At 40.6% G+C, this 276,503-nt stretch overlaps 2 protein-coding genes across 4 annotated transcripts; both read right to left on the reverse strand.

Moving 5' to 3' along the window:
• Positions 1-16,375: 16,375 nt before the first annotated feature.
• On the reverse strand, positions 16,376-236,895 carry ANTXR1 (ANTXR cell adhesion molecule 1). 3 transcript variants are annotated; one of them, XR_013994581.1, is made up of 19 exons: positions 236,134-236,699; positions 211,446-211,517; positions 206,848-206,919; positions 183,700-183,781; positions 183,010-183,043; positions 181,881-181,960; positions 179,208-179,276; positions 177,739-177,819; positions 164,534-164,594; positions 151,124-151,222; positions 133,911-133,980; positions 132,364-132,442; positions 105,648-105,743; positions 92,208-92,249; positions 80,303-80,398; positions 79,607-79,774; positions 69,475-69,555; positions 19,358-20,314; positions 16,376-16,525 (listed from the first exon to the last, which is right to left on the reverse strand). XR_013994581.1 is itself a non-coding variant. In XM_081068017.1 (18 exons), the coding sequence occupies exons 1-18, from the start codon at positions 236,283-236,285 to the stop codon at positions 20,054-20,056; spliced, it is 1,695 nt and encodes a 564-aa protein (XP_080924143.1). In that variant the 5' UTR covers positions 236,286-236,895; the 3' UTR covers positions 16,383-20,053. The 3 variants fall into 3 exon arrangements, 2 of the variants coding, with proteins under 2 accessions (XP_080924143.1, XP_080924144.1); XM_081068017.1 differs by having other exon boundaries at positions 16,383-20,314; positions 236,134-236,895; XM_081068018.1 differs by lacking the exons at positions 16,376-16,525; positions 19,358-20,314; positions 69,475-69,555; ... (2 more) ...; positions 92,208-92,249; positions 105,648-105,743 and adding an exon at positions 121,596-123,256 and having other exon boundaries at positions 236,134-236,894.
• Positions 236,896-259,285: 22,390 nt separating this feature from the next.
• Positions 259,286-264,478, reverse strand: GKN1 (gastrokine 1; the record flags this gene model as incomplete). Its single annotated transcript, XM_081068840.1, has 6 exons — positions 259,286-259,380; positions 260,097-260,244; positions 261,172-261,282; positions 262,213-262,350; positions 262,440-262,490; positions 264,467-264,478. 6 exons carry the CDS (start codon positions 264,476-264,478, stop codon positions 259,286-259,288), a joined length of 555 nt encoding a protein of 184 aa, XP_080924966.1.
• Positions 264,479-276,503: the final 12,025 nt, after the last annotated feature.

Below are 276,503 nucleotides of genomic sequence, written 5' to 3' on the forward strand. Positions count from 1 at the left end.
TGTTATATGGAAGATTGGAGAAGCACTGCAAGGAGTGGGATAAGCAAATCACTTTTCTGAGGCCTAGGTTCCTCACTTTTAAATCGTTCATGCAATTGAGCATCTACCATGTACGTGGTTTTGTGTTAAATGCTGGAGAAACAAAGATGAAATAGTCACAGTCTTTTCCTGTCAGGTAGTTGGGGTGAGGGTTGGATAGAGACAAAAGAATAAAATTTGATGTGAATGCTATGATAGAGATCTATAACACGTGATGTACCCGAATGAGGTAAAATCATGGAAGGTTTCACAGAGGGATTAATATTCAAGCTTAAACAAGGGTTCTCTAGATTGACAAGGGAGAGGGAAAGCATTCTGGGCAGAGGGACGAGCATGTCCCTAACTAAGCATGGAGAGCTTGGTGCTTTCAGAAAACGTGTAATAATTCCATATACCTGGATAGAGCATGGGTGCTTGTGGAAGAATGATGAGAAGTGAGACTAGAAAGTTAACAATGGCAGCTAACATGTCTCATATGTATAATTACTGTACACATTTATAGATGAGGAAACTGAGGCACACACTCACATGACCTTAAGTTCCCTCAGTTAATAAGTGGGGGAGATGGGGTTTGATCCCTAGCAGACTGGCTCTAGAGCTCATTCTTTTTGTTCAAATGTTAGATGATCAAGGGTGTTGTTAAGGAGTTTGAGCTTATTTCTACAAATAGGCTTTAAGCTAGTGGCATGACCAGTATTGTGTTTTAGAGACATAACTCTGGAGCCACCATTGGAAGCATGTTAGGCCAGAGTCAGAGAGCCCAGAGAGCAAGTCAGGGGATAATTGTACCATATATCAGGCAATGGATAATGGATTTAGAAGGAAAATGGGGCTACAATGGAGGAGGCTATTATGAAAGTTGTTTAGAGGCAGAATCAAAGGAACCTGGTCACTGACTAGATGTGGGAGTGTAAGGAATAGAATATATGAAGGTCTGCCTGGGAACATTTGGGGATGTAAACTCTCACAGTGGCTGGGATACGTGCTTGGCCTTGGAAGGATTGGCTACCCTCCCAAGGACCAAGAAAATATTTACAGGATGTGGAGCCTGGCCTTCGCCTTGGTACAGGTGGGCTGAGCTCTGATACATCTAATCTCGTACCAAGGACTGGCCCCGGCTCCTAGCCAGATCCGAGACCAGTTCCTTGTGTTGTTAACACGTATGCTTATTGCTCCTTGCTGCTGTTGTTAGTGAAGTCCTCAAAACCCCAGAAGGCGGAGGAGCAACAGCAACAGTTGTTCCCCGGCCGCCTGGGCTGCTGTAAGGTGTTTCGCTCGTGCTGATAAAGGGCCGGTGCTGTTTCTGCGCATGATGTTTTGCCCGTGTTGATTTTTTACCGGTGCTGTTTCTGCGCATGATGTTTTGCCCGTGTTGATTTTTTACCGGTGCTGTTTCTGCGCATGATGTTTTGCCCGTGCTGGTAACTTTACTCGATTTGGATTTTGCCCTGCTGATGAAAGGCTGTTGCTGTTTCTACGACTCTAATTGACCGGGCCCTGGTGGTATGATGAATTGCCTCCTTGCTTGTTAGTGGTATGATCATATATTCCTCTAATCTCTGTCTTGTCTTACTTACTTTCACTTTGTAATAAAACTCTTTTAATCCCTTCATCACGGCTTGTGGTGGTGTGTCTTGCGTATCGGGCCTTGAAAATAAGTCTGTGCACAGCAATCGATAATACTTATCGATACAGGGAGTTAGGAGAAGATGGAGTCAAGATTCCGTGGCTGAGCATGCGTGGCTCGTTTGTTATATCTGGGAGTAGAAGATGAGTATGCTTGGGTTAGGAGAGAAAAAGAGGATGAGTCAGTGTTGGACATGGTGTAATAGAGGCAACTGTACAATGTCCGGGTAGTCGTTTCCAGAGCTGCTTGGAAAGATGGCTCTGGAATGCTGAGGAGACATCTGTGTTGGAGGTACAGATTTGGGAGTCACTTGCTCATAAGGAAAATTGTAATCATGGGATTGGATATGAAGACAATATATGGTATAAAGATTGCCAAGGTCAGAGTTCTGGGAAGCATCAGAATTGCTGAGGACCATGTCTTAAAAGTTATTTGATGGCATCCTTGAAAAGAGAGGGGTGTGGGTGGTGGGAGAAGTTAGGAAGATTCTAGAACTGCGTCTGTGCCCTGTGATGTGTGGGGCCGAGGGCTATAAGGGACGTGTCCTCAGGGGAGAGCCAGGTCTCTGAAGGGCAGGAAGAGGAGGCCCAAGGTGAAACAGTGACAGAGAGAGAAGTTTTCCCAGAAATGAGGACTCCAGGGGGAATAGGGGGAAATCGTGGCAGGGAAGATAGCAATCAGAAGAGTTGGAGGTGGAGAGAGGTGACCGTGAGTTGCGTGACCAAGGGCACCATACACAGTGGATGAGGGAGGGGCAGGAGACATTTCAAACTGGCTTCTCTTCTGTCAGCTGTTTTCCATCACCAGTCTGCTCAGGAGGCTGCCTGTTGCTACAGGTGGTGGTCAGCCCTGCACATCTTCGGGGTTGGCTTTGGGATCCTGAAGTGCTGTGTGCAATAACTACTGTGTACATTGTGTCTACATATTTGGCTTTCACTGACCTGAGGACAGATGTGGAAACAGTCAGCCTGGCCAGCCGAAGGAAGCAGAAAGCCTTACAAATCCAAACCTTTCTGTTTTAACTGGAGCATCCAGACCTAGCTTCACTCCTCCAATCCCTTCCAGTCCAAAGGAAAATGGGCCATCTCTGGCCTCTCCTTTTGGAGCAGGGCATCATGACTGCATTCCCCATGTCCAATTGGCTGGTTTAGACCACAACACATTCCATGCCTGGCCACTCCTGAGGCCTCCTTCCAGACGCCATGCAGGTGTCTTGATGGGTGTCTAGTGTCTCTTGGACTTTTCACAACAGCCCATATAGTAGGTTTTATGTTAGTCTTATTTGCAACCAAAAATAAATAAATAAATAAATAAATAAGCTCAAGATCACACAAATACTATGTGGAAGAAGTAGAATTTATTTTATTAAACTTTTGTTATGAAAAATTGCAAACAAACAGAAACATTCCAAGAATAACATATCTGATACCTTCTGTACCCTTTGATAGCTCTATGAGACTCGAGCGTTAAGCCATCTCAGTATCTGATTTTTTCAAGAAACTATTAACGTCATAATTGAAGCTCTCTGTGTCTCTCTTCTTGATGTTTTCTCCCTCCTTCTCTCTTTAGAGGTAATCACTATTTGAAGTTGGTGTTTATTACTACCATACACGTATTTATACTTTTATTATATATACCATATTAAAAGATAATCCATAGTATAATTTTGCATGCTTTCAAGTGTTGCATAAATGGTATCAAACTGTATTTTTTAAATTTCATTTGAGTGTATTTAAGATATCCATTGGAGGTTGCAGACAATGTTAATTTCAGCTGGCATGGAACTATCAGCCTTAGTCAACTCTGACATGAGGAGATCATAGGCTCTGAAAGTTAAGGATTATCTCACAATCCCCTTCCAGTTCTGATAACTCAGAGCTCTAACTCCTTAGCTTCTAATTTGGAGGTTTAGGTCAATTTCCTGACTTCTTTGGTTAATATCATATGCTTTATTATTGGAAGTTGGTCTTTGTCAAGTCTTTCTTGCCAAACCAATGAAACATGAATGATATTTTCCACAGGGAAGTGTTGTGGTGAAAAGTGGGGGGAAGGTGGCTCAACCAAGAAGTCAGAGGACATGGGAGTGTCAGAAGCTTCTCGACAATGTTTACAACATCCAGGCTCTTTATACTCCTATTTTTTTCAATGAGTGTCTCCATTTGCACAGAGAATTCTCCTGGTATTGAATCCAACAGGAAGTGGAAGGTTTGAGCTTTATTGAAGGTTACTTCCTAAGTTTTGCCTGATATTTTCCATGAATCGAAGATAAAAAAATTATGACTATTTCATCAATGATGAGCTCTTCAGTTCCAGAACAAATTTCTTCCGTTCTAGGACAGTAATGTATAATGTTTTCTGCAGAATTCCAGAATATTTGGAATTTTCTACAATGATGGAAGTGTTTTAGATCTATGTGCAGAGCTGTACCTATTAGCCATCAGCCATATGTGGCTCTTGGTCACTTGAAATGTGGCTAGTGTAACTAAGAACTGAATTTTAAATTGTATTTAATTTTTAATAATTTAAATCAGAATAGCCTCACAGGGTTAATGACTGATGTACTGGATAGCATAGTTCTAGAGGATTTATATCAATATGTGTTGAGAGTTTCAACAAGTCTTAATAAATCAAACGAGTTCCTGTTAAATTGCAGCTAATTTATTTGCTCTTCCTTTTCCTCAATCTGAAGTTAATATAAGATACTGGATGGGTTGGAACCTATTGTGTAGGTGTTGTTTCTCCAGGAGCTTCTGTTCCTCTGTTCTCCGTAGCAGTCAGCATATCCTTGTGGTTTTGTTGGTGTTGACGAGCATTACTGCTGCATCTGCCTGCATCTCCTGTTGTCCCTTGCCTCACGATTCACTCAGTCTACAGCATCGTTCCCCACTTCCATCGATTTAAAGAATTCTGAATTATTTAAATTCAGGTGGTCCTTAGCCTCCATCTATTCCAGCACAGCCTCACTCTGGGAGATGGGCAAGAGTGGACACCAGGGCCTGTTCAGGTCTTGATTTCAATCCTGGTTCTCGACTCTGTTCTAATCATCTTTATTTCTTTAACTTTTTATTTTGAAATCGTTTTAGACTTACGGAAATGTTCCAAATAGTGCAATGGTACAAAGATTCCTGCAATATATTCTTCACCCAGATCCCCATAGGTTCATGTGGTTAACATCTTACTGCTTTGCTTTATTCTCTCCTCCCCTTCTCTGTATCTATTTTTGCAACTACATCTGTATATGCTTGTATTTATGTCTCTATGTCTCTCTTTATATATATGCATATATATATATATCCCCTCAAATGGAAACATTCTCTTATATAACTACAGTGCAACTAAAAATACAGGTTAACTAAAATTATAGTTAACCTGATGGTACTGGCATAAAAATAGATACATAGATCAATGGAACAGAATAGAGAGTCCAGACGTAAATCCATGCCTATATGCCCATCTAATCTACGACAATGGAAGCAAGAATGTACGATGGGGTAAAGATAGTCTGTTCAATAAGTGGTGTTGGGAAACCTGGACGGACACATGCAAGAAAATGAAGCTGGACCACCTCCTTACACCATATACAAAAACAAATTCAAAATGGCTTAAAGACTTAAATGTAAGATCTGAAACCATAAAATATCTAGAAGAAAATATAGGAAGAAACTTCATGGACATTACCCGGAGTAAGATTTTCACTGATATATCCCCTCGCGCGAGCGAAGTAAGAGAAAAAATAAACATGTGGGATTACATCAAACTAAAAAGTTTTTTCACAGCAAAGGAAACCATCAATAAAACAAAAAGGGATCCTACTCTATGGGAAAAGATATTTGCCAATGATATATCTGATAAGGGATTAATATCACAAATCTATAAAAAACTTACTCAACTCAACTCCAAAAAAACAAACAACCCAATTAAAAAATGGGCAGAGGACTTGGGGAGACATTTCTCTAAAAAGGACATACAGAAGGCAAGAAGACATATGAAGAAATGCTCAACCTCACTAACCATCAGAGAAATGCAAATAAAAACCACAATGAGATACCACCTCACTCCAGTCAAAATGGCTATTATCAATAAATCAACAAACAACAAATGCTGGCGCGGATGTGGAGAAAAGGGAACGCTAGTGCACTGTTGGTGGGACTGCAGATTAGTGCAGCCACTATGGAAAACAGTATGGAGGTATCTCAGGAATCTGAAAATGGAACTACCCTATGATCCAGTAATTCCACTCCTAGGCATCTACCCGGAGAAATCCAAAACTCCAATTCAAAAATCTGTATGCACTCCTATGTTTATTGCAGCACTTTACACAATAGCCAAGATATGGAAACAACCAAAATGCCCATCGGTAGATGACTGGATTAAGAAGCTGTGGTACATTTATACAATGGAGTATTACGCAGCCATAAAGAAGAAAGAAATCTTATCATTTGCAGCAACATGGATGGATCTAGAGAACATTATGTTAAGTGAAATAAGTCAGAAAGAGAAAGACAAGTACCATATGATCTCACTTATATATGGAATCTAAAGAAAAGACTATGTGAATGAACTAATCAGAGTCAGTTTTGGGGACGCAGAGAAAAAACCGAGAGTGGTTAGATGGGTGTGTGGGAGGGGGTTGGGGATAAGGGGAAAGGTGAAGGGATTTGGAAGCAGCTGGTAACCACAAGATGGCCTCAGGGTTTTTCTTTTGAAAATTAATTTGGGGAAGGTATTCTATAATGTTGTAAAGATTTTGTTGGGTATCCGATGGACATGCGTCCTATTTGGGAGACCACCTCAGGGATACTGTGGATACCTGATCATGGCATTGTACACCAGAAGCTAAACATTAATGAATGCCAACTATAATTTTATATATATAATGTGATGGTTCAGTGTGAGGTCGGAGGGATAGTGGATGGGGGGAGGGGGGTTCACAGTATGAGGGATATAAATGATGAACGTCTAAGTATTACCTTGTTTTGTACACCTGAAACTAATAAATAAATTAATTAATAAAAAAAAAAAAAAAAAAAAGAAAATCACTTCACCTTTTGCATTATAACAGGTTTATCATATTTCCCCTGACATACTTCCAAAATGTACTTTCTTTAAAGTAAAACAATCTGTGGCAAATGATATTACAGTTGACCCCAAAATGGGCTTATGGTTTATATTTAATAAAACGTAAGAACAAATGAAAAAAAAAAAATTATAGTTAACCTGAATTACAAAACTATTATTTAATCTATAGACCTCATTCAAATTTTTCCAGTTTTCCTAATAATGTCCTTTATAGCAATTAGCACAATAAAAATCTCCTGATCCGGTATCCCAGGATCACAGGCTGCATTTATTTTTCTTGTCTCATTAGTCACCTTTAATCTATAACAGTTCTATAGTTTTTCTGTCTTTCCATGTTTTGAACATTTCTGAAGAGCATAGGTCAGCAATTTTATAGAAAATTTCTCAATTGTGTTTGTCTGATGTTTCCTCATTATTAGATTTAGCTCATACACTTTTGGCAAAAACATCATGGAAGTGATGTTGTGTTCTTCTCGGTGCCTTATACACAGAAGCACAAGATTTCAATTTTTCATGTGTGATTATTTGCTGAAGGTGGTATCTGCTAAATTTCTCCATTATGAAGTCACTATATATTTTTTTTCTTGAATTAATACATATCTTTAGTGAGATATAATATTTTGAGACTTTGTAAATGTCCTGTTTCTCATCATCCTTTGGCCCATTGGTTTCAATATCTACTTATCATTATTGCTTGATATAATCATTACTATCATGGTTGCCAAATGGAGATTATTTAATTATGTCATTCTTTCTGTAGTTGGTATTTATTTATGAACATTCTATTGTAAGGAAGATTTTTTTCTTTTTAAATCTATTTCTATTTCTATTATCATCTATGTATCTATCATCTATCATCATCTATCATTTATATCTATCTATCTATCTATCTATCTATCTATCTATCTATCTATCTATCTATCTATCTATCTCAGTATGGAGTCATGGATTCTTATTTCTTTCCATGGATTATAGTCTATCACTCTCACTATTTATGATGAAGCTAAATTCTACCAGGTGTGGCAGTGGGAATCCCTTCATTCTGGCTCCTTTGTTCTTTGACATCTTTCCATATTTTTCTGAGCAATTTCTTACCTTCTGATATAACTAAATATTTCAGTCTCAACTTGTATTTTTTGTGTCTCAACCCTGGAATCAGTCATTTATTCAAGGACCAGCTTTCATTTTGATGATCTCATGTTGGTAGAGTGAATAGGAGACAAAACCCAGGTAAGGAGGTGGGACTCCTAAAAGGCAACATAGTCAATGCGTGAATGAACTAGAAAAATACTCTGCCTTACAGATAGAAATAGCAAGGAAGCTTGCTGTCAATATTTGGTTAAGGGAGAACATTTTCTCTTGAGAAGTCTCAACAATAAGCTGGCCTTTCTTCAAGTTTGTACCCACATTTACATTACCTTCATGATTCTAAGTAACTTTAGGTCAGAATTTATCTTAAAATAGTCTGTGTTGCTAATGATTTCAGATATTTGGAAGAAGCAAACATAAATCCTCTTTGGAGAAATGCAGTTACAACACAAACTTCAAAGTCTGCCATGAATAAAGTTCTGAGGAATGTGAGCGCAGAGTCAAAATCAAAAAGCATTTAAGGAGACAGGGCACTATGAGCAAGAGACATCAGGAACAACAAACCACAGAATCTGGCAGCAAAGATTTTAGATATGGGAGTTTATGAATACAAAATATAAGTTAAGCATGTTTAATATATTAAAACAAAGAAAAGTGGTGATGAAAAATTTAAGGTATAGTGATTATGAAAAGTAAACAGGCACATTTGAAGACAACCAGATAGAATTTTTTTAAATAAAAGACATATATAAAAATTGAAATAAAGACCCTCAAAGGATGGTTTAAAGAGATATTGGTGATAAATCCATAGACAGGAAACTAGATCTGAAGAAATTATCCAGAATGCATAACAGAGAGGATAAGAGCTAGAAAATAAAGAAAGACAGGTTAAGAGGCATAGAGGATTGGGTGAAAAGGTCTAACATATGTCTAATTAGAGTTCTAGAAGGTAAGGAGAGAAAATGGAGGAGAACAATTTTTGAAGCAATAATGACTGAAAAAATTTCAGAATGGATGAAACATACATGCATACTTCAGATTCAGGAAGCCCAGTGAATTTATAGCAATAAAAAAATTTTCATTAGACAGATAGTAGTGCTACTGAGAAAGACTATAGGGAGAAGCTGATATTCCCAGCAGCTAGGGTGGGTATGTCATTTGTCAGCCTTGAAGAGAGGATGTGGGCAGAGTATTATACTACCCACTACAAATTTTCATAATATTAAGTAAAGAAACACAAGATAGAAAACTGTATTTGTAGTATGACTTCAATATTTTAAAATGGGCATATAGAAACAAAAATTACTGAAAGGAAATAAACTAAAACGTTTGAGATTTTATCTTGTTGGAATAATGGATAACTTTCATTTTCCTTCTGAACTGTATCTTATTAACACACCGACATACAAAAACCTTTAAGAGTAGTTTATGGAAAACATAAAACTACCCCACTGATTCCTCTCTATGAGTTGTTCAAACCAGTCAGAAAGTGTCTCTCAATAGGTGATGAATAAACAAGCTGTAGTACATCCATACAATGGAATATTACTCAGCAATAAAAAGTAAATGATCAAGCAACAAAAAGATATGGAAGAACCTTAAATGCATATTGCTAAGTGAAAGACGCCAGTCTGAAAAGGGTACACACTGTATGATTCCAGCTTTATTGTATTCCGGAAAAGGCAAGATTCTGGAGAAAGTAAAAGTAGTAAAGATAGCCGACGTTGGACCGGCCCGGTGGCTTTGGCGGTTAGAACTCCATGCTCCTAACTCTGAAGGCTGCCGGTTCGATTCCCACATGGGCCAGTGGGCTCTCAACCACAAGGTTGCCAGGTTCGATTTCCTGCAAGGGATGGTGGGCAGAGCCCCTTGCAACTAATGATTGATCAGGCACCTTGAGCTGAGCTGCCACTGAGCTCCCGGATGGCTCAGTTGGTTGGAGTGCGTCCTCTCAACCACAAGGTTGCCGGTTGGACTCCTGCAAGGGATGGTGGGCTGCACCCGCTACTACTAGAAACGGCAACTGGACCTGGAGCTGAGCTGTGTCCTCCACAACTAAGACTGAAAGGACAACAACTTGGAAAAAATCCTGGAAAAATACACACTGTTCCCCAATAAAGTCCTGTTCCCTTCCCCAATAAAATCTTTAAAAAAAAAAAAAAAAAAGATAGTGGAGGTTTCCAGCGGAGGTTTCCAGAGGCTTAAGGAGAGAGAGGCAGAGGAATGAAGAAGTGAAGCATGGGGGCAGGGTTAGGGTGGTGGAACTATTCTGCATGATACTGTCTGAAACATGGTAGATACATATGCATTTGTCAAAACTTATAGAACGATGTAACAGAGTGAACTCTAATGTAAACTGTGGACTTTAGGGTTGATTTATCAATTGTAGCAAATGTGCCACGCTAATGCAAGATATTAATAATAAGGAAAACTGTGCAGGAAAGAGGATATATGGGAATTCTCTGCACTACCTGCTCAATTTTTCCATAAGCCTAAAACTGTTCTTAAAAAAAAAAGTCTATTAATTAAAAAAAAAGTAAAAAGTGAGCATCCGTTTCTGTAATCTACTAGAGGCAACAGCATGAGCAGTGACAGACTGAATTTAACAGACGACACGTTCACATTCAGCAAACTGAGGTAAGGAAACCTCCGTATCACAGATTGAACAAAGCTCTTTCAGGCAGTTGTGAAATATCAGAACATAAATCTACAAATGAACAGCTGCTTTGTTTATGGATGCCTTAATGCGTATCACAACAGCTTGACTTCTGATTCTGGATTCTTGTTGTTTCTTCAATGAACCATGATACAACTGCTGAGTCTTGCCCTATGCATTCTTAGAATGGCAGGGAATCTGGTTCTGTGACAGGACGTTTGATAAACAAACAGGCAAATTGGAGCTGATTCTTCTTGTGACTGCCAGTGCTGGCGCCTTTTTCTCCTTCTGGCACCTACCCGAAGTTCCTGGCATCTATTCTTTCTTATTTTTCCTCCCGGGCCAACTGCAAAAAGGACTTGACCTCAGCTGACATAGAATGTGGAAGAACGTGTATGCATTGAGAAGTAACTGAGTCAGCTAACAAAGAATACATTTTCGCAGGACTTCATTCAGTGCCACCCAGTGAGAGTCCACACTTGGAATATTTGCTCAAAGGCAGTGGGGAAATGAAAACTTGTTTATTACCTCTGGTTCCTGAAAGGAAACACTGTCTCAGACAGAGCTTCCACTTCTATTGTTGATTTGCTTAAACATGTGGATGTGTTGGGATTCTTCCTTTATGTTTGTTCACTCAGCTAACATTGATGAACCTCTACTATGTGACAGGGACCATATGTACAGAATTATTACTGGAGACACTACACTAATATATGTCCTACTATGGTACCAGAGTGTGTGTGTGTGTGGGGGGGGGTGAGAGGAACCTTTTTCTTTTCTACTTTTTATTTTCTATCTAATTTTTGCCTTGATTATAGAGACAACTCTTTCCTGCCCTTCCATTCTTCTCTCAACCCTTTTCTTGCTTTCCCCTGGGAGTTGAGACCTAGTCGATTGGCGAGGTTATAAGAACTGACCATCCATAGGTCAGTGCTACCAGTGGACACAGTTACTATTAATCAGAAGCAAAGAAACTTCATTGCATTCTCTTTAATTCACCTGGAGTCTATTTTTATATAGTGGAGACAGAAATTTCACCTTATTTTTTTCCCAGTTAGATAGCCCTTTATTAAAGAATTAGTTCTTGGAAATGCCACCATTGTTATAAATTAAACCTCCATATATTTATAGGTCTAGTTCTGAAAATTGTTCTGTTGTGTTACCATATACTGGTTATACTTGTTCCTTTTCTCTTCTAATTAAAATTTAGAATGAGTATTTGAAATTACGGAAAAATCTCGCTAGGGTTTTTTTTTATTGGCATTGATTTGAATTTGTAGACCATGTATTTATGAGAGAACTGATGATCTTTTCAGTAATAAGTCCCATTCAGGAATGTAGTATAGCTCTCTATTTATTAAGGATAGTTTATGAAAGTTTTATAGTTGTCTTCCTATAAGTTTTGTACATATTTTGTTAGGTTTATTTCATATATATATGTAATTTCTAATATATATATTATGTATTTACAGGCACACTACATTTTATTGTATTTCATTTCATTGTATTTCACAAATGTTGCATTTTTTACAAATTGAAAACAAAACCTTCCATCAGCAAAAAGATTGCGACTCACTTTATTGTGATGCTCGCTTTATTGCAGTGGTCTGGAACTGAACCTGCCAGATCTCTGAGGTCTGCTGGTATACAAAATTTACATATAATTTAAAAACATAAATGTGTACAATTATTTTTTGCTATTATGAATAGACAGTTTTCTAACTGGTGATGGTCATTGATGGTGTTGATCATGTATCTGACTTGCTTACTGGCCTCTTAGTTCTAATAATTTTTAAGTTGATTCTCGTGAAATTTTTAGGTAGTGAATTATACTGTGTGCAAATATGGACAACTTTTTTCTTCCTGATATAGTTACTTTTTTATTTTGTTTGTGCTATTGTCCTGTCTAGGACCAAAAGTGAATAATACTGGTTGGTGATGATTATAATTCTTTCTTGATTTTATTTTAAAGGAACTACACCTAATATTGTAACTTTAAGAATAATGTTTGTGTAGTTTTTTGATGGATAGCTTTTATCAGGTTAAGAAAGCTTGTTTTTTTCTATTCCTAACTTACAAAGGAAATTAAAATGTAAAAACATCAATTACCAGTTACTATTAATTAGAAGCAAGAAAACTATATCTAGGATATAGTGCTAGATAGGATCTCTTCTTTTTACTAATAGTTCAAGATTAAATAAAGATAATGATCTTTAAGGATCTCCTAAAAGCAAATATTGAAAAAAAATAAAAATGCTGATCTAAACATCAAAATCCTGTGAGAACCAACACTCTCAGCAAGTAACATGTGTAGTGGCCAGGTCCTGGTGAGAGTGAGCATTTGTTTTGGGAGCTTTGATAGGGCAGATGGAAATGTCTGACAAAGGCTGGCTGTGCAATCCAATTTGCCTGCAGTTCTGCAGGTCCTATTCCTCACAGCAGTGATTGCGTCATTGGAGCAGGTACAGATGTGAACGAGTCTGAAAGTCTGCTCAGCCTCATTGAAGCACAGGAAGCAAAACCACCGAAACTGTACGTGTTGCATAGGCATCGAGAGTGTGTCTGTTTAGCACCAAGAGATGCTCATTACACCCAGTTCTGCAGAGAGTGTAGAAGGCAGTTGAATGTGGCATTAGGAAGCAGTGTTTGTAGCAAATACATGACTGAAGCAGGAAAGAAACTTTTTCTTCTTGGAGAAATGACTGGGACTCAACAAATGATTGCTCCCAACAAGACAAAAATTCTGAGATGTCCCAAATTAAATTACAGCAGGCCAGAGTGTGGAAGGAAGAGACAAGAGAGGTTAATCCGTGAACAACTGCGGGTCAAAACCAACAAAACTGCTTACATGTCTGAATGTATGTTGAAACTTGGAATAAACTTCCAGGTGGCTATTTCTGCAATTATCTAGAGAGAATAACTGAGTAGCTGACCACCAGACGTCACCATATCTCATTTTCATGAACTTTCTGGACAGTTGCCCACAACCAATCCAAAAGAGAAAACACTTTTTCCTTACAGACTCTGCTGCACCTATCCCAGAACTAGCTCTGTTTCACCTTCCCCCACCCCCTTTAATTATAGCCAATGTAAATTCTTTCAAAGCAATTTACATCTTTCTTCCCCAGACTAAATATATAAAAGAGCCTGTCAGCTCCAGGACAGTGACATGGTTTGGGGGTCTACCAGCTTTGCCATCACTGGGAACAAGAGGAATCGAATAGGATGTGTCTGGCGGTTCCCTTGGCTCGACACCACCAGCTGTCAGTACTGTTCTCAGTGAAGACTCAGTGAACTGTATGCCCAATAGTACAGTTATTGGCACTGGAAGTTAAATGGTCCCTTGGTTCCTTCTGCACCCTAGCGACTACATTATCATGCCTGATATCTTTTGCCAGCAAGACTACGTAGCTGACCTAACCTCCCAAGTCCTAGTTTACCTGCACCGTACCTGGATTGCCAGAATATATGCAGCCTGGTTTGCTACATCTTCCTTTATCGTCCCTTTTGCCTAGAATTGCTCTTCTCACCTTCCGGTGTGAAGACTTCCCATTGTCTTCCTTTTCACCCTTAGGAGACTGCCTTTTGAACCCCCTTTCCCCGCCCCCTCCCCGGCCACCTCTGCCGGGACAGAAGCTGCCTCCCAGTCACCTGGAATTCACTCCAGTTGTGAAGCCCATTCCTGCAATTTCAGATGAATGCACATGCTTCTGTATCACTACATACAGGCACTGCTCTTTCAATTCGCGTGCGACATATATCTATCTCTACCAGACCTTGGTTGGAAATGTTGATTATCATTAATTTTAAGCCAGCCTCTTACAGAACCTATAGAACTTACAGAACTTACAGAATCTATAGAACCTATAGAACCTATGTAAATAATTCTAACAGTAAAACTAAACGAAAAGACATGTGCTCTCTATCCTGCCAAGCTGGGGTGGGGCTCAAAGGGAAGGGAATGTCAAAGTTTCATACTTTAAAAAAAAAAGTGAAGATAGAGGGATGTAAATCTTCCATGGCCTCTTCTTGTGGTGAACAGTTTTGAAAGGGGCCAGTGATGGGAGGCGGACAATTCTCTTGTCTGACGACTTCTCCTTCAGAAGAAAACTAAATGTTTTCTGGACCTTAGCATTCATACCCAACATTTCTTGTACTTCTAAAACGTTTTGCAAGAATGCAAACCATTTCACTGCACAAAAGAAAATGTCTTTTATAAGTATCCAGGTTAATGTTTACAAGAAACTCCCAGCTAAAGACGCCAACTAAAGAACTGAGTGTGCACACTTAATAGAACATCTTATAACAGAGTTTTGCTTTGAGCTCTCTAGTGACTCAGGCCTTTTGTTAACTGCTGCTCTTGCTTTATAAGTACATTGTGAAATGATATTTAAAACTTAGTAAAGGCGATGTTGCACAATTTTAACTCTCAAAATTAACATTGTCCCAATTTAAGTAGAGCAGGAAGAATTTATATAACTAAGTGACCATTTGGATGCTGAGTAAAAAGGAAAGGAATGAAAGATTATACCTAGTGGAATTATAAGGCTTCTACATTGTTTAGGGTTGATAACTTGGCATTGAGGGTGTGGAGGTCCAAGACAATGCAGTGCAACCGTCATCAGAATAAGATCCATCTGTTTTGCATACGCCTCCTCTGTAGTCTTCTACCAAATGTTTGATAGCTGGATGCAACATTGACCTTGTTTACAATGTACGTAGATGGATGAAGTGTTATAATGATTGTTATGTACCGAAGTGAGACTCCAGAGAAACACATACTTATCTGAAGACTGAAAATTGGATTTAGTGAGAACAACTGTGATTCTCTCACTCAAGTTTACAGTCACCACGTGATCAATGATCTCATCCCTGTTGCTAATGATTCCTTTCTTTATTCAATTTAATATATTGGAGCACTACTCAGTGTAGTTGAAGTGATTTCATAAGAAAGTTGGTTGGTAATGCAAGCAATATGCAGGATTTAAAAATTCTTTATACCATATAGTAATTTTTTTTCCACTTCTAGTACTTTCCTGATTTTATTTGTTACACTTAAATTAAATGCAGCTGGAATTAATTTTGGTGTAAGAAGTGAGGTCAAGCGCCAACTTTTTTTCCTTCCAAATTGCTAGTTATCTCAAAACGATCCAACAATTAAGAATGTAATCTTAAAAACGTCTGTGTGCTCAAAATGCTATGCAAATTGAATACTAATGAAATCTTGGAAAGAAATGGTGGCATGATTTTCTGTTTGCAGATGGTTTTATTCCAATTAAGATAAATTCAATGTTTAATGAGGACTTGTAAAGAAACAAATTCAGGAACTAGTAAGAGACACTCTTTTACCTACAGAAAATGTAAATGCAGGAGCTGAATTGAAGCTGCCAGGAATAATAAAGTCATTTGTATCAGAAATGTAGAAATAATAATCATATTTTGAAGTGTATGTGGATAGAAGGGTATTTAATGCAGCACTGTCTAGGACACTGCCCAGTTTCTTGAGCAGCTGAAAATCTCCAGAATCCTTGCTTTGTGAGTCAAATCCATCATCGCCCCAGTTCTGTTACAGGCAGCTAGACACAATCCTAAATGATACACTTCTTCCATGTGATTTTCTGTCTTTACTTTTCATTTTATTTTTATTTAGCATGGGTTACTTTTTAAATTTTAGAATTGTTACTAGAAATAAAAAGATATTTTGAATGAAAGAAGAAATAAGAGTCATTAAGACAGTAAAGAGGTTAGTGGAGGACACAAAATAATTTGAGAAAATATAATTTCATTTGTAGAATGATAGCCATTGTACCATGACCAGGATGTGAAGCACTTGAACAATCTATGCTTTATTTTTTATAACAAAGAGACACAACCAGTAAAAGAGTTGATTTTAGGAATTTATTATTTTTTTTAAAAGAAGCAACTTCCAGGTTTCGTCATTGTACAGGTGTAGCCTGGTCTCCTATAGCACGGTACAGCGATAACTGGTTTTTTATAACAATGACTCAGACGCTCTGGAGATCTATAACTGTCTTCTGAATTATCACAGAAAGAAGAAAGAATTAGAAGAGTTTAATGTTAAGTGTATTTAAAAAAATCATATTCTAATTCTTTTAAATCGGTTATCCAAGTGATAATATAGTGAGCTCAGATAACTAGAAAAGGCAATTGACAAGAACACCCCATTCCCATCTGGTGTGCATTAACAGGGGTTTTACTGCGTATATCTTTATATAGTTTGCAAACTAATTCAACCCATTTTACACAGCATTAATTATTTTTATTGAGTTGACACTGAGCTGAAACTGTTGCTCATTATCTCATAATTATTATTTTTTCTAATTCTTTGATGGTTGTCCCTCATCTGACACAGCGTTTGGACTTTAGTGTACATGAGACTTCGAGATTATCTCTGCCCATATTTACAGTAAGGTCACCCATGACCAGATATCCAAGACTGTTAATCAATTTGTCCACTAGCTCTGCTCTTGACCTTGGTAAAAGAGAGACCTTGTGTCTCACGGGTGTATGTGCCAAGCTCCAGGCCTGAAACTGTTTGAGAGCTGGTCGTCAATAGTGGGGACCCCTCAACGTTCTTATTAATGCTGTGCAAACAAGGGTTTCGTCATCTCAGTAACTATTTGTACATTATAAAAGCAATAGTCATGGGAAAAACCAACAAGCACAGCTTGGTAGAATAACCTGCCATGAAATATCACTGGCTTTATAATAATTTACTACAACTGTTCTTTTTATTCACACTGGATAGGAAATGCTTCCATCTAACACATGGAATACGAATATATACAACAAAAAAATTGGGTTTTATTATAAGAAAACTTCACAAGGACAATAACATGGGAGTTGAAAAAGTAATTTTGTGCAGTTTCCTAATCACAATCATACGTCTGCTGCCTTTTACAGGGAATGATACAAGTACTGATAGATTTTATAAGCCAGTTAAAGAAATTTCCTGCCTGTAATAGCCTATTATTAAAATATTGCCTTGTTCATGCAGTATAGATGTTTTTCCTTCTCAACTGTAATTTTGAATGACTAGGAATGACATGATGAGTCAGTTTGAAGGACAAATCCTGCTAATCCTCTTCAAAATCATCCTATATTTGCAGTTCCCTATTTCATCAAAAAGTTCACCGAAACGACATTTTGGAAACTGCACAGGGCTTCTGATTGATGTGCTGTTGAGATCGGGAATGTTGCATTCTCACTCGATGCCCACCATCTTTTTGCACAACAACGTCAGCATCGTGGCTTGAACTTTCTTTTGGCCGCAGTGCGTCATGCGGCAGTGGTGTGTGTGTGGGGGACCGTTTTGTACTGCCAGCAGTCAAAACAGTTGCCATGGGCTCAACGTCTCTACACTGTGAGCCTGGGGAACCCATTCTTTTATGGAATGGTGTTTTGGAGTCCAGCAATGCCACTTTAGGTGGCCAAGACATTCTGGCCTCCACTTCATGAGGGAACTATACTAAAGAAGAAGCCTAGTGTTCTAAAAATAGACAATATGGGCCAGGTTAGTGGATGGGAGAGGAAGGTTGTTTTCATAGGTCCTGGAAACTACCTCTGATTTTAGTTCTATGAGAAGGCTTGGGATTCTCTGGGAGAAGGGCTGGGTCTGAGGTGTACTTACGGAAGTGTCCTTCTGGCATTGGCATTGCAGATTTAGTGCCTGTGATCTAGGTAGACACTCTGTCTAGATCTGTTTTCGCCTGACTATACATTTTACGCCCAAGGGTTTCCCCGTTCCCTCACACATTCTGTTTTTGTTTTCTAAATCTCTATCTCATCAGAGAGGGCTCATCTCTGTCTCAATTCTGACTGATGAGTGGTAGATCTGTGGAGTTGTGATTTGAGGATTGTGAAGAAATCATTGGGCTCCATGGGAAATAGTGCTGCAATTGATTAATAATGCCTGCCATGGCTATAAGAATTGGTGTTAACAGAATGCATGCCAGGTCCTTATGTCTCTGTTCTAAGTAAGATGAAAGAATGAGGCTGGCTTGGTGAATTTTTGAAGGATCTTTGGAGACCATAGCCCAAAGCATTAAATTTATGTTTATTTTATATGTTGGTTTGTTCCTCAAAAGATTTAAGGGGTTTGGGAGAGAAATTTTAAAACCTGTGGAAAGCTAGAGTGGGGGAGATAATTTTGAACAGGCTGATGCAGGAGGCCCACAACAATGGCCCTGTTTTCACCCCTGGGTGATGAGGCCCAATGTTTAGAAAGTGCTTATAGGGCTTACTGATAACCACAGATTCAGAAAGACTTGGGGGACTGTAGTAGGTTCTAGGCATGGTGGGAATTTCAGGCAGAGCATTTTTGGTGTATTTCCCTGGGTTAACAGCTGATAATAATTTGTGAGTATGTTGGAAAGCCATGGAGAAATATATTGGTGCCTACATGCATGGCTTTTTTTTGGATAAATCAAAGAACCTGGGGAGTTTCCTTATTATGTCAGGACCATTGTCTCTCAGCTCTACCTAGAAGTCTCTGGTGCACAACTTTACCAAACAAGAAAAATAAAATTGGTGAAATTGTGTGGTAGGTGCTAGTGGTGCCATTTTGGAAGATCAACTCACGTTTGTCTCTGGAAAATGGGACCAATCACTTCTTCATAGCTCAAGTGATTTTTAAACCAAAGCCCAATCTTGACATGTAACATGAATCATTAACAGGTTGCTCTTCTACAATGTATTGTCTGTTGATTTAGGAGATTCAGGCCAAATCCAGCCACCCCAAGCTGCTGATGGCCTGTGGGTTTTAGAAACTGTCTGATGATGAAGTCAGTACTCCCCTTGTCAACGCACACCCCTGATTCCACTTACACAGCAACATGGCAACATACCTTTTTCCATCAGTAAACACCTGCTTCCTCTTCCTCACTTAGAAACCAGGAGAATTTGGAAAATAAAAAAATGTGGCATAATTTTACTCCTCTGCAAATCCCAGGAAGACATGCTTTTGGATATCTGTCTGATGTTAAGTTCCTTGCCACAATGAGTACCCCAAGCTTTCCCCAAAGTTGTAGGCAAAGGGTTTCCACCTTCCTGGGTGGTGCACAGGGGTCAGGATTCCTTGGTTCCTAGACCAAGGGTCCAGGGAAGTGATGGAAATGGAATGGAGGAGGGAAGGCAGCATTTAGAAACTCAGCAATGCTATTTCTTATCCGACTCTGCGTTTCACCCTCAAAGAAATGATTTCTTATTGGTCTCCATGAGACATGTTCCCATTTAGAGCACTTCAGCAGTTTCACTGTCTCTGGAACCTTCTAGAGGTGCTGGCTGGCTGGCTATAGTTGTGACTGTAGTTGCCTCATCGTTTGTTTTCAGGCATTTCAGAATTTCAGTTTCTTTCTGCTGATCACAATCGTTGGTGTATTGGCATTACAAACCATTTTTTAACGTGTGTGAACATCAGTGGGCTTTATCACCACTCATTTCCAAAGCAGAAGCCTCCTTTAACTGGAAAGACTTGTTCTAACACCACAGAGGAGCCTCCTCCCTAAAGTTTCTGAGAGAGCCCAGAGCATGAACTTTGGAGTCTAGACAGAAGGCCGGGGAGGAGGCCGGGAAGGGGGCGGGGCCCTGTTGGGAGGTGGAGCTTGAGGGGGTGGGGGAAGGGTGGAAGGTGGGGATGGAATTGGAGGAGTGGGAGCACTGGGGGGTGGGGGCGGGCAATGAGGGGCAGGGGGTGGGGGAGTGTAGATGGGGGCAGGAGGTGGCGAGGTGGTGTGGTAGGCGTTGTTGAGGGGGTACTTGGCAGGCTGGTTGTTCTTGACTCTGGTGAAGTTGATACAGCGCCCCTGGAAGAGAATCAGAGAGAAAGAAATGTCAGCGGAAGCTTGCTATGACCTTACAACGGGGCAGGTGGGTAGTGGGGTGGGCGGCCTGAAAGAAATCCGTAGAAAGCAGACACGAAGTCTATGACTATGTTCTACTGCCACGCAATAGAACTTGACAACAAAAAGCACCCTGTTTCCTTTTCCTGGGCTTCCTCTGTTACAAGAGTGTTGAAAGTTCATTTTTGCTGTAGTCACTCTCTCAAGGGGGAGGAAGAGAAGGGGTCTCACGGTAACTGGATGCACGGCGTCAAGCCGAGTACAGAGGTCATCAGATGTAGTCTCCTCAACAGCCTTGCCAGCCCGGTATTATTATCAGTGGTCTATTTCATAGATGAGGAAACCCACGTTCAGAAAAGTTAAATCACTTTCCCAAGGCTACACAACTAGGAGGAGGTGGGATTGGTGAAAGGTAAGGAATAATGACCCAAAGGACAATTACCTGGAGGATATAGAAGTATGTGATTTGAGACTTGGCTTAGGATGAGAGTCACAGCAGGGACACAGTGCCTACTTGTGGAGGATGGGGGGCTGAGCAAACCTTTCCTCCTGCCCGCACATCTCCACTTATCCTTCCAGTCGTCAGGAAGCCCCTGGTCCTCTGCACGTCTTTCCCTGATGACTCTAGCCTCCACTTAACCTCGGCTTTCCTCTCTAAGTTCTTCTGTAGCGACGATCTATGCCACACACCGAAACCCGCATACTACAATTGTTTGATCTGTAAATGCCTGTTCTCCCAGACCAGATGAGAAACTTCTGGAAGGGAGCAGCCATGTTTTGTACTTTCCTGTCCACTATTGGTTTAGGAATTACAATGCCATATTTAGATGACAGAACCCCATTTTCTCTGAGTTTGCATTTCCTGAGATTAAACTAGAGCCTACCCTTGTTAGGTTCTGGTGGGGGGTCCACTAACTGAAGAAATAAGTTACCATCTTCTCAGTGCATTGCCCAGAGCTCCCAGATTGAGTTCAAGCTTTCGTGCCGTGAGTTGATTTTGTAACCCAGTACTGTAAATTCCTAGTGTCCAAGCAGCCCTCTTTACAGTTTTATAAATCTAAGCCTTGATTACAGTTTATTTATGATTCTGGATAAAGCTCAAGATGTTAAAGCCCTAATGATTACCATCTGTGAAAAATTCCTGTCATGGACAACTCAGAGTTGGGATTTACTGTACTATACATTCTGCCCTTTGTTCCTAGACATGCTAAGTCAGACCAAGAGAATGGGGAGATTCATTTCCTTTAAAGACAAAGGAAAATTCCAGTTCTGGGGAAGGAGTTGTTAGAGCCTGGGTTTAGTCCTTGTGTGGCTTCAGATTTCCTTTGGGGCTGGCCATCCACCGCTCTCTCCGTCCCTCTAGGGGTCACTGGTGCTGGGCTGGAGCACGAGAGGAGGCCCATAAACCCAGAGGCTGGGGGTGGGAGTCAGGTGGGGAGAAAGACCTCCCTAGTCAACCCTTCCAGCTGCTTCCTGGCTTCTTGGCTATAGTTGCAGGGGGCCGGGGTTGGCTGGTGTGGAAAGAGGCAAGGACCCCCCTCCCCCCCCACTTCCTACAGTCAGTAACATCCCAGGGCTACACCTATGGTCTCCTGCTTCAGAGACCTGGGCAATGGTTCATTATAGACCCTAGTACATTAGTGCTGACACAACAGCCAGAAGGGAGGGGGCAAGCTCACCACCTGTGCAGGGCCTCAGCCGTGTGACACCCACTGTGTGACATGGGGTAGGGTAATAATACCACCTGCCACTGACAGTCATTATGAGGATTAACCTAATAGGTGCTGGGGAAGGCCTTGGAACAGTGCCTGGCACGTGGTGTTTGGAAAATGAAGTTGAGTCTAGATAGGGAAACTCGCTCAGACACAATAATGACCTTGTCTACTGTAGAAAGGTGAGCTGGAGGTAGTATCAGGTTTTCTGCCTCCTAGGTTAGTGCCTTCTACGTGAGCTGCAGGCTGGAGCCTCTACATGCCACACCTGGCTTCTATAATAAAACTGGTGTACAGGGAAACATGTAGTTTTGGACATGTCACCAGAGCAGCACTCAGAGCCCGCCCTCTTATGTACCTTCCTCTATCTTCCCATTGCTAATGTAACTCCTGTAACTTATAGGACCTCCCGCAGTGTTTTGCACACCCAGTTGACTGACCATGCATTTATACATATTTATCGTCCTGAAAAAGGTACAGACTCCACATAAACAAATCCTTGGGGTCAGTTACAGTAAGACGCAATTAGGGCTTCAGGGTGGGGTGTGGCTACAAATTAAGTTCTTAAAACCTGGAGCTGGAGGAGCCAACACAAACACTGTAACACTTAGACCATATAATTGGCCTAAAGATCAGTTTACACGACATCATTTTTTGCTTGTGAGAGGATAATAGAAAGGCCAGATGTTCTCAGTGACATGTATGCCAGCAAATCTGCACCAGTGTTTGCTTAAAATGTTGCTAGGACAATTGGAGAGCTCAGTTCCTACACTGGTCTTTGTAACCCAGTTTAATTCTTTGCAGTATTGTTTTTGGGTGGTTTAATTCAGATCCAAGGTTTGGCTTTGACCTCAGTTTACCTCAGCTTGCTCATTTACGAAGAATGAATGCCAGTGATTTTCACACATTAGCAACAAAATGCTCTTGGTAAATTCTAAGAAGAAAATGCAAAGGTATCTCTTGCTAAGTGGTAGCTTGGCAGGGTGCTGGAGGGGCTCCTCCGAGGCTGGAAAATGCCATTTTGTTTTGACTGAATCGAAGGACTTTGGGGGGATTATTGGAAATGTTCTGGCAGATCATCTTTTTCTTTTATTATCAAAACCCTATGAGCTAAGTATTATTATCTTCTTTGTACAGAAAGGAAAATGAGGGCTTAGATTTATTTAAATAACGTGCCCAAGATTATATAGCTGGTAAATGGTCGAAGTGGGATTAAAAGCAGCTCTGCTTGCGCTAGGCACGATTCCTCTTTTCACTGTATTATCCTGAAGGCAGACCAAAAGTACCAATAATTTCTTGAAGCACTTGTAGATGGTGTCACGCATTGTGGCACTTGGTCACAATCCATCAGCTCTTGACCTAGCTGTCAAGAGATCTTTCCAGAACATGAATCCGGTCAATTCACTGCCCAGCTCAGAATCTTTCAATGGCTCCCCATGATCTTTAGAATAAAATCCAAATGCCTCCAATGACATATTGCAGCCCTTTGTGATCTGCTGTTGGTTTCTATCTTTCAATCAATTTCTTGCTTTTTTATTGCAGAATGTGCAGGCTGGCCCATCCTAAGCCCTCCACAAGTATTTGTTTGATGAAAACATATACTATGCCACTTGGAACTCTTCTCAGTATCAGCGTTGCTCCCCAACTGGTGGGTGAGTGTCTCTGAGGCAACATCTGGCTTCTTCTTGAGCTCTTTAATGCAGCACTAGGTTTAAGATTAAGCTGGTGCTCCACAGATACTGCTGTTATCCCCAGAGATTTCTGAGGTGGAGCGAGCCTTTGTTGAAAGGTCAGATTTCCCCCTCAAGTTCTCAGAGGATCAAAGGTCTGTGAACTCTTGGCTGTGAGTTTAGGTCTCTTTGGTCATGCCCTCATGGCCCCTTAGAATACCTTCTAGGATCTTGGGTGAGGGGTGGCCAGAATCCTATTTGTTCCCCTTGATTTCCATACTAGAAATGTTAACATGTTACCTTTAAAAATACCTTTTGGGGGGTTATTTTTGATTGATTTATCAAAGGAAATTGTCCCTCAACAAAATCCTTTATGTAAATTGGAGGTGATACATTCCAAAACAATCATGGTAGAGTTGGGATGACAGATCTTGTTGACTAGGTTCTGGCTTTTTACTAGTTTTACTGCAGACACCCAATGGTTCACAGTGAGCAGAGACAGGAAACTGGAGGGGTAAGGCTGTGGTCTGCCCTGTGGGTCAGGCCTAGGAGGGAGGTGTCCAGTTCTGTCACTGGCACACTCACTGGGAAACCTTGAATAAGCCACTTTCTCTCTGTGAGCCTCAGCTTTGTCATCTGTCAAATAAAATTGTTGTGCTAGCTAGATGGCATCCAGGGGTCCTTCAGTCCTAATCTTTTATAATCCAATCAAAATTTGAGTTGGCTTTGGAGCTCTTTACTCGAATACTTCAATCTGAATTCTTTTGGTGCAGCCGGTTTACACATCTTTTTATGCTACTTAGTTTGGCTAACTCTTAGTTAGCCAATTGCATGTTTTCCAGCTGGTCATTAGATTTATAAATATTAATAAATTGAATTGCAAAACTGGACTCTCCATCTTCTGCTCTTTGGTTACCATGGTGAAGACTCAAGCTTGCCTGTGAATTCTGAATTTGGGTTTGTGGGCTGACAAGGGAGATGTGAGAACTGCGGGCTGATTGTATGCAAAAGACTTGCCAGGGGTGAGCTCATGTGTAATGAGTGTTAGAAAACATCTGTTTGGGTATCAGGCATGATCAGTGGAGAGGGAGCTGGCCTTTGGAGATGGTTAAAAATATGCCACAGCTCCCACAGATTAAACAAAATAGTTTCCTATCAACAGAGGTCACTTAAGGAAATTGGATTTCACAGAAAGAATACTGAAACAATGAGATGGAAAAAGTGTAACATGTATGCCAAATTTCTTCTGACAAATACCTTTTCTCTCTGAGCTAGTTCTCCCATTAATTGCCTTGTTTGGAGGGCTGTAGGTATTTCTCAAGTTACAAATGGATTGGGTTTCCAAAGTTTGTTTTACTGTTTAGAATTAGGAGCATAATTTCTAGCTTAAGTCACTCTTGTAAATGGGGGTTGGTTCTCAGGTAGACCACAAAAGCTCATTGGCATATTGAAAGCAACTGATGTAATCCTGCTGAAGTTGGTGTTCTAACAATAAATGAGACACATGAGCAATGAATGGATGGAGGGCTGGACTGGATGACTTCATGGTGCTTTCTGTCCTACGATTCTCTTCATTTGTTAAGTCCTTTGTGCGTTCATCCTTTTGACAAGTGGTTTTTGAGTGCCGACTCTGTCCTGGACACCTTTTGAAGTGCTGCACAACCAAAAATAGTCTCTGCCTTCATGAAGAATATTGTCCACAGGTGGAGAGACAGCAGTAAATGATCCCACAAAAATGGACTCCAGCAACCATATCTGTGCTCTGCGACATTGGCCTTGGCCATAGTTGATTGGATGGAGGTAGACACCTACCCTGAGCTAAGCCAATCAGATTCTCTCTTGGGGGAGTTCTGAATTATGACTGAGTTTACAGGCAATCAGTCAGTTAGGGTTGATTCCTCAATAGAAGGGATGTAAGTGGGAACTGGGGTTGGCCATCTTCTGCCACAGGGAGAAAGAGAATTCTGATTCTATCTTTTAAAAATCCTTCATACCCGTTCACTCCTCCCCACTCTCACTTTTGCTCATCTTCTGTAACTTGGGCCACTAAGCAGACCGGTCTTCTTGCCTTCAGCCTTTCTCTTTTCCAGTGATATTTTCGTTTGCATATACAATTTATATATACATGTACACATATATAAATAGAAATGCATATGTACATACATATACATGTATGTATGCACATGTATATATAGAGGTATATATAAGATATATATATATGCCTGTATAGATAAAATTTCATATATTTACATATATAAGTATGTACACATACCTACATACACATAGACATACATTCAACACTGCTTAAACACTTCAGTGCCTCCCCATCTTCTGTAGGAAAATATCCAAGTTCCCGAGTACAAACCAGCCTCTGTTCCTTACGCATTTGTTATTGCCATCCTGCTCTTTTTCTTTCTTTGAACTCCACTCTCAGCTTTGGGCCATTGTTTGAAATGAAGCCACCACACCCTGACTTTTCATTTAACAGTAGTCATTCATAGGCCCAATTCTACGACGGACCAAGAGGCGTGGAGACACCTGTCTTGTTTTCTCCTCTTTCCCAAAGCGAATGCTGAGGGCAAAGAGAAGGCTGTGTTGTGAGTGGTGAGACCAGGATCCTACTCAATTTCCTTTTCCCCACCTTGAACTTGCCTTGTCTATAAATTTCATATAATAGGCTGCCTTTTATGTGCTGTTCATGGAAAAGGAGCCAAGGTCAATTCTTTCAGTTATTTGATTCATTTTGCTGACACACATGCTGGCACTCTCTCCTTAATAACTTCTTTGGATGCCAAACTGAGGGTAAGATGAAAGCACGAAGGAAATATTTGGTAGCAAGAGGAAACTAGAAAAATGAAAGGGGAGAAATAAAAATAGTATATCTTTAGAGGGACATGTGGAAACATAGGGTTTGTTAAGAATTACTATTGTTACTATGTAACAATAAAATTCACTCTTTTCATCAGGTTACAAAGTTATACATTTTCTTTGTGGAAAATTTGGAAAATGTGCAAAAGAAGGAAGAAGAGAGATTAGAATTTTAAATTATAACACTCGGAGAGTTAATATTTTGTGCTATTCCTTTCAGATCTCTCTCATGAACACATGCACACACACACAGTGATGCATATATTTACAAAATTGGAATTATCTTGTAAAACTTTTTTTCAATAATATGCTGTAGCCATTTCTTCTCTGACATTTTCAATATTATTTTCAATGGTTGCATAATCTCCTATTACCTGGAAGCACCAAATGCAGTTATTAAATTTATTTTTTTTGAAGGTTCAAAAGTTATTAAATTTTTTACTGGGCATTGAGAGTCTGTCTAACTTCTAATTGTCCTAACGTTTCTAAAAGAAACTTCTGAAAAGTTCTAGAATCAAGTTTTAATCTTTGATTTAGGATTTTTGCATCCAATTTCATATGTGAGATTGGCCATTTGTCTTTTGTTGTGTGCTATTTTTTGTCATCAAGGTTATGTTAACTTCACAAAAGAAACTGGGAAGATTTTCATCCTTTTATATGTTCTATATTTCTGAAATAGCATAAAAATTATTGCTCATTAAAAGCAGAAAATTATCTAAAATCTTTCTGGATATACTGTTTTTCTAGAGTGTAGTTCTTTGATGACTTTAAAATGTTTTGTCACAGGAATTGACCTATTCAGGTTTTGTACATTTTCTTGAGTCCATTTCCGTAATTTATCCTTTCTTAGAAAATCATCCAGGTCAAGATTTTTTAAAACATTTGCATAGATTTGTACTTAGCACACAGAAAATTCTTAGAGTTAAATAAATCTATTTGTGGTGGTATCTCTTGTTATTAATATTATATTAATATTAATACTATTAATATTATGCATATTTACATGTTCTGACTTTTTTTGACTTTAAGATTTTTCAGTGACATTGGTGTTTTCCAATTTTTTTTTAAGATTTAATTTTCAGTTCTACTGACTTGGCTTTTTCATTAATTTGTTCTTATGTTCATAGATTCCTTGTTTTTGCTTCCTATAGATTTGTTTTATATTCTTTTCTAAGTTTTAACTAAATGCTTAGATCATTTGTTTTCATTTTTTAATTGTTTAATAATGAAAAAATTGAAGGTTATGAATTTTCCAAATCCCCTAAGTTTTTATTGTGGTGTTCCAATGGTCACTTTTCTACAATCCCAATAATTGTAGTTTTGATTCAAATTGTAGTTTAGACTCAAAAGTAATTTATGAGCATGTTTTAAAACTTCTAAGTGCTTTTTAAAAATGTTTAATCCCTTGTTGCTAACTTCCAGCATTTTTTTCTTTTTTTTGGAGTGGAAAAATTTGGCCTATAAAGATGATTCTTTTTGCAGGTTTTCTTTGTTGTGTAAGTTATAGTCAATTTTTACATATTTTAAAAAACAATATGAATTCTCTATTTGACAAGTGCATTGCTAAAGAAATATCCATTAATAATTTTTCAATAGATTAGTTAAATCCTTTATATCTTTTTCAACTGCGTGATCTATTGGAATCTAAGGGTCATATGGGTTTTTTAACTCTACTCACACACCCCCTCCCACCAATATTTTAAACAATTACATTTGCTCAAATTTGACTTTTCTGCATTAGTCATTGGGCCACCCAAGAATAGCAGGGAGGGGGCCTTTCTCAGAGCAGTCTGGGCAGAGAGAATTTCTTCTGTTCCAGAGAATGCTGTCTTCCTGTTTGATATTAGCTTGTCTGGAAGATGGCTGCCGTCAGTTCCTTCCCTCCTGCATGCATGGGCCCCTCCCCCATGGTGAGGAAAAGTCTGTTCCTCCACTCTCTTGCCTCATGATAGTTTTGAATAGTGGAATATGATAGAAGTGCTGTTGTGCTAGCCTTGAGCCTGACATTAAGTGGCCTGGAAGTTTCTGCTTCCTGTTTTTGGTGCCTTGAGTCTCCATGTAAGTTTAGGCCACTTTACTGTAGGGAGAGTCCATGTGAAGGACAAAGGAGTGAAGAAACCCTCTTGGTCATCTAAAACAACAACAAATTGTTGTTTTAAGCCACTCTGTTTTAGAGTGTTTGTTACAGAACAATACTGAAACAAGTGGCAACTCATCTCTTTGCCTAGTAGGCTCATTTCTGGCTTGTGGAGTTGAGTATAGGAGCTGTTGTGGGTTTCTCTTTTATTTGGACTCTGAGCTTGGCATTTTTCCCAAAGGCATTGGTAAGGACACACATCTGTGTTCTCCTCATTGCCTGACTGGCTGGGACTTCATATCGCTAGAATCCAAGGGCCCCCCGGAGTAAGATAAGATCACTAGGGGAGAGAAAGATATCATTCCAAGGGTAACCGTCACAAATTTCCCTTTCTGTTCTCTTGATATTACCCTGCACTACTCATTCAGAAACTTAGGCTGGTATGGTGATGAGAAAAGGCTGAACTGGAGACGACTGCGAAACACGCTGTAATGCTGAAAGGGTTTTGCCTGTTAACACACTTGTGCAAGTTCCTCGTGTGAGCTGGGCCTGAGACATCCAATCAACTACTCCCATGCTTCCAGCGGGTAGTTCAAGGTTGAAAAGCCTCCCCTGCTTCTGTAGTCAAGTGAAACACATATCCTCAAATTGCCATTTCAACCTGAAAGTCTTTTTAATGAATACCCTGACAGAGAGGAAACACAGTAAGATAAAGTAGTCTTGCCACCCAAATGTGGATGAATAAACTCAGTCCTAAGTTTGCCTGAAAGGCTGCTAAGTGCCCATGTCTAACCTATACCTGAAGTTAATTACTTGTCACACAAATCAATGAATTAGTCTAAGTAGAGAAAGACTCACTCTGATGGCCCCCGAGGAAGGTCAATATGCCACTGCAGCCAAGAAAGACCAAACCATACATGGTGACATAATGAAATTGAAACTTTCCCATCTGATGCTCAATCCCCTTTTTAACTCTCATCGTTATATAAAACCGTGATGCATTATGTCTGCACCTGTCTAATTCTGACAAATCTTCAACAACAACAACAACAACAACAACAACAACAACAACAACAACAACAACAAAAGACAAAATAGGATTGGAGAAAGGAGATCCAGGAAAAATGACCTGGTGGCCTAAGTGCTGTCAGTGGGGACTGGTTCTAAAAATTCAGACCTTTCAAGGTAGCAAGACAAAGATGTACGCAGAGATGACACGGGTAGTACACTTTAGAGGTGGAATTAGCTGAAAACATTTGTTTGTTCAAGAGGAAGCAAATGGTGCTGAATGGTGTGACCCAGTATAGCATACCCTAAATATCTTAACTTTACTTTTCTAAAAACCAGCCATTGGAACTGACCAGCCTGTTTTCACTGGTGGCATCAAGTCCAATGTACACTCCAGGGGTCCTGCTAAGCAGGGCAGCAATGACTTCTCCCAAAAGCCTGGTTTTAATTGACATTTTGGATGGGTCTCAGTAATAAAGTTGCTTTAATGCACTTTTCTAAGATTTGAAAAAAAAAAACAAAACCACTGTGGTGTGGTCGTGCTGAGTGAGTGAAAGTCTGACCCAGGATGAACTGATTTTATGCAGCGCCTTCCTTCTCCCCCTTTCTGTCTCTTCCAGTTAACAATCTTGAAAATATTTTTCCTGCCCTTGTCCATGTTCCCAGTTAGGTGACTCTGACTATTTAGAACTACGATTAATATAGTCTATTTATTATTTTATTTATGATAGGTTATTTGCCTTAAAAAAATTGGTACCAGGAGATAAACTGAGATTGCTTGGCCCAGAGCAGTATTTAGTTTGAATATGAAAATGTAAAATTGTGAAATTATGTATTCATCGGATGCAGCTCCAACCCATCTTGCTCCATATATACAAGGTCATGGAGGCAGGTTTATTTTCTTCTGCATAATGTGAGGAATCCCATCTTTAGGATGAGTTCTTTTCCTGTGCCTGTAGCTGTCAATGCTTTTCTCAAAGTGGAGGGAATATTAATTTTTTTAGAAAAATGTGCTTTTGTGATTACTATATCATTGCCAGTAAGTGGCACCCTAAATGGGTATGTGTCCTTTCGGTTCTTAGCACCTCACACATGCACCATTTTCTTATCCCATGACCCTGTCATGATGGCTAAGCTCCCTATTTGAGGGACCAGTTGCTTGTTATGAGATGAAAAATTTCATGCTAATCACATCTACCATGCACTGATCCAGGCTTGGTACTCGTTGCTTTATACACACTATCTCATTTTATCCTCCTAACAGCATTGGTGGTTAATACTATCACCCTGATTCAAAAATGTAGCTCAGAAAGACTAATTTGTCCAGGGTCTCTCTGCAAGTAACTGATGGAGGAGAGATTTAAATCCAGCTCTGTTTAATGCTAAACGCCTTTTATTAAAGCAACATGTGCTTTTAGATTGCAGTAAATCTAGGGCGGGAGAACACAAGAAATATGGCTACTTAATAGAGTTGGCCCCCAGTAATGTTATATAGTTGAGAATTTGATTTGGGTCTTAATACTCCCCTACTCCCACTGTTCTCTTCGAGCTTTCCATGTCTCTATTTTTTCCTTTCTCAGAATTTCAATGTCTTCCAGCTGCCCTTCCTGGAAAAAGGCCCCATATATCCTTGTACTTCCTTCTAATCAAAACTTGCTTCTCCTGGGTGCCTCTCACTTTCAGTCCTTCTCTATGCTTTCGATGTGACAACTCTCTAATCTGATTCATGCGCTGAGTGCACTAGGAAGGTTTATTTATTCCTTAATAGGCGCTTTCCTTCCAAGGACACAAATACATACTGTAACAGAGATGGCTAATTATCTTCTACATCCATTTTTTAGCAGTAACTCTTAAGTTTCGCTGGGCACAATACCATCTAGTAATGATTACATTTTCCAGTGTTCCTTGCATGAGTTGGTTCAAGAGGCAGTAAGAGCTGCTGAGAGGCTTGACCTAATGTGGGTATGATCTAGTGTGGCTTCCTTTGTATCTTGTATCAAGATGTTGTGTGTAACCTATATTCTGACCAGTTGGATGGAAGCAAAATGATGGGTACAAATTCTAGGTTGTGCTTTAAAAGGAAGGGGCACACACTCCCCTTTTCCTTTCTTGTATTATGTAGATGAAAGCCGAACTCTAGGGATGGTAGAGAAACAAGACAGAAGGAGCCTGGGTCCCCAACAGCCTGGAGCCACTATACTGACCCTGGATGGCTTATCCCCAGAGCATTGCATGTGAGAAAAAAAAGTTCTATCAGGTTTGAGGCTATTATTTGGGGATTTTGCTAGATTTGCTAAACCTCTGACCTAAATAATATAACTCCTAAAGGGAATTTCCTGAAGATAGTGTTTTATTTTAAAGGAGTTACCCTAATACTGGGTATTTGGGGTGCTGGGGCAGGCTATCATGGTCATCTTTTGGGAACAGACTGGGCTGTGGGGTGTCTCTTAAATTTTAACTATGCACTTGGCTGCCCTCCCTCTCCAAATTTACATAGCTGGCTCTAAGCTGCCTCCTACATTTTCCTGGACTCATCTGCTTTCAGGTAAGGGCTGATATGATCCTACCCAAGTGTCTCCCAAATCGAAGCCAAAGGAAGACAGTAGTAGTCAAAGCCTGAAAGATCATGGCTGATGGTTGTGATTGGCCAGAAATGGAAATGGAAAATTCACAGCACTCAAAATCTGGGATTCATATGGGAGTGAAAAGTATCCATTTAAATTATCCAACTTCAGAATTAGTTTCAGACCTCCACTGGGCCCCAATACTCTTCCTAATTATGAGACCATGTAGAGTTGGATTTGAAATGAGATCATGACCCAGTATCAAAATGCTTCATTTCCATGGTATGGAAAGATCTCACTAATTCAGGCTGTATTATTAAATATTTGTGATAATTCTCCCTAGCCTGGGCTGAGTATGTTCTGTAGGACCTGGGAAGAAATAGTTTGTTACACTGATGTTTAGCGAGAGTGTAGGAGGAATCTTTAAGAGGAAAAAAAACACACCTTAAATCCTTTGGAAAGATACAGAATATAAAATACAGCCAAATCTTTAGGGGATCTCAGCACCATAATTGTAAGGGGTTGCTGAGGACCAATAAATTTTATTTGATCAGTAAAAGTGGACTTAGTAGAGACCTCCACTTGGAAAGACCCTGAGTGGCATCACCTTTTTCATTTCTATCTATTTCAGGACTGCCTTCTGGCTGCCCTTCCCAGGATAGCACAGTCACCCCAGGGGCCTGCGTGGGCCTCTGATTCTGCAGTTCTTGGTCTTCTCCCATAGGTCTGTTGCTGCTCCTGTCGTCATGTAGCATTTCTTACTTCTTGAACACAGTTTGGGCCCCCAGCCCCCAGGCTCTCCCATTCCTCTGACTGATGAGACCTTTGGAACGACCATGACTTTTCTCTCCCTTGGCTTCGTAAACTGGTCCATATCCCTCTATAGCCAAGGGGCCTTTTACCAGGGGCTCGGTAAAAGCCCTCGGCTGGGAGTGGTCTGGGGTGATTACATTTATGTGACAGGAATAAGATCATCCTTGAAAAATGGACAAGTCACGCTGTTTATTAATTTGCCTCATGCTCCCTCTTCTTTTACTTCAATTTAAATCTAACTCAGCAAAGCTATACAGTTGGCCCTCCATATCTGTGGGTTCCATATCTGTAAATTCAATGAACCACAGAAAGGTTATGCTATTGCTGACATTTACTAGATAGATGTTTTTTTGTTACATTATTCCCTAAACAATACGGTATAACAACTATTTATATAGCATTTACATTGTATTAGGTATTATAATTAACCTAGAGATGATTTAAAAATAAATGGGAGGATGTGCGTAGGTCTATGCAAATATTACGCCATTTTATATCATGGACTTGAGCATCTGCAAATTTTGGTATCCACGGGGGTCCTGAAGCCAGTCCTCTGCAGATACCAAGGCACGACTGTACTGTATAAGTAATTCTGTTTGCTGGTTTGGTGAGGGCAGTTTGGGAATGTAAGCTGCTATTTGGAAAAAAGCCTTCACCCTGCTCCCCTGATTGGGAGAGCTGGAGGCTGGCTGGACCGCAGGCAACAGAACAACGCACAGAGAGACTTCCCCTCCTAATCGGTTTTGCTGACTCAGTAGGACCTATGAACACGAAGGTTGCCAAGATGCGGACTTTATACACAACACCACCAAGTTCTTTACCTCTGAGGAGTGTAGGGAAGGCACATTTTCTAAGGGGTCTGGTCCACACTGGACGTGAGCAAAGGGCAAAGATGCTCTTCCTCAAGGTGGCCAGTCTGCCATCATCTCCTGCCTCCCAACTAGTCTCTGAACCCTGGTTGCCCCTTTCTCATACATCCACAAAGCCTCCAGATGAGCCTAAATGTCACAGGATCATGCCACATCCCAGACTCCATCCCCAGCTTCCCATGGCACATGGCTGAGATCCAAAACACGGATGTGGCTAATAAGGCTGTACGTGATCAGCCTCACCTCCTGCCATGCTCCCCCTTTCTCTTACCTGCCAGTCTTGCAGCCGCCTTTCAAATCCACGCCTTTCAAATCCACGGTCATCTCTACTTCATGACCTTTGCTTGTGTTCTGCCCGGAACATGCTTTAACCCCATGTTTGCTGGGCTAAATTCTATTCACTCCTCAGGTCTCAGTTCAAAGTCACTTGTCAGAAAGGTTTTCCCTGTCCACGCCCAATCTCAGGCCCACCTGCTAATCTCTTTCATGGTTTCCTGCCCTTTTCCATATCAAACTTTGTCATTAATTATTTGTGTAATTGTCTGTCACTATATAGCAAGCTCTTTGTTGACTACTGTATTCCCTTCACCACCCAGAGCTGGCACACAGAAAGGCTGCCAAAGTATTTGTAAAATAAAGGAATGAGGAAGCAGACCCTGCTTTCTAGGAAGATGGTGAAACATTTGTCAAATACCACATTACAGCCTATGAACATTATGATCCTATTTGTATCTGTGAATAAGCTTAAAAGACCATTTAATGGGCATGGTGATCATCGTTACAGCTATAACAGCCACGATTTATCCAAGCTTTACACACGTTATTCTAAAACCTCACCACAACCTTGTAAAGTAGGTATTACCATCACTATTTTAAAGATAAAGAAATGAAGGCTCTTGAAGGCTAAGACCTTTTCCAGGGCCACACCAGTGGTAAATGGCAGGGTCAAGATTCAAACCTAGTTTGGTCTGACTTTGAAGCTGATGTGCTTTTCCCTCAATACTGCTGCCTCCAGGAATTACAGGCTGTGGTGTGTGTGTGTGTGTGTGTGTGTGTGTGTGTGTGTGTAAGAGAGAGATACCTGGAGGGGCCTCCCCCATCTGGGTCTGGGGTCCTGCTCACAGAGATCAACTCTGAGGTAAATGCAGCCAGAGAACCCAAATAAACCCTGTGAATCCAGACAGTCCAGGGTAAAGAAAGGTGACCTCATGCTTAGTAAGAGCAATCTTTGTTCTTTGTCTAAAGACCCTGCAATAAGTGGTGGGGGTGGGGGTGGGGGTGGTAGCGGTTTGGCCCACTCCCCCTTCTGAAGCCACAGTTACCAACCCCCTCCTCGTTCACTGAGGAAGAGGATTCCTGAGGCTGAGAGATGTGGTTGGGTCCAAAGCAGAGGAATGCAATGGTGAGGCAGTGTGGGGACACACCACAGTTCTGAATGGCTCAACTCTGCTTTTCTGGGAGCTTCAGCTGTGAAGTGATATAATAATGAATAAGCAAAAAGCCCAGTAGCAATAGCAATACTCCTTGTCCTCTTTCTGGCAATCACATTTTCTACCTGGCCCTTCAATGTTTTTCAGCCTTCGTTCTTTGAGGGCAGGGACTTTGTCATATGACTTGGTCTAAAAGAAGCTTCTGGAATAGCACTAGACACTTGCTAGGTGTTCAGTAAATAAGCTGTATGAGGGGGTTGAAGAGTCACACTGAAGTCGAAGAGGGAGCTGGGGGAGGTTTGTAAAGCTCTGTTTTTCTTTCTCAGCTCAACTCTCCTCCATCCTGTCTCCTTCTGTGTGTCTCCCCTACCAGTGATGTTAATTAATACCTTTGGGATGAGAAGAGTAGAACTCCAACGCTACTTTACCTTGACATGTCCTCTTCCTAACGTTTATACCCCAGGCGTGTCCAGCCTACCACCAGGTCTGATATTCTCAATATGAGGGGTCCTCTATGGCATCTCAAAGAGATCCCTTTTAAAATGCCAGAATGTTACCCAGGAGGGAAATTCCCTAGACATTGGTACCCAGCAACATGTGGGTTTATTAGCGTAATTATCTATCCTTTTGAGGCCAGGGAAAGGGCACTCACGATTGTTAAATGTGGGGTGGTGGTGGTCTGGAGAAAAAGACACAGAGGTCAAATTTTGGTGGGAATGGAGGACGCAATAGCAGAAAAGTGTGCAGAGCACCAAAGAGAAAGGATGTAAGGGGATGGCCAAGATGTTAGCACATGAACTCATCCACTTTAGCTGGGAGAACCACAGACAAAAGAGGGAATGTGGCACCAATGATATGTCTATGTGTCTTTTGACCTAGGGAGTCCTTTCCCAAGTGTGTGCAAGGAGCCCAAGAGAGACAGGTTTAATTTCCAAGAAGATTTCTTTCATATGTTAGTCACACGGTATAATGTGGACTAGTCACAGGGTTTTAATATTTTAAGAATACTTTCGTAAAAGGGATTGAGGTTGAACTTCTCTGCTCCTTGAGTCATTTTCCAAGGAAAATGATATTGTCAAAGATGTCAGATTTACATGTTTTGGGAAGGAAGAGCAGGACCTGAACCAAGAGACACATGCGTCTGAGGATTGCTATGCAGGACTGTGCCAGGATATGGAAATATCCTTTACGTTCTTGTGAAGAGAGTGCCTGAACTAATGGTGGGGCATTGTAGGAACTTTCTAGAGGAATGCAATGCAATTCTGAAACTTTGAAGTAGGGCACAGGCCTAGGTCAGGATTTGGGGGCAGAAGAGGGGAACAAGGGAGGGGAAAAGGTGATAGAACTAAAATGAAGAGAGAAAGAGCAGCATTTTCGTTTTTTGCATGAACAGAACAATTATATGAGGAGCTGTAGCCTAAATCAGAGGCCAATTACTGTCTGGATTACTTCAGCCCATTTTCAAAGTGTGTGATTTCAACCTACTTCTTTCAAAGAGGTTGTCAGTCATGTAAACATGACTTCTGTTTTTGAGCTTCTGATATAATTATTATACACAACCTGACCAAAAGGGCAGTCAATATCTTTTACAAGAACAAAAGGAAAGATCCCAAAGTTCATATGCCTTGAAAAAGAAGATCCTAATTGTGTTTTCGACTTGCTCATGCCAGGGATAACCTGGAATTTGTATTGCTAGAGGTTATCTTTCAAGAGCTATTAACATAGTAGTTTTTGTTTTGTTCTGCTTTTTTTTTCTTTTCTTTTTTCTTTCTTTCTTTCTTTCTTTCTTTCTTTTTTTTTTTTTTTTTTTTTTTTTTTACCACAAATGCTATTCCAAAGGCAAAGGCTTTGGCCATGTTGTTACAATAGATAGCACCCAACCTGGCTGTTGGCAGGACTAGGTAGAGATTAGAACATAGTTTATGTACCAAAGGGGAACCGTGAACCTGTGGCTTGTGCTCACCTTCAGTAACCCTATGGTTAACTGAAATTGGATATACATCTACATTTGAGATAAACGAATTATCTGTAATACTGTAATTTTTAGCCATTTCCCCCTTTAGGCAATTCATATTTATTTCCATAGGGATGATCTTGCCTGATTTTCAGATATTCTTTCTTTTAACACTTCCATTGATTACTCTGACTAAACAAGTCCACACACAATAAAAATAATAAAAATTTTTCACTTAAGACAAACCTCTTAAAAAATTAAAACATTTTTTGGTTATTTTGGTCATAATCATGGTGATGATATTTCCCAAAGTGTTGGCCCTTGTTTAAACTAAGTTTCAAGGATGACCTCCGAGTTTAAATCAGCTTTACTGGAGCTAAAGGAGACAATCTTGAGTTATTTTACTCACATAGACTGCTATCCTTCCAACGATAGCTTTCCACGTAGTTCCATTGTGTAATAACAAAGTGAGACATCTCAGAACTTGCTTCTTCCCAAGTTGGGGAATAAGTAAGGGGGGAAGTTACCAGACTAAAGAGAGAGAACAATAAGAAAGGAAGACGTGAGGGATTTAAAAAGGACATTAACCAGATGCCTGCAGAAGAGGCACAGACAGTATTTGGGTGAGAGTGACAGAGGAAGTTGCTTCTAATGTCATGTAACAAGAGGAGCAGGCTGAATAAGGCGTGGCCCTTCCTTGGGTCTGTCAGTGCCCAAGTTGTTGACCATCTGAGTCACTCTGTTCTGTACAACTTTCCTCCCTACCTGTGAGCTTCAGGAAGTAATCTCAAGCTGTGGATCACTGTCCCATCAACATGGCTTCCGGGAACCTTCTGAGTATAGGTGACCTGATGCTAGCTCGGAGCTGCTCTGGGCTGGAAGGAAGTCCTTTCTTTCCTTGCTTCTCTAGGAACCACAGGAACCCCCAAAGTGTGGAACGTGATCATGAAGGGTCTCTTTCTGAAGGCCAATCACAAATGTATGCATTCTTCAAATAAATGAATGAATGAATGAATGAATGAATGAATAAATGAATGCCATTTTCTTTTTATATCTGAAAGTCCCTTAAAGATTGCAAAAAGGAGCAGTTTTAGAAAGTGATTACAAAATTATAATTTATACAAGATAAACCTCAGGGAAGGTTCTGGACCAGGAGTACGTGGTTTATGGACCACAGATGTTGGAGTCTTGCCACTTCAGAACACAGCCCTTGTTGTGAATGAGGAGAATCCTTGGAAAAGTTTATCATCTTGGGGGCTGGGTCACCCGTCCTGTTCTACTTTAGTCTAAAGAAACCGATAAGGATGCTTCTTCCTCCTGCCCCTTTTCCTCTTTAGCCTCTGCCTCCGATTCAGTGATTCTGGATTCTGGGGTCATTCCCCACCCCTTCTGGCCTGCTGTTCTGACTGATATTTAGCTCACTAACTAGTCTCTGGGGGAAAAGACAGTTTTCTTTTTCTTTCCGTTACTAGAGTTCCTTACTACTGTTACAGTGAATGACTAATTATAATTTTGCAGTGGAAACAATGAGAGTATTGTCACTCTGGAATTAACACTAGAAAAATATCACTGTCCACTCAAGACCATAGAGACTGTTAGACACTGGCTTTTAAAGCTCTCAATGTTTTTCACTTTTAAGGGTTCAAATCTTGGGCCAGCCTGCCAGAAAACATTACCTCACCCTACTCTGTCATTGGGAAAAGAAAAAAAAAATCATGAACTAAATGAAGATTGAATTTCATACCAAAAGTCTGAGTCCGAAACCTTGGGGGATCAGTAGACAAATAGAATGACAAGGAGACTAGAGGATGATTTTGAATGATGGTGACCTTGGACACGAGCGTCCCAGAAGACGTCGGCCACAGAAGTTACGGTGCTGCTGGATGTAATATAAGCAAAAGTAGCCATGGCAGAGGACCACTGTGTCGCAGCATTACCAACCACTCACACCTCCGCACCTTGTAATGGCCTGGAACATTTTTCTAGCCACCGGGGAATCTAGTTCAGACAACACAGATCCAATTCTACAATTATCCCATCATGCTCACATCTGCTTCTCTCTCTGTCTTTTCTTACATGATCACTTCTTTCATTACATAAAAGCAATGAAGGGCATTCAAAACTTGATGGAAAAAAGAGAAAAAAAAAACCCCTCAGGCTCATTATCCCAACATGACCACTGTTCATATTTGGGACCTACATGTTTATTTCCACATTTCACCATTTTGCCTTTTAATGGATCCCCTATTTTCAGATGATGCAACAGGAACCAGCGATCTTTTCCTTCTTTATATTTTTCTAAAGGGGTAAACAGTCCAGGTGAGATTGAATGACTCACTGACAGTCTCTTTTTGATGAGCTGTCTTGTGATTAGAACAGAATGCCTTTTACTTGATGTTTTTAGGTCCCCTTTTTTACTCTCACTCACTTGAAAGGTTGAATTATGAAACAGGGACAAGAGAGAGCTTTATCTGGAGAATTTGAAAGAAATAATCATTCATACTGGTATAAGGGCTAATAAAACCCCCAAACTCAAATATCGCATGTGAGATTTTACTGTGTTTTGGGCACAGAAAATTGTATAGGTACTTTTAGAAGGTGTCTTTAAGTAAGTACCAATGGGACATGACAATTTTGGAGAACAGTGTCTTCTGGGTGCTGGTCCTCTGTGGTTGGAGAGGGTCTCTTTATAGTTCCTGGTCAACAGGCAGATGTTGTAAATGTATACTGTCATTTCAAAGCCCCACACTATTGCAAAACAAAAAATGCCTTCCCATATGTTTCCACTTCTCAGTGTAGACATGAATATTGCTTAAATCTTTTCTGTGGCATTCCATCTGTTTCCTCTGTTCTGTAAATGATGTTTTGTTTAACAGACCTTCATTTTATTACGACAGTTCATAAGAGCTATATTCCTAGGACATAGCAAGTAAAATCACCTTTTGTGTTTGAGGTAATGATGATCTCTTTAAGAGTCTCAAAACAAATTTGATGCCTGGAAGAGAAATCATTGGAGCACAGGGATCTCCAGGGGTCAATTGCTCCATCCTTGAGTTTCATACTTACTTAGGATTGGCCCCCAACAATCTCTGCTCAGCAAGATAACAATGGGCCCTATCTTTACAACCTACTGCAGAGTCAACTACTTGCTCTGTAAACCCATTCTAAGGAATACTTTCAACTGAAGCTAAGACATGGAATACATGTTTTGAAAAGTTGTTTTTAAGAAATAAAGAACAGTACACACACCTGCTTTAAGAGCAACATTATAATTTATAATTATTGTATAGTACAAAGAGGCCTTTTATGTGATATGTACAAGCTATAATTATCCTTGTGTCACAGACCCAGAGATTTCAAAGCAATGACTTGTTGCTCCATCAACAGCACATGGGAAAAGTCTCAGTTAATTGTCTATTTACCTACATTTAAGAATTTCTCATTCTAGGCACTAGTGGGAACGTGGGGTGGATGAGAAAACCTAGTTTCAGAGAATGATGCTTCACTGCAACTGTGTAATTTTGACCTGGAAACTGAAAGTCCAGCACAGTGTCGTCTCTGGGTCCCTTCAGTAGCCCTGCGTGGAGGAGGCAGCAGGAATCATCACTTCCTTATATGGCCAGAAAAACTGAGCCACAAAGAGGAAGGCTGGGGCACACCTCGAAGATTTCTCTGCAGCCATGAGACTGTCTTGGCTCTCTAGGTGGATATTTCTGTGAAATATTTTTGCCTGTTCAGTAGGTGGAACCATCAGCAATATAAATGTTAATCAAAATAAACTTTGAGTTAGTTGGCCTCCCATATTTTTACATCATGGCTCTAATGCTAAGAATTTAATAAAATGCAAAAAGGTACTGTCTTCAGTACAGAGAGGTCGTTTCGCTCCAATAAAAATATCTTTACAGTGTACTACTTTGGTTTTCAATAGCTAAAAGCCTGTTGAAAAAACACACAGGAAGGATAGAGATGCTTCTGGAAGGGGTCAGCATAGCAGGAGAGGGGAACTTCCTGATGGTGGAGGAGGCTGTGGCCAAGTTCAGAGCGGCTGGTCTGGAGCATCTCCTGCCTCAGATGGACAACAAGGTACACAGGAACTTTCCATGATATGTGCTAATCACTCTTGGCAGTGAGGGACGCCTGAGGCATGGGAGAATGAAGCAGACGCTAGCGAGAGCTGGACAAGCTGGAACAATAGGCTAAATGAAACAAGACAGTATTTACGGTTAAAAGGCAGGTCTAGCACTTAAGTAGAGAACATCAGTTCTGGCACAGTGGACCCCTGGCCCAGTCACAGTCTGGGTGAAGAGGATTAGGGGTTTCCAACTGTCTGGGCAACACAAGGCAGCTGTGTGACTGTCTAAAGAAAGCAAATGGATTCTCAGGACGCATTAGGATGTCAGCACCCCTCTCTCAGGTACCAGCCTACTCCATTCTGCTCTGTGGTCATGGGACCACACCTGCTGGGAAATTGGGGGCACCTCCATCAGTCAAGAGGGCTTTGAGCAAACTGGGGAGCCTCCCAGGAGAGCTACTTGACCCTAAGCATCACGTGGGCTCCTTGTTAAAAACACAGATGCCAAAACCCTACCCTGGACCTACTGCATTGGGATTACCAAGAGAATCTGTCATTTCTGAACATACTCGGAAAGTCGCTATAATCAGGAAGTTTACAATCACAAGATACATGAAGACAATGAATTTGGTAAGCATCTAGCATAGTGCCTGTCTCACGGTAAAGGATCCAATTATTAGAAATATGAAAAATGGTGAATGAAGAAAAGAACAAGATCTACTGTAGCCAGTTGGTTAAAGAAGGCTGATCCCCTCATTGTCATCAATGGTGTGTGTGTGCGCGCGCGCGCGCGCGCGCGCGCACTGCTAGTCATTGGGATGTTAACTAGGTTCGAGGTCCTTAAAGCAAAAAGATTGACCTTTCTCTTTTTGAAGAACTTCTGGTAGGTAGGTCGGGGAGATACATACGCAAGAGAAGTGTTCTAATCAGAGTAGGGGCCTACAGCCCACTGTGCTTGTGCTCTGACTGAGCCCCATATGTACTAATAGGACCACCAGAACCCTCATAGGGAATCTGGGGACTTCGTTCCCTAGAAGAGGCTGGCTCTGGGAAAAGTATTCTATTTGTGCTGGATGAGGAAGTTCTGATCTTGGGTCTTATTGATTTAATGCTTTTAAGCATTCATTAAGTCCATGAAATAGAATAATAATAATTTGTCCATCACAGCCATTAGTAGAATGAAGACTGGGTTTCCTGATGTCAAAATAAGGCTCCTGACTTGTTTTCATTGGACCTGAGCCTTTCAGACCAACATCCCTCCAACCTTTGGAAGCATTTAGATTCCTTCTGCCTTCAGGGCCCCCACCCCAAATATGCGGTGAGTCTAGGTGGGGCTAGGATATTTAATAGGCCTTTGGTTTTTTGTTAGCCTTTTATTAATGCTGTAACAGTGGCTAGGTGCTCTCGGCGAGCTTTCACCTTCTGGTACTGGGTGCCCGGCTTTCATGGTGGTGTTGCCACTATGATTTCTGACTCCTGATGAAAGTTAGTCAAAGTCAAGGCTGGAAGGACTACCCTTCCTAGAAGAGCTTCAAGCTCCCCGAGACAGACCGGAGTAGGTGCTTTATGAAAAAGCAACCTGGCAAGCACCTGTAACCTATCCATGCATGTCATTCTCCTATCATCCAGTGGGGAGGCTACATTAGCCTGAATTTGCTAAGCAGTTTGAATCTGTGACTGTGGCACATTAAATGAATTTGGCTTTTGGACTGACAAAGACAATGGCATCTTCCTATTGACTTATCCTTAGTGGAAACATAAAAAGACACCTAACTCCCTTATTTTTTCAGAGCTGAAAATATGTTAAAATTCCCAGTTGTCATTTACTACCATTGCCTTTAGCTCAAGCACTTTCAAAATAAATTAGCTTTAAAAATTGACCCAGGACTTCTAAAATGCACTGTAGCTGAATCCTGCCAGCTTAATTTTAATCAACGAAGTCACAGGGTGATTTTTCTGCAATTTTCCCACAAGGGCTGGGAGCATAGACTATAATAACCTTTTCCTCCTGGGCTGACATTATTCTTTTGAAAGGCCTCCCTATGGTTCCTCTTTGTCTCCTTCAGAATGTTTCAAAAGACTGAGTCCCTCATACTGAATTCTCTGGGGGTTTGAAAGTCACCCCCAAGAAGAACTTATCCATGAGATAACCCGTGAAAAGGAGCCTCTGAAAAATAGCTCCAGGAACCAGCCTGGGGCCAGTCCTCTCAGACCTCAGTTTGATCTGAGGACAGCAAATTCACAAAACATGTGATTGAAAGGGGACAGAAATCATTTTCCCATGATTTCTTCTCTATAAGAATCCAAGCGTTATAGGGAACAGGGCCTTTTCTGTATGCCTCCTAATGCCTAAAAAAAACCCAAAAAACTTTGAGCCTATAAATATGCCCTGACACAGGCGCTCCCTCTAGGCCAGTTCCTTGCCCTGTCCCTCCCCCTGACCTGCAGTATTTGATCAATAAGGTCATTTCCTTTTAATACCAATAATGATGATATGTGCCTGAGCACCTCATGCATAATACTGCGTTTAATCTTCATGACCTTCCCATGAGCTCATTTGCAGGTCCGGAGGGTAATTAACTAAGACTACACAGTGCATGGTTAGGACTTGGTTTCAAACCTAGCTGTGCTTCACTGTAAAGTCTCTGTTCTTACGCTCCCAGCAAAGTAATCCTGAGCCCTGAATTGGTGTTGCTGATACAGAAATAAGTACACTACCTTGATCTCTCCACACTTCACATTGAGCTCTGGTAACATGTAACGTGGCCCATCCTCTCTGATAAAATGCAGAGCGACCAGGGACGAAGGAGCCATTTCTGTGACCTGAACACTGGCCCGTGGCGGGAGTGGGAGGCTCGGAGGCCCTAAGCACTTTTGGTGGGAACTGCTGACTTGTGAGATGGACGTCAGTCTTTGACAGGAAGCTTGAACAGATTGTTAAACAGATGGCTTATAAGTTCCAAAGGCAGGAAACAGTGGTCACCCCTGTGAGCAAAGGTTTGCAGACAACGAATTGTGCCAAACCTCACTTTTTTTCTTTTTTTGCAAGTCTTACTAGATTCGAAGATGGAGGCTGACAGATGTAGTTTATCTGCACTTCAGCAAATCATTTCCCATAGTGTCTCCTAGCACATTTAGAGAATAGATGGACAGATGTGGGGGTGGATTGGACGGTCAGTTGCAGTTTAGGTGGTTCAGAGAAGGTTGAACAAAAATCACCCAGAGTGTTGATTGATGTAGTGACGACGGTGGCCATTGGTTCCGAGTACCAAACACAGGGTCAAGGATATAGAGCAAGCACTCAGTAAATATTTGTTGGTCGTATTAAAGTTGTGGGGGAGTCTTTAGTGGCCCCATGAAAGGGCTCTTTCTTTGATGTAGCAAATATTTACAGAACAGATGAGGAGTTGGGGAAATGGAGGGAACAAGGTCTGATCCTAGATGGAGGAAAGGAAGAGGGTCAAGTGCTGCCCATTTTCTTTGGATCTCTGGAGCCCAGCCCTCAGACATGGTGATGGCTGAGGACAACCATGGGTCTTTCATGGTGTTTGGATGCACTTCGTTTCATAAGCACTTAGGAATGCTGAGGGGGAGGGTTAGGGACTACTGTGGGAAAACTGTGTGTGTGAGTTTGGCTTCCTGGACCACTGCCCATCTAGAATTAGATCAACTCCACTTATCTGTTTTTCATATTGAGCTTCTGGTAAGATTTCATTTAAAGAAGGAGTTCTCTTTTTATTTCAAAATTGTTTGAAAACCACAGACTGATGAGATCTAAGATTCCTTCTAGCTCTAAAAATGAAGTGGTTCTTAAAAATTGTGTGGGAGGAGGGAGTGTTAAGGCAAGCTCTACAAAACTGGCTTTATTGGCTTTATTTCCCATTTCCCTTTCACCTCTTGGTAGGTTCAGTCTCCCTGGCAAATCTCTAAAAGTGACCCCAACAGTGTTCCCACCTCTAGGCCCACTATACCTTTTCCTCTGAGTGCTCCTTCCTAGCACCCTCTCAGGTCTCCAACAACTCGTCTTCTTGTAAGTTCCTTGTATCAAATTCCTCCTTAAGTATAAATGACTGTTGGCTTCCATTATCCAGTGCAGATATTTGTGCTGTTAAAGACTCAAGACTCAAACTGAGAAGGAATCTCTCTGATTGGTAGAGTTTACAGCCGTGTAGCCAGGTGAAGAAGTTTTGGAAGGGATGGAGAGATATTTGGGGCCAGTGGAGCTTTCATGATTCTGTCTAGAGAAACATGGCTCTTTGCCCTGGTTCATTAGTTCATTCAAAACTTTTTTTTTAAGCACCTACCATGGGCCAGCACTCTACTAGATACTGGAGATAAATACTGAGTAAAAATAATCTCAGTTCCTACTCTCATAAAGCTTACAGTCTGGGAAGAGGTGGCTACTTTGCTTAAAAATTAATTCATTAGTTCAACAATTATTCAAGGAGTGTGTATTATATTCTGGGAGATAGCAGTCAATAAACTAGATTGACGTCATGTCCTCCCCATGCCCTCAGGGCTTGTATTTAAACGAGCAAGTGCATAATTAAAATCTGAGATGTGTGTAATGAACGTTAAAATGGAAGTTTAGATTTGGCTCTGAGGTACAAGAAATTCCAATGAGGTTCCCAATCACCCAATGTCAATTTGTAAGGAAACATCTGTAAGCTGGACCTGTGATGAAAGGTATCAGAAGGAGTCTCAGTAGGGAGAAGGATTTGTAGGGGTGTTTCTTGGAGAGAACAGTTGCTGTGCTGTGAGTCCCCAGTGGTCCTTCCACCAGGAGAAGGAGTCGGGAGTTAGGGTTCTATGGGCTTCCCCTCAAACTTAGTGAGGTGAACAAGGGCACTTGGAGAGCTTGGTAACGAGTCCACTGATGAACATAGAGTTCTCATTGGTGAGACAGTGGGAGCAGCCTGTGGCAGCAGCATAGAGATGATAGGTTGGCTGGGCTATGTCCTGTGTGAGTCTCCTGTGGGGCAGATGTAGCCATCTGGAAGGAGGTCCAATGGGGGAGTCATGTTGGATCCTGTCCAAAGCCATGTAGTGGGACAGAGGAACTTCGGCAGCAAGAAGCTGGAGGTGAATGCTAGGCCAAGAGGTTTTGGAGCAGCCACAAGCAAACATTGGGAATAAAGAAACATCGCCCATGTCAAGGAAGTGGCAGGAGAGAGGATCCAGAAGGAAGCTCCAAAGAACACCCCACGGAGAAAAGAGTCAGCATGAAATGGGTGCCGGGCCCATAGAACACAAAGCCAGCTTAGTGGTCCCAGCTCAAGGAAGAGTTACTTTTTCTCTTACCTCTGCTCACTTGTCTCTGCCTAGGAGGCATAAGACGTTGGCTAACAATCACATGGGGGCTGGAGAGGAGAAGAGCTAAATGGAGGAACAAGGAGAGACAACCACTCCCCTCCTTTTCCTGGGGGTCCAGGAGGGGAGATTTAATGCCGAATCAGGTTTGAGGTTTGATGTCACCTCTTAGATGGACTTCTTAACACCTGAATTTACAGTGTGATTTTGATTGCAAACCTGCCGATAATTTAATAGGGGCTGCACATTTGTGGGGCCTGATAAGTCTGTATGTGGTGGCAGGAGAATATCTCTCTCAGTTTAGAAGGGTTGGTGAGAAATACAAACCAGTTTTATTTGGATCATGTCACAGGTCATCTTGTCCCACTCACCAGGTACCAGAGCTCAGAAGGAGAAAAACCCGGTTTGTGGGAGCTGATAACAAAGGAACTAAGCTGGCCCGTAGGGCAGGGAACGGCTTGGTCTCTCTGAACGTAGGAACTCTAGCTCATTTTGTCTTCTTCCTCCTCACAGGCACTAGAAATGCTCTCCTGGGTCTTCTAGGTGCTCAGTTCCTGACACACATTGGCTCTTTTTTCTCCTATAGGGCTGGCAGTGACTTAGTGTGGACACTATTCTCGCTCTGGCCTCCCTCCTGCCCTGGTTCAGCCCTGCCTGACCCTGGGTCTTCTGGGGGCTGGCGGAGTGACCAGAGAAGCCCCACATCAGCTCATTATGCTTGGTGTTCAATGGCTCCGCCCCTGTCCCATGGCTGCTGGCACCTGGGGCATGAGCATCTGTTCACAACTTGTAAAAGTCAGAGGAGATGGTGACGGGAACCCAGGCCTCTTGGCATTCAAGCTCTTTCCATGAACCACATTCGGGAGATTGATTTAGGTGTTGCCTTGACACTTTGAAATGGAATTTATGCACAAATATGAAAGAAATACATCTGGGCGTTTAACAGAGTGTTAGAGATGGGGTCTGGCGAACCTGCCAAGCTATGCTTCCATAGGATGAGCTTTTCCAGGGTGGAACTCTGGCAAGGCCATGGGTCTTTGCAGAAGGTAACTAAGTCAGTGGAAATAGACTGATATTTACGAAGGATAGCCTCTTTTGGAAGGTGTGTGTTTAACCTGTTGACAATATGTATCACTTTGTTTGGCATTTTAAAAATGTACAGGAAAATAAAAGAAGGTTTGATCCCTGTAGGAAAACAGCTTTTTTACATGGGATGGCCATTTTTGTGTGAGTTAGAAGCATGAGGCAGACATGGGGATGTTTCTTGTGTCTCTATCTCAGGCAGCTGGCCATTTGGCTGAGAAAGAGATCACAGACTTCCTTGCCATGAGAAGCAGAGCTTAAAAGAGTCTAGGTAGTGAGGAAACTTGGCTGCAAGTTCGAGGTTTCAGCCATGGCTCAAGTGGTTCTGTGGGTTTGAGGCCCCTCCTGCGTAAAAAGAAGGCACTGGCTTGAGTGGAAGGCCTCTTACAGCAATTGCTTTAGGGTTATTTAATTTGTACTTTGTTATTTATTTTGTTCTAACTGTATATTGTATATTGTATTAAGTTGTTTACAAAAAAACAACAAAGAAATGTATACATATGTTGTTTTCTTAGTAGTGTAATTACACACATAATTATTTATTATATTAATTTTTATAAAACACAAGACAGGTCAAGGGGTCAGAGTAGGTGCCCATTCTCAAAGATGGCACCTCCAGTTGCCATATTTGCAGAGCTGATGCCCTGCCTACAAATGGGCACTGACCTTCAGCAAAGTGAGCCAGGCTCAGCTCCACCTCCCCGGGAGCTGTCTCTGCAGGTCATGTAAGGAGAACCTCATGCATCTTCTTTTCTAAAAAACGTGAAGTCACTTTCCCTGGGTTTTGCTGACCACCTACCCTGAACCAAAGTACCCTGTCTCAGATCCTGGGGAATTCTTTTTCCCTTTGTCACCTCTGTGCTCTCGCGCCTCTTCCTTCCACCCCTTCTCCCCCTCCTCCTTCCCTGCCTTTTTCCTTGTGCTCTCCTCTTTCTTTACCTCCTTCCAGCCTCTCCTCCTCTTTAATACCTACTACGTGTGAGGTATTAGAGTCAGACAGGGGTAGAAACCAGCTGTGAGATGCTAAATGAGTGGAACAAGAAGCATGTGATGATGGTTCAGAGGCAGAAGACATCTCCAAAGCTTCTAGAGCAGACAGGATTTAGGTTGAGTTGCAGAGAGAGGAAAGGTCAGGATAATTCGGGCCAGGGGGTGGCGTGAGAGGGGGTCTAGAGGTGGGAATACATCAGGCACATCTGCTGAAACAACGTCTGAAAGGGCAGGCTGCTTTGTGCTGGACTGGTGGAGAACTGTGCAGGACTCGTGGAGAGCCACGCAGGGTCTGACTGACTGTGCAAGGCCTCCAGAGGCAAAAATCGGGCTTAGCCCCGCATTTCCCCTTCATAGAGCTTGAGTGCCAAGTGATTCTCTATAAAGCAGATCAGTCACTTACAAGTTCAGGAAATGCTGCATAATACATCCCCCCTTTTCCAAAGGTCCATCAACTTATTAAAGCATCTTTGAAGTCTGACAGAGAGGTAAAAACCTGTTTAACACTATCCAGTGCGGTATTTTCCAAACTGACGACGTCTATGAGCCGCTGTGGAATCAGAGTTCTGCAAAACACACCTTGTGTGGGCAGGCAGGGGGAGCCAGCGAAGGATTCAGAAGGGGCGTAGTTCGTCGCTGGGAAGGAGTAAAGAGTCCCTCACGGCTGAGAGGTGGGTGTGGAGGGTATGCAGACGTGCCAAACACCTGCTCCGTGGTTGATCCCTTCTGTTTTCCTGGGAAGAGACTAGCTGTGTTGGTAGGTGAAGAAGGGCGAGTCTCATTCCTGAGCGCTGAGAGCATTTATTGCCCTTGGGTATTAAAGAGGCTCAATGCACACGCCAAGAAAATGTTTTCACTGGCCGGAGAAGGACTTGCCTATCCATATGCATTCACATGTAAACTTTTGCTGACTGACAGTCCTTTTGGACCTCATATCCTCCCTGCTTTTCTTTGTTTAGGCAAAGCCTGAGCATCCTCTAAGGAAAAGCTTAAGTCATACCTCCTCTCTGCAGTCGTTTCGGACCAACCTTGGCCTCTGGCTTGCCCCCTCCACCCATGACCACTCCTCCATCATACTGTCAGCAGCAAACAATCACTTTATGACACACCATCTGGTTCTTAGATACAGTTTCCTTTCCCATCCCCTGTTCCCTGCTCAGGAGTGCCTGCCCCGTGCTGTGCGCCAGGGTACGTGGCACCTTTGCTGATGATTGGCATAGATGACATTACATTCTTCTGCTTTTTCAGGGTAAATGAACATGCAAACGACTCATCTTCTTGCCAGCCCCCAAATGGGGAAGAATAGAGTCACTTTGCTTTTATTTCCACTGATGCCATTCTGGAGTACAGCGAGGCTTGTTATTCATCATGGATGTATTTCTAAAGGTCAGCGTGAGCCATCAAGAGACTAACAGCTAGGCAGGGCAATGAATGAATAAAGCAAAACAACGAGGTGACAAACAATGGCCATTTGCCAGAGTGTTGTCTGCTTTCTGGGCATCACTGAGAAGCCACTTCGGGTGAATGGGGTTAGATTTCCTTGGACAGGGCATTTTGTGAAGGACACTGTAGGAGGTGGAGGGGGCTGGAGGGAAATCAGGTCAAAAGAGGGCTACGGCGTTTGTCAGCGAGTCGCCAGGGCTCTATATCCACCATACTTCCAGAATCCATCCATTCCTTGTTTCTGCACCACCCCTGCCAGCTACCACCACTGACTCTCACCCAGGACTGCTGCACCAAGCACCTCCAAGATCTCCTGACCTCCCTACAATCGATTCTTCCCACCTCATCAAGGGCAGTCTCTGTAGAACATCCCTCCTCTGCTAACCCCCCACTCCAAGAAACCTCCATGTTACACTCAGAGTAAAATCCAATCCTGGGTTCAAAGCACTGCCTGCCATGGCCCCTGCCTTTCTCTCTGGCCTCACTGCCCTCCCATATCTCACTGCACTTCCCTGGCCTCTGACTTCCTCCATTACGCCAAGCTCTCTCCAGCCTTGCGGGTGTTACACTAGTTGTTTGTCCCTGATCTTGATGTGGCCAATTCCTACTTCATTCAGATATCACCTTCAGTGTCACCTCTCCAAACATCAACCTTATAACACTTAACACTTGGGTGCTGGGAATCCTAGAGAGCAAACTCCATGAAAGGACCATGGCCTCTTGGTTCACCAGTGCTTAGCACAACAAGTAAATGTCTTGAATGAACAAACATTAGTTTTTCCACTTACCAGCTCTGAAGCCTAAGTGCTCTAGTCCTTTGAAAAGAGAAATTCCTTATCTGTAAGACCGGAATGAGAAACCTACACCAAAGTGTTATTGGAGCAGTGCATTAAAAAATAATCGCAAATTAAAACTCTTGGCAAATACTAGTTATCATTATTGCTTAAGTCAGGTCAGGTTCCTTTTTGGTAAAATGAGGATAATATATACTTTCTAGGAATTTTTCAAGATGAAATAGAGTAGATAATCCAATAAATGTACAAAAACTTAGAGCAAAGTTTTCAATCCTACAAGCTCTTTCCTCCCTGTGATGATATTGAAAGGACGAAGCAGTAGAGAGACCTCCTTAAATGCTTGTTTGCTATAAATCAATCAATCAACCAATCAATTCCTAACATGCTGGTTAGGAACATGCAAGACTTCCAGCTAAGAACACAAAAGTTTGGGGTAAGAATTGACCCAGAAAGGTAAAGTCAGAGATGACCTAATAGAAAACCAAAAAAGGCAAACAGAGACGCATAATTCTGAAATTCTCATTGTGCCCACAAGATAGAAATGGATGGAGGGCTCAAGGCCTGTATGAAATCATATTGTTTCCCTTCTTACAAGCGTCTTCCAGGCTAGTCCTCTAAACCAGTACAATCCAATGGAAATATAACCACCTGGGTAATTTTCAGTTTTCTAGTAGTCACATTTGTAAATATAAAAAGAAATAGGTGAAATGAATTTGAATCATATATCGAATTTAACAAGACATGGCCTGAGTATTATCATGTCAACATGTACCCAATACAAAAATTACTAAAGAGATATTTCAAATTCTTTTGTTATATTTCATCTTTGAAAATCCATAGTGTATTTTACATTTATAGCACATGTCACTTCTAACCAGTCACATTTCAAATACTTAATAGCCACATGTGGCTAGGGGCTGTTTATGGGATAGTGCCACTCTGGACTTTACTTTTGAGGAGTTTAAGATCTAAAAACTTCTTTTGTTGCTTGTGGGGGTAAAAAAGGGGAGGCCACAAATAATTTTTAGAAATGTGACTCCATCTGTAATCCCACCAAGTTGGCTAGTGTTATTCTACACCTGGAGGAAAGCCCTGGTGGACTCTTCTATTGGCCAGTGAAGAGCCTAAAAGAAAATTCTTTTAAGACTTTAACTTAAATTACTGTCATGAAAATAGTTTTATCTTCTGATCTCATAGACTTTCAAAGACACATAAAACTGTATTTGAAACTCTATTATCTATCTATCTATCTATCTATCTATCTATCTATCTATCTACCATCTATCTATCTATCATCTATCTTTTGGAAGTGATAATTAGGAAGATTACTCACTTAAAATAAAATAGTCACAGGGTGTGGAGTACAGCATAGAGAATAGGGTCAATGGAACTGTAACAGCTATATACGTTGTCAGAGTGGTAGTAGGTTGGGGGAGGGAATTATCACTTTGTGAGGAGTGTCAATCTCTATTACATTGTTTTGTACAACTGAAGCTAATAAAAAAATAAAAATTGAAAACAGATGAAATTTGCACATGTATATGTTTTAAGTCAAATAAATAAATAAATAAATAAATAAATAAATAAATAAAATCATGTTCCTCCTCTCCAACTCTGGTGTTCCTGAGGAAGATTTATGAGAAGCTGTGTTTCTTCAGGGAGGGACAGTTTTTTTCCATAGTTAACAAAGCTAAAGAATTTTAATAATCATATTGTTGTCATTAAAAAAATCAAACTTGAAAATGTATTAGAACTAAATATGTTATTAACGGAATGGGGTTGAGAGAGTACGAAAATTATTACAGAGTAAAGTTACCCCAAAATTATTGTTCTCCTGTGACACATAAATCCATTACATAGCCTGGGACGTTTTGGACATGGATTGAGTGAGTTTTATAAAGGGCGAGCATCAGAGCCTGGCTGTGATGACACTCCGGGGCAGAACATTCCAGCATTAGAGGCTATAGCAATCTGGAAGCACAGTAATGTTGCTGATGGTGTGGAATATAGACATGCGGGTTGTTGGCTTGATGCTAATTACTTGTAAGATCCAGTTTTTGCCAGGAGATTCTATTTTTATCCATGAGCAAACATATTTGAAACTTTAGGCCACCAACAGAGGATCTAGTGCAGAACAAGCTAGTTTAGCTGATGGGGTGCTGTGGGGACCATGGGCTATGGGGAGTTCCCATGCACTTATTCCTGGCTTGGAGAGGTGCTTACTGTTTAGTAGCACAGAGGTAGTGTCAGTTCTGCAGCTCCCTTGGCCATCTCTGTAGGACCACCTGGCATTCCCTAGGCCTATAAATATGGTGAGGCATTGAGGAAATGGCCTCATGAACTCTGGTAAGCTTACTCCCACCACCAAAGGGAAAAACACTCACTCTACTTTCCATTTCTCTCTACCCCTGTGCCTAACAAACCCAACCTTGCTTGTTCAGAATTGCTTCCTTTGTTAGAAAGAGAAAGAAGGGGAATACTGTCTGTCTTGTACAGCCATAGGGATAAATCCACAGTGGACTTTCCAGTGGGCCCACTTTTATTAGTTATACCACTAAGGGGAATTGATGTCTGTTATGATGTCCAATTTTCCAGACTGTGACATTTCAGAGTTTCCCATTACAAATCACCTTTAGCGAGCAGTCAAGAATATGGAAAAGCTTACACATGATTTATGCCCATTTAGAGCTTGTATTCAAATCAGAGCCACAGAGACCTTGAAAAGTAGGCATGCCAGTGATTGAGGCCAATAACTGAGTGTCAGCTGCTATGGCCACACCATTCAATGGGGCAACCCAATCCAGATGCTGGGGGAAACACAGAAATGCAGAGGTGCTGAAGGCCAGAGGAGTGAGCAACCCTACAGCTAAGTCTGCCATCACTCCAGACTCTGAACACGATTTTGTTCTTGATGGTATTAGCCAAAAAGAAAAAATGGAAAAAATACTAAAACATTAAACAAATACCGTAGAATGAATTTGTAAAATGAGACTCGTAAAGTCTTAGAGAGTTGTTTTTCTATTAAACTTTCTATTTTCCAACATCTTTTTTTTATAAAGGTCAAACTGAATTATAAATGACAAAGATAAAAAGTATGAAGTTTAGTGTTTTAATAACCCTTAGCCTCATTTACCTGGAGACAGCCCGGAAGACTTTGTAAACTCCCTCTCTATTGAAAGGCAGAGGGTTTCTTGAGATATCTTCGCCCACTAATGACCCCTTCATGGTTGCCTATGAAGGGGTCATTATAAAAGTTTATAGACAGCTGTGACCACCTGGGTGTTGCAGAAAATGTCACAATCCCTGGCACAAGGAAACATGGAACCATGTCCTCAGGGCTGTGAGTGAAAGTAAAAATGTATGAGCTATGATCCCTTTCCTCAAATTACAGCTTATTCAGGGAGTAAAAAGTACGCATTGACTTTAATTTAAAATAGAGCTAAACTTTGTGGCAGTAGTTGTAAGCACAGGAAGAAGGAGGGGCCCCACAATGACGAGGGAATCCAGAGGGCCTTGGAGGAAACGGGACTTCAGCTGAATGCTGAAGGATGCAGGATGTGAGTAAATCCGAAGGATGAAGGATGTGAATAAACAAAAGGGTGGAGAAGGCAGAGCTAGAAGTGGGGTGTGGCTGCTCTCCCCCCTCTCTCCACTGTCAACCTGGGCCTCCTCTTTCGTTCCTCTCCCATCTGGGCCTTCAAATACACCATTCCTTCCAACCAGAAGGCCTTTCCCTCACTTCACTGGGAGAACTCATCCTTGAGGTCTCTGCCAAATAGTCTCTTATTTTTGGAAGTCTTTGCTGATGCCCTAATTTGGGTTAAAACTTCTCTGTTTCTATGGAATCCCAAACTCCTCTCCCCATACCACTCATCAGATCGAGTTGCAATTTAATGCTTTTCTGAGTACTATGATGTATACTCCACAGGGGCAGGGGCCTTGCCTCATTCATGCTAACCCTGTACTACCTGCCTAGCTTGGTGCCTGCTGTAGAGTAGGAGCTCAAGACCTAATTTTTGAAGGAGAGGGAGTACCCTGCCCTAGACACAGTGTTGGCGGTTAAGGGGAAGGCACAGAGAGGTGGAATCAGGAAGAGCCAAACACATGAGGTAATTTGAAAGCATAACACACATTGCAGAGGTCAGGCCAGAGCAGGAGGGCATCAGTGGTTATATCACCTTGGGCAGGGTATAAAAGTGGAAAGATGTTGGGAGGTGCGCAAAGGTAGGAGGACAGAAAGGTTGCATGGAAGGGACTAGCTTTGCCTTCCAAAGTTGGGTCTGGTCCTGCCTTCTCTTTGAGAGATTAAGCGCAATCACAATTACCACCCTCTTCTCCTGACTTGGGGTCAGGACTCAAGGAGAACCAGACAATGTAGGGCTGGTGGGTTCTAGTCTTTCCACTTCCACTAATTCCCTTTGTGACCTTAAACAGAGCGGAAACCTTATTATCTGAGCCTCATCTTCCTAATATGCAAAAAGGGTATAAGGTGGTGATGGGGATCAAAGGAGAAAATGTACTAGGAAGTGCCGGCAAGTCTCTCCAACACCTTTCCACACCTTAGTTTCCTTACCGCTAAAACAAAGTGATTAGGATTATGTGAAATTCCCAATCCATTCCTGACACCGAGGGTCAGGTTGAGGTGGGATGGTTACGGAGATGCTGAGAGAAGATGGGGGTGAGTATGGATATTCTATAGCAGGCTGGCTCTTCTCCACACTGTGAATTCTGAAAGGCTATCTGCTAGGTCAGATTGTGCCATCTATGATTCAGCCCAAGACTTTCAGGCCAGAACAGAACTCCCTACCTGGGTACCCTGGGTAGGGATAATTCTCAATGGAGGCCTACTGCAGAGTCATAGACTGTCCCTAGAGACAATCTTTTCCAATGCCCTCAGCTGGAGGAACAGGTCCATGGCAGCCAAGTGGCTAGACAGAAACATCATGTTTGAACAAAGTAGCAAACTTTCTAAAATATCATGTACTTAGGTGAAATTTTGACCCTAGAAATTGAGGGAGGCCCTACCTTGCTCAATCCTGATTCTGTTTGGAAGAATTTGAAAAGGGGTGTCTCTATTACCCAATCCTGCCTTTCTATATTTACAGAAATTCTTCAGCCTCTCTATTTACTTCTCCTGTTTGCTGTTTGCAGCTCCATACCAGGGTTTGCTTGACCTTCTGTTGCTGCAGCTGTTTGGGAGATGAGGCAATTTGAAGGTGAAAGTCCTAAGAGAAGCTATAAAATGGTGATGATGATGATGATGATGAGTATGTGAGTGTGTACGAATGTGAAAAAGGGCGGGGTTAGATTGTGAAGGACTGGAAGAGAGGGAGAGGGAGAGGAAAAAGTGGGAGAGCCCTCAACCACATCACTTGCCTCCACATTTATTTATTTAGAGAGACCTCCTACTGTGGGGGAAGGAAGTTGGTGCAATAAAAATCTCAAGATGGTATAATTTGCAGCAGCATCTTTAGGTTTGGCTTCTCTGAAAAAAGGTAACTTAGCACAACTTTGGGCACAGTTAGGTTTTAGCTGTGGAGAGAAGGTGGCTTGAACTTTTAATTTTTTAAGTTCAGGAAAGTAAACCAAAAATTCTAAGTACTCATGTCCCTCTCCAATGTGACAGTGGAGGAAGATTTCCAAGGGTGAGAACTGAATAAATCCTATTGGGAATTCAAACATCCAAGGAAGGTGCTGTGCCAAAATAAATCACACCCTCTAGGAACATTTCCTATAATTTGCTTTTTTTTCCCCCCTTAAAAAAAACTGATCTACTCTTACAAAAGTTTATAAAAGGTCAGGAATCGGTGGCCAGCAAATTGGACTTTCTCTCCAGATTTGTTGGGGGTTTACAGTCTGATTTCAGATACTGATAGAAACTTTGACGATCTCTGTCTCCTCAGTGTAAAAAGTCAATATAAAGCTTATTGTCTATTGTGCAAGAAAATGTTGAGCATTACATAAAGACTTCAATTTGTAGATACCTCGATTCTTTTAGTCATTGCTGTTTTAAATATGAAACTAATTCTGAGAAGTTTTTCCTACATGTTGAAATGTAATTAAACTTCTCTGAAATCAGTTGCAGTGTTCAGGGAAGGAAGGGAAGAAAATGAACTCTCATGTATTTAAACTATGTACAACTTGTCATTTTATTTCATCCTGATGACACCTAAAGAAGGAGTGATTATGAGATCACTTTTGTGCGTGAGAAAACCAAAGCTCAGTGAGGCTGGTTAACTTAACTAAGGCCACAAGGCAGGGATTTAAGTTTAACTGGGATTTAACTTGGGTTCTCTGGTGCTAAATCTATTGCTGTCTTTCTCCATGCTGTACTGCAACCAGTTTCAGATTGCGTCACCTTCATCTGTATCTTTTCATTCCCCGTATTGCTGTTTAAATTCAAGCCTTGTGATCCATGCTTGGTCTTTGCAGTGGCCTATTAACAAATTACCAACACACAAGATTCATTGTGTCTGAGCTTTGGTAGAACAACTGCAGTCTAGAGACATTTGTGGCTAAATTTTATATATAATAAGTAAAACTAGAACTTCACAAAACTTTTGAGAAACTTTGTATTAGATTGAATTTCTTAAAATACAACATAATTCAGCACTATCCTATTTATCCCAGATGAAGATTAGCGCACCATGGTTATAGAAATAAGTCCCAACTTTTTAGTTTGACCATCAGAGTGGTGAATTCTCCCCCATATTCACCTTCCAGCCTGTGGGGCACCTCTTATGCCCTCTACCCCAGCCTGAGATTTCTGCTCGTTTCTCTGCAGTTGGCCATGGGCACGGAGGGGCTGCCGCCTGGTCCTGGACACTTGCTACCTCGGCCTTTCTACTTAGCCTGTCTACTTGACTAAGTCCCCACTTTCCTCCAAAGCCCAATTCAAGTCCTACCAGTCCCCGAGGAGGCCTCCCATCCTCTTGGGTTGCCAACAATTGTCCTTTCTCTGTTGTTCTCATTTCTGTCAGCACTCTCTTGGTCTGCTCAGGGAGTTACCTTGACCACCATCCATTCTGTTTCCTCAACCAGTCTGTCCATTCTTTGATGACAGGACCACGTCTCATGCTTGTCTGTCTTTCCCACAGAGCACTTCATGGCACCTCAGTAACCACTCGCTGATAATGATCTTACTCAGCAAACTGAGTACACACGTCCTGCTCTTTGGTTTCACTCTGTTCATTTTACTTTCAACAATCGGTGTTGTCAGAAAAGAGGAGTTCACTAGAGATGCAATGAAGCAAATTCAGAGGAAAACGCAAGTTAGGAGTTTCAAATGCAAAAGGTTTCACAGGATCTAGGTGAAGTTCCCACAGAATGTCAAGCAACTCTGTGTATTCTAGATGTTCAGATTATCAATTTTTACCAAGTTGTTTGGGTGTCTGTTAGAAATTCAACATGCTGGTACTTATCCAGTTGGTTCTGTTGTTTCAACAACAAGCAGTTCAAATGGGAATGTTCATTTCTTTACACAGACACACATCTGCTTTAAAATTCCCAATATTCAGGAAGGAATGTCTTATCAGCACACATAAAACAATGGTTTTATTGATTGTAATTGCCTAGTAAACAAAGTGATTTAAAAAATTGTTTCCCTCTTATGCTTATAGATTAAAATTAAATGTAAGAATCAGATAGTAAATTGTATGAAATATGACCACACTGAGTAAAGAAAAAGAGATCACATAAGGTAAAAACTCCATTAACCAAGTAAATGCTTTCTTGTTGACAACAAGAAATGGTAAAGAAAAAAAAATGTTACAGGGGATGACAAAATTGGGAGAATCCTTTGGAATGAGCAATTTTCAAAGGTACATCTAAAGCAATCCTTGGGTGGAAATTAAATACTTTGTTTTCAGTTGATGGGGGACTCCACTAGCCCACAGGATGTGTGTGTGTGAATCAGGACAAGGCACCCTTCTCTGAGGTGGAATGCACGTCTGTACTAGGGAGCTTGACTGTCCAGTGGTGTAGGGGCTGGGCCTCTGTCACGGGACTCAGACTAAATATCTAGGTGCCTGTGTGCCCCGCAAACAATTCCTTGGAAAATGGAAGTGATCTTAAAGAGGAAAGTGACCTGAAAAGGTCACCTAGCTAGGATGTGGTAGAGCAAGGAACTAACTCCAGAATAGTGGCTTTGACCTAATCCTGACCGAGAATATTGATGGCCTCTTTCATGGGACACAGTGCTATGTCACAATATTTATATATGACAAGGATTCCACTCTTAAATACTTAGAATGTATAAATAGTATAATGTTTATAATCGTATAAACAGGTAAAACTAGTTTATTGATAGTTTGTAGATATTATATTAACTTTTCTCCAAGAAGTAGGAGACCTCCATTAACAAAACAAAACTAAAGAGAACAAAACAAAACAAAAAATGCCCCAAAGCAGTTAGCACTGCCCTTTATGGGTCGAGAAGATCATTATTGCCACTCTGTCACTAAGAAATAAAACCTACAGCAATATATTCAAGGGACCTGATTGGGGGTAGTGTTGGGGGTATAGTTTTGAAGTGATTACTTATGGCATTGCATCCAGGATTACCCACATTTCTTGCATGAAGTGGAGACATCCACCAAACAGTAAAGAAAGTGCTGACACACAGGAGTGTGGTAGCCTTCTCATTGCAAGACAGAAGCCATCAAACGGGTGCCTCAGCTTCCTGACCTCTCACCCATACCTGAGGGCCCATCTTGGGCTCAACACCCAGGTCACATAGGAAGAGTGGCACTTCCTGGCCTCTAGGTCCTCTAAGCCCTTCTCCTCAGGGGTCCTGTACTCCATCAATGAGCTCTTCTCTTCCACCTCTTTCTCTGCTGGGCCTCTGTAATGAGAACTTAACCATGCTCAAGTCCTCCATCTTTGTAAAACAAAGAGCCCTTTGCAACTCTGTCACCTGCCATTTTCTGCTAAGTTCCCTTCCTGTCCCTATCACCTGGGTCATCAAGGTTACCATGACCTTCTAACTCCTAATCCTATTAGAGGACTGGTGTCAGCTTGCATCTATATTTTCCATCACTTGACACAGTTGACCCCACCTTCCTCTGTAATACATTATCTTCCCTCGGATTCCATGACCTCAGACTCTCCTGTCATATCTTCTCTTTCTCTGGCTCGTCCTCCCAAGTTTCCTTCTTGTTCCTCTTTTTCTTTTTCCACCCTGACTTAAAGGATGTGACCCTGGGGTTCACCACTTAACCTATTTCTCTTCTTTCTCTACACACTCTCTCTGGTTTCCCATTTACTCACACTGGTCTCAGCTGCCATGCTGATGACTCCCAAATCTTTGCCTCCAGCTCAGAGCTCTTACTAGAACAAAATTACCTCGTGCACAGGTCAGGACTAGGGTGAGGCAAAGGGGGCATCTAGGGCCAAACTTTAAGGAGGTGCTCACTCTCAGGACCCTGCAGGTGCCAACCTTATGTGTGCATGACCCTGAGACAGAGCACCTGTTGAAAGTTTGTGCCCTACATGCCCCCGGTGTGTCACCCTAGTCCCGCTCTGCTGCCGGTCATTTCTGCTCAGATGTCCCACAGGTACCCCAGACTCGATAGGTTAAAAAAAAGTCCTCATCTTCCCTCCCAAAGCTCTCCTCTTCCTCTCTCTGGTTTTCCGTTTATTCCCATTTTGCCTCATCTTGGTGAACATGTCACTGCCAGCTCAGCCTAAAACCCAGAGGTCCTCCTGGACACCTCCCTCTCTCCCATCCTCTACTCCCAGTCAGTGTCCAAATCCAGTCATTCTGTCTCCCCAACACTTCTTGCCTGACTCTTTCCTTCTTGCCTGCCACTCCTTCCATTCAGGTTGCCACCGTCCATCTCCCGTTGCCACCATCTCCATATTGCAGCCACTGTGACCTTTCTAAAACACAGACTTTTCAATGTTCATCATGTCACTGCTTAAAACACTTGCAGTAATTCTCTCCTGTCCTCAGAATGGGCTCTTGTGACCATTCTCCTCTTCTGCCTTCTCTCCTCATCCCCTCCTCTCACTGCCTCACACTCTGTTCTTCCGCTGCAACCCAATCTTTGCATCTCCCTGAAGAGGCCACAGGTCCACCTCTGGATCCTCGCCCAAGCGTCCCTCCGACTGTGTAGAATATCCTCCCTCTCAACAAATCAGAGACTCATAGACACAGAGAACAAACTGATGGTTGCTAGATGGGAAGTAAATTGAGGGGTTGGGTGAGAAAGGTGAAGGGATTAGGAAGCGCAAATTGGTAGTTACAAAATAGGCAGGAGGATGTGAAGTGCCCTGTGTGGAACGAAGTTAATAATATTGTAAAACTGTGTATGGTATGGAGGGGTGCTGGACTTGGTGGGATCACTCCATAAGTTGTATGGATGTTTGGCCACTGCTCTGTATACCTGAAACTAATATAAAATAGTATCAAATGCCAACTACAATTAAAACACACACACATATACACACACATATACAACTACAATTAAAACACACACACACACACATATACATATATATATATATATATATATATATATATATATATATATATATATATATACACGTGTGTGTGTGTGTAGTCACGGGATATAGTACAGCATAGGGAATATAGTCAATGGTATTGTAATAGCTACTGTGTTTCCGTGAAAATAAGTCCTAACCGGAAAATAAGCCCCAGCATGATTTGTCAGGATGACATCCCCTGAACATAAGCCCTAATGCATCTTCTGGAGTAAAAATTAATATAAGACCTGGTCTTATTTTCTGGGAAACACATTATTTTCTGGGAAACACGGAGTCAGATGGATAGTAGATTGGGGGAAGGGGAGTTATCACTCTGTGAGGGCTGTAAAAGTCTAATCATTATGCTGTTTTGTACACCTAAATAGTAAAAAAAAAAAGGAGGAAAAGAAAGAGACTATCCTCTCTCTGCATGTCTCCTTGTGGTCTCAGTGTAAATGTCACTTCTAGAAACCAGTCCCTAAGGCTGCTGAGATGCCCTTCCTGGGCGTTTCTGCCACGTCTCACATATTCAGCTCCATCACAGCTTTTCACGCAGGGTGATGCTTGGGGACTTGCCCATTTGTTCCTGATCCTCAAGGGCAGGGACACAGCTTGTTAGCTAGAGAGAAGCCAGTATCAACACTGTGCTTGGCTCATAGAAAAATGCTTAACAAGTTATCTATTGAATACGTGAAAGACTTAAGGAATCTCTGGAGTAGACTTTCAAGCCTTAGAGTCCTGAATTCAAGCCTCAGCTCTGTCCCTGACTTCAATCCCCAGCTGTGTGTCCTAGGGAATGTTAGTAACCTTTCCTGAGCCTCAGTTTCTGCTCTATAAAATGAAGATCATAGTTATTCCCAAAGTTATTATGAATGGGTTCATGCTTCTACAACCATCTGCAGTTAGTACAATGCTTGACCTTCTCTTTTCTTCCAGATCATACACCGAACTACAGAAAGCTAATATTAAAGCCTATTCTAATTGGTGTTCCTAGTGCCTGGCCCACTGATGGGCTTTTAGTAGGAGCACAATAGATATTTGATGAAAGCATGTTTGAGGGAAGGCAGCCAAAGTGAAAGGAGAAGAAGAAAGAGGTAATGCAGAGAACGTGAAGGAGGGAGCAAAGAGAAAGGAACAGAGTGCATGTTCTCTGAATCTGCTTATGTGACAAGAGGCTTATCTGCTTTCGAAGGACTGGGCTGAGGATGCTGTCTCCCTCTGGAGATAGCTTGTCCAGATCGCTCTTGCCTCTGAGACAGTAGGGAGACTTGGTGCCCATGTGACCGGCAGCTCCCTTATTGGAAACAGCTGCTCAGATGGCAGCAGCCCTGGGGCTGGAGCTCCGGGAGGGGATTTCACAACCTCTGTGCTTCAGATGAGTTTCAAACGTTGTTTATGTACATTTACGTGTGTGTGTGTGTGTGTGTGTGTGTTTCCTGGGTCTCTTCTGATTGCAAGGAGGCCCAGCCTTGCAAAACAAGCCCAGTGTGCGTTAGTATTTTGTTTGTGCTGATAGTAATGGGATGTACCAGCCTTCTGATGCCAGATCAGGGAGAAACGAAGGATCTGAAAACAAAAGAAGACATCCAATCCCGGGGGTTTCTCCAAGAGCAAGCGATGGAGGGTGGGGTTTGAGTTGAGGTAAAAATGACTGGAGAGGGTTTGGATTGGTTGATATATTGGCTGAATTACATCCAGAAAAGACATATTAAGGCAGAAATATATTTTCTCTTTTCCATCCTCTTTACCTGAGGAGTAGCAAAAATATAGCAGCCAAAAGCTATGTTAACCATCTTCTTGGTAGGAAAGGGACTGTTGAAAGCACATGAAGACTGTAATGATCCATTTCCCTTATGCCTATAACACATCGTCATGGAGTTTTTAAAGAGTATGGAGAGTTGCCTTCAAATTTTTTTCAGAAGGAAAGAGAAGATGTTGCCCTGGATGTAAAATAGAGAATTGGACCAGATCACTGATTCTCAACCTCAGCTGCCCATTAGAATCACCTCGGGGAGGTTTTAAAACCCCAGGTCCAGGTCTCATCCCAGATAAATTAAATAGAACCTTTGGGGTGGGACCCAGGCATCAGCACTTCAAAGCTCCCAGGTAACCAGAATGTTCCACCAGGTTGAAAATCACTGGATTCCATGAACTTCCTTGAATGATGAAGTTCCCTTATCTTTCTGCAGTTGCAATTAATAATCCAGGAACAGAACTGTCTGCAGTTCGGAAGGATTTCTCTACAACTGGTTGGGGTTTAATATTTACATTTAAGCCAGAGTAGTTATTCCCCAATTGTGTCAGTAAGTGTTCTATGGAGAAATGACACAAAGTAGTGGCTTGGTCAAATAGGAACAGAAATGTTGACTTAGACTCTCAAGTTCTCAGGTTTAGAGGGAACTTGAAGGGCTTCTAGTTCCATTTCTCTCACTGGTTCTGAAGTGTCCCCAGAGCAGCAGGAGCAGCACCATCTGGGTGCTTCTTAGAAATGCTAATGTCCAGGCCTCATCCCAGAATCACTGAATCAGAAACTGAGAATCGCGTGCAGCAATTGGTGTTTTAACAAAACTTCTAGGTGGTTCGGTGCTCAAGTTTGAGAACCACTGATCTATATGGATCCTCTACTATGCGCTAGCCTTGTGGTTTAACTGGTTGTATCCCTGTTTATTAACAGGGAGCTCAGTCATCTGGGAGGTAGCCCATTCTGTTGTTGAAACTTTCATCCTTTAATTCTTTAAGATGAAACCTGCTTTACTGTAACCTCTACCAGTGGCTCTAGTTCTATCTTTTGGGATGACCCAGAGTAAATCCAAGTCACACTCCACATGTGAAAGAATTTAAGGTAATGTTCCAGGACTTCTGGTTTAATATGACTGATAGTTCCCGAAAGCACTTTCCTCAAATTTACAATAAAATACCCAGGAAGATACAGAAAAAGTGCCAACTCACATTACCACCAAAACATAAGTCTGAGGGGGTAGATGGAGTCAAAGAAAATTTTTGTGAAAATTTATGTTCTCTTGGAGTAGGGAAAACCCTTCTAAGTTTGACACTAAAGGCAGAAATTATAAATATTTACAGATTTGACTATAAAATTATAGATAACTTAAATACACTTGAAGAAACTTGAAAGGTAAAACTAGGGAAAACGTTGGCTGTATGTATATATAATGTTTGACTTTAAATTTCATGAGGTAAGCATTATACCCTTAATGTACAGCATGAGGTCTGACACATAGTAGGTTTTCAAAACATTTGATTAATAAATGAATGAAGATGGGTTAAGCACATGAACATACAAAAATCAGTGTTAACATATCTAATAGAAAAATGGGCCAAAGGCATGTATAGGCAATTGACAAAAGAAAAAATAAACATTTGAAAAATTGTTCCACCTCAGTGACAAACATGCAAATTAAATTAGCGCCTGTCAAATAGCTAAGTTTAATGATATCGATGAACATCTGGGGACATGCACTTGTCATAGATACTGACAAGAGGATTAACCCATACAGTGTTTCAGGAGGGCAGTTTGGCAATAGGTATCAGAGCTTTAAAATTTTGGCACGTTTGATCCAGTTGACAGCTAGACCCTTATCTATGGAAATATATACGAATGTGCCCTAATTTGGCAACAAGGATACTGATTAGAGCTTCATTTGTAAAAACAAACACTTGGAAAGAAATACCTAAAAAGAGAAGACAGGCAGAAATATTGCGTTGCAGATAGACAATAGACATGACATGGCCACTAAAATGATATTGTTCAAGGATATGTAGTGGCATGGAACGAGTACTCCTTGAATATGGTTAAATTATTTTAAAAAAGGGTTACAAAATGGGATGCAGAACGTGATGACCAAGAAACGACCAAGTTAAAAAGTTCTTAGGGTGCTTTTAGGTCTTTCTCAGATCAAACATTTTCAATCCCTTCCACTATTTGTCCTTGAAAGGTGAGCAAATCTTCTGAACTCAAAGAGTGGTCCTGGTGGTGCAGGAAGTTGTGGAGGCCACCCTAGAAAATGCTCATGGGACACAGGTTTTAATTTCTATACTTGCTTAGTCTCTGAGTGTGCTCTGCTCTGGCTGTGCCCCCTTTACAGCGTGGGTCTGGACAGCAACTTTTTATTTCTTGGGATATCGTTAAGAAAATGGACAATATTGCCAAGATGATAGTTTACTAGATGGAGATGATGGGAAAGGCATTCTAAGCAGAGTGACTAGAATATGCAAAGGCACAGAAACTCAAAAGCTTCTAGCATGTTCAGGGAATGGTGAGTAATTCCAGGTGGCCGGAGCTGATTTGGAGTGATGGGGGGAACCTGGGGCAAGTAGCAGATGAAATGGAAAGGGAGGCCTTTCTAAATCAAGCTAAAGATTCTGTGCTTTTCCCTTGTCTTTGAAGTCTGAAGCCTACGAAGGGTATTGGGGGACAGAGCCCCAGAAAGCAGTTTCCAGGCTCTCGGCCTCACATAGAAAGGTGCTGGCTCAGGTAGTAAATGGCCATCAACTGTGATTGTTTGGCCATCAGCTGTGGCTAGTTGGCCGTCAGCTGTAACCGTCAGCTAATATAACTGCCATGGCTACGCTAACGGAAAATGGGGGCTAGTAAGAAGATGGTGGCTAAGCTGACAAACGCCGATTGCAGTTAGGATGGAGGGTTGCGGACAGTGTGGATCCAGCCTCCAGTGAGACTAATAGTGCCGCCAGCGAGAATATAGTAGTGTGACTCCCCCATCTATGGCTCCGTGGGTGTTCCTTTTTGGCCTCACCATATCCTGCGTTCTTATGTGGGGAGCGGGAGCAGAGACCCCGCAGGCCGCCCCGCACAACAGGCATGTTGAGTGAGATTTGTGTTTTAGAAAGAGCATAGCGGTGGCTACCTATGGGAAACACGTATGTAGGGGAATGGTTTAAGCAAAGGATGCCATATGCTTAATGAACTCTCTGAATTTTAGGATCAGATGTGTTGCTGGTTTGCTATTTAAGTGGTTTCTTCTGGCACTTTCTCTTTTATGTCAACTCCAAGGAAGAATAGGACTGTGAGCCCACCTCAGGCAGAGAGAAGCTGCGTGGTGGCAGACAGAAAGCATTCAGGTCTCCCATTCATGTTTTCAATTGGAGGCTCGAACAGCTTTGAGGAAGTGGGCACCCATCCCAGGGAAGGGTATGGCTCTGGGCTCAGACCTCCCCCAACCCTCTGCCCTGGAGGTGCTCTGCCTTTTCAGCAGCCTCAAAGGCTCTGTTGGTGAGCCTGAGTCTGCATCTGTAGGGCTGGAGTGGGTTAACTGTAGGGAGGATGGAACAGACAGGAACCGGGAAGGAAGGACTGCCAGGTTTCTGTGAGGTCAACATGCATTTGAAAGAATTGAGAATGCAACTGAGAATGTAATTAGGTGATGTTTGTTTTTGTTTTTGTTTTAAAGAAAAAATTCAGAACCTGTGACTCTTGTTCATGAGCACATGCTTGGATGTAGTCATTTTGAGTTTATGGAAAATGTGGTCAGCCTCATAAATCAGAGCTGAGGAAGTTTTAGAGAGTAATCACCATGTAGAGAGTCACCCAAGGTAATGCAAAACAAAACAGAATAAGCATATAGACAAAGTTACAGTGTTATATAGTCCTCTCTCCCTTGGAATTCCCTCCTGAGTTGCCATAAGGCAGCTCTGAATTCTTGTCCCTAACTAATCTGTGACCCTTCCTGTGTAACTGTGTGTATGTCAAGCTGTTTGGCCGTTGTCATGACTACAAAGATACAATTCTCTGCATCTATTTCTCCCATGTGACTTGAAATTTTAGCAGGATTTCTATAAAGAAAGCCCATTTGAAAGTAGGCTGGACAATCATAATTTGTGACAGCCCTGGGTCAACTGTTTCTTAATTCTTGGACCTCCTGTATATCAAATCTATTATTTTATGTGATTGGAGAATAAAAACTTAAGGTGGTATTGTGTTTCTAAAAAGCATACAGAACATCTTCAAATGTTAATACAAGCTTTCATTCAAAAGTAGTAAAGAAAAGACTCAATTTAGGTGTGATTCATCAGAGGACATTCCATCCATTTTCATTCTGTTGTTGCTGGATTTATCCAATCAGCTTTTGGCCCCCAAACAGTGTTGGTTCTTATATCTTATGTATGATAATATTTCTTTCTATTCTTCCTATTTCCTACACCCCTCCCACTTTTCAGGTTGACCCAGTGTATGGATTTGTTTTGGCCAAACTGGTCAATGGAAAATGGAATGTAAACAAATTTCGTAAAGATGTTTTTTAGATGTTCTGAAAGAAGAGGGCCTGTACACCGGACCAGCATGTTCTGTCACAAAAAAATAGTACTGCTGGACCTGAGTTTAGGTATTTTACTGTCTGTTCCTTAATCTGTAAGATGAGTCTTATGCATGCTAAAAATATTTCTTAGTTTTCCACAGAAATTGGATATAAATAACTTATAAGAGCAAATACCACCCTGAGTATAAAGTTTACGGCCTAGGCTCATTTCTCTCAACTGTAGAGCTTGTACTTTAAAATTTGCTATAGCAATGTTTTCTTGTTAGCTTTCATAGGCAAAATACAAATTCCTTTCTCCATGAGGGCCAAGGGGCCCAAACATTTCTGTGACCTGGTTTCTTTCATGTCATACTTGCCTGCTGTCCCCACCACAACCTGGAGCAGAAACAGCTAATTGGGCAGTAGCTTGCATAAACTATGGTACTTGAGGCCAAATCCCCTCAGTCACAAACCATCCATTGTCACCAGTTGCAAAGGAAAGGGGCCTGCATAACAGGCTCTGCTCTGGTGTTTTATTAGTTGTACCGTGTTGAAGAGCGGGCAGGGCAAAGACATGGGTTTATTTGATACATATCAATCGCAATATGGTTTGAATTTTTGCATCAACCCTCCACAGACAGTAGAAAAGTATAAAGTAAATAATCATAATAATATCTGCCATTGATTGAACATGACTGTGTTCAACATTGGGCCAAATGTTTTACAAACATTACCTTCTCCAACCAGCCACCCAGTGAATGAAGTAGTTGTTATCATCTGTTTTTCGAAGATGAAGTTCAGAGACATTAAGTGATTTGTCTGGACTCAACTACCAGCCAGGAGGCAAGATTCAAATCAACTCTACCTGATTCGAAAGGAGCTCTAAATAAGACACCTTTATTCTGTTTTTGGGTGAACATGCCTAATTCCCTGAGAAGTGGATGGAGGATGCAGGTTGCTGATATCTGAGGGAGAATTTGGTTCCATGTTTTGCTCTGCAAGATGTATGAAAGAGAGACTCACTCTTACAAGAAGACAGAGCAATGATATGATTTCAGCAGAATTGAGGTTGTTTCCAGCATTGATACACTATCTGAACACAACAAGTGATTCAGCTTCTCTTGTCCTCAGTTTCCTCATTTACAAAATGAAGACACGGGCTAGATGGTTTCTCAGGTCTCTGCTGGCTCCTCCCTTTCTGACTCTTCTTAGTTGGAGATGCTCCAGGTTTGGTCCTGGCAGTTTTGGGGACAAATTCTCACCAGAATAGAAGGTCCGCCTATGGTCCTGGATCATATGAGCCCAACAGCTGCTGGAAGATGGTGGGAATTTTCCCTGGCCCATATTCCCTTGCGCCATCTTGTGGCTCTGGCATCCTGTTTGTTACCACTGGCCAGTGAGGCAGGGGAGCAGCAGGCGTCTGTCCTGGGACTGCCCGAAGGCAGAACCAGCCCCCCTTTATTTACTCACCATACTTATAAATTAAGTTCCAGTCCTAGGAAGTTAAACCCAACTCATTTCTGTAAAAATCCTTTTCAAGACAGCAAGTCAAAACTCAAGGTCTTATAAAAAACAGAATTTTGAAAATGAGATATCTGATTTGCCACCATGAGATAATAGCCAGATTTGTATATCTGGAGTTATTCTACCTCTACAAAGACAGGGGGAGAAAGAAAAAGCCTGGGTTTGTATGCCACCATTAATGAATCCTACCGTGTCTCCTGGCTGTGGCCGCATCACAGACACACGATCATATCCTTTTCTTAGTAGGACCCACAAGGCATCGAGTTTTCCCTGAAATAAAACAGACGCACCAAGATTACATGTGAAAGGAGCCCAGTGGCCAGCAACAGACATGTTGAACCTCCCGTGCTGCTTTGGTCACGTGAACAACGCAGTACCGGCAATGTGGTTGTGACAGGGTTAAGTGACCCTCCAGTCCCTATGTTCAGAAACATAGGAGAAGAGACACCTCACAGAGGACCCCGAGTGCATGCAGGATACACCTGAGACTTTAGTGCAGCCCCAGAGTTGTACACTGAGAGACATTCATTCAGGCTGTTGGCTTTTGCCCTTGTCACATTTCTGGGCATATCCTAGCACCACAAGCGCAGCTTTTCAACTTTCACTAAGGCTATTTTTTTCCCCACTTGGTGTCCAGAGTTCACAAATGAACACAATGATGACAGATCCAGGAAAATTACTAAACAGAAGTATCTATAGGGCAAGAGCAATGTGAGGCCCCTGGGTGCAGGTCCTTGGCTGTCCCCTAGGCTTACTAGGCAGCTATGACTTGCTCAGGAATCCAAGGCTCAAGGGACAAAGTACCAAAAACCACAGCCTCTTTGAAGTTGTAGGTAATTGATTGAATCTGAGAAGAGTGTCTTCCCAGTATATGATAAGGGTGGTCTCATGCCTGTAGCCATTCTAGTTCTCTACACGTATTCAATGGAGGCTGCTAGTTTCTGCCATTGCAAATACTAAGAGAAAAAAAAGGATATTTATTTAGCTTTGCTCTTAATATTACCCCGGTTGGTGATTCCATCAACAGACAGAAGTCCCCTTTACTTTGCATTACTTTTCTTTATTGCGCTTGTGGTAGGCAGAAAAATCCTGTCCCCCCCATCTTCAAAGATGACACCCTATTTTCTGTAACCTGTGAATATGTTACCTTCCATGGCAAAAATGTGGATGTGATTAAGTTAAGGATCTTGAGATGGGGAGATTATTTGGAATTATCTGGGTGGACCTAATGTAACCACATGGGTCCTTAACGGAGGGAAGCAAGAGGATCAGAGTCAGAGGAGATGTGCCCCCAGAAGCAGAGTCATGGGGATTTAAGTGAAAAGGACTCAACCACCACTTCTGTCTTTGGATAAGGAAAGGGGTGGGATATAAGCCAATGAGTGTGGCAGCTTCTAGAATCTGGAAAAGAGACGGATTCTCTTCTAGAGCCTCCAAAAGGGTTGCAACCCTGGCCTTACCTTGATTTTACCCCAATGAGACCCATTTTAGGTTTCTGACTTCCAGAACTCTAAGGTAATAAATATTTTTGGGGTTTTTTTGAGCCACTAAGTTTGTGGTGATTTGTTACAGCAACAATAGGAAAGAATACAGCCCTTATCACTCCCTGACACATTCCATGTTTATTTGCTTATCGTCTGTCTTTGCCATCTGGAATGCTGGCTCCATGAAAGCAGAGGTGTCACTGGTTTTGTTAACTGCTATCTGCCCAGCCCCTAGGGCAGCATCTAATGCTCAATAAATATCTGTTAGGTGAATGAATGTATTCAGTGCTACTAAGCGGCATTAAGTGGGGGGCTAGATGCCTTTATCTGTCTTGTTTCGTTATCCCAGCAGTCCCAAAAGGTTATGGAGAGGAAACGGAGGGTCAGAGAGATCAGCTAACTTGCCCAAAGGCCCACAGCTTGTCCATTGGAGAGCTGTGATTGGACCCCATGTCTGTCCAGTTCTAGGGTTCACGTGCTTTCTATTATACCGACTACAGATTCTTCCTCGTGCAGATCTTCTAGCTGGAGTACTTTAACTTAAATCCTTTAAAATAGACTTTCTAAACTGTGGATTGCAATTCTTCGAGTCCTCAGGAAACACTTTCGTGGGTTAGGACCAGAATTTTTAAGATATAAAATAGGATAGAAAAGAAAATATTAGAGTAAATTGCACATGGAGAAGATAAGTACTATTTTGTGAAAAATCTGTTTCAGTTAAATGTGTATGGGTGTGTGTATGGGTGTGCTTATGAGTATGTATATGTGCGTTCACACATGTACACCCATAGGGAATACTGGGCCAAAATGTATTTCCTCCTGCGGCCTCATTCAGGCATGTTTGAGAACACCCACCTGGAAGAAGTCTTTGAAGGATAGTGCTGGGAAGTTCCTTGACACAAAGCTTTTATAGTGGCAATGTTAATTTAAGAATATCATCTCGAAGACTTCATGTTTTGAAATTCTTTCCCTTTGGGTATAGTCAGATACAAAAAAATAATGCTGTCGGACTTTTATCAACTGTTGCTCAAGTTGTCGTACTGGTTAAACTTTGTCTGGCTACGTGTAGTGTTTCTCATCTCTTTTGGCAAAGTATTTACGAAAGTCTGAAAATATTTTGAAATGACTTTAGAATACTGGATAGAACTGCTGCTGTGTTCAGCATGGTTTTCTGCATTAAACCGTTTCAATCATCAGTGAAATGTTTTCCTTTAAGGTTCTTTGGGAGGGCATTTATATTTCAGCATATAACCAGGTGGAATTTCTGGAAGAATGCCTCTTTTTCTTTTTTCTTTCCCTTTTTTTGGGGACTGTCAGTTTTGGCTTTGTAAATCAGCCCACCCATGGTGTTCTGTGGCTGGTCACTCAACTCCTTGACAAATGAGGAAAAATGAGATGGGACTGAAAGAAAATTTGGCTGTTGAGGGCGCATATTAATTAACTCAGCAGAAATTTAAAGTTACATACAGAGCAAAGGCCCACAAAAGCCACTTAGCTATATAACACCAGGAGAATGGGTCATAAATTACGTGTTTTTGTGGCAACAGATCATAGTGTAATATTTAAGCACAAAATGACTGAATTCAGAAGGCCTGAGTTTGTATTCTGGGTCTACTACCCCTCATCAGCTCTGAAGCCTTAGATACATTTGTTTCATCTCCCTAACACTTAACTTTTCTCATCTTTAAAACGGAGCTAATAATACTGTCTTTCCCATAGACTTGGTATGAGGCTTACAATTAGATATTGAAGTTAGGTACTTGTCTCACAGACGCTATTCATTAAATGTTATCTATGATCATGGTAAAGTCATTAAAATGATCATTTGGGAGGCTCTGTAGAAAGATGGAAAAAAATGTAATGCAGGATATAAAGACCCCATAATTTGAGCTTTACAAGTATGTATCTACCCATCTTCTCTCCTGTGCTCCTCCAAGGCCATTGCCCCTTTTTCCTCAAGCTACACTTCTTCTTTTGCAGCATGACATGGTCTGGCTTCCAAGGCAGTGTTTGGTGGCTCCAACCCTCCACGGCTTTGGCTAAGGCCACCCATGGCATCCCGCATGCCAAATGCCTCAGCCACGTTTAGGCCTCATTTCACTTGATTCTTCTGAGAGATCTAATGTGCTGGGCCTCTCCCTTCTGCACACTGTCCCTTGGCGTCAGCCTCTATCTGCTGCTCTCGACCTTTTCAGCCTCTTTGGCTCCTCCTCTCTGCTTATACTTGACAGTGAGGCGTTCCCCTTAGCTCTTTTCTAGTCTCATCCCCCAGGCTGAGTGCTCACCCTGAGTACTCTCATCTAGTCTCAAGGTCCACTTTCCCTTTCTCCTGATGCCTCACAAACTCTATCTTCAGCACAGTCTATTCTTCAGCTCTGGAGCTGGGTATCCAGTTACCTACCAAATCTTAGTTGTAGCGTAGACATATCACAGGTATTTAAAAACCAAACCTCACACATTGAACTATCTTTCTCCAAACCTGCTCCTTCGTTTGTAGCACCACCATCCACCCAGATGGGCATGCTGGACCGGAGAATCATTTTCACCTCCTCCACTACCACCTCATATCTGACTTTGACCATGTCTTGTGGATGTTCTCTCCCCACAATGTGGTCGCCTCTTCCTGTCCACTCCTGCCCCACCGTCTCCATGGCTACTGCCTTGGCTGTCACTCATTGTGTGAACAGTTTCCCCGTTGGTCTTTTACCTCTAGGCTCCTGTCCTCTCTCTTACTTGATTAGTAGCAGATTTCATTGCTGGCCTGAATGAATGCATTGTAGTTAATAAAATAAACCAAGAAACATCTTCCTAGCAGTGTGCATTACATCCCCTCTCTGTGCCTTGGTTTTTCCATTTACAAAATAGGAGTAGTCGTAGTTTCTACTCTTGAGGGCTGTTGTGAGAAATAAAGGAGTGAGGACATGGGAAGCTTGGATCTGTGTATGACTTGTGGTACATGCTTCACCCACGTGAGCGCTTCACTCAGGTGAGCTGCTGTCATTGGAATCTCCTGGCTGAGATGAGACTACCTGATTCCAAGTATATCCTCAGTATTCCGAGGTCTGACTGTCCAACAAATAAACCCAAAGTCCCCACTTCGTGGCAGAGAAAACAATCTGGATAATCTATACATCCTATATACCTCTTTCAACTCCTACATCAGGAAGCTTTTAATGCAAGAACTGAAGTGAACTTTAGAATAAGTATGTTTATAACCAAAAAGAGGATAAAAATCACTCTCTAAAGTCAAAGAGAAATGCTTAGAGTCTTGATTTTCTGAAGGTTGGCAGATTTTCTGAGTCTTGATTTTCTGAAGGTTGGCAGAAGCCTGTCATTTCAAGACAGTAGCTAATGGGCTTGTTAATACCATCCCTTTGGGGCCAGAGGAGCCTCTGGGGGTTCTTCCAACCAGTCCCTGGGCTTTGCCCAAAGCCTGGGAAGGAACCCGAGGGTTGACTACACTATCTATCTCAGATCTGAGTGTCCATCATGCACAGGCTTCTCCATAGGACGCATTTCAAGGCAATTGTCCTCAGTCACCAGGAGAAACCCAATGGCTTTTGTGACGCTAAAAGATTTCCCCACCAACCTGGGGACTCTCCACCGGAGTATATTAGCTGACACTTAAAAATAGCTTTCTTTCATATGAAGTTGACACATTTTGACTATAAAATGAGAAATTACCAATTCCAGGCTCCCAAACCGCACCTCAGCCTCAGACAGTAACTTCTAATCCACCAAGGCAGATACACTAGAAGGCCTATGTAAACTCTAGCTTTTGTTTCTTCTTAAACAACAAGATTGTGCAGGGAAGGTTTAGGCCGCCATCATTCAAAGCACACTGGTACATGATGTTTGTATCTGGGTTTCCTTTTCTTTCTTTCGTTTTATTTATTTATTTTTCAACCAGGCAGCAGCTGTGTCTTCTCTTTTGGTTTGTCTGCATTAGCTAAGAGGAAGTTAGTCAGAGGTTGAGAATTTTGAGGGTAGTTCAACATACATGGCCGTTATATATTAACACTGGAATTTTTATATCTGAAGATATATGGTAAATATTGTGCCCCAGGCTTCCCCTCAAAGGAAATAAATTGATGCACAAAGTTGGAAACTTTTCCTATACACACACACACACACACACACACACACACACACACAAAGGTAATTTTTGTTTTGTTCTTTTTTTTGTGCTGGTGTTTGTTTTACAGACGTTGGAACCTTTCTAAAAAGTAGCTGAAGAGAGACAAAAAAGTCTATTCAACAACAACAGCACATCTGACAACATTTAAAGCTTACTGGGCTACGTACAGCTTCATCCAGTACAGTTTCATGACTGAAAGCTGCTTGATTACAAGGTCAAGGTGCTTAACAGGTGGGCCTGACAGAAAATGAAGAGAAGGCTACCCCGTCCCAGACCCTACCAGTAGCACAGGCTGGTCTGGCTTTCTTGCACAGAACAGCCAGTCTGTCTGGCCTGCTAGAGTCTGGCTTTTGTCCTTTAGCTGTCATTTCTGTCATTTCATGTGGAGGAGCTACTGGAAAAGGAGAAAAATGGTTTCTCTGAAGGCTGCAAGCCTTTCAGGGAAACTGAAAACAGTCCTGGTTTTCATCTCTCTAGTGGCCCTATATCTGGGCATTACTTGTCTGAAATGGTCAGTCCAACTTAATGAGAAGCATGGGGTGCTGTAAATTCAGGGAGTGAAAATCAAGCAAAGGAAAATCTAGGCCAAATAGTCATGAGCCTGGAAAGAGGAAAGGGTAAAGTGTGGTCAGTGCCTTAAATTAGACTGAGGGAACAGTGGAGAGAAGTCCACTGTGGACCCTTTCTCTCGATGAGTTCCCACTGGGTTCCTTACAAACATGCTCATCTGCCTCTCAAATCTATTCATGGAATGCATGAAAACAAGTGAGTCAAATGAATACATTAAAAGATGTATGACTGTGATCTAGGGAACTAGGAGTCTTCCCAGCACCCCCTGGCAGTTTTGCACTGGGTGGAGGTGTTCTCTCTGTTTATAGTGGGGGCAGCGAGTAGATTGGTTAGTCCCCAGGAGCTGGCTGCCCCCATCTACTGTCTATGTTTCTCGCTCTTCCTGGCTCTCTGTCTTGGAAGGTTGATCTCTTTAGACGGTATCATTAGTTTCCCTTTGGTTTGCCAACATGTGGCACCAGAAGGAGATGAGAGGGCAAGATGAGGGAGAAGTTGGGGTTTGTGTTCCTTCTGCTCCCTCCTTGACCCCCTGCTTCTCCAACAGTGACTGTGTTCTTACAAGGCAGGAGTCTGCAATCATTTTCTGCGAAAGGCCAGAGAGTAAATATTTTAGGCTTTATAGGTCAAGAGGCAAACTCACGGATATTATGTAGGTACTTATATAGCCATTTAAAAATATGAAAACCATTCTTAGTTTGGGGGCCATATAAAAACAGGTGGCAGGGCAGATTTAGATTGCTGACATCCACCCTATGGCCACAGCTCCCATTGTGTGGCCTCTTCTCCAGGGCCCTGGCTCCACCGACTCCATCTCTCCTCCTTGCCCTCAGGCCTAGGGGTGTAACAGCTCTCACTGTTGCTGGTCCCTGGGTGTCTCAACTTTGCTGTGGGTACCCTTAGCCCTGCCCATACCTGTGTTAGTTCAACACTTTTGAGTGTGCTTTCTGTTTCCTCCCAGGACTGTGACAACTTAAGTGAGATAATTCAGGAAGGGGAAGCAGAGTTTATGGCACTCCACGAGGCTAAACGTTTTGTCTAAGGCCTACAGATGCCCGCAGGCTCTATGGCTAGAATGGGGCTTATCTTGGAGTGTGCATTCATGTTAAACAGTGTGAACCTGAATTTCTGGTACCAAGTCCGCCCCTCTTCTGGACAAACAGTATACATGATGACTTTTGAATTCTTTTCTGTGCTTCGATTTTCAAACTTCCTTGTTCCCGCCCCTCCCTTACTCCACCCAGCCCAGATACACATAAGATGACCTCTTTTTCTCTCCTTTCCTCAAAGAGATGAAAGAAGAATGCCAACTTCCTTGGACTGAGGGTACCAAAGCAATCTGTGTGGGTCACAGGAGATAGTCTAATCAGCACATGCTCTGGGAATGGTTTCATAATTACGTCCTATGCTTTATCTCTTTACCAGCAGATGGTGGAGACCCTATTCTGTGCCAGGTACAATGCTGTTTATTAGCACTCAGACGTGAAGGAAGCATACTTGTTGCCTCCAGGCGGTCAAATCTGGTGGAGAGAAGATTCACAAACATGAGCAGTCACTCCAGCGCTGCTGTACAGCTCCTGGAGGGAGCTGAGCAAGCATTGGCATGAGCTGCTCCACCAGCCAGAGGGGCATTTACACTTTCTCATGTCCTCCTGAGAGAGTCCTGCTACGGAGCTTAGTGAGTCCATCAGCATCACAGGTCTTTCCCATCTGGCTGTTTGGGTGATTCCTTGAGACTCAGATGCTCAGCCACTTAGCATTAATCCAGCAGTTGTGATTGTGGTAAAATGGACTGTGAAATCTAGTGTAGGTCTCCTGAACCTCCTGACAAATCACTGAGGTATGATCGTGGCCTCTTTGCCAGGCACCACAGTTCCCTCCCTCGGGGAACGTCCTATGGAAGGCTGGCGGGGAGCTTCAGTGACAATTTCTTAACTGGGCTTCTTAAAACCCGGGTTGCTGGGCCTTACCCTCCAAGGGGCTGGTTCAGTAGATCTAGGTGAGAACGTGCACGTCTAACAAGCGTCTGATGCTGAGGCTGCTGGTCCAGGGACCACACTATGAGACCCAGCGGGTCAACACAGTGATGGAAGAGGAGGCCCAAGAGCAGGGGTTGCAGAGGGAGCAGTAACTGGGGCAACAGAAGGGTATCACTTAGGGAGTTTGGATGTGCAGCTTGGAAAGGGACGTACTGGGGGGAAAGGAGTTTCATTTAATCTTAAAAGTGAGCAAGTGGTGAGGGCCAGTGTGCCTTTGAAAACCATCTGTGAGACTCTAAGTCATTAGGTTTGAGACACGAGGCCTTGGGATCCACGTTTTTAATGCTCTCCCGGGTGCTTCTGGTACTCAGCCAGCTTTGAGAACCTCTGTCACGCAGTAGGCAGCAGTGGCCTGGTACCTGGTAGACGCACAACAAACACTCATTGAATCGATACTAATTCCAAGTGCGCGTTGGGAATGCTTTTAGATTTCTGAATCTAGTTGTCCGTATCCCTATTTATTTCCTAAACTCAGTCCTAAACCACCAGTTAATAAAGGAATAACATGCTTTCAAGTAGAAATGAGACTCTTCAAACAGAATTAATATTCTCTCAATGTCCAAGATTCCAGAAATGAAAACCTGCCTATAACCACAGATGTTGTGTTAGTCACAAGGTACAGATTGCTGCAAACAGCGTCGTAGAAAATCTCCCTTTCTTCTTCATCTCCGAGATTCTGTCTGGCTCCTTCGTGTCTATGCAAGCACGCACGCCACTGCACGTTCAACATCAGAAAATAATTAGAAGCCAACAGCTGTTAGTCAAGCAAGCTACATTTCGCCCACATCTTCCCAGAGTTCAGCCCATTGCCTCAGGGGTCTTATCTTAAAAAGGAATCTCACTGCTTTAAACACGGCAAACCAAAATGAAAATACATTGCAATTAGTGTGGGCATGAGCTGGCTCTGCTGGGAAGACAAACTACCAATAAAGTTTCACTCCACTGTTTAAAATGGTTATTTCTTTTGATTTCATAGGAGAAGGGCTGTTCTAAAATTAGTGAATAACTCAGCGAATGTTGACTATTTTTTTTGCTGTCATTAGAAGAGGGATAAGGCTTTGTGTGTGCGTGTGTGTGCGCGCGCGTGTGTGTGCACGTGGTTGTGATGAGAGTTGGCTCTTATGCTGAGTCTTTCACTTGAGGCATTGGAGTTGGTCCAGTTCTGTTTGCAGCACAGAACTAGAGCCTATAGACCAGAGTTGCGGTCTTGAGTTCCAGACCTGGGCAGTGCAAGTACTTTGCTTATCTCAGTTTACTCCAGTAGGAAATGAAGGAGGGGGACAGGTTCGCTCAGGGTCTTTTCAGCTATGATTTTCTAGTGCTCTCTGGCATTTGGCATAGTGCAGATTCTTATGGGCAAGGCTGAAGAGGAAGGGTGTTGAATGAATCCCATGAATTCAAAGACATTTGCAGATGCTTATTGGCAAGGCTGAAGAGGAAGGGTGTTGAATGAATGCCATTAATTCAAAGACATTTGCACCCAAGAGGAAGAGAAAAGAGGACTCCAGGAAGCATGAACTATCTCTTATGACTTAAACTCCCTAATAAGCCAAAGAGCTTTTAAGCTCTGGAGCTGGGGTGGGGGGGGAGACAGTGGAGAAAAAAGGGGTTTTACTCACAGCCAGACAGAGGGAATCCTAGATCCGTGGCCAACACAATGCACCAGTATCTCCTGATACACTGGCGGGAGGCTTGGATAAGGGGCATGGGCTTATGTTATGAAACAAGGAATAGAGACTAGGCTTCAAGAGGAACCCTCCCATTTTTTTGAGTAATGGAATTGCCTCCCAATGAAGTTACGAGATGCTATAGTAATTTATATAGAACCTCCGGGGTTACTACCCAAGTGACTTGACTCATAGACCACACTCATTCCACTACTTCACCATGATGATTTTAAAAAGCCTAGTTCTCAATCTTGATAATGTGGAAATGGAGAAAGGAAGTACCTGCACTTTTAAGTCCACGAATTTGTTCCATTGCGATAATCTGGAATTTGGTTTGCTATTTGATCACGTCACAAGAGTCTGATTCTTCCTATGCAAGTGTTTTACGAGGAGTGAGGATAGATTTTTGAGTAGAAGGAGACACACCTTGATCGGAGAGTACCACTTCCGGGGCGACGAGGGCCGACGCATGTTGTTGTTGAGATTTCTGGGTTCAGGGAATTCATACTCCTGCTCTGGCATCTTGACTCTTGCATTCTTCGCTTTTTCCAACTTAGCACCTTCTTCTGTGGAGCCCTTCTCTCCCCAGCGAACCTAAATTAAAGAACGTACAAAAAAAAACAAAATGAGAAAATAAAATATAATGCCCCTGGATAATGAGGATCACGAATATATACGTGATGTGCAATGGGAGTGCTCCCTAATCCTCGATTTCTTTGGGCTTTGAGGGCCAGGAAAGAGGGAGGTGGGCAAGAAGGGAAAGGGTGAGGGCTGAGGAGCAGAGAGAGCAAGCCATGTGGATAGCTAATTGGGAGAGGAATTGTCCGGGCCATGAAGACAACACTTATGAAGGTCTTGCAGGTTCGGGAAAGAACTTTGGATTTTATTCCAGTAAAGGAAGAGATCTTTGAGAGGTTTGAGCAGATAAACAAACTGCTCTGACTCCCAGTGGGCAAGACATGGGGGTGCACAGTCAAAAGGCTGTACCTGCCATCTCTCCATCTGATGCCTCACAATCCACATCCCCACCAGATCACAAGTATGAGTTTTCACCAATTTGCTTGGGTTTCCCATCATTGAGTGGTCAGCACATAGATATGAGTACATAAGCTGATCTCTTACCTCCATCCTTTTAATGCCTCCAACACCTCGCCCACCATAATAAGAGGCATCTACCGTGGGCCACTTTTTCTTAGGCAGACCATCATCATCTTCTTCCTGCAGAGAGATTGTGAACATGAAGGGAGTGAAGCACCACTGCTGTGTGTATGTGTCCACTATGGCATTGTGAACAGGAGTAGATTGGCTGGGTTAAATCCCAGGGCTACCACTTCCTGGGACCTTGGGCAAGTCATTTACCTTCTTTGTAAAGTGGGAATAAAAGCAGTACTACTTGGTAAGGTTGTGGCACAATTTGGGAACTTGTTCTCTTCTGCATCTCTACTGCTTTGTAGAGTAATTCGTCTAATCCCATCTACATGCTGATGACTTGTGAATTTACATCTTCACCCGACTCCTCTGAACTCCAACTGTTGACATTGACATTGACATCTCCTCTTGGGGGACTGATAAGCACCTCAACAATACCACATCAGAGAGAAGTCCTGGTTTCCCCCACCTCAAACCTGCTCCCCCTCACCTGGGACTGGGAGTCATACGTGCTCCTCCTCGACTACACCTCAAGTTGCCAGCAAGTTCTATTGACGCCACTTGTAAAAGATCCCAAATCTCTGACTTCTCCAACTTCACCTCCATTACCACACCATTGCACTGGTTCCAAGTCCCCACAAGTTTTCTCCTGAGTACTGCGACAGCCTCCTCACTGGCCTCCCTGCTCCCCTCTCATTTGTGCTATACTCACTGTAATCCATTCTCCACAAAGCAGCAGAATAAAACCCAAACCCTAGCTCTGCCCTGTGAGTTCTGGTCTCTGCTGAGCAATCCAGCCTTCTTCCTCAGCATGCTCCCCTCCTCCCTGCACTCCAGCCTGCTTGCTCTTGCTTTGTCCCTTAAATACTCTGAGCACATTCCTATGAGGCCTGTGCACAAGCGGTTCCCTTTTCAGGCATGCTTTTCCTCGGGTCTTCTCCTGGTTTGATCCTTTCTATCACTCCTTAAAGAGGACTTCCCTGAACATCCTTCTAAAGTAGCCCCACTCCCTTTACTCTATCAATCTGGGGTTTTCTTTGTTTGTTTTGTTTTTGTTTTCATAGTTGTGGATCTTATTATGGCTTGATATTTATTTACTTTCTGTCTCTCCATGCTGGAATGTAGGTGTGATATCATATATTAGGCAAAATACTGTGAACTATTATTTATTTTCTTTGGGGTTTTCTTTTGTTTTTATTTTATTATTTTGTCATGTTTTACAGTCGTAAGTCTTCAAATTAGCAGGTATGAGGAGTCAGAAGTAGAAAACCAGTATTCATTTAATAATGTCAAATGACAGTAAAGAAGCTTCTGTTTAGTTGTTTACCATCGCAGTCTCAGTTTTTAGGCTGGCACCTAGTATGTGGTAGGTCTTGAAAGATTATCTGTTGAATTTACAAATAAATTAAGAGAAATGATTCAAATAATGCCATTAACTCAATGTGTTGACCATAACTCAGTGAGAGGAAGTTAGCACTTACTATAATTTTTAAGAGGTAGGGAGAAAACAAGAGGAACTTACAACTTTATGGATGGAAAAGGGAAGGATGATTAGCAAAACTGCTCCTCACCTCAGCATTGTAATTATTCCTGTTGCAGGGAGAAAAAGATCACCATCTACAGCCATAGATGGCTTATGGAGGGGGGGGCCCTGAGGAGGTTGGTGTGATTTCCCTCTTGAATAGAGAAAGGAAGCTGAAAAGGGGGTCTACAAAACAGAGGAAGGAGCCAAAGAGGTGGAAATTGCTCAAAACAAGCCTGCTTCCCACAGCCTTGTGTTGGTGGCATTTGGGGAGTCAAGGACTCAGGGTGGAGTCCTATGTAGGCCCCATTGTGTAGAAAGCGGTGTCCCATATAGGAGGCATGGTACAAAGCAAGGGCAAGTGGTCTGCAGAAAAGAGACCAGAGCCAGCGGTGACACACCAAACAGTAACACATTAACACATTGACAGTCCCTGTGTGACCTGCTGTGGTTGGGATGAGGAGGCCTCTTTAAAAATTTTTTAAAACTTTAATATACCTTAAAGGACAGTGATCACAACAGACCAGAAGACGTGCAACATTCTGGCAGCTGACACTTGGGTTGGTGTTTCTCTCCCTTGCTTTCTGTCTCCTTAAAACAGATCTGTCCTTCTTCACATGGAACTGTGAGTCCTGAAGGCAGAGTGAATCCCGTTGACCTTCGAATTCTAAGTCTTGTACAAAGCCTGGTGCACAGCAGATGCTCAATAAACACATTGAATTTGTGATAACCACCGTTGAATTTATGTAGCCTTTATCATTTATGTGCCAGTCATTCTTCTAAGTGCTTTACATGTATTAACCCTTTAATCTCCCAATCGGCAGTGAGGTAGGTGGTGCTATTGTGCCCATTTTATGTGGGAGGAATAGAGAGGTTAGGTGACTTGGTCACCCAGCGTATGATGGCAGAGCTGAATTTGAGTGCAGGCAGCCTTCCTCTCGTTTGATTTTTTTCTAGTATCGGCAGTTCTAGGTTTTGTCCCTTTGCATTTTGCTTTTCCAGTCATTTGATGTTATTAAATAAATACTGGTTTTCTACTTCTCACCCCTCATACCTGCTAATTTGAAGAACGTATGACTGTACAACATGACAAAATAATAAAATAATCCCCCCTCCCAAAGGAATATAATAGTTCACAGTATTTTGCCTTCTGATATAATTTCAGAAGGCTTATGATGTCAAACCGGGAACCTTAGGTACCTTACATGTGTGGTTAAACTTTACCACGAGTGGCAGATGTGCCTCTGCGTATCATGTCATCTATGAAATACAGCTTCAAAAAGCCTGGGCCTCTCTGGCCTCATGCCATTTTCCAAAGGAGGCATATTACCCAAAACTAAGCAAAGGAGCACCGAGAATGTAGGAGACTCCAAGAATAAAGCAGCTTTACTCAACAGGCAATGGAAGTAGTTTGATGTGTCTCCTAATTTTTTAAATGACAGGTCCTAATTTTTTAAATGACAGGAGGGCAAACATTAGAGAACATCTAATTGTTCCTTCTCATTGCCCAGAAGAGGACAGTCGGATCCAGAGAAATGAACAGACCAATGGAGTTGGAATTCTGGTCTGGTTCCCTGATGCCTTGCCCCGGGATCCTCCCTCTATACTTGCACACCCCAACTGCCATTCCTCTCATCTCTGCTTAGGACTTGCTGCCGCCTCTGAGTCTGGGCTATGCCTGGGTAAGGAGGCGGGGCCAGCTTCCTGCGCATGCTCGCGGCTTGCATTCCCACAACAGGAAATGCCAAGATTTAAATCAGCTCCACACGCTGCTGATCCACCAAGCCTGCCGTTTAATCCCCTGACCAGAGCTTGCCTGCCAAACTCCAACAACAACAGCAAAAGGCAACACAAAGGCCCAGGGTTTGTCCAGCGAGGGAGTCAGAATTTCCCTGCAGTTATCATGACTCTGTTTACACATTCTAGAGACGGGAGGGTTTTGCAATTTCAGAAGAGAAGGGAATCTTTGATGTGTCTTTGGCCAACACTCGATGAAGTAAAATCACACTCCCCAGCAATTGCACTAAGAAAACCGGCAGCACCCGAGGTGAACCTCTACGTGTAATTAAGTACAAGTGCTCTTGGAAAGTTCCCCTCACATGGCCCTTCAAGGATGTAGCAGGGAGGGGAAAACCACTAGTATGCCTACTGGGGACAGACTGGAGAAACTGAATTGCTTGGCGTGAGCAAAGCCGTAGGAATCAGGGTTTTGTAGGCAGTCATCAGATGAGCAGAAAAGAGTGGAACCGAGCACCAGCGAATGCCAGGGCCCAGCTGAGGAGATGGCTGTGAGAACCCCACACGAGTGGGAATGACGGGGATGGTAAAGAAGCAAGAGGCTGTTTAATATTCTGTCAGAAGTTATTCACTGGCTGCACTGTGTTGTAATCCATGTGCACTTTTAAAAAAAAAATTATTGGGGGTGACAATTGTTAGTGAAATTACATAGATTTCAGGTGTACAATTCTGTATTCCATGTGTACTTTTAAACCTTCAGGAAAAGCCCCTATGCAGATGAACTTGTGCCAGCGGTGCCTTTGGGGAAGTGTAGGAATCGACTTTGTTAGATAGAAGTAGAGGACAGATTACTGAAACAGCCAGAAGTAGGAGTTAGTGGTGCCTGGAGAGCACAGAGATGAAGGACAGGTGCTGGTTTCCCATTGGGGGAAGCAATATTTAAATCTTAAAGGGTGTGGTGGCCCCAGAGGTCCAGTTGGGTGATGGTGGGGTCACCCACATGACAGCGCATTACTCCGATGGTAGAGGCCCATCTGAACCGCTTGTTCTTAGGCAGACCTCGGTGGTCCTCTGTCACAGTCCTGTTCTCGAAAGAAACAGCTTGTAGACTATGGAGTCTGTTGCACACGTTTGGTTAGCCTGTAATTGGATTAGTCCTGTGCTACCCTTAGACACTCAACTTTTGTGTGTTTGCAATCATGTCAGGCTTTGGCACAGCTCTGTGCTTCATCATCACAGCTCCATATGCTCGGAACACCCTCTCCCCACTTCTTCTACCTGTTTTTTAAGATATCACTCAAATGTAACCTATTGTGTGAAGAACTCCCTGATTCCCCAGACAATTCAAGGCTCCCTTCTTGTGTTCCCCACAGTTCCTTGTAGTGACCTTCCCTCACTTCACAAATATTTAACTATTAGTTAGTTGTTAAGCAAACCAGTGAGTATAAGGGGTAAGATCTCTGATCCTGGGGCTGCCTCACTCCTCCATATAGGCTGTGCACTGAACACCTCCCCCTGGAGTTGTGCATATGGTAGCCCTCTTACACTCAATCTACAAGTTCTTTAACATTCCTGCTTCTCTGATACCCATTTGCCAGCAGAGCCAGATGGTCAGCTTGACCCAAAAAGGCTCTCAACCCCCAGCTCCCTGCAGGCACCAGTGGGAACTGTCTATGGAAAAGAGAACGTAACCAAAACAGAATCAAGTCCAAGGAAATAGTTTTAAATCAGCCTTGAATTCATTTGAAATTTCATTGAACTGGAACACAATCTTAAATCCTTATGAAAAGCCCTAATAGCCGCAAACAAGGATCCTTTATTTGTCCATTCCTTAGTTCACTCAAACAACTGTAGTTGAGTACTCCCCCTCCCCCGCTGCTCGCGAGCAAAGTGTTATATTTTGAGAAAAGTAAAAAGAATGCAGCTGTCAACAAGATCGTTTACAATTTATAGAGGAGTAAGTTTTGTGGGAGTGATGACAGGAAGTAAAGACTAACGCCACAGAAACTCCCAGGCCTGGGAGGTCTGGAGGTCTGAACCTGAAGTAGAACTGGCTGTTTTGTCTCATCTGAAGTCTTTGGAGGATCAGGCAGAGAGGTTACCTAAATGTCAGTGTTGGAGATGAATTCCTAGGAGTGACCTGGCAAGTCAGAAAAATCCAGCAACACTTGTGTTTGTAAATACAAAAATTCCAGATGACTTAAGATTTTCCCGTTTTAAGCTGCATTTAACATGTTGTGGCACCATCATGCCTGTTCGCCTACGCACAAGGATTAGGGATGACGCAACATTGTCCTGTATTCTTCAATAAAGTATAGTGTGCTTATTTCTTTAGTAGTGACATTCTTGTTTTTAATTTTTTGAATTATAATTAGATTTAATTAGTCATGAAAAAAATATTTCTGAACTGGAGACTTCCCAGTGTATTTCATATTCACTCCACATATATGTATATGGTTTTAATCACAGTATAATTTATTACAGTAGAAAATTAGGAGCAACTTTAAAGTTCAATTATGGATAAATCATTAAATAAACTATGGTATATCCATAAAATGAATATCAAGTAGTCATTTAAAACTGTTATAAAAACATATTTAGTGACATGAAAAGATGATCATAATATTCTTTCTTAAGACACCTTAATTGAGGTAAAATTGATATATAATAAATTGCACATATATAAAGTGTACAGTTTGATACATCTTTTTAAAATATTTAAAAAAAAGATTTTTTTTATTAAAATACAGCTAACATACCATATTATATGAGTTTCAGGGATATGCCATAGTTATTCAACATTTATATACCTGAAGAAGTGATCACCATGATAAGTCCAGCAACCATCTGACACCGTACTACACTATCCCAATATTATTGACTATATTTCCTGTGCTGTATGTTATATCCCCGTGACTGATTTGTTTTATACCTGGAAATTTGGATCCTCTTTTTATTTTTATTTTTTATTATTTTATTTTATTTTTTCTTTTTAAATTTATCAATTACAGTTAACACTCAATATTATTTTATATTAATTTCAGGTGTACAGCATAGTGGTTAGACATTTATATAATTTAAGAAGTGATCCCCCTGACTAGTCTAGTACCCACCTAGAACTATACATAGTTATTACCATATCACTGACTATATTCCCTATGCTTTACTTTACGTCCCCATGACTATTTTGTAACTACCAATTTGTACTTTTTAATGCCTTCACCATTTTCGCCCTGGCCCCCCAACCCCTCCCATCTATCACCCCAACAAATCTAGTACCCATCTGACACCATACATAATTATTACAATATTATTGACTATATTCCTTATGCTATACCCTACATCCCCACAGCTACTTTGTAACAACCAATCTGTGCTTCTTAATCCCTTCCCCCTTTTTCACCCATATCCCCATACCCCTCCTATCTGTCAACCATCAAAAATGTTCTTTGTATCTATGAGTTTGTTTCTGTTTTGTTTGTTAATTTTGTTCTTTGATTCCACATATGAGCTAAATCACATTTCTGCTGTCATTTTCTGTCTGATATCCTCTACTCAGCACACCTTCCAGGTTCATCCATGTTGCCACAGATGGTAAGAACCCATTCTCTTCCATAGCCAAGCAATATTTCATTGTATATATGTACTACCTATCCTTTATCCATTTATCCACTGACAGACACCCAGGCTGCCTCTACGTCTTGGCCGTTGTAAACAATGCTGCAATGAACATATGCATGCACATGTCCCCTCTAAGTAGCATTTTGGGTTTCTTCGGATAAATACACAGAAGTGGGATTACTGGGTACTTCATTGTCTCTTTTTATAGCCTTTGTTTTAAAATCTATTTTGTCTGGTATAAGTATTGCTACCCCAGCTTTTTTTTTTTTTTTTCCATTTTCATGAAATATCTTTATTCATCCCATTACTTTCTGTCTGTGTGTGTCTTTAAATCTTGTAGGCAGCATATGTAAAGGTTTTGTTTTCTTATCCATTGATCCCTCCTATGTCTTTTGATTAGAACATTTAATCTATTTACATTGAAAGTAATTGTTGATAGATATGTAGTTATTGCCACTTTATTATTCACAATTTTGATTCCCCCCCATCTTAAAGAAGTCCCTCTAACATTCCTTGTAATATGGATTTGAGGGTGGTGATCTCCTTTAGCTTTCTCTTGTCTAGCCAGCTGTTTATCTGTTCTTGGATTTTAAATGATAGCCTGGTTGGGTAGAGTAGTTTTGGTTGTAAATCCTTGCTTTTCATCACTTTGAATATTTTGTGCCAATGCCTTCTGGCCTGCAAAGTTTCTGTTGAGAAGTTAGCTGACAATTTTATGGGAGTTCCCTTGTAAGTAACTAACTGCTTTTCCCTTGCTGCTTTAAGATTCTCTCTTTGTCTTTAACTTTTGGCATTTTAATTATGATGTGTCTAGGTGTGGGCGTGCTTGGATTCTTCTTGTTTGGGACTCTGTGCTTCCTGGGCTTGTATGTCTATTTCCTTCACCAGGTTAGGAAAGTTTTCTGTCATTGTTTATTTAAATAGGTTCTTAATCCCTTGCTTTCTCTCCTCTGCTTCTGGTAATGCAAATTATGCATTACCAGAATGATAATGCATATTATCATTGCACTTCCTATGATGCAAAGGTTGTCATGCTTGATGTTGTTCCAGAAGTCTCTTAAACAGTTCTCATTTTTTAAAATTCTTTTTTCCTTTTGCTGTGCCAATTGCGTGATTTCTGTTACTTTGTCTTTTAAATCACTGATTTGACCCTCTGCTTCATCTAGTCTGCTGGTGATTCCTTCTAGTGCTTTCTTCATTTCAGTTATTGTATTCTTCACTTCTCACTGATTCTTTTCTAAGGTTTCTATGTCCCTTTCAATGCTTGCTATCTCTTTGTTGAAGTTCTCGCTAAGTTCCTTGAGTATACTTACAACCATTATTTTGAACTCTGTCTCTTATAGGTTGCTTGCCTCCATTTTGTTTAATTCATTTTCTGGAGTTGTCTCCTGTTCTTTCATCTGGGATGCATTTCTTTGTTTTCTCCTTTGGCTGCCTCTCTGTGTTTATTTCTATGTATTAGGTAGGTCTGCTGTGTTTCCCAGTCTTGGCTGGGTGGCCTAATGTAGTAGGTGTCCTGTAGGGCCCAGTGGCACAGTCTCCCTGGTCACCTGAACTGAGTGCTCCAGGAGGGTTGTGGGTGTGTGGGTTGTGTGTGCCCTCCTGTTATAATTGAGCCTTGATTGCTCTTGGCATATCAGTGGGCGGGATTGACCCTCAGGGGTTCAGCTTATGGGCTGCTGTGCAGGGATCTTATCACATGGAGTGGGATTTACCCCAGTGGGCTCTTGTGCCTGTTCAGACCACCCTTTGTGTGTGCCACCTGTGGAGCTAACTGGGCAGTGCTTTGCTGTGGTCTGAGCAACTTCTAAGTATGTTGGTTCTGGGATGCTTGGGAGGGGCTCTGGTGCAGGCCCAAGTCAGTCACTGCCTGTGATTGGCTAGGGACTACCTGGTAGGAGCTACAAAGTGATCCACAGTTGTTCGCTCCCTGTGCTAAATCTGGAGGTGTGTGGGAGAGGCCACACTCTGAACCGAGGATGGCTGCCACCAGTATCAGGCCTAGGGTAACTTCACAAAAAGCCAGGATACCCAGAGGCCTGCTGCCACCTGCTGGCTCTCTTAAGCTTCAGCCATTGATAAAGCATCATGAGATACGTGAGTTTGGTGAGGCAGGGTCTCAGGGAGGCAGTAGAGTGGGAAGAATTGTGGTCACCAGGTTAATGTAGACTCTGGTTTGGTGCCAGTGCTAAGCCTGGAGCTACTCAACAAAAGTCTCAGAACACAGTGAAGCCAGTTGCCACCCACCTGAAGCCTGCCAGACTCTGATAGTTTTTTAAGAAGGAGTATTATAATGCAGGTGGGGTGGCTGCTCGGAGAGAAACTGCTTCCAGCAGTGAATGAGTTGGGTGGGGCGGGGTCCCAGTGAGCCAGCAGGATGAAGCAGTGGAGCTCACCAGGCCAATCAGATTCAGATTTTGCTGGAGGGGGCGGGTTCAACATAGGAAAGATGGCGCTCGCCTGTTGGCTACATGGAAGTTAGACACTTCTGGAAAAATGCCAACTGTCTTCCAGTTCTGTTGGCTGTTGGCTACATGGAAGTTGGACTCCTCTGGAAAAATGCCAGCTGTCTTCCAGTTCTCTCCCTGAAGCCACACACCTCAGTCTGCCCCCTCCATGTGTCTCCGAGGACGCTCTAGTCACCCTCCTTCCGCTAGAGCCCAAGGTAAGTGCTTGCAAGTGAATTTGTGCATGGGCCTTTTAAGAAAACATCTGGGTTGCTCTGCAACCTTTGGCTCACCTGAACGGTCAGAATCCCCTGTTTTTCACAACTAGATGTTGTGGTGGCTCCTCTTCTCAGTAAAAGTACTCTGGGCTGGGGAGCCTGGTGTGGGGGGCTGGAGTTCCTCACTCCTCTGGGGGGAACCAAGGATGCTGAGATATCCCTCCTGATTCTCAATTCCCACACACAGATGTGTGGCCCATTCTGTGTCTCCACTCCTTCTACTAGTCTCGACATGGCTTCTTTATAATTTTAGTTATAGGACTTCTGTTTGGCCAGACTTGAGATGGTTCTCCAGGTTGATTGTTCTATAATTTGGTTGCAATTTTAATGTGTTCATGGAAAGATGCAGGCACAGTGTTTATCTACTCTGCCATCTTGGATCTCTCCACAATGTTCCTTTTTTTAACTGTTGAAATATTGAATACTGAATTCTGGGCCTGTTTTAGGACTTCTGTTTGGCATGTTCGTGTGTGTGCACGAGTGTGTATGTGTGAGTGTGTGTGTGTGTGTGTGTGTGTATTTGATATGCCCTGGAAAGAAGATGCCCGGTGGTAGCTTGGCTCTTCACTCCTCTAGAGTGGAAGGGTACTCTGGCTGTGCAGACATAGCTGTGTGGAGTACCAGGCCTGCTACTGTTAAGGTGTTTAACTTGTTTGGTCCTAGACAAATTGTATAATTTTTCCATAGGTCAATTTTTTCATCTAAAAAATTCTTGCCACCGAGAAATTGTTAGGATAAGTATGATAATAAACCTGGGAATAAGTGCATCATTGAAAGCCAGGTGCTTATTGTTAACTGGATGCCCAGCCAGCATCAATGCCTTCCATATACATCCTCTCCCTCAGAGAATGAGAAAATCCATGGGCAGTGGGTAAACCACACCCATGGTCTAAACCACACCCTAAGTCCCCTGGCGTATGTTGGCCACTGTCGCTGCCACATCACCTTCCAGAGCCAGCAGCAGAAGAAAGGGCAACAACTCCTCTAATTGAACATTATGAGGGGAGGGAGCCTTCTCCTCAGGGCAAACAGAGTAACCTCATCCAGAGAGCTTCTTGCTCTATTTTTCTTTAGAAGTATAAGAGACAGCTGCACACAACTGAAACAGCCAAACTGGAACCTGTGGAATTAGCCACGGTGCTTTCTCTTGGATTAGGAAAAGGTTTTCATGGATGTAAAGAGGGGTTTTGTTCCCCCCCTCCCTCCTCTTTGCACAGCAATGTAATTTCCTCCCTTGATTTCTGGGCAGAAAGTTAGCATTCCAACAAGATGTGCTTTAATTGATGGCTATTAAATCCCCTGGCTCACATGCATATGGTTCAGGATATAAGAGCCACATGGAATTTAAAATTTAATCATCATTCTTTCTGTATGTAGGAAACTTGACAAAGGAATTAGGAAGAGGAATGGTGAGGGGGTGGTTTGCATGCAACAAATCTTAGGGATTGAGGAGCATGAACTCAAAACCTCATCAATATATCTTTCAGTCCTACTAGGTTTTCAGACTGGTACCCTGGCTTTTAAACTGGTGAGCATTGCGTCCAGGGAGGCCAGCTCTCCAGAGAGTGATCAGAGCATCAGGAAAGCCACTGGCCAGGAAATTCTGCCCCTGGGTGCTCCTTCTCACATCAGCCTTTAATGCCTCCACTCTATTCTACCCCAGGACACACTTCCACCAGAACGCTTATTGGCCAATTTATGGTAGTCTAAGATATTTTTTCTTTTTTCAAATGATGAGGAATTGACAGCAAGGCTAGCATATTAGTATACCCCTTTCTAGTATATTTTCATTACTGCCTGGAAAATCTTTAGGTAACATTGTTTTAAATTAAAGAACAATGGAATACTTCAGCATCAGGCTGTTCCTGGAATCACTGATTGTTTGCAGAAAGTGGCAAATTTTCTCTGATCTACACACATAAAGCATGAAAGTCTCTATAGGGTGAAGAGATGCCTAACGTGTCTTTTAAAGGAAAAAGCAGTAGCTTAGGGCTCCAAATAATTGTATTGATAAAAATATTTATGTTTGCATCTCACATTTTATCTTTGCAAAGAAAAACACCTTCCCAAACCACCCTGGTTTAGTTCAGTTTCTGTTTATCCTTGGTTAGGAAAGAGCCAAAGACCTCCCTCCTTACTGCTTCATATGCACGGGGTACCTGGGCCTGACTTAGCTCTGCTTTGCAAGGGCTTAAGTCTCAGGCCAGCCCCCCAGCTCTCCACCCCACTCCACCACCCTGTCCAGCCGGCCACACCCTGCGCTGGTCACTCACCTCACTTTCCTCAGCAGGGGGTGGAGGGACCTCCTTGATAATCTGAAAAGGAAAAACAGAACAAGTCAGTAGAAATCTCCAGCCATCTGCTTTCTAAGAGGCCTGCTCTCAAGTGGTACCTTGGTAGTGTGGCCATAATTACCATAGTAACAGGCCCAAGCAAGGCAAGCTTAATTAATGCCATGATGCGTCTTTCTGGGATGAATAGCTCAGTTAGTTAAAGCATGGCTGAGTGTTCCATTCTCAACTGTGTCTAGTTGTAGTTTTGTATGGAGAAAAAAATATCCCACAGGTAACACTTTCGTCTCTTACCCCAGGTAGCTATCTTGCGAATTTATTCACTCATTTATTTATTCAGTCAAATCATTCACTCAGCCATCCAAACAGCTATACATTAACAAAGAATTGAACATGACAGAGGTTACAATGGTGCTGTGAAGACGAGTCAGGTATGGACCACACTCAAGCAGTTTGTAGTCCCGTTAACTGTCACTGGTCCCAAATGGTACCCATAGCAGGGTGTGATGGTCAGGCAGACCGAGTGACAACAGTGGACAGCAAAGAAGGGGTAACCGGGATTTCTGAACTTTAAGGGACACAAAGATTTATATAACAATATTGTAAGACTGTACTCTGCACCTGCCCCTTCATCAGGGCTGAAGGGAGACACGCAGACACTCTAGGCAGACAGCAACTGGGAGCCTTTTCCAACCAATGAGAGGCTAAGGGACACATGGGAGAACACGGAAGGAGGACAGCTGGGTCTCAGTAAGCAACCTCTCCTCACTCTTGTCTCCCACTGCACACACCATTCATAAAAGGAAAGGCCTTGCAGTAAATTGGATTTAGAGTCTTTTATAAGGTAGTTTGGCCATTATCTGCTGTGACTCCACCATGTCCTTTGGGGGCTCCCTCCTCCCATCCCAAGCTTATGATTGGAGCTTTGGATCCTCCACATACAGTCCTTTTTCTTAAGAGGATTTGGTAAACACAAAGCTCATCACGAATCTCTTGATGTCTTAGTGTCAGGGCTGGTGGGGACCACTTCTGAATGGGTGTTCTTAATCTCCTAGTTGGAGACCTCTCTCTCCTGGCTGCAGGGCAGGAGGCCTTCTAGGCATCAGGCTCCACCCTACTAAACACATATCTCCTTTGGTTTCATGATTATTCTGGGACCTCATTTGGGCTCTGATTCCCACTGCTGTGGGCTACCATTATCTGTAAGATTGCTGTGTTTTGAGACAGGCTCCTGACTTCAGGCTCTATTACCACCAGCCTGGGACTGAGACTCCTCATCTAAAAGAACAGTATTCAATTAATTAAGAGGCAGAGGCTAAGGCCTCTAGGGGTTTCAAGCTATCATTTCATCTGCCTCCACTTCCTGGTCATTGTGGGAAGCCTACTGAAGGTCTTTGGAAAGCATGAAGCCCTGATTTTGCTCACCCACTCAACAGTGGCTCCGAATTCTTTAAGGAAACCTCTGGGGACGGCCATTATTGTCCAATGCCGATTTCCCAGTATCCCAGAGGCAGTGATGATCTAAAAACAGGAAATGCCTGAGAATGGGAGGGAAGGGTGACGGGCTGGGCTGGGGATAGCCATCTAGAACGTGTCTCTTCTCTTAGGGCAGGGCTAGGAAGGGGAGTGAGAGGGAGCAGGATATTTGGGAACAGGGACAGATGTTGACAAGAGTTCTGTGGGCCAGTGCATGGTAAGGACGCTGGGTACACAGAGGTTCGGTCAGAGCAGCTGGGCTTTTGTCTTCACAGGGTTCCTAGCTCGCTCTCTCGCTGCACAGTGTAGTTGTCAAATGTAAACCCCAGACCTGTCTTTTTTCTGACTGTGAGGATTTGACAAGTCCTTGAACTTCCCCGAGACCCATAGTCCTCATTTGTAAAATGGGAGCAATAACATTAGCCTCGCAGGAATTGAGTCATGATGAACCATCATGTTTGTAAAGCGTCTGGTTTAGAAAGGGTGCTCAATAGAGGGCGTATACTATTATTATTATTATTATTATTATTATTATTATTATTATTATTCTCTTTTCCCTTTCTTGCAGTCTCTGTGTCTTACTTTTATTACAATTTAACAAAGGTTTCACTTAACCTCCTGCATATACTAAATGCCTATATATGGGGGTTTCCAGATGGAGCTTCATAAAATGAGTAAGAAAGGAAGCTGGTATTCAGACAGTGCCCAGGGGGTCTGAGAGATACCAGGGGCTTCAGAGGGGTCAGCAGCAGTATGTTTCACCACATATGTGTAGGCACATGATATCAGCCAGGAAGTGCAGTACCAACTGGCTTACCACTCAGACTAACCCATCTGTGGGTTATTGTTCAATGTAATTTACTGGGTATTTAGTGAATCTTACATCCAGCAATGTCCCCAGGGGAACCCAAAAGACAATGACAAGATACACAGTTTAGTAAGTCTTAATCAAAGGTGGACCAATTTATAATCCAGATTCCACACTGACACACTGTAAATTGGGCATCTGAGCTTCTGGAAAAATGCTACCATTATATATGTATATATCAGTTTTTTTGGTTGCGGTAAAATTCACATAACATAATATTAACCATTTTAAAGTGTAGGGCGATTCTGTTTCGTGCCAGCCACTGAGTAATACTAGGTGAATGTGATGCTGCTGCCCAGCTGTCCCTAGCGACCTGGGAAGAACGTACAAAGCCCATCCACACCATGTGGTGCTGCTTTCTCACTTCCGTTTACCCTCGTGCAATGCAAACACATATCGTGCCCAGAGATGTGTACTTTTCTGCATGAAAACAACACAGCATCCTCAACATGAGTGTGTGTCCTCGTTATAAGAATCCAGGGATTGAATGAAGGAAGAAAGCCTTAGGCTTATGGACAAGCTTGCAAAGTGAAGTGAGCAAAAGGGGACACCGGGAGAGGAACAGGAGTAAAGGATCCCATGTTGAGCTGCAGCAGAGACCACACTGAAGAGCCAACAGAAGAAGAATGGAATTCTGGGAGCTGCGTTTGCTTTAAAGGGGATCAGAAGCACATGCCATGACTTGAAGACAGGATTATAATGCTGACAGCAGCAGAACAGCACTTTCATGGCATTTGGTCTTATTTGGAACCACACAAATAGCTTTTTTTGTAATGAAAGGAGGAACTTGGCAAAGAAACAAAAGCTGGATTTCTATTTTAAGCCGGTGCAGAGGAATAACAAGACAATGAGTCACAGCCATCCACCTCTGTTGTGGTAACACTTCGATCTAAGAATGTCCTCCCTTTCTTCCATCCCAACTCACAGTGCTACACCACGCTCATATCCACCAGGAAACTTCATGTGTTTATTGTTTTAAATCAAGGCACAGTAGTATTATTTTAATGAAGAATTTCACGTGCTTAAAATGGTGACATTTTTGAGCTTATTCTTAATTTTTAAAACTTGATTGTTCCAGAACGTTGCAGTTTTGAATGTTCTACTCTGAACCTCTTTCCTCCATCAGCCCTATTGTTTTCATGGGGCTGAAATTTCATATGCAGTGATATTTTTAGGAACAGCCTTCATGTTATAGGAGAAATGATGGTATTTAGAGAACTTTTGATGTATCTGCTATTTAACAACTATTGTTAACTATGGAGAGAGCAAAGGAGAGACCGTTGACAGGGTCTGACTTCCTCCTCTGATTTCTGGTCTTTCATGCTTTCCATGTATAGTAAAATCCCAAGGACTTTGAGTCATAACATTCTTTGGGTTTTTGGTAATTTTGGATTGTGAGCTCATTGTAGTTCCCGTTTACCTGTGGGAATCCTATGAGGACTGGGTTGAGGGACGAACCTGCCAGAGAGGATTCAAGTTTCCCTCTGCAGATCCCTAAACACTTCCAAACTATGACCACTTCTCAGCTTGTGATTTGCAGAACCCCATGTAATATACAGTTGAACTCTAAAACTAAGAGGTTATGGTTCTGAACTCAGACACAGACAGACACACAGAAACACACACACACACACACACACACACACACACACACACACACACACACACCAAACTCATAGATCATCCTTTCACGCAAGGTCCCAGCTTGAGACAGAAGACACAATTCCAGTTCTCAGACTTTTGTGGGCATATGTCAGGCTGTGAAACCAAATGCCTAGGTTATTAAGATCAGAAAAATCTCTTCTAGGATCACCCTTCTTTTAGGCTCAGTTAACCATCAGATTTCCAGATCCTTCTTTATTTTAGCCCTGGAAATGTCCCCTATTTTCTTGTGAGACTGGCTGTATATTTAAAACAACTGTTATCATATTGTTTTTCTAGGAGTTTTTTGTTTTGTTGTTGTTATTATGTAATACACTCTATCACTAGTCAAGAGTAATTGATTTTTCATAAGTGATTAGCTCTTGCATGCTCACTCAGAGAGGTTAGCTCAAATAAACGTATTGAGATGGTTGAAGTTATTTGGAGCCTTTGAATTAAAATATTGTATATCCTAGAACTTCTAGGCTGATCTCTTAGTACCAATTCCTCTGCTGCCTCCCTGGCTCATGGGTTCTGTCTGAGCAAGAGCCATCGGAACAGAACTATGTATAGAAGAAATGCCAATCGAGATCAGAAAAGCAATCTACCAAGGGCTTTCATGTCACAGATGGAGGGGAGGCTTGCTCTCATGCTTTTATATTCTAGACTTCTGTTCCAATTCTCAATCCTTGCAATAAATATCCTTCTAATTAAAATCGAGAAACCAAGGAAAAATAGGCAACTTGATGTGGAAAATGTCCAGGAAGTATGTGATTGTATCCAATGGCAGATAAATGAATCTCACTACTATACAAACAGTATAAATATCATAGAAACCTCACAGCTGATGAGAGTGAGTAAATGCTGGCCAATTACTACCTGAATCCAGTAATTTTACACTGTAAAAGTTTATCAAAGGCTAGTGCCCAGGGTGTTGATTTAGGATGTAGTACAAGAAATTTTCAAAGAAATGAGCTCAGCTTTTTGTTTATTTGGCATTTGGGACTTAAATTTCAAATAATATGTGGCCTCTCATCTCATCTCCCTTAAGACTGGGACTATTTAAAAGGCCAAATTCACTGATAACTAAAGTGAGACTAGTGGCAGGAATTTTAACATTAGTTAAAGACCTATGTGATTTACACAGTAATTTAAAGAATAGCTATCATATTTTCAATTAGGTGATATGTCAAAGTCACAGCAAAATTCTAAGTGAGACAGTTAAAAAACCATCCATGAATTCAGATTCCCTGAGACTTGGAGGAGGAACATTTGGTCTGTCTGGGTTATGGGCAAGGTGATGCCAGCCACTGGCAGTGCCTATGGGATCCAAGCAGGGCACCCAGGGAGCAGGGTGTGCTGGTGATGCTCACAGTATGTACAAGCTTGTGGGCACTGACACGGCCTTCGAGGGGGCAGGAAAGAGGCTACACCTCAGAACCTAGGAATCAGCTGCTTCAACAGTCTCTAGGATTATGTTGTCTCCAGGATTAAACAGCCTTTGGCAGAATACTCGTGTCCTTCTAGATGTCAGTATGTCAATTAGTGGGACTGGAGATAGGCCAAAGAAGGGTTCCAGGATCCAAATAAGTTTGGAGAATTACCAAGCAAATTATCCTACTAAAGGCTCTGAGAAGTGCTGCAGCGAAGACTTAGTTTAATGGTGTCTTTCAAACTTATTGTCCAAATACCCCTTGTTCGGAAGTGTACCTATTCACATCTTGTAGGAACTGGTCTTCTGTGGACGTAGTATGTAAATGCTGCCTCTGATGACTTGCATCATATAATCCTCAGGGGATTTTGATGTAAAGTGGGTTTGAGAACCACAGGCCAAGGAATCTTGAAGGGGAGGAATAGACTCACTCACAGAAGGTACGACTGTAAGGGAGCAAGCAACCTTAGAGGCAGTATGATCCCAATTTTCTAATTTTTCACGTGAGGAAATTAAGGTTAAAGCATTTACTTTACCAGAGAGAAGAAGATCTCTGTGGGAACCCAGTTGTCTTTAACGACAGCTTGCCTCTTTCCAGTTCACCCAACAGGCATGAGGAGGTGGTGGGTGGGTTATAAGGAAGCTGCGAGGACAGTATGGCAGGGATTAGGGAAGCCATGAGAGCAAGGTGGAAGTGAAAACAGACTGGGGTAGGGGGCAAGTGCTGCAGCGCTCCAGAGGTGAGGGCCGGCCATGGCAGAGCTCTGTGTGTTCATGAGAAACAACCTTGTAGGCTGCAGAGCGAGCAATGTCCAGATGGGAATGATGGAGTCTGGAAAGGGCTCCAGAAAGCACGCTGGGTCTATGCTCACGATGCCTGGTTAAGGAGCTACTTGTACTAGTCAGATGTCTTTTCCCTTTTTTTAATCATTAAAATATTTTTCCAATTACAGTTGACATGCAATATGATATTAGTCTCAGGTACACAACATAGAGATTAGACATTCACATAATTTATGAGGTGATGACTCCGATAAACCTAGTACACATTTGACATCATACATAGTTATTGACTATTATTGACTACATTCTCTATGTTGTACTTTACATCCCTGTGACTGTTTTGTAACTACTAATTTGTACTTCTAGTCAGGTTTCTATTAAATAAACTGTGAGTTAGTCCCTTTGGTGATCTTAGGCTTTGTTGTCAGGCTCAGCAAATTATTAAATGTTACGCTTAAAGGTGTTGGAGAGTACTATGAGAAGACTTTATTTTATTTCAATTTAATGCATATCAATTTCTTGATTAATTTTTGTCTCTTGCAATTTGTCATTGGAGATGTCCAAGGGGCTTATTTGTTGAACTATCCTTGAAATTCAACAAAGTGAGTTAAACATGATCCTTTCCATAAATTCTTTAAAAACTAACTGTTCAAAAAAGACCTACAAGGTCATTTCAAACAAAACAAAAGAAAACAGACTTCTGTTTTTCTAAGGAGAAATTCTAAATGTATGCACACGATCCTCGTCCAGCAAACTGAGTAAAAATATCTGCCATTAACTGAACAGAAATACGATGATTTGGTTTCACTTAAAAAGTGTGGTTTAATCTGCTGGATTGCAGAGGACTGCAACTTTATAGTAAGATTTCATTTTAATCACGGCAAAAATCAGGTAGCATAAAATGTAACATCTTAATAATTTCTAAGTGTATAGTCTAGTAATGTTAAGTACTATTCCACATTGTTATGCAATCAATCTCCGGAACTTTTTAATGCAAAATATAGCAAGATTTTTTTCTTTTTTTTTTTACTCAGGGTTTCTGATATACCATTGACCTCCCAATAAAAAGGGCACATTTCTAAGATTTTATTTAAGAAACTGATATACATGTATTTTGTCATGTAATATTCGATCCATATAAAGCATTACATATAACATATACCTAAGTTATAAAACATAATAATAATACAAACACCCATGAATCTACCATATCATACAGTTCACAACTATTTATTAAGTAACTGTTGAGTGCCAGGTATTGGGCTTGTGCTGGGTAGAAGGTATGGATGAATGTGACACTCTGAAGTGAGATAAGACAAGGAGCGGAAGAAGTAGGTGTCAGCAATCACTCTGCAGTGTCTTGTTTGGGCAGCTCAGAGGACGGGGACATCTCCATTGATGAAGAGCAGTTTGGGGGATAATTTGATGAGCTTAGTTTGGGACATGCTGAGGGTGAGATGCCTGCATTTGAGACGTCCATTGGGTCTGTATACTATAGGCTTGGATATCTGGAGCCAAGACCAGCGATGGGTGGATGTGTAAGTAAGCATCAGCATATCCGTTGTAGTTGAAATCATGGGAATTAGCGATATTGCCTGGTGTCAACGTGTAGAGAAGGCCAAAGACAGTCTTGGAGAACGAAAGATGGCAGTGGAAGAAGAGCCCATGGAGGAGACAGAGAAAACCTGAACAGAGAGGTAGGACAAGAGTCCACACAAGGCAGTGGAGAGGAAGTTTAAAGGAGCAAGAGGGCCTACAGCTCAAAGAGCGATCGTAGAATGAGAGATGCGCAGAGACCACTGACCAGCGAATTCAGGCTTGCGAAAGATAGGTTAGAGGAATCATGGCGACGGAGGCCAGGGGGCAGTGGGCTGGAAGGAAGGGGAGAACAGTGGAGGGTCTGATCTGCAAAGAAGTTTGCCAGTGAAAGGGAGAAAGAAAAGAGCGTCTGGAAGGAGAAATAAGGTGGGTATGAGGCATTCTGAGAAGTTGAAGGAGGCTAGCATACTTTTGTTGTCAGAGGGGAGGAAGATGGTGGAAAGGAAAGAATGAAGATACCACAGGCAGAGATGAAGTGAGAGAGGACAACATGAAGAACACAGTGATAAGAGAGGGAGAAGGGGCAAGGCTGCTTCTCAGGTGAAGGGATGTTGGAGGAGGACCTAAGTCTATATGTTGCTTGAAATGGAAGGAAGGGTTTCTCACAGGACAGCTTCTACTATTTCACTGAGACAGTAGGGCAGGCTGTCTACTGAGAGCAAAAGGGCCAGAGGTAGGACAGAGATCTCCAGGAGAAGGGTAAGTGTTTGGGAGAGGTACTGTGGGGATGGAATCTGCTGCTCTGTAAAGATGAGGGCAAACTTGCTAAGCACGCTGAAGGCCTCGTAAATGTGCAGTGACCCCAGCAGCAGGCTGGCACCATTCCCTTTGGAAGTGATCTGCACTTTGGGAGCAGGAGAGGAAACTACCTACAATTGCTCCGTGTAGGTGTAGGGATGGGCAAGGCAAGTGAGGTGGGGGTTAGGGAATCGAGATGTTCATGAGAGCAGGCAGTAGATTAAGAGACAATGCAGGCATTCATTTTCTCCCCCCGTTTTGATTTGGAGGACCAGTCCCCATTGCTGATCAGAACCTATCAGTGGCTTGCTACCTGCTGAAATTAAGGTGTGAGGTGATGGCCTTTGCCTGTGTACATAAAGCTACAATCCCAGCTGGGCTGCAGGCTCACACCAGGACACTGCCTCTTGTCTGGGATGACAGTGGACCCTTACGGCTGCCTGCATTTTCTAGGACAGTTTAGTGCTCTAATATTACTGATTGATTCATTGTTGACTTTTTGTTCTCTATGCATTCAAGCCCTTCGTACATTTACTCTTCCAATACATTTCAACTCTGTTTTCATGATCTTCTTATTCAGATTTCTAAGTCTTCCTCTTTATAAATTTCAGTTTAGAGATTTCAGTACTAGTGGATCAAACGTATAAGTAGAGGAAGTGGTCAAGGAATGACTTAGAGGGTTCTGGTAATGCCCCTTGTGGAACTGAGGCAGGGCTGTACTTATTTATTTGGTAAAATATTGACCCCTTGAATTCTCTTTTTGAAAATGCAAATAAGCCCAGGGTGCATAGTCCAGTGCCTCTCTCCCTTTCAATGTGGGTGCTTTGTGCCAATGAATAAATGCAGGAATCTTAGGAGCCAAAGGTTTACCTAAGGACACTGAGGGCCAAGGTGGGAATTGGTAAAAAGTTTTTGAACCAGGATCTGGCCATTCTCTCTCTCTCTCCATCAGTCACTACTGATAGATTATACTCTGCTACATGGTCAATAAGTTAATGTAGGTTCCATCTTGCTGGGAGATAAGAACTGGATGGAGCGGGGTCCTTTAGGAAAGGTGAAACACAATGAGTAGCATCAGTCACTCTCACCCTTCAGATTTCTTCCAGACAGGCCCAGCAGAAAGCAAGAGGGTGCTGAGGCAAAGGGCAGGCCTAATAGTAACCACTATGCCTGGTCCGGTCATCACATTTAAAAATGCTCTTTATGATTAGTAGATAGGGACCTGAATACCTGGTCATCCCCCCAAGACTTCATGGACACCCCATCCCCAGATCTAGCAATCAAAGGGTTAATGTTTGGTGGCCAGTTGGGGTGGAGGGTCTCGTAACTGGGCCTGTTAAATATTTTGAATATCATTCCTGGAGAGAACTTTGTAGAAGGGGAAGAAGGGACACAAAAAAGACAAATCTCACGTACCCTACATTTTGCAGGCCTTTTCTGCACTCTGATTAGTTCCATTATCGAGTTGCAGCTTTGGTACCAAGTCAGGGGTCATTTTCCACATGTGGGGCAGGTGGAGAGAGTGATAGAGGAAGGTTTCAGGGCCATCATTTACAAGAACAGCCTCTGCTAGTCCCAGAGCTGTGGTGAGGGGTGCTGTCTCTTGGGTGAGAGAAATTTCCTGAATCCTCTGAATCAGGATCCTGGGGGAGGGGGTGATGTTTGGCCTCTTTCCTGCATAGTCCCTCTACAAAACACATGACTTTATCCTGTCCCCCTTAGAGCATCATCACTCATCAAGAAAACAAGTGATAAATTTGGTTTGGTGGGGGGTGCACACCAAGCATCAGAACTCTGGCCAGCTCTCAGAAATAAGGGTGACGGCAGTTTTTATAGACATCATAAACAGGAAAATTAATTTCAAGATCTCTCCTTGTAAAGAAATCCTTCAGGACTTACAAAAGAGGACCACGTTAAGACATTCTGGCTGCCTTCCAAAGAAACATGGACTTAACCAGAGAAAGTCATTGACAAGTAGTTTGAATATTGCAAAATAATCTGGCCTTGGATGACTCTGCTTTTAATTATGAAAAACATTAATTAAGAGACATTTCCATGCAAATTAAAACCACAGTGAAATATCACCTCATGCCTATTAGAATGTTGTCGTCAAAATGACAAGAGAAAACAAATGCTGGTGAGGATGTGGAGAAAAGGGAGCCCTTGTGCACTGTTGGTGAGAATTGTAAATTGGTGCAGCCACTATGGAAAACAGTGTGGAAGTTTGTTATAAAATTAAAAATAGAACTACCACACGACCCAGCAATTCCACTTCTGGGTACTTATCCAAAGGAAATAAAATCACTATCCTAAAGAGATATTGGCACCCTCATTTTTGTTGCAGCATTATTTCAATAGCCAAGATATAGAAGCAACCTAAGTGTCCATCAATAAATGAATGGATAAGGAAGTTGTGGTACATATATCCAATGAATACTATTCAGCTGTAAAAACAAAGGAAATTCTGCCATTGCGTCAACATGGATGGACCCTAAAGGTATTATGTTAGGTGAAATAAGTCACACAGAGAAAGAAAAATACTGTATGATCTCAGTTATATATGGAATCTAAAAAAAAACCAAGTTCAGAAACAGAGATTATATTTGTGATTACCAGAGGTGGGAAATTGGGTGAAGGTAGTAAAAAAATACAGACTTCCAGTTATAAAATAAATAAGTTCAGTGGATGAAGTGTACAACATGATAACTATAGTTAATAATATTCTATTGTTTATCTGACAGTTGCTGAGAGTAGATCTTAGAAGTTTCTCATCACAAGGAAAAGAATTCTTAGCTATGTGAGGTAATGGGTGTTAACTAAACTTGTATTCATTTTGCAATATATACATTTCACTGTGTTGTACATCTTAACTTATACAATGCTATCTGTCAATTACATCTCAATAAAACTGGAAAAAAGAGGCATTTCCCACTGATATAAATCAAATGCCACACAGTACAGTAATCTATTCTTAGTATAGTAAATATTTATTAATATTAGTAATAATACACAGCACTTACTACGTGCAAAGTGCCATTTCTAAGTAGTTTATATATGTGAACTCCTTTAATCTTCACCACAGACCTATGAGGTTGCTGTTTTTATTGTACACATTATACAAATGAAAAAACTGGGGCACAGAGAGGTTAAGTAACTTGCCCAAGATCACACAGCTGGTGAGTAGTGGAGCGCTGCTTGGCTGTTCTACTGCTCCTAGCTGTCCTCACCCAGAAATAACTTTTTTAAATAATCAAAGGGACTAACTGAACAGGGTGAGGCCTACTAAAGTAGAAGCCCTGGTATCCACTGCCTGCTGCCACTACCACCACCCCGACCACCCCCTTCTCTAAGAGCCCACCGCAAAGTGTTTTTTCCCCCAAAATTCCACACTTGAAAAATGTGCTTTTTTTTTTTTTTTTAATGACCTGAGAAAGCACTCTGACGTATGGATATTTTTACCCTTCAAATAAAATAGCTATGCAGCCTTAAGTACCTAAAACAACATTTAACTCTTGGGGCTGCTCTGGTAAGAATCAGTTTAAAATTTTGGTAAAATCAGTGCAGTCTGGATTGCACTAATTGGCCTGAGACGTGTACCTGTCCTGGGTCCCTCTCTGCACACATGTTCTTGTCTGCTACAAGTCACATCATCCCCTCAACACCCAGAAGCTTCTGTTGGTGCAAGAGCCTCTTTCCTGCCCAAAGTCCCTGCCCCATGGATCCACACTCTGGCTAAGTTCCTCATCTCCTTCATTTTCCCCCTAAAGTGTCGTTCGGAGCCCTTTCCCCCTCCTTTTCAAGTCCAGCATTCTATGAGTTCATGGTCTTTGTTTGGCTCAGTCTGACACACAGAAGTGTGTCCCCTTGCACTGTGTGCTGAGTGCTGGAGTTTCTGCGACAAAATGTGACACGCTTTCATCTGGACAGGCTCACCGTCTCTTTTCCCCTGCAGGACCCTCCCTGGAAGAACTAAGATACAAGGAAATGGAAGATGCCATGGCAGTAGAGAGCGGTGCTCACTTCAAAGTCACCTGGGCTTTACAGCGCCTGCTCTGACATGGCATAAAGGCAGGGCACTTGCTAGAACTGGATATGTGAGAGTTAACGTCTTTTTCTTCATTTGGCTATTACTTTATTTGGGCCTTTCCTGGTCTAGGGGCCAGGGACTAGAAACTGATAAAGAGGCACTATGATTTGGGCACAGCGAGTGACGGCTTATTCCAGGCCCCACGCTATTCATGGAGACGCTGGTCAGAGCTACGAGGTGGCTGCAGGCAATGAGGATGGGGCGAAGGCAGGTTGCTACTGATCTGGTAGCCGATGTGCTTAGATGAGTGCTGGGCACACAGTAGGTGTGTCCTGTAAATGCTTGCTAAAAGTAATGAAGTAAAGGTGGGTGCCACTCTTTATTTGTAAAAATAAAGAGGCCCGAGGCCGTTCTCTCAGATGGGCTGACTAGTTGCTAAGCCAGGTGGCCTTGGAAGAGTATCAGCTAGGGCAACTCAACAAGTGTGTGTGCGTGTGTATGTTTGTATGTGCACCATACATACACATGCATATGTATTCATCACATGTCAAATAACATCATTTACAGTGTTCTGTGGAACCTTCCTAAGCACTGGAACCAGAGCAGCCACCTCAGCTGCCCTGCCTGGCAATCTCACTTCCCTGACCCATATTGACAGCTAATGATGTGTGGTTCCACTGAACGATGTTAGTTTATGCCAATTTTGTATACATTGTATGAACGATGCAAGATTTGTCCTTCACCTTTTCAGAGTTCTTTTGTCACCCTACCCTACTCATGGTCCTGTTAACTTTGTGTCACCCTTTGCTTTGAGTGGCCCATGGCCTGAGGTGAGGAGGAGGAGCTCGGGGCACTTACCACGGTGCAGCAGAGGGGCCAGAACCACCAGAGGAGAGCCAGGGCCAGGAGCAGGAACAGGATCAGCAGGGCGATTGCCAGGATGGAGCCATCAGACTGTGGGGCCAAGAGAGAGGGCGGTCAGCCAGGGGTCAAGCCATGTGCGCAGTGAGCATGTGAGCCCGGGGTGGGGCAAGGAAGCCCTGTGGTCTCCCCTTCCCATCACCAATATGCAGATTTAAGGCCCAGAGAAGAGCACAGTTTGCCAAACGAATGGTTGAAACTCTGCCCTTCATTCTGGGCAACCCACTCTAGGTAGCCAATCCTCATGAGAAATGGATTCATTTCTTCAGTGGGGCAGGCCCTGTTCTTCTCTTTGAGCACCATTCGGAAGGAGCAACCCTGCAAGAGGCAGACAGGTAGCTGCCCATGCAGCTGGGCATGGAGGTGGCCTACCACTGCCCATCTGCCTCTGGACCACCAGCCACTGCCCAGGGACAGCCTCCATGGCCTCGATCTGCCACTGTCTGGGTGGGACTCAGGACAACTCTCCTCAGGATCCAGCCAGCTCCCCAGAATCCATTCACATAGGTGCATGTAATCAATTCATAAGGCTGTGGGAAGAAAGTCTAGAACCACTGAGAGGAAACAACAAAAGGCAGATAGATTCCAGGGAGTGGAGAGTGCAGCCGCTGCTGATAGACATGGGAGGGAGGGGTGTGGTGGCTGAGTCAATGCAGCAGTCACGTCAGGTGCTTATATGGGGGCCAAGGTGTGAGACGGGCGCCCAAAGCGAATTATACCCACTTGAAAACATGCCTGGGCCAGTCCCGAAAAGAGTCACGGTTACTGTGGTCTGAGATCGTTGTTCACTTTAAGCAAGGAGAGATCCTACTTGGTGTAGGTATTCTGGGGCTGCTAGTTCAAGAAGCAGATTGAAGTCCCCTCCACTCTCCCTCTATCCCTCCCTCCCGGCTACTGGGAATGGAAATTATTTAAGTCCCTTCCACCCTCCACCCCTCCCCAAATTTTCAGGAGGGGAGGTGGTGAGGGGCAAACCGTCATAGGTATTAACTGTTATAGGTACTCCTTCTGAGTAAAGCTGGCAATTCCACTTTTAGCCCAAGAAAATCAGGTATGTTTGCACAGATAATAATAATGAATAATTATTGAAAGAAAATCTAAATGTTTAACAATTAGGGAATGACTAGTACATTATAGAACTACCAATGCAATTCATTACTATGTAGACATTATGCTTTCAAATAATATTTAAATGACATGAGAAAACATTCCTGATGTGAGTGGATATATATATATATATATATATATATATATGTATATATATATATATGTATCGAGAGTGAGAGAGAGAGAATGAAAGACTGAGGGATACTTACTAAATATTAATAGTGGTTTTGCTGGTAGTGGGTTTATGGTAATTTTATTCTTTTTTTAAAAATATATGTTTTCTTATTCCTCTCTCTCTCTCTCTCTCTCTCTCTCTCTCTCTCTCTCTAGCTCTCTTTTATCATAACACAGAAATAAACTACTGAAGTTGTACTTTAAAAACATGCACTTGGGGCCCCTCCTTTTGGTGTCTGAGCTCATGTGGCCTACAGGTTCTTACCCTGCACCAGTAGACCTAGGGTGTACACAAATGGGCTCAAGTGGATAGAAGACTGTGACCCTCCTGAAATGACATCTACGATCCTTAGTGTATGTCCCTTCAGGAGAGACCATGCATAGCATGATCAGATTCTCCAAGCTGTCCCTGTGCCCCCATTTACAGAGGAGGGAGGTTGAGTGGCCTAGGCAGGGTAACACAGCAGGTTAATGGCAAAGCTGGGACTTGACTCACTCCCACTCTGAGTGCTCAGTGGGGGCTACTGGAAGCTGTTTAAAGGCAGCTATTACTCCCTGGAATGTCTTTGACCAAAAAGCCAGGGAACTAACCCCCCCACCTTCCCCACACACATGCACACTACGCCAAAGCTTGGGAATGCCAGATTTCCCCCGAGGGAGCTGCAGCCTTCCAAGTGCAGATGCAGGGCTGGGCAGTGGGTGGGGACAGAGCACAGGGACCAGTGGGTGGACATGGCTGTGGCAGAGAGGACGCTTCTGCAGCCACAACACTGATGCATGAGCTATAGCACAGAGAGATGCTCTCAGTGAAATCATGTGTGTTTCCCGAACTTATTGTTAAGGTCAACGCTCTTGATCTCCCAACCTCTACATCTCATGCCCATAAAATGGAGATACTAAACCTCACCCGCCTCATTGCACGTACATGAGGATAAAATAAGTTATAAGATGTATGCAGACATTGCCGGGAAATTGGGATGAAAGCTATCAGGTCAAACACTGAGCTGTAGCTCACCCTCCCTCTATTTCCCTACGACAGCAAATCTGTTTGCACTTGGAATAATAAGTGGTTTTGGTTACTGAGAGGCTTATAAAACAGCAGTCTCTTAGTATTGATTTATAATTAAGTGAAGACTACAGACTACATTTATTCACATGATGTACACTTTCCCCTCTCCTGATTTTATCTTTCACTTTAGATGGAGGAACTGAAGCAGAAAGGTTGAGGTAATGTGGGGAAATTTAAATTTCCTTCTGGGAGAAGGAGAAGGAGGAGGAGGAGAAAGAGAAGGAGAAGGAGAAGGAGAAGGAGAAGGCGAAGGCGAAAGCGAAGGAGAAGGAGAAGGAGAAGGAGAAGGAGAAGGAGAAGGAGAAGGAGAAGGAGAAGGAGAAGGAGAAGGAGAAGGAGAAGGAGAAGGAGAAGGAGAAGGAGAAGGAGAAGGAGAAGGAGAAGGAGAAGGAGAAGGAGAAGGAGAAGGAGAAGGAGAAGGAGAAGGAGAAGGCTTCCTGTGAAGTGAGGAGAGTGCAGGCCCTGGCCGACAGGGGAAAGAGGAGGCTTCTGTGCTGGGCGAGATTTCCTGGATCTGGACAAAGCTACCACTGGCCTTTCTCGGGCCAGGCTTTGTCTGCCCCTTAAGAGGCAGAGGACGACAGCGTGGGACTCAGGAAAGGGCAGGTGCAGTGAGGGGTGCTGGGGGAGTGCACATGCCCGGGGGCGGGGACTTCTGGAAGAACTTTCTCCTGCTCTGGAGACAGCCGCAGATAAAGCCCCGGAATGCACTGCCTGTGTTAAAGATCTTTCAGCAACCGTTATACATGCAGTGCGAACGATTCACCCTCAAACTAAGGGTGTGGACTTGTGATCAACTTAGACCTAAAGCTAATGCTTTACTAGGTGATAATGTGTACACACAACCCCAGAGGTTTGTTCATGCATTCATCTAGCAAACATTTATTGAGGATCTGTGCCCAGTGAGCAGACCTCTGGGATATTGGATTGATTAGACAGAACTAAGGTGCTCATGCTCTACAGAGGGAGATGTATAAACAATTAACCACAGGCAGGGGATTGTGTGTTATTCAACAGCTGTATACCTAGCACTTCTTATGTGCCAGACAATGAGCAAAATAGTCAGTCCCTATGCTTAAAGAGCTTCTGTCCTGGTGGAACAGTAATAATGATAAAGATGATAATTATTATAGGCACAGCTAATATTTATCGAGCACTTACTATTTGCCAGGGACTAGTCTATGTACTAACATGCTTGCCATATGCTAGCTTGTTTAATTCTTATTAATGACCTTATAAATTCAATAATATTATCTTTCCCATTTTACAGATAAAAATACTGAGGCAAGGATAGAAGAAGCACTTGCCCAAGGTCACAGAGAGAAACCAGAATTGAAACCTGAGCAGTCTGGTTCCACAGCTCACTGGTTGGGTTTAACTAGCAGGCTATATTGATTGCTCTTAACTAGTGCTAAGAACCCAGTGCTTGAGGCCCTAGAGCTCTCAGGGCCAACGAGAGGTTGGCATTTTGAATGGAAAGGCAAACACAAAGTGCATGGTATGGGGGTGAAAGGGCGGTGGGGTCCCCACTGTGAGAGGCCATGCTTCTATCCTGTGCCAAAGGGGACTCTTGGTGGATTTAACCACGGGTGCACTGTGATGGGGTATGTTTCTTGAGAAGCAAATGCTATGGACACTGTAGAGTACAGAGCTGAGGATGAACAGACTGGGGGTCAAAGGCCCAGGTGGAGAGCTGCTGCAAGAGCCCCGTTCTTTTAGGATGACATTTTACAGGGTCACTCCTTCCAAAACTCTTGCATTATCACAGATGTCATTGGCTCTGATTTTACTAACAATAGCTGACCTTTATTGGGTGCTGTCTACATTTTTGGCACTATGCAAAGTGCTAGATGCACAGTATCTCATTTAATTAAATGAGCCTTGTTAAAGCAGCCTTATTGTAGGGACTGTTAACCCAGACAGGCAAGGAAAACAGAGGCTGAGCGAAGATATGTAACATACCCAAGACCCTGCACAAACTACTTACGGGCATATTTATATGCCCACAACTTTAATGTTGCAAAACTAGGAATTGAACCCTCACGGTTTGGTTTTAGAACTTTGCCTCCCTCCTTCTTCACCATTATACTAGAATGTCAGACTTATAAAAATTCATTTGAGAAATATCTGTACTTTAAAGACTCAACATTAAGCAGCTGTATGAGAGATTGAGATGGTGCTTGTGATGGCTGCCTTTGGTCCGGTGGAAGGAAGGAAATTCACCCACGTGGCCCAGTGTGGATCACGTGTCGAGGCGTGCAAGTGTACTTCAGAGGGAAGGTGGAAAGGAACAGAGACCATAACAGAGCCTTCTTTCCCTTAAACATGAGCTTGGCCTAGAGTTTCAACCAATAACCTTGTGAAGAGGGACTGACAACCCATGGAAGGATGGCCTTATGTTACCCGTTGAATATATACCGTATCAGTATGCAGTGTAGAAATACATACACACCTGCACTGTTTGGTAAATGGTTTTTGCTTCGTTCATAAAATTAGTTCTATTATTCTAAACCACTCCTTTTGCATCTTCACCAAGTCCCAAGATAAAGAAGCCCCTTGGGTGCTAAGAAGTAGGTTCTCCCAATGGTGGGGAGGCATGTAGAGTGTTCCAGAGTCCACAGAGTATAGCCTGGCACCCAGCACCTAGCTCTGCTCTGGGCTCCGTTCTCTTGCTCTGGAGCAAACTGCCTTGGCTCCATGGGCTCTGGCCTCTGACCTGCCCACCTGTGTCCCAGATCACTGTCTGTCGGTACATGCTGTGCTAACTGCCATCTGCTCCTGTAAGCTTCTTCTTGGATCAGAGCCCAGGAGGGTCGTGGGCTCACCTCTGCTCTCAGCCTGACTGAGGACCTGTGTGTGGCTCGTCCTCTGCTGTCCCCCTCAGGCTGGCCAGGACTGAGAGATCCCCAGGACCACGCGGTCACAACCACAAGGCTCTTGCAGAACCGTGCCTGCTCCATCCCTGTCTCAGGGGTTCTAGCTGGCAGGGGGCGAGGTGGCTTCTGAGAACTCTCAAGTTCAGTACGAGCCTGCCCCCAGGCCTGCCAGCAGAGCCCTACTGCAGCCTCTCTGTCTGAGCGTCCTCACTGGGGAGGAGGAGCCTGAAGCAGGCGCCTGCACCAGCCTGATTTTATGAGAATGAGAGCAGAAGCTGACTTGCCCAGCAAACTCTTAGTCTGACACCCGCAGGGCTGGGCAGGTCCTGCGTGCCAGTCACTGGAAACATTCAGAATAGAAATCAGAGGGAAAGAAAGCAGCAGATTTTCACAACAACCTAAATATCAACTCAATTTAAATTCTTATTTATAAAGTGAAAACAACGTTTAAAAACGCAACACAGGCCTTTAAAACATTTTTGGCGGGAAGTGGGAGGTTGTGGGGTGTGTGACTCGAGCTGAAAGGAAGCCTGTGGTAAAGCAAGCAGCCCAAGGTGGTGCTTCTTCCAGCTGAAGGGCATCATCCATTTTCCTCAGTGAATAGTTTTATGCCTCCCCCACCGTCAAACGCTATCGTGTAATATCCTGTCACAGAGGCCTGCTGTTGGGCAGGCAGATGTGGAATATTCAATCTGAGGGCAGGTCTCACCCAGCCCCGCTCCTTCCTTCCTCCAAGCGGATGTTTTGTTGTCAGGATGACCTACCCTGAAGGCTGCCTGGCTCAGAAGGCCAAATCTCTGCATCATGCCTTTCTTTAATTCCCTGTTCCCAGCTCACCAAATGAGGGCATCTCTTTTAAGACAAGGAGGCATTGTGTTCAAGGGTATGGATTTGGAAACTTAAATAATGAAAACATCTCTTCCTTGGTAGGTTTTTAGGTAACTTTGGATTTCTGACGCATGGCGGGGGGTGGGGGTGGGGTGGGTCTTGTCTGGGCTCGCCTGCCTGCAACGGGCTGGGAGTGAGGCAGGCCTCTGGACATTAGAGCATCAAGATCGCTGAGTCTTTTAGTTTTGTTTGTGGGTTGCTAGGGTCGAGGGAGGAGGATGAAATGGAGAGGAATTAGTAGAAGACTCGGGGAAGCTCTACCTTGTGAAATTCTCCATCTTAAAGTCGGGCTTGGACTGGGATTCTGCCTGATGCCCGTGGGGTCATTATGGAGCCAGCGGAGTGTCTGCAGTTTGGCCTGGGTGACTGTCTCAGCTCAGGAGCGGGCATTCTTCCCCACTCCTGAGTGTCCTTCCATGTGAAGGGCACCCCGTGTGTACAGTCCAGGACTTCCTTTACCCGTTTACTGGTTCAATACATAAGGCTGGAGTAAACCAAGCATGCTGAGATCTGCTCTCCCCTTTTTCTCCCGGGGTGTGCTACCCACAGGGAACAGGGGCTGTCCTCCTTTGTTCCATGCAGGCAGTTTTTTGGAAGGACCTGACGCTTATACGATTTTCGGGAGCCTCTTTAAGAAAAAAAAAAAGAACATAAAAATACAAATGTAAAATAATAAGGGCTCCTCCCAGGGCCTCAGAAAAGTCGAGAAGGGACCCTTTCAAATGGGATCCCTGAAGCTTAAGCTTCATCAATTTCCTGGTAACTCTGTCCCTGATTATAAGTTTTCCCCAGACAGGCCTGATGCCCACAGAGAGACTGGTAAACCTATTTAATTCTGGGCCTCAGTTGCCAGCCCACTTGCTGCCACACTCAGCCATAGTCTCCAGCCCACAATAATAAAGGCAACACTGAGACTTTCGTCTCTCGTTTTTTGGGGGGTCTCATTTCTGTTGGTCACTTGCTTTATTGCTCCCACTACAGTATCCCCCCCCCCAATATCTCTTATTTTAATTTACCCCAGGATGGGTCCTGGTAATTGTAACAATTACCCTTTGACAACAAGAGCATATGCAAATTATTAACAAAGGTGTTATGCGAGCCCTCACGGATGGGATGGGTGGTGGGTTTGCTGTAGTTCTGTGCTCAGTTTGGCAGATTCTAAGTATTAACACTGAATTACTGAAGATACTCAGATTCGTTCACATGGTTAGACTATCTTTTAAACATTTAACACGAAAGAATGAATTAGCAGGTTTATTCTACCACATTGAAGGGATATTAGCCAAACTCTGCCAAAAATATGACAAGAAAATAGCTGATGATGCATTAGAGCTTCTTGAATGCTGGCAATGCTGTTTTCCTGGATTCAGCTGGGAAATGGTGAAGTCACAGGGCACCCCGGGACACCACGAGGAGGGTTTGCACTGGCGTGAGCTTCCCCAGTGGTCCCTCTTCCTGCCTCTACCCCTGCACCTGCCCCCCTCTCTCTGGTATTGATGAGGTTGTCTTTGAGGCCCCGCGGGAAAGTCCTCAAGGAAAAGCGACCCTTTAGCCAGGGGCAGCTCTGGTCTGTAAGCTTGTGGTTTCATAGCAACCTGCTTGGTCTAAATTTCAAAGAAGCCATCCTTGGGAGATGGAAATATGCAGACTAGGAACGTGTTGACTTATCCTGCTCAGATGGGGGACCCTGTGAGCAGCCAGAGGAGTGTCAGCCCAGACTCCGCTGTGCATGCCTCCCCTGCTGCACCCTGCTTTCCGCCCTCCCAGGGCAGAGGCTGGCACTGGGGAGGTGTCACATTCCAGTACTCTGAAGTGGCACTTAGAACCATCCTCAGCAGCTGGTCTGAGCTCTGTTTCCTGCCCAGACAAAACTGGCAAAGCACGGGCAAGTTTTATTTTGAAAGATGAAATTTAAGTCATTTTATTGCTGCTGAGAAGTTGTGGATGGGCAAGTCCAGAGATCAAAATTCTCTCTCCCAGAGCTCATAGATTCTGACTGTTGTTTCTGGAAGTAGCCTTGGTGATTATCTAACTTCTCCGCCCACCCCACCCTACATGTTATTTGAATTCGATTCCCCCGGTATCTTTGACAATACTCTCCTGAGCCTCCTTTCTCCTGTCTCTGATTATTCCTTGTCCACCTTCCTTAAGTGCTTTTTGTGTGTAGTCCCTTACATGTCGGCATGCCCCATGGATCCAATTTTCTTTTTTTATGGAAAGTATATACTTTTTATTTTGCCTGAAGTCTGTATCCACTCCCCCGCTTTAAAAAATTAATGTAAAAAAATATATATAATTTTGCCATTTTAACCATTTTTAAGTGTATAATTCAGCGGCATTTAGTACATTTACGATGTTGTACAACTCACGGATGCTATCTTAGTCCATGGTGGTTTTTCTTTCTAATACTTTCCACGAGCTCTCGTTTCCTTTCATTGTGTACACTCTCATCTAGATGTTCATGACTCCAATCTTTTTCTCTAGGTTAGATCTCTCCTCATGCTCAGGGTTGGAGTTAGTATTGTTCCACTGGTAGGTCCCACGGACACCTCAAACTCAAGAGTTCCAACTGAGCTCATTGTTTTCTCTTTCAAACCTGCTTGTTATTCTCCTGCCATTCCATGGTCCAACGTATCAACCCCAATTGGAAATCTGGAGTCATTATCAGTTTTCTTTCTCTCCCCCTCTCCTCCTTGATGTCATACCCTCCATCAGTACATCCATTCCTTTGAATTCCTAAGTACCCCTTGAATCCACTCCTGTCTACACCACCTCCAGTACCATTGATTAGGCTTAGAATCCTGTTATTTCTTTCTCAAATATTTAGTTGCAGTTATCTCTTCAAAAGTGTCTCCACCACCATTCCTGCTACCTTGAATTCTATCCTCCATAACTGCATCTAGAGTCATCTATCAAAAATGTTATTCTGGTAGCTCTGACCACACATGAACTCTTTAACAACTCTTCATTGTTCGTGGGAGTTTTTCACATTTGAGAATTTGATTAAAGTGAGACACCACTTCCTTAGAAAGTACACATATTTACACACAAGCTCACAAATTTTGATACAATTTCAGGAGGTCCATCAAATCCCCAGAATCCATGATGGACCCTCAGGTACAAGAGCCGCTAGCCCACACAAGGCCCTTCACAACCAGGCCTCTCTTATTTCTCCAACCTCCTCTCTCCCCACCTCCTTCCTTACACTTTGTGCTTCAACAAAACTAAACCGCATGTAGTTCCCTGTATACACCTCACTGTTCTCATGTTCTTTTCCCTGAAACATGCTTTCTTTCTTTCATTGCTTGGGTAACTGTTTCTTATCTTTTAAGCCTTAGCTCAGGCTCTACCTGATTCGTTCATACCCTGCATGTTTATTGAACACCTACTATGTGCTAGGCCCTCTACAAGCATTGGCATTAAAGATGGACATGGCCTCTGCAATCACAGACCTTGCAGTTAAGTGGGAAACACAGACAAGTAAATACTACCACTGAACTCTGAATTTGTGCTCCCATTTTATATTATGTCTCTATCTTAGCATCTACTGTATATTATAAAATTATATCATTATGTGTTTGTCTAGCTCACTGAACTCTAAGGCCCTGGAGGATATATATCTGACTTTACTCATCTTTGTAACTTGGAGATGTAATGCATTGTTTCAAACATAGAAGGACTTAATAGTCACTCTACTTATTTATTAGATTGAGGAAAATGAGAATTTTGCAGGCTAATTAATACCTTCTACAACTAGTGGGTGGCAGAAAAGGCACCGGAGCCAATGTTGTCCGAGGCTGCTCACCTCCCCCTCCATGGCCCCATCACGAGAATCAACTCACCAACCATCCTCACTACAAAGAGCTTGGATTTTGGAATCAGGAAAAGATTATCTAAATCTTAAGTTTTTCCACTTATTACTATGTGGACTTTGGATAAGTTACCCATCCTCTTTTAACTTTCCTTTTCTCTGCGTATATGAAATCGAGATATTTCTACTTTCAGGATTGATTGGCTACTTCTATAAGATCAGGTATGTATAGATGGCACATGGCCATCCTTCAATACAGGTGACTTCCCTTCCCATTCTGCTCTGGCTTCTCTGCCCTGGCTTGGCCGAGGTAAATGAATTTGATTTCTGTGAACAACATCATGCTAATTCTTACGAGTTATGATGTTGGTGGGTGGTCCCAGGTTACATATTGGGGAAACCACAGGCCTTCAGATTGCCGTCCTCCTGTCAAGGAAAGGGAAACCCAAGTGGGTTTTCCAATGGTAAATTTAATAGCCCTCATTAAAGTTGATCCAACATTAATGAGGGCAAAACACAATCAAACATTATGATTCATTCTTGCTGCCTGATAGATAATCTCGGCAAGAAATGGGAATAAAATTGAGAGATACTGATGATATGGGATTTTTTAATCCATGATGTAGGCAATATAGGAAAAATATTAGGTGAGAATTACCTAAGCCCTCGTGGAACTCTTCATAAAAAGCATGGCTATACAGTAATGAGGTTCTCCATATAGTGCACATGGCAGAATTGCCATATCCAAATGAATCGAATTCCACACTAGTGGCTTTGGATGCTGGAGACTCTCCAATGATGTGTGACCATTGCTCAAAGCATTCTGAAACGCCTTCCTTGGAACTGAAACCAATGTACAGGCCACAAAAAGAGAATCCTATACCTTCGTAGTCATGCTTTGCTTTTCACCAACGAGGTTCCCAGATCGATAACCCATTATTCATCAGACCTGGTTCCTACAACTTTTGGGGTTGTCCTGAAATCACATGATGAGGATGTTCTCCTATTGCCCTATTGAGGATATTCAAATACTGTGCCTTCAAAATTACGGCAATTTCGGAGCAGGAGTTCAGAAGATAGTTGGAATAATGACAGTGCTGTTGGAGAAAGGATATGACTTTCCAATCATTTATATATAAATTCTAGTTTGCTATAAATCGTACTATTTTCTGCCTTATATGAATCATACCAGAGGGACTTAGATAAGCCATATCAGTCTGTGATTAAGAGGAAGATTAATGCCACACTCCTACTAATACAAGCTTTGAGTATTCTATATATATGAAGGTTTTCTAGCATCGTCTTGGTCCTCTTGTCACCCTGACCTCGTAGAGACATTTCATGTCACTCACAGTGGTGAGAATGACAGTTAATCTTGGATTCATTCTCTTTCCTCCATAAAATGCATAGAGCTTGTTAAACAAAACCAGTTTTTTGAGAATAATGCAGACAAGATTCGTTAGTTCTCAGAATGCCTTAGTTCCTGGGAGTGTGGGCTGTTGAAATAGGATGACAAAGAAAGTTACTTAGTAATGTTCAAATACTGGAAGGGACTGGTTAGAGACAGGCTAATTTCTCATTTTCATTTTTTGTTGTTGTTGCATTAGATAGAGGGAATTGATTACTTGCCTTTACTGTAGCTATTTATTTAATGTGTACACTCAGTTGGTCTTATTGACCATCCTCATACATTAGTCAGCATCATTATTACCTAATATCAGTAAGTAAGCACACCTTCTGTGTACTGTTGGTTGTTGCCTTAGATTAGGAGCCCAGCAAGGTGGAAGCCATGCCTAAGATTTGGGTGGCGCCTCATAGAGATAGATGCCCATGTGATCGATTCCTTAAAACAATGTCTCTAAACCGCATAACAGGGTATCAGGAAAGCAGCACATCATTTTCTATTGAGTTTTTAACACATGCTTAGCAGTAGGAGACAGAGAAAGAGGAACAACGTGAGCCTCCCATCCTGGAAGATATTACACAGTCCAGTTAGAAAATCAGGACTGACTCACAGGCTCATTTAGAAGCAGCACAGGTTCTGTGCAGTTAAACTCTAGAGGAGGCTGAGAAGCCCAGGGCATGAGCTTGGAGCAGAGGTAGCTCGGGAGGCTTGCCAAGGTCAGTAAGGCATCCTCAGGCAGGTCCAGGCAGCACTCGGCAGGCCTTGCAGCCACAGTGAAATTTGGGTAGATGGAGAGAAGATGAGCGGGCATTCCAGAAGGAGTGAAATGTGATCAAAGGCACAGAAGTAGGAATGGACACAACTTTATTTAGAGGGAAGAAATATGAAATAAAAATGTTTGATCATCAGCAAGCATTTTTCCCTATTAGGCATCAGTGAATTCATAAATTTTAAGGCCAACAGTTCAGGGTCAACTGAGGCTGCCAAGTTGGAGCATTTGTTACGTATTGACTTCGGCTGAATGTGTACCTTTTATATAATATTTGTTTATATATATTTTTATAATATATATTATATATATTCATAATATATATTTATAATCTCAAGAACCTTGAGCCTTATAGATAGATACCTTTGCTAAATCCATGAATTTCAGCCAGGTAGAGAAAATAACATTGTCTTAGCTGCACCTTTCATACTTCCTTGGTCTGCAAAAGAAGCAGTTTTCCTGATGCTGGGTTGTGTGTAAAAGAAACCCAGAAATATTTCAGTTGTCACTCATGGAAATGCTTTTTAATTAAAAAAAAATGAAGCAAAACATTAAGCCCACTGCTTTGGGCACTGACTAAACCAACATCTGTTTTAGCAACCACAACAACAGCAAAGGAATGCTAGTTATGTATTGCTTATGGCACTGACTTCTTTTGGGAAGATATAAATTAAATCACTGACCTTTGAATTTCCTGGGTGCCCTAATGAATAGGTGTTTGTATATCTTTGTGGAAAGGTGTTTATATATCTTTGTGGGACTTTGTTATTCTGCAGGGAGCAAAGAGAAGAGTTTTCCTGCTTTTTGGAAAGGTAAAAAATACAAATCATGTCAGTCCCAAATAATATCCTGATTAGAAGATACATGTAAGGTCCCAGGTTGTGATTTGGTGCAAGGTGACTGCAAAGTGCCAACATGGACAATATGACCTGGGACAGGCTTCTGTCTCCTCCAATTCTGTGATAGCCTAGCCCACTGATTTTGCCAATTTATGGCCATTTAAGTTGGCGATTATTTTAGTGTTGGCAGAAAAGAGATCCTCTCAGGCTCTCTGTTTTATGGTACTATTTCCCAAACTGTTATTCTCTCCTCTCCTCTCCTCTCCTCTCCTCTCCTCTCCTCTCCTCTCCTCTCCTCTCCTCTCCTCTCCTCTCCCCTTCCTTCCCCTCCCCTCCCCTCCCCGCCCCTCCCTTCTTTTCCCCTCCCTTCCCCTCCCTACCCCTCCTCTCCTTTTCCCATGCACACAATTTTTGGATCCCATTTAAACTGTGCACTTCTTTAAATGTGCCTCTTTCAACTGGATTTGCTAATCCAGAATGCTTAACCCAAAAGATTCAATCATTTGAAACAGCCCCAATCATCCAGGAGTAGGAACAACGGACACACTGGTCATTCACTGAAGCTTGTGTCCTGAGGGCATATACACTCTCTCAAGTTCTTATTTAGAAACAAGAATTCTTATTTTATATACAAATTACATAGCCTGGTTGTCTGATATCTTGGCACCCAGAAACTTAAACTGTCAAATTAGAACAGGGAGAGGGATCTAGAGTGGAAGACACATGCATAATACCAAGAAATGAGAGGCCAGAAAAAGCAAAACCATAAACTTCAATAAACATCGTGATCAGAAGACCACTCTAGGTGCAAACAGCCTCAGAAATAGAGGATTTCATAGTAATTTGGCAAATTTTAGTTCATGATACCAATGATAGAGAGTAAAATGTAAACACTGTACAATATTTCATCACATCCATTTTGTGTACAAAGTGGACAAAATGGTTCTTCTTTGTGTTTCACAAGAAGAAAACCTAATAGTAGGTGAGGGATGAGCTCAATTTGCATGAGTTTTCTCTGTTCCTTTGATTAATGACCTCACTCCAGTACTGCCCCAATCTGTGAAAGCAGTGAGTTGGCCCATCCTCCCATCCAGAACTGACTAGCAATAACAGTCCTTTGAATAACACGTCTATTTCTCTTTTTCCACTTCTCCTCCGCACAACTAATAATTTTCTTTATCTGTTTATCTTGTTTTCACTTTATTAGTTTTGTCTTATTCTTTGGAGAGGTTTACTCTGTTGTTCTTCTCTAACATCTTGAGTTCTATGTTGGCTAACTGACTTACAACTTTTCTTCTTTCCTAATATAAACAGTTAAGGATATAAATTTTCCCCTAACAACTACTTTAGCTGCATTTCACAAGTTCAGTTATGTGACGTCTTCATAATTGACTAGTTTTCAGTATTTCCTAATTTCCATTATGATGTTACTTTGACTTATAAAAGATTTAGATGTATGTTTGAAACGTCCAAACATATGAAATTTTCAAAATGCTTTGCAACTTGATTTGCTATAAATTTTTAATGGACTTTTTTGGTGACAAAATATGGTCTACATGACATCAATTTTTTGGAAATTTATTGAGATTTGGCTTATGGCCTAGTACATGGCTACTCCTTATAAATGTTCAAAGTATGCTTGAAAAGAAGTAGGTATTTTCTGCAGGAGGTAGAATTCCTATATGCAGTGAGCCTTCCTGGGGTGCTATTGCACTCCATCTCATAAGTTGGCTGTAATGTGGTTGGTGATCAGCTCTTGCTCTCTACCTATCCCCCACTCTCCAAAGGAGAAAGGCCAGAGTTCTTATTTCCTACTGTGGATAGAGACAGGTGGTGGAGAGGAACTGACTGATCAGTGTGATGTGTAGTGTATATTTCATTATCTTTACTTTTGGTACAGTACAGAGTGGTGGGAAAGATTTCACTGAATTTAAGATGCATCTGTTGTCATTATTTTATGAGACATTAGGGAAAAACACTGCCAATTAAATTATGATACATTAATGATTATCATCCAATTTCAGAGATGTTAAAATGTGAACAAAGTGTGTCTTAGAATTTAACCCCCATTTCATTCAATCAAAAATTTTTAGACTCTACCTAGAAAGTTTTGCTGTAATTTATGGTATGTCCACTAGATCATGTTTAATTGTATTATTCGAATCATTTATATTTTATTAATTCTTTTAGCTGCTTGATCTATTAATTACTGAGAAAACGGTACTTAAGTCTCCTCCTGTTTTGGTGAATTTATCAATTTGTCTTTATAATTTTGTCAATTTTTGCTTCATATATGCCGAGGATATGTCATTAAGTGTAGACTAGAATTATACCTTCTAGGTTAACTGTTCTTTTCAACACTATATAATGGTCTTCTTTATATTAATAATTTTCCCCCACAAAGTACATTTTATTTGATATTAATATAGCTACGCTAATTTTCTTTGATATTTGGTCTGACACAATGTTTCTCATACTGTTATTTTCAACCTTTCTATGTCTCTCTCTCTCTCTATATATATATTTGAATATATAAATGTGTATATATATATGTATATTTATATATATATGTATGTGTATTTATATATGTATGTATATATATATGTATATTTTATTATAAGTAGCGTATGGTTTTTCTTTTTTAAACACAATCTGTCAATCTGTGTTTTTTAACTGCTGAGTTTGGTCCATGACATTTATCTTGGTTATGGATTGTATGGATTTAACTTTTACTTCTAAAAATAAATATTACTATCTTATTATGTGCTTATTGCAGAGTTTTCTAAGGCATAGATTCAGAAAAATTGTTTCTCACTTACTCTCAAAAGAAGGAAATTTCAAAGTTAGGACAAACATTCTTTAAAATACTTAGAGATAAAAATATTGAAAGTCAATTGCTCAAACATCCAAGAAAAATAAATTAGCACAAATCCTCCAAAACATATTTGAAAAGATATTTTTATGCATACAAGGGTTATCAAAATAGAGATGTTGGCAAACTATTTTTATTTCAGTTCATAAACAACATTTGAGATCTGAGTTCTGCATTCTGATATTCCTGTGGTCTTTTGCTCTTTCTAATGACAGTACAAGAAACCACAGGTCATCTTGTTAAAATAATAACAATGAAAAAAATACTAGGATGATGTAAAAAAAGACCTTGAATTATGTATGGCTCTACTGAGACTAGCTAATAAATAGGTGAGAATGATTTGCGACTAGTATATCAATTATTTGTAAATGGAGGGTGTGTTTTGAGGTTACTTGACAACAAATTGTTCTCAGGAGGAGCTTTAGGCACCCTCTGGTCTGAAATATAATCTCATTTGTATTAGGTGGAGGTTGGCCAATCTCAATCTCACTAACAGAAGCGGTCTCCAGTGTCACCAACAAAAGGCTCTCATATTTATTTTCAAAATAGAAAAGTCAAGCTCAATTTGTTATACTTTACAGGACTGATAATGTTTACCTTACTCCTTCACTAGCCTACTTCTTTTAGTTCTAGAATTACAGACTCTCGGCATTGGAAGGAGTCTGAAAGCTTTTCTAGTCCAGTTGCCTATCTGATGCGTAAATGACTTTTACGGAATTTTGCCAAGTTGTCAACTTGCCTGTGCTTGAATACAACCATACTAGGGAACTCACTCCTACCTGAAGCAGCCAATTAGAGAGACTTGAAAACCTGAGCCATAAATTATATCTATCAGCCTACTCTACTCCTTGGGTCTATACAGTAAAAGCAGGCACAACTGTTTCAGGACATTCCTTCAAACGTTCAAAATGGCCATCGAGTTTTTCTTCCTGACTCCAGGCTAAAAAGTCCCACTTCTATAGATAATTCTATATAATCTACCATATTTGGTAATATTTTTCATATATTCAGTTTTTCTAGGCTCTCCCTGACGTGTCCTTCATATTTAATACAACACTTGAGTGGAGATTTTACATTCACCAAGTTGAGAGTTTCCATGACTTCCTGCTGTTAATGCAACCGGAAGTCAGAGTCTCTTTGGGAAGCATATCAATGTACTGATTGTTACAGAGCCTAGAACATCAGTGCAAGGAAACTCACATTGAGTACCTACTATGGACCAGGCCCTGTGCCAGATATTTAAAGAGCAGGATTTTAGCCACATCTATCTGATCTCAAAGCCCATGTTTTTTCCCGTTGTCCTTCTCCAACTGTCTTTCCCCTGTGCTTTGCTAAGCCATATTTTCAAAGGACATATGACCTATAATTATAGCAAAAATAAAGGCCATTCTTTTTCAAGGGCTGAGCAAAAAACATTAATGAATCAAGTGTAGCCCCAAGGCTCTGGATTGGTCACTTTCGGTACAAAGTTTGCTTTAGTCCAAATAATGTAAAAGTACACTGGAGCCTATTCCCTTTCCAAATGACCAAATTTATAAATCAGTGACATCCAAATTAATGCTATTTTATTAACGTACTTGGAACATACTAGTGCTGGATAAATCTTCCTAAAATTTTGCTTTGTGCTTCCTTTGAATGGCTTCCCATTGCCCAAACTCCATCTTCGGTCATTCAAATCCTCTGCAAGGTCAGTCTCCTATTTCCCCTCCAATCCAGTCTCCCCTTACTCTTCCAGGCTGTATGAAGAGAGAGACAGGTGAGTGTGGAAGCAAGTTGGACAGGAAGTGGAATACTGTGAGGGTGAAGAAATACATAAGGGAAAGTCAGGGTGTTGGCCTTGGTCCTGCCCTCCTCAATTGGTTGGTTGTTGGGAAGGGACTTGTGTTCTCCAAGGGTCATTTCTTAAAACTATGAAACAGCTTAGGGAGGGTCTTATTGGGGAAAAGTCAATCATGGGGTAGACTTCTGGGGCTGAGCCAGTCATGAGCTGCTTACATGTAATCCCTGAATGTCTAGAATGATTGATTAGCCCAGCTCCCCTTTGCAGGAAGTGAATGCCATCTTGGGTACTGAGAAGAAATCCACTAGACCATTAAGGGGACACTCCTGAGTGTGCACTGCTTGTGTCAATTGACTTATCCAAAGGCCTGTGTGGGGGCTCATGAAACTTTGGAACAGATGGGAATTTCTGGGTGCCCATGTGAAATTTGCCTTTTGTATCCCAAAATGTATAATTACATCTTAGAGTGTACATTCTGCCTTGGTATCTGTGTTGCAGGCTTCTGGAAGTCAAGGACTGGCTATTCTTCTTTGAGCCCCTAACACTTTGCCCACAGTACTATTTTAAAACACGTTGGTCTTGATTTTTGGTTCCATTCGCCACCAGCAACCTCCTCCCTATACTTCTTTCCTTAATGAAGAAGCCCACACGCTTTATAACTGCTGCTATGAATTATCTATTCCAAGTGTAGCAACCCATTTTGATTAAAGAACTATTGTGCGGACCTTGGAAAAGAAATAGAAGAAAAAAGTCTACTCTGATTTCTACTTTTTCTGAAGAGTATACAATTTTTAAAAATTTATTTATTATGTTGGAAGGCAAGAGTGCCACTCAGCACCGGCTACTGGGTTCAATCCCTACAAGGCTAGTGAAATTCAAGACATTTTGACAAGGCCAGCCATGCCAACTCTGTTTACCTAGATGGTCATATGACTACAAACCTAGGCTTGATTCGTATTTTCCCAAGTTATTTCAAAACAATTAGTAATAAAATTGAACTGACTTAGAAAACCGACACAGGAAGTTGCTTAGGACAGAACTCTGCAGAAAGTTCTGTGATGTGGTCCCTGCCTTCCCTTTGCAGCCTTTCTTAGCTGTAGCCACTGCAGCCTCCATCTCTGAACTCCAGAACACCCCCTCAGACCCAGTCCTGACCAAGGCAGTTTGTGCACCCTCAGCCTTGACTGGCCACATCGAGATTAGTTGAGCTTTCATAACCTAAGTTCACAGTATTCTGGAGTGAATTCAATCCATGCCAATGTAGTTACCTAGATTCTAGTCCATGCTTTTCTGTAGTTACCTAGATTCTTTTTTTTTTTTTTTAAAGATGAAAGATGTTAATTTCCCGAATGAGTAGAGATAAGAAGTTAACATCAAAACTGCCTCAGTATTATGTTTAAATTAAATATTAACTTGTAAACAAAATTTCCAAAATGTGGCAGATGAAGAAGGCTTTTCCAACTGGTCCTAAGTGTTTTGTCTCTGACATTCTCCCCTATTGCCCAACCCAACCAATTACAGCCACATTGGCCCAAACCATGCCTTTATCTAGGCCATACCCTTAGCAAATCTCTACTCTTTCTTCATGACCCAGTTGACATATGATGTCTTCTGTGAATCCTTCTTTGGTTCCCCAGACACTCACGGTATTACACTGTTCATTTTTTCTGTTAAAGCACTTATCACATTAAATTGCAAATCCTTAGAGTACTTGTCTGTTTTCCATGTATTATATCTCTGTGTTCCTTAGACTTAGCAAATGGAGTGACTAGATTGTATTCTATACCAGTCTGTATGGCTCTGCCTGGTGTCCAGCCTTATACTGTAGACCCTTATGGATGAGGAGCCTGCCCTGAATCTTGATCTAGTTGAATGGGGTACTTCTAGACCCTTTCTCCAGATCTGCACCCCTGACAAGGGTCTGCTCCTGGTGGAGCTGGGGCTGTTCTGAAAAAGTCTTTGACTACTGTCCTGCCAGGGGCCACTGGTTGTAGTTTCTCAGCTGGCAGATTTTTTTCCTCTTAAATCATGCACAAGCCCTCCACTCTCCTTGGATGTGCATACTGGATTGTTGGCCATCCTCTTTGGAGGCCTATCCTCCAACGACTACATCCCCTGATCTAATCCTGCTGCATTCTGGCTTTCTTCTTCTCCTACCAGCAGGTGCCATTATGATCTCAGGATGACCCTTGATTAAGTGTATCATTCATTCACTCAGGCACCCGGCTATCTATTAAATACTATGCACAGGCATTGTGTCAGGTGCTTGGTTGCCATGGTGATCAAGACACAGTGTTTGTTTTTTCTCAAGAAGCATATGGGCTACACCGTACATGAGAGACAATTGCTCTTCCCAGTGTCTGTGCTTTCTTTACTCCAAGTCTCCAGTTGTTTCCAAACTCATACCCCATCTCTCTCTGTAGGGCAGCTGCAGGCCCACTGTCTTGTGAAACACTGGGAGCCATGAAGTGTTAAAAACAATGCTGATATAAACTGGGCTCTCCCTGAAACAATGAACAACAGATCTGTAGCTCAGGAGGCCTTAGTGTGAGAGGAGGAAATGAAGAACCACTTGGACTGTGGAAAAGGAGCTTTTAGAGAGGAAGTTTTGCAGTCTTTGTCTGGCAATCAAAAAGGGAGAAAGAAGGTCCCTTGTCATTTGGGTTAAGATTATTCTTTTAGGCCAATTCCTATTTTTATACCAGAAAATATGGTCCAACAGAAGGAGCATAAAAGAGAGAGTTCTGATTTTAAAATCTTGGTATTCTTAAGTGAATGGGATTGGGAGTGAATCAAGAAAGTAAATCATTTTAATTAAATAGATGTTAATGATTTTTTTTTTAAAAACTTTGGACGACAATTCGTATCAGGTAAGGACACTGATGAGTCCTGTGGATTTAAGATTTACTTGGCAAACTTATTAAAATGTAGAATCCTGGGCTCCCTACCCCCATAATTCTGGTTCTTTAGGATTTCTCAATGTTGGTACTGTTGACGTTTTGGACTGAATAATTCTTTGTAGCGTCAGGGGAAAGCCTCTACTGTACATTTCTCTCTCTCTCTCTTTCACACACACACACAAACACACACACACACGCACACACATCTATATAAAAATACCACTAGTTTGGGAAAAGAATGGTTTGAATTCATGAAAATCCAAAGGATAAAATGCTTTAAAAATCCTTGAGAAACAAGGTGGCACCATGTTTACCCCCATAGAAATCAAATCATACTCCAAAACCACAGTGAGTTGTGGCTCCTTCAGGGGACACTGGAGGATCATCCAGTCTGGTGAAACTCCTCCTGAGGCTGCAGACCTCATCTGCATGAAACAGCACCTCCTCTGACAAGATGCCTCCAAACAGGCTTGGCATGATAGAATATTTATATCACAATAGGGAATTTTTATATGGTAATAATGCATCAACGTTAGTAAATGCTTGTTTTAATTTGTTCTTCTACATGGTCTAAATAGTCTTCTATTTTGTCTCTTTGCTTGATTCATTTACTGAGAAAAACTTTTTTTCAAAATAGTGAAGAAACTGCTGCCCAATTCCATTTGGCTTATCACCAGACCTAATTTACTCTTTTTTTAAAAAAAGATTTCCATTAAAATATAACTAACATACAATATTATATTAGTTTCAGGTGTACACCATAGTTGTTCAACATTTATATACCTAAAGAAGTGGTCACCATGATAAGTCCAGTAACCATCTGACACCGTACTGTGCTATCACAATATTATTGACTATATTCCCTATGCTGTACATTACATCCCCATGAGTTATTTGTTTTATACCTGGAAATTTGGAGCTCTTATTCCCCTTCACCTTTCCCCCTCCTTTTTAATTTTTCAATTACAGTTAACACACGATATCATTTTATATTAATTTCAGGTGTACAGCACAGTGTTTTGTTTTCCCTCGTTATTCTGCAGGCAACATCTTCAAAGTTTTCCTCAGCCTGTTCCTACGCTTATCATGGACTCAAAAGGAAATGTACCTCTTAATCAGGGGAACAATGCCTGAATGTATAAGACATAAACAGTAAATCTTTTAATGGGACAGACCATTACACTTTTACTTGGCAAGTAAGAGAATGTCAATAGACTAGTGAACAGCTATTATTCTTTGACAGACTACCACAGACGTCAAGCCCCTTATATACTTTCCCTTTAATCTTTACAACAACCACTAAAGACAGGCTCTGAGACAGGCTCAGATTAACTTGTGCAAGATCCCCCTAAGAGGTCGAGGGGCTAGGATTTGAAATTAGGATTCTCAATTTAGTGTCGTATATTCTTAATTCCTCCATTATGCTACAATTATAGAGCAGTTGTTCTTGTTTTGGTACCTCAGGGCTGAGTTTCTTGCATTTTTAATTTTTATTCAAAAAGAATATCTCTGAACAGCAACTTGACGTGGGTCTACTCAAATTTACTCAACCTTCTTACTGTTTGTAGCCAGGCTGTTTTTCATATAAATTAAGGAGGAAAGGGAGTATTTTTCCATTGATCCAGTGTGATTTTTACACCCTTATGTCTAACTTTAGGTCTCTTTCCATTCTTCAGAAATGGTGGTTCTCCAACCTGGAAACCAATACAAATCAAATCCTGATCACAGTTAACAGGGAGGAGCATCAGCTGGGTGTCATTGTTACTTACTGGGTGATCAAGGCTATGAAGTGTACATCCTAGGAGAGTAGTTGCCAACATGAGACGTGGCCCCAAATTAGAATGTACCAGAAATTGATACAAAAGGAGAGGAAAAGAAAGACTCTCAGACCATGGGAGGGACCATGCACAAACTATACTCATGGCCATATCAAGTTTTTGCTCATGTTCATTTCTCTTCAGGGGAGGGCCTCTTCCCACTTTTTCACCTCTAGTTATCATTTTTCAAATCACCACATGGGTTTTACCTTCTCCATGGAGCCCTTGTGACTCTTTTTGGATTCATTCCTCCTTCCCCTCTCTGAAATCCTATAACATTTGCACCTAGCTCACACAATCTTGTTCTTTATTATATGCTCTTTTATATGCTTGCTGGACTTGTTTCTCCAACTGGATTTTAAGCTCCTTAAGGATAGCCACTTGTAAATAGAACACTACAGACACAGTAAGAGTTTGAGAGATCCTTGTTGAATGATTCCCTGATTTTTGTACACTTTGGGTCAAAAATTATGGGATTTTAAGGTATTTATCTAAAAGAAGACAATCTTTCATGACAAGTTCTTTAAAGCACTGAATTTGCTTGCTTTGTTTTCAAAAGGACAAACTTCAATATTTTCCTTAAAATAGCACCATATTAGTGATTTTCTCGACAGTTGCTAGAATCTGGGGAAGAACAGGGAGTCCCGTTAAGACTACAGAGATTGGATGTATTTAAATATGCTGGTAAGAGAGGACTTTGGCTATTTGACCATTCTCTATAGTCATGGAGCTCAACAGAGTTTACCATTTGTATAGGAATCTTTTAGTTCTTGGATGGAAAAATCTCTTTCCTGTAAAACTTCATGGAATTTCTGTTCCTGGCAGGAGCAACAGTTATTCGTTGTGGATCTTGAAAATTTGTGACATGGTTGTCCAAATGGGCACCAAATAAAGCAAGAAAAGAAAAGGCTCAACTACATATTTTAAAATTATTTTTGGTTCCAGGTGATGGACTGGGCAGTGTGCAACTGGCACTGACAAGCCTAACCCTTTATTCAGACACAGGGGATCGTTTTTGATCTAAAAACCTTGTTGTCCAAATCAGCTGCCCAAGAAACAAATGCAAGTCCAAGACGTTACTACATATTCTGGATGAGCACACATACCACCTGCATCTCCACTTTGCCCAGCAAAGGCTTCGGTCTTTTTAATTTGAGCTTCTGTGTAGGGCCCTGTTGGGGATTGGAGTTTTATTTTTGATAATACGTCCTTTTCTCTGGACGATTTTGGCCATCCTGTTTGTCCCCTTTAATTACCTGGGTGAAAAACATGTACTCCTAAGGATACATTTTATCTCACAAGAATCCTTTTATTAGAGTAACTCTCTGGAAAGAATCTCCAGTTAGTTCAATAATTTTGCCTAAGCTTCCACTATAATAACAGCTAACATTTATTGAGTGTTTATTACCTGCCAAGCCTTCTGCCAGACACTGTACATATATCATTTTATTTAATATTCAGAACACTGCTAAAAGATATAAAGTATTATTATTCGAATTTCACAGATTCGAAAATTAAGGCACAAAGGGGCTACATAATGTGGTCAAGGCCACACAACTAGTCAACAGCAAAACCGATCTCCTGATTTTTCCCCTCAACCCCCAATCTCCTCCTTCAGTCTTCCTCCTGTCAGCTGAGGGCAACTCCATCCTTTCAGTTACTTAGGCCCAAACCTTGGGGCCATTCTTGATTTCTCTCCTCTCAAGCTCTACAGCCAGTGCTTCAGGAAATCTATTAGTTTTTTCTTCAAAATGTATCTGATGCTGATCACTTCTCTCATTTCCATTGCTCCGTCCTAAATCAAGCTGCCATCATCTTTTGCCTGAAAAATTGCCATAACCCTCCTAACTAGTCACAGTCCTTCCATCTTTGTTTTCCCACAGGCTATTCCAGACACCAGAATGATGGTTCAGACATAAATCAGATCATGGTTCCACCTCTGTGCAAAAGCCAAAGTTCTTACAAGACCCTCCCTTCCCCATCCCTGTTACCTCACTGCCCCTGTTTTTCTCATTCACTCTCTTCCAGTGACTGACCACCAGGCTTCTTGCTCTTCTTTGAACACACCATGTGTCTGGTCTTGGGGTCAAAGCACAGGGGCTCTCTGTTTCCAGTATCCTCTCAGTCAATTTCAAAGCCTCTACTCAAATGCTATTTTCTCCATGTAGCTCTGTCTACATTACACTCACTCAAGGAGTACCAAATCCTCTTACTCTGCTCTATTTTTTTTAATAGAATATGTGTATCTTTTGTCATAGTGTGTAATTCATTTGTTATGTTTATTGTTTATTATCTGCCTTCTCTCCCTTTCCCCTCCCTGCTAGACAGAGATTTTTGTCTGTTGTGTTCTCCGGTGTATCCCAAGCACCCAGGACAGTGCCCTGCACATTGTGTATGATCAATGACTATTTGGTGAATAAATGAATGAACGGCTCTGGATCTCCAATCTTATAACTTTGTTGTAGATGACACATAGCATTCTCAAGTGAAAAGGGGAATAATGCAGATGTTATGAGATGGTGCTGATCAAGGGGTCAGCTGAACAGAAAACTTAGTGCCATGCACTCAGATGATGGAGATGGAAGGTGTAAGTGTAGGCTGGAGTGAATAGGGAAGATAGAGAGGGAATTTACTGGGAGTTCTTTTCTCATTGCTGTGCGTTAGTAAGGACACTCTTTCTTTTTGGCTTAGAGACTTAAAGTTGCAGTCCTGTTTCTGCCATACCACAGGTTTTGTTCTGAGACGTTTCCCCTTCTCATTTCCCTGCCCTGCAGCCTCAAGGTCACGGCTGTTTCTCTGGTATGGTCAGACAAAATGAGAAATACAGGCCCAGACTGTTGGCTCCTTCAAAGCAGGGAGGAATCTGGAATGGAGTTGTTAGATTTGGGGTATTTTAATTATTTCCTGCAGGTTGGCAGGTTCCAAAAGGGTCAATTTCTAAAAGAATCAGGCAGGGTCCATTTGAAGAAATTTCACTGCTTGTGAATACAGTTTTCATATTTGGTGTTCCATTGATGGATGCTTGAGACATACACATTTCTCTGCGGTGACACCTCTCTGTGACTTCTCTTTTTAATCAAGTAAAACTTTTCTGTTGTCTGTACCCATTGCACTGGCTTACCCTGCTTTCAAGAAAACTGGTTTGTTCCTAACACAGGATGAAAAGTGCATGGAAGGGGTGGAGTAGGGGGAGTTGGGAGGGCATGTCGTCCGTCATGAGTCCTGGTTTCCTCTTAGTTATGAGATAACTCATTTTTAACTTGTCGGCTTCAGTGCCGTCTGCTCTCTCTTGTCCACCTGTGACAGTGTTAAGGACACAAACCCCAGCTACTGAAGGGGTTCTAACAACATGTTCTCCAAAGGCTGGCCAGGAAGTGACCATCGTATCTGCCTAAACTGACCATCAGGTCAAACACATTTGTCTCTACAACAAGCTAATAGAAAAAATGCATTTGGCTATAGAATCTGAATATTTAGACAGAGGTTCTTTTGGAAATGCTCGTATCAGGGGCTGAGGTCTGTATACAAGCTCACCGAGACCTGACTGCCCTCTGAAGGGCTGAGCTCTGAGACGCTGACGGTGGGCAGCAACTGCGCAGGCTGAAGTATTCCCAGCCACAGCCTTGGAACCACCAAAGCTAGGGCCCATTCCAGAGCCTGTATTTCAATTGGTCTGGCATGAGGCTAGGGCATCAATATTTTTTTAAGAGCTCTCCAGGTGATTTTATGTGTAGCCAGAAACAAAAACTGGTTGACAGAGGATCAAGCGAAGGGTATCTGAGGAGCTGGCAGGGAGGGTGCAATCCCTACTCCGGCCTCCTAACCCCGAAGGCATATGGCCCCTTTCCCCCTTTCTTCCCTGCTTCATCAGTTTTCCATTTTCTCCTGGATTGTTTCCATCATCACATAAATAAGCTATAATTCTCTCATTCCAAATAAAAGACTCTTCTTATACTCCAAATCTTCCTTCAGTTACTGCCCCATTTTTCCTGCTCCCCTTTAGAGAAAAACTCCCTCAGATGTGTTTTTTTTGCACATGCTGTCCAATTTCTTTCTGTGAATTTTCTCGTAAACCCACTCCATCCAGGCCTCCCTCCTCATTACTGCAGACACTGGCCTTTCTTACCATCTGGTCACGACAGTGCGTTCGGGTATCCACAGAAATGGGAACCTGAACACAGGCATTCCTGATACATTTTGGGGTGCAGCACACCCTGGACCCAGCCCGTGGCTCGCCTAGCAGTGCTGGGACCGAAGCTCAGTGAACAGAATTCAGAACCAGAGAACTTTCCAAGGAAATGAGAATGATAATGAAGCTTTCAGTAAAAGGGAAGGTGATGACTTACACAGTGTGTGGTGGTGATGATGACAGAACTGGAGATGAAAGAGAGGCCATCATTCATGCTGACCTGGAGTGCAGCTTTCCTGCAATGACAAGTGAACCAGAGACACTCAGCATGGTGTGCGAGGAGCAAGGGGCTGAGAGCCACACACAGAGGGGCCCTGTTGGCTCTGCTCTTAACTACCCTCCTGACTGTAGTCTCTTTCCCTGGGGGACCTGAGCTGTCTCTTTTGTAAATGTGGAGCATGGTCTCGAGGGCCCCTCCACCTCTAATATTCTAGGGAGACGTCAAGATATGCTTGGCTGGCCCATCAAGGCAATGCAGTCAGCCCTTCTTGGCCTTGCAGCAAATTGCACTGAATGGCCAAAGCCTGCTTTCATTTAACTTACTTGTCACATTGTAGTACGACAAAGTTTTCTTAAAAAACGGTCCAAGTCTGTAGGGCTACGCCGATCAAGCTATACACTTAATGTTCTGTTGTCCTTATCTGGATTCTCAGCGATCTGATTCTGGTGGAGGCGGAGTTGTTACTATCCAGCAAACTAACAGAAGTGCAGCAATGGACGAAGTAACTTGCCTTCTACCTCCTAATATCTACATGAGACTCACTGAAACATAAGCTTGCATTTTACAGCCTGGGCACAGGCTGAGGAATCAGTAGAATTGCAGGCGGATGTTAGGCAACTAGAGCTGGCGGCTTTACAATTTGAACAAATGATTGAAAGCAGAATTCAGATGAATAAGTTGAACATTTTTTCCTTAAAGCTACCGACCCTTCTAACTTCAGCTTGCTATAGACATGTTTATGGAGAAGCTAGTTATGTTCTCTGACAATCATTGCTTCTCTTTTTTTAGCACAGCGTGTTAATTCTCTTTTTTTCTGTTGGATATTTTGGTCACATCTCACTAGCACTTATTACAATTGCATCACCATGAGATTTCCCCCATGAATTAGTTCAGGGAACCTTGTGCAGTCTGGGTGGATACAGGTTACTCTGCAGACGCACAGAGGAAAGAGCATTGAACTTGGCTTCAGAAGGTCTGAATCTGGGACCTTGAAACAGCTGTGGACTCCCTTAGCCTTTCTGAGCTTCCTTATTTCTGAGGAGATAATCAGCTAGCAGGGCAATTATGATGACAGGGCAAGGTAATGTGTGTGAACATGCTCTGGAAAGTGTGACAGCTTTCTAGTAATGTGATTGTGATTAAACCAGACAGACCTTGGTTTGAGCCCAAACTCTTCCATTTACTGCTGTGTGACCTTGGGCAAGTTACTTAAATTCTCTCAGCCACAGATTCCACATCTGTAAAATTAGGATGTTGTGAGTATCTGGTTTGTCGGGAATTTGGGAGGAATAAGTGATACCCTCTGGAATATTCATCCTGGTGCCTGGCTCACTGTAAGCATTGATGCCATCATCATTACCTGGAGAAGTCTAGAGAAAGGCTCTATTATGACAACAAAGAGAGATACTTCTTTCTTTTCCCTTTGTCCCCTCTACTTCTTCTCTCCTCTCTGGCTGTGAAGTTCAATGCTGGTGGAAACTTACATGCCAACTTCTTTTAAGATAGGCGCTGGACACAGCAAATAAGTGTCTTCCACAGCAAAGGGCTTCTCATCTGTAAAAAGGAAGTCACTGGATTAAGAGGAGTGAGGCATGTTCACACGGTCAAATTCAGTGAGTCCTAGAAATTATTGCTCAAGTCCTGGGAGACACTAGAAAAGCAATAACTGTGAAATAGTATCTCATCTTGAGCTATGAAAGTCACTAGAATCAAGGTCTCCTGTCTGAACACTAGTCCCTGATTCTATACGTCCAGACCGAGCTCTTACCATAGACCAGGCATAACTGAGGGGAAAGAAGAAAATATTAGACCGGTTCTCAGGGAGCTTCAGGTCTAAATCTAGTTTGTAAGAGAAGCCATAGTCATGGAAAAAGTTTTCTGACAAGCATATGAAGTGGCTAAGCCAAGATATTGTTTGGCTTCAGAAGAAAAAGAGCTCCCTTGAGAGGGGTGACATGGTGAGGTCACAGGGAACACAAAACTTGAGCTGTGCTTCAGGAGAAAGGTGGTGAAGAGGCATTTCCTGGTGACAGAAATGGCATGAGCAAAGACAGAGCAAGCCAAAGTTATATGTTAGGGTAGGACGTATGTAGGATTTGAAAAGAAGGAAGAAGTTTGGTCCAAGTTCTTTGAGTTAGACTGAGACATAGGTCTATTAACTCTGAAAAGAACTATGGAGGTTTTGGAAGAAAAACTCAAATGAGTTTTGGATGAATTTTGGAAGTTTTAGCAGATGATACTATGAAAGATGGATTAGAGTGAGGGGGACCCTGGAGGTGGGGAAATTCTTGTTCTTGTCCTGAGAGAAAGAGACCGGGAAAAGCTTAAGCAGATTTAATCAAGAATTCCTTAAGAATTTCACTGTGTCCCAGATTCTGGTGCCAGAAGCAGGGCTGAAGAGCTACTATACCCATTATATAGTAGTCATTCCTTCAAATCCTATAGAGAATATACGAATGTTAGAGTATAGTGTATATACACTGGATAGTATATACAAAAACACAATATATTTCAACATCGACTGGGTGCACACTCTGTTCAAAAGACTGTGATAGAACCTGTAGGTGATACAAAGATGAATATTTCATGTCCTTTTAATCAAGCTGTGAGTACAAATACTGACACCAGAAGCTAGAAAGAATACATATACAATTGAAGGACAATATCCTGCTATCGGCATTTGTTGTCAAACTGATATCTCTAATGACATTGGAATGTGGCTGACACTAAACACTTGCCCAAGTAGAGATTAGGAAACCCTGTGCCCTCATGCCTAAATTTAAGGAGCAGAGCTACCTGGGGTGGAGTTAGATACATGTGAGCGCCAAGCTCTATGTCCTCATGGAAGGAGGAGGAAGAGAATGGTCAATTAGTCTCCCCTCACGTCTAGGGAAATTTTCAAGTGGTAAAATGCTAGGGAGGTTATTCTATGTCATTCATTCACTCATTCAACAAATATTTATTGAAGGTTTATGCTGTGCTAGAGACACAGGCTCTGAGAAGAGAAACACAGCCTCTGTTTTTATGGATTTTTATAGGCTCTTCAGGGGAGATAATTATTAAACACATTCATTTTCATTTGAAACTGTCCTGTAGGATATCTCCCGTGTGCCAGCTATTGTGCTAGGTATTGCAATGACCAGAACAGATATAGCACATCACTCAAGGAGCTGATGTGCTATTATTTCCAGAAATTACTATTTAATTATAATCGTGGTGAGTATAAAGGAGAAAGAGGGGGCCGGCTGTCATGTGGAAGGTCAGGAACCGCCTCCCTGACGACAGGCTGTGGAAGCTGAAACCTGGAGGTCAGGTGAAGAGGAGATGGCTGGGGAGTGGGCAATGCAAATGTCCTGGGGCAGAAGGAGCCCAGGACTAGATGAGAGAGGCCTTGAAGGCCATGGTGGGGCTTCCGGCATTTTTCCTAAAAGCAACGGAAGCTATTAGAGGTTCCCCTTGAATTTAGAATTAGCATGGGCAGATTAAAGAATTTTTCCAGAATAATGAGGGTGTGTTGATTAAAATGATAACACTTATGATGACAGTGGCTGATCACCCAGTGCCTGAACCGAGCATTAGTATTTTCAAGATGTTTTCCCATCTGTGATAATGACAGTGACACTCCCTGGTACAGGCTGCGGGTAGGTGTTTTCTAAGTGCTTGCGTACATCACATAATCAAATGTATCAGGGAAGGATATTATTCCCTTCATTTTAAAGGTGAGGAACAGACATAGACAGGTGAAGAAACTTGCCCAGCGTTACACAGAGCAGCTTGGATCCACACTCAGGCAGTCTGGGCGCCATCTCTTGACAAGAGCCGTGCTTTATCGCTTTCACACAATGACCTTGTGAACGAAGGCAGGGATCCTTAGGCTCATTTTGCTGATGCAAAATGGAGGCTCAGAGAGGTGACAGTGATCCGTGGTTGCACAGCAAGTCAGAGGCAAAGCCAGGACGATAGCTGAATTCCGTATAACTATTCTTTCCTCACCAAGAGCCTCTCCATTCTAGGAAAGGCTTGTATTAGAGAATAAACCAAACTGGGCACAGGCATGGCTGACTAGGACTTTCTTTATTTTCTCTTGGCCATGGCTTACCCTGCTGTACCTACACCAGTAATACCTGGGAGTGCAGAATGCTGCCCACAGAGCAGACAGAGAGGCCACAGGAGGCCTCGTGACTCCAGGCTGCATTCTGTGGGAAGAGTTGGGTCATTCTGAGCAGGGCCTTCCTCTGAGTCAGCGCACTGCAGTGACATGTCAGGGAGACTTTGGGGGTCGCATGCCCAGGTGCCCCTGTTAGCGTCCATGCTTACTTCCAGGGCTTTCTCTGCACAGCTCCACTCCCTGCCCTCCATCCCAAGTGAATAGAAGTGAAAGGAAGAGACTGGCCTAGTCAAGTAGATGTTTCTCTTTCTCCCTCCTTTCATTTTCCTTTCCTGCCCTGGAGTCCAAATATTTCTGGAGCAAAGCAGAGGAAAACCTGGCTGGGAGGACCGAGGACTTTGCCGAGGCTGTAGGACAGGCTTGACAAGGCCTTCCATCAGTTTATCAGCCGCCGAGGCTGTGGGCCCACTCTAGGGAGCTGGCATTTTCTGCTCTGAGAGGGATTGTTTGGTTTGGAGCCTGTTTTCACTTTACCACAAAAATGAGTGACTTTTTTCCCTCTCTCTCTCTAAACAAAGGAAGGCCATTTGGTTTCCATAACTCAGATCATCTGACTCCTTCCTGGAACGTCCACTTGGGAAGCAGGGCACAAAGCCTTCCTCTTCGGCTGGGCCACGTTTGGCTCAGGGGCCATGCCAACCTTGCTGCCACCTCTGCCAATGCCAGTGGTATTGTGATGTTTGTAGGGCCATGATCCACTCTGAGGATGACCGAGGCCTTGGGTTCCTCTGTCCACCAGGCAGCCATTTCACTGCTCGTTAGCACTGAGTGGGCAGAGGAAATTGGCATCAGGAGCTAAGACAAGCACTTGGCTTGTTTGCAACTGGGGAGAAAATCAGGGAGGGACGGGAGTTTGAAACTAGAAGTTAAGGGAATTTTCAGATGATTTGTAAGTATAAATTTCTTTGCCTTTTACCAAAGGTATGCAGAATTCAGGGCATACTCATGACAGATTAATCCAAAGCATTTGTCTACAGTCAGGATTTAAATCAGGTTTAGGGGAACAATGAATGTCATTATGCCAAACTGCCAACTGCCCCAAGCTTCACAGCTGGGCGTCCCTGAGGATGAGTACAGAGGGCACAGAGTGGGGCAGGGTAGACTTCAGATTCAAACAAATCCATGTTCCAATCCCACGTCTTCTTACTAGTATGTGACTGGGGACAAGTTAGTTGTCTGTAAAAGGTGATGATGACAAAATTGCACAGGGTCATGTGGGGAGTAAATAAGAATGAATGAAAGTACAAAGCACATTACGACACCTAATAAACATTCAGTAAATGTTATTCCATATTATTACATGAGTGAGCAAACATGCCTCTAAAATTGAATTATATAAATATGTGTTTTAAAAGCAGAGGCATTGAAGATTAACATTTTCAAAAAGTCTGCTTGCTTAATTACATTGTTCTATCAAACTAACATCTTTTTAGGCATTAGGAATTCCTAGGAAAATGAAAAGTTTTAGTGAATACGTGTGTACATATATACATATACACATGCATATATATATGTGTGTATATATGTATATATACCCATACACACACATACGTACATAAATATCCACACATATATCTATATCTGTATCTAAATCTACACTGATTTTGTCTAACACTATATACTCATGGTCTCATTTGACATTATTATTTTTTATTATTTATAATTTTGGAATCCGAGAGGTTAAGTGTTGCACCAGTAGTAAACGTCAGAGTTGGAATCAAATCCAGATTTTGTTGAAATGACCTACCCAAGGTCAACCCAGCTAGCTTTTCTTTTTTTTTTTTACAGACGTAATTTGAACTACTTAGCCATTTTATATTGTCATAATCTCACAGCTTGTTTTCTGATATAGCCTGAAGTACCCCAGCACTGAGTCTCTTTTATTCCTGACCACTTTGAAGGCAAATGGTCAAGACTCTCCAGGGTGAAAGAGGATAACAGTAGGAGGCATGTTTCCCAGGAGAGAAGTCCAGGGTTGGAAAGCTTTGATGAGGTTCAGGTGCCATCTAAGAGACCCTGACGTACTATAATGGAACCACGTTCCAGAGCCATACACTCAAATGTGTACATATGCAGGTTTTGACCTTGGATCAATGCTTTTTCTTTACAAATTGGTGAAGAAGTTCCCAGAATTCTACCCTGCAGTTGGTGACTGTCTAATGGATTTGGGATAAAACCAGGATTAAAATTCATTAGCCAATTCAAACACCAATCACAGTGAATCCTTTTAATAGGGCTGATTAAATAATTCAAATACTTTCCAAGTCTTGGCAATCTTTTCTAGATATAAATATTTATTTCTGGCCAAAAGGAAAAGAAAAATAACCCTTAGTCTTATCTGGGGGAGCTTGTTGAAACTCTCCAAAAGCTGATGTAAGCTCCAAAGTAGAGTTTACATTCCTACTGTGACAAAATAGTGGAGGTTAGGGACTAAATGAGCTCACCCTGCTTTCTCCCAGTCTCCCCTGGGTTCAGGGAGCATTTTTATGGCATCCCTGAGCCAAGTATAACTGTTCAGCACCAAATTATCAGCTGGTTTGGGAATGTGTCTCTGAATGAAGGGAGAACAGACAGGCTAGAGTTAGGCTGCCTATTTCTCCCTTCTCACTGACTTCAAAAGTAATCAGCTTCTTAAAAAGTTAGACTTTTAAAATATGTGCAAAAACCTGAAATGAAATGATATTCAGCAGGACTCTAAGTTGATGAAATTCAAAGCACCTGGGTTGAGCTTTCTGGATCCTCAGCCAGAAAAGGGGTGGTTGATTGCCTTACTGGGGCTCCTGCAATGACAATTTACAAAAGTGGAGCTCTTACTGAAAAGCTAAATGGGACTCATTGCTTAGAGTAGAAAGAAACTAACATTTATCGGGCATGTACTCTGTGGGCTGGAAGGTTTCCATAGATGAGTGAGATAATAAACCCACGGATTCTTTTGATAGAAGACATTCAACTCTACATCAGGGGACAAGGCAGAAACTTTGAAAGCAGAGAGAGATGCCTCTACTTGGAAAGGCTGAACAGTAGTCAGAGGTCAGAGCAATGAGAAACAAGAGTCAAAACAGAATAGGAAGAGAAGGTAGTGAAGTGCAGGTGAGTGGGGCCAAGTTGGAAACACTCCTCGGAACATAGCATGTCCACTATAATGTCCTCTCAGGCCCAGCTGAAGCCAGAGCGATGCCTACAGTGTGGCAGAACCAAGCTGGTCACCATACTTTCCCTACGACCCATGCCTATCCACCCAGGGCATAGAGTTGTTGCAAGGTTTCATGGGCAGCCCTCACTGGCTAGTTACTATGAGATCAGGCAGTGAGCTTGGCCAGCAGTTCCCTGGGCCTGTATCATACCTAAGCAGTTTCTGTCTGTTACAGGTATCCAGGATTTGTCTCTTGCTTTCCCTCCCTGTTCTCTGGGGCAGGTTGGAGTAGGATGAAGGATAATGAGCACACTAAGAGCCTGGACTCTGGAATCCCATCACAGCTCTGTCACCCACGGCCTATGAAACCCTGTCCATAACGGAGAGCTCTCACCTATTAAGATGGGAATAATACTCATTTCACAGGTGGTTGTGCATTTGCATGAGATATGATAAATGCTCAACACTTAATAAGCACTTGACATATGTCTACTGTTATTACTAAAGTGGGGTACTGCAGGGTTCATTGTCTGAGGCGCTTGTAAAACACAAGATGTGAATGTATGTGCAAAGTGAGTAGGTCTTGCCACGAATCTACTGGATTGTGTCAGGCCTATATGGTATAGGTGCGGTAAGAAGAAAGTCATCTATCCAAAAAGGATCTGTGGACATGTATATCGTGCAGTGATTCTCAAATGGGGCTGATTTTGTTCCTCAGGAGACGATTGGCAATGTCTGAGACAGTTTTGGTAGTCAAACTGGGGGAGGAGCGCTATTGGCAATTAGTGAGTAGAGACCAGGATTGTGCTAACTATCCTACAATGCACAGGGTATCCCTCTCTCCCTCAACGAAGAATTATCCGGCCCAAAATGTCGATAGTGCCAAGTGTGGGGACAGAATCCTAGCGAGCAGTTTCCAGGCTTGCGACCTCACGTGGAAAGGTGCTGGCTCGGGTAGTAGATGGCCATTGCTTAGAGTAGAAAGAAACTAACATTTATTGGGCATGTATTCTGTGGGCCATCAGCTGAGATCAGGTGGTCATCCGCTGTAACCAGTTAGCCATTGGCCACTAATATAACTGCCGTGGCTACGCTGGCAAGGGGGTTGGTTGGTTGGCAGAGAAGCGGACGGCAGATTGCGGCTAGCAAGTGGGGTTGGCAAGCGCGGATGGCGGATTGCAGATCGTGTTGATCCTACTTCCTGTGTCTCGCCAGGCCGCCAGCAAGCTAGAGTGCAGAAAGACCCCTCGTTGGGGTACTGGCGGATGCTTGCTTTGTGTCTCGACCAGCTGCCATCGAGAATATAGTGATATGACTCCCCTATCTATGGCACCGTTGGTGTTCCTTTTTGGCCTTACCATGTCCTGTGTTCTTGTGCGGGGAGTGGAAGCAGAGACCCTGCATTACACCAAGGTGAGAAATCCTGGCACAATGTCTACCATAGCTTTATATCTTTCTTTGGTCCCTTGCACAGGATCCTATAGATATTATGGGGTGGTTCACAGCCCCCAGGGTACTGGTAGAATGTCCAGGAAAGTTCAGAGATGTTATAGCATGATGGGTAAAGGAGGGAGAGGGAGTAACAGCTCAAGAGCCATTTGAAGACACCTGGTTGGAGTAAGGAAGTGTTTCTTGGTAAATTCTTCCATGCAGAGGCTTCAATGGGTCCAGGTTTTCCTAGATAGGTAGCATAACACCTGAGCCACTCTGCTTGGTGGAGCTTAATAACAGAAATGGAGCACTTTAGAAGTGGGGTTCAGATTGCTGCTGAGGTTCTGAGCCGCTGTGGATGGGAAGGCTGTACAGTCAGAACACCTTACCTATAACAGCAATACAGGACTCACCTGAGAGGAGTTTTAGAAGAAAATGAAGTGGATTTTCCTGGTCACTATGTACATGAGCATGAAGGTTACATCATCGCCCCAGAAGGAGAGAAAGTACAAGGTGAGGGACCATGAGTCCATTCCCAGTGGAGTGCAGGGACGGGGTCCAGGAGCCCTGCTGATCTCTGGGTTGTCCTTTTTGGGCTTACACATTCCTCAGTCCCACCCAAGGCTGTGAACCCCATGTTTCTAGGCACACCAGCTTTTAGAACTGGTCTTCATTACAGCTAGTCTGATTTCTCAGGATGCAAATTATTTTCTGCTCATATTTACTGCTCACATTTTTATTAATTATAAAAGTAATGCATGTTTAGTGTGAGAAGTTTGAGAAATACAGAGAAGTATACAAAAAAATGAAAAATCCTCAGTAATCCTAACTTCCAGTGATAAACATTGTTCATGCTTTGGGGTACGATATTCAGAATTTTTTCTATGCATATTATTTTTTTTACATAACTGGAATCATACTACACAGAACATGGCATTTGGCACTCCTCTCTATCTCAAGTTAATAGGGGCAGTTTTGGGTATTGCAAGGAAACTAAATGAAGGTAATAAGGATCAGTGCTCTTGCAAAATATTCTCTCCTCTTAATAAATCTACACCAAAAAAATTCTTGACTGTTGACATTTATAAAACTTACAAATTATCTTCTAAGCAAAGCATCAACCTTTAAAAATTTTGTAAGCTTGAGGTCAGAATAAATGGTGCACTCAAGACAGCTGCAATTTGCTAAGAAAAAAAATATTTTTTAAAGCTTTGTTTTTGCTTGGTTGAAGACAATTCAGGATTCATGCACAAGGTATGTGTCTCTTGACACACAGACTCTTGCAGCTGTACACAATTAGGTTTGGAAGGATTTTACCTTTGGAACTGGAATTGAAGGGCAGGTCTACCAAATGGCTTAAACCTTCCACAGCATCATGGCCATGAATTATGGCAAATACTGACTGCTCTTAGAGAACACACACCTATACAGATACTCAGAGGAGAGGTGGGAAGGAGACCCCAGGCACACACTTGAGGATCGAAGGATGTCACTAAGAGGCTGTGGTGTGCACGTTAGGGGACAGAGCTGATGGGTGCGGAGTAGAGAGCCACAGGTAGCACTCTTTTCCTTCCTTTCCCTCAGCAGCACCCATCTTTTCCTCTAGCTGAATGTTGAGCCAATATTCAGGGAATGTCAGTTTGGAGGGGGCATAGATTATTAACCTGCCTGGGCTAGAGTTCCCAGGATTCTGGAGCACCTGCTGATCACTTTCTCTTCTATCATCCTACGGAAGTGACAACAGAGCAGTATTACAGGAACAAGGTTCCATCCATGAAAGTCCGGCCGTGTCGTTCAGAAGTCGAGGAGGTCCAGCTTCCCCACCTTCCCCTCTCAGGACAACAGGGCTGGGGGAATGGCAATTGCAGGGAAGTTCATAAGCAAATCTCTCCTCCAAATTTGCCTCAAACAATCGCATTGTGTGCCAGAGTCCACATGCAGCTTACAATTTTCGCTTGGAGGCAATTGCACGCTTGAGAGAGCAGGGGCAATGTCCAGGTGACTGTCTACCAGGCACTGCTGCAGCTGGCTTGGTCTGTGTAAACACCCCCCCTGGAAGAAGGTCTTCCACACCCAAGTGAAAATCTTCACCACCTCGTAGTTACTTCAGGTGGCAACTCTCCTTTTAACCCCACTCCTTCCCAGATTCCTGGGGCTTTTGTCTGACCAAGCAAAACTACAATACATTTCCATTCTTGTCTGGATGGGAACATGCACTAATACAATCTCGGCAGGAGCCACTTCAGAAAGGACTGGGCAAAACCCAAGCCCCTTCTGAAAGCAAGGACAAAGGGGAAGTACCACCAGATACATGAAAAGTTTCTGAAGTTCCAGAAAGAGGGGCCACTCAGAAGAGGAGCGAGCCTTACCTGTGATCACACAGTCAGCTGCATACACTGACATGAAGTCAGTGTGGGCTGAGGCTCTTCCTTCCTGGGTCCAGGGCCTTTTTCTTGAACCTGGGTTCAAGTCTTGACTCTAATGTGCTCTGTGACCTTGGGCAAGTAGCTAAATCTCTCTGAGCTGAGGTTTCCTGTCTGTAAAATAAGGGGGAGCGGTGGGAATCAGCGCTTAGCGTGAAGTGGGTTTTGGGGGTCAGGGGACCCAGGGATATGTGGGGATCCACAATGTGGGAGCAGTGTAGAGAAGGGGGAAAAAGCTTCGGGAGAAGACTGCCTGAGCTCCAAATGGCTTCCACCCCTGATCATCTGGGTGACTTTGGGCATTTCATCTCTCGGAATTTCAGTTCCCTTGTCAGCAAAACGGGATACAAGTAACTCCTCCCTCATTGATCTGCTGTGAGGATAAAATGACATAGGTCAGGGAAGGCGTGGGGTCGCTATCACTGGGATGAAGCTCCCTGGTGATTCTGATGTACAGCCTGACTAAGAACCATGAGATGAGATGCTCCGTTATGTCTCTTCAATCTGAATTGCACAAAGTGACATTCCATCATCTTTGCATGACATCAGACCCCCAGGGAGGCATCCAAAGTGCCCTAAGTACCTTTGACAATATATAGATGAAACAATCTAACCAGTGATAAAGGAAACAATTGGCTTTTGTTTGGGAAGTTTCTGTTCTCCTTCCCTCTGCCCTCCCTCCCCCTCTGCCACCATAGGTGCAGTTCAATCATCTCTTTAGGGGGCCCACAACGGCCCCGGGGCCCAGATGTTTTCTAAGATAAAGTATAGTTTCTGGATAATTGGACAGATTTTTAAAAACAAACTCTAGGACGTCTACATTCGAGTGAGTGTTGTCTCTCGTCCCCCGGGGAAGCTGAGGCCCTCTTTGGAACACTTGGAAGTGCCTACATGGCTAATGTTCAGTTTGAAAAAATATCTTCAAAGGGGGCAAAGTTTCATCCTTTGAGAGAGAACAGAAAGCAAACCAGAGCCATGCCTAGTGAATAATGTTGGAGATCAAGCTGGGAAATAAAATTTTGCATCAAAAAAAGAAGTGTGTCTCTAAAACCAGGAAACTGATTTCTCCCGTGGCTTATAAATTGAATTTCAGTGAGTTTGTTAAAAATCAGTTTCTTTTGTTTATAATCATACCTCATGTCTTTACACAACACCAGGATTGTCTAGCATGTTTTTCATTATTGCATTAGCAAAAAGTCCATTTTAAAAATTTACTGTTCATTAAAATGGATCATGTCTCAGCTCATACCCCAGTGTCTACTTTTTAGTATTCTAATCTCTCCGCAAATGGATTTCCAATTGAAAGTGGATCTTTTCTTGGCACAATACACTGAATACTGGAGTAGGAGAAAGTGCAGCCAGAATAAATAAAGTTTGTGTGAAGATTTCCAAGATATTTTCTTGGCCAGGAGTGAGCTCAGCCTGGTCATTGGAGAACCAACCAAATGCTAACTGAAGACGTGTGCTAGGCTTCAATAATTAACCAGAATTTTAAAACTAAAATAACTATTGTGGATTCTTCTTTCTTATTACATGAGGGCACATGACTGTAGAAAGCTTAAAAAATACAGAAGGACAGAAAGAAGAAAGTAAAAATTAATGGTGATCTCATTAGGAGGTAACTACTATTAACATATTAACAGATGCCTTTCAAGTCTTTCTCTCTACATACAAATACATATGTATAAAACAAAATAGCAGGACGTAACTCACTTTTAACACGTGAAGTTATATCATTCACATTCTCCCACATTAATTCTTCTTTTCCACCATGTTATTTAATTATTTAGGCATGGAGTATAATCTATATAACAAATTATCTATTGTTAACCATTTATGTTGTTACCCTTTAGGTGTTTTGGTTTGTTTTCTCTCTGCCTTTTGCTATCACGAGCAATTCGATTAACATCTTGTAGTCAAGTCTTTGTAAACATTTCCAATCATTTCCTTTTGATGAACAGATGAAATTCTGGGTCAAAAATGTATAAAAGCAGATGATTAATTTTGAGAATTGCCTTCCAAAAGATTTTATGGTCTCTCACCAAGGATGAGTGAAAATACTTGTTCCTCTGTATCTTTGTTGATACTGGGCATTGTCATTTTGTTCATCTTTGTTAGTTTCATAAGTTATTTCCATTTGCCTTTCCTTGGTTACAGTGAGCATTTTTGACCATTATTTTTTTTGTAAATTTCCTTTTCATATCTTTTCCCCGTTGATGTGGTCACCTTTTTTTTTTCTTTCTGATTTTAAGAGCTGCCTATGTATTAAGGTTATCGGCCCTTTGTTATAGGTCTTAAAAATAATTCTGCCAGTTTTCTGCTTTCCTTTAGATTTTGGGGGGAGGGTAACAGAAGTATTAAAAAATATGTACTCAAACTATCAAAATGTTTCCTTTATGGTATCTCCCTTCAGTGTTATGCTTAAAAAGTCTTTCTGCACTAGAAAATCATGTAAATACTTATTTTTGTTTCCTTCTAGAACTTTTATAGATTTATACTCACATTTAAATTTTTCATCTGGAATTTGTTTAGATGTAAGGTGTGAGATAAAAATGAACTTAGTTGTTTTCCAAGTGGTTAGCCAGTTGTCTCACCATTTTTTGAATAATCCACTCTTTCCCTGATAATTACAAAGGTCACTTTATTTTATACTAAACTAACATAAGTGTTGGGCTCTGTTTATGGACTTTGTTTTTCCTGTTTCAATGCTCGGTTTGCCTTGTGTGGTACCAGTCATGCATTGTTTCAATTACTTTTTTTACATCTTAAAATTGGCTAGGGCTTTTTATACATCTTAAAATTGGCGAGGCTAGGGCAAGTTTCCACATTTTTCTTGGCTATTCTTAATGTTTATTCTTCCATATAAACTTTAGAATTATTTTGTTAACTTAAAAAGTCCCATTGGAATTTTCACTGGGATTATGTTAAAACTAAATATTAATTTGAAGACAATTGATGTCTTTGTAACAGCAACTCAATTGCTGCTCCATTTAATGATAGTGATAATGATTATAATAAATTAATACCAGCAGCCAACATTGTTCCACTGCTTACTGTGTCTCAGGTCTTGTTCTAAGCCCCACTTCCCACATTTAAACCTCATAACAATCCACATAAAGGTGCTATTATTATTGCCATACTCATTTTACACATAGAGAAATTGAGGCATGGAGATGTTCAATAACATGCCATGGTCACACAGCTTAAAGACAGAGCCAGGATTCTTTCCCTGGGTGGTTGGGTTCCAGTGCCTGTGCTCATGTCTGGTATTTTTGCCATACGCATATTTGCTGTTAGACCTCTTTGCTGCAAGCATTTTCACCGCAAACACTTTTACCATACCAGTAATTGACTGAAAGTCAATTTCGCTATAAAGTATAAAATAATGAAAAGTAAACGAAGGGACATTAAAAAGGACATAATGAAACGTGGAAAAATTAATAACAAAATTAAAAAAGATTTTATTGTGAAAAGTGACAATACATCATCCTTGAAGTCTTTTGTTCATAGTATTATACATTTTTTTGCTTGTTTTGTCTCCTCATTTAGCATAGCATTATTTTCTTTTTTCTGCTGCAATTTTTTTCCTTCATTAAGAGAGGTATGAGTTTCCAACTAGAGAATAGATAATTAATGCTCTTGAAGACTGTGAATTACTGGCCACCTCTTTTATATTTGCCATAGCTTGGTAAACTTTTGGTTTTGATGGGTGGGAGGGATGACCGTATTCACTGAAGGATTTGCAAACTATGTGCTCATTTTCTCGTATAGTATGCAATCTGGCTTTACATGTAGCTGTGCAATCTGGCTTCATAGCAGTTGTTATCACCCACTGTTTTAAGATCACATGTCTACCCGTCACTGTATAGACCATTATGAGGGCTAAGATCTATACATAATATAAAAATGGCAGTAACTGTGAGAACTTCATCAATGCAGTAATGAAATCGACTGGCAGCTAGCTTAAATACAGGAAGTCTGCCAAATGTACACCAAACTGTCAACAAGTTGTTTTATCTTTTACAGCAAAATTGCCTTACTGCCAATGAGTTGTGCAGCGAAGATGTTTGCAGTGATAATGCTTATGGCAAAGATGTTTATGGCAAAGATACTCATGGTGAAAATACTTAGACCTGTATCAGATACTGGCCACCTGTCCTTTAGAGTCTGATAAAACTAGGGTGAAAAATATCTGGGTCTGGTGCTTTGGTTGAGGGGATGGGATTTTCTTTTATCTCTCTTCCAGTTCATGCATTTCATCTTCACCTGTATCTAATCACAATGTTTAGTCCATCCATTAAGTTGTATTCCAGGGAATAAACTTTTTCAATTCTAGAATTTAAACTGGGTTCCCCTGCAAATCTGTCTTTGTTGAATGTTCTTCCACTTTGGTATATTTGATCTCTTTACACACTTTAAATGTGCTTGTTATAGATTCTCTTTGGATTGTTCTGTAGTCCTTCCTTCTTGCTTGTTCTCCTGTTTTTTTCTTCCATCTTCATATGGTTTGCCATTTGGTGTTGTGAGCCCAACTTCAGAGGGGGTTGTTCACTGCAGGAGTGCTATAGGTTGGCCTGGACATTCACTACCTCTGCTAAGGTCACAGGGATAGGATGGTCATAGACACATTTTGGGGGGTATAACATCTTACCTTTCTACCTCTGTCTTGAGTCACTGAGAAACTTTTCCAGTACCAGTTTAATGTGTAGTGCAGCCCTTTGGAGCTTAACTTCTGCAGGGGACTCTGCTCTTTCTCATTGCCATTCACAGGCCGGTGTCCTGTATTTGGATCAGCATCAGGATCATGACGTGCAAACCCCCAGGCCTGGAGCCCACACAGCTTAGCTTTCTGCTTAGATTTTGCATTCCCTTTTTGTTTCCTGTACCTGGGATCTCCTCCTCATTCCTTTGAATAAGGCCACCTTCTACAATTTTTAAAATCATATTTTACCCTGAATTTTTGGATCTGTTTATATTGACCACAGGTCCAGAAATTGTTTTAGATTTCTAAGTGGTTCATTCATGGATTTTATTTTTAAGCAAAGACAAGAAAAGTGGGGGAGAAGTAGGTATTAACCTATGCTTTTTATTGTCTGATTATATTTAAAATATATATAAAATACATTTAAATAACTTTTACTTTTTGGCATTGATATGTTGGCATTTTATCTGTCTCATAGAATAACACATATTTAAGGATGTTCATAACCATTTAAAAAGGTACATATCTATTTTTATTATCCATTCAAAGACATAGAAAGTCACGTTAAAATCTCCCACCATAAATATAAATTTTCAGTTTGTTCTTTTATATCTAACAGTTTTGTTTCATACAACCTGCTACTGTATTATTTGTTGAAGACTCCAAGGCCTGTATCATGTTTGAACAGGCTGGAGAGAAACAGCAGTCTTAGCTTCGTTATTGGGCCTTTAATTAGCCTTTTACTGATTAATAATGGCACTTATATTTTCTTTTTGTTACAAAACTTAATGCAGCATTTAGGAAAAAATCTTGAAAGAGGAAATATATACTCTAAAAATGAAAATACATAACACTTTAAAACTTGGGATGTAGAGATGGAAAAGGAGAATGGGAAAAGTAAAGAAATATAAATTTATTTTATGTTACAGGGACAACTCACTACTGTTATATTCATAAGGTTGATAGAAAAATGTAGATGTGATTATCTTGCATTTAAAAATTTACCTTTTTTATCTTCCATAGTTCCTTGTTCATATTAACTACTGAGTGGAAATGAACAGGTAAATTAATAAATAAAGAACAGCTTTTTTTTTCTTCAGATTCCAATATTTCCTTATGCTTATTTTTAATAACCATATGTTTGAGTTTCACAGTATTGCTTACAGTATATAATATGGTTGACTCACTGCCTTCCCCTTCTCCAAACTGTCAACAGTGTGCTGGAAACACCATCAGGTTTGCGGTTTATGCCAAATCCCTATCCCAACAGCCTGTATTTCTTTTTGAATATGACTAAGGTGGAGGGGTGAGCAGGTGTTTGCAAGTATATAGTAGGAAAGGAAGAAAAGAGGGAGAAAGGATGAGCTGGTTTCCCAAGATACAAACTTTCATGGAGAAACTGGAAAATAGTCTTTCAAAATGTTAGTCTACAAATCCACAGTGAATTTGCATTTCGTGTTACCCCAAGGCAGCATCTCTGTGTAACTTTTTAAGCAATGGCAACACTACACCCCATTTCCATTCATTTTCAGACAGGGGTTGGTCTGAAGGCTCGCTTGTCTGGGAAGTCTTCTTTGGGAGGTGTTGATGTCTGAACTTAACTCTCAAAGGGTTTGGTTAAGGAGAGGGAAGGCAGACTTGAGGGACATCACAATTGAAAGGGGAGAAAAAATGGAAGAGCTCTGTAGAGGAAGCACATCCAACTTTCACATTGTGATTACTCAGGGATATGTCAAAATGTTTTCAAATAGCAAATACTTTTTGGAGATGTGAGAGTATTTCCAAGTATTTAGAAAACTAACTGAATGTTTCAAATGTTTGGAATTATTCCAAGGCCAGGAATTCCAGATGTTTGTAAGGAAGCCCTTGCATATCTCTGTTTACATATTCAAGTGGGTTTTAAGATGGTAAGGAGGAAAAAAAAAGGCATACCCTTCAATCCTTCTTTTTTAAAACAGGATAGTATCTACTCCATAAGGTTATCAGGGGGACAAAACTAGTGGACGTGACTGGTAAATAAATGTGTCTTCCCGATTCTCCTTTCTCTTTCTATTCCCCAGGGCCACTGTGGCAAAAAGATATGAAGCATTTAAAAGGACACAACACTGTAGAAAAGGCAGTATATTATTATTGATTAGCACTGCAGACACTGAATAATTATGTGTGTGATGGATGCAGGGGTAAATACTAACCAGGGATTCTGGACATCTGTCCTTCAATAGTCAGACTTCCCCATGTCTCCTGGACAGCTACACGAATCACACATGTCTTTAAATTAAGAACTTGCCTGCTACAAATGTCTTGCGAAAGTGCCAATGTTATGATAATTCATTTTTCGCATGAAATGCACTTAGTTTTACTTTCAGAATCCTGTATTTCATGTCAGGTATTCACCATGATGAGAGTTTCTTGGCTACTCCAAGCAAGAATCATCCAGGTTGAAAAAAAATTCCAGAATCTACACATGCAAGCCTAACAGTTTGGCTTTTGGTTTATTCAAAATTAATACGTTTAGACTGTCTATTTTTCACTCTTGTGCTTGAGAGTTCCCTAATACTTTGTTAAGGATCGTCAAGCTTCATAAGTCCTCACCAACCAGAGCTGGCACTGCCACCTAAGAGGGAGTAACTTAGTATATATGTTGTTGGACTAGGAAACAAGTACCTTTCCTACAGGGCACGAAGGTGTGTGAGGGGCTAGCTATGCCCTTGCTGGAGGCCTTTCCAGCAGGGAAGACCCTTCTCTGTATGGTTTCCTGTGTGTGACCTCGCTGGAAAATGGGGCTGGCACTGCCTTCCCTGAGGTGGCTGAAGAAACCCACAGACTGTGCAAGGACTTACTGAGTGTGACTGACTCATTGATCTTGAAGCTGCAGAGGACCCTGTCCACATTGCGGGCGTGTCGGAAGCCGTTCCCTCTCACGACTACTTGGAATGATTCTGAAATGAATAACGACAAGATTCATTATTTGACTGCAGGCCATTAACCTTAGGTTTCCCATCTGCCCTGATGTAGGGCCTTTTGTAACTATTTCACCAGGGTTAACATATTTGAAAATTAGTTCAGGTTGGAAACCAAAAGCGACCATGTGGGTGCCTTTTGCCACTTACCACCTCCTGCTCGGTAGGTGTCCATGAAGAAGGCAATCCGACTACTCATTTTGCATTCCCACCTTGCCTTTGCTCTAGCTGTTCTTCCTACCTGGAATGCTGTCCTCCTCTCTCTCTGTCATTCAAATCCTACCCAGGTCTCAAGTCCTGACAGTTTCAAAAACTGTGATTTCTGCAGCCCACAGGGGAGGGGCTCTTCATTTCTTTAGTCAACTTAACTCCTCTCCCATGTCTCTTTTACATACTGGACACCACTGAAAGGATTTCGTTAGAGCTCAAGGTGCCTAACACTTTTTGAAAACACCGCCTTATGGCGTTCACCGTCTGTCTTGAACAATGTAGTGTATGATTATGTACCGTCCAGTGTCGTTCTTTAGTCTTTTCTTCCACAACTAAAAAAATGTTCCTTTAGGTCGGGAATTGTTTGATCCTGGCTGTGGCCCTGCGGTTTCTGCTGGGCACACAGTAGAATACCTAGGAATAATTGTACTTTCCAACGAATCAAAGTCTTTCTTATTGGTGGCCACTTGTCAAGCATTACCTGTGTGAACTGCCATTGGCCCTTTACTATAGTTACTATTCACTTCTCTCCGAATAGAACAGAGACTATATCTCACAGGAATATATCTAGCCCTGCATATTAATGTCATGTTGGAATAATGCATACTGAATTAATACATGTTAATAAAATCCTTATAAAATAAAAATAATGATCCTTTACAATAGTATACTAAGGGGAAAATAATCAGCCATGTTAATTAATTAGTTTAATGTTTAGGAATATGTGCTTAAGTTTGCTAGTAACTAATAGCCAATACTCTACTTTCTTTTATTTTTGTCATCCTTTTGTGTATAAAAATTGGGGCTTAGAATAATGCTGCGTGGCATATAAAAAAAAAAGAAATTGACTAGAAGTCAGAGGAAAAAATGCAATATGTGTGAAAGTGGATCTTAAACTGTAAATTGCTATCCAAGTGGAGATTTTTGTTGGAGGAACAATGGAATTATCTAGCATAAGGGGACTCTTCCAAACTTTAATATATGTCATGAGTGTATGTCATCTTAATTTCCAGGAAACAAATTTAGAGATTGCCAAGAGAATAACTGATGTTAATTGCTCCCTCACTGTATGCCAGGCCCTGGCTCAGCAATGTGTATGTTTGTCATTTAAACCTCCCCACAGCCCAGGGAGGTACAAATGAGAAAACTGAGCTTTGTGACTGTAAGTAATCTGTCCAAGATTTCATGGCTCATAGCTGTCCGAATCAGAATTAGAATCCAGGTCTGTCAGGCACCAAATGCGATGCCTTTATAACTCAGTCACTGCACTCTTTACCATGAAGCTAAAATGAATTTTCACCGTCTGGTGACATATGACTAATTTAGAGATTGACATTGTGATTTTTGAAAAGCTTATTTTATTTTTATGTTAGGCAGGTTTACCCATTTTTGCAGAAAATTGGAGCTGGCCTGGATGGGAAGCAAGAAACCAAAACCAAAGTCAAAGAACCCAGTGGTACTGCATGTGCCACAAAGGGTACAAATTAGAACAGAACATTTCTTACAAGTGTAAAAGACCTTAACAATAAGGTCTATAAAAAGTCATGACATTTTACATGACTTACACAAGGTCATATAAATTACTAAGCAGTAAAACAGGGACTTGTATACAAGTGTTCACTGCCTTAGTTTTAAACTGTATTAAGGTCATGAGCACATGGCTTTTCAGGACCATAAGGCCTATGAATGAATATTAAGGATTTACATATGCATGTTGATACATATACACAATTGCTAAATTCAGAAGGATGGACTTGATAGTTTTCTTTGGGTGTCTGTCTGGCATGTGCCTAATCATGCCATTGGTTCAACAACATTGTGGAAGAATGTTATTGTATCTTAGTTACTCAAACTAAGCCTATAGAAACCTATTTCTGTTTTTAGTTTGAAAGCTAGACCTCCAGAAATCTGCCATTGGACACTTTTGCTGATTCAAAATGTTTTCTGCCTCATTTCTCTGCCTACTTCTCTTGTTTACTCAAAGATAAACAGAGGGAAAGAACTCTCTGGAAATGCATGCTGCATGCTGAGGTCTCTCACATGTTCAGCTGCTGAGTCCTCTATAAAAAAGGTTGCCCACATGTCTGCTTGGCCCAACCTCAGGGTGTTTAGGAAGAAAGACAGCAGGAATTCATGACGTGGCAATGGTGAAAACCAAACGATTTTACCCTGTAGGCCTGAGAGAAAGATGGAGGAAGGGAGGCTGTGGGAGGCACAGAAAAAGAGAGGCGAGCTCCCACCCTGCCTGGTGCAGTTTCCGTGTTAGTGCGCACATGTGGTTTCCAGAAGAGCCCAAATGTCTGACTCAGCAGCCCAACTGAACGTCAGCTCTTCACACATAGAAGTTATGTAACAAAACCCTGTCAAATGAGTGCGCCGGCAAGTGAGAACCAGGACACTCCAGAACCAGGACACACTGATTTAACTCCGTTTATCCACAAAGCCCTGACTCTACCCTTCAAAATATGTACAGCTAAATGGTTTTACGCAACTTGCATGTTGGGTTACAGCTCTTACAAGAAGTTCCTAGGGATTGTAGGGTGTTAGGAAGGAATTTCTACTTGAAAATCATCTTTGATCTAATCTTTTAAGATACGTATTTTAAAGGTTTCTTTAAGGCTTACATTCATTATGATTCTTTTGTCACTCTTATTCTCAATTATAATTTAAGCTTCCTGATGGTAGAGGCCATCATTTCTATTTCTTTAGAATTTTTGACGGAATGTAACCCAGGGCTGAGTCAGTATCAGTGTAAGCTCATTGAATGAGTAAATAAGTGATGTCTTGGTACAGAAAGGGAATAAAGGGGAAGGACAAGGTGATCGTTTGTTCAGGTACCAGTCAGGGTCTAATCCTTTTTATTTTCTGAGGATTAATAGGTCAATGAATGAAAAGATGCTCAACATCGTTAGTCATTAGGGGAATGCAAATCAATACCACAATGAGTTATCTCTCCATAGTCACCAGAATGGCTATAACAAAAGAGATAGACAATAACAAATGTTGGTGAAGAAATTAGAACCCTCATTGTACCTGCTTTGTAAAATAGTTTAGTAGTTCCTCAAAAAGTTAAACACAGAATTATCTTAAGTCCCAGAAATTCCACCCTTAGGTATATATCCAAGAGAACTGAAAAGGTAGCTCTACACAAAAATTTGTAGATGTATGTTTACAGTAGCATTATTCATAACAGCTCCAAAGTGGAAAAAACCCAAATGTCCATCAACTAATGACTATGGTATTTTTACAATGGAATATTATTCACCCATAAAAAGCAATCAATCAAATTTTGACGCATGCTATTAGATGGATGAATCTTGAAAACATTATGCTAAGTGAAAGAAGAAAACATTATGCTAAGTGATACAAAGGCCCTATATCGTATGATTTCATTTATATGAAAAGTCTAGATTAGCAAATCCATAGAGACAGAAAATAGATTGGTGGTTATCAGGGCTGGAGAAAGGGGGAATAAGGAGTGACTGCTTTGGGTTTCTTTTTGGGGTGATGAAAATATTCTGGAATTAGAGAATGGTTATGGTTGTACAACTTTGTCAATATATTAAAAACCATTGAATTGCAATTTTTACAAGGGTAAATTTTATGGGATGTGAATTTTAGCTCAATTTCAAAAAAAAAAATTCAGGTTAGTGAATACTTTGGTCTGTTCCTTTTTTTTTTTTTGTTTTTGAAATGTGGAACACATAATTTTGAGATGACCTCAGTAAAGACTATTATTCACTGTACCTGGAAATGAAACATCCATATTTTCTCCATTTGCTTGGGGCACCCAAGACTTTTTTGCAAAATTATCATTAGTGATATTTCGTCTTGTGAGTTTGAATTTGCTCTCCTATTAGATGCTTAATATAGCATCTAAAATATAATATAAAGACTAATGTATATTAAGTGCTTTCTGATGTCTAAATTATTCCAGAACTTTTAAAATTGTATAGCTATGTATTTGTAACAATTTTAGTAAGGTAAATAACTTGCATATAAAGTATATAACTTGATAATTTTTGACATATGTATACAATCATTGGGCAATACCACAATCAAAATAGTGACCACATCCATCACCTTCAAAAGTTTCCATGTGTCCCTTTGTAATCTTTCCCTTCTGCCACTCCCCACCACCACTGATCGGCTCTCTGTTGTTGCAGATTTATTTGCATTTTCTATAATTTTATGGAAATGAAATCATATAGTCAGTAATTTCTTTTCTAACTTCTTTTACTCAGCATAATTATCTTAAGACTCATCCATAATTATTTTGAGATTTATGCATAGTCCATTCCTTTTTATTGCTGAGTATTGTTCCATTGTATGGATAAACCACAATTGTTTATCCATTTACCTGTTGATAAACATTGAGGTGGTCACAGTTTTTGGCTTTTCAAACAAAGCGGTTATAGACATTTGTGTGCAAGTGTTTGTCAGGACATAGATTTCCTTTTCTCTTGGGTAAATACCTAAAAGTAGAATGGCCAGGTCATATGGTAGGTGGGTGTTTAATTTTTTAATAAACTGTCAAAACTGTTTTCCAAAGTGACTGTGTAATTTTAGATCCCCACCAACAGTTTATGAAAGTCACTCCTCCAAACAGAAATATCTTTAAATAAAAAGGAAGATGAAGCAGAGAATTAAACAATCCACCCAGAAGAGGTACCTAAGGGCCAGGTATGAGTGCTTTGAAAAACAATGAAAAGGAAAGCAATGACACCACTATTTTATATTGCTTAAATGTGTCTATTTTCAGCATCTAATTTCCAAATGGTAAACATGAAGCCTAAAACTACCTTTCTTTTGCGCTACCTGTAATAGTACCCGAGTACTATTACAGAACGTGGAAAACAGCACAGTAGGAATAATACAACTGCTTCTGAAATGACAATGTGCAGAACTAATTATAACCTCCTTCCATTTCTGGAGTACAAAAACTTCAAATGCGGAGCAGTTGGCAGGTAGCATACTTGATTCCAATTAGTCCCTTCCTGGAATACTCGTTTACATAGTATACTATGAACTGTTAAGTTTTTAGCCAACTGAATGAGACCACAGGAAAACTGTGCAAAAGGATGCATTTCCCAGAGAAGAACTAAACTAAGCAAGGCCAATCTAACAATGGGTCAATTCTTCTAATTATACAGTGGCTAATCTGCAAAAATATTTAGTTAGGAACTTTTTAAAGGAGTCTATGTTAGAAGGAAAGCAGAATTATTTTAATGCAGGTAACGCCAAAGATGCTTTAAGGGCTCTCCACACAGCAGGTGACTTCCTACATATGGTAGAACAATGGTTGTAAATACAGTGACAGAAGCACCATGTGAAATGGCAACCATATGCTTGGCCTGAGTATGACAATAGGGAGTTGTGAGGAGTACGGTGCAGGGAAAGACTCCATACTTCTTTTAAAGGGAAGTTATTCAGTCTCCAGCAATTATTATCTCGCAATAAATACAGGCCCAGTGTTGTTAGATCTTATTTTTCAAGACAAGATGAAAATCAAAATTTTTAAGTGAGATCAAATTTTTAAAAGTTAGCAATAAATTTAACGCTGCTTAAAAAAATGAAAATGCAGTGTGGATCAGAAAGAACATATGTGTAGACCAGAGAGGGCATGTAGGCTACCAGTTTATAACATTTGGTGGTGGTTTCCAGATCCATTGCCTCTGCTCCTACGGACGTGCCTTTGTCAATACCATTCTTAAAGGATGGACTTGGAACCTTGGCCTGAACTTGGAATAGGAGGGCATGGAATTAGCTCTCTTGACCTGGCCACGGGATAGCTATTGATGAACCTTAAGATTACATTGGCATTTTTTTTTTCTTTTCCCCATAGGTTTCCCTAAACCTGCTTGTATGTGAAACTGGCTGTTTGAACCCAAGTTCAACATTTTACATTTGTCCCCTTAAGTTTCACCCTGTTATGTGCAGCTTAACATATAAAGATTTGTGTTGGATCTCAGTCCCGTTGTCCACCCAATGCATTATCTCTCTGCCTCTCTCGGAGCTCATTTTGCTGTCAGAACCATGGCTGTTGTTGAGTTGTTGGTGAAAGCCAGCTGAGATCATTGTCTTAGGGGAATGCAATTGTCAGCGTAGTGTCTTGAGCAGATAGATCTGGGTGGGGCTGCATAGAAGGGGCTGCACTGGGGGCCAAGGAAGGGGAGTATGGTCATTCACAAACTGAGGGGAAGGGGCTGAGAGGAGAGGTTTTTGATGAAAGCAAATTCTATCTTTTCCCCACAGATCTGTCCGGGGCTTAGTCCCCTGTGTTATACTTAGAAATATGAACAATCAGTTATTTCCTTGTTTACTTTCTCTCCAGCACATAGTGAGTTAATGCATAATTTTGCAGGTACTCTGAGCTCTATCAGTGGTCTCTCCAATTTTCTTTCAGTAGGGAAACATACAGGCATGTTTTTCTCATCTAGGTATAATGTTATCAACATCATGATTCTCACATTGACCTTCGGTCCTCATTAAAATGACATTGATGATAATAATGTCACCTTGTTTTGTATAACAGTTGATGCTTTTCAAAGCACGTTCATATAAGTCCCTGGGTCATGGCAGTAGCCTAATGAAAATCACAGAGGGGGCCTGCCTATGTCTACTTGATAGGACATAGCATGGACAATGAAATGGGCTCCAGTACTTTATTAAAGCCATGCTTACTCCAGAGAATAATAATCAGCAATAGACCTTCAAGGAAATCCATGGAAGAACTTTTGGAAGTTTCATTTTCTTCTTAATAAAATTACTTTCTAGTCAGTGTGTTTTAGCTATTATGATTCTGATTCAAGAGAGGTACAAGCTTGTCTTTTCAAAACCTAGGGCTAGCTTCCATCGCTATGTCTTGTATTAATTTTTCCTTTATAAGAGATAAAGAAAATAGAATTGAATAGTTGACTCCAACACAGTTAACTATTGTTTGTCTATAAAATATGCACTATTTCACATAAGCCAAAGATTTAAAAATATTTAAAGAAAAGTTCCTTGGATTGGATTTGCAAAAGATTTGTCTGTTTCTACCAAAGAAATAGCTCTTGAAAAATTTATCAGTCGAATTGAATTGCAGTAACTTAAAATTTTTTTCCCTTTGTTTAAAATAATTTCTTTTTCTTTTTTAATTTTTTTTTCAATTACAGTAGACATACAATATTACATTAGTTTCAGATATACAACATAGTGATTAGACATTTATATAACTTACAAAGTGATCACCCCTCTAAATCTAGTATCTGACACTAGACATAATTATTACAATATAATTGACTATATTCCTTATGCTATGCTTTTCATCCCCATGACTATTCTGTAATGACGAATTTGTACTTCTAAATTCCTTCCCGCTTTTCACACACTCTCCCAATGCCCTTCCTATCCGGCAACCATCAAAATGTTCTCTGTATCTATGAGTTTGTTTCTGTTTTGTTTGTTTGTTTATTTTGTTCTTTAGGTATTCCACATGTAAGTGAAATCATATGGCATTTATCTTTCACTGTCTGACTTACTCTACTCAGCACAATATCCTCTAGATCCATTCATGTCGTTGCAGATGGCAAGATTTCATTCTTTTTTATGGCTGAGTAATATTCCATTATATGTACAATGGAATATATATGATATATATATATTCCATCATATATATATATATATATATATATATATATATATATATATATATATATATATGTATATATATATTGATGGACACCCACGTTGCCTGCACACCTTGGCCACTGTAAACAAGGCTGCAGTGAACATATGGATGCCCACGTCCCTTCAGAGCAGTGTTTTGGGTTTCTTCAAAATCCAGAAGTGAGATTACTGGGTCCTTTTTTGTCTCTTGTTATAACTTTGTTTTAAAGTCTATTTTGCCTGGTATAAGCATTGCTACCCTAGCTTTTTGTTTGTTTCTTTCCATTTTTATGAAATATCTATTTCCATAACTTTACTTTCAGTCTGGGTGCTTTTCAATCTGAAGTGAGTCTCTTATAGCAGCGTAAGTAAGGGTCTTGTTTTCTTATCCATTCAGCCGCCCTATTTTTTGATTGGAGCATTTAATCCATTTATGAGGTATGAAAAAAACTACAGTGAATGTTTAAATAAAAAAAGAATGTATTACAGTAAAAGACACATTGCCATTAATACCCCTCAAAATACTCCACTTCGCTTCGAACACACTTATCCCATCTTTCTTGCCACTTTCTGAAGCAGTTCTAGAAGTCCTCTCCCGTGAATGTCTTGAGTTGCACTGTTGTGGCTGCCTCAATGTCCTGAATTGATTTCAAAACATTTACCATTCGTGGTCATTTTGACTTTGGGGAAGAACGAGCAGTTGCATGATGCCAGATCCAGTGAATAAGGTGGATGAGGACACATCGTAATATTTATATTTGACAGAAATTGCCATACCAGAAGTGAAGTGTGACACGGAGCCTTTTCTCTTAATTGTTGATAGATATGTAGTTATTGCCATTTTATTATTCATATTTTATTATCTTTTTTTTTTCTTCTTAAAGAAGTCCCTCTAACATTTCTTATAATTTTGGTTTGGTGGTGATGAACTCCTTCAACTTTTTCTTGTCTGCAGAGCTCTTTATCTGTCCTTCTATTCTAAATGATAGCTTTTCTGGGTGGAATAATCTTGGTTGCAGGTCTTTCATTCTCATCACTGAATATGTCCTGCCTACCCCTTCTGGCCTGTAAAATTTCTGTTGACAAATCAGCTAACAGTCTTATGGGAGCTCTCTTGTAGGTAACTAACTGCTTGTCTCTTGCTGCTTTTAAGATACTTTCTTTAAGATACTTTGTCTTTAACCTCTGGCATTTTAATTATGATGTGTGTTGGTGTGGGCCTCTTTGGGTTCATCTTGTTTGGGACTCTGTGTTTCCTGGGCTTGTATGTCTATTTCCTTCACCAGGTTAGAGAAGTTTCCCACCATTATTTCTTCAACTAGGTTTTCAATTCCTTGCTGTTTCTCTTCTCCTTCTGGTACCCCTGTGATGCAAATGTTGATATGCTTGATGTTGTCCCAGAGACCCCTTAAACTATCCTCATTTTTTGGATTGTTTTTCCTTTTTGCTGTTGTGTTTGGGTATTTTTGGCTATCTATCTTCTAAATCACTGATTTGATCCTCTACTTCATCTACTCTCATCTAATCTGTTAATTCCCTCTAATGTATTCTTCATTTCAGTTATTATATTCTTTATTTCTGATTGGTTTGTTTTTATGTTTTCTCTCTCTATTTTTATGTTTTCTATCTCTTAGTTGAAGTTCTCCCTGAGATAACTGAGCATCCTTATAACCAGTGTTTTGAACTCTACGTCTGGTAGATTGCTCATCTTCATTTTGTTTCTTTTTTTTCTGGAGTTTTGTTCTGTATTTTTCATTTGGGACATATTTCTTTGTTTCCCATTTTGGTTGCCTCCCTAGGTTTGTTTCTATGTACTAGGAAGGGCTGCTATGTCTCCTGGTCTCAGAAGACTGGCTTTATGTAGTAGGTCTCCTGTGGGCCTAGTAGTGCAGTCTCCCTGGTCACCTCAGCCAGGGGCGCTAGGTGTGTCCCTTGTGTGGGTTGGGTGTGCCCGCCTGTTGTAGTTGAGCCTTGGTAACTGCATGTGAGTGGGAGGGAATGACCCTTGGGCTGAATGGTTGTGAGGACTGGCCATGACTACAGTGGAGGAGCTATTGTGCAGGGGCTGACACTATGGAACAGGATTTGCTTTAGCAAGGCTCTGATGCCTCCCCAGTATGCCGTTTTGGTGTGTCTTCCTCGGAGGTGGGTGGGTGGTGCTCTGGCTTGGCCCTAAGATGGCCACTGGGCGTGCCAGGCCTCAGGCCTCCTGGGAGGGGACCTGCTGCATGCAAAGTTCAGCCACAACCTGTGCCCTGCCGGGGGCTACATGGCATGAGCTACAAAGCAATCTGCAGATGGCTGCCACCCACGCTGGGTTTGGAGATGCCTTGAGAGGCCAAGCCACGAACCAATGCTGGTTGTTGCTAGTGCCAGGCTTAGGGCTGCTCAGCCAGAGGTACAGGACATGCCCAGGCAAGATGCTGTTTGTTTGGAGTTTGTGAACCTTTCAGAGATTTTAGGAAAGTCTGCAGCATGAGCCAAGATAGGTCATTTAGATGGAAAAGCCACTGGAAGCGTATTGGGTAGGCCCACAATTTGTGTGTGTGGGGGTTTCTCAGGGAAGCACCAGCATGGGGAAAACAGTGTTAGCTAGGTTGATGGAGCCTTAGATATGGTGCCCGCCTGCATTTGTATTTTGGTAAGGGTTGGGCTCAACAAAGAAACAGTGGATTCTGCCAGCTGCCAGCACTTCTTTCTGGGAGAAAGCTGCCCTTCCCGCACTTGCCCTGAAGCCAGACAATTCAGTTCTTCTCTGTAGGTCCCTGGCATCTTTCAAGCTGCTGCCCCAGCACTGGAGCTCATAGAGAGTGAGTCCATCAGTGATTAAGTCCATGCACAGACTTTTTAAGAAGAACACCTGGGACTCCAGCAGCCCTCCATCTCACTCAGCCACAATCTCCTCTGGTTTTCACAGCCAGAAGTTATGGGGACTTTTCTCCTTGACACTGGACCCTGGGCTGGGAAGCCTGGTGTGGGGCTGGGATTCCTTGCTCCTCAGGAGGGACCTCCACAGCTGAGATATCCCTTCCAATTTTTAACCACCATATGTGGGTGTGGGAACAGCCCATTCCATGTCTCTGCCCCTCATACCAGTCTTGAGTTGGCTTCTTCTGTATGTCCTTAGTTGTATGACTTCTGTTTAACTAGATTTCAGGTGATTCTCAATGATGGTTGTTCTGAAGTTTAGTTGTAATTTTGATGTCGTGGTAAGAGAAAACAAGCACAGTGTTTATCTACTCCTCCATTTTGTCCATAAATACAACTTTAAAAAAATTATTAATGCATATTTATCTTCTTTTGTTGTATTTTCCTTGGCTTTAAAAAATATCTTTTAGTTAATTATTTTTCTTTTCCATTTAATATGAAATATATTAACATCTATGAATTTGCTAGATTTGTAGACACTGATACTTCTTTGCCATGTTCATTTTATATGTGGGGTCTTTTTATTGTCTTGAATACCTCAAAGTTAGATAAAGGAGATTTAGGTTTAATAATTTTTGATTCAAGAATTATTTAGAAAGATATTTTTCTATTGTCCAAGTTGAGATTTTGTTTTTATTTTGTCTTTGTTCTTTCTATCTTTGGCTATTAATTTCTAATTTTGATTCATTTTATTTAGACAGCTCAAAGGTACAATAATTTCTTAAGGCGAGGTGAAAAGAGTTAATAACGGTCAAATAGGCAAAAAAGCAGTGCACTGTTTGTTGAAGGACTATCTGAATCAAGACATTCAGTCATCATTTATTGACTGATGTTAAGTGCCACATACTCTGTTAGGCAGTGGGAAGTGGAGAGAAATAAGATTCTTCATCTGTCCTCACAACACCTACAGGGGGGAAATTGATCATGCTAATGAATTAACAGAAGTGTGTTCATTGTCTTTAGACTCTGATTCATTATAAAGTTGCGACACATCCAGTTAGGATTGTTCAATCAGAAGTCTGGGTTTTCCTCACGAATGGGATAATTGTACAAATAATGAACCTCCTTGTTTTCGTTTATTTTATAGTGAAGGAACTATAAAAGTTGTGGCAGCAGATTTATCTTGAAGCTAATGAACCCTCCTTGAGGCGCCTTACTGCAAAGACCCCATACAAGGCCCTGGCATTGGGTTCAAGTGGTCACATCGTCATCCAATTTGGAAAGGTAAGATTTTTCAATTATTTTTTCTTAAAGAGGTTCTCCTGGATCTGTTCCTGTGGCAGCCACATCTGTGCCTGCCATCAGGTGGCAATTCATTTAAGGTAAGTCGATAACATTTGTTAATGGCTTTTCCTTTGGGAAATTTACGCATATCTCTGATTAGTCACCAAGTATTGTTAACAACTTTATATGTTTACATATATACTTAATGTTTTGTTGTTGGCACATATTGTTCAGTACATCTAAATTCTTGAAAGTCTTTCAGCTGTTCTAAAACATAACCAAGAAACTGGAATGAAACATTTAAGGAATTACTTCATTTATACCAATAAAACTTTCCATAAAGAATCAAAATGTATAGTATTTGAAAAAGCCTGAAAGTTCTTCCTCAGTGCTTACAGGGTTGCATGATGTATTTTCTGTGATAAATTAATAATTGGCACTTGGTGTTTTGGGAGACAAGAAAGGTGATATTAACAGTGACTTCTCAATGGTGAAAGACTTAAGCTTTTGGAGCACACACATTCCTGGAGAGAGACTTTATCCTTCTGTATCTCCAGCACCTAGGACAGTGCCTGGCATTCAGTAGGTCCTTAACAATACTTTTTAAATAAATAAAAGAGTGATGGAACCCTGTCAGGAATTATACAAAAAGAGCCAGCGTGGTTGAAGTTTTAGGCAACCTGTTATAACACAAAACAATAGCAAGACCTCAGTGTGGATCAGTTAGAAAAAATATTGTGACTCAGAGAAGGTTGATGCTTTTTATAAGTAGAGATTTCCTATATTAATGACAAAATTACAATGATCCTTTACTTGGATCAATGGTCCTACACCATTGTGTGAGAACTGGTAGCTTGAGCAATTAAAATCAATACCATAATTATGGAGAGAGGCGAGCACCAATTAAATAATTACATATATCAGCATTTCAGGGTGGCTTATGAGCACTGTGATCGTTTGCTATCTGTGAGGCTGCCATGAGGATGGACTATTCAAAGCAGGTGTTGGTGGTGATGTGTGGGTATCTGGTATTTCTGCAAAACTCTCATAATTAATCCCATGAAAACAGAGAGCCTGGACAGACTTTTTCAGTTTCAAACAACTGACATGTTGCTTCTTACTTTTCTTTTTTTCCTCGGAGTAAATTTATTTAGCAATTTCTATTCCTCACCCTTCCTGCCCTGCCTCCCCTCTTCCCCACCAATGAAGTAAACAAGGGATTTGAACTCAAAATATCAGCATCTGTATGACATCAATTAGTACTTAGTTTCAATTTACCTCCTGCACATATAGTGGATGGTTCAGCTGCCAGAATTTCAATGCAGGACTTCTTCAAAATCTAGGAAGAGAGGAAATAAAAAAGTCAAAGCACGGCTCATTTTGTTACAACAGAGAAGTAGTGCTTTGATTTTAGTTACTACAATAGAAAAGTTCAAGGACATTATGTTGTAGTGGGTGGGTGGATGGGGAGTAACATCTTTACTGGTATCATGAATGCCAAACACTTAATAAGCCAATGTTGTGTTAGATGCTTCTGGATGTCCCAAAGGCAATAAGAATCATTCATTCATTTGTTCTTTTGGCAGATGTTTATTGAATCTGTGATATGGAGAGGTTTGGTATCTCGTTGGGGAAATTGAACTTATACTTGAAAAGATAAACAACAATGGCTGGTCATATTTGGTAGGCACAAGGGTGAAGGGGCAGAGAGTGGGAGCTATGGAGTTTCTGAGGGGGAGATCACTGCAGTCTGGTATACTGGGAAAGACATCACAGAAGAGGTGGGTGCTGAGGGTAGGACTCGGTCAAGTGGAGAGGAGTAAGAGAAAGATTGGAGTCCAGAGAGGGAATGGCATGAGCAAAGGTCAGAAAGTAGAAATATCTAAACCTCTTTAGCTGGAATAAAAGGAGCTTGAAAAGCAGAGAAAAAAAAGAGTGATAACAGGTAAAGCCAGAAAGTAGGATGGAGATGGTCAACGTTCTAGAGGGTCATTTTCAGGTCACTATACTCAGAATTCCCTTTTTGTTGGAAAAGTATGGAAAGATGTGATGGGAGAGGGCTGTGAAGGCTGCCTTGTGCCACACTCCTCAGGAGGACCCCCTAAACCTTACTTATGTGGAAATGTAGTCTTCTTCCACAAATGAGTCTTGTAGGTTTGAGTGAACAGTGCAGGGGAAGCTCATGGCCTCATAGGGAGTCAATAAGGAAGGATTCTTCTGTCCAAAGCTGGGAATCTAACTGGTGGGGTTTAAACTTCTCTCCACCACTTACGAATCTTATTATTGAACATTGATTATAAAGTTTCAACCGAGCACTTCAAACAAGTATAGGACACTGAGTTGATTTACCAAGTAAATGCAGTATGTTTATTTGAGCCTTACTTAATTTGGAAACTGAGATGGTTCAGAGGGCTGAAGGAAAACATTTCTCTATTTATGAAAAGGGTATTTGTTAGGAGAATTAATAGTGAAATTATAAAATTTAAAGTCAGTGAAAAGCATCTTTTCACATTGGGATATACTTACTTATTTGCATTGATGTATTTATTTATACATGCTACTTTGTTCCAGCTTAAGTGACACATACACTGTGAGTTACAATCAAATAAATTACAAAAGGGGAGGATATGGATTAACGGGAAAATAAAGTGAAGATGAGATAAGAATGAGAACAGCATAGAAAAAATATACCGTGAGGAGCCAGCTTATTTCCTTGCTAGGAGTGGCTCATAGATTTAGTTCTAAGCTCCCTAGTAGCAAATGAGGACAGAAAATATTTATAAGATTTTCAGTCTATAGAACAAAAACAAGCCAGTTTCTCAGAAGAGATAATATTTACCCATTCCAGAAAGAAATCTGGGCGTCCTCATAGAGAAGCATTGTGAAAGGAAATGAACAACATATTTCAGAAAATCTTTGTCTGATGTGCAGATGACGAAAACATTAAAATCTATTCATTGAAACAGGTTCCCTCACAACCATGTATTTTAGGTAACTATCTACCTGAAAGTCATCAAAAGCAGTATTTCTTTTTTTGACAGTTCTACAATTCAGATTTCCAGTTACCTTTCCTGACATTGCTTCCCACTCTTGTACAATTTAAAGGTGTTTTCAGACTTGGATTCCACTATTTGTGTTCAGCTTCCACCTGATTCCACAGTAGGAAGCAACTGGTTCCTTTTTGGTCAGCTTTTGCCTTCTTTCCTTAGCCTATGGCTTACCAGCTACCTTTGCCCTCAAACAGGAGCAGCCTCAGTTTCCCGCTAGTCCACAAACCTGTTCCAATTATAGAATGATTCACATCTGGGGCTCAGCTCTTAGTCAGTGGTCTTCACACAGCTGACTCTGGGGACCTGGTGTCACCACTAGTTCCTGAGTTCCCCTCATTGTCATTCTGACTTGGGATCATCGTTTACCCTCTCCCCCCATTGGTCCACCTCAGCCAGTGGTGGCCGTGACTGAGGGAGGTAGCCACCCCCTTCAACGTGTCAACAGGCACAAGTCTCCGGACAGGCCACACTGGGAGCAACGGAATTAACCCATATGGAGAAACTTATTCCATAGTGGTATTAGAACAACCAAAAAGCTATTTTTTGATGTTTTAAATAAAATTCCTAAGGCATTTGACATCCCTTAATAAATCATTTTTATCATCCACAACAAAAGATTTCAAAGCAGTTTAAGAATAAGAATTGAGCTATTGGATCTCTTCTGTCCTCATCTCCAACTCCACCAAAACACATAAATGAAATATTTTTACCCATGTAAGTTCTTGACTCTGAATCAATGTTTTTGAACCAACTCTAATACTTAACCAGGGGTCAGTAAAGGAAACACCCGTGAATCTTTGACCACAAAGACACACCAGCAAGGTTTGTCATAATAAACACATGCTGTATTATTCTCTCAAAGTGTCTGCAATTAGCTGATAAATCTAAGGAGTGTATGAAGGGCCAAAAAATGTCAGCCAAGCGCTGTGATTCAATCCAGTAAAAACACAGCTTTCCCAATCTTAATTTAAAACATCTGGAAGGGATGCATTGCAGCCAATAGAGTAAAATTTATCAGTGAGGGGGATGGGCAGGATTTGTCTGGGACTGTGGCTTCTGTTAGTTTGAAATGTCTGGTTTCAAAATGTCTGGTCACAATGGCACTGGGTGGATTTGAGGGGTTCCCTTGGTTATTAGCTGCCCAGACTGTATGATAATTAGTCTGTCTGAGCTTCCCCAGACATCAGCTCAACTTAGGGACTGAAGGCTGGATGGGGGTGGGGAGGCAAAGGATCCATCCCCCACCCGAGCAGCGGTAGCCATGGAAGAAGTGTGGACACAGCATTGAGGAATCGCTGAAGGGAAATCACTAGGTAGGATGGAAGGGACTCACACAGGGTCAGGTTGACATCAGAGGTGAGAATACGACTGGCCTCTAATGGAGTCTGGCTAAGAATACCACATGCCTCAAGCATAAGCCAATGTGAGGAGTTGGGTCCTGGCCTTGGTTCTGTACTTACCTGACTTATGGCCATTGACAAAATCCTTTAACTTCTCTGAACCTCAATTTTGAGGGGCAGTTTAACATACTGAGTAACGGCTTGGATCTGGAATCAAATTGCTTGGGGCAGCTCATTCATGAGCAGTGTAACCTCAGGCAAGAAAAGTACCTACTGCATGAGGCTGTTGAGTTGAGAAGATTAAATGAGATAGTATAGGTAAAGCCCCTAGCACAGTGCCTGGAATCTGATCTGTCCTTAGTTAATGGTAGGTATTATTATTAAGAACTCGGGCTCTGGAGAGAGATAAAGATAGATTTGGGCTCTGAATAGATTTATGTTCCAATCCAAGCTCTATCCCTTACTGGCCATTTGGACTTGGACAAGTTATTAAAGCTCTGGGCCTCAGTTTCCTTTTCTGTAAAATGGGGATAAGAAAAAAAAACATGACCTCAAGGGACTGTATGATGGCAAAATGAATAATAGACATGAATGCACATATATTTAGTTTGCCAAGTCAACTGGACTTAAGTGGTAAAATTCATATTGGACAGTGAGGAAGAAAGTCAGATTCAAGGAAATCTGACAAGGTTTTCGTTTATAGACAGACCAACAGATATGATTGGTTAATAGATATTTAGTCAACAACCTGCGCAACAGCCAGCACATGCCTTTCATGAAGAGAAGGCAGCAAGAAATGTTCTCAGAAAGACAACATAGTAAAGCACTTAGGAGAATGACATGTATTTGGTTCTCAAACCACTGTTGCTGTCACTATAGTTTTGTTATTGCTACTACTACTACTATTACTACTACTACTACTACTCGCAGACAAAGACGATAGCTCATATATGCTTGTATCCCATCACCCACCACTGGCCTTATGCTTAATTTGCTGAAAAAAAAAAAAAACCTGAAAGATGGCTAATAATATTTTCCTGCAAGCTTAATTTGCTGGGGGAAAAAAAAAACAACCCGGAAAAATGGTTAATAATATTTTCCTGCAATCTTTCGAACAGATTTCAAAAGGAGGATATATGGGAAAGCATGTTTGAAATCCAAAAAGAACTATATAAACGTGATATGTTGCTGCTGATATGGTTACTTTTTCACATTTCCTTGTATTGTTGGGGGAGTAAGAGAGGCAGCAGGTGTAACTGAACTTTGCTAAATAATAAGAGCTACTCAGTATATTTAAAGTGAAATCCATTGTATATATGAGTTTATTTTCTTGGACTCTATAAGAATCTAAGGTCCTTTTTCATACAGTTCTCAGGTTATGCAGACATTTCTCCAGAATCCTTAAAGAATTATAAATATTTGCATGGAGTTATTAGGAACGCCTCCTTCACCATAGGCACACTTAATTTTATTTTTTTCCTACTGTGTTTCTCCCAAAATAAGACCAGGTCTTATATTAAGGTTTGCTCCAAAAGACACATTAGGGCTTATGTTCAGGGGATGTCATCTTGAAAAATCATGCGAGGGCTTATTTTCCGGCTAGGTCTTATTTTCAGGAAAACACGGTAATTGCTCTGCCTCCTTTCCCAATGAACCACCAACTTTTATTTACTTGGCTGTTTCCTGTTAGAGGATTTTTGTGAGTCAATAAAAGACCAGGCTCTCTTATCCATTGATAGCATAGGGCCTTTTGCTTCACACATCTTTCAGAAGGTGTTCCAGAGCGTGTTTCTTAATGTCTTATTTGTCGTGAAGGGCATATTCTGCGTTTAAGATGTCTTGGGCTTGAAGCAGGCTGGCCCATGGTGGTTAATTCTCTACTGACCAATTCCATCTGTCTAGTTCTTGAAGACAAAACCTAGCAGTTTTCCTTAACCTCACTCTCTGTCACTCTCCAAATCCAACATGGATTTTTGTCACCTAAGTCCTGGTGCTTTTACCAGTGAAATATTTCTATATCCACCCACATGTTAGTATAAATTACCATCCTTCAGAGGACTTGTCCTGGTTTATAACTATATATTTTTTGGATCGTTTGGTCATTGTCTTCCTCTTTAGACTATACACTCTACAAATGCACGTTTTGGATTTGTTTTTACTCACCACTTTATCCACAGTGCCTAACTTGGTACATAGTAGCCACAAAATAAATATTTATTGAATAAATAAATGAATAAATGGCACAGTTTCTGCAGGACCTCATAAAGTGGCATTATAGCCTGTTATGTATTGGTCTTCCTTCTTCTCTGTAAATATAATCTTAGGGTCTTTTGAATACAAGAGTATATACTGCATCTTGTAACACCTCCCTCTTCTTATTAAGCACAGCATCTTTGGGGACTACCTTCCCCGGAGGTCTATTTCAACATCTCCATTTTTTTTAATGGCTTATCTTTGTAAACAAAATGCTGTGGGTCTAGCATGTCTCCATGTCTAACATCTAGAGTGGCCTGCTTTGTAAAAGGTCTTGAAACCTTTACATGGCAAAAATGTAGGTCTGTGTTTGGTGGGGTAGGGCTCAGGCTTCCACAGAAAGACCACATGTACTATTACAGGTGATGGCAGAAGGCACAGTGGATAAGCCTGGGGACCAATGCTTTTAGTTTGAAAGGCCAGGCATCTTGGGACACACAAGTGGCTCATCCATGCCTTCAGGACTGTCAATGTTTTCCCCATGAATTTTGAAACTACAGCAGGTCCTCTAATGTCATTTTGTTCAACATTGTTTCATTATAATGTTGATGACATGCTGTAAAAACTTAACTCTTGTTTATATCAATTAAACTGTGGTAAAACTGGTAACAGTATATGTCATTTCTCTGCAGTTCCAAGAACCTACTGATGATATTAAGTGAGCACTTAGTATATTTGTTCTCTAATAAAATAAAATTAAAAAATCACCTTTCCTAATTAAATTCCACTCTACACTTTAAACCGTTAGCCACATCTATTGTTAACTATGGACATTATCCTAGACCCATGTCGGTTCTATGGAATCTGAACTTACAATAAACATTTACTATGATGCAGATACGTCTCTGGGATTCATATATAATTTTATGTATACTCATACATTATACCAAATAACATGCAAGAAACATTTTTAAGGGTTTACTGAATTTTAGACAGTAAAGCTTATCCTCAAAACATGTGAAAGTTTTTGTCTGAGTGGGGGGGCACCCAGCTCACTTAAATAAAATGCTATTCTTCTCTTGATTAGTTTCATACTCAGTGAGAATCTAGTATGAAGGCATAGGACAAACGAGGTTATGAATTGAGGAAATACACTTTTTTCCACAAAACCATGTTCCTCTCCTGTTTTCAGAAGGAAAGCTCAGATAGCTGTGAACTCCAAAATGAGGTTTATTTAGTAAGATGAGCTTGTTGACCTCCAGAGTGAATATCGGTGAAGTCAGTGGGAGCTGACCCCTGCGGAGTTTCACTGGATTTTGTTCTAAATTCTGCTGTTGCTTTTACAATGGATCGTAACAGATTCTTAGATATAGGAGGAGGAGCTAGGGGAGTGGGGATGGCCTGAGGATTAACTGAACATGCCCTTCTGCGATCTTTGCAGGCTCTTCAAGCAATGGGAATTTTTACTACATTTGGACTTTTTAAGAAGTCAAATAGAAATAATAGCTTAATTGAAATGCTTGGCTTAAATGTCTGCAAAGTTTGTCTAATTAACGACTGTCGAGGCAAATAATTTTTTTAAAAAGATTTTCTGCTCACTGCAATTGATTCTATTTCTGTTTCCAAGCTTGCTCATGTGCATGGAGCCCAAAATGCCATCTTGTATAGATACCATCTTGGAAGAGAGAGTGGGGGGAGGACTGGGGATTTCACAGGACACAGAGCCATAAAATTGCCACTTGTATGCAGTGTAGGTCACGAAGGGTATGCTGCCATCTGGGATGCTTTACAATGAATACACGTAAATATGCACAGCACACTATGGGGCACCATGGGAAATACGACAAATGGGGCAGAAGCTGTGATCACACAATTTAGCATCTGACCCAGAGGAACAGCACAGAGCCTGAAAAAGTTCTAAGAGCCAAGCAAATGGTTCCAACCACTGGTGCTGCTGGAGTTCGAGGCAGGGAGAGTTCACAGTAGAGGAGCCACTGGAGCAGGGCTTTGAGACAGGATTCAGGATGGGGCGAAGGAGGAGAAGGGGGCTCCCTCCAATCAAATAAGCCGACTTGTAAGAAGGGCTGCTGCTGCTGAAATGGCTCTCCCCTCTTTAAGCTCTAGAAAGGGGATTAGGTCAGTAAAGAGAGGTACTTTCCAGGACTGCAGGAATGTGGTGCAAACTTTGATCGGAGGGAAGCCCTGAGCAGTTCCTTGTGGGGTCTTAGAAGAGTAGGTGGGAGGGAAGGCTTGGAAGGCCGGTTTCGCCTTTTGTCATGGCTTTGCTAGTACCCGGGCCATATCAGAAACTAGATTTCTCTCACTTTCCCATGAGCGGATGGGAGAAATGGTTTTCATAAATAAAATAATATGTATATATGTATATATACTATGGAATAGATTTACTCTTCAGTTTTGCTGATCTTACAGCTTCCTTGATAACAAGGATGTTCATACCAAAACTTGCAAGAAATCCTTGCAAACAAGGTTGTTTGCTTAGTACTTGTTGTTGATCAAACATGCACAAAGCTCCATGTGCTGACTCGCTCTCACATTAAGAGGAAGCCCGATGCAGGCTTAAATATTTATTCCAGGGTAATGCTCCTAGATGGAGATGGCTTGGTGCCTGTAACTGGGTTTTCCTCCTCACAGGCAGTGTGCCTGGTTCCAGGCACCGCCCTCTATTGCACACGAAGTGGGGCAGCTGGGAGGAGGAGCTGGCATCTCGGTAACCAGGCCAAGTGCTGGGACTCAAAGCTGCAGACCCATTTCAGTGTTATCTGAACCCTGCTTTCATGCAGGTTCCCGTTTCACTGCCTGCAGCACTTTTGAAAAGGCAATCAAAGACCTGGAGCCTGGTCGAACCTTTGCTTTATATTTTCACTTGCGAGCTGGCGCTGCTTTCACCAGTTGTGGTCAGTGGAAATTCCCTGAAAAAGCCACAGGAACAGAAGGCAAAGGACTAATTTCTTCCTTTACAGTTTTACTGGCAAAAAGGGCTACAATCTTCCAACCAACCAAATTTTCTCTTGTAATTTTATCAACCATATTCTGTGATAGCAAGTAGGAATATTGTCCTCCGAGGTGGAGTCCTGATCAAGTGTGGAAGGGAAGACGTTCCATTCAGCCTGTGTCAAGCTGTCAACTTCTCATGATGATGGGATTTCATCCACTGAGCAGAAACTGCGATTTTCAGTGGTGCTCTCCACTGAGTAGTAAAAGGGAAACAGCTCTCCCGCCCACTCACGGTGCACTCAGGTCAGACCATGTGGGTTTGGGTCTTGCCTCTGCTGTAACTATGTGATCTGCATCAACCCATCTCACAATTTGGGTTGTCGGTGTCTCCTCTGAAATTGATCTGCTTCCTGGCCTACCCACATTAGTCAAGAGACAGACCTGGATCTCTTCTGGATCACTGCCCCCTGCCGTGTGGCCTTGGACAAGTTAGCCAATCTCTTAGAGCATCTGCTTCTGTAAAAGGCGTACAACATCTACATGAAATTGTGGTCTTGAGCATTTGGTGAGATGACTATGTGAAATGACTTGCACGGTGTCTATCTAGCACATAAGAACTCACTAAATGGTAGCTTTTCTTATTTTTACATTCCTAAGGAATCAGAGGTGGGAGAAGACATAGGTTCTCGAGTCATAGAACTGGGTTCCTCCCCTCTCCCTATGAGAACTGTGTGCTCTTGGGTAGGTTATCTGGGCTTCAGTTTCTTCGTCTGTAAGATGAGAATAAGAATATTTCCTTCACAGGGCTTTTACGATTCTTAAATGGGATGATATTAAATGGGATCAAGGAACAATGTTTGGCCCCATATAAGGTATCAACGGTGTTGATTTCTTTCTGCCTTTTTCCTATGCCCCACTGATGGGAGACTAAAATGGAAAACAGGTGAGAGCACTTTGAAAAATAACACATTATAGAAATCTGACACATAAGAACTTCTTCCTGTAAATTGAGAGGACTGAGGGAGTGAAAAGACCAAAACACAGGAGTCAGATTGAGGAAGCAGAGACTCAGGGGACATGATGTATTCAGACACCTGGGATCCAGCGGTGATTTTCCATTTCCTCAGACATTCACAGCTGAGTATTGTGGAAAGAGCAGGAGCTGTGGAGCTAGACCCGGGTTCAAATTCCCTACTCTACCATTATGAGCAGAAAGGCTTAGGGCAGTTTATCCAACCCTCCTGCACCTCAGTTTCCTCATCTATAAAGTGGGGATAATGAGTCCTTCATCAGAGAGTGTTGTGGAAGTGCCTACCAGAGGAGCTGGTGCAGAGAAGATGCTCAATAAATCATAGTGATTTTTCTTTTTTACAGGCCTCATTACTGTTGATCCTGAGCTTTTATCAATTTCTCATCTAAAGGGTATATGGATAAAGCACCATGATCTCTAGATTCCCTGGGAGTCTTGATTTCAAGCATAATCGTTTTCTTGTCAGACTCTGTATCTGGCTACAGTTTCCCACTGTCCTTACAGCAAAATACTATGGCCTTCCAGGCTCTACATGACTTAGCCTCTGCTTGCTTCTTCACTTCATCTTCGGCCATTCTCCGCTTTAAGTACCGCTCTTCCTACATCCTGTTATGCACCGTCCTACGACTCTGCTCTGCCAGAAATATTCTGTCCATGCTCTTCCAGTGAATAGCTCCATTTCATCCTTCAGATCATCTCTTCAAAGGACCTTGCATTCTTCGTCAAGTCCTTTATTCTTAACCTCAGTACTGTAGCCTGTTATTTCTTTTATACTGTATATCACAATCTTAATTAAACATGTTAACTTACTTGTTTTCATGTGTCCCTCTCACTAGATGGTAAACTCCACCAAGGCAGGGTCTCTGTCTGCTTTACTTATAATTGAATGGCCAGAGTCCACCATAAAAGGTTTTTAGTGTGTTCTTGATGAGCAAATAAATACTAGTCCCTGCATCTTAAAAATAAGATCATGATGGGCTGAGAACTTTATGAACCATTTGAGCTTATTGAAAGCTGCTCTGCACTCTTATTTGGGATAATTAAGCCCAGTTCTATTTTCTTTTGAGAAAGTGATCAGCCACAAAACAACATCCATGGGAACAAGCTGCAATAGATGCTTCAGATGGGCAAAATGAGAGCTTTCTTTTCAGTGTCCAGAAGGAGAAATGAATCTACTTCTTAAAAATAGTTAGCCAGCTTTTAGGCCATAATTATTTCTGTCTGACTTGAGAAAGATGAGCCCTGCTATGCTTGTCCTGTTTCTCTGTCCAAGCAAACAAATTAACAACTACCACAAATATGGGTTAAGTACTGGAAGGATGGAGACCACTAGCATAACTCCCAGATAAAAGCTCCTAAGAATGTTATCATTCAGCTAAAAGTTGGGTGTCTCATATTATTTTTTCCCCCTTTTTGGGAGACCAATTTGCTAAAATTTCTTAAACATCTGTGGAGTTATTTCCAATTGGAGGTGGGAAGAACTTTATAAATATCCAGGCTCAAGTTGAGCTTGGGTGAATTGCTATGGTTGAAACATTTAGGGACAACTGTGATTTATGCAAATAAAAAGATTTAATTTATTTGAGTAGGAACCAACTCCTGAATGATGTAGGCACACGGTTTATAAGAACTTCTGAACAGATAAGCGTTGCCCCTGTTCAGAATCCAGCCATCTGAAGGCAGGACTGAGGCTCCTGCCTCTGGGTCTCCCGTCTCCCTTCTATATACACACTGCCATCAGATTTTCTTCTTAACTATCACTTGTTAGATGCTCAAAATGTTTCAGTGAGTACACCCACTAAGTTGAAGTTAAAACCTCTTTCAAGGCTCATCAATCTGGTTCCAAACCAGATGTCTCAGCTTATTTACCATTACTCCTGATTCCTTCACCCAAACTCTCCTACCAGACAGACAGGTATTATTGTCCTCAGTATATACTTTGTTCTTTTCCAGCCTTTGGGCTCAGGTCACATCTTCTCTTCTCTGGTGCCAGGAATTCAGATCTGCCCCACCTTCTCATGAAGGCTCCAGTCCAGAATCATCTACCTCTGAGCTTCCAAAGGATTTATGATCAGATCCAAATCCTGCTGCTGATCATGTGTTGCAGCACTGGAGTGTTGTTTTATATAGTCATTGCAGTTGTTGTTGTTTATAATGTTAAGTATGCCAGAAATTATTTATAGCAGGGATCCCTCACTTGGGCATCCATAATTGGGAGAGATACTTCTCTATCCTTTCAACAATTTCCACTTTCTGGTTAAGGTAGTTTGAGTGGTTTCTGATCCTTGTAAACAAACACATTTTGAAGAAGACTGCCACATGTGCATCTTTAAGATAGGAATTCCCAACCTGAGGTGGAATTATTTTTCACAATTCTGAAAACTTAAGGTCACATATATCAGTGTCCTGAAAGTACATCTGGGACATTTATTAAAAAGTACAGATTTAAAAGAGGCAGAGTCCTGGGCTCCATCCAATACCCCCTACAATAGAAGCCCCTGAGGCTAGGGTCTGGGAATGAGTGTAGTAAATAAGATTTCCTGGTGATTTTTATAAGAAGATTTAGAGGATTGGGGGAATTTGACACTCATTTTTCTTATATGATGATGAAGGGACATGGAAGCGGAAATAATCCATAATACCTCGAGTAACGATTGTGTACCTGGAAAATTATTAGGTATTTTCACCAGTGTTATCTCTTCTAATCCTTAAACAAGTCTATGATATAAGTCTTGTCATCAGTCCCTTATATAAATAAGTGAAATAACTCATCCAAGGATCTATAAATGATAACTTGTTGGACCAGCATTTAAACTCTAGGCTGACCAGCTCTAAAGTTCTTGCTTCTCACTCTGCTTTCCACTTTGCTATTGTTCGTAGCAAACCTTGGAGGGAGGGAGAGGGAGCATGAAGGCACAGCCATGTTGGAGGTTTCCTAGGTCAGTCTGGGGGATGCTGGGCAGGTCCCGAGCCCCTGGATGGTAACCTCTGAGTCAAGACTCCCTTGACATCTTAAGAGGACAGTAATTCTCTGAGTTCTGAATTTGCATCCTACACCCCGAGTCTGAAGCCTGTTGAACTCCAACTGGAGAAACCATTGGCTGTCTGCCTGGTCCCAGAACTGAAAGGTAGAGGCTGCAGTGCCTTAGGACTTCATTACACCGCCCTTTTAGCTGAGGCTTTAAATACCAGCATCATCCAATATGCCAGCTGGACCAGGGGCCTGGCCCGAGTATGGAAGTTGGAAAAGAGAGGCTCTGGAAGCCTGTGTTCATTGACAGGGATGGGGGGTGATTACAAAACCAGGTTATGGTGGAAAGGAGGGCTGGTGACTGTGTAACCCTGAAGAACATGGAAGCCCTCACATTTGGGGATTATAGGTGTAAAGCAGTGGTTCTATTTAAAAAAAACCACCTGGGCAGATCTTAAAAATCCTGCTCCAGATGATTTCAATGAGCAGCCAAGGTAGAGAACCTTCAGCCAATGTTGAAAGTGCCTCTGATGGCTCAGCGATACAGGTTGGGCCTGCATATTCTCTGAAAGCAGCTTGTGTTCTGTCCTGGTTGGGAAAGCTGAGGTCTACGTACACGCTACCAGCCGCAGCCGCAGTCTTTTCAGTATCACCCGGGCGGCCTGAACTTTGGCTGGCTGCCTGAGCAGGGTTCCCTCCAATTTTTAATTTTCCACTGTAGGGTCAAATTGGCACAGGAGAATAATAAAAAAAAAAACAACAAAAAAAAAAATCTGTGAAAGGCAGGGGCAGAAGTAGGACATGACAGATGTGAAGATAGGCAAAGGAATGTTCCCTTGAGCAGGAAAACACCAGCCTTAGAAGGATGGAATTGGGGTACTGACAGCAGATCGGCGGCCAGAAAGTGCCCGAGTGTCCAGGCTCAGAGGAGGTGCTCTACTCACTGAGTGGATGATGCCTTGCAGAGCCTGAAAACCGTCATTTACAGGAAACACATGGTCCTTACTGTCCGCAATCCGGGCGAGCTGAGAACAAACACACCAAGATATGTCACGCTTGGATGAGGAGAACTGAGGAAAGCCACAGGGGCCGAGGGGGCTCTATCTCCTTTTAAAACCCAGAAGAACCTGAGTTCTTGACTAGGCCTCACTGAAAAGCCCTCGGTAATAATGAACTTCCCAGCAGCCTCTCTGGAGCGGGCCTGGAGGGTTGGCTCCAGTTTTTACATTTGTTTTAATACTCTTCTCCTTGGGACCAGAGGTAAGATTGCCCAGCTAGATGAACAATTTGGCCTGGGTTGATGTATTTATGGATTTGGGGGCAGGCCATTGGCTCATTTTCTTCCCATTCACTCAAATTTCTGTTGGCAACCATATTCGAACCAAACAAACTCAAGTTTCCTTTCAGAGCAACTTTAAAAATAAATTCAAGTGTTGGTGTTGGGTAAGGCCAATGAATGTACACTCTTATCTTTCACCCAAACTGCTCACTGAGGAAAGGACCCTGGCAGTTGATGTGGTGGTCGTGCTTTACAGAGCAGAGGAGTGGAGAAAGGAGAAGCTGATCTGTCAGTTTTTCTGCCCGTAAATCTCTGTACATTTCTGTATTGTCACAGTCATAGTGCCAGGATTTTCAGTGATTGCAAAAGTAACACATAGTCATTGGGGGAATTTCAGAAAACTCAGCAGTGTTAAAATAAATTTTTAAAAAGTTACTCATAATCCATCTATCCTTCCATCCATCATCTTTTTATTATTGTTAATTTGATGTAAATAGTCTTTCATACTTTTTCTATACAACATACATGTATTTATTTAAAAAGTGAATTCATACTATTCCCGCTGTTTTGTAACCCTATTTTATTCACCTAATATATCACGAGCACTGTCCCATGTTATTAAAACAAAAAGAAGTTACAAACGACATCAAGGAACATTTATTTAGGTTGTCTACAAATTTTCACAATTTGCTTCTATATGCTTGTACATATTTTTCTGCCCATTTGCCAATTATCTCCTTTTTTTTTAGTATTGAAAATGCATTGTATATTTAGTGGGAGAAAAGGGATGTGTGCCATTTAAATAAAAAAACACCTCAGATTCATCAAATTCAATTAAAAAAAAAAACACCAACAAGTTTGCAAAGGTAAATCAGATCTGTTTTGATGCCTTGGCAGTTGAACATCTACCATGAAAGGACCAAGAAAGATGCTGCCTGGATGGTCTGAGTTACAGACCCTCAAGTGGATCAGCAAATGCCTTCACATCCCTCACACATCCAAGAATTCCCTTCCTGCTTAGCATGTCTGGAAAAACAGTCTCTCTAAGAGGTGTTTAAGCTGCCGAGCACTCTCTGCACTGGGTCATTCACAAGCATGGTATCCTCCCACACCTGAGGAAGGCCATGATCATACCTGTGTTTCATTGAAATCCTTCACGCCGACACAGTAAACAATTGCACCAAGGTCTCGGGATCTGTTAGCCTAGGTCAACCAAAGAAAAGACATTAAATAGAGAGGCAGTAGCAAACGTATTCCTTTTGGATTAGCAAGGTCAACTGTAATGATCAGGTATTTACTGAGCACCTACTATGTGCCAGATACTACAGTGGAGAAGGTAATCCTTGTCCCAAAAGAGTTTATATTCCAGTGAGCAGCACATTCTAATGTAATGCATGGTGGACATGAGGGGAGTGATCAGTCAAGTGGGAAATGCTGAGAAAAATACACAGAAGGAGAGTCTTAAGGAAGGGCTTTCAAAGACCAGGGGAGGAAAGGAAGTGTAAGCTAAGGTAAGTCATGTTAAATATTCTGGGGGAAATGATTCTCTTTTCTATTCCTCTGATGGATTTTTATTGACGTACCTTTTCTTCCTTTGTATTGGTTATAATGGAAAGGATGTGGCCTTTGGAACCTGATATACCTGGGTTTGACAACTTGCCTTTGTTCTATAAAGTGTTTTGGGGATTAAATACTATAATACATGCAGAGCTCCTCACACAAAGCGTAGAACAATGCAGATGCTAATAAATGTCATCACTTTTTGTGAATAAAGCCATTTCATTGCCATAGAATACACTGGTTTAATGGTATGGGAATTATGGTCCATATTTGAGTAGGTGAACCCATGACCTTCTCTACAATTAAGTATTGAGAGAGCAACATACTGAATAACATCCAGGTTTAGGCTTGATTTTAATATTTGATTTACTAAAGGCTCTGATAACTGATTTCCAGGTTCTTCTGTGTTTAAAAATAGAAAACAAAAAGTGGAAATCCTTGGTATATGCAGTAGGTGTTGAATAAATAATTTATAGTAAATATATAGTAGGCATTCAGTATGTGCATATTGATTTAACTTGTGTTCTTTTTATTCCCTCTTTTAGTACTTAAACTCACTCTTGACTAATACTGAATTTTAGAAGGGATAGAAACATATCTTTTTTTCCTTCGTGTTAGAAATGTTTCTTGCTGCTTTCAGGATAAAATAAACTTTTAGACCTAGTCTAGATCCAGCCTTATTTGAAACAACTTCTTTGACATTTCTTCTCCAGTTGTGCTTTACATAGAATTACTAAAAACGGAAAGGTTCATTTTCTTTATGTATCTTGAGCTTTATCTTTCTTTTTCAGAAACGCTCCTTCTATTGGCATTGGCACTCCAAATATTTTTCCAAGTTTGTACGTGCCATACCTAAAATTCTTTTCTCCTAACCTCTATTTTCAGCCTCTGATACCTATCATTTATTTTATGTTGAGTTATTTCCTTATTAGGGTTTTTGCTTTACTTGACTGTTGTCTGGCATCCAGATAAGCCATTTGGCATTCCCATTACATAGATTCAACTTTAGAATATAGAAATTATACTATTTTCCTAGTGCTCAGAGAGTGCTGTCATATTTACTTGTGTATTTCCCCATTGTGAATAATCCTTTGCACTCAATGGGGGAGTGGGGAAGTAATGTGTTCACCTACATAATTTCCTCATGCCCCTTATCATCAGATGCTTCAAAAAGCTTAACATTATTACATGATAAGGTCCATGAGGGCAGCAATTGGGTCTGACTCACCTCTGTGTCCCTAGTGTCCAGCAAATCTCTAGCACATGCCAAGCTCTCAGTTAACACTGAATGAGCGAATGAATGAATGAATGAATGAATGAACGAATACCTGCTTGCTGACAGCACTAAATTTAAATTAAATAGCAGCCAACAGCTTGCGGTAAGCGTAACGCTCTGATTCAGTCCTCCGCAGTGGCCAGCATCTCCCTCCCTCACTGCCCAGCTTCTTTTTCTTTATTGTGTTTCTAACTTGGCCTCAATAAACCTTTGTCACTAATGAGGCTTCAATACATTCCCATGGTTAACTGGTTTCCGTGGGCCGTATCTCAAATCTGAAACTTGAAAGGATTTCCTAAATATCAATATTTTTTCAATTTTTGAATAAACCGATTTTTCTGAATCTCTTTATACAAACTGAAAATTTCATTTAGGAGAATTCTTTGATTTGCTTTGAGGAGTACTTTATGAGAATATAAAGAAAAGGAAAAAAGAAATATAGAAGGAGAGATTGCAATTTCCTTTGCCACCAATTAACATTCCACTTTGGTTCTTAGACTGAGAACCTCAGTGATGAATACATTCTGCCAAGATTGGCTCCGACATATTTCAAGTTATTCTTTTCCCTTCTCCTGTTTTTAGTAGAAAATATGAGAGGAAAATGGAGAAAAAATGGTACCAACGGTTTTGCTTTAAAATTATATAGAGGATTTCAAAACTGCTAGATCAATATAGTGTTTTCAAGAAAGGCATGGTAGATATTTTTTAATCACTCCCTCACATATAGAATAATATGGAAATATTTTGAAAGGGGAAAAATATCTACAACATATAAGACATGAAAATTTAGTCTAAAAAGTGAATGATTTTTTTTTTTTTTTTTTTTTTTACATAGAAGACACTATTTTATCCAGGGGTTTTTGCAAAGACAGTTATCATTTTGGCTAAGTAGAAAGATTGCAGCGCATTTCAGAAGGAAAAAGCCATTTTCCATGTCTGTTTAGACAGACATAGGCCAGATCGTTGCTTACCTCCCTCTCTGAATAGAAAAAGAGATCTTCATGGAGTTCTCCATCAGTCAGAGCAATGATGACGCTGGCTGTCCTGTATCCTGCTCAACACAACACAGACCCACTCAGTCCATCCTGCTGCACCAAGGAAACCCTCTCTCAGTTCTTATAAGCTCAACCTCCCGAGGTCAACATTGTGAGAATCAACAACTTTTCTTTCGGGACTGGAAACATCTCCAGCGTGAAGAAGAATGCAGAGACAGACTCGAAAGGGGAATAGGTTTTGCTTCTGGGTTTCTCAGTCTGAGCTCAAAAAATGGCCAAGCTTGGTGAAATGGTTTCTGGACCGATAGCTAGGAGTGGCTCTAGTGAGTCAAGTTTCTGTTATTTCTAGTAACAGTCCACATGACTGTCGCCAAGGCCTGGGAGCAAACTCTGCCACCTGGGCTGTTCAGGGGCCCTTCTCACATGCTGGAGTTGACCACATGCACCACCTCTTGAAGAGTTTGGCAAAGAGTAACAGTCATTATGACTTACAAGCTGACTGGATTATAGCAGTTGGCAAAATCTACTAGAATTCTTCTAGTGATTTTTTAGATTTCTAGTAACACTGCTGATGGTTGATTTATATTAATAGGTGTTGGCGTTGATACTGGATCTGTTTTATTTGTTGTAGTTTAGAGTGAAATTAGAAGTGGACAGAGGTGTTGCATTTTTTCATTTAAATGAAGGAAATTTCAAAGTAAACCAGTATCTTAATATCATATCCAATCACAGTAATGAAGGGGCTTGGAGCTCAGAGAAGGACAAGAACAGTAAGTTTGACATAAAAATCTAAGACTTGACTAACCTATCCAAGTATTTACTAATTTAATGAATTCAACATGCAAAACTGTTCCTGGGTATTGCAGACTGTAATGGGATCATAATTTCTTTTATATAACATCTCTTGACACCAACAGGAGAGTAGACTTGGACTGGTACATATCGTTTTACTACGCATTCCATCTCTGTGATGAAGTGTATGTCCAAGGATTATAGGCAATATCAAATACATCTTTGGAAACGAAATTACTGAGATGCTTTTTCAGAAGCAAACACAGAAAAGAAGTTAAATCATTCATAATAGTAATTCATAATACAGTCTTACCTTGACTATTTTCATAATAAATTTGCTCACTGGCCTGCAAAAGACATGAAAGAGCCATCAGATACACAGTCACTGTTTGCTACTCCAAATACCATATAGGGCAGTGGGCTCTGGTCTTGGGCATGCAGCCCTGGCTCAGTCTTGATTCTTTATGTAATCCACCCAGGCTTCACTCAGATATCAAAGGATGATATTTATCTAAAGTTACCCTGATATTTAACTAATATACTCGTGAACATGCATCAGTCTTACTTCTCATAGACTGGGACTCCTTACGATTGAAGTTTCATTGAAATTCTGTCTCAGCCACTGAAGCAACATGTAGAAAAGGTGACCTCGGGAAAGGAGGTGACTTGCATGGGGCATGATTCGTGAGTGTCAGCCAAGCATTAGCTAACAAAGCTTTCATCACTGTCTGGGGAAGGAGTAAGGAGATTTATGTCTTCAGTTCTTGTGGATAGCATTATCAGTGTACAAGCTCATGGGAAAATTGTTTTTTACTCTTTTGCCATTGGGTGTTATTCAGTTCCCTTAATCTGTGTGCCTCATCTCATCAGCTATCCTTAGGTTGATGTTTCCACATGACACTTTATATTTGGATACATACATATACATATACATATATATATATATATATATATATATATATATATATATATATATATATATTTAAAATTGTTTTAAAATTACCCTTTCAAATCCTTCATGCATGTAGGTGTCTCCTCCTGGCAGGACCTTCTGGAGTTCTTCAAGACCTTGACGGATCTGTTCTCTGAAATCCAAAGACACCCTATTAGTCATAGGAGAGCCATTTCTACTGTGCTGTTGATAGTTATATGCCATAGTCTTTTTCTTATCTCTGTGGGTGCTCTTTATTGCTCCAGTGGTCCCCCAAAACCCTATCAGAGGAAAAGTCTTTGTAGCACATTATCCATTTAGGGTCAGCCATCGGGTGGAATGAGTGAAATTTCAAGGATTGAGGGAAAAGACCTCTCCAGGAATCTCCATCTGCTCGTGAGAGTTTTCCATTCCCTTAACATGTCAAAGTTTTCACTCTACTTTGGAAATGAGTCTTAAAATGCAACCGCTCCTGAGAGGACACAGAGCAATGTAGGCACCTTTATATCAAGATGCAAATGGCTCATGTGAAGCAGAAAGATGCGAATACCAAGCACCCAGGGCATGGCCACCACAAGGACCACAGGTGGGAGGGGCAGGCGTCTGGAGTGAACTCTGCCACCCGCACAGTCGTGCCAAAGGAAACCGTGTAGTCAGCTTTGAAAATTGAAGCCTGGGCAAACTATGCTTTCCAGGACAACCAAGAGTGTTTTCTGTGGGCTGGTGCCTATGTTTTCTTACTCTGGCTGCTCAGGGTGGCAGTGGGGCAGGAAGAGGAAGTGGGTTGTGGCATTAGGAAAGGGTCCGACTAAAAGTGGGAAACGTGAATGGTCTGGGTGTCAAATAGAGTCTTTGTGGGCCATTCTCTCTAGGATGGAAGATGTCCACATCCATATTCCTGTCTTTCAAATAGCCCCATATTGTGCTGAAATGGTAAGAAAGTGTAATTTCTGAACAAACATTAGTTTTATTCATAAACTGGGACCTATGAAAAAGTTTGAAATTACCTTCTTCTTTTTAGTGGCCGAGGGTGGGGGGGGCACTATTTAAATTAGGACGGAAAGCCTCTTTTGAGTAGGGAGAGAACCTAATATTTTTTGAGCATCTACTGTGTACAAGGTCCTGCTCAAAGATTTCTGATTTAATTATCACAATAACCACTCAAGGTGGGTAATATTGCCTTCATAGCATAGGTGAGAAAACTTGGGTTCATAGAGGTTAGGTAGGAGATCAGAGAATTAAAGTCAAATCTATCTGACTCAAAAAAGGCTTTCTACTCTGCCAAGCAGCCTCCTACAATAGAACAGTGATGGAGAAGTGGGAAATTCTCAGTCACACTTGAATGAGTGAAAAGTAATAGGAATTTCTAACACCATCTGAGTACTTACAGTGGGCCAAGCTCGGTTTGAAAGACACCACATACAGTTAATTCACTTATGCCTTATCAAAGCTCTTTGAATTAGATACTACTGTTATCTCCATCTCATAAATAAGGAAATCACAGAGAGGCTAAGGAAGCTGCCCCAAACCCCTTAACTACTAAGTGGCAGAGCTGAGATTTGAACTCAGAGGGCCTGCTTTCACTATGATAAACTGTTTCTCTCTTTCTCTCTGTCTTGAATGAATGAATCTTATTACTGGTCTATTATGGCAATTGCCTGGGGAGGAAGTTGAAGGCAAAATTAACCTTTTGTTAAAACTGATGTAATGGGGTAGCTATGGATGAGGCTGGATTGCCAAGCTGTGGGATGTTGTAAAAGACAAACTGAAAAGAAGTTAGCTTGAGCCTGTCCCTGGCTTGGGCCACTGATGATTCTCAGGCAGAATATTTAAGACCAAGTAACTCAGACTTTGGAGAATGCAGTGACTATTGTCTGTTGTCGTATCAGTGCCCAGATATCAGGTCACATACCCAGCTGCCCAAGTCAGAAACTGGAAGCCTTCTTTTTCCCTCTACCTTGGCTCTCCTCTCTCCTTACGTAATCTATCATCCCATCCATTAGTTCTACTCTAAACATGTCATGAAACTGACTACTTCTCTACCTCTTCTGCCAACGTCATGATCTGTGCCACCATCATTTCTTGCTCAGACCATTGGGAAAGTCACTGGGTATTTTTTGACTGCCCTCTTGCTTCTCTTCCATTCATTCTCCACATGGCTCAGAATGTTCTTAAAATATCAATCAAAACATGCCATTCATTCCCCTGCTCAAAACCCTTCAATAGCAGTCAATGACACTTGGGATAAAAATCTCAACTCTTTTCCATGGCTGTCCAGTGCCTCCCAGGGATGGCTCTTGTGCTGTCAGGGAGCCGACAGTCTCACCCGGCACCACTCTGTCCCCACTTTCTTCACTTGAGCCCCACTGGTCTTCCCAAGCTCCTTCTCCCATAGACCCTTCACACCTGTAATCACTGCTGTCTGGGGACTGGGGAGACTTTTTCCCAAGCTCTTGACTGGGCTAATTCTTACCGGGCCTCCACTCCCAACTTCACGTTAACTGCTCAAAGTAGCCTTATTTGACGTCCCCGGTTCAAATTAGCTCCCTCAGTTAGATTTTCTCATGGAACCCCATAAATTTTGCTTCACATCACTTGGGATATTTTGCGACTGATACCCTTTGACTATGTAATTATTTGTTTAGGGATTTTTTTTTTCTTTCAGATTTTAAACTCCATGAGGGCTGGCCGTGTCTGTTTTGGTCTCCTCTATGTCTTCTGTGTCTACGAAGGTAGCTGGAACACTCTAGACATGTAACAAATATTTACTGAAGATGCGAGAGAGGGAACAGACACCTCCATGGTTAATCATCCTGCGAAGAAGTTAACCTTGGAGGCAGGAATTAATTTCCTTTGGCTGAGTAGAGGGAGGCCAGGCAGGAGTTGACTTGGCAACATTGACCCTAGGTCTGTGCCCCTGTGGTGCTTATAAATCATTCTCTGTGTTGTACTTCTTTACATTATCCCCAATATTTCAATCAATCCCATCAAAAGCATATTTTAATTTCAACTGTGTTGGTTGGTAATGAAAAAGGGCATATGTCTGTGTACCAGAAGAAAGGGGAAAGATGAAAGCATTGTCCCCACCAAGGCCACTGCTGGGAGGGGAGATGTTGGCCTTGGCAGTCATCTGGCAGAGGGCAGCTTTGCCCGGCAGGTCAGCGGTTTCATGAGGGTAACAGCAGTGACAAGGTGGCATGAGGGTGAGTCTGGGGTAGGAAAATTGGTTTGTTCCTGAGCACACAGAGGTGGTACCATGGAGCGCTTCAGAATAGCTCGGGGATACTATGGGGGAGGGGCTAATTTCTGACAGTTAAGAGAGAGGAGATTGGACATTAAAAGTAAATGTGGAAAAAAAGGTCAAATGTGGTCATATTCATGTGGCCATAAACCAGTGAGTTCTGGGACATATTGGTAACACTAGAATTGGAATTTTGTGTTAAGACTGAAGCGTAAAAAGAGGGTTAAAAAAGACATATTAGGAGAGTGGAAAAGGTTCCTTGGCTTCACTGTATTTTTTCCCTGCCAAATAAAGTCTGGGAACTGGGGTGTTTTCTCTAAGACTATTTCCTTTTCTTTACAAGTATTTTCTTGAGCTTTCTATTTTTTTGGTAACAGAACAAGCAAAGGCTGTTTTGGAAACTGTCCTTATTCTCAATGCTTTGTGTCTGGCAAGATATGAACTCAATAGTCCCAAGCAGTAATCACAACCTCCCATATACCACCCTCACTTCTCCAAATATCAAATGACCTGTGGCCCCACTTCCCTACTCCCTGCCCCTTCTCTAAGCACCCACATCATCTAAGCAAACGAAACAGATGGTTTCATGGGAATGGTGGGACAATAGAACAATTAATAAGGGACTATTTTTTATGTTCTTGTAGAAACAAGAAAATTGGGAGAAAGATCTTTTAAAGGGGTTGATAAGAACTTCTCTCAAGACTTGGTTATTACCAAATGAAATGTTATCTTCCTGGGAAATGAGAGTGGCTGGGAATCCTACAAGACAGGCTACTATTAAAGAGCCTCCTGTTTTCCTTGGTGGTTTCACATGTCTGCCAGTGTTCCTACTTAGAAGTTAAGGGTTCTCAGGCCACGTATCTTGTGTTTCTTTTGCAACCCCTGCAACACTTAAGAAGGGGCCAAGAGTAAATGATTTGCTATTGAATGAACGACTGCAGTTTGAATGCATCCATTTATCCATTCATTCATTTCCACAACTATTTATTGAGCATGCACCATCAACCCAGCACTATGCTTGTTTCAAGGGATTGGGGTGGAGAGAAGCAGCAGTGTTTGCTGGACTTTCTGTTGCCCTGGGAATTTTTCCACATTTAATGAAGATTACTTTCTGGGATTCCAGTTATGTTGTGACTTTTTGATATTTGCTGATGTAAACGTGAAATCATGAACACACAAAAGCATATCAAGAAGCACTTCAATAAGCTTTTATCCCAAGTATCCCAGCGTTTAGCCCTCCTACTGCAAAATCCTCTGTGGGGTTCTGCAATGTCTACCACATTTTCAGTCTAAAAATAACTTCCACCACTACTCCAAAATAACCCAACATCAGCTCTGCATTGTCGATCGATTTCTTGCCTCCAATAAAAGAGCTTCTGTGGAATTGGACTTTTCTCAAATGCCCTGCAGTTGTTGGCTTTGGAGCCTCAACTTACATAGTAAACTATCTATTTCCCCTAATGCTTCATTCACAACATTTCCAGATAGCCTTATGGCTTCAGTATTGACTCAAAAAAAAAAAAAAAGGTGAATAGAAGAACGCAGATTAATTAAAGACATTTTTGCTGTTCAATTGGAGTCATAAAACTCCAGGACCAACCCCATCACTTGTTTATAATGTATATACATCATAGCCTCCTTGGGACTTCTACCTGAGGATGGACCAATGTGATTAACGACATTAATGCATACTGAGCCAAAGATCCTTTTCCATATATTTTTAAGTGAAGTATAATTTTTAAAAAAATGGTTCTTTTTCTTTGTTTTAAGATTTTTTTTTTAATTGGGGAAGGGGAACAGGACTTTATTGGGGAACAGTGTGTACTTCCAGGCCTTTTTTCCAAGTCAAGTTGTTGTCCTTTCAATCTTAGTTGTGAAGGGTGCCGTTCAGCTTCAAGTTGATGTCCTTTCAGTCTTAGTTGTGGAGGGCGCAGCTCAGCTCCAGGTCCAGTTGCCGTTTTCTAGTTGCAGGGGGCACAGCCCACCATCCCTTGCAGGAATCCAACCGGCAACCTTGTGGTTGAGAGGACGCATTCCAACCAACTGAGCCATCCGGGAGCTCAGCGGCAGTTCAGGTCAAGGTGCCGTGTTCAATCTTAGTTGCCGGGGGCTCTGCCCACCATCCCTTGCGGGAGTTGAGGAATGGAACTGGCAACCTTGTGGTTGAGAGCCCACGCTCCAACCAACTAAGCCATCCGGGAGGCAGCCAGCTCAAGGTGCTGTGTTCAAACTTAGTTGCAGGGGGAGGAGCCCACCATCCCTTGGGGGACTCGAGGAGTTGAAACGGCAACCTGGTGGTTGAGAGCCCACTGGCCCATATGGGAATCGAACCGGCAGCCTTTGGAGTTAGGAGCATGGAGCGCTAACCGCCTGAGCCACCGGGCTGGTCCCGTGAAGTATAATTTATATACAATAACATGCAAAGGTGTTTATTCATTTCCTTTATAATTGTTAAATTTATTTCTATAAAGTTGTTTATAATATTTCTTTATCTTTTAACATCTGTAGGATCTATAGTAACATCCTCTTTCATTCCATTTTAGCAGTTGCTCTATGAATTACATTATTCATCCTTATTTTACCACAGGTTGCCATAAGTTAAGCTGTACCACTAACCCCCACTCATCCTTTGTGCTACTCTTGTCGTATATTCTACTACTATTCACATAATATACTCAAAGGTACAGTGCTATTATTACTCTTAAATAGTCAATTATCTTTTTATAAAATTAAGAAAATATCTGTCATTTCTGTCACTTTTCTTTCCTTTTTTGTAGATGTAGTTTACACCTGGTCTCATTTCCTTCAGCCTGAAGAATTCCTTTAGCCTTTATTTTATGTAGCGCAGATTTGCTGGTGATGATTCTTAGTTTTTTTTTTTTTTTTTTTTTGGTTTCTCTCTCTTTGAAAATGTTTTAATTTTGCCTTTAGTTTTAAGTTTCATTGGATATAGAATTCTAAGTTGACCTTATTACCTTTCATTTCTTTAAAGATATAGCTCTTTTGTCTTCTGTATTGCATGTGCTTTTTTTCTGATGAAAAGTGATATTCATTGTTGTTCCTCTGTTGTAATATGTGTTTTTCCCTCCTGCTCTGACTGGTTTTAAGATTATTTCTTTATTCTAGTTGTCCGAAATTCAACTATGATACACTTAGATGATTTTTTTTTTTTTTTTTTTTTTTTGTATTTGTCCTCCTTGGGATTCCTTGAGCTTCTTGGATCTGTGTGTGGCATACCAAGTCTGCTATTCCAGTTGCACATATATTAGACCCCTTGATATTATCCCACAAATCATAGATCTGGATCATTCTTCCTGCCCCCTAATCTTTTCTCCCTTTGCTCTTTCAGTTTAGATAATTTACATTAACACGTTTTTAAGTTCATTAATCCCTTTCCTGCAGATATTGTATTTTTCAGTTCCACAGTTTTCACTTGGTTCTTTCTCTGCTTTTTTCCCCTGCTATTCCATGTCTCCCTACATTACATTCATCTTTTCCTGTAAATTCTTTAAAATGCTTATAATAGTTGCTTTAAAGTCTCTGTCTACTAATTCCAATAATTGAATCATCTATGGTTTGCTTCCATCACTGTGTTTTTTCTTGATTATGGGTCACATTTTCCTGCTTTTCCCCCAGGTCTTATAATCTCTTAATTTGTATTTCAAACATTACGTAGAAAAAAAGCAGTGGAGACTTAGGTATAATATTGATTTGTTTTGTTTATTTACTGCAGAATGTAAGCTTTTTATTGTGAGGGGCTAGTTATTTGGATTCCTCCTTGAGTTAGGTTGAACTTGGGCTGGGCCACAGTTTTAATTAGAGTGTGTTCCCTGTGATTAGCACAACTCCCAGCCATTTGCACTGTCCTGCCTTTGTGGTCTTTTTACTATTTGAGCTGGAAGGCGGTTAGGTGCAGCTTCATATATTTTTGCTAAACCTTTGGATTTAACCCTGGTAGGACTCCAGAATCCAAGCACCACAAGAATCCATGAGATTATGCAGTTTCTCTCTACTTTTCAGCAACTCCCCCACTACTAGTTTCTTGGAACAATGGAGATGAGAGGTGTGTGTGTGTACGAGAGTGTAGAATTGTCAGGCTGAGTGATTTCTTTTTTCATTTGGGATTATTTTAGATAATCCATCCCTCTGTCACACATTGTTGCCTAAGGTTCAGCTGGCTTTTCCTCATCTCTGCAAAGTTTCTGTCATAGCTGACCTACTTTTCCAATTGCCCAGACCCAGACCAGGCATATACTCCCAAGGGTAGAAGCTTCTGCAGATTTCTGCTCAGTTCTAAAGGGTTTGTTTCTCTCTAATTCAGTTCATCAGTGCTTCCTGTGTGTCTGCTAGCCCCATAGAAACATATGAATTCTATTTTGTCTGGACTTTTGTGATTGACCATGGAAATAAAGGTTGTTCACATCCCTCTATATCCTAACTAGAAGCAGATATACTGTAAAGGCTTTTTCTAAATGTTTTGTAACTACACATTTGTCTCAAATTAGAAAGAAAAATACTACAGGCTGATTACTGGCATACAAATATACTCAAGTATCTCTTGCCTTAAAATAATTAATCCTCTTGGAGTCCACATCTCCCTCCAGCTGTGGACCAATTGATTTGCATTTTTCTTCACAATACAACTTTTTGAAACACTACTAACTTCTGCACTTCTCTGTTTCCTGGTGGAGAATTCCTTCAATCGTGGAGTGATATTTGGCTGTCTGTCACAGAGAATGAGTGAGACTAAAAGACTTGTTAGAAGCTCTGTGTGCTTCTAACAAAGGTGGATGACCAGCTTTTGTCACTGGGCTTTATTGTTAAGGACCCTCAAATGTATGTACCCTTTTTACCTAAGATATTTATTTCTACAGAGAAGTAGTTTTCAAACTCTTTCCTTGGGTGTTAGGTCTGGAATTGACAAGGGAGAGAACTGGAAGTAAGAACATTTGTTAGTAGATGTCTCTACAATCTTCGTGTCTATAAAACCATTCTTGTGTAATTTTGTCAGAGAATATACTCTATTCAGAGCATATACAGAGAAGGGGTACTTTTCAGAAGGTAGTGAAGGTGAGTGGGTTCTGAAGGTTGAATAGCTTCCTCAGATAAACTTTTAAACAATATTCTGGCTTTTACCCTGTAGCCCTTCCTTGACTTTTACAGTACTTGACAGTTCCAGGTTTTGAGCCTGCCCAGGTTCTGCAAGGCTACATTTTCCTCCAGTATCTTCTTCTGCAAGATTATGTTTGACTTTTCTCCACACTACTTACATCATTTGCTACTCCTCTGTCTTCTTTCTGTCCTTTTCTATAGTGTTTTTATGATTTAAATATTTCTTAGTTTCTCCATAGATGGGCTTTATGGTTTTGGTTTACATTCTCTTGGTTTTGGCGTGCTGTTTGTGAGAGGAAGGGCCCAAATGGACTTTATCCCTCGTTTTAAAACTGGAATCCCTCACCTGTTACCCATTCTGCTCTGACTTTGGTCTCCACAACTCTGCTAAAATTACTTTTGTCAAGGCCCTCTGCGATCACCACACTGTCAATTTACCGGTCACTTCTCTGACTTCATCTTACTCCACTTCTTACAGTAATAGACACAGTTAACCTCTCCCTCAATTTAACGTGCTTTCTTTTCTTGATTTCCATTACAGGATATTCTGTACATCTCCGTCATCAGCTGTTCTTTCTCATATTTCTGTGTAGGCTTTGCCTTCTCTTCTAGAACTCTAAAAATTGGAGTGCCCCAGAACTCAGATCCCTCCATTCTTATACTTGCAGTTTTAAACTAATCTCATTCTTTCCATGACTTCAGTGCCATTCTATGGAGCATGAAATTTGGAGGAAGATAGACTTGGAATTGAATCCTAGTTCTGCCACTTCCTAGGCCATGTCAACTTCTGGATTTCTCAAATGCAAAATTAAGGTATTGTAACTGTAAGATCTATCAGCTTCCCTCCAGGTCAGAATGGTGCATCTGATTTTATATGGGGGCAAAACAGTAAGTAGAAAGAGAACCTGGGCCTCTGTGGGGAAGTGGAGAAGCCACACTGGTAGCTTGGACTCTACGATGTGACATGACACCAGGGTCAAGTACAGACCAATAACTGAAGTTCACTATGAGGAACCCATCAAGGACTTTCCAAAAGTTGCAGCCCATTGGCATAAAGCACAGGAGTGACGGTTTAATCACAAGACAACATGATGAACTTGTCCAAACAAACTGCACTTTACACACCTCTATTTTGGTTGGTTACTCATTCGTGCCGTGGTTGTCACCATGCAGTTTCCTATTTGTTTTGAAACAAATCCCAGTTAGACCTTCCCCATCACGAACTCTTCCCTCACTGAGCCATATTTGGCAGGAGATGGGAGTGGTAGAAAGTGGGTTCTGTATTCAGAGTTTCCCAAATATACAGCTTCCTCCTATGAGAACCTTCAGTTTCATGCTCCTCTTAGTTCAAGAGGGACTGGGTCTCTCCTGGTGCGGATAGCATCTAAAATGGTCAGGCTGATGCTCAGCACTACTGACCACAATGAATATTTGGAGGGACATAGGCTAGAGCGGCACAGAGTCTGCAACAGAGACTGTGGAGCCCAGAGTCACCTTCTTGCATGGAAGCTGAAAAAGGACAACCCTAGGGTAGACGATAAGCAAGTATCTTCTGCTTTTGTCAGATCACATCTCTTTAGTATAGGCTGGTGAAGCCTACAGTTGTCTCCAAAGAAAACTTCCTTGTAACCCTTTGGGCTGGAGGTGAGTAGGTAGGAGTATACGAGGTTCATCCCAGATAATCCAACCCACAAGTCATATGTAGACACAGTCTTTGAGAATAGTTGGGGGATCAGACAAGATGTTGGGAGGAGGTGGGGCAATGAGAATACTTATAAATCACCAATGGGACTGTAAATTGGTGCAGCTCCTTTGGAGAACAACTAAGTAATGCTCAAAAGTAAAGTTATATATTCACATACTGTAAGACCTAGCAATTCAATCCCTAGTTATATATCAGATAGTCTTACTTCTGACCTCCCAGGAGATGTATAAGAATATTCATTGCAACTTTGTTTATAACAGCAAAAAATTCAAAACAAACTAACTGTCTATGAATAAGAGAACAGATAAGTACATGATGGTATATTATTATAACAGAATATGATGCAATAGAAAATTACACATTAGTTAAAATGAACCATGCACAGCTACATGTATCTATGTAGAAAAAGTCTCAAAAACATGATGTTAATTGTAAAAAGCAAGTTCAAGAAAAATGCATACAATATGATCATTTATTATAAAGTTTAAAATGAAAAAATATAATATATTGCTCATAGGTATATAAAAATATACAACATCCATTAAAATAATAAACCCCAAATTCAGGATAGTGATTATCTCTGGTGAGGAAATAAGAAAGGAAGTGTATACAGGGCATGTCAATACCTGTAATGCTTTATTTTATAATCATCATGTGAATAATGACTGTTCATTATCTTTTTTTGTATACTTTTGTTGGACTCGAAATAATTTAAAAAATTGTTAAGGGTGAGAAGCAAAGATTGAACCTGCAGTTCACGAGGAGGCACTCAGAACCTATTGAATACAGCACTACGTCTGAGGCGCAAGTCCCCACCCTGGGGGCCAGGGAGCTGAGATTTGGGTGATGGACAGGCAGGGTGCTTCAGTTATGGAGTTGCCTGATAATGGGTTTGTTTTTATTCAGCTACAGAAGTTTTGTTGGTTTTGGCTGTTTAGCTTTGGGTATGAGAACTCTACCTACCATTCTTTGGTTCTGTTGACTACTTCTGAAGTTTGCCTTGCTGGTTTCACCCAGACAAGAATGTTCCTGAATCCTGCTTTAAATGTAGTTGCCACACGAGGGATAGTAGGTGAGGACAGGAAGTCACATTTCCTGAGTATCTATGCTGTGCCAAGGTCTCTGCTGGGCACGTTTCATGCATTAATTCACAAAAGCCTCATAACACCATATGGTGGGAATTGTTATCTTTGTTGTACATGACACAAAACAGATTCAGAGGAATGCAGTAACGTGTGTGCTGGTGAAGCACAGATTGGAATCCAGACAGGTCCTGACACAAAGTTTGCATTGTCTCTATTACATCAGTGGTGTCCAAGCTAGGTATAGGACAGTGTATCGTACACAAAGACACAGGTACATACATATGAGGTCAGACAATTAAGTTCGCGAGCTCATCCTAGAAAAAGTGCTGCATACCTCATTGTTGAATATCACTACGGTCACCTTCGAAGTGCTCCCCTTGGGAAGCTATGCACTGATGCCAGTGCCTAGTTTACCCTTCAAAGCAATTTTGGGACTCTTTCTGGAATGGCCATCAGAGCTGTCATCATATTACCCTTAATGTCCCAAATGTCATCAAAATGTCTTCCTTTCAATAATTCCTTTATCTTCAGGTAAAGAAAGAAGTCATTAGGGGCCAGATGAGGTGAGCAGGGAGTGTGTCAATACAGTTATTTGTTTACTGGCTGAAAACTCCCTCACAGACAGTGCTGTGTGAGCTGATGCCTTGTCGTGATGCCAGAGCCATGAATTGTTGGCAAAAAGTTCAGTTCGTCTAACTTTCTCACGCAGCCTTTTCAGCACTTCCAAATAGTAACTTGGTTAATTTAACTGTTTAGTCGGTACAAATTAATAATGAATAATCCCTCTGATATCAAAAAAGTGTAGGAACAGTGTTGCAACAAGTTTGTGAACTTAATTGTCAGACATTGTACATATACATATATATCTTTGTATTTTCTGGAGCATAAATTTTACCCCCCAATTTGAGGAAGAACTCAACAAGATTTATATATAGAATCAAACATTGGCACATTATGGAATAGAATACACACGCACATACATTTTTAAGATGAAAGTTGTTGAAGACATTTTCTTGCTTGTGATGAGCCACTCCATATATTATCCTATGACCCCAGAGGTACCCTCTTACTTCTTCTATAAACAGGGCTACTCCAGAGGAAGGGTGTGAGAAGTGCTGGGCCACACTACTCAAACAAATCAGTGTGATCCCAGACCTGCTGTACTGCTTCAAGGTGGGTTCTTTTTACAACATTGAGATTCAATATGGAAGCCCTTAGACAGCTTCCTCTAGAGACATTGCCTGTGAGCTCCTGTCCGGAAGACGTCTCACTAGAACCACCAGACAAAGGAAACACTAACTTTACTAACTTTTATGTGGCCTCATGCTGAAGCAGCATTTTCTACCTGTATCCCTCTATAGAAGGATAGACGGCCAAATGTTAACAACTTCAGAGAAGGACGTAAGCCAGAAAGATATGGGAACTCACTCCTTGAATTACTGTTGGATATGCTCTGATGGTTTATGTGGGGTGTGTCCAGGAGGATTTGGGGTAATTCCTTAGCTGCTTGTCAAAACCTCAGCAGCAACCACAACAGTAACAACAGCACTTACTATATCCCTGGCATTGTTAACCCTTCCAACAGTTCTAAGTATGAAGTAGGGGCCATCACTACATTGCTTTACAGGGATGAAACCAAGGCACAGAGAGGTAAGGAACTTTCTCATGGACTCAGACCCCATGATATTACCTCTCAATCAACAGGACAAGGGAATAAATAAATGCTCCACTCTATTTCTCTTCATTTTGTCAGCAAATCTATTCGTACCTAAATGAATATTATCTCAAAATGGAATGAATCCAGGTTCTTTCAAGCACAAAGTATCTGAAGACTTTTTTTTTCTCTCCTAGTTTTAAATTTAGAAAAGGCTTTTAGAACTATGTCTCTTGGTAATGACAGCCTATAATCATTCTGCTCCAGGAATCAAGCGATGTGTTCAGAATATGTCATTTTCCCCTGTGACATTAATGGCAAAACCACATTCCCAACCAAACCAAAGGATAACTGAGAGGGATAGAGGAGTGTGGTCTCTTGGTTTCCACTCAGCAGTTTGAGCCAAGCGTTCTTGGCTTTCACTCCAACTTCTTAAGCAATAAGCAAGATACTTACTTAACCTCTTAACCCCATCTGCGAAATGCTGATGCTACCTCTTTACCTCTTTGTAAGGAGTATTTCCAAGCTGATGTTAAAAGGCCATGAAGATAAAATGGGTAGAGGGGATATGCTTTCAGGAAATTGTTTTCTGGTAGAAGTCAGAGGGTCTGGGTGGAGAATTGTGTATGCTTGGATTTGTTTTTAATTAAAACTATATATAATAGTAGTATATGTAGTATCTGTAGTATAATGTATAATGTAGTATAATGATTGAGGGTGTGGACATTGGTGTCATGATGCCTGGGTTCAAATCCAGGTTCCTACACTTTTACAGCGAAGTGGACTTTAACTTTCTCTGACTATCACCATCTATTTAATACATATAATAAATAATATAATTCCCATAACAACCTTACAAGGTAGTATTATCATTTTTCTCTTTATAGTTAAGCAAAATATTCTAGGTTATTGGCACATAATAAGCCATTAATAAAAGTCATTAATAAATAGACTCATACAACACATATATTTATGCATTTGCACATATACATAGTGGTTGCTTCCATGTAAGTATTCCACAGATAAGAAAAAAAGACAGCAGCATGCATACACATGCAGTGAATTGGATAGGCTATTTAATGTAGTAGGAAAAAAAAATCACTGGATTTAAGAATTTTATGAGTTAAAAACGTTCTGCCACTGACGACTTATGTGAATTTAGGCAAATAATTCAATCTCTCTGAGATGATTTTCCTTAGCAGTGAAATGAAGCCAGTGGGTTGGATAAGACATAATTCTTTGACTTGTTTTGTTATGCTTTCTTTTATAGTCTTGCAAAGTTTATAACAACGTGAGATTTCCAGTTAAAGATAGTGATCTGGGTCTATGTTTACATTTAACCTCCCCTTTTCTTTCCAAAGTGCTGTAGAAACAGTTAACTAGTATTATAGGGGGAAATGTTTTTCACTGCTGGAAAATAGGTAAGGATGCTATACACATGCCAGACAATGGAAGAATTCCTGCAAAAAGCAGAGCTGCTGAGATCAGGATGAGGGAACGACCCACCAGCCTGGAATTCCAGGACATGAGATGAAAAGCTTATGGTTGGTGGAGGAATAGGTCCTTAACAGAGTGATCCAACATCTACACCTGACCATCTTCCTTTGGCTTCAATTTCCTCCCTACCTTGGATACACTACTGGGTCTCCATCATTTCCAAGAAAAAAAATTACACTATGCACATCTAAATTTTCCTGTCTTCTTTAGCTTGGAATCTTCACATTTTCAACAAAGATTTATATGATCTCTGACAGAACTTACGCCAAAACCCAGTACTGAAAAACCTAGTTGTTTTTCTTTTAAGTCAGTATACTAAAAAAAAAAAATAATAATAAATGTCTCAGAAGTTGGAAAGAAAACGACCAATTAGAGGAATTTGAGAAAACTTCCCCTTTGAAGCAAAGTCATATAAGAAACATAAAGCACTTCTAGTTCACATTCATGATGAAGATATTCCATCTCTAACACAATAGCAGGGTGCCACATACACACAAAAAGAAAAATTCAGGATCAGGAAAATTAAATATTCATAGCATTGAGAGATACCATTTGTCAGTTAAAAAATAAAATGCACTGAAAACTATAAAACATTGATGAGAGAAATTAAAGGCATAAGTAAATGAAAAATAGCCTGTGTTCATGGATTGGAAGATTTAATATTGTTAAGATGACAGTACCACCCAAAGTGATCCATAGATTCAATGCAATCTCTATCAAAATTCCTATGGCATTTTTTTTTTGCACAAGTAGGAAAACTTATCCTAAATTTCATATGGAATCTCAGGGGACCCCAAATAGCCCAAAACAATCTTGATAAAGAACAAAAATTGAAATATACCTCCTCATTGCAAAACTTACTACAAAGCCACAGTAATCAAAACAATGTCATATTAGCATAAGGACAAACATACAGACCAATGGAGTAAAATAAAGGACCCAGAAATAAAACTGCATGTATGATCAAGTGATTTGCAACAAGGATGTCAACCATCCAATGGGGAAAAAGACAATCTTTTCAACAAATGGTCCACCAACAAAAATGAATTTTAAGAGTAGAAATTGTATGAACCACATTTTCTGAAAAAATGCAATGGCTCTAGAAATTTGAGAAAAATATAAAAAAATTATGTAGAAATTGTGAAATACTTTGTAAATCATATTAAATAAAACACAAAATTATAAGGTAAGCTATTTAGAAATTAACAATAGTAAGAACAGTGCATGTCAGAATGTAGGAGATTCAGGAAGGATGAGATTTAGAGTATAATTTATATTCTTATTATCTTTATTAAATTTATTGGAGTGACATTGGTTAGTAAAATTACATAGGCTTAAAGAGCACTATTCTGTAATATATCATCTATATACTGTATTGTGTGTTCAATACCCAGAGTCAGTTACCCTCCCATCACCCTATATTTGACCCCCTTCACCCTCTTCTACCACCTCTTTCTTTCCCCCTTACCCTCTGGTAACCACTAAACTGTTGTATGTGTCTATGATTTGTTTGTTTGTCTTGTTCATTTGTTGCTTTCAGTCTTATATGCCACATATGAGTGAAGTCATATGGTTCTTGACTTTTTCTGAATAAACTTTAAATTCAAGAAGTCAGAAAAAGAGATGAAATAGAAGATAAGAAGCAGAAGACAGGAATTAATAATAGTTAAAGGAATAGAATTACCATATGACCCAGCAATCGCTCTCCTGGGTATCTACCCCAAAAATATAAAAGCATTTCTCTATAGAGACACGTGTACTCCAATGTTCATTGCAGCTTTGTTTACGGTGGCCAAGACATGGAAACAACCAAAATGTCCTTCGATAGATGAATGGATAAAGAAGTTGTGGTATATATACACAATGGAATACTATTCAGCGTTAAGGAAAGATGATATAGGAACATTTCTGACAACATGGATGGATCTTGAGAATATAATGCTAAGCGAAATAAGTCAGACAGAAAAAGCAGAGAACCCTATGATTTCACTGATATGTGGTATATAAACCAAAAACAAGACAAACAAATGAGAAACAAGAACTCATAGACACAGACATATTTTAGTGGTTACCAGAGGGTAAGGGGGGTGGGGGGAGGGAGATGAGGGTAAGGGGGATCAAATATATGGTGATGGAAGGAGAACTGACTCTGGGTGGTGAACACACAATGGGATTTATTGATGATGTAATACGGAATTGTACACCTGAAATTATGTAATTTCATTAACAATTGTCACCCCAATAAATAAATTTAAAAAAAAAAAAAAAAAAGAATTAATAAAAAGGGGAAGTACTTAGGTGGGCCACATTTAATCAGGTAGGAGCCCTTAAAAAGGAAGAAAGTCAAAGAGATTTTCTTCTGCTAGCATTTAAAAAGATGGAAGTCATCGTAAATTCTACACCTGTAAGGAACCCAATTCTACCAATAACCTGAATGAGCTTGAAAGACAACCCTCAAGAAACGCTTACAAGGAACCATAGCACCTGCTGAGACTTTGATTGCAACCCCGTGCTACCAGAACAGAGGATCCTGGTAACCCAAGCCCAGACTGCTGACTCAGGTACTGATAATAAATGAGATAAAAATGGAAAAAAAAATAATAATAGTTAAAGGATAAAATAATGAATCATAAGACAAAACAAATATACAAAAGAGAATTGATGAATAAATTTAAGAGTCAGACCACTGAGTAATTTGAATGAGGAAATTTCTACCACTTCTTAAGGTGGAAAATATACTAACAGTAAGTCATATAAGAATTTGTGATAACTGTCAAAAGAACTTCTTTAATAATGATTTAGGCTTGGATGATTTTCCTTTGAATTCTATCAAACCTTGAACAAGCATACACTTGCTATGTAGTTAAGATATTCCATAGCATATAAAAAGGCTGCCAATTCATTTTTCCAAATTCACATAATCGTTTTGGTCTGAAAACTGACAAAAATAGTATAAACTAAAACTCTTGAATACTCTTAATATTAAACATTGATAAGCAATATCTTCAGGCTTATATTAAATCAAATCCAGAAATAAAATAAAAGAACAAACCATGATAAATAAAATTTACTCCAGGAATGTAAGATTTGTTTTTCATCAGGAAATCTTTTGATTTAAAATTTTCAAATGGATAAGACAAAGGAAATAAAAGAAGAAAGGTATAATTATCTTGATATGACAAAGGGCATTTAACAAATCTTAACATTTATTTCATGTAAAAATTTTTAAATAAAATTGGAAGAATCATTCCTTAATATAGTTGATAAAATATCTCTATGAAGTCAATATCCAATAAAGTATATAATTGTGAAACACAAGTCATTCCCATTAAAGTTTGAAACTTTTAGCCAACGTAATAAGACACACAAAAAGATATTAGCTATATATATTAGAAAAGAGAGAAAAAAAAGAATCTCACTTCACACACACACACACACACACACACACACAAAAGAGAACAGGGGTTACAAATAATACAACCATCTTACTAGAAAACCACTCCAAAATTAATTGGAAAAGTATTAGAACTAATAAAATGTTTCATTAAAATGATGGAATAAAAAGTAAGTCTACAAAACTAATAGTTTTCCCCAAACCAATATTTCTTAACTATTTTGGGGGTATAAGCCTCTTGTGATGCAAGCTACAATCTCTCTGACTTGCAAATTAAAAAATAAAAATTTAATGGAGTTTAATAAAAGCCCATGGACCCTAAATTATAGGTAACTGCTCTATAGTGAACAATAATTTAGAAAATACAACTAAAAAAAATTTATTCACAATGGAAGCAAAACTGTAAAATGCCTAACGTAAACTTAACAAACATTGTATAAGAGTGATCTGAAGAATATATCAGAATCTTACTGAGGGACATACAAGCGAAGTGATACAACCTCAAATAAGAAAATAAATACAGTAAAAATGCAATGCTATCTGCTAAGATTATTTTGTATTTTTCATACAATTAAAGTGAAAATCACAAGAATATTTTGGAACCTAAAAAAATTATTTAAAATTCACATGGTAGGGGAAAAACCCACTAAATACCAGGGAGCTTTTTCACCCAAGATTGGAAGTGAGGAAGGATGGGTCTTCCAGATGTTAAAACTAATTAAAATACATAACTGCTTCTAGGGTAGGAACAGACAGAAATGCAGAGTTTCAGAAGAGAAAACCCAGCAGTGTCCCCAAGTCTATAAAAGAGTTTAACTTTTTCACATTGATAGTAAAAGATTATTCAGCAAATGGTCCTGGAAAAACTGGCTAACCATTTGGAGAAAAAAAGATTCATCTTGGCCTTATACCATGCATCAGGATAAATTCTAGGTGTAAAATAAAATCTAAATAAAAAAAAAAAACCCTACATAAAATACTGTAAGTAATGGTAGTCATAAAAAGGACAATAGCAACCCAATCACCATTATGAATATTGGTGCTAAATTTCTGAATAAAATACAGAAATAGAATTCAGCTCTACATTAAAATAATAATGTATTACAATTAAGTGTAACCAGAAAGGCAAGAATGATCCAATATTAAAAATATCTTCTTAATGCATTTCACTGTATTAGTAAGTTAAAAAAAAACATGATCAACTCAAGCTGCCAAAATGCATTTGATTAAATTTAAAATCTATTCCTGATTTCTTTTAAAGTAAGAGTTGGACTTCCTTGACATGATCTCATTTCCAATGATGAAATATTTGAAGTATTTGGATTAAGATTAGGAAAAGACATCCAAGGAGTTTTTAGGGCCTCATATGCAGTCGTTAACACTAAAATAATTAATTCTAATCGTATTTAAATTAACATGTCCTTTCTTATGCTAATGAAGAAACCTAAAACATTTGTTACAATTTGTCAATTGCTTTGCGACTGATGAAGCTAAGAAATCTTGAAAGAGCAACATGATACAATGGAAAGCACATGAATTGATCCAAATCCAGAATCCAGACTAAGAATACTAGTTCTGCCATTTTTTATTATTTGACGTTAGCAAGTTATCTAAATTATTTGAATCTCAGTGTCATTATCTGTGAAATTAAAGTAACAGCAGGTAAGATGAAGTAAACTTGGCACTGGCTAGCTCTTATTTATTATAACAAAACTCTGGACAAAATAAAATCAGCAAACACACAAAGCCTCTGAAAAGTAAACAAAGCAGGTGGATTGAGGAAGGCAGTTAAAACCTGGAAAATAACCCACACAAAGCTGAATTCCAAATTTGTTTTCCTCTTTTCTCTCATTTCTTTAACCCGAGGATGGGTCTCAGTACAAGGCAGTGGCCTGGGCTGTTACCTAAAAAGCCCAGAAAGCCCCCATATTTCTGGCCCCTGGTTAAAGCCTCCCCCCCACCCCACATCCCACCCCAGTGGTTCAAAGAGTGTGGAGGGAATCACCATTTTTATTTCTCTTTTATTATTCCTGGCTTTGCCCCAAGGGTGACCTCACTAGAGAACTGCATTCAGCAATGTGTTAGCCAAAACTCCAAGAGAAACTCCATTTTTCTTTCTAGAGGACTTTGAAAGGAGGCCTCAGAGGGAAAGATAGTGTTGGGGGATCCTAGAGAGCAGAGAGCTGGAGAAGGGGCTCTCTCTAATTCTGTGTATGAAGCTGTATAAGTCCCAGATTCATCTTTTGAGTTGCACATGTGTGGGACAGACCAATGCAGCCTAGCAAAGCCTTTGAAAGTAGAACCAAAATAAAAACCACCAACCACAGAGGAAGAGATAGAGCTTGTGGTTTGAACCTAGCCAAGGTGATTTCCTACTAAAGTAAACAAAGGGAAAAAAATCAACATTCTCCAGAGGATCTGAATATGACTCAGAGTCTCAACAACATAATTTAAAAAATTTCTAGGATATAATCTAAAATTACTTGACACAAAACACCTAGAATATGTGACTGATTCTCAAGGGAGAAGACAATCAAGATGCCAAACGTGAGCTGTTGGAACTATAAGACAAAGAATTTAAAGCCGTTATAATAACTACGTTGCATGAGGTAAAGGTAAGCACACTTGAAGTAAATGGAGAGATGAAAGTTCTCAGCAGAGAAATAAAAACTTTAAAAAGATCCAAATAGATACTATAGAACTGAGAAACACAATCCTGCAGTAAAAAATTGAATGGATGAGCTCAATGGTAGAATGGAGATGACAGAGGAAAGAGTGAGTGAACATGAAGGTAGATCAATAGAAATGATCTAATCTGAAAAAACAGAAAGAAGATTGAAAAAGAACTGAAAAGGGACATGTGGAATATCAAAATCTAACATTTGTGCCATTGCAGTCCCAGAAGGAGAGGACAAAGTGACTAGTGCAGAAAAATATTTGAAAAAAAAATGGTCCTCAAATTTGGTGAAAGACATAAATTTATAGATATAATAAGTTCAGCAAATCCAAAATAGGATAAACTCAAAGAAAACCATACCCAGCTATATCATAATCAAACTGCTGAGAATTAAAGATTAAAAAAAAATCTTGAAAACAGTGAAAAATGGCATATTGCACATAAAACAATGAATCAAATGACCAGAGACTCCATTAGAAGTTGAAGTGCTAACAGTTATATAGGGATAGATAAGTAGTGATAGGTAAAGTGCTTAGCAGATAAAAGACACAAATGATAGGTATTATTATTCTAATAGTACATCTACATCTCAGCACACCATAGTTATTTTCCATTCTATTTCTTCAATTTTCCCATGGCTTCTTTTATGTGGATTTGATCCCAAGAATTGGATGCAAATATACGTTGGATATGATTTCTTTTGATTTACCCCAAATCTCTTGCTCTTGTTGAAATGAGAGTCTCTGCTAATTCATGTCTTGTTTTTAAACACATTTTTAAAACTGTGAGTTTCCTTAATTATCACATCGGTAAATAATGCATCTTATTACTGTCTTATACGGATAGTATGAAGATCAAATGAGATACAGAGAAAAATACACAAATTCCTCTGACCAACTAATACACTGAAAGTCATGTATTTCAGAAATAGTACTGGCTTGGAAGTTCTGAAAGCCTAATTCTTTTAGCCAATCTCGCGAGAAAGTCTTTTAGAGAGAGATGGTTTGCCCACATTTTTCCATAGATTGATAAGGTTGGGGACATGTCAGTGAACCATGACAAGCAGTTACCACATGAAACAAATACAGGCTTTAGCAAAGGCATTTCTGGCTATTGTTTGATGCATATTCTATCCTTAAATATTAAATGCTGCTTCTAACAAATTAGAGATCTAACCTGTCTCCTCATTGGCACAGGGAACTAGTAGCAGAGTTAAGGCACATAAAAGGAGACTCTAAGTAGGATTCAGATGATTAATATGAACTAACCATAACCACAATGGGTTTGAATGCCTAGGTATTCAATAGTGTTTGTCAATCCGTGGCCCACCTCTGCCCTCCCCAGCCCCCAGAGGTTGTGAGCAGCGGCACACAACATATCCACAAGAGGCGTGTGGATTTGTTCTCTTGGCCAAATTCTTGGCACAGAGTAAGTGGAGGTAACACTAGGCAGCCTCTGTATGTAGGAAGATGTGAAGAACGGGTAAGAGGAGAGTTTTCTTAGAATAAAAGACATCTCTGCATAAAGGATGTCATCACACAACGACTGAGAGAGATTAGGAATCTGGAATATAGCCCGTAGGTTAGAGACACTTCTTAAAATCCTTGGCCAACATTGAAGGAAAGTCACACAGGTTTCTTGGGCTTTATGATTCCCCGTTTAATTTTAACGCAAGGCAGCAAAATAGGAGTGGAAAAATGCCGAGGCTGCATCTAATGTGGGTTGCTCGGTATTCTTAGAATCATACTATGGCCTCAGTTTCTTCTTCTGTTAATAAGAAATAAGAAACGCCTGTTTTTAAAATAGCGTTTCTGTGCATCTCAAATGGCATGCATGCATATAATAGATACTGTTGAAAAAGAACAGCATTTAAAGACTTCTATGTGGTGTGGTGTACTCTTCTTGTTACAGACGGGAAACAAAGACATGGAGAAAAATAGGGACTAGCTCAGATTTGCTGTGTCAGTGCAAAATGTAAACACCTTAGTCTGTCCTGTTAGTTCTAGTCTCAGTTGTAGAAGAAGAGTATTACAGAATAAAGTCTTCCTGCCCTCCCTGTTCTAGCCCTACTTCCTTTCCTTTTCCCAACATGCCCCTATATAAGTCTGCTAATAGTCCCACAGGTGTTGCCCCACAGTGCTTCTCTTATGTGGCCCATGTCACTTTTTACAAAGTAGACAAAGTATCATTAACTCAGGAAAACTCATGTCCTTTCCTAATACACCATCCTAACTATGAATAAATGGCATGTTTCTGTTATTGCTAGTTTTCATCTGCAAGTGGTAAAACCCCAAATAATATTTTTGTTAAGCTAGGTCGAACTCATCCTTCTATGTCAACAACTATTTCCACTCCTGATTCAAATTCCCTTTTATATTGTGGTACTATCAACCCTCTCTTTCTATTCCCTGCCTTGGTAATTATGTATGATAATATTTCAAGTTCTTACTTCTCTCGTAGTGTGCTTATTATATCTCTCAAACCTTAATTCACAAAAAACATCTAATCTAATAAACGAAAATATAGTCCCCCAAGAATTTCGTTTGCTAACATTTTGCTCCAAGTTCGCAGACCAAGTCACCAATGAAATGTAAGATTTACCTTCATGTGATTTAGTAATTTATAAAATTTCACCAGTCATTTATAAAAATTCACCAACATCAGGAAATTCTATCAAAGTCATCGCAGAGTAAACTAGCAGATGGATCAGTGTGCAAAGTTTAAGGCTTAAGTGAAAAGAGAGAATTATTAGATTAAAATGACCGACAGGTCAAAGTGAGCACTAGGGCAGAAATAGGAGAACTACTCAAGAAAAGATAGGCATTTTAATGACAGAGATGGGGAAACATTCTTACCTGTCTTCTGTTAGTTTCATTAGGGTTGTTCCTCGAGTAGAGAAGACAATAAAGGACATTCTTAACTGAGGGCTGGAAAGGAAAAGAAATTCTATTAGGGCAGATAGAATGCCTATAGAATGCCATTCCCTTCCAGGCTTCCTCCCTGTACTTCCCTTTATATCAGCACTGCCAGAGCTGAGGATGTGTAACCCAGTGGGGCCTCCACAGCTGGTGTTGCAAGTATTTAGCCAGCATCAGATTTGAAGCTATGTACCAAAGAGAAGGCCTGCGTTGTCTGCCTGGAGGCTGGCTTCTGACTTAATACCGCCCCTCAGTGAATGCGGATTATAAGTAAGAAAGCTAAAATTCATCACTGCCCTGTGTTCTGTCTAAAGAAATGTATCCCTAGAAGAGGACTGATCTGCGTGGTGTCTGTAAAAAGGGGGATCCCAACAGATAAAATTCGATAGTGTCTCCAGAGTAGTCTTCCTATACGAAGAGAGTGTTTCAGGTTGTTGAAGCTGATGCCATCAGCCATTAAGATCATACATTGAACTCCTTTTGCTCTGAGAGTTGGATCGCCATCAACTTTGAGTTTCTACTTGGCTTTCCAAGGAGGTTATCCTTTAAAGGAGAGAATGTGCTCATGGGCCACAAGAATATCTATTCCACTCAGTAGTTATACTTCTCATTATTAATGAACACATTGGCATGGTTTTTATATGACAATGCTTGGGAGCTTTGTCAATGTAAAATCCACCCTCTGTGAGACAGAACAACTTTCGGCTGAGGCCCAAACGTGCTTCTCCATCTGCAAGATGGACTGACTGTCAGACTGCAGCGGATTCACCAGTGAAATGCCATCCTGTGGGGCTCTCTCTGGGTGGCCAACTGGTTCATCCATCATAGCACCAACCTATTTCTTCACAATGCAATAGCATCCCAAACCTGATCTGGCCCCCACTCTTTTTGTTCCCACTTCCTAAAACGTATCCCAAACTCGTCCCTCTTTTCCATCTCTTCACTTAGGAACTTGCCCTCAATTATCAGACCACTGCAATTATTTCCTAGCTGGTGACCTAAACTCATTCCTTGTTCCACTGCTCCCAGAATTATTTTCCGAAAATATAAATCAGATCTTGTCACTTATCTGCCGTAAAACCTCTAATGGCTTCTACTGCCTCCAGGATAAAGTCTACATTCATTACCATCTGTTTGACGCATCTCTGGAAACCTTTAGCATGGTGTTTAATACTTGGTAGGTGCCCAAGCAATACCTGGTGTATTGAATATTGGCCTCTTGAGACAAACCTGGGTTCTCTGTCCATGACACCATGCTGCTTGTTACTCCCTCACTAGTCCTGGGCCAGCAGGACACCATGTCCTAAATGACAATAATAATGATTATGGTCATACTAACTATGTCCAAACTTATCAAGTGCAAGTAGGTGCCAGGCACTATTGTGATTCGCATGAGATAATGAGATAATACTCATTAAACTTAGAACAACTTTATGAGATCAGTGCTATTATTATTTCTATTTTCCACAGAAGAGAATTAAAACCCTGAAAGCTAAAGTGATTTCCCCAAAGTCCCACAGTGGGAGCATTGTGGGCCTGGGACTTAAATCTAAGCATTCTGATTCTAGAACTTGGGCTCCTGACCACTATACTATGCTGCCTCCCGTCTACAGAGTTCAGTTCTGGAAAGAATGAATTTGAAATGTGGGAAATGTAGGTCTTCCAAAGGCAAGAGAAATAATTTGTGAGTTCGCAGCATACTGATGTGAATAAAATCGTTCAAAGAGAGTGTCAGCAGTGAGAAGGGATGTGAGCCAAATTTAGAGCCAATATCAACACGTGAAGGCCTAGCTCTGGGCGGTGAGATGAAAGAACCAGAAGCAAGTGGAGGAGAGAACTTCAAGGAGCAATAAATCCGAATCAAATGAAATCTCTGTCCAGCAGAATATGCACTACATGGAGCTCACTGGATTTGTCCTCTAGGGCACCTCTTAATGACTTTGGTGAGAGCAGGGAGTTAGGGGTGGGGATGAAAGCGGGGTGGCAGTGGGTTAAGGATATGGAGACAGCAAGTCTTTAAAGATATTTGAGTGAGAAACCAGTAAAGAAATAGGATGGTACCTATAGGAAGAAATGATCAGGAGATTTTTGTTTTTTGTTTTCCAGACAAGGGGCAGGAGAGATTAGTTTATGTCTATTGACAGTGGAAATGGAGCCAGGAGAAATGTAGAGAAAATACAGAGAAAAACAAAAACCTACAGGTGATTGGAGATGATGGAATATCGTGGACGAAAATGGAGGGTGTGGCTTTAAAAAGAAACTTCAATTTCAAAGATGATGGGAAGGACATGCATACGTCTTTTCAGAGTAGAATTAGAACTCGAGGTAATCACTTGTCTGCTATTCTCTGGGTTCTTGGTCAAACAGGAGGCAAAGTTCTTTGCTGAGAGCGATGGGTGTGAGGTGTAGGTTGGGGGCTTGAAAAAAATGGTGAAGAGTTAGGATCATTATTAGGAAAATGAGAAGAGTCAGAACAAAGACAAATAAAGGACCTGAAATTTCAAGAATCCCACTGAAATTAGAAATGATATTTTTGTACTGGTATCAGCCACTGTTATTGAATGAACTTCCTTCCTGCAGTATCAGCTGCCTAGACTATGTATTAGAATAAATACATAAAAACCATTCATTCTTTTTCAAAATTCATTCACTTATTCATAATTATTGACTGAGCGTGCACTATGTGTCTACAGGCACTTTCGCTGCTGCTGTCAACAAAATACAGCTCCTCCCTCTTGGAGTTTGCATGACAATAATGTCCTGGTGCCACACTTTGAGGGGGTCCATTGCCAACTAGGGCCAGAGGAGACAAGCAGAGGGAAGTGCCTCGTGTTCTGGGTTAAGCCATGTCAACAACTCTGGTCCTCAGTTTCTTAATCTATAAAACGAGAGGATTAGATTAGGTGGTCTCATCGTTCCCAAACTCCTACCTATAACTTTTTCTGAATCTAAGATAGTGAAGTGTCTGCAATCGCTGAAGGAACTGGGACAGAGAAGTGCCCACTCTAAATCAGGTGTCGGGCTAGTTGGTTTGCACATGTTTTCTCTAGTCGTTTTTACATGCAAAGTAGGATAAGTTCATTGTTATGGTTGCACAATGGAGCTTAGATTCAAATCCATATCTGCCTAACTTCAAAGCCTTTGCCAGTAGACACCTCTGCTTCAGGGGGAACAGGAGACTAGAAGAGCAGAGACATAGCAAATATCTGGATGCAGATTTGTTTTATATCACTCCAGAGGACCAGTTTATAAAAGTGTAGGAAAGGACATTTTGGCTGAATGACAAAAAGACTTTTCTGGAAACTGGAATTGTCCAGCTGTTGGACTGTTTACCTCAAAGGGCAGCAGTTTCTCACCAGAGCTATTCAAGTTGAGGGTTAGTGAATGCCTCTTAGGATAAGTTTGTAGGTTGTTTCTTTCAATTCTAAGCTTCTACAGTTCTCCTAAGTATTTTGCTTTTAACACCATCCAAGTATTTGCTTCTTTCCTTTCTCTCTGCTTTTCCCCTATCCCCCTCCCCTCTCTCCTCTCAGCATCTGTTTTTTCTCATTCATCTGGGTTTAGATGCTTCTTGCTGTACCTTCCAATTCCTGGCTTCACAGAGAAGACACCTCTCTCCAATCAGGCAGACAGGTGTATGTTGAGATGAGTAACTGAATTTGGAGGGAACCTGTTTGCATTACCCTGGTCTCAGAGGAGAACCTATTTTCTGAGACAAAGAACTTTATTTTAAAAAGTTTATGGTTACTTGTATCAGCTGGAAGACTCTACAGAGGCCACCCGTAAGAATGAAGCTGCTTTAGAATTATAATGATCAAACAAATTTTATCAAAGACCTTGACAGCTGGCTTCAAGCACCTCCATGAAAGCTATCACAGTTGTTTATCCCTTAGAGGCTGCACCCAAGGAGGGTAAAATGACCTCCTTTCCTTTACTAGTGGGTGTCTATGCTTATTGTAAAGTAGGATCTCTAAGGTCCCTTCAATGTTTACAGTGATAACGTTCAAAACTGCATTGTCCTCTTTTGGAAAATGGTGTTGAGAATGCTCAGAGAATTCTACCTGATAGAGCACATAGCTACACTGACCAACCATGATGATCTGCTCAGAACTGAGGGTAGCTCCCAGGATGTGAGATATTCAGTGCTAAAACCAGGAAAGTTCTGGGCAAACTGGGATGAATTGGCCATTTTACACCCTACACCCCCCCTTTACATGAGTCCAGCTAGAATAAGCCAATTGCCCCAGAGTGATACACTGTGAAAAAATATGTTAAATGATCCTTCTAGAAGAATGTATTATTAAATAAGAGAGAGACAAAGTTAAAATTTTGGTCTTATAACCAAATTGGGATCCTCTCGAAAACACAAAGCCAAACGTCATTCTAAAACATGGCAAAGATGAAAACAAAGTCTGGTCCAAGATCTGAGAGTCCATCTTTGTCAAAAAGCATCACCAGTGTTGTTTGTAATTAGTAGAATAGCAAACATAGGCTGGTTTTGATCATGGCAGAGAACTATGCATTATGTTTCTCACCTGATGAATTTATGAGCCAATTGTTCCACAAAGTAATAGATTTCATTCCAGTGGTGTAGCACACTTCCTGATCTAGGAAAACAAAAGCAGACGTTACTCAATCAGCTGTTCATTTGTCTTTACCTTGTGTCATTTCCCTTCATATTCTATTAATTGACATTTCACATACGAATCCATTAATCGGGCTCATTATCTGAAACTTCTATAAATTTTGAAATTATTTGAAATGATGTTTAGACTTAGTGTTTGTTACAGGACCCTCTTCACTCCACTTCCCACTCCTTCCCACCCACACTTCACACACTTATACACTAAAAAAATCCTGGGTTCAACCAGATTCACAGGTTAGTTTCAAATCTTTAAAAAAAAGGTTTTTTTTTTGTACTACTTAAATTATTCTTCTTATAAAAGACTCCAGTTGATTTAAATGAAATTAGCACAAACTAGATGCCCAAACAAAGAAAGATAAACAAACCGCCCCTTCGAAAAAGAGTCTAATTTCATTTCTAAGCATAGAGGAAAAATCTCTAAATAAAATATTAGCAAATGAATCCAGCAGGAATCCAGAATAACAATAATTAATTAATTGGTGACGTTTATTTCAGGAATGTATTGATAATTCAACATTTAAGGAAATCTAATGTAATTAGTCATTCTAATAAATAAAAGAAGAAAAACTGCACACCTTTTTATTATATTTAAAAAAAGACACCTTTTACTGAAAAAAGAGGAAAACTTTCTCTCGGACAAATATAATCACAGAATTTTAGATTTGGAGGGGGTCTTCTTTATTTCCCAAGGTTGACTTCTATTTCATTGATACCATTCACTAAGGCTTCAACTCAGCTTTTAAGCATTTCGACAGAGCTTGTACTCCATCTGTTGCAATGATTTCATAGTAGGCTTTTTCTTACCAGAACCCACTCTTTTCTGTAGTTATTATGCCTCTTTTCTTTCACGTAAGGGTCTATTTCAGTTGAGCTCTGCATTTCTGTCTGTCATTCTAACAATTGTTGAGGTTAGAATTTGCTCCTTCTAGTCTGCCATTTTGTACTGCAAACATTTTCCGACAGTTTCGGATTACTTTTATTTTTGTATGTATTCATTTGCCTTAATTTTAACTTCTAGAGATGATTGGTTGCTATGTTTTCTTTGTTTTAGACTACTTTATAGATATTTAAGATGAATCTGTGCAAAGTAGATTTTATGCAGTCCTTTTCATGGTACAATATCCCTCTCATTCTGGTTGAGTGTATTCCATCTCTAGGAGGAGAATTTATTTTTCTGTGCCCCATATCCAGACAGGTATGTCTGTCTGATTTGAACACAAATGATACTCTGGTGTGATCATACAGTGAAAAACTCCATACCATAAGGATATCTCACTTTCCCCAAGTTAATCTATAACTTCAATTCTAGGAAAAATTGGGAAAGAATGTTTTGTGAGACTGAAAAACTGACTTTAAAAGTGAAATGAAGATTAAGGGTCTAAAAGTCATCAAGGCAATTATGAAAAAGAGCAAAGTTGGAAAGCTTGTCCTAATAGATATAATGACCCCACATGCATGATACATAATATAACAGTAGAGCCAATGGGGTAGAATGGAGAACCCAGACCTCAACCGATGTGAGCTTGTTATAAAGTGAAAGGGGTTGATTCAAATTGGGGAAGGAAAATAAACCCTTCAATAAATGATGCTGCAACAATGGATTTCTAATTGGGAAAAAAAACAATGAGATCACTATTTTACACGCAATGTAACGTGAGATGTACTAAAACCTAATGGAAAAAACAAAACTTTAAATCCATTGGGTGAATTATAGAAGATTTTTATGTCGTCAGGTTAGTGAAGAGTTTCTTCAACCAGATAGAGAAGGTAGAAATTTTTTTCTTAGAAAATGATAATTTGGACTACCTGAAGTGTTTAAAATTCTGAATGATGAAAAGATACCACAAACAAGTTCAAAGACAAGAAAAGAGTGACAGAAGATTTGTCTGCAAAAAATATAAAAGTCAAAAGATTAGTGTCCAGGATATGTAAATAATCGGTACAAGTAAATACTAAAAAGGCAAACACTAGAAAAATAGACAAAAGATCAGAACAAGCAATCCCCTGAAGGATGGTAAATTAGCACTTGAAAAATCATTCAACTCTTCCAGTAAATATAGAAATGCATATTTAAACACTTGTTTGGGGTAGACCAAGCTGTTTCATGTGGCAGCAGCATAGAAGCCACAGAGTTAGGAGTGAGGAGTTGGGGGAAAGGGATCAGGGTGAGAAGGGGCATGGGGGGCCCTCCCGTCAAAAATAAACCTTTTCCAATAAACCTTTTCCGTTCTGGCCTCTCTGCCTTTATACGTATTCCACCTGCTTGGGATACTCCATGTCCACACTGGCAAACTCCTAACTTGTTCTTCAAGACCCAACTCAGTCTCTGCCTGTTGCCTTTGACCAGCGCAGATGAGACTGCCCCTGCCCCGTGCTCTCAGGGCACCATGTACGCCTCGCAGTCATCATTCTCTGATACTGGGTTGCAATCACTTTTTTTGTCAGGCTCCCCTTGTGAGGGTTGCTAGGAGATTGTCCTCTCTGGCATCTACCTGTTTGTTGAATGGAAGAAAGAAGAGCATGAAGAGGAGAAGCCTCTACTGCTCGTGGAAACTCCTGACCTTAGGCCAGCTGGACATCACCACTTCCTCATTTGGATAAACACTCTGGTTTGGGACTCAGACCCAGTTGGCTCCAGCCAATTCTTGTGACCCTATGTGAACCTGAGGAGCCTTCCCAGATGGATCAATGATTCTAGAGCACAGCTCCTTGGTGAATGGGTGTACGTAATCATCAACAATAAATCTCTGAGTTTAATGGCAGTTGGGAGTCTCCCAAGAGCTTACCAGAACTGCATATCCTAGGCTTGGGTTGTTAATGCTTTGGAAAGCCTCTTTTATTAAAATCCCAGCGCCATCCTTGACAGGATTCAGTTGTATATTTTAATCTCAGAGATTGGTCCTGGATGTTCTCCTTCAGCCATGGGGTAGATGCTCTGGTCCTGGGGGTCCTATGAGGGTCTGGCAGATATGGCCCAATGCCATGTAGGTGCCCCAGAAGAGGCACTGTATGGCTCACTGTAAGCTGTAGTCTAATCCAGAATTCTACAACTCCTTTCCACTGGAATCGAGATTTCCTTGGACACTGGCCGGCTATGCCCACTTCTGGAATGCAATGCTGTGCTTTGGTCCTATGACCAGGGGAAGTACTGTCTGAAATTTTGGTTACAGACGGTAGTACCTGTAAAATACCTAATGATTTGAGAGGAATCTCCACACCTCCCCCATCCCAAGTTCAATTTCTTCATCAGTAGAGAAGTCATGCAATGAGAGAATTATCCAGGGAGGGGTGGCAAACAAAGTGTTGGTGAAATAGGGCCTTGATCTAGAATTGAGGGATTAATCTTGGCTCTCTGCTTAAGGAGCGGGCGTTTGGAGAAAATCTTTTTTGGTGTCCTACTTCTCTGTTCTCCACGATTGGCCCTATTTCACAGTCTCAAATCAGTTTGCATTCTTTTACTTATTCAATGGGATCAACCAATGACAATTCGCTCCTTTCTCCTTAAAACACTTAATTTTCACTCTTCTTCTGACTGACATGTAAAATTTATACAATGTTGATATTCATCTGAGTTGTTGATGCTAGATATAGGGAAAGATTCAAGAAATATCCTGGGGTGTTGAGAAAAGTTTAGCTCTATCTGGAAAACGTTCTTGTTAATGGACAGGTGCTGTAGTTTCCCAAGAAGAAAATAAAATGAGGCCCCTAAGATAAAACTGGAGGTGAGGAGGCATTGACAGACTTGTTTCTCTCATTCTTACTCTGATAATAATTGCCCTGTTACTCTTGAGGTTTGTTGTTTCATATTTACATATGGTCATTTTTTACACAATTATGTAAACTTTGACCAAAATATATCCCTTTGGAACATGCTTGAGATGTACATAAGCCTTTTCCCTCAAGCATCGAGTGTGAAATAATCCCCTAAGATTCTGAGAACCAAACTGGTTTTGTTTTCTCTGGGTTATCCTGGGATCCCAAAGGGCCTCAGCTACTAAAGGACAGAAGAATGTAGGGTTATCTAAACTGGCGCCTTGGAATCCTTCTAGTTCTTCTTACTGAGCCTTCCTAACCCACACATGCACGGTCTGTCCTACCCCAAGATCAAGTCACCCGAAGGAAAAGGATAGAGCCTCCCTGAGGGTGCTGCTTATATCTCTTTAACTCAAATCCCCAGGAGTAAGAAGCTTGCCTGCCCAGTGCCACCGTTCTTTCCTCTGCCTCTGGCCACTGGGCTTCCTCACCCTGAACTCTAAATACCTCATCCATGGAACCTCTGAAAACTACCCACTGGCACTCAACCAGACTCCTCCCCTCTCCCATAGGTGTAGATATGCTGGGCCTTTGACTCAGTTTGGAATTCCTCTTAAAACATGCATGTCACATTGCACGGAGCCTTGTAAACTGATTTTCTGGTTTGAAATCTGCCCTAGTAGTTACTCACAGAATAATCGACCCAGGGAGGTCTGTCCATGTTCAGACCCTTGGCTTCTTCTCAACTCCAAGGACCTAAGTGAAAAGTAGGGCGTTGGTTGGGGAAGTGGCAGAAAGTGGATGCAATTCCAGCATCTCTCCACCCTATAATATATAAAATATCTCATTTATCATGCCAACCTGTTTAAGAGTTAATAATCTTAAAATCCCAGCTATGGAATCCTGATGTTCTCTTCAGGCACTAATGGCTTTTCCATGACCAAAGATCCAAGGCAGAAATAAAAACTCCTTTGTAGCCCAAATATAAGTAGTACTAGGAAATGTTCCATTGGACTCTGTTGTGAATTGTTTCTTTCTTTCTTTTTTTTTTTTTTTGGAATTGCTTTTTACACACAATTGTTGGGCAAACCATAGTCATGGAGAGTTAAAATGCCCATATTTTAGAAATCAGTGGACATGTTTTAGAAATCAGTAGATGCGAAAGGTCCCTGATATTTGAACCAATTAAATCTTAACTCAAATGTAATTCTTTCCCCTGAAGATGTTCATAGGCCAGCTGGGTATCAGTATGGGTGTGGAGGATTCAGCTCCCTTCTTGGGATTTTGTGCCTTGATTCCAACAAATATAAATCTCAACAAAATTAGAAATTCAAGTTGCCTCCCAGGAATTCTGCTTGAATGCTGTGCTTGAAGATTCATTCAATATATGGATCCACTCAAGATCAGAGTCCATGCCTTCCCACACGACCTTCTGACTTGGCTTCGAGAAAAGCTCCCCAGACCATAGGGAGGCAAAGCCACCAGTCCTCAATATTGGTCCCACGAGAAGGTCCCTGCTGGAGGCAGCTCCAGCGTTTCTTACTTATTTTTGTTGTTCTATGCCTTCTCCAGTCTTTGGAACGTGGTAAGAAGTCAACAACTGTTTGTGACATTGCATTCACTGTGTGTTCCCAGTGAGTGATTTTGCGTGGAACTCAGCACTGCCCTCAGATTACCATTTGCTTACATCCATGGCAAAGGGTAGGAGCAAAATAAGAACTCTGAGTCTCATTCTGATTTGTTTTCTGAAATACATTCTTTTGTGTTTATGTGAGTTTCCAAACCTCCCTGTGGTTTTAAGCTCCTTAGAAAACACAGGCTCTTTCCATTAACCACACATACAACCAGAGTCAGAAAGAATCAAGTGGGCCAAATTGAGTTTAAATTGGCCCCCCTTCTTTTGCACATGGATTAGAATAAAAAGAAAGGGAAAAAAGAGAGCTCATAGTTGGAACCATCACCCAGGAGTCTTTCAAATCTGGAAGAGGAGAGTTGCTCTAAGGACGGAAATTATAAAACTGTCAGTCCCTGCTTTTCTTAGCCCCACCCGGCTGAAGTCACAGATGTCCTCAGTGACCCACCAAGGTCCCCAGCTAATCTTGAAGGGTATGGCAGCCTCAGGCACCACTAAGAGAGACCAGCAATTAGTGAAAGGTCCTGAGTTCACTTGTTCCCTCCCTCCACTCCCCAGATTCTTTCTTGGCCTCCCTCTCCTTCCTCCTAACCTCACACTGCACCCTAACTGGATGGAGCCCTAAACCTGGCTCAGACCTTCAGCCTTACCCTCCTATTACTGACTCGGGTCATGGCCAAGCCTCCCTCCTGCTCAAAAAGCTTGACCTCAACTCTTACTTCCACTCCATTTTTTCAGATACCAATCCAGACCCAAACCAAGCCACTAAGCGCTGTGCTTTGAGTGTGAGACTCCTCACCCTGCTCCTGTCTGTGCCACAGAGCCCCCTGCCTGGGACGCTCAGCCCCACCCCACTGACTTGTGAAGAATTTCCCTTTCAGTCAATCTAATTGATGGCTATGAGAATAATGACTTTTTAAACGAGAGAATGAAAACTATTAGTGATTTGGGAAATCAGTTTGGTAGGATGTTGCCAACATTTTGAAAAAATGAAATAGAATAGAATAGAAATATTAGGATATATTGCATACTGTAACAAAAATTAATGCTATGTGAAACTTCAGGTCAATTATATGTAAGTAAAATAGGTATACTGTGTCAAGATATAAATTGTATTTTTTCTTGTGGGTCAAGATCAGAAAGATATCACACAGCAAGATATGTACTCCTTTCACCTCCACTAATTCTTTTTCACACACACACACACACACACACACACACACACACACACACACACACACCAGGAAAAGCCACAAAACATTTTCTGATATCAACTATTGGTACTTTTGGTGCAAATTTAAGAGACAATTTTTGTTTTTGTTGTTAAGGAAACAGAAAGTTGGTTAGCTGCCCAAAAAGTATTTCCCATAATTGCAGTGCACACCGAGATGTGATAAATAAGACCCACAGCTCATCAGCCAAAGCCAACAATGTCATCTGTGGATGACCACCAGGCGACCACGACCAGACAAGGAATGGTACTGTGGCTGCCAGCAAATTCAGAGGCCCCTGTCACGTGCATGCCACAGGGACACCTCCCATCAAACACACAGCCATAAGAGTGAGAGACATGGGGGGAGAAGGGTACAAAACTGAAAAGACATTTACTGAGAGTTTAATTTCTTGCATTGGGCTAAGATTCCCAATTTGGAAGAAAATTGCCTCCTCTCTGCACTACACTTGCACCCAGCAGGAGGGTCTTTGGAGGATAAGCAAAGCAGCTTTCAGTTAGTTTCGACATATCTGAGTATAGTGAGAATAAGTTTTGTTTTTCTATTCTCAGATGCATATATTTTTGATGACTGCATTTTCTTAAATTAGATTTTAAAAAAAATTCCTAATACAGGTAGACATCCGGGGTTAAAGTTTATAAAACACTCTAAGACTCTTGATAGCTATGACCCAACTCCCCAGAAATGTGGAACAATTTACTCTTGAGGCTCACACCACGGTTATGAGCACTGACCTGCTGGCTCATGTAAGTTCAAACTCATACTCTTCCACTACTAGTGTGACATTTGAACATGATGTTTCACTTTCTTACATTTCCGCTTCCTCCTCTATGCAATGGGAACAATACTATCTATCGCCTAAGGATTGTTTGGAGAATACAATCTAATGTTTGTAAGGGGCCGAGATTCCTGCTTGGAACACTGTGACCACGCAGGAGACAGGTAGCTGCTGAAATTCACTTCCCACCCTCATGGTTATTAACCTCTTAGGAGCAAGTTATGAAGTACTCATTTTCTTACCCTTCACCCACACTCTTGATTAACTCCTTCTGAGATATGTGTACATTTTGTAAATGGAAATGGATTTTCATTACAGTTTGTATGTGGATGCCTTTAATTATAAGCCACAGATTTTTTTTCCACGTTTTGTTCATTTGATTTTCTTTGTTTTAAAAACATTGCGTATCAGTGAGGACCAGCTACATAATTGTAGAACCCAGTGCAAAATGAAAACACAAGGCCTCTTGTACAAAAATTATTAAGAAATTCAAGATGGAGATGGCAGAGCATGAAATAAAGTGTGGACTTCTGGGCAACTGCTGACGTTGATATCAATATTCTTTGTCCATTTTCTAGTGGGGTGCAAATGTTTTCTTAGTCCAGGAGTCAGCAAACTTTTTCTGTAGAGGGCCAGGCAGTAAATATTTTAGACTCTGAGGGTTACATGGTCGCTGTTGCATCTCCTCAATTCTGGTGTACAAAAGTGCCACTGATAGTGCTTGAACAAAATGGGCATAGCAGTGCTACCATAAAATTGTATTTACAAAAACAGTCTGTAGGCCATAGTGTGTCATCCTCTGTCATAGACAGTCACTTTCTTTCAGTCCACCTTATGACAAGATAATATAAAAAAAAAAAATCTATGTAGATTTTTTCTTTTCCTAGTCGCTGAAGTTTTAGTGTATTTTCACTATTCATTTCCTGTTATTTATTGCTGAGAATGTGGACTGGAAAAATTGTGCCTTGGGATATATATGGAGGCATTCTTTGTGACCTAATAAATATTTCATAGGCATTTGAAAGGAAAGTTTATTCTCTATGGGGTATAGGGTTCAAAATGTATTTATTAAATCAACCTCATTAATTATTATTCATATCCTCTATATCCTTTGAATGCTTAAGTATTCAGAGAGATGAGATTCTTTTCAGGATCTTCTGAGGAAATAATTTGGTTTTCATCGTCAGCATTCAAAATAAATGTGAGTTATTGTAATACATTTCCTAAATACCGAAGCACTCTTGCATTCCTAGGATAAATTTTACTTGGTATATTATGCTTTCATTATACTGTTAGTTTTGGTTTAATGATATTTGATTTCAGATTTAAAGTTTTTATTCAAATTTGGTCAGGAGTTTTGCATATGAATGTATTATCTTTGGTGGATATTGACATAAGATACATGCTGGCTTCCTAAAAAAAATTAGAAAACTTCATCTTTTTCTATTTACTGGAAGAGTTTAACTAATACCGAAAATTTCTGTTTCTTGAAAATGTGATATAACTTTCCAAGAAACCAACTGGTCTAAAACCAAAAGACCTATTCACAAGGGCAAATTAGTCCCTCTCAAATATCCAAATTTTATTGGGGGAGGGCAAATAAGAAAGACTGAGCATTTCGCCTAAAGGGATTTAAAAAATCACATCAGACGGTTGTTATCACTTGGGATCAAAATTTAGGGATTTCCGTCCTTCCTACGACCCCGTAGGTAGACTTGGGAAGAAGGAGTTTGGGAGCTAAAAGTAAACATTTATTTTGTATATGTGAACATACAGCATGAGTACTTTTTTCACTTTTTCCTTTGAGAATCCATTTTTAAAGTTTATTTTGCTGTATGAGTATAGTTATTAATAATTGATAACATTATCGTGACTTAACTTTTCTGGGGCCATTACTTCTGTTTCTTTTACACCATGTTTTTTTTTCTTATACCTTATTTCCTATACATATTCCACTTTAATGTTAATAATTTCAAGTGATTTTTTACAATAAGGGTATGTGGATGGTATACATTTAAAATGTTTGTATGTATAAGGAAGCCTATCCTGTTCCTAGCCTTTATATTACTTAACATCTTTTCTCATAATTTTAATCTCTCTATTATTTCTCTTGAGTTCTGGGACAAATTTCTCAAACTGTCTTCTGATGAACGGAATTTACTTTCTATAGGATTCAATGTGGTGATCATTGCTTCCAATGGATATTGAGAAATAGCATATTTTCTCTCCAAAAGCTTATCTTCAGCTTGTTTTTTTCTCATGACAGACTGCTCTTGTTTGTTGATGCAATGTCATCTCAAAATTTATGGAAAATACTAATTAGACATATATTTGCTTAAATGGCTTCAATGGTTATCATCATTTCTTATATATAATAATCATTATGTTCTGAAGTTCTTTTAAAAAAACTTGATTCACTTTTTTATATAATTTCTTGAAGAAAATTATTCCTACGCCTCTTTTTAGATGAATCCATATCTATTTGAAAATGACTTTCCATTTTCTTCATATGTAAGTGACATCGTGAGTAGGTATAACATTTAAGTCGTAAAGTTATCCATCGGAATTCTTCACTATTTAATGTTGCAGAGCTTTTGCAGGCAACCTATGTCTTCTCCCACTAATAGAAATCTTTTGTTTTTGAAATTAAAAATTGTTACCAGTGTCTAAGTATTAGTCTCATTTAATTAATTAATTTTATTACTTGATGAGCCTATTCAATCTGCATTTTCATTTTTTCTTGAATCAGAAAAGTTCTCTTCTATTAAAACTTTAAATGTTTCTTTGAGACTATTCTTTAGCAACCCAAATTATCTGGTATATTGGATATCCACTTTTTTCATTCATTACTTATCAAATTCGTTTTCATCACTTTCATCGAACTCAACTTCTACTCAAATTATGAGAATTTCTCAAACATGCGTTCATCATTTATTTCATTTTCTGTCTGCTCTTTACTGCTTCTCGGGTGACTTTACATTTTTCCATGTTATTTTATATTCCTTAACTGTTCTAGGTTCTTTTTATTCTCATTTCATATTTTAATCATATCTGTTGTTTCACAAATTTCTTATTTTAATTAACTTCATTGAAATCATAAAACATATGGAGCTAAAACTGACTTCTTTTGCCATTGAAAATTCTTTCCATAAATGTGTTCTTCTATCTCAGGAATTTTGCTTAATCACTTATTTTTAGTTGCTAAAATTTTGTAGGCCCTATTTTCATCTTTGAATATAGGAAGGTAAAACTGGGTCTGATATTTGCTTCCCAAATATTTTATATATTTATTCAAATTATATATTTGAATTATATATGTATAACATATACATATACATATATATGTGTGTATATATGTATGTATATATGTATATAAAATGTATACACATGACTTGTATTCATCTTTTGTTATCGTTATATATTGAGTATTACAATTTTAATACAGTTTTTTCCTTCCTTAAAATGTGTATACATTTTTTGGCACCCTCTGTGTGCATGTGTGTGTGTATGACATCATATATATATATATATATATATATACATACATATGTGTGTGTGTGTGTATATATATACACATATATATATGAGACATCACTTCACACATAAATTTCTGTAAGAACTTAATCTGGGGAAATGGCTAAAGTAAGCTTATTTTATTGTCCCATTGATTAGGGGAAGTGGGAAGTAGAATAGCTCTTCATCATTTGCCACATAGGAACTTCATCCTTGCAAGGTGTGTGTGCTTGTTTTGGACACAGTTACACCAGTTCCAACTTGTCACATGTAGGGTGTTTTGGTCCGGTATCTACTCCAAGTGTACACTGTGCTGTATCTGACCTCATTTCCAATCCCTCCTGCATCCACATAGTCAACGACACAACTCTGCCATTGCCCTGGAGGCCCAGGATCTATGGGGAGGACTCAGCAGTGCTGGACAGAACCGGTGTCTTTCATGGTGTAATTGCCCCTTGCACTATCCAGTGCAGCCAGATGCTGCCTTAAAACTTTCTTTTTTGGGGGGCAGGGGAGCAGTTTTAGATGATAGTGGAGGAGGCAGTGAAGGAGAAGCTAACTGTTTATATTCAGCTTCTTTTTCAGAAATCGGAAACGAACTTACTTTCCTTTTTCATCTCCCGTTGAGCCCCTCAGACCATTAAATTTTAGTTTCTGCATTTCTGATGCCCCGAAACAGCACTTCCAAAAGTCACCAATGCCTTTATTTTTGCTAAAGCACATGGCATCTCTCAGTTTATTCTTGCTGGATGTATGTATAGTGTACCAAATACAACAGATAATATTTAATGATTCAGCAAACTGATTTTTGAATGCCTGGTCGGTCCTTTAGAATTATAAAAAAATAATAATAATTACAACATGACAATTACTGAGTACTTACTAAGTATCTGGCATGTGCTGAGCATTTTACAATTACAACAGCTAGCACTTAATGAGCACTTCCTGTGGGTTCCTAGGACTCTGTTTTGAGCACTGCAATCCTAAGTGATAATACTGTTAGCTCCCTTTTACTGATGAGGAAACTGAGTTCACAAAGAAATTAAGTGACTTGCTCAAGGACACACAAGTAGTAAGTGGCAGGGTTGAGATAGGAACTCTGATGGTCTGTCCTAGAGCCCATGCTCTTAGTTCAAACACTAAGCTCATACAATCTCCTTTCTGGTGCTCACACCTGTGCTCTAGACACCTATGCAACACTGTCTCGCCTGGAGGGGTCAGGAAATGGACAATCACAAGTCACAAGGTTAGGTGCTAAGACAGGGAGAAGTACGAGAGAATTTCCACAAATTCTTATGGGAATTTGGGAGTGGGGATACCAGGAAAAGCTTAAAACTGGGACATTTAAATGGAATCAAGAGTGTGGACTGGTTGCCTATTTTATTTATTTATTTATTTATTTATTTATTTATTTATTTATTTAAAGATTTTATTGGGGAAGGGGAACAGGACTTTATTGGGGAACAGTGTGTACTTCCAGGCCTTTTTTCCAAGTCAAGTTGTTGTCCTTTCAATCTTAGTTGTGGAGGGTGCCATTCAGCTTCAAGTTGTTGTCCTTTTAGTCTTAGTTGTGGAGGGCGCAGCTCAGCTCCAGGTCCAGTTGCTGTTTCTAGTTGCAGGGGGCGCAGCCCACCATCCCTTGTGGGACTCGAACCGGCAACCTTGTGGTTGAGAGGACGCGCTCCAACCAACTGAGCCATTTGGGAGCTCAGCTCAAGGTGCCGTATTCAATCTTAGTTGCAGGGGGCGCTGCCCACCATCCCTTGGGGGACTCGAGGAATCGAACGGGCAACCTTGTGGTTGAGAGCCCACTGGCCCATGTGGGAATCGAACCGGTGGCCTTCGGAGTTAGGAGCACGGAACTCTAACTGCCTGAGCCACCGGGCTGGCCGGCTTGCTTATTTTAATGGAATATGGTTTACAAAGGTCTTTACCTATTTGACCTTCAATCCTCTCCCTTTTTGTTCATTTGATGTTGTCTTTTATGACAGTTAATAATCAGGATGACCATATAATTTAAAAGCCAAATTGAGATACTTTCAAGAATAAAATAGGAAGCTATTAATAATTATACTGTGACAACAAGCATAGACCAGGAATGTCCTGGTCTTACATTTGTTTATTTATAGTTAGATTTTGGCTGGCTAATGGCATTTTGTATTTCCTTTACCTCATATTGTTTATTATGGTGACTGGTGTATAGTTACAGTTAGAATAGTTCACTTTTATTTGCTATATAATTTCCACCAATCTGATATTTGCATTATCTTCTATGTAAGGAATGATGGCAAGGAGACTATGATTCTGATCATAATCCTTTTGCAACCACGACATTGGGAAAGCCATGTTCCAGGTAGTTCCTACAGGTACTTAAGAATTGGAGCTGTACATGGCTGAGCATCAGAGGAAAAGAAAATAAAGCCACTGAATACAACCCTTGAGGAAAACCACTAAGGGTTATCTCTCTCTCTCTCTCCCCTTCCCCACCTCTCTCTCTCTCTCTCTCTCTCTCTCTCTCTCTCTCTCTCTCTCTCTCTCGATAATGGACCACTCTGTTGCTCATCGGGGATATGAGTTGTTATATCAGTATTGAGGGATTCTGAACAAGAAAGGAGTTTTGAATGATGTGATGTAAAGAGCTGAAAAGAAGCTGAAAACACTCAAGTCTTTTTTCTTACCCCAGGGAACCCACTACCAGGGATGGGAGGGGTCCACGTATTGGGAATCATCTCAGAGGGTAAGAGGGCATCACCTATGTAAAGATAGGTATGGTGATGAAGGGCATCACAGCTAAAGGCAAGGAAGGGCATGGGTTAGTTCAACTAACTGCCTAGGGCAGTTTTGTTGGAAATTACAAGGGTGGGGGTGTGGAAAGAGATAAAGTTAGAGAAACACACAGTGGTCTGAGCAATAAGGCTCTTGAATACGTTGGTAAAGAATTTATACTTCTTACTAAAAGAGCTTTGGCAATGTTTAAAAGTTAAAGAGTTGAGGAAGATGATGTCAAGGTTAAATCTGTGTTATAAAAACGGTCAATTTGGTACCAGTGTCGAGAACAAAGTGGGGGGAAGGACAAAGAAAGGACATAAAGAAATTAATTTAAAGAATGTTCCAGTGAACTTGGTGAGAAATGGCCTGGACTAGGAACTACGACAAATGACAATTGACGTGACAGAGAATGAGATTAGATACAGGAGAAATGTGGGAGCAGATATTGTCAGGCCTTGCAGTATAAGAAAGAAGATTACTCCCAGACATTTGGCTTAAGTGGCTGGATTTAGTGTGACGTCATTCACCAAGACTAGAAATAGAGGAGGAAGTGATTTTAGGGGGAAACATCTACCTGATCATCCCTTCATTGAAATTCTCTCTCTCCTTGCCTCAGTGGTACAATTCTTTGCTAGTTCTTTTTCGACAATGGTGGCAGCTTTTTCTCAGCTCTGTTCAGTGGAGTTTCCTCTTTTGCCCAGACATTCTTCTTGGTAATTCCTCTAGATTGCACCCTGGCCATCTTCTTCATTGAACTCCACTTCTTCTTGACATTTTAAAATCCTGATATATTGATATCTTTTCAATATTATTTATTAGTCAAATCCATATTTTCAACTACTATCTTTGGGCTAAGAACACTCAAGTCTTTATTTTCAGTTCCAGAATATAAATCCAACTGCCTACTCAACATTTCCACCCAAATACACACATGTTCGGACTTAACACATCCACACGAAACTTCTCTTTTCTTCCAAGACCTACTCCTTACCCTTACAACTCTTTCGTTTTCCATCACTCACATCCAATTGCTCATGAAGTCCTGTTGCTTCTCACTACAAAAGAGCTCTCAATTTCATTTATTCTTTTCTCCTCATTCCGACTGCAAGAATAAGTGATGTATGTAAAATAAATAAATATATATATACAACACACACATAAGCTTTCCACTTTTGTCCTTAAAAACCTCTAATCCCATAATCTATTGCTGATATGAGAAAACACATTCTTTCTCGATTCTTTTCAGTCTCCCTGTCATGCTTACATCACAAAGAGTATGTTTCGCTTTGCTTTCCTGTATGTTGCCCCTTTACCAGCCATGTTTTCCCTTTACATTGTTTGTTACCTGACAAATCTTGCTCAATGTTGAAGTTCCAAATTCAAAGTTACCGCCTCTGTGGAGTCTCTTAAACCTCTCTCACCTCAACAAAAATTAATTATTTTACCACTGTTTCTCTCACCCTTTGTATAAACGGTGAAATCCTTGTGAGCCAGGGCCACAAGGTATTTTGTAATTCCATAAATGTAGCATAGTTTAATAAATACTGAATTGAATTCAAATCCTCATTGTAGCCTTTAGGGTATTCCTTACTTTAGCCAGGCAGTCCTGCTTGGAATCTAGGGAGATGTCTTTTGTTAGAGGAGCACATCCTCTTTCTCTAGGGGTAATAACCACCACATCACCACCACTACCACCACTGTTATCATCACCATCACCATTACCATCTATGATCTGGGCACTCACATACCAAATGCTTCATTAAAGGTTTTAATGTAATATTATTTAATCTTTACAACACTTCTGCCAGGCAGAAATTGTAATGCCTATTTTATTGATGAGAAGACTGAGGTTCAGAGAGGCTAAATAGAAGATCACAAAGCTTGGTAAAAGACTGAATTGCTATTTGAGGCTGAAGATGCCTGATTTCAAAGTCGGCTCTCTTAAATCCTGTGCTTGAGTCTCAGTTCATTCCCATGAGGGACTGATACATTATATTCATGGAGTCTTGACAGGAAGGGACAAAGGACTGTCCTAGTAAACACCGTGGCTTATATGTGTGTGCACACATGGCAGGACCTGGCAAAACTAAAGGGTAAAGCATGGCCTACTTGTGACCTTTGCTCTCCTTCCTCCATAGCATGTTGGGCTTCTCCTAAAATAAGAATTCTGCTTGGTATCCCGTTCTGAGGTGTCTGCTGCTTCAGCTACATCCTCAACATAGAGGAGAAAAGACATTATGGGGCAGCTTTCCTTGTCTTCTTGTTCAGTCTCAGGATTTATTGTGGAAAGGAGAGAACCACATCAGAGTCACCTGAGAAACTTTTCCAAAATAGACATGCCTTCCTTAGTTCCCTGAGGTTCTGATCTGGCCCCTGATTGAGAACCACTCATTTAGCGTATTCCTCTCCAAGGTCTACAATTTCTACCAGCCCTCTTATCACTAAAGCCTCCTCCTTCTTCCTCTAGACAAATGCTCTTCCTGCTTGGATGTAGTCCTAGGATGCCAGGAATCAGCGTCATTGGCATGCCTTGCTGTGTCCTGCAGTCTTTCAGTTAGAGGTTCTCAATTAGGATGGTACCATCTCACAGGAAGACATTTAGGTGTAAATGTAGAAGCATTTATGTATTGGTTATCACACTGACCAAGCAGGCTAGTGGCATTTACAAAGTAAGGATCAGAAATGTTAAGTTTCCTACAGTCCCACCAAAAATGCCAATAGCACCCCCACTGAGAAACACATTTGATTGGAGCCTAGATACTCTGGATTCAAACTCTGAATCAGCCATACAGTATAGAGGCAGCCTCTTGGCTCAGCGGCTGCACTGTTCCACTGGCTGCTCTCCCTTCCCTGCCTTTCAAATTCCCTCATATTCTACAAACTATGGACAAAAAGATTCTTAGCTTTCTAATATATTCATGTAATACTCAGGTAGCAGGGGAGCATGACTGACCTCCATTTCCACCTTCTACTTAATCTAATTAAACCTTTGACCACAGTGCTGAATGTTTCATCTAAAGCAGGGGTGTCCAAACTTTTTTCAACATTTTTTTTACCAAGGGCCATATGTGGTAAAATACACAAACAGCCGGGCCACTCACTCAAGGTGAAGTACCTATTGCCTCACCTGGTTTATTTAAGTAAACTAAATATATTTTTGGAATTTGCTGTGGGCCAATAAAAAATGGATTGCGGGCTGCAGTTGGCCTGTGGGCCGCAGTTTGGACACCGCTGATCTAAAGTCTGGGAGGAACGAAGAGGGGAGGAAAAGAAAAGGAGCCATCACTGCCTCATGGGCAGATTGAACTGTCATGTCTGATAAGCAGATCCAGGTTGATGAATATATCTAAGACGTATAGATATATTCCAGACTAACTCTTTTCCAGAAGACTTATCTCTTTCCTCTCTCAATGACTATTCCTTTCTTATTTACTCAGGCCGAAGCAGTGTATAATTATATGCTTGCAGTAGAGGCTTTTAATGCCTACCTATGTCTGGCTTTTCTCTCCATTTAGATACAAGGGAGGATGACATTTTTTTCACCCTCGTTCCATATGTCTAGTTCTGACCAATGGGTTGTGAGTGGAAGGATGCATGTCCCTTCTGGCTGGACATTTCATTGCCAGCCAGGGACCCTCTTACATTTTCTTCTTTTGCAGCCATGATGAAGCCATGATGGTGGAAGCAGGTGTTAAGAAAGAGTCTCCACCAGCCTGGCTCCCAGAACAACTAATGAGCAGAGATCCCGCTGACCCTCATCAGACATGTAGCATAAGCAGAGATTATAAACAAAGGTTGATACCGCTGTTGTTTTGTTTCATTGAGATTTGGGAGATTAGTTGTTACCAGAGCAAAACCTAACCTACCCTGATTGATTCAATGTTCTTTTGCATGTTAAGGTTCTTTTCATCTTTGTGTGTAGATCATGAGTCAGAGAGGCTTGCGTTTGAGGCCGAGTTTTACCACTTAGAGTGACCTTGGCTAATCTTTCTAAACCTCAGTGTCCTCATGTGTCAAATGGTGATCATGACTGTACTGACTTCAGTGGTTGTAAAGACTAAACAGGATCACACAGTCAACACACTTTCCACAGTGTCTGGAAGGTAACAAGGGCTCGGTAAATTACTACTTACTGAGTTACTCAATAGTTAACTATTACTCAGTTACTTACTATTTCTCCTTGGTACTGATCTAAAATTTACTCTGTCCCAAATCCTCATTGTAGCCTTTAGCATTGGCTGCCTGGAGACCTTCTAAGGTCTTTCTGTTTAAAAAGCAAAAAGTCTGGGTGTGCTTCTTGCTGCTTTTACGTCCCTTGCAGCTTCCACCAGAATAGGGCATTGCTTGCAATAAGCATTGTCTAATCCATGCCTTTAATGGATTACATATTTGTGATTAAAATTGAGAAGATATTTATGCCAAATGAATTAAAGAATCAGCTCAGCCAAATTGAAGCAATCTAATTACTTTTTTCAGTATGAACCTGGCATGTCCGAGAAACATGTCAAGAAATGTTTAAATACCCACTTTGTCTTTCGTTGCTGAGTAATGGCTACGAGAGGCAAATCCAGTCACTTCGCCACATATCAAAAAAGACACACATTCCAAATTACCATAAAGCAAATCCCATTTGCATTTATATGACAGCCAAGTCTCTGAGGGATGCCAGAGTTTGTTCCTGGACCACTGGGAGTCCTTCAGCATTTGGAGATAATTACAGGTTATCTTAGGACGTGTGCCTTCCTCCAACACTCCTGGATTCTATTCTCAGCTTGACACTGAGTGTTACCAGTTCTCCACAGCTCAGGAAACTAGGGGTAATTACTTGGCTGACCCAGACAGAAACACAAAACAAAACATTTTTGCCTTATTTATTTTTGACCCATATGCCAAACCTTCCAATTTGTAGACAATTTTACCAACTATTACCTGGCCTGATAAGTCCTCTCCAAACCTAGAACCTAATTGGAGGAATATTTAAAACCAACCTTCTCAATACAAAAAAAAGAAGAAGGAGAAGGAGAAGGAGAAGGAGGAGGAGGGGGAGAAGGAGGAGAAGGAGGAGGAGGAGGAGGAAGAGGAGGAGGAAGAAGAAGAGGAGGAGGAGAAGAAGAAGACGACGACATTCCTAGTCCCTGAAAACTCTCTTTTTCCCTAATGTCTCTTAGAAATATTACTGTAGCATTTTCAAAGTACCTTCTAATGAACTGTTTCCCTTATTAAGAACCAGTGTCCTCATTACTCAAAGCCCTCTTACAAAGTCTACCTGAAAACAAGCTACATCTGTGTTTTTTTTAACACATCTACAAAGTTGAATTTCCCTCTTCCATCAGGTTCAATCTGAACAAATTACTAATTTATTGGACTTTTAAGTATGCTATCATCAGATACCCTTAAAGTCCTATCCATCAGTTAACCCCCAGATCTCTGAAGCATCTCTGTGGGAGATTGGAGGGAGGTTGGAGTCCCTAAAACTTTCAATCAAAGACAGCTGACTGAAGAGCAGAGCAGTAGCTCTTCAATTAAGTAACCTTAATTGCTTTATGCACCATCATTTACTGAAACTTTTATGCAGGAATTTTAAATTCCTGGAATCTAACCAGCTCTAGTTGTATTGACATGTGCTTCCCATTATGACCCAACTGCACAGGGCAGTGATGAGTGGAAAGAGCTGGGCCGGGAGTCAGCGGCAGACATCGCCCTAGCTCTGTCATGATCTAATCCTAGGTTGGTGGGCAGGTCACTTCATCCAGTGGGTTGACAAAGGTTGAAAAATCTTCTCATCTGTAAGTTAGAGACAGCAGTGCTTGCCCTAGCCACCAAGCAAGGTTATCTTTGGGGCACTTGTGAGATGACATAAGTGTTGGGAGACTTGAGTTTTACAGAGGCTCACCTCATGCCACCATTTACAGCTCCCTGAGACTTGAGTTTTGACTCTAAAGATTTCTTTTGTAAGTTAGTAGCTGGGAACCCAAAGCGTATTTCCCCAGAAACATAATACTATACCTGGTAGTGAGGTTCCCTGCCTAATGCTATAAAAATCTGTTTAATGACCAGGTCCCTGAAATATAATACATAGTAATGATGCTACACATCATAACTACATGGGATCACCCAATTATAGGTTATGAGGTTGGAACTCTGAGTGGCAAGATGGGGTCCCCTTCTATGGGGTAAAGAGAAAGAGAAAACTGGTGCTGTACAAAAAGGAAGTACAGATGCTTTAATGGGGAAGAGCACATGGTGAGCCTGTGGGGGGGCCTTTAAAAAAGAGATTTATTGGGTGACAGGATGTGGTTTTGGCAACTTCTATAAATAAAGCTATCCAGTGCTTACTGTCACCCTCTAGCTCACTGTCTCCTCCATTCCTTCTGTCGTCTATGCCACCATCCTTTTTTTGAAGTCTTTAGGGCACATGAATCTATAGCCAGCCCTTCCTTGAGACTCATGATAAAGAATCCCCTTTTTCCTTTTAAGTGACTAATAGCTCTATAAAGAGACCAATATATGATACATAAATATGTAGTGTGCGAGAGAGGAAAGGTACATTCATGTATGTGGGTTGGTCAACTGGGTGCATTAATCTTACAGGACCCCCTGGGAGACTGAAAAGAGGCTCCTTGACTGTTTTTCTCTGGATAGAAGGCTTCCAAGTCTCACTTTTGAAATCCATGATTGAATTCCCAGCAGTCCACTTTTCCTGACTGTAACCAAAAAAACATGTTTAAATATGAATATGAAATTCCATCGGTATGAAGCCCTTTGAAGCTCAGTCCACCAACGCCATCACCAAAGCCGTTAATAATGCCCTATTGTGTTACCGTGGTAATCTAGGTTGTCATTATGAAGTCTTTGCTCCTGGTTGAGAAAACATGGCATTCCATTAAATGTATAATCTGGGTTCCCTTCAGGCCAGAGGTGCTTCCTACTTCAAGTCAAAATGGGCTGAGATTTAATGACATGGAAAAGAAGAGAACTATCCACCGGGAAAAAGGAACTTGTGGGGTGAGGAGAAGAATGGTGAATTCAGTGCCCTGTGATCCACTCATTTCAGCCTGTAGACAGTGTCCTGATGGCCAAAGGATCTTAGAAGCCCAAGAAAAAAAACAAGTCAGCATTCATTCCCTTTCCATTCTGCTGTGTTGGGTGCTGGACAGCACTGTCTGAAGAGGTTCTTTCTAGGCTAGAAGTCCATGTCTTTAGGGCCCACCAAGGGCCTTGGAAGCCATCATTGCCTGTTGGCCCATCCCCCAGCTCTGGGCTCCACAATCACATAAATTAGCCTGGATCGAGATGGCAAGCTGAAGTTGTTCACGCTGTCATACCAAGTTCTAGCAACTTTTTCATTCAGCACAAAAATATCCCTCTCTTCAAGCAATAGGACAACTAAAGGGAGTCAGAGAAGTCCACCAAATATAAAGATAGGTGCCTGTAAAAGTCTCTCCACCATTTGCTTCCCAGAGCATTTTGGGGTCTCTGATGTACTGCAAAAGACCCTACGGCTCATTTCGAAATTTGCTCCAGGATTAAATATAAAAGAAGCGGCATCCTCTATAACCGCGAAGGGCTCGGAGCTCAGCACGCTGGTTAGAGATCCTCCTCACATTTAAAATGATTTTTTAAAAAACTCAAAGTAACTTATTTTTGTTGAACATAAAAGTAGTCTCTGTTCATTATAGAAAATTTTGAAAATACAGAAAAGCATAAAAACAAAATTTAAAATTTTCTAGAGAGAAATACTATTCCCTATTGGGTAAATAGACAGACACATATATGTCTGTTTAGCTTTTTTACAAAGGTAGAATCATCATGTATATATAAGGTTTGTGTATTTTCACCTAAGAGCATATTATGAGCATTAAATGTTTTCCCTAAAATATCTCAAAATCACATATCATATGCATATACCATACTATGCATTTATCATGCCTTACTTAACAAATCCCCTGTTGTTGGACATTTAGCTAATTTTCAGCTTTATTATTATTATAAACAGCACTTCCATGAACATACATATAGGCACTTGTATGGGACCATCTTGGAATTTTTCTTTAGGACACAGAATTGCGGGATGGAAAAGTAGAACCCCATTTTTAAAAAGCATTTGATACATGTTGCTAAATTATCTTCTTGTCTTCACTATCCAATATGGTAGCCACACGTGGCTACTTAAATTTTATTAAGTTAAAATAAAATAAAAAGTTCCCTTCCTTGACTGCATTAGCCATATCTCACAGACTCAATAATAGCCACATATTGTTAGTAGCAACCATACTGGACAGAGCAGATATAGAACATTTCCATCATAACAAAGTTCTATTGGACAACACAATTCTGCAAAGATGGTACAAATTTATATTTTTCTTCGTAAAATATGAGAGTGCTTACCTCTCACAAACCGGCCAATACAAAATACTGCAATTCTTTAAAAATCTTTGCCAACTTAATACAGAACATATCTTGATTTTGCATTTCTTTGATTAACTAGTAAAGTTGAACTTTTTTGTTTATTTATTGACTTTCATTGTGTGTGTGTGTGTGTGTGTGTGTGTGAATTATTTATATACTTAGCTTATTTTCTATTGGGGTGATCTTTTTAAAACTGCTTTTTATATACACTGGGGTGCCGAAAAATGTATATATATAGGACTTGTATCCATCTTTTGTTGTCAGTATATATTGAGTTTTACAATTTTAATGCAACATTTTCCTTTCTTAAAATGTGTATACATTTTTTTGGCACCCTCTGTATTTAAAGAGAAATTTATATTGCAAAAGTTTCTGTAACTTATTATCTTTCATTGATGGCATTTTTCACTTATAGATATTTAAGTTTTTAATATATTGAAATCTTTTCGTAGTTTTCTGTATTGTTTGTACCTTGTATCAAAGCTCTAAAACTAAGATTACAGTAATATTAGTCTAAAATTTCTAGTTCTCTCATCATTTCCTTTTAAACATTTAAATTTTCAATTCTTCTGGAATTCATTTTGGTGTCTGGTGTAAAATATAAATACAACCTTTTTCTTTTCCCATGTTACCAACCATTTGTCCAAGAATCATTTTTTAAAAATGATTTGACTTCCACTAAATGCTTACATGTCCTTGGATCTATTTCTAGATTTTTCTACTCTGTTCATCTACTCTTTGGCCTTTACCATCCTGTTTTTATTAATTTGCTTTATAATATATTTTAATATTTGGAAGTATTTCTTCATTATTCTTTTCCAACAATGTGTTAGCTCTTTTTGCTTGTTTTTTTTCTCTAACATAAACCTAGAATCATTTTGTTAAATTCTTCTCACCACCAAAATCTTACAGAACTTTTATTGAAAAGTTGAATTCAGTTTATAAATTGATTTATGGAGAATTGATGATCTCTACAGTATAGAGTCATTCCATTCAGAGACATGGTGATTCTGTCCATTTTTTCAAGTTTTCCTGTATGTTTTTTGAACTGGCTTTCCCCCCCCCCTTTTCCTTTTAATGCACAATAATAGGCATCTCTGACTATTTTCAGACACAAATCTCATCTGTGAGCTGGTGCTCCCAAGCACTAGAAGTAACAAAAGAAATTCCATTTCTTAGCATTGGAGTATATTTTCAGTATCCACCTTCTCATAAATCTGCAAAAAAGAGATCTCACTTTTCATCCAAAGAATCTGGAGTTCAAAACAGCCTTTACGGAAAAAACTCAAACTCCAGGGGCAACTGCAAAGCACATTTGGTTTCTAGCTGGCCAGTTTATTTTGCAGGACTCTTTTTCCAAATCCCAAATACTTTCCAGTCTGTGAAATTCATCTCCCCACCACTATAACAGCAAGCGCCTCTCCTGGCGCTGGGGAGCTCACACAGTTTTAAAGAGTATGGATCTTCTCTGAGGGACTTTTTTTATTGTTGAAGCTGGTTTTTAGTAGATAGCGTGGAGATTCCTTAAATGGCTGCGGCTTGGCAAATCTAAGGGGATTTGGGAAGCGTTTCATGGGCCAGAGTTCAGCTCTCCCTTGAGCACAACCCGAAGCCTAACCACTACCCATTTTTGTAAGGAAACCAGGGCTCCTGCACCTCCCTGGTAGCCCACCAGTCAAATCGCCAGGAACTTGAATTCTCTTACATCAAGGATTCTCAAGAACAGGGACTTTTGACCTGCAGGGGACTTTTGGCAACGTCTGGAGATATTTTTGGTTGTCACCACTGCGGGACTCCGGGCGGGGAAAGGGGGGACAGGTAAGAGGGGTGGTCCTGGCATCCCCACTGGAGGTGGTGGGTAGAGACCCGGGATAATGCTAAACACCTACAAATGCACAAGGTGGCCCTACAACAAAGAATTCCCCAGCCCGACACTCAGTAGCGCCAAGGTTGAGAAATCCGCCTGTACTGTATTTCCACTAACTGCCGGGTCAGCACACATTACATTATTAGGAACAAAGGTAATGCATTAAGCAGGAGCGTTTTTCAAAAGGAGCCGTTTGACTTTCAACACTCTATGCGTCTTCCTTTAGACGTGCCTATCTCTAAACTTCAGAAGTTCTACCTCTGCCAAGGAAGCCTTTCTCACCAAGGTTTCTACAGCAAATGAGAAGGATTCACAGAAACGTAGTAGATCAACAGCATCTTCACACTCCCACACACGCTCCTTGGTCCCAGAAAGCAAGGCAGAAGAGAAGTTTGTCCCCCGATCAAGGAGCGACGCCTCCCCTGCGGGCTCGGGCCGAGGAGGAGAAGGATGGGAGGCGCGCTCCCCTGACAAAGGCGCAGCGCTGGGGCGCGCGGCCACCTCCCGCGGTCCCTCTTGGTCCCTGGACAGGCGTGCCTGTCCCAAAGCGACCCTGCCAACAAGCCTAGCCCGGGAAGAAAGCATCATCCGCTCAGCCTAGGGCAGAACAACTCAGGCACTTACTTGTCCAAAATGAAGTACAGGTCAAATCCCCCGTAGCAGGCTGGACCCCCTTCCTCCCTGCGTCCCCCATGCCCGGCGCAGATGAGCACAAAAGTGGCCAAAGAGAGACACTTGAAGCCAATGCCGAGGGCTTTCTGCTCCACGGTGGCCATGACCTGCAGCCCAGGGAGAGGGTGAGGTCCTCTACTTCCCACGCTCCTCGAACTCGCCAGGACCCTCAGGGACGCGCCATCCGAGGGGCCCTCCTCTCGGGCCCTTTATTCCCCCTCGTTCTTCTGAAACTCCCCGGAAGCAATTGTCTGGAGGAGTTCAAGGTTTTCCTTCTGGTTTCCGCTTCGATCTGTTTCTAGGTTTCAGGTTTCAAGAATCCCAATACTGTACTCCGTTTTTTTTAAAGGAGCTGCTCCTGCCTCGGGCCGGCCGGCCGCTCCCGAGGCTGCGCTGAGGTTTTGCAATTGAAGCAGTTCCGTCCAGACGGTTCTTTGTCCCAGATTTTAAATATTATGGGGTGGGTTTCCAAATTGTTCTTGGTTGGGGGAGTGCTTTGCCTTCTCTCACTCCTCTCTACCCCCTGGCTTATTTTGATGGGGGAGAAAGTTCCCAGGGTGCCACCTCGTGGTCGCAGACGGCCAAAGCGCTCTTCGGGGGAGCGTGGCGATGCAGGTTTTCTTCCTCCTTTTTCTCACGCACTTTTCCTCCCCCCCCCCCCCCGGGCCCCCGCCCCATTACTTCTTCCCCATCCCCAGTTCTCTTTCATTCTCTAGCCTTTTTATCCCTGTTCTTTCCTCTCCTATCTTACGTCTGCCGATAAGTTTACTGTAAACATTTGATGAGAACTTATTTCCTCCAATCACGGTGGCTGCTACCCCAGGCTGGGATCTTTGCAAACAAGCCGTTGTGCCAATGAAGCAGAGAAGAACGGGGCCTTTGTGATCTGAATCATCCAAGAGATTTTTCTGTACTACTAGCGCAGATCATAAAAGAGACTGTTGGGGTCCAGCCATGTGGCAGAGAACAGCATGAACACTCCCACAAAGGAGCTTGCTCCCTCCTGGCATGGAAAGCCCGAGCATTCCAGATTATCTCCATCTCCAGATTTTAGAGATTCTGTAATAGTTCTTCTTTTCAGCCTGTGAGCTTTGGCTTTTTTCACCCTATCTTTGATGTAAGGCAGAGGAAGTAAACAGCTTACAAGAATATGGACCTTTCAAACATTTGGGAACTTTCAGGGAAGTCTTGTGATTGCTTTTCTAAAGTGAGAGAGAGATCCTCTTTAGAGCGGCCTCTGAGCCCCAGTTCCAGGCAGGAACTCAGCTTTAGCTTTGTATGTCTTCTACCTCCGGAGTCCTCAGTGTAAGTCATGCTCCATTTTCCAGGATTAGTTCTCCAGACACACATCTTCCCCTCCACTTGAGAGCGTCTAAGACTTTCACTCCCCTATGTGACCCTTCTTGGTGGTGTTTGCCCCATCAAGTGTACCATGGAATCCTGCTGTCCTGTAATGATCCATTAAAAAATAACTTTGTTGTCAAATAATTTTTGGAGATTCACAATGCACTGCACTAGTCTTTCTCCAAAATGACCCAAAGTGTTTCTTATCTTCTGGTATTCATGCACACCCACCCCACCTACACTGAATAAAACTGACCTGTGTGTAGTTTATCATACATAGCAGAAATGATGGTGTGTGACTTCTGAGGTTAGGTCTTGAAAAATATTGTGGTTTCCTCCTTGCTTTCTTGGATCACTTGCTCTGGGGAGCCCACTGTCATGTGGTAACCTAAGCAGCCGTGTGGAGAAAGTCTGTATGACAAGAAACTGAGATTCCCTGCCTACAGCCAGCGTGAATTTGCCAGCCATGTGAGTGCCCCATCTTGGAAATGGATTCTCCAGCCCCAGTCAAGCCTTCAGATGACTGCAGCCCTGGCCAACATCTTGATTGCAACCTCACAAGAAACCGCAAGCCGGAAACACTCAGCTAAGCCATTCCAAGCTTCCTGACCCACATAAATTAAGAGATAGTGAATGTTTATCAGTGTTTTAAGCCTCTAATTTTGGAGGTAATTTATCGTGTAACAATAGATAACTCGTAAATGCCTACTGTAATCCTAAAGCTTTGAGAATTTTTAAGGAAAAAAATGTCTAACTGTATTTCTCAGACCTACTTGACTATGAAACTGTTCTTTTCAAATAATACCCATTGACACCCATACTTTGGGAATTACTGCTCTCAAGGAAAAAATGATTGGGGGAGATTAAAATACTATGACCTGTCCAAGCCTTCCTTTTCCATACTTTCTCCCTGCCCAAAGGGTTGGAAGCCCATCCTGGTCCCATTGCAGCTCTCTGATGAGAAAGAAGTTGGAAAAATCTATAGAAATTAAATGGGTTCGTGAAAACTGGAAAAGCAGGGGGAATTGATTAGAAATGGGAAGGAAAATGAGATAGGAAAATGTAGTGGAGAGAACATTGGTGAGTGACAGGATTGGCAAGGAATAGGAAAGGGCTTGAATGTGGAAAGGGAATTGGGGGACAAGAGGAGTCAGGGAGGCATTAAGAATGCCTTCTCTTAGTTTCATGGCCTCTTAGGTCCTTTAGAGTTTGGGTGACAAAAGAATGTCTCAGAGCTTTGCAGACAAAACTGTCTAAGAAGTTAGTGTGGAAGGGAATCAGAAGTGTCCTAACTCTTCAAAGTTAGACACTGTTATTAAAGATAGGTGAGGGTAGAGCTCTCAGAGAGGGAAGGAAATTTAATATGAAACAAAGTTATGGGGGAGGAGAGAGAGTGGAAGAGGCTCCCCTGGGACAAAGATGATGCTTTAGGGGACAGAGAGATAATTAGAAGGATTCAGACACTTGAATGGCCCAACTGCCCCTAGCTTCTTCCAATATTCTAGAAAGAGGTCTATTAATACAAGATGATCATCTCTAAATCTTAAATTGGATCTACCTTCTTCTCCCTTTAGCCCAGAGAAATCCATTGTGGGCACCTCTTCTCATTAAAGGATTTTGTACCAGCCGCACTCACTACGGGGAGGTGTCTTCCAAATACACCCATGTAGTGAACTTGACATTGAGCAACAGAGATATGATCATTCAGAGGGAAGTTTGAAGTAGAACAAAGACATCCAGAGTCTACAACAGGGGTATAGGAAGCCCCTGCTGTGATTCCAACATGGTGGCTCATCAGTTGGCTCATTTGCAAGAAGAGATATTATCAGGTTCTCTGAATTGGAAACATTTTTCTTTGGTTGTTGGGATGTAGCAGCCTTATAATTAGTGCATGTAGGGAAAATGGAGAGGAGTATTAGTCACTTGAGGTTGGAGGAGGACTGGAAAAGAGTCTTCAGTGGGTTCCTGCTAGTATTTCCCAGATTAATGTTACAGCTCAGAGATATCCAAGTATCAAGATCCCCTTATGCAAATGTTACCAATTGCCCCGATTGGGCTGAAGGTGTCTGAGCTCCTAATCCCTTCCAAGGACCCTGGTGTTCTGGAGGAGATTGATTGGCCTTCCCAAGATCCATTGAGATAGATATGAGTTTTGGAAGAAACTCCTCTGCCTTTCAAACTCAAGCCAGTGGAAGAACAAGATAGATGGTGATGTTGGGGCTATGGATAGATATTTCTAGGGTTCAATAAGCACAAAGGCAAATTAAGCATGCATGTGGAAGTGTTTGAATGGTAACCTAGAAGTCAAGGCAGGGAAGGGCTTCTTGGAGGAAAAAGCAGTCAACAATGCCACATGCTGTGGAAGTCAAGAGGATAAGCCCTGGGAAAGCCCCACTGATTTGACACAAGTGTCTTGTGTCACCAAGGAGTATGACAGTGGAGTAGTACAGGGGGATGTTAGATTGCATTGGGTTACTGGGAAGAGGAAGGTTCACTTTTAAGAAGAGAGAGGGTTAGGGGGTAACTTGTAAAAGTTTAAATGTTTTATATGCTGCAAGAAAGGATACCAAGATATTTAAGGATACCAGGAATAGCAAGTTCTCTGCCTTCCAAAAGATTGGAGAATTTATCTTACTAGAATGATCATCTTTACGCCTTAGTGCTGCATTCTAGTTACTATTCCACCTGAATTTGCTAGACTTCCTTTTTTTTGAGATAGCAATTGTTAAATATGACCTGCCTGTTCACCAGTGACTCACTCTTCCTTACTTGCTCCCCACTCTCCAACACATGTGACTGAATCCCTTTTGTCAACCTGTCAAAAACAAAGTTTGCTGTCCTGATAATACTGCCATCTATTCTTCCAAGAATCTCATTAGACGCTAAAGCCCCATTTGTCTGAGTTCTGGCAAAGGTTTGGGAAAATGCTCCAGATAACACAGACTATCTAGGAAAACTTGAGAAATTTTTTTCTTAGAAATATTTGTTCACAATGTGAACAGATCTGACACTGTTCACTAAATTTTGTGTCAATCAAATAGGTCCAGTGTTTATCATGTTCTTGGAGGTCCCCCTGATCCTTAGCTTTGGAGGCACCCCATAGGCAACACATCATTTAGTAAAAATAGTCTCCTTTTCATTGTTATGAGATTTCCTACATGCTTGTCTTCCATAGAACCAGCATTCACTAGAAGTCATAGGGGCATTCTTAGAAGCAATTTATTATCTGGAAGAACAAAGTTTCTAAAGAATCTAAATCAGGAAAATAATGGCTTTTGATCATAGAAAAAGCAAAGGTACTGGTGATAACTTTAAGCCCAGAGGCAAGATCATGGTCTAGAGCAAGATACCTTGATGGCATCCCACAGGCCAGGTCATTCACAACTTTAGCCCAGAAACAATCAAAGTCTTGTCAAATCCATTAGTAACATCCCAACATCCCATTAATAACTGTATCCAGAGCTCCGTCCAGTCTAGCTTTAAAATGAATTCAGTCTAATACATTCCTTGATTCAATTTCCACCCTAAATCCTTGTTCCCAGCCACCCAAAAGCAGAGATAAGATTTGCTTAACACAGCCCCAATCCAACTCTGATCAATCCAGAGCCCAGAAAAAAATGATGCAATTTCATATATCAATAAATGTCAGCCCAGAGAGAGATTTTGTTCACAGCACAGCTCAACTAAATCCATAGACCATTCCAGTCCATCCTAAGCCAAACACAACCTAGGATGAAGTTTAATCACAAGTCCCCTTTTAGCCCAATTCAGCTAGAGTCTAGCCAAAGCTCAAAGCCTACCACAGCAAGCCTCATGAAGATCACCTTCCTGCAAGGACTCAGACAAGAGATAATCTATAATTCACACCAGCATATCCTAAAAGACCCATCCTAGATCCTTATAAGGATTCAAAGTCTTGAGAACAAAGTCTCTCTAAAACAGATCAGGCCAATCCAACTCAAAATCTAAACAAGGGGTGAAATGAACCAGTACAGTCCAGGGAACTGACATATCTGGAGTTTACAAACTTTCAATGGAAGGCTGTATCAGGCAATTCAAGACCAACACAAAGCTAAATGCAACATCAATTCAGCCCTTTTCTGCCCAGTTCTGCTTAACCCTGGCATATTTAAGCATATTTAAGACCAAGATCTTTTCTTTCCTTTTTTGCCCCTCTTTTCCACAGTTTCTGAACCAATGGCATAACGAAGAATTGCATTTTAAGGTCATCCATTACTTACTAAATTTGTGATGAACTCCCTCCACGCTTTAATTTTACAGTTTCTGTTTATAGACACCAAATTCTAAAGCCCTCTTATCTATCACCTGAGGTTTCTCCTGTGCCTCTGAGCCAATCTGATTTCTAGAGGACAGTATTCTGGGCATGTATCTTTATTTCTTCCTTTTTGTCACTTTAATTTGTAATAATTCCATTGGCTTTCTTTTCTCCATTTCAACCCAATGAATTCTGTATGAATCCTTAGTCTTCTTTATGTGTTTATTTATTAATCCCACTATTATCTTTGGATTAAACTCACACTTTAAGTGCCTAGATGTATGACTATGATTAAGATTTCAGAGCAAGTCAATCCCCAACCTTTAATGGAAATATGATGGGCAGAAAAACAAAGCCTGTGTAGCAGCACCATCCTTGCCTTGAGCTCTGCCTATCTTAAGAAGAGTCCGTTCTAGCTTCAGGAATCAATTCTGTCCCAGGGGACATAGAGGCCTCTTCATAATAGATGACATATGACTTCCCCAGTCTTACTCTGACCACAGTAAAGACAAATGCTTTTATATTTGAGGTTCCAGGATGAACTTTCTTCTTAGACATCATATTGGACACCTGCTCAGTGGAGCCTGAAAAACTATGCCAGAAAGCTAACCCAGCTCTGACAGCTGCCCAAGCAGTTCCCTAAGGAGTCAGGACTCAGAGGCAAGCTCATTAGGTAAATGCATGCCTTGATACTAGCCACAGCTCCACTCCCAAACCCTCCTGTGCCCTGGTGATCCATGATGGTTTGTGAATAGGGACAAGTGTCCTGGGGATTCCTTTCATCAAGACTAGAGGCAGCTTAAGTAGCCCTGTCTTGTTCTCTTTGCTAGGGGCTCCTTCCTGATCACCTCTGGATCTTCTTAGGGAAGGAGTATCTCATTAATAAGAGGATGAGACATTTTTCATGTCTTAATTCATTCACAACCTGAGAGAAGGTGTCCCAAAGAGTTGTAATCCAACAGCATATCACTGAGAATTCCACTATGTCAGATCTACTTCTCCTTGGAATCAGCAGGGTGGGGTGGAGGAAACATGTTGAGTTTCCTCTAGAAGGTAAGTTAACTACACTGTTGTCCCAATACCTGCTTATGCATTTGTGTCTCCCAACTAAACTTTGCAAGGTCATGGTGTATGCATCTTTGTATTTTCAGTGTAAGCACAGGGCCTACCCTATAGTAGAAATCCAAAAACAATTTTTGAGTGAATGAATGAGTTAATAAGTCTAAAAAATAATATTCCTTTTAATGGATCATTAGATCTCAAATAACCAGTATCAGAAAGAAGAATCACTGACCTGAAACTAATAATAATAAAAAAGAAAGAAGGAAAGAAGCATCACTGAATATAATCATTTTCTCAGACATTTCTTTAGAGTTTAGTGATCTAGCATTCTAAGCTAGCAGAAAAATCATTGCTGTCAACAGATTATTGATAGCCACAAAGCATGTTTCCTATTTGTTTTTTTGCATGAATCCTAAGAAACCATCAACTCTCAGTAGTTCCTGGATGAGCTAGAATCTTCATCTTTGCATTTCTCCAAGTTAATCATGTGAATGACAAGAATGCAGGCAGTAATAGATTTGTGTCGCTGGTGGTAGAAAAATCAAACACTCTGAAAGTGGTTCTTCTAAATTTATTACCAAGGGAAAAAGAAAACTCAACTGTGATGGTTAATTCTATGTGTCAACTTGTCTGGAGTACAGTGTTCAGTTGTTTGGTCAAACACCAGATTGATAATCTTTGAATAAAGCAGATTACCTTCCATAATGTGGGTAGGCCTCATTCAAGTTGTTAAAGATCTTAAGAGAAAAGATTAAGGTCCCCAGAAGAAAGAATTCTGTTTGCAGACCACCCTGGGACTCAAGACTGCAATGCCAATTCTTCCCTGGGTCTCCGGTCTGTGGTTCTGCTCTGCAAATTTCTGGACTTGCCAACCTTCACACCTGCATGAACCAATTCCTTAAATTTCTCTCTTTCTGTACATCTTATTGGTTCTATTTTCCTGGATAACCCTCACTAATGCACTGGCTCAGGATAAAGGCAAAGAGAATTCTTCAGATGACAACAAAGTGATGCCCCAGGATAAAAGGCATGCGATGTCTTAGAGTGCAGCCAGTCCAGATAGAAGGAGACTGAAGGTGTCGGAAAAGAGAAATTGATAGCTACCTTGATGTGTTGACACAGAAGAGCTAAATCTCACCCGTAAAATAGAAAGTCAATGGGGAATGTCTGAAGCTGATGAATCAAAATATGTCAATGTGTGCATATCATTTAGAAGCCTGGCAATGTGGAAATACCATAAGAATTAGCTAAACTAGTTGAAAGAGGTGGGGACTGGGAGCTACAGAGAATGGTAGGGCAGGAAAGGGATTTTGTTATAAGACTTTTAGACAACTTAATTTTTAAACTATGTGCTCTTATTATTTTGAGTAAAAATTTACAATATTTTTAAAAATGAGAGGCTTCCGATTTTGCTAAAGATTCTGCTAAGGACTTCTGCAAAGTTTGTTTCATTATATTGGACTATTAGCACAATGGAATGCCATGGTGTCTTTAAAAGTAACAACCATGTGGACTAGATATAAATACATGGAGATATTTTTAAAATAAAATTCAAAAAATAGAAAAGGTTGAAAAACAAGCAGAGCACAGTGTAATTTATAAACATTGATGGCAACACCAAAAATCATATGTATTATTTACATATATAAATACATTTACATATATAAATTTACATGTATTTACATATATAAATATAAATGTATAAATCTTATATATCATGTGTATACACAATATATATACCTATATATTGGACTTGCCAACTGGACTTGCCAACCTGATTTTTAGTGTTGTCTTCAATATTTATAAATTACTCTGTGTTCTGTTTATTTTAATATGTATGTAGATATATACATACACACATCAATATACACATAATTTTAATTCAAACATAAAACTCAAATATAAAATAACATTAGGAGAATGATTTAAAAAGTTTTAGATCATTAACAAAATGGTATATGACCATTAAAAATGAAACACATAAAGACTCTAAAACACGAGAAACTGTGTTCAGTGTGCATTATTACATGAAAAATTCAGAACATGTATTGGGTCTGATGGCAACTATGCAAAAGATTCATGTAGATAAGAGCTCAAAAGTAAGTTTTACAAATCAAATATGTTAGAAACAAAAAGAGTAAATTGAAGGAGAGATAGTGGATACAATTAGTGTAAAAAGTTAACCCAAGCTGTGAAGGAGGTGATAGCTGGAGTAGGGGAATTGATGGTGGAAAAGAAACAGGCAAGGTTGAATTGAAGGTTTTTGTGTTTGCTTGTTCCTGTGATTTTTTTTAAGTTAGGAGGTGAGAGATGGAGGGAGGGAAGGAGAGAAGTGATGGCATTGGCAGGGAGAGGCAAAAAGGTGGGATTCAGAGCACAGAGGGAGAGTTTAGCATGGACCAAGGAACTGAACTACTACTATATGACAGGAATTCTACGAGGTGGCATGTATGCTGGATTTCATTCAATACAGCACCTATGATTTCGATACCATGTTCCTCATTTCATGAATGAAAACCTAAGGTTCAGAGAGGTCAATAACTTTCTTGAAAAATCTATGTGCCTGCTCTGAGTGGGACTGCAAATTGATGCAGCCACCATGAAAAACAGCGTGGAGGTTTCCTCAAAAAAATTAAAAATAGAACTACCTTTTGACCCAGCTATTGCATTTCTGGATATTTATCCAAAGAAATCCGAACGGCTAATTTGAAAAGATGGATGCACCCTATGTTCACTACAGCACTATTTCCAATAGCCAAGAGGTGGAAGCAACCCAAGTGCCCATCAATAGTTGATTGGATAAAGAAGAGGTGGTACATATATGTAATGGAATGTTACTCAGTCACAAAAAAGAATTCAATCTTACCATTTGTGACAACATGGATAGACCTAGAGGGTATTATGCTAAGAGAAATAAGTCAGACTGAGAAAGACAAATACCATATGATCACTGTGTAATATAAAGAATATCATAAATGAACAAACAAAACAGAAGCAGACCTATAGATATAGAGAACAAATTGATGGTTACTAGATGGGAGGGGCACTGGGGAGCTGGGTGAGAAAGGTGAAGGGATTAAGAAGTACAAATTGGTAGATACAACATAGTCCTGGAACTATAAAGTACAATATGGGGGATACAATCAATAATCTTGTAAAAACTATGTATTAATGTCAGGTTGGTAGTAGACTTACCTGGGGTATCACTTCATAAATTATATAAATGTCTAACCACTATGCTGTACACCTGAAACTAATATAAAATAATATTGAATGTCAATTATAATTGAAAAAAATATATCATGGGATGTAAAGTACAGCATAGGGAATACAGTCAATAATATTGTAATAAATATGTACAGTGTCAGATGGGTACTTATTGGGGTTATCACTTTGTGGAGTATATAAATGTCTAATCACTATATTGTTTTGTACACCTGAAACTAATATAATATTGTATGTCAACAGTAATTGAAAAAAGAAAAGTAAAAATCTGTGTGCCTGTAAGCAATAGAGCTGGAAAGCAGGCCTGTACTTACAGTATTTGCCTAAGCTCTTTCCACCATGTGACCCTTTGAGACAGTGGGAGGTATGTTGACGAGTCTGTAAGTGGGAATATGAGGAGTTGAAGAAGTTTGGAAAGACTAAGTTTAAACATAATAATCCTTTTTGTGTAATTTTCTTCTACTCCAAGAGTTCCCGGATTCCATTCATAACATAGTGCTTGGCATAACAAAGTACTTAACTTTGACATTTCTTTATTCTACTGCCAGCACACTGGTTTTTGTATCATCACTTTGCAACTTGCCTAAATGTTTTAAATAATGACTATTATATTTAGGTGAGGGGATGATGAGACGTCTTCTTCAGACTTACACAAGGGCTGAATTCAAACCCAGGGGTGCTGCGTTCTTCACTGTAAATTTACTTCTGCAGAGCAGATGTACCAAGCCAGCAAAAAGGGAAGAATCACTTGAAGAAAAGGGCTGTAATTGCATTTCGTTTCCAGGAATGTTGATGGGTTTCTGTGGACATCCCCCATGCTCTGAAGGGTGAAGGTTCAAGGGGAGGTGAGATGCTGCCAGACCCACTGGGGCCTTGCCAGCACCGTCAGGCCCTGTCCAGCGGTCTACCCAGAGGCCTGTGCTCCTCGGAGCTTGTGAAATAGCACAGCTCAGTGCAGAGTTCTGGAGAGTCAGATTCTCAGAGTGCCTTTTGAATATGGCATTAAGTATGTTTGAGGTCAAAGGCAAAGATTGTCTACTAGTCGGAAGCCTAAGGGTCATTTCAGTCCATCTGAAGCTGAGTCTCCCTGAAGAGGGTGAGATGGGGAAATGTACCTGTGTGCAGAACTCTGAACAGCCATCCCCTTTCAGCCCCAAGGAGAACTTAAACTTGTGTGTCCACTTCTCTCCAAGTTGCTGCTAAACTAATTCTGTTGACTTCTCACACCATGGACACCCTCCCCATCTTTGAAGTAAAACAGGCTGAAGCGGGAGATAAGCTGATGCTAAAACATTCATCCAAGGGCTTTGACAGAAGGGGAGGCAGGACCAGCACCAAGAGTGGGCTGTGATGAGTTTGGCGGTAAGAGGGAAGATTGTGCAGTGGTAGTTTCTCTGTTCTCTGTCCTGCATGGCCTCAGTGGTCAGTGGAGATACTAGCATTGGTTAGTATTCTGGTCATCTACTGCTACAAAATAAACCATCCCAAAATGTAATGACTTCAAACATTAATTTATTATTGCTCATCGTTCTGTGGGTTGACTGGGGCTCAGCTGGGCACCTCTCATTTGGGTCTCCCACATTGTTGCAGCAAGATATGAGCTGGACTTCCATCATCCAAAGGATCAACTGAGTTGGATGTTCAATATGGCTGGCAGCTGATGCTGGCTGGCAGCTGGGAGCTCAGGTAGGGTGTTTAATCGTAACATGTATGTGTGTTCTCTCTGTGTGGCTTGGGCTTCTTATAGCTTGGCGACTGAGATAGCAAGTCTTATGTCTGACTCTTAGAAGTCTCAGAAGGTCACTTCTGCTTTTCTGCATTCTTCAAGGGAAGACACATCAGGCAAGCTTAGATCTGTAAGGAGAGAATTAGATTCTACTTTTTGATGCAGGAAAAGCATCCCTAATAGTTAAGTAAGGAATTGATGGAGGCCATATTTCAGGAGTCTGTCAAAGCGTGAATAGACTTCAACCAGAGCATGACAGTGGTGGTGGGCCTAGAATGTATGTAATAGAATGAAACAAATGATTATTAAATGCTTACTCTGCCTGAAATCTTTTGCATACATTATTACATTTAATTTTTTTAAGAAACCTATGCAGTAGTGGGGCAGATTGATTTTTTGGCTCCAATTCTTCACTCTTCTCTGCGTCCTTGCTCTTTGCCATGTAATGTTCCAGGGCTTCTTACATGAGAAGTACACAAGGGGATTACTTCCCTGTACCTTGACTTTTGGCTTGGCCATATGACTTACTTTGGTTCATGGGATGATAGTAGATGTGATGAAAACAGGGGTTTGCAATGTGCTTGTTTGGTTGGCTATACTCTGTGGCACGTTTGCTCTTGCCATGAGTAACGTTTCTCCCAGGGTGATGCTGTGTCTTCCACCTAGAAGCCAGAATGAGACATGCGGAACAGACCAGAGCCAGCTGGATTCATAGTGTGAAGCAGAGATGTTCGGGCAAGCCCAGCCTACGGTCAGCCAATTCCCAGCCAGCTGACCACAGATGGGTGAAAAATAAATGCTTACTCTTGAATGTGACTGGGATTTTGTAGTTGTTCATAATAGTTGACTAAGACAGTAGGCATTATTAGCTCCATGTTTTCTTCCTGGGGCCCTGAGCAGTCAATTAACTTACCTAAAGACCAGTTTCTGAGTTGAGCTCTGTTGAATCCAGCACCTCACGCTGTCTGCTACCCTGGTACTACAGGCGATGGGTTAAGGCAGGTCTGAGCAAGTTCCAACACAGTCCTGATGGACATAGGGTGGGGAGTTGGAGGAGTCTAGTTTCTAGGGATTTAAGAGGAAAGTCTCCTCCCTGTATTGTTTTCTTGGAGATTGCTGAGAATTTTGATCTTAGGGTGTGTGTGTAAGTTAGGAGGGGGTGGGGGGTTGCTGTGCTGAGTTTCACTGTTTTTTTGAGCTATTTCCACTGAAGAGATGAACAACTGAGGAGGCAGTGTCCATCTATAGAGCTCAAGCATGAAAGACAGCATTGTTGATTTGGCTGCCTTGAGTGGTTTGCAAAAAGACTCCAAAGGCCCTGGGAGAGCATCGGTCTCAGAGAGATGAACTCTGCATGTGTGTGTGTGCGCATGTGTGTGTGCACATGCACACATGTGACAATGGTGGATAGGGACTGGGACCCTGTACCCTAAAGCTCTAACATTTGATATTCTTCACTGTGAGAACAAACAGAGGACTTGACATTCATTTAAGACTTAGCTTTTAATATTTACACAGATTATAGCTCCCTCTTTTATATCCTATGCTTGCTCTCTCAATGAATGATATTATGTGAGTAAGTGTATGAGGGAAAAAGCACTGGACTCATATATTTATTTTGAAATAATTTTAGACTTACAGAGGAGTTGTGAAGGTAATACAGAGAGTTCTTATATGGCCTTTACCTCGCTTCCTCTAATATGAATGATCATCTTAGATAATTATGGCACAATGATCAAAACTGTGAAATCAATGTTAAGACAATATTCAGAAGATAATGTTAAATAATATTAAGAACTAAAAATACTCTGCCATAAAAAAGATGAAATAGTACCACTTCCGAAAATATGGCTGGATCTTGAGATTATTATACTAAGCAAAATAAGTCACACAGAAAAAATTGAGAACAATATGATTTCACTGATATGTGGGCTATAAAACTGAAAGCAACAAAGGAACAAGACAAACAAATAAAGAAACATAAACTCATAGACACAGACAATAGTTTACTGGAGGTGGGGGGTGGTAGAAGAGGGTAAACGGGATCAAATATATGATGATGGAAGGAGAACTGATTCTGGGTGGTGAACACACAATGTGATATATAGATGATGTATTACAGAATTGTACACCTGAAACTTATGTAATTTTACTATTGTCACCCCAATACATTTGAATTAAAAAAAAGAAATGGAAAAAATAAAAGAACTAACATTGTCAACAATATTATTACTAACATACAGATTTTATTTGGATTTTACCAGTTTTTTCTTCAATGTCTGCATTTCTGCTCCAGGATACAATCCAGGAGACCACATTGCATTTAGTCATCATATCTCCTTAGTCTCCTCCAATCTGTGACAGTTTCTTAGTCGCCTCATAGAAAGTCAAATTGGGTCTTTCCAAAAGATATGCCCAAGAGACTTCCAGAGACTGGAAGAAGCAAAGAAGGATTCTTCCCACAGCCGTTGTAAGGAGTGGAACCCTGCTGACACTGTAATTTTGGACTTCTGGCTTCCCAAATTATGAGAGTATAAATATCTGCTATTTTAAGCCACTGGGTTTGTGGCAATTTGTTGTAGCAGCTTCGAGAAACTAATACAAGGGCTTTGCCACTTTGAAAGGGTACTATCAGATAATTTGTAAAATTCCCATTAGTTTGAGTTTACCTGATGTTTTCTCATGATTATGTTGGGGTGATAGACTTGGGAGAAGAATACCAGAGAGATGAGGGCACATCATACCAGAGGGTACGTGATATCAACATGACTTAGTACTGCTGATGTTCACCTTGATCACTTAGTTAAGGCGCTGTCTGTCAGGTTTCCACACTGCAAAGCTACTATTTTTCCTTTCCGTGCTCTATTTGTGAGACACAAGTCGCTGAGTCAACCCCCACTCAAGGGCGAGGAATTAGTTCCACCTCTGTAACCTTACATTCTACTTTGAACCTTGGAAATGACACACATTCCTTTTAAATATATCTGGAATGTTTTTTAAAAAATTGATCATAGCCTAGGTTATCAAATTTGTAAACATTATCTCCACAGGACTGCCTTCACTTCAGATACCAGCTGCAAGTCTGGGAGTCTCCAGACCACTCTCATTTCTGACCAGCTGTCTATAAATTCAGGGGTTCTCATTACCCTCTTAGGTTCAAAATTTCATTAGTATGACTCAGAACTCAGGAAAGCACTATACTTATGATTATAGTTTATTATAGTAATGGGATACAAATCAGAACCAGTCAAAGAGATGTGTAGGGTTAGGTATGGGAGGGTCCCAGTTATGTAGTTTCCTTTGTCCTCTACTCTGTAGAGTCAGGATTGTGATCATTCTGGCACATTGATGTAGAGTATTGCCAACTAGGAAAGTTCACCCAAGCTTTGGTGTCTTTAGCTTTTTGGGGGCATTATTAGGTAGGCATGGTTGATTGAATCATTGGTCATGTGACTCAATCTCTAGCCTCCTTCCCTCCCCTGAAGTCAGGCTGATATCCTCACATGGTATGTCTTTCTGGTGTGACCAGTCCCCATCCTAAGTCATCTTTTTTACATAAAAAGTCTAGGGCTCCACCATGAGTCATCTCATTAGCATAAGCTATCAGGTGTGCTCTGAGGGGACCACTGTGAATAACAAAGAAGTTCCTATTACTTGGGAAATTACAAGGGTTTAGAGATTACCTCCCAGCAACCTGGGACAGAGGCGAGCAATATTCTTTATTACACACCGGCCTATCTAATAAAAAATACAACTCGTTTCTCACCTCAACTTTCCATTGATGGTTTTCTTTCTTCCCTCATGTTATTCTGTTCCTTCCATAACAGTTATCATTATTATTCATAGTGTGTATTTATTTATTTGTTTGTTTATTTATTGTTTTTCTCCACCACTGGAATGTAAACTTCATGAAGACAGACACTTTAATTGCATTTTTCTCCTGCTTTATCTCCAGTTCCTAGAAAAGTCTGTCATATAGGAAGGGCTCAATAATACTTGTTAAAAAATGAATGGGTGAATGAATGAATGAATAGCATAAATATAGAGTTGCAAATGGGATGTGATATTGTTGAGGAAACTGAGCTATAGATTTGTTGTCTGGTTTGAATCTTGTAGCCCAAGATAATACTAGGGTAAAAGATGGTTAAAACAGACCTAGTCTAACTTGAATATCTGGGTAGAAAGGATTTAAATGTAAGGTTTGGCATACTTCCTCTTATGCTTAAATTTGGTGTACTTTCTCATATTCTTGATTGGTTATTACCAACTTTTGAATATTTGGGAAGTGTAAAACTCAGTTAATAGGTATATGTACCTTTAGATATGAAAGTTCCTTGGAAAAATTGATTTTAGGTTAAAATTTGTTAGTGAATGTTCTGGAAGGATTCAACTACTGAAAGTTTGGTTTAAATTATTTAGTTACATCATAAGTGCAGTTGGGAGACCAGAAAGATACTCTAATCATGGGCAGGGACTTATCTAAAATATTTTCTGTTAATGTTTCTCTCTTAGAGTCAGACTTACAACAGGATATTATCTGCTTGTCTCCAGTGCCTCTTGGGGTTATGAAGTCACTAAAACTTCTGATGATGCTGTCTGCCAGCTCTGTGCTTCCTGCATCTCCTTCTGACTTCGGGTGAGCAGAGGTGCTAGGGCGAGCCATAGTTTGGATTCAGTTACTCAGGTTATCCATAAATCCAAACAAAACTGAAAATGGGAAACTGCACAGCAGGCTTCCAAGGAGTGATTTAGAGTCCTGTGGAGAGCAGGGCTCAGCCCTGGCACAGGCCGAGGAACAGCAGTTTCTCTCTGCAGACCTCTTGGCATCCTGGTGTTGAATGAACTCATTTTCACTTACGCCCCTCTTTTGGGGACAGGGGTCAAAGGCTGAACGAACGTTTGGAACCACCAGCCTCAGAGCTGAGCAAGAGATGAGAGATCTCTGCCTTATGTTGAAATGAAACAGTAGTTTCTTTCCATCCACACAGGTCTACCCTATTATTGTCTTCATAACATTATCTTCCTGTGCTTTTGACTTAAAAATTATAATTAAATATTAAGTACAAAAGGCTATTTAATAACATATGTAAAGCATAAAGAATAATGATACAACACACACCCATGAACTCCCCATTCCTCAATCTAGTTTGAGAAAGAGAGAAAGCATTACCACTACCTTGGAAATCTTCCATTTGTCCCTCCATGAACCCTTCTTTCCCTCTCAGGGGTACACAATTATGCAAAATTTTGTGTTATCATTCCCTTGCGTTTAGTCAAGTTTTATCACATATGCATGTGTTTCTAAAATATATATGTTGTTTGCCTGTTTTGAGGCTTCATATAAGCATAATATATTTTGTTTTTTGGACTCAACCTTATTTTTTCAGAGTCATCTGTGTTGTGTGTCGCTGTGATTAATTTGTGGGGTTTTTTTGATGATTTTTAGTATTATACTAAATAAACATCATGATTTATTATTCATCTATTCTACCATTGGCAAATACTTAAACTGTTTCTAGTTTTTTGCTGTTCCAAACACTGCTGCTATGAACATTCTTGTACATATTTCTGGATGCCCATGTTCAAGAATTTCTCTAGGATATACAGAGGGTGCCAAAAAAATGTATACACATTTTAAGAAAGGAAACTTTTATTAAAATTGTAATACTCAATATATACCCATAACAAAAGATGAATACAAACCAAGATTGACTTCTACAATTACAAGAGGTGCTCAAAGTGGTTACCATCAGCGTCCAGACACTTCTGATTATGCCAAACTACTGCTTGAGCAATGTTGACCAAAGTGTCCACTTGTATACATTCTTTTGGCACCCCTAGTATACTTAAGAGTAGAATGGTTGGGTCATAGATAGTCACCTCTTTAGCTTATTAAACAATGCTGAATTGTTTTCCAAAGAAGTTGTATCAATTCATGCTTGTCCTGGCTTGTTTTTGTTACTCAACACCCTCTCCAACACCTGATATTAGACTTTTTCATTGTCAGTCAGATAGATATGAATTGATGTCTCATGATTTAACTTACATTTTCCTTATTAATAAGGAAGTTAAGATCTCTTCATATCTAGATTCACCAAGCAGGATTTCTTTTCTGCTAGAAAACTTGTCTACATAACATGCCCATTTTTCTATTAGTTATTCATCCTTTTCTTATTGATATGTAGGAGTTATTTATATAATTTTTATACTAATCCTTTATATAGTTTGTGTTGTAAATATCTCTGCTAGTTTATGGCTTGTCTTTTTATTCTATTTTTGGTGTCTTCAGACATTCTCATTTTTTAATGTAGAGAAATGTATCAATATATTTTATAACTATATAAAGTATATAAACTTAAACTTTATATACATCTCTCAATAATCATAAAGTTGTATCTTCTAAGGCTTTTAATTTTTCTTTTCATATTTATTTTTAATATACTTGGAATTAATTTTTTAATATGTGTCAAGTGGGAGTCTGGTGTCATTTTCTCATTTCTTTTTATTCCATTTGGCTACCTAATTATTTTAACGCCAGTTGTTTAAAAGTTCATCTTTTTCCCATAGACCTATAATGCAACGTACATCTATTTTAGACATCTATATATATGGATCTATTTGTGTGCTTTCTATTTTGTTCCATTGATGTATTTGTATATCCCAGTACTCATATCATATTGTCTTAATTACTATGTCTTCTTAATAATTTTGATGGGTCATATTCACTCATTTTGTTGTTCTACATCAGTAACTTGGCCCTTTCAGGAAGAGTTTGAGATTTTTACCTTACTTGAAATCTGAAAATTTAGTATACCATAATTTCATGAATGAGATTCCTGGGTAATAGACAAATGACACTATCACTAGTGGCACAACAAATAGTGTGAGTGTGAGCATGTTGGTGTCAGTGCCCTTTGCCCACATGTTCCAAGGTAATGCATTATGAACCCAGCTGGATGCTTGCACACACAGTGGGTTGCATTACAGAGAGGACCCTGAGCGTAGAGAATTCAGATTTATATAATAGACAGTCCATATGCCTGCCTTTTGTTCTAAAAAGAGACAATATGTCCCAAGGCTGTTTGCTATACATACATCATTGTAAAAATCGTGGGAACAAAAGGCAGTCATTGCCTCTTCTCATAACATGTATAGAAACAAAGGATCTGTGAGGAATTGTCTCCCCACTGGCCCCTTAATCTTTCATGTATAATCTAAATTGAACTTATTATGTAGCCCATACGCATATACACACACATGAACTGTGGGAATTTATTTTTAATTGCATTAAATCTACAGATTGAGGGAGAGATGACATTCTTATAATATTGAATCTTCTAATTCATCACCATGGTTTATCTGTATTTATTTAGTCTATCTTAATGTCTCTCTCAATAAAGTTTCCATAGAAGTCTAGCATATCTTTTGTTTAATTTATTACTTGGTAAGACCCCCTTCTATCTTGCCTCAAATTCCTGCGATTTCTCCCTATTTTACTCAGAATCTTACCCAAAGTTCTGCCAATTGCCTGCAAGTCTCTTCACGATGTGGTTCCTCTTACCTCTTTGCTCTCATCTTTTTGCTCTCTGTTTTGCTCATTCTGCTTCAGCCACACTGACCTCCTTGCTGAACTTTTCATATGCCAGGCACACTTCTGCCTTAGGCCTTAGCACAGCACTGGTATTTCTTTGGCCCATAATGTTTTTCTCCCAGAAATGTGGGCATGGAGAACTGCTTTATCTCCTTCAGTCTTTGTTCAAATGTCACCTTCCCAATGATGCCTAACCTAAATACCTATTAAAAATTGCAAGCTGCGTCTCCTGCCTGGCATTCTTGATTCCCCTTACTATGCTCTACATTTTCCCCTTAGTATTTATAATTTTCTATCATACTAACTAATAGTACATAATACTATCCTGCCAAATATCCTACTGTTTATTTATGTATCTGTTTGTGTATTAATTATGTTTATCATTTGTTTCTGCCTCCTCTAACTAAAATGCTAGCTACATTAGGCAAAGACCTTTGCATTTTTATTAGCTGATGTATTTCAAGTGTGTGCAATAGTGCTATGCATAGAGCAGGTATTTAAGAAATATTGTTAAATAAATTAAATAATCTTTCCTAGGTATGTCATATCTTTTGCTGCTATTATAAATGCTATTTAAGCAATTAAAGTTTCTATATGATTGCTGAGGATGTACAGAAATGCAATTCATATTTGATAGTTATTTTTGTACGCATGAACCATTTAGATGTTCTGACTCCCATAACTTATCTATAGAGGCATGTGTTTTTCGCAGAAAACCATGTCATCTGCGCATAATAATCCTTCCTTCTTTCTTTCCTTTCTTCCTTCCTTTCTTTCTTCCTTGCTTCTTCCCTCCCTCCCTCCTTCCTTCTCTCTTTTTTTCTTGTCTTTATATTTACTATTTCTTTTTCCTGCTTTACTAACTGTCAGTGCAATATTTCTAGAAGCTGTTTCTTGTCTTAGCAAAATTGCTTTCATTGTTTTACATGATGCTTACAGTAGATTTTAAAATATGATTTAGTGAAGTTTCTTTTAATTCCAAAGTTTCTAAGAATTACTTATTTATTATGAATGAATATTCAATTTTATTGTATAAGTTTGCTGCTATTGAGATACATCATCAGATTGTTGTCTTTGGATCTTTTAATGTGCCAAGTGACATTATTAATGTCCTAATATCAAACCAATGGGTATTGCTAGAAAAATTCCAACACAGTCATACTGTATTATCTTCTACATTTTGCTCAGTTGACGTCTATCATTTTGTTAAGACATTTGACATCTATCTTCATGACTGAGATTGCCTTGTACTTTTGTTTCATACAGTCCCTGTCAAGTTTTGCAATCAGCTTAATAATATTCTCATGAAATGGCTTGGAGAGTACTCATTTTTTCTCCCTTGTACACTTGAATAGCTTTATGAAATTAGAATAATCTGTATTTTCATTGTTTATTGAATCTCAGTGTAAATACCATCTTGGCCTAGAATTTTCTTACGTAAAGATTTTAAACTTCTGAACTAATTCCTTCACTAGTTATAAAATTATTAAGGCTTTATGTTTTTTCTTAAGTGTGCTTTGGTGAGTTTGGTTTTTAGAAATTCAATGTACCTAAGCTTTCAAATTTATTGACATAAAGTTGTTTACAATGTCACGTTATTAACATCTTATTATCTGTGACATCTGCAGCTTAGCACCTTTTTTTTCATTCATAGCATTACTTGTGATTTATCTTTTTTTAAATTTCTGGTCAATTTTACTGAAAGTTTGTTAATTTTATGCCTTTTCAAAGAACCAATTTTTGACATTGTTGAGTCTTACTATTGTATATTTGTTTTCCATGTTATTAACTTCTGATATTGTCAATATTATTTCTTTCCTCCTATTTATTTTGGGTATTTTGTGCTTTTCCCTCACTTTTATTGTTGTGTGGTTGATTCAATTTCTAGCCTTTCTTCTTTTATAAAATGAACTTTTAAGACTAAATTGTGATAGCTGCTACTCACAAGATTTTGATATGAAGTGATTTCATTATTGCACAGTTCAAAATACACTCTACTTGTCATGAATTTTTCCTTGGATTATGTGTTATTTAGAAGTATGCTACCTAATTTCAAAACAAATGGAACTATCGTGTTTTATTCAGAGGGAAATATGTATTCTATCTTAAACTGAAGTCAGAAAAATGTGTTCTTTATGATACTAATCATTTTACATTTTTTGAGATCTGATTTATCTCTCAATATATGTTCAATATTTGTAAATGTTCCATATATGCTTAAGAAGAATATGTATTCTGTAGTGTTCTATATATGCTCATTAAAATAAGCTTGTTAATTATATTAACATTTTTTATATCCTTAACTGTTTCATCTATAAGTTAGGAAAAGATATATGTTACACATCTTTAGTATAGCAAGATTGTTAAATTCTTCTGAAATTTTTAGTTTTTCCTTCATATATTTTGATAGGTATATATAATCTAGAATTTTTATATCTTCCTAGAGAATTTAATTGCTTATCCTGAAATAGTGACTAGGCAATACTTCTATGAAACATGGGATCCACCAGTTCCCAAAAGTCATCCACACGACATTGTATCCAGTTTGTGAGTTTTATTTATTTTTTTCACTCAGAGTAGGTCAGTATCTAAGACTTTTTGATCTTTGATGGGTCTTTGACAGGCTTCCACATCTCATGACTTCAGGATATTTTGAAAATTCTATTACACTGGTAGTACAATTCATGTGAACAGCAATGAAATTGTCTCAAGCTAAAGAAAATTATTATAATTTCCTTCCAATTAAGATGGCAAATATTGGTGTGTGTGTGTGTGTGTGTGTGTGTGTGTGTGTGTGTGTGTGTGTGTGTTTTCAAGTGGTGGGAATTAATGTCTTTAGTTTTGTTTGGTAGGGTTATTTAAAGATATTCCACCTGAAGACATAAAAATAGTTTAGATATCCTTTTATGGCATCGAGGATTTAAAAAAATGTGTGAGAGCAATTTTTAAAAATGAATTGTAGTTTCATATTGTAATACATAACATTTGAAATCTCTATTTTCTCTGAGATCTTTTTCCTTCAAGGGAGACCTTGGTGTTGTCAGTGTACCATGTTACTTCACTTCCATGGTCTTCAAAAAATGAAGGTCATGAACTTTTGAACCAAACAGGGTGAAGGAAAATTAGAATTGGGATTCAAAAGTCTTTGACATTACTTCTTAAGCTGGAAAGAAGTGTAAACATGGGAGATGAGGCTAACATTTTGGTTCAGCCATCTTCTGCCATGAGTACAGAAAAAGCTGTCTGCAAGATGGAAAGAAGAGGAAAGCAGAATTTAGAGAGAAGCTTAGATGAGCTAACACATGGCTTCAGGGAGTGAGAAGGAGACTTGGGTCTTGGTGTCAATATAGTTTCTGGCTCCAGTTTTTTTGATACCAGTTGCTTTTCTTGCCCTAAGATTATTGTAGATATTCTAATATCCTCGCAATAACCACCTCTTCTTTTCTGACTTAAACTACTTTGAGTGGATTTCTGCCCTTGCTGATCTGAAATGTTACTGTGCATATCAATTATAGAGCAGTCTTCAGAGCAGTCAGATGGTCTTGGAACCATTCCCAGAGCTGTGGTGAGTAGCATCTGACGCATTTGAAGGAGTTCTTTATAAGGGACAGGTCCTGCATATAGGCTAAGAGTCGGGTTTAATGCACTTCAACAACGTGCTACAACCACATTGCTCTTTTGATCCTGTGCATTCCAGATGGAATTATCGGTGAAACTAAATTCAGTGCTAAATAAGTTTATTGAAATTTAAAGAAACCAAACATAAACTAGAAGAAAACATTTCAGAATGACATGATAAAAACCAGTAGGACCCATATTTTTCTGCATAGAATATTCTGATATTCTACAGCAACTGGTATTTTACAGCAACTTTTTCTTTTCAGTTTTCCTGTGTTTCTCCACAGAAGGAAACATTCACAATCCAGAGTACATTAGCATTGAAGCACTTTCCTGAGTAGAAAAACAGGCTTGCTCCTGATAAAAAAAGAACAAAACAATATCAATGTATTTTCAAGAACTCTTTTTGGGGGGGAGGGGGCAGGGATTGGCGGAGAGGGTGTCACACAATTTCCAAACTAGCTCTGCAACAATTTTAAGATCTAGTTGGGTAGCTATGATGATTAAATCGATTGATTCAAAGATCTGAAAAGTTGCTGTTAGGTTAGGTTCCTAGGTTGATACTTCATTTTTGTGTAAATTATTCTTTGAATGTCCAGAATTTAAGTGATTGTTTGAGTTATTAAAAGTCAATAAATTCTGTTGGCATTGTCCTTTCATTTAGTGGCTCATGTATTTCTTTATTCAAAGAAATAGAGACATTCAATGTCTTGAACGTACTCTAGATTCACCCTTGAAAAGCAGTATTTCAGAATGCTTAAGAGCACAGAATCCAGAGCCAAAATGCTGAGGATTGATCTTGTCAAAGTTTTGTGACCTCTCTGTGTGGCTCAGTTTCTTCATCCATATTGTGAGAACAGTAATAGAACCTATTACCTAATATTGCTGTCAGGAGCAAGCGGGTTCACACACATAAATCATGTGGAACAGCACATGGCATGGAGCAAGTGCTCCATGAGTCTGAGCCTTGATTGCCATCTCTGAGTCGTTAGTGTCCTTTGTGGACATGCCTGAGAATAGTCTGACAATTCCACCAGCACTAACTTGGAGTGCACAGTAGGGAGACTACTCACCTTGAACCTCTTCAGCCATGTATGTTGGAACCCGCCTGCACATGCTAGCGATGGATTTTCCAAACTCATCCAGGTTTTTGACTTTGTCAGGATTGATTGAGTACATCAGGCCCTTGGGAGGGGGGCCCCCTGGTCCTTTATCCTGAAGCTGAGTATGGAGAGGACAGAGGAAAAGGAAGAGAAAAAATGAATGCTAAGCCCAGTGGTTTGTTGAATTGAGGGTTGAATTGAGGGTCAACAGGCAGTATTGCATAGCTATAATTTTTCCATAACCAAAATGAAGAAGAACCAATTACAACCATGTATATCTCAAATTTTCTAAGTGTCTCAAGGGATTTAGCTGGTTTGGAACTTCAGCGTCTCATGAAAACAGAAGTCTGAGGATAAATTTATTCTGAAGCTTGGGCCTCGTTTGGTCATCTTAAATTTCTGGGATTGAATTATATGATGACCAGCTTCTGAGAATGCAGTTTATTTTTTTCTACCTTGTCAAGAAAGGTACCCATTTATCAATTATAGGATATGAACTTAGGCAAACGTTTTAAAGAATGATGGATCCTTTTTCCTTACCTACCGCAACTGGAGTTGCCAGATAAAATACAGGCCGCCCAGTTAAATTTGAATTTCAGATAAACAACAAATCATTTTTTAATGTAATTATATCCTACATATTGCATAGGATATACTTATGCTAAACATTATCTGTCCATTGTTATCTGAAATTCAAACTTAACTGGGTATCCTTTATTTTTATTTGCTAAATCTAATAGCTCTAATACAACTCCTGCAGAAAAATGTCCTTGGAGAAGAGCCAATGGTTCTTTTTGTCATGAGCAGAGCTTTGTTCCTCTCACAGTAAGGGCTAAATACTCTGAGAAGCCTCTGTAGGGGCAAGTGTGAGCCACAGCATTTGAGTGTGGTAACAGGTACTTCTCGGGCACTTACCAATTCTTCTTCCCCTTTTGTGGTGCACACTACAACATATTGGGGTCAAGAGGAAAGGACTGGGATCTCATTATCTACTGGAAATCCTAAGACCTCCTCTGAACAAAAACAGAAAGACTCTTATTTTTACCTTCTTTTCCTTGACCATTGTATCCAAGGCTTGAAGAGAGGGCATGGCATCCTTGTTCATTTTGTGCACAATGCATGCCTTCTTGCTAAAGAGTCTGGTTGCAGCGAAGCCCTGTCAGGAAGGCGGTAAATAGTGAGGGAGTATGTTCTCCAAGGAGAACTGATTCCTTATCAGAAATCAGTTTCACCAGCACAGGGAACTGGAACTCTGAGATCGTTAAGAACTGGGGTAAGAGTGCAGGATCTGGCCCTGTTTTGCCATCATATTTATTGCTACCATTTGTAAGGATAAACCTCTGAGGGCAGAGACTTAGAGTCTAACTTGTTGCTTTATCTTTGTGTTCTTGCGTGGTAGGAGACACTCTACATGTCTATTTTGCTAAAATAAATTTTAAAATACTATCACATTTTCATCTCCATTGAGCTTTACATTTCAAGGAGGAAGGTAAGACAGGAATTAGTTTTCTAATTGATGAGATGATAAAACTGAAACAATAAAGATTTGCCTTTTTAAGAGTACAAAAATTGTTAAATATGGAGCTGGTAATTGCAGAGTTGGGTCTTCTAACCAGAGCCAAGTGATTTTTTTGCTTCCCTTACCAATCAACATCATCATTTACACTTGCTTTGGTCCTTTTGAATTATAGGTGAAATGTCAATTTGTGATGCTTTAGAAGGAAATTGCAGATAGAATGAGATAGGCTATGCTTCGGCAGCGGTGATGTAGTGAAGGTCTTTCATCATTATGGAGGGTGTCTGCAGGCAAAGCCAAAGGGTATTCATATTTGTCGTCTAGCCCCATGACCCCTTGAATGTAGTGGATCCTAATGACTGCTCACTGGTTTGAATTTTAACTGATGATGGGACACTTATTAACAGCAGTCACAGAGAGGGGGTGAAACTGGGTGAGCAAAATAGCACTTTTAACTCGATGCTTCTGTGCAGTTAGAATTTTATTCTTTTGGTGGCGAGCAGACACTTTTTGTGTGTGCCGAAAGAAACGTCGTCTTTGTAAAGAACAGAAATCACGTTGGCTACGCACCGTATTGTAATCCCAGAGCGTGTGCCAGGAGTCCCAGCCATTGTTGTTGTCTACGTTGGCCACACTGTGCTCGTTGTTGACGCTCACTGTCTGCTGCCCACTTCCGCCACTGTTGTTACTATCGCCGATGTTGATATTCTGAGGTTTATCAAAAATCGATAATGCTTTAATACCACATTTCTTTGGCAATACAGTTTGGTAACACAATTTTAAAAAGTGAGACTTACATAGGCAAAGGCAGGAGTCAGGAAGACGCCAAGAAGTCCGGTAAAGACAATCTGAAATCACACAGAGACATCAGGCTCCTGTCACATGGCAAAACAGTGTCCTTTCTTTCCCCAGCCAAGCTTATGGAAAATATTTATTAATTTTACCACTCTGTTGAGTGGCCTGTCTGTTCTTCTTTGACCTGGTGCTTTTTTAACCATAGAAAGTTTTAATGATAATATAGAATTGTAGGTTAATTGCTTATAGCAATTATGTTTTTTATGATATATACAGAAGGTGCCAAAAAATGTATGCACATTTTTAAAAAGGAAAACTATTAAAATTGTGATACTCAACATGTACGAATATACAAGTCACATTTGACTTCTGCTATTCCAAGAGGTGCTCAGAATGGTTACCATCAGAGTCCAGACGCTTCTGATTACGGCGAACTCCTGCTTGAGCAACGCTGACCAAAGTGTCCACTTGTATAGATTTTTTTGGCACGCCTGGTAGTTTTAGAATTTTTAATGTGGGTCTTATGAAAAAACTAACGAAATGTTAGTATATTGAAAAATAAAGTTGAAAATGAATAGCATACACGATATGAAAAATGGTGATAAGTTCTAAAATCGCATCTGAAAATGATTTAAGTTAATTTTCCTATTTGATCTGGAAATCAAACAGGAATGATTTCCAGATAAACGGATTGATCTGAATGCTTGCCTTCCTTCCTAGACCTCCACAAGGCAGAAGTAGTCTTTCAATTTTCTAAAATTTCTTAACTTTTTAAAAAGCAACAGATAAGTAAGCAGGTTGGATACTGGTGCTGACAGGCCAAGGATGGAGTGTCTGGCTGTCAAGTGTGGTTAGCAGAAGGTAAGTCAATAACTGTCCCGGTGCCTGGATTAGTCATTTGTCACCGGGTACATGACATTGCTTATCACAGAGCTTTATGCAGGGTGCCTGATTCTGAGCACCTGTTCTCATTTCCTTTGCCGGGGACAAAATGGTTTAAGAACTCCATTGCTGATTCAAGGTAATTTTCTTTTATTTGTTTAATTTTTCTCCTGATGGCTAAAGGAGGAAGTAAAAATTAGTCTTCAAAAAAAAAAAAATCAAGAGGTAAAAGACATTTTAAAGAACTACTAGTACAATTCAGTCCTTTCACAGATGAGGAAATTGAGTTTCAAAAGTCACTTAAGTGACTTGACTAAGTTTGCATTGGCCAAGGTTGTACCTCTTGTTCAAGGCAGAACTAGGAGACATCCAGGTCTGACCTCTTTTTTTTTTAATTGTTGTTTTTAGAACTTATTTCTAGATAATGATTTTACACTAGCAACTCCATTATAAAGCAGAGTCTGCCGTAATATATTTCAGTATTTAGCATATTGAAACATGAAAATACTCACCTGATTGCAACCCCTGTGCATGCTGTTATAAGAGACACATTTTACCACCAATTATTTTGGCAGAATTTTGTGGTCCACCTGCTATATTCTCAGCCTTTTATCTGGAACCACAGGTGAGATGCTACACTAGCTTCATGCTTTAGGTGTTTACATAAATAAATGACTATGTACAGGGTCCAAGGCAAATTGTTCTTATTTGGAGGTCCATTTGACAGCAGAGAATGTGACAGTAAGTTTTTCACTCATTTGTTTTGATGATATGCTTTTTATCTTGCCTGAACATACTCAGGAGTTTGGTAAAAGAGGAATTCAAGAATGTGAGGAGAGAAAAATCAGGCATTTTCTAGGGCTTAAGGACTGCTTGCTCTTGGCCCAGACTTAAATCAGAAGATCTGGAAAGTAATTTCATTTACGATAGCATGGTATAAGAGGCTGAGACAACTGTTTAATCCAAGTATAACTACCCTTCTCTATAGAGATATTTATAAATGTCACAATTCCATGAAAAAAATAGATTTTTTTAAACAAAAATGTCCATTACAGCAATATTGTTGTAAGAAGCAGATTCCCTTAGCTCAGAATGTTAAGAGTCTCTTAATATATGGTAATAAATTCAAAAGGAAAAATCTACTCACTGTGAGCTTCATCTTGGCGTCATGAAAGCGATGAAATGGAGAAGAAGGCAGGCATGGACTCAGGCAGGAAGCCTTCTCATATTTGTACTTGACATGGAATTACTCAAACTAGGTGTGACCAGGTGGAGTCAAAGACCTCAGAGATAACTTCCTTCATTTTCAATATCTGTGTCATAATCCAATGTACCATTCTTGGTACATTGTAATATCTGCCTGGTTAGCAAGGCACTTTGACATGGAGTTAATCTGACTCATCATTTGTTGAAGGTGAAGATAATCACCACAAACTGAGTATGATTTATGATAACTTTTGGTCCAAATGAAGTGTGGGTGTGGGTATTTTATATCTTGATATTACTCAGGTTCAGAAAAGGAATAATCCCTGAAATCAAACAAGATCACAGATGAGAAACCGTGGGCACACTGGGCCTACCAGATAGCAGCTCCTGTAAGAATGTGGAAATGACTTCCTCTTCTTACCTTTACCTGAGCCTATTGTAATGGTTTCCCTTAGGCTAAACATGTTCTATTAGCTACTCCCACCAAACCCATCCACTTTTCTGCAGTTCTGAGCTCTCTCCATGATAGTACCACACATCCTGTTAGACAATCTAAGGGCTGTCTCTGGCCCATTCTTCTTACCACCGCATCCAGTTAGTTACTAAACCTTGTGATTTCATCTCAGAAATGCCTCTCATCTTTGGCCTTGATAATAGCTCCTCTTGCCTAGACTTTTACAACAGTTACAGAATTGATCCCTTTAGACACCGGTCTTGGATTTCAGTGCATGACTCTGTCATGCTTAAAATCTTTCACTGGCAGCCTATGAGATAAACTTCATCCAGGTTCCTTTATCATAAGGTTCCCAAAGCCTCCCTGTCTGTATGTCACTCTCTGCTGCCTGGGGTGGGAGGCAGATGTGTGAAGAGGTCTCCCTCTGCTTCAGGGACTGTCACATCGCTGCAGAATCAAAGAGTGGACAACACAGTGCCTTTATACCCAGCCACGGGTAGTCATTTTAATACATGGGTGAAGTGCCTACTCTACTTTTCGCATGTCATACCTTACCAAGTACTGGAGGTTGACATTTTCTATAGTGAGCCTGTGAAATACTGGTCTGGAAGATGCTCCATGACAAATAAATAGAGAGATACAGTTCAGTATTCAATAATCCCTCTCTTGGAGATTGACAATTGACATTCACATATCAAATATACTAAGAAATCTGTAGGGCAGAAATCTACAAGTTTGGACAATTAAGTTCACGAACTTGTTGCAACGATGTTGTTAACCTTTTTCTGATATCAGAGGGATTATTCATTATGAATTTGTACCAACTGAACAAACAGTTAATCAAATTTACTATTTGGACGTGGTGAAAAGGCTGCGTGAAAAAGTTAGACGACCTGAACTTTTCGCCAACAATTCATGGCTCTTGCATCATGACAATGCACCAGCTCACAAGGCACTGTCTGTGGGGGAGTTTTTAGTCAGTAAACAAATAACTGTATTGGTCACCCTCCCCACTCACTTGATCTGGCCTCCAGTGACTTTTTCTTTACCCAAAGATAAAGGAAATATTGAAAGGAAGATATTTTGATGTCATTCAGGACATCAAGGGTAATACGACGACAGTTCTGATGGCCATTCCAGAAAAAGAATTCCAAAATTTCTTTGAAAAGTAGACTAGGTGCTGGCTTCGGTGCTAGGCTTCCCAAGGGGAGTACTTCGAAGGTGACCATAGTGATATTTAGCAATGCGGTGTGTAGCACTTTTTCTAGGATAAGTTCGTGAACTTAATTATCAGACCTTGTATGTCATGTTGTTTCATCCAGAATCTCCTAAACTTAAGTGACCATAGACCTTGATTGTTTTTCCTTTTTCTTCTTTTAATTTATTTTTTCTAATACTTATTAACATCCCTGGGGGACACCTTCCTTAGGGAAACGACAGTCGTGCTTCCTCCGAGGATGCACCCTAGATTTGAAAATCCATTTGGGGAGCTACTGATTGGAACCAGAAGCTAGGAGACTTACACATAGATTCTGTTCTACTTCCTTTTTTCAGTGAATCTTTTTTGTCCTCTAGACCTTAGGTTTCCTATGGGTCAAAGAGAAGAAATTCCTCCTTTGTACAATATTATTTCAGTGGCTCCAAAAACGAAAAGACCCTTTTCCCCTGTGCTTGGTGTAGCATGCGTGAATGTGTGTTTGTGAGTGCGTGGAAGTAGGTGGGGGGAGGGTGGATGGTCAACTTCAATCCTTGTCTGTCATCCAAGGTCAAAAGTCTTAAGGAAATACGAGGCAGCCTCTTGCTCCTTCTCATCCTGAGAGCCGTTTTATGTGTTTCTTGTCCTCCCATAGGAGAAAGACAGAACATGTTCCTGGTCTTTTTGTTTTGTTTTTGTCACCTCAATAGAATCTAGAATATGCTGGCACATATACGATGCTCAATAAGCCCATTAAAAAAATTGGAATTGAGTAAAGGAGATGTTCAAGCGAGAGAATAAAAAATGCAGGATATTCATTTCTGAGGTTTGGAGCCAGCTGGAGAGGTGCTTCCCTACATTGACTATGGTGACACATCAAGGGAGTCCCAGGAAATTATGTGGCCCTAAGGACCTAGGGTTAGTGTGGGGCAAACCAGCCCATGAGTAAATAGGGCCCACCCTGTCCACAGAGATTGAGGCGAGGTCATGCCAAGAACGAAGGCCCTATCATGTTATCTCACAGCTCACACCCTAGGCCTCATACCCTGTCATGTCGAGTTAGGTGGGAACTCCCTTGTATGGAATAAACAGGGGATACGGTCCATGCATGCTCTTACTAGATCGGAGGGCCCTTAGAGCTTTCCCACAGAAATCTGACTTTTGTCTGAGTGGAAGGGAAGGTTAACTTCCAGGGCACTTTTTTGTCATTAAATATCTGTATTCAAGATTCCTTCTCCTATATAGACATGTTAACGGGCTGACCTTGCAGCCATTGACTCCTATGAAGCCCTTAGTAATCTTGTCTTCCCTTTAATTCTTGCCCCATTTTCTGATATTCAGGACTCAGCTGGGCTTTAGCTCATTTGACTTCACACTATAATGTATTTTCTTGAGTGTGGCAGCTCCTTCAGGCAGAGATTTTTGTCTCAATCACTTTGGCTTTTTTATTTTATTTTATTTTATTTTATTTTATTTTATTTTATTTTATTTTATTTTATTTTATTTTATTTTATTTTATTTTATTTTATTTTTCTGAGCATCTTATATACCAGTTTGAAGATCCTTGTAACTGTTCCAAGGCAGGTGGCTCATTGTGAGATATGAACACACTTCATCACCTTGGGAGAGACGTCTGCCTTCCCATGTTCTCGGATTACTGCCTGCAGCTAAGACTCTAGTTATGATTCCTGTGGCTACAGCTCCCATGGCTTGTGGCAGTGGTGTACTTGTATCAAATCTTCCACATATATTTGTGGCCAAGAATGACACATCTAAAGAAATAGCAATAGGGACATGTAAATTAACATTTTAATAATTATTTCTAGAAAGCTTCTAATTCCAGAAAATCTATGCATATTACATAGTCATTTTTGTGTAGAAGAGAAATTCTTTTTAAATTACAGAAGAGTGGAGGAAGTTTTTTCTTACGGCATCACAGAGACCTCTCTTTTTGTTATCTCCTCTGGGACCGTTGCCTTCCAAAATATATATAACACTGCCTTTCTGTTGCTGTTTGTATGTCTGTCCAGTTGCACTTGCCAAACCTTTTGGATCCCCCCACCCTCAGAGGCAACCAATGATACATTATGTCTCAGAAACGGGAAAAATCTTGAATCTCCTGAGTGATGACTTCATTTTACATAAAACATATGAAAGTAGAGAGAAAGAGCATGTTGAACAATCAAACCTGGTTAAGTCCTTCCATTCTGAAAAAGATTTGGAGAAGATATGTCCAAACAAGGGATAGAAATCACAAAGTGATACTAACATCTTGCCTTATGATTATATCATAGCTAATTCAGAAATAATAACACCTATTCCTGTTTCAGTGTTCGAATTGAAGCAGTTTAGAGAAAATGGTGTAACAGTACTCAGACTTATGGTATGTTTCTTCAACCATAACAGTCAGGCCTGGAAAGGATAAAACTGGTCCTTGGAAGATGAAAATTGGATCTCAAATGATAAGGACAAAAGTGCCACAGCTGTGAGGGCCACACCTGGAGCCCAGGTCTTGTGAGAACCCAGTGGACCCCTCACTGTAGTATCTCTCTGGCTTCCCTGGCAGAAGAGGCCAAGGGACTTGCCCTGAGCCACTGAACAATGAAGCACAATTTTGTGAATCACTGAATTTTCTGCGCGGTGGCTGATCTGAACTATTTCCTTTACTACATCCCAGACAGAAAATATACACATTTGTGTACTCTTTTCACTTCTGGAAAAACACATACTCTGAGGAGGAAATTGGATCCTTAGAGATACCTCAGGGAATTTTGAGCTTCCAGATTTCTTCAATCATGCTTTCTTTTTACTCACACCCCCCAGCCTCTAGTTCTCAGAAATGCTTAGTAAAATGTATCTATTGGGACTTATTCTGGGGTGTGTACTTTTCCTTCAAAGGTCTGACTGGGTTTGAATAAAGAACCAACTCCCCTTATTCAGGCCAGGAAAGTTTTTTTCATTTGCTTCTCCTCAATGGGTGACCGGGCCTACAACTCTACTCATTTTCTCATATTGAAAAATAATCAACTAACAGCAAATCACCATGCTCCAGCAAATGCAACGCCCCAGTTAAGCACAAGGACTATAGAAGATTCACACGTAAAACAACCAGTGCTCATACTCCAAGATCCTGAAATCTATATGAGAGACAGGGCTGGCTTCATGGACATGTGACCAGTGTAGCCCCAAAGGGCTCACTCTCAGAAGAGAGCCCTCTACTTGACAAGTTTAATGCTTTGCAGTTGCTATCTTGACATTCTTAATAATTCTATTTTTGAATTTGTATTTTGTAAGTGAAGCCTAGTGGGACAATGGAGCATGCCCTAGGGACTTGGAGCCTTGGCTCATGTGTGGTCCCACCTCCTGCCTCTCCCCATCTCCCTAGAAGGGCTCTTGAGCACCCACCCTCTGCTTCCACTGGTGGGGCCTGGGTGCAGGTGCAGGAAAGTCAAGGTCAGACACTCTGAGTCACAGGGTGGGCCCCGGGTGCTTTTGAGGATTTGCACTTACCTTGCAAGTATCCCCATACCCAAGGGAATGGGACATTAAATAGCATATCAAAAACACCATCATAAGTTGAGAGAAAGAAACTATGGAGGAAAGAAAAAGCTTTTTATCTGCTCTTTGAACAAGGGGTTCCATATTTTCATTTTACATTGAGCTTTGCAAATTACAGAGTAAGCACTGATGGGATACAAGACACACACATAGTATGGAAATAGCAAAGTAAGGTAAGAAGAAGGCAAGTTTCTAAGAGGCTTTGCGATTTGTTCAGGGTCACATGGCATGTGAGAATGGAATAATGTTTTCATGTAATCCAAAGCCTGTGGTCTTTCCCTTATGTCTTCCTTGCAGCTTCTCCAAATGATCATTAGAGACAAAATATTCAAAGGATTGTGAGCTCCTTAAGCTGGAGTAGTTACAGAGGCTTCATACAGAAAATGGACCTTTAGTTGTGCCCTACGGGACAGCCTGGACAGAGACACGTAGGGATAAAGGGTCAGGCCACTTCTGCCTAGTGGAATGGCAGAGCCAGGTAGGTGTAAACTGGGGTTCAGTGGCTGTGAGAAGACCAGCTTATAACATTCTTAACACTCTCAGCTTCCCCTTTATAATTCCAAAATATCTTGTTTAAGCACGGTTAATAGAGAAAAATTGAGTCAGGATTATTTCACTTACCAAGAATCTACAATTTGTTACACACTGAGCTTGAGATAGTATATGGATTGAATCCTCACCAATAGCCACAGGAAACCTCCCTTTCTCCTGGGCCTTTGTGCTCAGGTGTATCCCTGCATGTATGAGACTCTTTTCTCTTTCTCACACCTGTATGTTCCAACACACTTATACTCCTCCCAGTAAATTAATATTTTAGTTATTGGCCATGGGTGTTTCCATAAAAAAGCAATCACTTGATTTTGGTTTGTAATTGACACACCTTTAAATTTATTTTGGTCGCTTCATAATATAAGGCATGTATAAAAGGAGGTATCCAAACAAGTATGTATATTTAAGAAATGTAGATACCATTTATTGTTTAGAATTTCATGACTCACCTAAAAATAGATCAGAGGTCCATATGGGTGGTGTGCGATGGACATCTTGTGTATCTATTAGGCTACGAGTCTTGTGACAGAACTCATATTCTTAGGACTCGGTCAAGGATGTTCTCAATCGAAATTCAGGTACAAAATAGATTTTACTACTTTGGCCACTTTCCCCAAATTTAGAAGAGGCCAAATGATTTCTTCTCTCTTTTTGAATGAGAGGTAAACAAGAAAAGAATTTCAAGTCAAAAATCCTCCTCCTTGGACCTTTCATACTATCAGTAGAATTGAGCTTTCCTGCTCTGTAGTGAGGTTCTCCCCTCTTCCTTTCGAAGCAAATGTTTGCCAGTCTACCTGTTTTCCGTGTCAGCCCTACCTTTCACCTAACTGCCTACTACTCGAGCAAATAGAAAGTATCAGGCTTCTTGAACTGTCACCCTCCATCTCCCCATATTTATCTTCATCATTCTTCATTCCCTCTCATCTCGGAGGAATGTGCTCTTAACAGATTCCAGGACCAACGTCTCCTTCTCTGATGGCCACCTTCCTCCATCAAATGGCTGTTTTTTTTTCTCAAATCTCAATATCTTCCTGTTGGTTTCTTACTTTTTTTTGGCTTGTATGGGCAAATCTCCCCAATGTTAGAAAAACAAACAAACCCAAAAACAAAGATAAAAACCTTCCCTTAACTCTACCTTCTTCATACAGAGAACTTACAACTCCCCTTCCCTTTACATCTCTCAAAAACATCATGTAGGTTTTTGGATTCCATTCTTTTCACTTCTCAGTCATAGCTCAACCCACTGCAGTTTGGCTTCATGTCCGAAGGATAACTAGTAGTGCTGGGACTCAAAGTGAGGAAGGCAAGGAGCCTAACCCTGCACTTATATGCCGGTATCTTTCCAGTCCTCCGATGATTTGACTATGTACTTTTGGACCTTGATAGTTTCTTCATTTTTGAAATTCTCTCCTTCCTTAACTTCTGTGACATCCAGTTTTACTTCAGTTGCTCCTTCTACCACCTGAACAATTGGTTGCCTCTCTTCTTCCATCTGTCCCTTCAATGTTGGTGTTGGATTCTCACCTTGATCCTCTTCTTTCATGACCTGCTAATTCTTCCTGGAAGACCTCCTCTATTCTGAACTTTTGAGACACCCCTACGTGATGGAAAACCAGATCAAACCCCACCAAGCTTCAGACTTTGGTTTACAGCTGCATATATTAGATGTATTTAATAATCACGTTTCAAAATTGAATCGACTCCAAACCAAGCCATTTTCATTAGTCCCCAAACATACTATTTTTCTGTAACTTCTATTTAGTTCAGTGGCATTTTTAACAACTAGACAAACAAGAGAGGCACCTCAGTTATGTCACCCCTGATTCCTCACCCCTTGCTCCTCCTTTAGACAATTGGTCACCAGAGCCTGTAAATTGTACCTTTTAAATACTTCTTTTAGAAAATAATCTAACATTTTTTTATCAGAAAAGCAATTCATAGGAAACAGAAAACATGCATGCAGTCATAAATCCACCACTGAATTCCACGAACGTAGCCATCCACCCCCTAAAATGTCTCTGTACCCCTTTATAGGCAACCCTACCCCTCATCCCCAGTCCCTACTAACTTCTCATCTGTTTCCTATCCTTTAGTTTTGTATTTCCAAAATGTTATGTAAATGCACTCATACAATAGGTAGTCTTTTGATTTGGGCTGCTTTCACTCAGTGTAATGGATTTGAGATTCATCTGAGCTGTGTATCAGTGGGTCGGTCTTTTCTTCTTGCTATGTAGTATTTCATTACATAAATGTTCCATAGCTTATGTATTCAGTCACCATTTAAAGACATTTGGGTTTGTTTCTTGTTTTTGGTGATTACAATAAAGCCTTATAAAAAATATTCATGCACAGGTTCTGATGTATACTTGCATTTTTATTTCCCTTGGGTGAAAACCTAGGAGTGGAATTTCTGGGTCATATGATAATTACAATTAACTTTATGAGAAATTGCCAAACTGTTTTCCAAAGTGGTTGTAGTACCTTGAATTTCTTCCAGCAGTTGTTCCAGTTGCTCCACATCTTTGACAACACTTGGAATTTCAGTTTTGTAGTTTGTTTCTTTGTTATTTTTAGCCATTCTAATATGTGTGCAGTGGTTTTAATTTGCATTTCCCTAACTGTCAATGGGCTGAGCATCTTTTTGTATACCTATTTGCTATCTGTATATCTTTGTTAGTAAACCATTTTTTCAAATATTTTGCCCATTTTAAAAGTTGAAATGTATGTTTTCTTATTATTAATTTGAAATGTCTTTATGTATTTTATTTTATTTTTTAATTTATTTATTTTAATTATTATTTTTTAAATTTATTAGTTTCAGGTGTACAAGACAAGGTAATACTTAGACGTTCATCATTTATATCCCTCACACTGTGAACTCCCCTCCCCCCACCCACTATCCCTCCGACCTCGCACGGAGCCATCACATTATATATATAAAATTATAGTTGGCATTCATTATTGTTCAGCTTCTGGTGTACAGTGCCATGGTCAGGTATCCACAGTATCCCTGAGGTGGTCTCCCAAATGGGACACGTGTCCATCGGATACCCAACAAAATCTTTACAATCTTTATTGATTACGTTCCCCAAATTAATTTTCAAAAACCCTGAGGCCATCTTGTAGTTACTGACTGTTTTCTAATCCCCTCACCTTTCCCCCTTATCCCCACCCCCCCGCCCATCTAACAACTCTCAGTTTTTCCTTTTTGTCCCCAAAACTGTTTCTGATTAGTTCATTCACTTATTCTTTTCTTTAGATTCCGCATATAAGTGAGATCATATGGTACATGTCTTTCTCTTTCTGACTTATTTCACTTAACATAATGTTCTCTACATCAATCCATGTTGTTGCAAATGGTAAGATTTCTTTCTTCTTTATGGCTGCGTAATACTCCATTGTATAAACGTATTTTAGATATAAGTTCTTTATCAAATACACTTTTGAAAATATTTTCTCCTACTTTGTGGCTTTTATTTTCATATTCTTACCAGTGTCTTTGGAACAGCAGAAAATGTTAACTTTATTGAAGTCCAATCTATTAATTTTTCTTTTATGAATTTTTACTTACAATGTTAGCAAAGGTTTTTTATAGATGACCTTTATCAAAATGAAGAAATGCCTTTTTATTCCTGTTTTGGTAAGAGATGTTATCATGAGTATATGTTGCCAAATGCTTTTCTAGCAAGATGATCATTTGGTTTTTTACTTTTGCATTAAATATGTTGAATGATATTGATTGATTTTCAAATGTTAAATGAATCTTAAATTTCCAGGAAAAACTTCACTTGGTCATGATGTAGTATTATTTTTATATATTATTTTATTCAATATGCGAATATTTTTGAAGGTGTTTTAATCTATGTTCATGAGGGATATTTGTCTATAGTTCCTTTTCTCATAATATCTTTGTTAGTTTTGGTATCGGTAATATTGGCCTCATAGGATGAGCCGGGAATTGTTAGCTTCCCTCTTATTTTCTGGTAGAATGTGTGTAGTATTATTTCTTCCTTAAATATTGGGTAGAAATTTGCCCATGAAGCCATCTGGGCCTGGAATTTTCTTTGTAAAGTTTTCTTTACAAAAATTTTCTTTGTAAAGTTTTAAACTACAAATTCAGTTTGTTTCATTGACACAGGGCTGCTCAAGGTATTTATTTCTTTTTGAGTGGACTTTGATAGTTCATCTTTGTCAAGAACTTTGTCCATTTCATTTAGGTTGTTGAATTTTTTAACCCAAAGTTGTAATAATTCCTTATTATCCTTTTAATGGGTGTAAAATCAGTAGTGACATCCTCTTTTTATTGGTGATATTAATAATTCATGTCATTTTTTCCTTGAGCCATTTGATTGATCATTGAAAACCATTGGTGCTTTTCATTGATTTTTTTTCTCTTGTTTTTCTATATCCAATTTCGTTGACTTTGCTCTTTATTATTTCTTGCTTTGTGCTTACTTTAGGTTTAATTTTGTATTACTTGTTTTCAGGTTTCTTAAGGTGAATACTTAGATCATTTATTTGAGACCTTTCTTTTTTTCTAATATGAGTGTTTAATGCTACAGATTTCTCTCTAAGCAGTGCTTAAGTTTCATCCCACACATTTTGATATGTTATATTTTTAATGCTATTCAATTAAAAATATTTTATAATTTCTTGTAACTTCCCTTTTAACCCATTGCTTATTAGAAGTTGCTTTTTAAAAATGTTCAAATAATTATGGGCTTTCCTGATATCTTAGTTTTATTTAAATTTAATTTAATAATGCTGATTGAATTTGCAATTCTATAATAATTTATGAGGTTGAAATGTTGTATTTATAATACATAAAAATAATATTAGGTAACTTTTTTTGAGAGCTTTCTCTGTGGCAGTGGCTGTTATATTTTATGTATATGAGCCCATCAATGTTCCCAAAAATGCTTTGAGGGGCACTTTTTTATCCTTTCTTTCCATAAGAGGATTTTGAGGTGCACATGAGATATTAGAGAAATTGGAATTCAAATCCAGGTGGATATTTCTGGAGCTTCGACTCTTCACCATATTCTATTACTGCTTTTTCCTCTAACCAGGTCCTTTGCCCATTTAAAAACTTATATGTGTTTGTTATTTTCCTGTAGATTTGTAAAAACTTTTTGTAAGTTGAACATATTACCCTTTGGAGATTTTCAATAATCACTTGACTGTTTATTAATAATAAAAACAAAGAATGCTATTCACTCCTAAAAAAAAAAAGTAGAAAATGTTACTCTTTATCTCACACATGCATTAAAATTATTTTCCTGAGTTTTAAATTTGCCTTTAAATTTTGCTTTTTAAAAAAAACAATTATCTTTTACATTTTATGCAGTTAGGTTTATATATCTTTCCTCTTGCAATTTATTCTAATGCTTTTAGACTTAGAAAATTTTGTGCATTGCCAAAATCAAATCAAAGTTAACTTGTATTTTCTCCCAGTGTTTTTCTTATTTGCTTCTTTTACATCATGTACACTGTTTACATGTATTTTAAAAAATTGGAATGGATTTTTCTGATGGTCTGAGCTACTACATTAACTTGCCCAAATAACTATACCCTCATCCCAGGACCATTTATTATTAATAGATTGAATCTTTTTCCCCCTAACAGCAGTTCTGAGCTTTTTCTTAGGTATGGCAAAAAATGACATGGAAATGAATTCATAGGCTGACTGCACCATATTAAAGGGAAACTTTGGGAGAGTGGGGGTATAGAGAAGGGTATAAGTTATGGCCTTAGCATGTGAATTTAGGGTCATTAAAAAAGACTTTAGGGTTATTAAAGGAAAAGAGTGATTATTACACAATGTAGAAACAATGAAGTATATAAACATGTTTTTGCTTGCCATTTATAGATATGACCAATATAATTTGTACTTTGGATCATCATTCTACTTGTGCCTCTCCTCTGATACTTTACATTTACTATATTTTAATAGTTATTTGTGTTTTATGATAGACAGCAAACTTTCTGAGAGAGAGACTCATTGGGTCTAGTTCATCCTTCTATCCTTTTCAGAATATTCTTCCAGTGATTTTCATAAGGTAGGAAATCACTAAGAAGAGAAGAAAGAAGGGAAATAAAGGAGGGAAGAAGAGGAGTAGAGGAAGAAGAAAGAAAAAAATGGATAAAGGTAGTATGAAAGGAAAATAACACAATAAAAAGTGGGGCATCTAAGATATTGAGGAAAAGAACAATAAAAACATA

This window comes from Rhinolophus hipposideros (genome assembly GCF_964194185.1).
Source record: "Rhinolophus hipposideros genome assembly, chromosome: 12".
Lineage (NCBI taxonomy): Eukaryota > Metazoa > Chordata > Mammalia > Chiroptera > Rhinolophidae > Rhinolophus > Rhinolophus hipposideros.

Excerpts from the sequence above, each read along its gene's own strand:
- ANTXR1 (XM_081068017.1), bottom strand. The coding sequence starts at position 236,285 with ATGGCCACCGTGGAGCAGAAAGCCCTCGGCATTGGCTTCAAGTGTCTC. Across the intron at positions 183,044-183,699 it reads TGCATGAAGGATTTGAAAGG|GCCAGTGAGCAAATTTATTA; the intron begins GTAATTTTAAAA and ends TGTCTTTTGCAG. Across the intron at positions 164,595-177,738 it reads TGCAAGGCATCATCCACTCA|ATTTTGAAGAAGTCCTGCAT; the intron begins GTGAGTAGAGCA and ends CTCTCTTCCTAG.